Source organism: Capricornis sumatraensis, chromosome X, assembly GCF_032405125.1.
Source record: "Capricornis sumatraensis isolate serow.1 chromosome X, serow.2, whole genome shotgun sequence".
Classification (NCBI taxonomy): Eukaryota; Metazoa; Chordata; class Mammalia; order Artiodactyla; family Bovidae; genus Capricornis; species Capricornis sumatraensis.
The window spans coordinates 104872336-105160693 of NC_091092.1; the positions used below are offsets into that span (position 1 = coordinate 104872336).

Genomic DNA, 288358 nt, shown 5'->3' on the forward strand with positions numbered 1-288358 from the left:
TTCCCCTTCCCCTTCCTCCGTGTCCAGGGCTTCCCTGCTGCCCCCCGCCCTCTCTCTCAGCCTGTCTGTCCTTCTGACTACCGCACCAGTGTGGCTTGAAACCCAGGCTCCCCACCGCCCACCCACAATGAAATGGGCAGTATGGCCTCAGGCCCTGTGACTGTGCTGGCAGAGGATAAGGTAGTGGTGGAGTCATCACCGTTAGAAACAAGATATCTGTGGCAAAGCCTGCTAGCTACCTTTGCCAAAATACAGTCTCCCCTTTCTCCTTAGGAACACGACTCTAATTTTTAGCTGGGCACGTTGCCACCTGAAATAAACAAGTGCATTTTTCAGCATTCTTAGCAACTAAATATGTCTCTCAATGTAAAGCCATAGTCCTTCCAAAGGCTTTAAAAGTAAGTTGTGAATAAGATGTAACCAATAAACTCTACACAGAATTATTTGTGGAAGGGCGAGGATTGCTGTTCATAAGGAACTGACTCAACTGAGAGTTTCTTTCTGCCCACCCTCCTGCCGGGAGTGTGAAATATGAACATGCTATCCAGGGCTCCAGCCATCTACCTTGTGCCATGAAGTATCCTTAAGGAGTAAATTTCTGAGCTAGGAGCCTGATGGCACACCATGGGGTCACACAGTAGCATCCCTGGACACTTTGGCTTCATATTTCCTCTGTGCAGAGAGATTCTAAGTCCTTGTAATTTTAGTTATATTGATATCTGAGAAAAGACTGTTCTAGAAAAGAGGACAGTGAAAACAAGGGTCTCAATGCTGGCGTGTGTCTTGCAAGTTTAAGGAGAATTAAAGTGGCTGATGTGGCTGGAACAGAGTGAACAGGGGGTAAGTAAGAGATGAGATCGAGTGGTACTGGAAGGCACTCCAGGCAGTCTTAAAGGCCTTCAGAAGGACATCAGCTATTACACAGAGAGATGTTGGGGGCTGTTGCAGAGTTTGGATCAGAGGAGTAACATGATATGATTAATGTTTCAATAATATCTATCTGGTAATTGTATTAATACATAAAAATGTATAGATGCAGAGAAACCCGTTAAGAAGCTATGACATAATCCAGATAGGATATCATGGTGGCTTGAACCAGCATAATATTAGTAACGGTGGTGAGAAGAGGTTAGACATCTGGCATTTGATGAATACAGAGCCATCAAGATTTCCAGATAGATGTGACAGAAAGAGAAGAATCAAGGGTACCTCCAAAGATTTGGGCCTCAGCAACTGGAAGGTTGGAGTTGCCATCAACTTAGATGAGGAAAGCTGTAGCTAGAGCTGCCTTGTTGACAAGGTAATTAAAATCATCCCCTCCTCCCCTAAAATCTGCTCCTTTGCTTCTGGTGCTTAGCTCACAAAGTCAGTGCAGATCTACTCAATGACTCCAGGAAGAATCCAAAAAAATCCCACCCTCACTCGAACCTCTCCATAATCTCCATAACATCCCATCATGTCCTCTGATTTCTACTTTAGAAATCCCCTTTAGCCATCTACTTCTCTCATCCATTGCCATCACTTTATTCGAGGCCACCAGCATTGCTCACCTGCATTATCACAAGAACCTCTGAGCTGGCGATACAACCACTGCAGACTGCACTATTCACTTCTCCGCATTTGAAAGCACAAACCCCTCCGATGGCCACCATTTCCTATTGTCCTTGGATTCAGCCCAAAGTGCTAAGTGTAGTTTTTTAACTCTTTGTTTGGAAATAATTTCTGACTCACAGAAAATTTGGAAGAATAGTACAAAAACTTTCCATATACCCCTCACCCAGACATCCATTTTACTACTATCTCTATATGGAGAGAGCTATGAAAGTGAAAGTGTCAGTCACTCAGGCGTGTCCAACTCTTTGCGACCCCATGGACTGTAGCCCACCAGGCTCCTCAGTCCATGGAATTCTCCAGGCAAGAATACTGAAGTGGGTAGCCATTCCCTTCTCCAGGAGATCTTCCCAACCCAGGGATTGAACCTGGGTCTCCTGCACTGACTACATGACTAACACACACACATACTAATATATAAATATGTGTGGGTTATACAATATATATAATTATACTGAACATTCCCTTCTGGGCACAATTCAAATTTTCAAAAGTGTTAATACAATACAGCATATACAGTGGTGTGTGTGTGTGTTTGTGTGTGTGTGTTTGTGTGTGTGTGTGTTAGTCACTCAGTCATGTCTGACTCTTTGTGACCCCCATGGACTATACCCAGCCAGGCTCCTCTGTCGATGGAATTTATATATATATATATGTAGAGAGAGAGAGAGAGACAATACATTGTAAAAATAATACTCTTTTACCCATAAATACTTCAGTGTATATTTTCCTAGGAATGAGAACAATCACTTATATAACTGTAACACAGTTATTACAATCAGAAAATTAACACTGTTACAAAACAACTATGTAATATACAAACTTTACATTTTTTTCAGTTGAACAAATTGTCCTTTTTCTCCTTCATAGCAAAAGAGATAGAGATGTAGATAGAGATGTTGTTGGCATTACTGGCCCGGGAGCTAATCCAGGATCACATGTGGCATTCAGTTTTCCTGTCTCTTTTATTCTGGAACAGTTCTTCATTCTTTGCCTTTTATGATATGGACACTTTCAAAGAGTATAAAGCAGTTATTTTGTATAATGCCCCTCAGTTTGGATTTCTCTGGTGTTTCCTCATGGGTAGATTTTGGTTGTGCCTGTTGGGCAGGACAGTCATGAAAATGACACATCCTTCTCAGTGCATCATATCAAGAGGCAGAGCCTTAGCACATTTTTAAAGTCTCTTCATAATGTTGCTTATGTGTCATCCTCATCTCTCACCCTTTACCCATCTTTGCTGCAAAGTTCTCAGGCATAGCCCCAGATAATCCATGCCAGCCCCATTGTCACCTGGCTAATCCATGCTGTTCCATCAGATCCCAGCATAAACTAGACTGTTTCTGGGTCCCCAGGCCTGGTTTGGGGCCTCTCTTCTGAGCTCTCATAGCACCCTGCACCCACCTCTAATAGCACCTATTAGGCTGCGTAGTAATTGCCCGTTTCCTTGTCTGTATCCTCTGGATGGCAAACATTTAAGGCAGGGACTGCGTAACGCTCACTATGGTCACCAGCACATAGCCCAAGATCTGGTTCATAGCAGTTGCCCAACAAATATTTACTGAATGAAGCATTGCTGCACATGTTCCCCGTGCCCTGCATAGCTCCGTTATCTCTTTCATGGTGTTGCTAGATTGTTTGTCTACAAATGGTTTTCCCTGCTAGACTGGAAATGCCTGGAACCACATCTGAGCTCTTGCATTTGTTTCCAGTACACCTTAACACAGAAGGAAAGAAAGGAGGGAAAGAGGGAGGGAGAGAGACAAGGTCTTTTGTCGTAGAAATGTGTTCCTTCTGAGTTTGTGTTGAGCAGGTACAGAGCGTTTTGGAACTTCTCTCCCAGCCACCCCTGCGCTCGCACCCTACTTCATGTTTGTTCTGCTTTCCAGCATCACACTGGGGGAGGGGTGGGGCTGGGAGCCATTCCAGTTGCTTTAGCTGCCTTCTCAACTTGCTGTCAGCCCCAATTCAGGAATGGTTGCTTTGAGATTGAATTTTTGCTCTTTATGAGAGTTTTTAACAAGATTCTGAAGCAGCTAGTGTGAATTCTCCTCACCGTATATACTAATGAGCAGTGAAGTAAAGGAAGGAAGAAAAAAGAGAAGAAAGAAAAAGAGGCCTGAAATATTCACAGATTAAATAGAATAATCCAAAATTTGACTGCATTGTCTTATGACACCTAAATGAACTAATCAGGTGAAAGATAAGGAACTCCTTCCTCAAGAGTTTCCTTTTTCTCCTTTCTCTGGTCCTCATATTTAATTAGTAACTAGCAAACACTTACTTTAAGATTTTACAAGTTATAATTTAATCTTTGTAATATCTTAAAGGTTTGGTTTTCCTTGTAACAACTTCTTTAAACCCTTCTTTCAGTATTAGGATTAGATTTGGCCATGAGCAACAGACATGGAAGTGGCTTAAACAAGATAGCAGTTTCCTTTTGGCTTTTGAAAATGAAGTTCAGAGGTAGGTCATCCATGACAATCAGAAACCCAGGTTCCTTCTCTCCTGTTGTTTTGTTCTGAACATGTTGCTGCTACCTTATTAGCTAAAATGGCTGCTGGAGCTCCAGCCATCTCATGCCATTCCATTCAACAAGAAGGAGAAAGGAACAAAGGTACTCTCCTATCCTTTAAAGATACCTTTTGAAAGTCAGATGTGAAACTCCTGCTTTCAGCTCATTGGCTACAGCCTTGTCACGTGGTCACTCCTAGCTGTAAGGGAAACTGAGAATTAGAGCTTTTATTTGTGGTCACCCAGTTCCCAGCTGAAGTTGGAAGGATAAGGAGAGAACAGATGTTGGGAAACAACAAGCAGTCTTTGACACAATTTGCTCTCTGTAAAATGAGGAAAACACCAATACGTACTTCACGGAGGTTTTGTGGGTAGAAAGTGAGATAACACAGGTGTGCATCACTCATGGTAAGGACTTCATAAAAAGAAGAAAGTATATATAATAAGTGTGCACTGAATGGTAATTCATCACTATTACTATGAAACCTGTGGGGAGTATCCTCATTTGGAAAAACGAACATCCAAAAAGTCAACTTACCTAGTGACACCAACCAGGGTTCTTGGCCACCCCCATCAATAGAAATTGACTACAGGCCAGACAAGAAATTCAGGGTAAGGCTTTATTATGGCTCCTGCTGTAGCAAGGGGAAAGTGAGAACAAGTAACAGGTTCCCTTGCTCATTCTCCAAGGTAAGGGCAAGCTTGTTCTTTATATGGGATGGGGGTAAGAGTGTGTCAAGGGGTCAGGCTGGATGGGAGGCTTAGGTGGTTTGCTCAGCCCTTAGGTGGTGCTGTGTGCAAGGGGCATGCTCAGTAACCAGCTTTTGCACCTGACACCCTGTTGTTGTTGTTGTTGTTGTTTTTTTTTTTTTTTTGCTCCCAGCTCTTCAGAAGTGTCACTTGGTTGTTCTATCTTTGTATCTTTTGGTCCAGAATTTGCCTCAAATGTGCATGCATACAGTTGTTTTTAGTCCCATGTAGTTTCTTTGTATTTTGTTGTTTGAGGAGAGGTATGTCCAGGTGCAGAGGAACCAGAGATCAAATTGCCAACATCTGCTGGATCATTGAAAAGGCAAGAGAGTTCCAGAAAAATGTCTATTTCTGCTTGATTGACTATGCCAAGCCTTGGACTGTATGGATCACAATAAACTGTGGAAAATTCTGAAAGAAATGGGAATACCAGAGCACCTGACCTGCCTCTTGAGAAACCTATATGTACGTCAGGAAGCAACAGTTAGAACTGCACATGGAACAACAGACTGGTTCCAAATAGTAAAAGGAGTATGTCAAGGCTGTATATTGTCACCCTGTTTATTTAACTTCTATGCTGGGCTGGAAGAAGCACAAGCTGGAATCAAGATTGCTGGGAGAAATATCAAGAACCTCAGTTATGCAGATGACACTACCCTTATGGCAGAAAGTGAAGAACTAAAGAGCCTCTTGATGAAGGTGAAAGAGGAGAGTGAAAAAGTTGGCTTAAAGCTCAACATTCAGAAAATGAAGATCATGGCATCTGGTCCCATCACTCCATGGGAAATAGATGGGGAAACAGTGGAAACAGTGTCAGACTTTATTTTGGGGGGCTCCAAAATCACTGCAGATGGTGATTGCAGCCATGACATTAAAAGACACTTACTCCTTGGAAGGAAAGTTATGACCAACCTAGATAGCATATTCAAAAGCAGAGACATTACTTTACCAATAAAGATCCGTCTAGTCAAGGCTATGGTTTTTCCAGTAGTCATGTATGGATGTGAGAGTTGGACTATGAAGAAAGCTGAGTGCCAAAGAATTGATGCTTTTTAACTGTGGTGTTGGAGAAGACTCTTGAGAGTCCCTTGGACTGCAAGGAGATCCAACCAGTCCATTCTAAAGGAGATCAGTCCTGGGTGTTCTTTGGAAGGACTAATGCTAAAGCTGAAACTCCAATACTTTGGCCACCTCATGCAAAGAGTTGACTCACTGGAAAAGACCCTGATGCTGGGAGGGATTGGGGGCAGGAGGAGACGGGGATGACAGAGGATGAGATGGTTGGATGGCATCACTGACTCGATGGACGTGAGTGTGAGTGAACTCCGGGAGTTGGTGATGGACAGGGAGGCCTGGTGTGCTGCAATTCATGGGGTCACGGAGTCGGACACGACTGAGCGACTGAGCTGAACTGAACTGATGTCCAGGTGCAAGCACTGCAGCAAAAGATCCCAGGTCCCAGCCTGTCTCACCAGGATACACAGAATGAACTGACAGAACTGAGACTAAATAGATTCTTTGACTCTAAATCCTGGTTTTCTCTCACTACTGGGCACCACCTTTCCTTCTACCTCCCCTCACCACAACCACCTCCGTTATTATGGCTGTCGTGTTCACCAAGACAACATTTGATATGTTTCTCCATTGAAAAGCCTTTACGTTCCATCCCAGTACTAACTGCTCACCATTCACTGAGAACTAGGAGTACTGCTGCTGCTGCTGCTGCTAAGTTGCTTCAGTCGTGTCCGACTCTGTGAGACCCCATAAAACGGCAGCCCACCAGGCTCCCCTGTCCCTGGGATTCTCCAGGCAATAACACCGGAGTGTGTTGCCATTTCCTTCTCCAATGCATGAAAGTTAAAAGTGAAAGTGAAGTCACTCAGTCGTGCCCGACTCTTCGCGACCCCATGGACCGCACCCCTCCAGGCTCCTCCGCCCATGGGATTCTCCAGGCAAGAGTACTGGAGTGGGGTGCCATAGTGGTGAGGACATTACTAATCAGATGTGGCTGTATAACTCTCTCATATATTACAGGTAAGAGGGTAAATGGTATAACCACTGTGGAAAACTCTTTCACAGTTTCTTATAAAGTTAAATATATATATACCCTTCTTATGAACTAGCAATTCCATGCCTAACTATTTATCACCCCTCCCAAAAGACTTGAACCAGAATGTTATTTATATATTTATTCCTGAAAGCTATAAGAAATGGAAACAACCTAAAGGTCCATCAACAGGAAAATAGATAAATTGTGAAAATTTATGAAATGGAATACTGCTCAGGAGTGAAAAGGAATGAACTACTTACTTATGCAAAAGCATGAGTGACTCTCAGAAATGTGTTGAATGAAAAAAGCCAGACCCTAGAGTACATACTGTATGACTCAATTTCTATGAAGGTCAATAACAAGCCAAACTAATATATAAGGATAGAAATCAGAATAGTGGTTGCCTGGGGAGGGGGAGGGGATGATCAGAAAAGAACACAAGGAAACTTCTTGGGGTGATGAGAATATTGTGCACCTTTACCGAGGTGTCAGTTACATGGGTGCAAGCATTTGTCAGATCTTAACAAACTATACACTTCAGATCTATATAGTTGGTTGCATGTAAAATGTCAATAAAAAAATAATAGTGAGATGGGAAAGCAGCAGAAATAAATGTTCCACATAAAGATCCAAGGGTATCTTCTAAAGGGGAAGAAGTAAGAATTTAAAAAATTGAGAGTGGATCTAAGATCTTCATCACAAAATAGGTAATAATGCTGCTATGTTTGAAGCGAACCCTTTTGGTAACCTTTAGTAAAAGGTTGACATTTAAAGGTTTACCTTTACTAAAAGTAACCTTTTAGTAAGACAGTGGTAGCCCCATAAGTCTGTTTAGTGTCTGTTTAGGCGGGGCCACTGACACCAGGACAAGAGCCTAAAAGAAAAATAAAGTCTCTTTCACAAAAGAAGACTAAAAGTACCTTTCAGACTTGTTTTCACCAATTTGCTGTGTTTGAAATTCTATATTTTAGCTAGCCCCAAAAGCAATGAATGGATTAAGTGCCAAGAGTATATAACCTTTCATTTTCTGGCCACAGGCTAGAGGCCAAGTGATTTAGTAACCTATTGCTTCTGTAACAAATTCCCACAAACTTGGTGACTTAAAACAATGTAAAATTACTCTCTTACAGTTCTGACTGTCAGAAGTTGATGATGGGTCTCATGGGGCTAAAATCAAGGTGCTGGAATGGCTATGTTTCTTCTGGAGGCATTAGGGAGACTCTGTTTCCTCACCTTTCCCAGCTTCTAGAGTTGGCCTACAGTTCTTGGCTCACGGCTCCTTTCTCCATCTTCAAAGCCATTGAGGGTAAATTGAGCCCTTATTATGCTGCATCACTCTGACTCTGGCTCTTATGCCTTCTACTTCCATTTCGAAAGACTTGTGATTAGATTCAACCCATCCCAATAATCCAGGATAATTTCAGCATCTAAGGGTCAGGTGATGAGCAATCTTAATTCCAGCTGCAGCCACTCTTAACCACCCCTTGCCATGTAGGTGACATATTCAAAGGTTACAAGGATTAGGACACAGACCTCTTTGGGGGACCATTATTTTGCCTACCATGTCAAGCTTTAACAGAACTGTAAAATGCTACTTACCTCTGTCATCATCCATCACTTCTAAGCCTTCTATTCTCTACATCAGCCATCAGATGAATGTTTCCAAAGGTTCTGGGTTTATCTCAAGCTGTTACTCAGGTAAATGTGATAAACACAGACCTTGTTTCATAGATTACATTCTACTTTCAATTGTTTTCACTTAGTTCTACCATCTCCTGATATTTGGAAATAAAAAGTCTCTGTTCCCATTATCTATTGCTGAGTAACAGACCACATAGTAGCTTAAAAGAATGAAAATATTTTGCACACAAGTCTAAAATTTGGGCAGTGATGGATGGGAACAGTTTGCCTCTGCTCCACATGCCATTGGCTAGAGTAGCTCCAAGGCTGGGGGCTAGAATCAGTTGAAGGCTTGCTCACATGTATGGCAGTTGGCTGGGACCTCAGTGAGGCTGTCAGCAGAACACCTACATGTGGCCTCTCCATGTGGCTTGGGCTTTCTCACAGTGCTGCATCTGGGTTCCAAGGATGAGGCTCTCTTTAAGAGACAGCCATGTATCTCATATAAGAGGAAAATGCCTGACCCTTTATGATCTGGCCTTGGAAATGATGGCCACGTGGATTTTTCAAGGCGGCACCAAAGCCCCACCTAAATTCAAGGTGAGGAGACAGAGATTCTACTCTGGATGGAAGGTAGCAAGGTTGAGGAAGAGCATTTAGGGCCACAAATAACTGGCATCTCTTTGAGAAAATACAGTTTGCCACAACTTCTCTGCCACTTTCCATTTCTCTTCATTTTAAGTCCCCTCTTCCTTCCATTCTATTTATCTCCCTTTATATAATTGCCCACCTTGCCCTTTTTCTGTCCGTCACTCCTTCTGTCTCAAAATCAGGTCAACCTCGAGTTCATAAGGTGATGTAAGATGCAAGATGTCCACAGAGGGACATCTAGTTGCTGGAATCAGAGATTATTCAACCATTTGAGACTGACAGAAATGGTGATTTTATATGCTTCAACCTAACATTGACTGCCTGTCTAGGCAGAGAAAAAGGTACCACAACCTACTATGAGAAGACAACGATTACCTCCCCGCTCCTCAGGTGTCCAGTGGGTGGGAAGATCCTGAGAGATACCTTGCCCTTCTTCATCACTTCCCTTATCACATCAACCCAGGCAGAGATGGTGGAGTGACATGTCATAAATTTGGAAAGACAGGCTCAGTTTGGCTTTCTCGCTTGGGGCCAAACTGGCTGCAGGGATTAGGTCTTTTCCTCTGTGCCCCAACCCACTAAATGGAAAGGGCTACTGGTTTCTGAGATAAACATCTAAGTTTCTGGCATTTACGCCTCAAACACTTAAACTATTAAAGCACTGTCAACAAGTATTTACCACAACAGAAACTAAATTATACCCCAAAGCATCCATACAAGCAGCTATGTTAATTAGATGCCATGAGATACTACACCTTGTTTTGAATGACCAAATGTACACTAACTACACTCCTTGCATTCTACACATAGTTTGACTGCTAGGGAACATAGCCATGTTTTTTCACGATATATATCTTTCATTACAAAAAAAAAAAAAAAAAAAAGGACTTCAAATTAACACCACATTGTGAACAATTTAAATAACTTGATCAGAACTAATAGTGTGGTACTTTCATTTTCATCCTTCCTTGACTACCAAACAGGAAATCTCCTCAATTAGATGTATGCTAAGTAGAAAAAAAATGCCATTATCCAAGGACACAACAAGTCTTGTCAGGTATTTCAACATGGCGGAAGAGTAGTCAGGTTTTAATTGGTCCTACTGAGCTCACCCACAAGCTACAACATTCTTTGCCTCAGCAGTGTGGTATTCAAAAGGGAAAAAAAAAAAAACTACAAAGTTAGTTTCTACCTTTGAAAACATCAAATGAATCATGTTCAGTTTCATTCTGTTAACTGAATGTGCTTGTTGATAAAAGTGCACATATCAACAATAGTAAGATTGGAATTGAAAAGTAAAATAGATTTGAGAAAACACCCCACCCCCAACATTGTTTATTTCCTCACGAAAATAAAAGAGCTGGGCTCTAGTTTTGCTAGTATTTTCCCAGTCTTCCTGTCTACTGGATTTGAAAGCACTTTCTCTAGACACTTCATAGTCAGACAGTGGCCTTCTATAACTCTGTTCTTAACTAAATGATAAGAACTTTCTCCAATCAAAATTCTTACCAATTTGGGATTATTAAAGTTGGGCACACCAGCAGATATATTTTTAAGACTGCTAGTCAAAGCATTCTGAAACAATAGACAAAGAAGTAATAAAAGAAAAAGAATGGGAAGATATAAAAATTTTTCCTCTTAAAAATAGAGAATGCCAAAACAGGAAGGGCTGATGAGATAGTTCTGGTTTTGGCAGGCTTTGTTTAGACAGATGCACAACCATTAGTTTTCTGCTTTAACTTGGCCAAGACTTTTGACACTAAAAAGAAAACAGCTAACTCAATAATAAAAATAATAAAAACAAAAAACAAAAAAAAGAATATTTGAGGAGGTGAAGTCTTCATGGTTTTATGGAAGATGTATCCATCTAGATCTTTACCATAATCACTACAGTTCAAGCACTGAATAGCAAGCAGCTGGAAAAGGCCTGTATATCAATGTAGTTTTCCTTTTCCTTAACCAGCATTTCATTAATTAAATAACATTCTTTCAATGCAGCAAGGAGACTCCTGAGGGATGTGGAAAATAGAAGAACCATGGAATCTCCATTTGTCAATACTGGAAGAGGCCTAAAAGCTTGAGCTGCTTTCACTTCTTATTTCCTTTCTGCAGGCTTTCAAAACACTTGTTCACCCTGAAACCCAGGGAGGCCAAGCCAAGAGAATAAACGGGAACTTCCAGCCTCCATTCCACCTTCTTATCTTTCCACCTAAGCACCATCCTTGGATAGCCCAGCTTGCATGGCCAAGCCCTGTCTGCTGACTAAGCATGTCCACTATCGGGAGGATAAACTTAGGGCAAACGCATACGAAATCCCTGCAATGGGCTCAGGGTCACCTGGACAGGGCCAAGTGTGTTATAGATGAAGGGCACAAGCTCTGGGCACTCTATTGGTTCTGAAGATTCCTTACTCATGGGGAATCGAAAGGCCTTACAAAGAATCAGCATGGGGCCCCCTCTAAAGTGGAGGGTCCCAAGGAAGGAGCCCTGGTTGCATGAGGCAAAGGCCAAACAGTACTGACTTCCAGATACAGAAGTAATTACATTGGTCATGGTGTTGTTTAGTCACTAAGTCATGTCCAACTCTTTTGTGACCCCATGGGCTGTAGCCTAAGAGGAAAATCCACAGGATTTTCCAGGCAAGAACACTGGAGTGGGTTGCCATTTCCTTCTCCAGGGAATCTTTCCAACCCAGGGATCAGACCCAGGGATCGAACCCACATCTCTTGCATTGGCAGGTGGATTCTTTACCACTGAGCCACCAGGGAAGCCCTTATTGGTCGTAGACTATCATTATTTCCACCACTTATCAGGAAGTTCTACTGGATGAACTTCCAGATGAACTAACTGGAGGCCTAATGTTTAGAGTAACTCGAGAACAACCTCTAAAATTCATTTAATTATTAAAAAAATTGACCATGGCCTTGAAACAAACAAAAAAACATTTTAAAAAGAAATAATTTTAAGTTGAAATTATCTTGCTAATTAAAGCAACTTAGCCTTGATCAGAAACTACAAAAAGTTTCAAATCTTAAAAAGATTAATATTCATTTTACGAGACCAGTAGTCAACATGTTTATAATTTTCATAAGTTTCTGATCCAGAATTTTTTTATTTGTTGGGGGTGAAAATTACCTTTAAAGAAAACATTTGTCATTATTTTGTTCAAAATTCTTCAAAACATATCTCACAAGGATTGGTATAAATGTACTAGATGTCCCATAGAACGATAATTACCTTTGGGGAAAAAAAGGTATATAAAATTTGAGCTTTCAGTCCATTAGGACTGTGTAAAATTTGCAAACATCTGAGACTCACAGAATAAGAGGAGGGGGGTGATGGGGGAAGAAGAGGAACTGCCATCTCCCAGAAGATTTTTGTTCAGCAGCTAAAAATGAGGAGGCATATGCAAATGACTTTCATTTTTTAAAACAATTGTTAACAGTAAACTAGTTTTCAAGTTGGTCCAAAGCATAATCCCTGTAGCTGTGACATGCTAACAGTGGGTTCAGGTTCAGAGAAAGATTAAATCAGACCAGACCACTAAGGAACACTGTGTAAATGTAAAACCCCAAAAGCCCCGTGTGAGCAAAGCAGAAAGCTGTTTTGAGAGGCAAAAACAGTCCTTCTCAAAGGCTTTGGTGTGAGGTTTTGATGTAGAAAGTGCTTATTAAATGTAAATATCTGGAGGGTAATCAATTCCCACCTAAGCTGTTCCTTTTTGCCCAGTTCATCTACCCCCTGCCTTCCCTTTAGTCTCAAATTGCCACCGAGATGGGCGCTAGTAGACAACCTTGATCTCTGAGAGCTCTTTGAAGGAGGGGCCATGCAGTGTTTGCAACTTTTGAAATCTATAAAGTACTTTGAGCTTCCTCAGGAAAGACCTAAAAATATATTCACTAATCACTTGACCTTCGAAGTTAAGCAAAAATTTAAATGGCTTGAGAAAATTTAACAGGTAAATCTGGTCAAAGGGATTTGATCTTGTATTGTTGCATAAACCAAACTTGAATAGTTATATCAATGGAATAACACTCACTGGGCCTGGGAAACCATACTGGTTCATGAAAAAAGTCCAATCCTCTTTTAACAGTGATCATCACTACTCCTAGGTCAGAATCACTATTTATATATAAAAATACTCTCCATGAATATTTTCAAAAATAAAGTTAACAGCTTTATAGTTTAGTTTTGCTATGAACATCTGCCTTTCTGTATTCTAAATACAAGAATGTTCTGAAAACATTTTAACATCTCATAACGTTCTTGCTATCACTTGCCTAAACCATGACTATTTGATTTTAATTCAGTCTCTTCCCTGAGACTTAAGAGTTTACCTGTGGTTTCATGTATGTAATAGAAATTATGCTTTTCCTTAAAGTGAACATATTGTTTTAAGGTTCATATATTCCTCGAGAAAGGCAAGGAGGGAGATGAAGATACAAAGCAACATTCAGAGAGCTGGAAAGAACCTGCAGTGCCCTTCTGTAGTGCTCAAAGAAACTTCCAAGCAGCACACATTCTAGATACAATCTCCTTTCATTCTCGCTACAACTCCACGAAATAAATCTTGTATTATTATTATGTCTAATTTCAAATGTGGAAACAAGCTTGGAGAGTTAAAGACGATAACAAGAGGACTTGAACACACAAATTCCTGGCTCCAAGTCTTGGTATTTCTACCACTTGGCTTCCGTAGTTTCCTTTTTTTGTATTTTTTGCTTGCACTTTGATATTTTCAAGGGGATACAAGGTTAAGAGGCCATATACCTTCCTTCTGGTGCTGCCTAGCTTATCTTTATGTATTAACCATTAACTTTCTCTGGCAACGCAGGAACCAGCCTTGACACTTCCCCATTTTTTCACGGCTGGTGAAAACTGATAATAGTCTTGAGCTACCCACAGCACAAAAAAACTTGCTTTTTTTAAAAAAAAAAAAAAACTTCAAAGTTACATGTATTTTAAACTCAAGCTCTGTGAGCTTAGAGAATGTCTCATGACTCCCAAGATCCCAAACTGAAGTTGATCTAAATACTTATGTCCACCTAAACAAATCGTGAAATATAAAACACAGAGCATTGTGTTTCGCCTATTCCACCATCTCAGAAGAGCAGCACAATGGCATCTAAGGAAGTGTTCGGAAGGGCCCTGCTGCAGTCTTGCTCAGATCTGCTGTCCACAGCTGCAGACTGTCTCCCTGGAAAACTGGAAGCATTGCTGGACACTGCTTCACAAAGCTTAGCACTTCACTGGGAATAGTCCAAGAGGCCACAGCAGAGTGTTATAACACATTTAAGTCTCTCCTACGATTAACATAGAAGACTTGTAAATACAAGACCTGCAAGGTAAGTGCTCTAGTATTAGCTAGTGTTTTTCTTCCAATTTTTACCTCTCAGTAGCCAAGTGAAATTTCTGCCTTTAAGATAGGTTTCTAGGCCTCAAAATCCATGTGTGCTTGAGCCTCTTGAAAAATTCAAAATGTTAACTAAGCACTCTGATAAGCTAGTCAAGTTGGTTGAAAACTCTAATATATGTAACTTCCCATAAATACTCAGTATTTATGAACTTTTTGTTGAGACTTACCTTGGTATTGAATTAGAAAGAAAAAGCTTGGAAGTAAATCTTGTTGGTAGCTTCTTCCCAAACAAATCTGAATACTTACAAAGGTGATTATCTACCACTTCGAAATACCAGAGAAAAAGAAAATTAGCTTTTGCTAAAAAAAAAAAAGTTTATTTTTATTTAATGACTAAGCCATTCATTGGCAGATCAGAAAGCAACAAACTTTTGTCAAGTTTTGTTAACACATTTGCTTTTTTTATTTTTTAGAATATAGTCTACATCTGGATTAAAAAAGTTTTAAATAAATTTAAGACATATAACAACAGTGGAACCCTTCATCATTCTACGTACAACATGGATAGAATGTCAGTTGGTTCCGTCTCGGGTAAGTCCACTTTCTCATAATAATGTTATTATTTTCACCAAGTGGCAAGCTTCGTACAAGCTGGCACCGTGCCAGCTTACACATACTGGGGTGGGGGTGACGTGAAAGGGATGGGATAGAGGTGCCACAGGACAACTAACTATACTGTGTAACAGAAAATCATTAATAAACTAGTACCAGTTACCGACACAGTGCTGTTTGTGCGCTTATCACAATGGAATCGCCGAAGTTTCAGAGCAAAGAGGACATTCGAAATACTTAGGACGGGGCCACTGTTACAAAAAGAAATAGTGCAAACAGGAAAACTGATGCAACCTTAGCAACACTGCGGCCTCCGCCAGCCCAAAGGCAGGGCGGCGGAAGGCTGTGCACCCGCCCAGCCTTCCCCAGCGCCCAGCTCCGGGCAGCGCTCCCAAGGGTGGCAACCCAGCGCCGCGCCCCGGAATGGCCTATTCTCGGCCCTTCTCCTCCGGAAAGAAAAGAAACTCCAGGAAAGGCACAGACTGAATGCAGGGCGTCAACTCAGGCCCATTCCCACCAAAGTAGAACACAGCCCCCTCATTCCCCCACCTCCACCCGACCCCGCCGGGGAAGAGAAGGAAGTCCTTGAGCACTATCCCACCTCTTTGGCCACCACTTTCCTCTCTGCTTTCGCCAAAGAAGCCCCTTCCTCCATGCTACCCTGCTGCGCCCCCAGCATGTACGCAGCCCCCCAACTTTGCAGTCCGCCCATCGCGCCCTACAGCCAGAAAGAAAATAGCTTTAAGGAAAGAGAGAGGGTGAGAGATGGGGCCAGGAAGGGTGCGGGACAGCCGCGGGCGACCCGCCTCAGTGCCCCCAATTGCTGAAGCCGATCTCCTGCTTGTATCTGTTAGTGAGGATGTTGGCTTTGCGCGTGAGTTTGGAGAGCACAGTGTGCAGCCCTCGCAGGTGGTAGTGGAACTGCTGTTCCAGGTCCTCCTCGCCGGCGTCCGCGCCCTCCAGGTTGCTCAGGTCCACCAGGATGTCCTTGGACTTCCAGGCGCTCCCCTCCTCGCTCCCTGCCGCCGGCGGCTGGTGCAGGACCCCCCACTCGATGTCGTTGCGGATGGACTTCAGCAGCACGTAGTGGCTGTACATGTCCCGGGAGGGCGCGAAAAAGCTGCCATTGGCGCTGCCCGGGCTGGGGGCCGGGGGCGTGCGCTCCTCCATGCAGCCACCACTGCCGCCTACCTCCACGCCGACATCGTTGTCCAGCTCGGGCTCGGCCAGTGGCACGTCACGCAGCAGACTGGGCACCATCACCGTCTGGTCCATGTTGTTCACGGCGCCGATGAAGCGATTCATGGCGTTAAAGAGCGAGTGCTTCTGGTTGTAGGTGTCGCAAATTTGCATCATGGTGGCCGCGTGGGCGCCGAAGCACAGGGACGCAGGGGCACGGGATGGCCGGCTAGGGCGAGGGGCTGCCCGCCTTCACGCGCTCTGTGAGGCCCGCGCCGGGAGCCTGGCTACTGCCGGTGCGGCGGGATTCCCGGCTCCTCCTCCGCCCTCTCCAACTCTCGTGTTGATCGCAGCCCGGCCCTGCGGGATGCGCGACTTCTGGCTTTGGCGTCCGGAAGCTCGCGATATCAGCTCGTGGTCCCTGGGTCGAGCCCTTTGCCTGCTTGGAAGACGGGGACGAAAGAGATTATTCATCCAGCTAGGGTGCCCGGTACCCTAGCTTGCGCGCACCGCCCCTCCCCTCCCCCCCATCCCCCGGGTTACTGCTTCTCTGGGACTGCGCCCGGGTGGCTCCCAGCAATCAGGCGGTCCCACCTCCTAGCGCACCCAGTGCCTCTGAGAGAAAGAAGGTGGACTCCCCACTCCCGTCTCCCTCCGCAAAGCCGGAGTCCAAGCACCCCCGAAGACCCGGCAGAAATGGGAAGGGGGCACGCACTTCCTCCGGCGCCTCGAGATCCCCTGCTGCTGGGTAGCTCAGTGTTCCCGCTCCCGGCTGCTGCTGCCTGCGGCTGCTGCGGCGGTCAGTGGCCGAACTGTGTCTGCGGGCGGTGGTGGTGGCGTGGGCCCCCTACCCATCCCAGGTGCTCAATTTATAGAGCCCCGGAAAGGTGTCGCCGACGCTCAGGGCCACCCCCTGTGTCTCCTCCTCCCGCCTCCTCGGCAGCGCCGAGATAAAAGGCCCAAGCTGAGGATGACCGGGAGTAACACTCTCTGGGCCCTTTCTACAGCGGGGGCGGGGCGTGCTGGGCCAGCCCCGCCTCTCGCCTGATACCCGGGCGGAGGGAGGGCGCCGTGGCAGGGCAGGGCAGAGGAGAGATGGAGCAGCCAGCCGCACCCGCCAGCGCCGAGTGCAGAGCAGGCCAGTTTAGGGGGAAGGTCAGGCGCTCTGTGGGTAAAGGAGGCGCCGGCGTCCCCTCCGGCCAGTGGGCGGGCTGGAATGCGGGGGATGGGTGGGCCTTGCTCATGTTCCGGGGGTGGGAAGACCGAATTGCTGGTGCCCTGGTCGTAAAGTGAGCAACTCCCCCCAACCCCGCATCTATGCTGGCAGTGGCCCGGAAACTACCAATCTGGTTTATTAATAGACGTCGGGGAAAAGGGACCCGCAGTAGCAGCAACTCCATCCCGAGACTCTTACGTAAGAAGGGTGAAAGAAGGGTGACGGGGCATGCCGGCTGCACGTGGACGTCTGGTGCTCCTGCCACTGCCCTGGCTTTGGCCTACTGCGGGGGCGGGGAGAAGAGCCTCAGAGGCTTTTGCCTCCCTCCTGGCTGGGTCTTTCGCAATATTTCCAGTAACATCCGTTGCCAAGGGATGAAGAGCGACCCATCTTTGTATCTGCACAGTCTTCCAGGAGATCAGATGTGGCGATGGGAAGTAGCCAAGTTCCTGACTTTCGCCCAAATCCCGCTACTCAGAGATCCGTGGCCTTTTCGGCTGCCAAAAGGCCAGGAGAGAGTGACAGTAGGTAGGGTCGTGCCGGGTGTCTCAACATTTAACATAAAAGTGGGGGAGGTGTCCAGTATTTTCTTTTAGGAAGGGAGTTTGAAATGTTCCTTTCCAAAAATAGTTCTTAAAACGCAAGGTCATTCAATAGGGCCGAAAACTATGTACCAAATTGCTGGATTTAACTTTTCAGTCTTGCACCTTAAATTTCAGTTTGAGACTCTAAACCACAGCCCGTTTTCAGTTTTGTTTTTCCCATCTCAATTCCCATGCCATGTCCTTCATCCAACAGTGTTCTCCAACAGTCCTACAGATAATCCAAGCAGACTCAAGTTTCTAATTTTTAATCTCTTTTCTCTAAAACCTTTTAAGGGTGCTTTTAGTACTGTTTTTTCACAGGACAAAAGTGCCAAAAGGGAGAAGCACAAAATAAGTTTATTTTTTCCCCTCTCTTTCTCTTGAATAATCTATATTTAATTTTTTCCCACGGCAAACCATCTTCCTAATTGTCTTTTGAATGAAAATCTGACTGAGTGCTACAAGGGTGGGACAGAGGAGACAGAGCCCAGCCAGGGGAGCCCCTCTCCCAGGGTTTATTAGTTCTGCCAGACCATAGCCCTTGTTTTTTCATCTGTAAAACTGGAATCATGTTACTGGCTCAAACTATCAGGGTCTTTGGGAGAATCATTGGAAAGAAAAATGTAGACGAAAAAAGCATTATATAAATTTCAAGCATTAAAATAATCTCATCCTCTGTTTACACATGTGGAAACTTACAAACTCTTTCAGCCCCAATTTGCTCCTCAATAAAATGGAGCTTCTCCCATGGGCTGTGCCAAATTTTGGTTAATGGTAAATAAGATAATAGATATAAAAATTATTATGTAAACTGAAAAGTATAAAGGTGAAATTGTACTTAGTATAGGATCTTTTCATAGTCTAAAGGTTTTTACCTGAAGGGTCAGAAACCTTAAACATGAAAATGGTTCATGATGATTCGCAGACCCTTCCCCACCGCCCCCAATGCTTAGGCAACTGGTGAGTACAAAACACTCCAGCTTGAATTTAAGCCCTTATGCACAATGACAGACAAAAAACATTGCAACAAGAAATCTCAAAAAAAAAAAAAAAAGACACATCCGGTTTTCAATAACTGATTATCTATAAATTAAAGCACATTTTGTCCCCTATGACAGACCGGCTTGATATTTTAAGTGCCTCTGGATGAAAATTTAGCATTCAGATTTGAGTTACTAAATGCTGGGATCCTGCCTCTTTTCTTCCCAGTTTCAGCAAAGTGTGACAATAACTCACAGAAAACGGAAATTCAAGTGATCTAGCAAAGGAATTCCAGCAAAACCCCTCCCAGCTTGAGAGAAAGCCCCTAATGCCTTCTTTTCGGTCTCCACTCTCCACTCTGAGCTGTTTCCTTCCTTCTTCTGGGGTTGAGGTTACACTCTATCCCCCAGTTTCTTGATTCCTTTTCTTTCACATTTCTTAAACACTGTAAGAGAAAGATGGCTCTTGCACCTGCCTGCAAAACTTCCCAAACCGGGCCTTCTCGGTTCCCCCAGGGCCAGAACAAGAACTCATGCCCACCGGGGTAACTCCGGAACAGAAAGGTCGGGATCCAGAGCTCCCGGCCCTTGGAATCACCCCACCACCGCCCCTCCGGCTTCAGCCAATCAGGTGCTGTCCGGGAGTATTATGCAAATAACCCTTCGTGCCCTAGCCAGTCAGGAGACACGGCCCCCTCCCTCCAGCATTCTCTTTCACCCCAGCCGCGCCGAACTGGCGGCGGCGTCCCTGGCAACCGGAGCGCCGCCAATTTTCCTCTGCACAGAGGCTGAAAAAAAAAAAAATTAAAATGGTTCCTTGTGGTCACCTGGGAGGGAAGCGGGTGGGCCTGGCCAGGCCGGAGGCGAACAGCCTCTCCGTTGCCTCAGGCACTTTACCAGTTGCAATCTGGAACAGGCTGGAGATACTGAATAACCTGCCCAGGCCTTATTTTGCCTCTGGAAAACAGAAGTCATCTAGTGAGCAAACAACTTTTGAGTACTTTTTGCAGGCTAGCAGGCTCAGGGCTTCCTCCCAAATATGCCCAATTCTCTGTAAAAGCTTCGTCTGGAATCTGGCACCCACCCGACTTCTTGATCCACCGTTCCAACTCGGGAGCTCAATTCAGATTCTTAATTCCCCCACGTTTACCTTCTTCAGCAACCAGAAAGTCACATCTTGCTGGTCTGTCTCCCAATAAGTGTTCACAGATGCCCCCTTCTGTGTCCTTTGAATAGTTTGGGGAAAGATGGCATTTCAAGTAACCAGAAATTTATAAACAAATGCAATAAACTGGTCAACAGTAAACTGGTCAAAAAAGACAGATTGGAGAAAGCTGAGATTTGGCCTAGAGCTGATGTGAAGGTGGTATCCTTGTAAAGCTAGAAACCAGCTCAGCTCAAGAAAGTGGAGACTCTAGGTTACTATGAGGCAAAATGTAGAAGGAACCACTTTATGCTAAGTGTCCTAGAAAGATGATAATCAGACTGTCTTAAGACCGTGTAGTCCAACCATTCACTTGTGCTGAAATTGCTCACAACATCCCCACCAAGTGGTCACCCTGGCCCACATTCTTGTAATTTCCATCTTCTAGGTTAGTTCTCCTGTCTTGGAGCAGGCCTCCAGGAAGCCATGGAGGACTGTCAGGTGTTTGCAGGTAGATAGGGTCTCCAGTCAACTTTCTTCAAGCCAGCTATTCCAAGTTCCTGCAGCAGTTCTTCATGGTCTCTCTGGAGTTACTCATCCATCCTGGCCACCGTCTTTGGAAGTAGCTCCACTTTGCTTGTAAGTGTGGCACCTGGAATTAATTCAAGCACCATCATTTTTTAGGACAAAATGGAGTGGCATGGCCACCCATTTAACTTTAAATGGTAGCTTTTCTAGATCATATTTATTGCCCACAAATGCTTGGAACTTAGATGTGTTAACACATTTAAACATCACAACAACTCTGAGAAGAAAGTAAGGATCACAGAATTTGAATGGCCCAAGTAGCAGAACTGGGATTTGACCTAGTTTGCTGGTGCCTGAACCAATGTTTCTTCCACTACCCAACAAACATCTATTTCTTTACAATGCCAGTCCTTTAAATGGACTTCTTTTAGCTGCTACATCCATATGTAGCTGATTAACAAAACTCTGTGTATCCTGTTGTTTTTTTTTTAATCGGAGTATAGTTGATTTAAAATGTGTTAGTTTCAGGTATACAGCAAAGTGATTCAGTTCTTTTTCAGATTCTTTTCCCTTCAAGGTTATTACAAAATACTGAGTATAGTTCCCTGTTCTCTACAGTAGGTCCTCATTGATTATCTGTTTTATATACAGTAGTGTGTATCTGTTAATCCCAAAGTCCCAATTTATCCCTCCTCCCTCATTTCCCTTTTGGTAACATTGTTTTCTATATCTGTGGGTCTATTTCTGTTTTGTTAATAAGTTCATTTGTATCATTTGTTTTTTAGATTCCACATATAAGTGATATCATATTCGTCTTTCTCTGGCTAACTCTACTTGCTATAATAATCTCTGGGTCCATCCATGTTGCTGCAAATGGCATTATTTCATTCTTTTTTTATGACTTTTACATATATATATATACACACACACACACACACACACCGCATCTTCTTTATCTATCTGTTGATGGATGTTTAGGTTTTTTCCATGCCTTGGCTATTGTAAGTAGTGCTGCAATGAATATTGAGGTGCATGTATCTTTTCAAATTATGGTTTTCTCCAGATATATGCCCAGGAAGGGTATTGCTAGATCATATGGTAGCTCTATTTCTAGTTTTTTTGAGAAACCTCCATACTATACTTAATAGTGGCTGTACCAGTTTACATTCCCACTAACAGTGTAGTTCTCCTTTCTCCCCACACTCTCCAGAATTTATTATTTGTAGACTTTTTGATGATGGCCATTCTCATCCGTGTGAGGTGATACTTCATTGTAGTTTTGATTTCTCTAATAATTAGTGATATCGAGCATCTTTCATGTGCCTGTTAGCCATCTATATGTCTCCTTTGGAGAAATGTCTATTTAGATCTTCTACCCATTTTTTGATGTTGAGCTATATGAGCTATTTATGTATTTTGGAAATTAATCCCCTGTCGGTTTCATCATTTACAAATGTTATCTGTCATTCTATAGGCTGTCTTTTCATTTTATGATTTCCTTTGCTGTGCAAAAGCTTTTAAGTTTAATTAGGTCCCATTGTTTTTATTTCCATTACTCTAGATACAGATCCAAAAAGATCTTGCTGCGATCTTTGTCACAGATTGTTCTGCCTATGTTTTCCTCTAGGAGTTTTGTAATATCTGGTCTTACATTAAGTCTTTAATCTGTTTTGAGTTTATTTTTGTATGTGGTGTTAGAGAATGTTCTAGTGTGTTTGGATATTACCCATATGTTTGATAACTATACTTTATATTGATCCAAGTTATTGATAATTTACAGGGAACACTGTCTGGGCAAAGGGCAAAATACTCTGGAACAGCTGGAAAGCTTCTTCAGCTTGATATCAACCCATTAATTAGCATCTTTAAATAATTAATTAATTAGCACGTTTTGGCATATGTTGTTTCAGCCAGCTATGAATCATGTTAATTGTATAATCATCTAGCCCTTATTTTTCTTCTTGACCACAGAATATTATGAGAGGCCCTGCTAAGTGCCTTGCTAGAGTTCCAAGTTAATAGCTAGTTTTTCTTTTATGGAATTGGGAAGTTGGGTATTTTTGTCATCTGCCATGGAGGGACCACTGTCACATGATACAAAAATGCAGAAATGGCATCATAATATTCTGAGTTAAATTTGCAAACAGGTGGTATTAATCTCAGTGCAATTGTCATCATAGGAAACACTCTCACAAAGATTTAGTTGGGAAAAGATAAGGAGATGCTAAAACATGAGAACATGGCAGTAGTGAGTCTGCTGGCCTCCAACCTTGAGCTTGCAGGTTCTGGCATGTCCGAATATGTTGTGGTTAGCACTTTGTCCCCATCTTATTTTTAAGAAGCCTTTTTAGACTTGAATCCACGAGGAGTAGAGCAAAGGAAAAACTGAGACTACTAAAGACTACCTTTTATTTATTTATTTTTTAAAATTTAATTGAATTTTTTTTCCTTTACAATACTGTATTGGTTTTGCCATACATCAACATGAATCCACCATGGGTGTACATTGCTCTTAGTATTTCTGCATCTTTGGGGATTTTAAACCACATGGAAAATGAGGCACTTAATTTGAATGTGGTAAATAAGAAAATTGATTGATTGATGAATTCTATAATTTTTTTATAATTCACTACATTTTTTTTTATCAATTTATAGGTTTGCTTACCTACCATATAGGCTTTTCTCCATCTGATTATTCCTAGATCTCTTAGAATTTTAAGACTTTCTTACACCATCAGCATAGCAGGGACGATGGAAGTGGTCTTCCTTTCCTCCCTTCTGTTTGTGTCAATTTGCTTAGTTTGAATTCTTAAATTAAATTCAACGTTTACAATTTCTAGTACTAAAGTAACATTGAGAGAGAAGACATAATTATCAATATTTCGTATGTTCAAGTCCTAACCTGAGTCATATATATGTGTATATATATGTCATACTTTACTGTTTTTATATAACATTTTTATATAGGCTTATATATATACAACCCATTTAATTGAAGCTACAATGTCATTAATGCAATGCTATCTGATGCAAAACTTCAATAGTTCTATGCCATAATTTCCTCTTTTAACCCTAACAATAAAGGGAATTAGACCAAGACAAGAAGCACTGGAGATGAGGGGAATCCTTCTACATCATATTAGGTCCAGGTAGAGAATTTAGGCTAGTCTCATAATTACGAGCCGGAAGAAAAGAATAGTATGGCAAACTAAAACAAGCAAACAAAAGATAGTATGCAGAAGATATAAGTCTGGAAGTAAGTACAACACATAGACCCTTCCAGCTCTAGACGACTTTAGTAAGAATACGAAAAACAGTGAACCATTAGGAAGATTTTAAAAAGGAAATAGCAGAGCAAAGGAACAAAATTTAAACACCTCCCCTCAAAGGCAAACAAACTAGTAGAAAGTTAATAAATAAATTATAAACAAAGTAGTCATGACAAAAAGTTAAATTACTGGCATAGGGAGAGGGTTTAGATAATCACAGAGAATTAAAGAAAATAGAGAGGAAATGTTGGATATAGAAACAAAAACAACGTGATATAAACCTAATTGACATGACTGAGGTAGAGATTTCAACAATCGAAATTAGAAAAAAAAATATGGGCATGATATAGAAAACTTTGCAAACATGTTCCTCTGTAGATTTAATAAGCACCCTGTATACCAGGTAAAATTATTCAGAAAAGCTGACATTGAAAAACAAGCTAGTTATATTTTTCAACTTCAAGAAAGAAGAAAAAAGTCTTCAAGTATCCAAGCAGGAATAGAAGTCGTCAAAAAGATGGTGGTTACAGGAAAGGATAGAATCAAACCAACTTTACAGAAACATTCAATGACAGGAGACAGTGGAACTATAAGTAAGAAATGTAACTCAAGAATATGATATTACTCAAGTGAAAACAATACTCAGACATTCTCAAATGTGAACTCAGAGCTTTTCTTGAAAAAGAATACTCAGTGATAAAATTCTGCCAACAAAAAAGAAATCAAAATAAATAACTCAGGAATGGAAAACTCCGATGAAGAGATTCATGGTGAACTTGAATCCTCTGAAATATAGAAATAAGATTAACGAGTGAGGGTAGTATGATTTCAGAACAGAATAAATACTTTAAACACTGACAGTGTAAAAATAATGCTAGCAACAAAATTGGTAGATGAGGGAATAAAGAGTGGCAGAGCTAATCAGCTTTCATCATAGCAGGTCTATCAGTGAATCTAAAACCAAATTGTGCCATTTAAAAAATGAAGACACCAACATCTTAGTAATTTTCAAGATATTTTTTTCTTGACTTATAGGAATCTTTTTGCTGTTGCTTAATTGCTAAGTTGTGTCTGACTCTTTTGTGACCCCATGGACTGTAGCCCTGCCAGGTTCCTCTGTCCATGAGATATTTCCCATGCAAAAATACTGGCATGGGTTGCCATTTCCTTCTCCAGGGGATCCTCCCCACCCAGGCATCAAACTTGCATCTCTTGCATTGGCAGACAGATTCTTTACCATTGAGCCACCTGGGAAGCCTATAGGAATCTTTTAGGAACCAATATATTCTGTAGCAAGAATCTCTTCTAAAGTTCAGTATTTCAGTGTCATCTCACTACTAAAAATTCAAGTAAAATTAATTTTCACGTTTCATTTAAAGTAGCATGCACAATAATGTTCTATTGCTTCATCTGAGTGCCAGCTGCTAGTAATAGAGGTGTGTTCAATTTGCAGAAATTTATTAAACTGACACATTTGAACATTTTTCTTCATATATGTTGTACTTGAATATATTTTTTGAAATTCTATTAATATAAAAATCTCTAAGAGTGAGAGTGTGTGTATGAGAGAGACAACAGCCTGATATAGTGATCTGGTTTGGAATTAAATGCTCTCAGTATTGTTTTGGTAAAAACATTTGTGAACCCAAATATTAAGTGGAAATAAAAAAGCAGTAAACGCTCTGAACTTTAGGTAAAAACTATTGTTCTTGCTGTCTGCTCCTGTCAACTTGCAATTTAAGAAAGCCAATGTTTGGAGCTTCCAAGCCTTGGTCTTAGAGAGATAATATTCTCTGAGGCAGTTCCATTAAAACACTGTTTTTCTATAAACCCCCTAAATACTGTTTCTAAAACTACATTTGTACAGCACATTTATGAACAGGTATCTGCCTCTGTTACACTATTCTATTGTTCATCTGTTAAGATGATTCGAAATATCTGGAAATCTGACATCTACTATTCTGTTTGTAAAGTCTGCACTTTTTTAACTCTAAAAATAGAAAAGTTCGTGTTAGTGGAGTTTTAAGAGTCTCCTACCCACTCATCTACATCCTGAACCTGGCCAGAATAATATATTACTTATCTACAGTATATACAGTCATCATACATTATCTGCGGGGGTCTGCTTCCAAGAGCCCCTGCCTATGCCAAAATCCTTGGATGCTTGAGTCCCATAGTGGACCCTCAGAATCTGAGGTTTTGTATCTTCAGATTCAACCAACAGCACATTGTATAGTGCTATAATATTTACTATTGAAAACAATCCACATATAAGTGGACCCTGGCAGTTCAAACATACATTGTTAAAGGGTCAACTGTATATACTGTTTTCCATGCTACTGTGTAAAGATTATCCTGGCCACACTGGCCTGCAGAGATTGGGCTCTAGATCAACATTGGTCCTGTGTAATCGAAAATTCAACTGGGACACATAATCAATTTCATTTTTTTCCTAAATAGTTTCACAATTAGTAGAAATTTGAAAATTAATTCATGTGTACACACTATTAATAAGTGACTTTGTCATATTTTTCATTGTTATAATTGTCATTTTGTTCCTGGAAGAATATTAGACAGGGAAACATTTTCCATCTTTAAGACACAGAATGTCTTGTGTAATTTCATTTTGTGCCAAGTGGGTGATTACCTTGGCTGGAAGTTGAAAGTGTTTGTGGCGTAGAGTTCAGTCAGCAATATTTACCAAAAATGTTTATTTTGAGCTACATGGTGCCTTTAGAAATGACTTATTTGGTTTCTATTGGAGGGGGTCAAATATTCCAATCCTGATTTAAACTATAAGTGGAAATGCTGAGGTAATTCATATAGTAATTAGATTTGGGTTTTAGAAAGAACAAGCTTCATTTACTTAACAAAATGTCTGTAAGAGAACAAATTGAATAGAGTTGCTATGTATGAAAACTTATCTCTCTCATTTAGTCTCCTTCACTAGCAGATTAACTAAATCATTGGAATAATTGTGCTTTGGATTCAGAATCCAGAATATTCCAAATTGAAGATTCTTCAGAATCTATGAAGTATTAAATTAAGAAATTCTAGTGTGGGGTGTGATCACTCACCTAGAGCCAGACATCCTGGAATGTGAAGTCAAGTGGGCCTTAGAAAGCATCACTACGAACAAAACTAGTGGAGGTGATGGATTCCAGTTGAGCTATTTCAAATCCTGGAAGATGATGCTGTGAAAGTGCTATGCTCAATATGCCAGCAAATTTGGAAAACTCAGCAGTGGCCACAGGACTGGAAAAGGTCACTTTTCATTCCAATCCCAAAGAAAGGCAATGCCAAAAATGCTCAAACTACCACACAATTGCACTCATCTCACACGCTAGTAAAGTAATGCTCAAAATTCTCCAAGCCAGGCTTCAGCAATAGGTGAACCGTGAACTTCCAGATGTTCAAGCTGGTTTTAGAAAGGCAGAGGAACCAGAGATCAAATTGCCAACATCTGCTGAATCATCAAAAAAGCAAGAGAGTTCCAGAAAAACATCTATTTCTGCTTTATTGACTATGCCAAAGCCTTGACTGTGTGGATCACAATAAACTGTGGAAAATTCTGAAAGAGATGGGAATACCAGACCACCTGACCTGCCTCTTGAGAAACCTATGTGCAGGTCAGGAAGCAACAGTTAGAACTGGACATGGAGCAACAGACTGGTTCCAAATAGGAAAAGGAGTACATCAAGGCTGTATATTGTCACCCTGCTTATTTAACTTCTATGCAGAGTACATCATGAGAAACACTGGACTGGAAGAAGCACAAGCTGGAATCAAGATTGCTGGGAGAAATATCAATAACCTCAGATATGCAGATGACACCACCCTTATGGCAGAAAGTGAAGAGGAACTAAAAAGCCTCTTGATGAGAGTGAAAGAGGAGAGTGAAAAAGTTGGCTTAAAGCTCAACATTCAGAAAATGAAGATCATGGCATCCGGTCCCATCACTCCATGGGAAATAGATGGGGAAACAGTGGAAACAGTGTCAGACCTTATTTTTTGGGTCTCCAAAATCACTGCAGATGGTGACTGCAGCCATGAAATTAAAAGACGCTTACTCCTTGGGAGAAAAGTTATGACCAACCTAGATAGCATATTCAAAAGCAGAGACATTACTTTGCCGACTAAGGTCCCTCTAGTCAAGGCTATGGTTTTTCCATTGGTCATGTATGGATGTGAGAGTTGGACTGTGAAGAAGACTGAGCGCCGAAGAACTGATGCTTTTGAACTGTGGTGTTGGAGAAGACTCTTGAGCGTCCCTTGGACTGCAAGGAGATCCAACCAATCCATTCTGAAGGAGATCAACCCTGGGATTTCTTTGGAAGGAATGATGCTAAAGCTGAAACTCCAGTACCTTGGCCACCTCATGCGAAGAGTTGACTCATTGGAAAGACAATGATTCTGGGAGGGATTGGGTGCAGGAGGAGAAAGGGACGACAGAGGATGAGATGGCTGGATGGCATCACTGACTCGATGGACGTGAGTCTGAGTGAACTCCAGGAGTTGGTGATGGACAGGGAGGCCTGGTGTGCTGCGATTCATGGGGTCACAAAGAGTCGGACACGACTGAGCGACTAAACTGAACTGAACAGTATATTGTATTAGTCTGTATCATGAGGCTGTATATGAAGACTGTGAATGACAGTAAATACCTTTACTTTCTTGTAGCTCATCTATCTTTTGTAATGTGAAGCATTTTGGGAAGTCTTGAACCTCTTACACTTGCAAATTTTGGGATTACATGATGCCTTTTTTTTCTTTTCTCCTCCCTCCTTCCTTCTGTTTCCTCTCTCTCTCTTTTCCGTTCTCTCACTATGCTCTCTCAGCATACATTCTTAAAACAATTCACAAATTCCTAATCATACATAATGTGAATATTTACAGTACTCATGATTTAAATCTCTTAAACTTATTTAGCCAAGAAAGGAAACATTTGAAGAAGCAGGAATTTAGAGAGAAGTCATAAATGAAAGAAGGAGAGGTAGTTAGCCATGTGAATAGCTGGAGGAAAAGCAAGTCAGACAGGGGAAACAGCCAGTGCAAAGGTCTTGGGGCAGAGATGTGCTTGAAATAGTCAAGGAATGACAAAGAGGCTGGTGTGCCAGTAGCAGATAGAGTAAAGGGGAGAGTATTAGGTGGTGAAATTCAAAAGGCGATGGGGTCAGATCACAGAGGGATTTGTAAGCTATTTTAAAGACTCACTCTTACTGGAGGAAGAAGTGTCATTGGAGTGTTTTGAGCAAAAGCATGACATGATTTGATTTACATATAAAAAGAACCCTCTGTTATTCTCCAGGTTGAGAATAATCTCCAGAGGAGCAAGAGTGGAAGCTAGATGAGCAGTCTGAAGACCATTGAAATCATCCAGGAGAGAGATGAAAGTGGCTTAGACAAAGATGGCAGTGGTGATAAGTGGTTATGTTCTAGGTACATTAAAAAAGTTGAGCCAGTAAAATCTGCTGATGGATTGCATTTAGGTGTCAGGAAAAAAAGAAGATAATCAAGGAAGACAAGTTTTTGATCTAGGCAACCAAAAAGAGCTAACACTGAAATGGGAAAGGCTGCTGGCAGAGCATGTTTGAGTGAGAAGATCAAGAATCCAATTTTAAATATGTTAATTTCAAGATACCTATTATACATCAAGCAGGCACTCTGCATAGGTGGTCACATATCAGTGTTGAATCATAGTAAGTGCTGTCCCAGATTTTTATTTTCGTAAGAGTGCAGTGGATCCAAAAGGTGATGATAAAAAAATCCACCACCAACAGTAAATATCCCTGACCCCCTCACCAGCCACACCATCTCTTTTGTACCCTGCACAAGCTGCCTTCCTCAGAGTTGTCTAAGCATCTGTCACCCCGTATTCACTCCTCAACCCACCCGCGCTGGCTTCTAGTGCCGTCTCTCTACAGATACTTTTCTCTGATGCTACTAGTCACTGTCCAGAGTGCAGATCAAGTTTTCAGCTCTCCTGCTACTTAATGTTGTCAATACTTGACACTGCCGACCAACGACATCCTCGTTGGGATGTGCTCTTTCCTCACCTTCCAAGTTTTTCTCCTTTCTCTCTTGCTTAGCCTCCATTGCTAGTTTATCCTTCTCATCCCAGTCTTTAAATGTTGGAGTTCATAAAGATTCCCTCTTAGAGCCTCTTTTCCCCTTGTTCTTTAGCCCTGGGCAGTGTCGTCCATTCATGGTGTCAAATATCATCCATATGTGTTTGACTCAAAAATATGTGTCTCTAGGAACTTCCAGGGTGGTCCAGTGGTTAAGGCTTTGCCTTCCAATGGAGGGGGTGCAAGTTTGATTTCTGGCCAGGGATCTAAGATACTGTATGCCTTGGGGCCAAAAAAATGAAGCATAAAACAGAAGCAATACTGTAACACATATGAGTGGCAGCTGTTTCTTACAGCTCTTTTCTCTGCCTTGCCTCAGTTTTGCCTTTTTGTCCTTTCAGCCCTCCACAACCTATATAATTAAATCCCAATATTAAAACCTCTCTATTAAAATACTTAGGGCAGTTTCTGTTTTCTCAAATGGGCCCTTACTGATACAACAACTTTGGTTATGAGTCCATTTGGGGTTTTTTCATCTTTTCTTAAGTCATTTTCAATACTTTTTATTTTCCTAGAGATTTATCCATGTTATCAGCAGAATTGTGCCAAGTATTTTCTTCTAGTTCTTTCAAAATCCTCTGTTTCTATGATAATAAACCTAATCTCATTCATAGATTTTTTGGTTCATTCTCGTATTCTTCCTTATTTAGGGTACTTTAGGCTTTTGTCCCCTTTCTGAAGAAACAACTGCATTTGATTAATTTGTGAATTCTGTCATTTTTTATAATTCACTATATTTTTATCTTATGAATGTATTTTTCTGCTTTTATCAGTTGTTTTCCTGTTTTTAAAAACATTAAGTTGGCTGTTTAATTCATTTGTTGTCATCTTTTCTATCTAGTAATGAAACTGCTTAAGTGTATGGATTTTTCCTTGATTCCTACTTCACTTCTTTTAATTGTTCTTCTTTAGATAGACTCTTTCTGTGGCTTTGATATCTTCTTTGGCCTAAAAGTTACTTGAGATTTTTTTAAAAGTGAAATTTGCTCAGTCATGTCCGACTCTTTGCAACCCCATGGACTATACAGTTCATGGAATTCTCCAGGCCAGAATACTGGAGTGGGTAGCCTTTCCCTTCTCCAGGGGATCTTCGAACCCAGGTCTCTAGCATTGCAAGCAGATTCTTTACCAGCTGACCCACAGGGGAAGCTCTAATTTCTATATAATTAAGTTATTTTAGATTCTATGCTTGTGATTAACTTAAGCTTCATTATTTGGGGTCAACAAATATAATCTCCATTAATGTACTTGGGAGGACTTACTGAAGTTTTCTTTGCTTATGCCTTACTCCTTCAATTCTAATATAAACTTTAATTTTACTGCTCTTTTTATTGATTCTAAGACATTTTAATATTTATGAAATGTGACATCTTACCAACAATGAATGGTATCTTGCAGTTACCTATTGGTAGTGTTTTTACTTTCTTAGTGGGACAGAAAATAGTTAGATTTTACAGTCTGATGACATCTTAAATATAATGAATATATTTTGTTTAAATCACTCTAAAATTGTAACATGCCTCAAAATCTCTATGAAAAGAAACTTGACAGCTATTAGGTTTTTTCCCTACAGCTATTACTGAATCATTGGTGTATCTTATTTTGATGAAATCTTACAATGAAAGACAAAGTCTTATAGTTCTACGGATACATTAAAAAAAAAAAAGGAAGTACTACCTCTTTTCAGGGTATAAAGTTTAACATATATCTATTTAATCAATTATCTTAATTATGCTATTTAAATCCTTAGTAAAACCTTACTTAGATTTTGATGATAGTGGTACATGAGGAGTTGGTATACTCAATCTGTTGTACTGCAGAATAAGTCAAAGTATCCAATTTTTGGACTTGTTTATTTCTCATTGTAGTTCCTTCAGTATTTAAATGTATGCATGTTGAATATACATTATTTGTTGCACAAATAAGTGTTAGTTCATTATTTGAATCGTACCTTTTATCATTAAAAATTGATTCTCTTTGTCATTTTAATGTGTTTTTAAAAATTTAACCTTACAGGATATTAATTTTGGTGACCAATTTTTCATTTAGGTTCCATTTGCCTGATGTTTTTGCCCATTGTTTTAATTTAAATCTCTGTATATTGAACTGTTTTTGTAGTAATTGGATTTTGCCAGCTTCCCCAGTCCTTGGTTTTTTAATTTCAATTCATCTCTTGGTTGACTTGATTTTGTCATCAGGTGATTTTTTTCCCAAGAAGAGCTTGTGGGTGCAATATTCTCTGAGTTTTTATATGTTTTAAAATACATTTCTTTTTTTATATCTGGACAACAGACTGACTATAACATGATGGGGTCCCACTCCCTGCCCCAGAACTCTGAGCATTGCTATGGCAAAGTTTGAAGTTTCCCTGATTTATTCTAGCTTTTTCATGGATGCCCATTAGATTTGAGGGCTTCCCTGGTAGCTCAAATGGTAAAGAATCCGCCAGCAATGCAGGAGACCCTGGTTTGATCCTGGCATCGGGAAGATCCCCTGGAGAAGGAAATGGCAACCCATTCCAGTCTTCTTGCCTGGGAAATCCCATGGACAGAGGAGCCTGGTGGGCTACAGTCCATGGGATCACAAGAGTCAGACATGAGAGTGACTAACACACACGTAAGAGTCTATGTATTCACTGAGGTTCAGTAACTACTTGTATATGTCTCACTCTATATCACCTTTTCCCTTGAATTTAGTATACACTCAATCCACAGATTCATGTCTTCCTTAATTTCAAGCGAATTTCCTTTAATTTTATCACTGAATATTTTTTCTCCTCTAGGTTTTCTATCCTTTTCTTCTGGTGCTTATCAGTATTCTTTTGTCTCCCATTCATAGCTGTTACTTTTTTTCCCTATTTAGTTTCACTTATTTCCCCTTTTTCGATTCAAATTGGACAGTTTGTTTTCAAGGCATCTCCATATTACTTTCTTCTGATATCAGTAACATCTATTCTACTTTGTGTCTTTCAAATGTGATTGCATTCTGAAATAATTCATTTAAAGAAAGATTTTTAAAAATCATGGTGAATATGTCAATATTTTATAAAATTGGGTTGGAGGTACATGAGAAATGCATATCAAAACCACAGTGAGGTACCATCTCATGCTGGTCAGAATGGCTGCCATCAAAATGTCCACAAATAATAAATGCTGGAGAGGGTATGGAGAAAAGGGAACCCTCTTACACTGTTGGTGGGAATGCAAACTCGTATGGCTATGGAGAACAGTGTGGAGATTCCTTAAACAATTGGAAATAGAACTGCCATGTGCTTAGTCGCTCAGTCGTGTCTGACTCTTTGTGACCCCATGGACTGTAGCCCACCAGACTCCTCTGTCCATGGGGTTCTCCAGGCGAGAATACTGGAGTGGGTTGCCATGTCCTCCTCCAGGGGATCTTCCCAATCCAGGGATCAAACCCAGGTCTCCCGCATTGCAAGCAGATCTGCCATACAACCTGCATTGCAGGCAGAACTGCCATACAACCCAGCAATCCCACTGCTGGGCATACACACCGATGAAACCAGAATTGAAAGAGACATGTGTACTCCAATGTTCACTGCAGCACTGTTTACAATAACTAGGACATGGAAGCAACCTAGATGTCCATCGACAGATGAATGGATAAGAAAGTTGTAGTACATATACACAATGGAATATTACTCAACTATTAAAAAGAACACATTTGAGTCAGTTCTTATGAGGTGGATGAAACTGGTGCCTATTATACAGGGTGAAGTCAGTCAAAAAAAAAAAAACACACCAATACAGTATACTAACACATATATATGGAATTTAGAAAGATGGTAATGATGACCCTGTATACAAGACAGCAAAAGAGACACAGATGTAAAGAACAGACTTTCGGACTCTGTGACAATGTGAGGGTGGGATGATTTGAGAGAATAGCAGTGAAACATGTATATTCAGTTCAGTTCAGCTCAGTTGCTCAGTCATGTTCGACTCTTTGTGACCCCGTGAACTGCAGCACGCCAGGCCTCCCTGTCCATCACCACCTCCCTGAGTTCACTCAAACTCATGTCCATTGAGTGGGTGATGCCATTCAGCCATCTCATCCTCCATTGTCCCCTTCTCCTCCTGCCCCAAACCCCTCCCAGCATCAGAGTCTTTTCCAATGAGTCAACTTTTTGCCAAAGTATTGGAGGTGGCCAAAGTATTGGAGTTTCAGCTTTAGCATCCATCCTTCCAATGAACACCCAGGACTGATCTCCTTTAGAATGGACTGGTTGGATCTTCTTGCAGTCCAAGGGGCTCTCAAGAGTCTTCTCCAACACCACAGTTCAAAAGCATCAATTCTTCGGCGCTCAGCTTTCTTCACAGTCCAACTCTCACATCCATACATGACCACTGGAAAAACCATAGCCTTGACTAGACGGACCTTTGTTGGCAAAGTAACGTCTCTGCTTTTGAATATACTAACTCACTCTATGTGTGTGTGTGTGTGTGTGTAGATAGGATAATATACATGTATTTTTTGTTCTAGAGCAGTCCTTTCATTTATGAATTTATTTCTTTATATTTTACTTTTGGCTTAATTCTCCCTTTCTCTCTTCCCATATTAAACTTCATCATACTGATAATCCATAAATCAAGTTAGTCTATTGTAAATACTTTTATTTTATTCACAGAGATCTAATCCTATGCAAACACAATGTATCTACACAGATAAATGCACACACACAGTACTGGTCAGCTAATCTGCATAATAAACTACCCCCAAACTCAGTAATTCAATATGGCAGCTACATAATATTGTAGTTCATAGCTCATGAGATTGGAATTTGGTTCTTCTTGGATAGGTTCGCTCATAAACCTCAGGATCAGCTAGGGACTCTACTCTAGGTTTGGTTTGTCTGTCTTTTATCTTTGCTAGAGTTGCTCTGATTCAAAGATCCCTCATCATCCTCCTGGAATCAGTGAGCTCACCCAGGAATAGCCTTCCCATAGGGATAGGAGAAATAGAGGCAGGCAGGCTCAGTCGCCCAGGCACTTTTTCAAGTGTCTGCTTGTGCCACATCAGCGGACACCCCTTCGGCTTACATCATAATCAGTGGGCAGGGGAATCAGTTTCATCTGTTTTTCTTCATTTTGAAGTTTTGGGGTTAAAAATTTTTTTAACTTATTTACTTATTTATTTTTAAATAGAAATTTATTTATTTTAATTGGAGGTTAATTACTTTACACTATTGTATTGGTTTGGCCATACATCAACATGAATCTGCCACAGGTATACACGTGTTCCCCATCCTGAACCCCCCTCCCTCCTCCCTCCCGGTACCATCCCTCTGGGTCGTCTCAGTGCACCAGCCCCAAGCATCCAGTATCATGGATCAAACCTGGACTGGCGATTCGTTTCATATATGATATTATACATGTTTCAATGTCATTCTCCCAAATCATCCCACCCTCGCCCTCTCCCACAGAGTCCAAAAGACTGTTCTATACATCTGTGTCTCTTTTGCTGTCTCACACACAGGGTTATCGTTACCATCTTCCTAAATTCCATATATATGCGTTAGTATACTGTATTGGTGTTAACTTATTTATTTTTTAATTGAAGGATAACTACCTTACAGAATTTTGTTGTTTTCTGCCAAATATAAGCATGAATCAGCCATAGGTATACATACGTATTTCATCTCTTGATGGAAGAAATTGTGAAATTACATGGCAAGGGCATGAGTACAGGAAAGAGCACAAAACTGGAACCATGATGCTATCTATCTTATACACAGATATGATAAACAAACATACCTGCCTGCATCTGGTGAGTGTTTGCTTTATAAATGTTGCTGTTATTTAGTCGCTAAATCTTGTCTGACTCTTTGCAACCCCATGGACTGTGGTCCGCCAGGCTCCTTTGTTCATGGAATTCTCCAGGCAAGAATACTGGAATGGGGTGTCATTCCTCCCCTCAAAGGTCAAACCCACGTCTCCTGCATTGGCAGGTGGATTCTTTACCGCTGAGCTACCAGGGAAGCCCTTACGAACAAAGGTTTACACTAATTTGTGTGCATCTTTCTTTTCTCAGTGATGCTCATGGAAATACCTCCAAGTCATTTTCGTTACCCTGATTCAATTTTGTTGGCTGCACCCCATGAGCAGTTTGTGGGATTTTTGTTCCCCAACCAGGGGTCAAACCCATGCCCCCTACAGTGGAAGTGTGCGGTCCTAACTACTGTACTGCCAGAGAAGTCTCTCTGATTCAATTTTTAAATGCTGCATATTATTCCATTTTGTAGATGTACTATAATTATTTAACCATTTCTCTCCTGATGGGTATTCAATTTGTTTCCTTTTTTCTGGTTATTCATTTTGAACGATACAGAAAAAAAGTCTCTTCTGGGTAAAAGGTTATTTGTATTGCTAAATTTAATAGAAATTTCCAGGTTACATTTTAAATAAAGCTTCAGCACTTCAGTTTAATCAACAATTTATGTCATTCTTCCCTACATTACCCCTAAGAAGTGGGAGCATTGCTCTTTATTAATCTTTACCACTTTGTTGTATATAAAATGACTACTGCTTCATTTTTCCTTTCTCTAACTGGTTATGAATTTGAGCATCTTTTCATATGATTTCACCATTTGAATTTGCACTTCTGTTACTAGTCTGTTTATATCATTTCCTCCTTTCTATTGAGTTGCTTTTCATTTTCTTATCAATTTATAAGAACACTTTGTATATTATAGAAACTGTACCTTTGATTGTCCTATGCCATATAGTATTTTTCTGGCTCTTTGTTTATTCACTTATTTGTGGTATCCTTTGTCATGCAAAAGTTTGGTTTGAGGCTGCTTTTAATGTTTAAATACTTATTGAACTAAACGGTTCTAGAAACACTGCTGTGCTCACTAAGCCAGTGTAATCATTAGAAAGTTGAGTGGGGGAGGCGGATCATCTCTTGACACTGTGCAGAGCTTCCCCCAAATTCTCAGTGCGTGCAAAAGAGAAGTGAAATAGGGCATTTCAATTATACCTCTACAAAATTGAAAAAGGAGAGAGATAAATGAGAAGTCACAGGCAAAGGACATGTGACTGAAGCCCCAACAAGTGTTATTTAATGGAAAAAAGCCCACTTGGGTTAACTAGACCTGAAGGAGGGGCTCAGCTAGAGCACTGTATTCATTTCCTGGGGCTGCTATAGCAAGGTACCACAAACGGGATGATTTCAAGCAACAGGAATTTATTGTCTCACAATTCTGAACATCTGAAATCAAGGTGTTAGCAAGGCTGTTTTTTTCTGGAGGTTCTAAGTGGGAGGTTCTCTTGTCTCTCTCCTAGCTTCTAGTGGTAGCAGGCAATTCTTGGCTTTCCTTAGCATGTAAACACATGACTTCAGTCTCTGCCTCCATTATCACCTGGCTTTTCTCCCTGTGTGTCTTGACATGGCGCTCTTATAAAAACACCAGTCATTGGATTTAGGGCCCACTATAATGCATTATGGTGACTTCCCTGGTGGCTCAGATGGTAAAGCATCTGCCTACAATGCGGGAAACCTGGGTTCGATCCCTGGGTCAGGAAGATCCCCTGGAGAAGGAAATAGCAACCCACTCCAGTACTCTTGCCTGGAAAATCCCATGGACAGAGGAGCCTGGTAGGCTACAGTCCATGGGGCTGCAAAGAGTCAGACACGACTGAATGACTTCGCTTTCTATAATGCATCATGATCACATGTTAACCTAACCAGTTACATCTGCAAAGACCATATTTCTCAATAAAGTCCCATTCTGAGGTGCTGGGTGGACATGAATTCTTCAGGGACACCATTCATCCCAGAACAGTCTATCCTTTGCCTGCACCTCCTTCTAAAAATATCACATCAGTCTTGCATGCAAATATATACCCAAAAGTCTTGTCACATTTCAGCATTGACTCTAAATCCAAAATCTCATACAAATACTGTCAATTCAAAAAGTTCAAAATCTTGGGACTTCCCCAGTAATTTAGTTTCACCAAACATTTGGGTAACCACTCAGTTCAGTTCAGTGGCTCAGTCGTGTCTGACTCTTTGCAACCCCATGAATCACAGCACGCCAGGCCTCCCTGTCCATCACCAATTCCCGGAGTTCACTCAAACTCATGTCCATTGAGTGGGTGATGCCATCCAACCATCTCATCCTCAGTCATCCCCTTCTCCTCCTGCACCCAATCCCTCCCAGCATCAGGCTCTTTTCCAATGAGTCAACTCTTCTCATGAGGTGGTAAAAGTATTGGAGTTTCAGCTTTAGCATCAGTCCTTCCAATGAGCACCCCGGACTGATCTCCTTTAGGATGGACTGGTTGGATCTCCTTGCAGTCCAAGGGACCCACAAGAGTCTTCTCCAACACCACAGTTCAAAAGCATCAATTCTTCGGCGCTCAGCTTTCTTCACAGTCCAACTCTCACATCCATACATGACTACTGGAAAAACCATAGCCTTGACTAGATGGACCTTTGTTGGCAAAGTAATATCTCTGCTTTTGAATATACTGTCTAGGTTAGTCATAACTTTCCTTCCAAGGAGTGAGCATCTTTTAATTTCATGGCTGCAATAATCATCTGCAGTGATTTTGGAGCCTAAAAAAATAAAGTCTGACACTGTTTCCACTGTTTCCCCATCTATTTCCCATGGAGTGATGGGACCGGATGCCATGATCTTCATTTTCTGAATGTTGAGCTTTAAGCCAACTTTTTCACTCTCCTCTTTCACTCTCATCAAGAGGCTTTTTAGTTCCTCTTCACTTTCTGCCATAAGGGTGGTGTCATCTGCATATCTGAGGTTATTGATATTTCTCCCAGCAACCTTGATTCCAGCTTGTGCTTCTTCCAGCCCCGCGTTTCTCATGATGTACTCTGCATAGAAGTTAAATAAGCAGGGTGACAATATACAGCCTTGACGTACTCCTTTTCCTATTTGGAACCAGTCTGTTGTTCCATGTCCAGTTCTAACTGTTGCTTCCTGACCTACACATAGGTTTCTCAAGAGGCAGGTCAGGTGGTCTGGTATTCCCATCTCTTTCAGAATTTTCCACAGTTTATTGTGATCCATACAGTCCAAGGCTTTGGCATAGTCAATAAAGCAGAAATAGATGTTTTTTCTGGAACTCTCTTGCTTTTTCCATGATCCAGCAGATGTTGGCAATTTGATCTCTGATGCCTCTGCCTTTTCTAAAACCAGCTTGAACATCTGGAAGTTCACAGTTCACGTATTGCTGAAGCCTGGCTTGCAGAATTTTGAGCATTACTTTACTAGTGTGTGAGATGAGTGCAATTGTGTGGTAGTTTGAACGTTCTTTGGCATTGTTTTTCTTTAGGATTGGAACGAAAACTGACCTTTTCCAGTCCTGTGGCCACTGCTGAGTTTTCCAAATTTGCTGGCATATTGAGCATAGCACTTTCACAGCATCATCTTCCAGGATTTGAAATAGCTCAACTGGAATTTCATCACCTCCACTAGCTTTGTTTGTAGTGATGCTTTCTAAGGCCCACTTGACTTCACATTCCAGGATGTCTGGCTCTAGGTGAGTGATCGTGCCATCATGATTATCTTGGTCATGAATGTCTTTTTTGTACAGTTCTGTGTATTCTTGCCACCTCTTCTTAATATCTTCTGCTTCTGTTAAGTCCATACCATTTCTGTCCTTTATCGAGCCCATCTTTGCATGAAATGTTCCCTTGGTATCTCTAATTTTCTTGAAGAGATCTCTAGTCTTCCTCATTCTGTTATTTTCCTCTATTTCTTTGCATTGATCACTGAGGAAGGCTTTCTTATCTCTTCTTGCTATTCTTTGGAACTCTGCATTCAGATGCTTATATCTTTCCTTTTCTCCTTTGCTTTTCGCTTCTCTTCTTTTCACAGCTATTTGTAAGGCCTCCCCAGACAGCCATTTTGCTTTTTTGCATTTCTTATCCATGGGGATGATCTTGATCCCTGTTTCCTATACAGTGTCATGAACCTTATTCCATAGTTCACCAGGCACTCTGTCTATCAGATCTAGTCCCTTAAATCTATTTCTCACTTCCACTGTATAATCCTAAGGGATTTGATTAGGTCATACCTGAATGGTCTAGTGGTCTTCCCCACTTTCTTCAATATAAGTCTGAATTTGGCAATAAGGAGTTCATGATCTGAGCCACAGTGAGCTCCCGGTCTTGTTTTTGCTGACTGTATAGAGTTTCTCCATCTTTGGCTGCAAAGAATATAATCAATGTGATTTTGGTGTTGACCATCTGGTGATGTCCATTTATGGAGTCTTCTCTTGTGTTGTTGGAAGAGGGTGTTTGCTATGACCAGTGCTTTCTCTTGGTAAAACTCTATTAGCCTTTGCCCTGCTTCATTCTGTATTCCAAGACCAAATTTGCCTGTTACCCCAGGTGTTTCTTGACTTCCTACTTTTGCATTCCAGTCCCCTATAATGAAAAGGACATCTTTGTTGGGTGTTAGTTCTAAAAGGTCTTGTAGGTCTTCATAGAACTGTTCAACTTCAGCTTCTTCAGTGTTACTGGTTGGGGCATAGGCTTGGATTACCATGGTATTGAATGGTTTGCCTTGGAAACAAACAGAGAACATTCTGTCGTTTTGGAGATTGCATCCAAGTACTACATTTCAGACTCTTTTGTTGACCATGATGGCTACTCCATTTCTTCTAAGGGATTCCTGCCCACAGTAGTAGATATAATGGTCATCTGAGTTAAATTCACCCATTCCAGTCCATTTTAATTTTCTGATTCCTAGAATGTCAACGTTCACTCTTGCCATCTCCTGTTTGACCACTTCCAATTTGCCTTGATTCATGGACCTAACATTCCAGGTTCCTATGCAATACTGCTCTTTACAGCACTGGACCTTGCTTCTATCACCAGCCACATCCACATCTGGGTATTGTTTTTGCTTTGGCTCCATCCCTTCAGTCTTTTTGGAGTTATTTCTCCAAACGTGATCTCCAGTACTATATTGGGCACCTACCAACCCGGGGAATTCCCCTTTCAGTATCCTGTCATTTTGCCTTTTCATACTGTTCATGGGGTTCTCAAGGCAAGAAAACTGAAGTGGTTTGCCATTCCCTTTCCAGTGGACCACATTCTGCCAGACCTCTCCACCATGACCCTCCTGTCTTGGGTTGCCCCACACAACATAGCTTAGTTTCATTGAGTTAGACAAGGCTGTAGTCCATATGATTAGATTGGTTAGTTTTCTGTGAGTATGGTTTCAGTGTGTCTGCCCTCTGATGCCCTGTCTCAACACCTACTATCTTACTTGGGTTTCTCTTACCCTGGACGTGGGGTATCTCTTCACGGCTGCTCCAGCAAAGCGCAGCCGCTGCTCCTTACCTTGGACGAGGGGTATCTCCTCACGGGTGTCCCTCCTGACCTTGAACGTGGAGTAGCTCCTCTCGACCCTCCTTTGCCGGCACAGCCGCTGCTCCTTGGATGTGGGGTTGCTCCTCTCAGCCGCCTCCCCTGACCTTGGGTAACCACTAGCCAAAATTAAATTACTCAATATAAAACTAATTAAAATTAACTGAAACTTAAATTCTGGAGAAGGAAATGGCAACCCAGTCCAGTATTCTTGCCTGGAGAATCCCAAGGACGGAGGAGCTTGGTGGGCTGCCATCTATGGGGTCACACAGAGTCAGACGTGACTGAAGCGACTTAGCAGAAGCAGAAACTTAAATTAATTACATATCATTAAAAATTTAGTTCCTCAGTTGCACTGTCACATTTCAAGTCCTCCACAGCCACATATGGCTGGTGGTTACCATACTGAGCAGCTCAGAAATAGGTCATTTCCATCATTGCAGAAAGTCTTATTGGACAGTGCTGCTCTAGAGTATCTGACTTTTTTTGTTTTTGAGGCTGTTTCTTCTGATGTGAATTCTTCCTCCAACTTGTGTTTTATGTTTACTTTCTTCTTTTTTCCCCTAGTTTTGCAGGTGGAGGAGTAGAAGTGGTGCTAATATTGATATAGGCCATGCAGGGTCCTTCCTTCCTTTTGCTTATCTTTATATGGTGGCAGTTCTGAAAAAGACCACTACTTAATAAAAATGTGATGGAGCTTTAGGCTTTCATCCATGCCGACTAACTGGAAATGAACTTAACATCCATCATAAAACACTAAAAAAAACTGGACAATATATAGGAGACAAGACTTTGCTGACTTTAGACCACAAGTGGTAGAGATGGATTATCCTTGAGAGGATGGAAACACAGGAGGGGAACCTCAAATTCACGTCTCCTTTCTGACTTAGAGTACTTTTTGGATCATGGTGCAGACCAAGCAGAAGATGCTCATGTTACTGAGTTGAGGAGGTCAGAGTTTGGGGCAGCCGGAGCATATGGGATTTTCTGACAGAGTACTAAAGAGAGATCAGAGCAGAACAGGACCTAGAATAGCCAATATAGTCTTGGGATTAAAAAAAAAGAGTTGTAGTACTCAAACTATTCAAGTTCAAGCATTAATATAAAGCTACCAAATCAAGACAGAAATCAAGGCATAAAGACAAATAGATTAATAAAACAAAGTATAATACATAAATAGATATAGATACCCAGTCAAGTCATTTATGATAAAGTGTGCTGTGTGCTAAGTTGCTTCAGTCATGTCTGACTCTTTGAGACTCTATAGACTGTAGCCCACCAAGCTCCTCTGTCCATGGGATTTTTCCAGGCAAGAATACTGGAGTGGGTTGCTATTTCCCCCTCCAGAGGATCTTCCCAACCCAGAGATTGAACAGGTGTCTCCTGGGGATCCTGCATTGCAGGCAGATTTTTTACTGCTGAACTACAGGGAAACCCTATGATAAACCCTATGATAAAGAGGCCAAGACAATTCAATGGAAAGAAGGAAAGTCTTTTCAAAAAGTTTTCCAAAACAACTATTCATCCAACTAATTTTGTTTTTTGGCCTCTTGATGAAACATAGACCTAAACAAACAAGCTAAAACTATAAACTTTTGGAATTAAATGTAGGAAACTATCTTTATGAATTTAAAGAAGCAAGGATTTCCAAATCAGGACACAAAAGAAACTAATCATTAAAAATTGTAAATTCGGTTTCATTGAAAGTAAAAACTCCTCATTCAAAGTAAGCTAAGAAAATGAAAAGGTACGCTATGGTCTAGAAGAAAGTGTTCATAATGTATATGTCTCACAAGGGATTTATATCCAGAATTCATAAAGAATGCCTTCAATAATAAAATAAGAAGCAGCCCAATTTTAAAATGCATTGAATACTTGAAAAGACACTTTGCAAAAGAAAATATATGAAGACCAATAAGCATATGAAAAGATATTCAACATCATCAGTCATCAGAGAAATGGAAATTAAATCACAATATGATACTTCTTCATACCCACTAAAATGGCTCAAATCTAAAAGTCTGCAAACACTAAATTTTGGTGAAGATGTGGAGTAATTGAAATCCAGCATTACAGCTGGAGCACAAAATAGTACAACCACTTCGAAAAACTGTGTTTCTTGTAATGTGAAATGCACACCTGTACTATGACCATTGATTCTACTCTAATTCATTCAAAGAAATAACTTATGTCCACAAAAAGATTTGTTTAAGACCATTTACAGCTTTTTTGATTCATAATAACCAAAAATTGGAAACCATACAAATGTCTGTTGACAGAAGACTGGATATATGCAGTATATTCACATGATGGAATACCAGTCAGCAATAAAAATGAATGAAGTGCTTATACATGGAACAACATGAATGAATCTTAAAGACATTATGTTGAGCAAGAGAAGCCAAACACGAACAAGTACATACTCAATGATTATGTTGGTATGAAGTAGAAGAATAGGCAAAACTAATTGATAGTGATAGAAATCAGAACAGTGATTGATTGTATTGGAGGGAGGGGGAAAGAGGAGTAGAAGTTGACTGCAAGGGGGCACAAGAGTGCTTTCTTGCATGATGGAAATATACTATTGTATTCTTGATCAGGATGGGAATTACAGAGGTGTATACATTTGCCAGAACTCATTGAATTGTAAATTTAAGATTTGTGCCTTTTATTGTAGGTAAATTTTACTTCAAACAAACAAAAGGAATATTGTGAGGACAATAAAAGGAAGTATGCTGTGGTAGCCTGCAGCTTTAAATCGGGTATGATGGCTTAGAAAACTATCCAAATCTCTCTCTCTTCTATAGGATAAGGAGTAGATACTGTTTAAACTGGTTGGTTTAACTTTTCAGCTCATTGGAATTTTTTCTTTCATCAGTTTATGTTTTTCGTCTTGTTTGATTTGGTTTGGTTTGGTTTGACTTTTCTTTGCTATACAACTCTGGCTACTAGCTGCCTTATGGCAAGCTGTTATTACTCTTGCCTCATCTAGTGAAAATTTATCTGGTCTGGGGAAAACAAAAATGGCATATCCATGGTGTTTTTTGTTTTTGGCCATGTTGCACGGCATGCTGGATCTTTCCTGACCAGGGATCTAGGGATACAACCTGTGCCCCCTGCAGTGAGAGCGCAGAATCTTAATCATTGACCACCAGGGAAGTCCACACTGTCTTTTCTTTACCGCTGCCTTCCTTGTAATTCTTCAGGATGGAAATAAGTCTATTCAGTGATGGTCTCTAGTCCATCATGGCCCACTCACCCTCTCAGCCCATTCTCAACCAACCCATTGCCTGTAGATGCCTCAAAACCCTCCCACTTATGTGCAGAACCCTGCTTGAGATCTGGAGAGTTATTTTTTAGCTCCCCCCATTCCCCTGGCATTGGCCCATAACTTTGCCCAAGGTTCCCTTTACTTGGCAAATATCCTTCACTGTGCTATATGGGGGCATAGTAATCATGTCTTACTTTCAGCACGGGTAGAATTTTCTTTTGTTTTCCTTCATTCAAATCTGCGGGCTTGGAGCAAAAGGGTGTAACAAATATACGTTTAATTCACCATCTTTTGTTGGAAGCTCTGAATCTGGTGTGAGCTTTTAGAAATCCAGATTTGGCACTGCCCTTCCCATGGCAAAAGCCTTTGACTGGCCTCCCAATGCCAAAGGTAGAGTCTCAAAGCCCTGAGATAGCTTACAAGGCTTGACGTGGCCTGCCTTTTACTTAGCTTTCCAGTGTCATCTCACTGCTGGTCCACCACATCTAGGATACCCCAGTCATTCTTTTTTCCTTTTAAGATAACTTTTACTGTTCTTTTTCAAATGATTAGAGTAACTTCATCCTATGGTAGTGAATTGGAAATATAGAGAAGTATAAAAAAGAAAAGAAAATCACCTTTAATCATACTTCCTAAAAGATATCACTGATAACATTTTGTCTTATTTTATTCCAGTGTTATTCCTATGCATAACATCCAGATATTATTTTTATGTTATATTATGTATACATATATAATATAAAAGTTTAAGGCAATTAGAGTCTTTTAGACTTCTTATTCCACTCTACACTTTATTATAAGCATGTTCCTGTGCTATCATTTGCCATCATCATTGTATTTTAAGTTCTAGTGAATATTAATAAGCATTTACTCTGTACCCAGTACTACTTGGCTAAGCGCTTGACATGGATTTTCTCATTTAATACTTGGAACCATCTGTGAGGTACTAGGATGTTCCCATTTCACAGAGAAGGAAATAAAGGCTGAGAGAGGTTACATAACTTGCTCAGACTCACATAACTGGTAAATGTTGGAGCTGGGATCTGAATCCAGGTAAAGAAAATCTCAAAATTCTCCTGAGGTGTCAGTAGAACAGTCTTTTGATCATTGGTTAAATATTGAATAGATTGTTGTTGTGGAGAAGGCAATGCACCCCACTCCAGTACTCTTGCCTGGAAAATCCCATGGATGGAGGAGCCTGGTAGGCTGCAGTCCATGGGGTCGCTGAGAGTTGGACACGACTCGGTGACTTCGCTTTCATGCATTGGAGAAGGAAATGGCAACCACTCCAGTGTTCTTGTCTGGAGAATCCCAGGGATGGCAGAGCCTGGTGGGCTGCCGTCTATGGGGTCGCACAGAGTCGGACACGACCGAGATGACTTAGCAGCAGCAGCAGCAGCAGCAGATTGTTGTTGTGTAGTCACTAAGTTGTATCTGACTCTTTTGCAATCCCAGGGACTGTAGCCTGCCAGGCTCCTCTGTCCATTAGATTTCCCAGACGAGAATACTGGAGTGGGGTGTCATTTCCTTCTCCAAGGATCTTCCCCACCCAGGGATCGAACCTGAGTCTCCTGCATTGGCAGGTGGGTTCTTTACCACTGAGCCACCTGGAAAGCCCATTTATATCTGGGCTGAATTCTTTCAATAACCTGTTAAGCAACATCCTTGTTTCCAGTCTCTTGGCTATGTTTGCCACCAATTTGGTTGTTCATTACATTGATTTTAATGACCTAAAGTGTATTTCTATTTTCAAAGTCAAAGTAATTTAACAAGTTGTGTTCAGAAAGTTTCACTTCAGTTACTATTTTCTCCACTCTGCTTCCTTCCTCTACTTTATAGGTAAATATTTTTCTTAGTTTCTCATTTGTCTTTCCAGTGATTTCTTTTTTTGGCAAATACAGCAAAAATGTGTATCTGGACATATGTTTAGTTGTATTTTCTCCCTTTTTAAAATATAAGATAACATGGTAAATACACTGCTTTGTACCTTTATTCCATAATAACAAATCCTGGAGATGTATTATGTATAGAAATTGTCTTCATTTGTTTTTATGGTGGCTTAATATTCCACTGTGGGGATGAACTGTTCCTTTTCCAACAAGTCTCCGTATTGAACATTTGGGTTATTTCAAATCCTTTTACTGACAACAAATTTAATAAAAATACAATTGGTAGTCATGTCACTCCCTGCTCAGAAACCTCTATGGCTTTCCGTTGCTTGCAAAAGTGAAATGCCCTAAGAGGCTTTCTAAAGTCTATCGCAATCTACCTTCCCTACCTGGTTTCTCCCCCATCCACCTCGTAATCCTGTGTGGCAGCCACAGTGGAACCTGCCCACTCCATTCTCCAAATGTACTGCACTGAGCACTGTTCATGCAGTGCCCTCAACTGAAACTACCCTGCCCTGCTGCCCCTCCACCTCCACCTCTCCCCTGCACAATGATTGGAATTTTTTCTGAATCCCTAGAAGGAAAACATCTCGCTAGGATGCCTTCACTGATTCCTGTCTCCACCCACACCTTCCCCCAAGTGAAATTAATCACTTCACATGGTCTTTCCAAAGCATTGTGCATGTATTTTTATATTTCACTTTTTATAATTTATATCATACAGTGTTTTCTGGTTATTTATGTACAGTTCTCCCCCCATGCTCACCCCCTTACCAGTAGATTATGGAAAAAGCCATTCCTACCCAGAGCTTTTACATGGTTAAATACACAATACATACTCATTGAATTGTTTGTTTTTACTAGATGTCTGTAAAAATAAAGCACACATAATAACTAGAGCCAACATAGCTTATGGCTTTGAAAAAAATGAATCTCACTCATCCTTTTACTTGCTTTGTTTTACACCACTGGGTGGTCAGGTGAGGGCCCAAAGCAGTTCCTGGAGAAATAAGGATTCTCGGAACAACTGAAGGTTGTTTTTTTGTTTGTACAGCATATTTATGTAGTTTTAAAATTACCATGCTTTGACACATCAACCTTCCTCTTGATAGCTTTTTGCCAGCTACACTAAATTTCAAATTAAGTTAGGTTCTATCCAGAATGACTGCCAAGCACTTGTAGAGTTCAAGTGGTTTACTGATAACTGAAAATCAACACTTAAATTTAAGGACATGAATTACCATTTCCTTGTGAAATTGATATGGCAGATTCAAACCATTTATTGTTCTTGTTCAGTTGCATTGCTAAGTTGTGTTCAACTCTTTGTGACCACATGAACTGCAGCACGCCAGGCTTCCCTGCTCTTCACCATCTCCCAGAATTTACTCAAACTCATGTCCATTGAGTTGGTGATGTCATCCAACCTTCTCATCTTCTGTCGCAGTCTTCTCCTCCTGCCCTCAATCTTTCCCAACATCAGGGTCTTTTCCAATGAGTCAGATCATTTATGAGGTCTCTTTAAAAGGTATACAGATCTAATCTCTCAGAATCCACTAGAAAATCCTTGGAAATATTTTATTTACTTCTTTCTGCTGTAAGAAAAGAATCCTCAAATTTTATTAAGCATCATATAAAGCATTATAATGAGCTCTTTCAAGGGAATTATATAAAAATTAAGACAATGCTGTACAGAGTTTCTGATTCTAGTTTTTGCAGACTTTTTGGAAGACCTCAAAGATTACATCAACACTGATGGGATTCTGTCAGCTTCTAATTGACATGGATATTTCTGGTTTGTTAAATGTCAGTTGTGTGTCACCAGTTTAGTCCATGTATAGAACATGAAGTCTATACCTTAAAAGGCTTATATTGTCATTAGATATATAAAACCTCTCAGTGTGAGAACTGTCAAAGAATGTGTGGCCATCTTTAATCCGCCAGGATAGTGACTATGAAAATAAGCAGATCCCAGGCCTAGCTCAAGCACAAAACCCCCATTTATAGAATTGTTCCTGTCACTTAATATATATTTAGTGACTTAACAAATAGATATTAGAGATATTGTAGAGGAAAAAATTAAACAGCTGGGCTTTGTAGTAAATTATATGTGGGAAGCAAAGGGTACGATGGAAACAAAAGGGATGAAGTTCTGAATTTGGGAAGATGATGGGCCCTTTGATAGCAATCTCAAGAAAAGAATATTATCTCATTAATCATTGTGATGGATTAACTTTCAAAAAACCACTGAGAGACCATCCCCAGAAATAGCAAGCCTCAAATAATAAAAATAATAATTTTAGATCATGTCTTCAAGATAAGGAGCATAGGGGAAGATTTGGAAATCCTAGAATTACCAGCAATGGTTAAAAATGAAACAAATGATTTCATCCCTGGGAAAGATCGTAGCAGGAACGATTTTAAACAGTCACTGAGCAGCGCTGTTAATGAACACTATTACAAGAACATTTTTGTTGACCTTATAGGGGCTGTTCTCCCATTAGTGGTAGTAGGGGCTCCATAGAGATGGGTAGTAAAGATACCTCAATTCTGAGAAAGAGCCATTTTCCTTCCAGAACTTCAGAAGCTTCCCCAGTTGTCTGTTAAATTTGCTATCAGATGAAATATGGGTGACTCGTATTCCATTCCACGTTTCAAGTTTACATTTTTCCATAAACGTTGATCTGGCTGGCTAGAAGGCAGAGGAAGCAGAAACGTCTTATGAATCAGAGCTGATCTGGCTGAGGTTTATGGAGGGGCCCTTGTAGCCTCACGTTTAAATCCCTCCCTGCCTTCCTGGAGAGCAAGTTGTGAAGTGCTCCGTCACCCCGTGACCGGGAGAAATGAGAGGCTCTGCGGAGACTGTAATCTCGCTCTAAACAGGTCTCTGGTGAGGGATGGTGAGTGGTGATACATCACGCCAATCACTCCTCTGAAGGCACCCGCTGTCACCTCCGTGGGGGTCCTCCTCCCAGGGGGGAGATAGGAGAGCATCCAGGGAGCATCAGATTGAGGTCTCCCATGTGCAGCACACACAGTACGTTAGCCACTGAGCCATTGGCCTGGCCTGCAGCCTAATTATTAACATGAAAGTCAGCTGCTGGGCAACTACACGAATCACTCGTATGACATTTAAAAATATGGATTTTTCTCCTCCTTCCTACTGGACAGACTTATCGCATATTAGTTTCTGGATATACCATCAATGCAGCTGAAGAAGCCATGGCCACTGTGACTTCTGTCATTATTGATTGCAGCTGGGATGAGAAACGTTCTTCTAGAGACAATAAACACATATTGGAAAAAAATGAAAGAAATATTCATATTACTATTTGAATATTAGTACTATTATTAGTACTAATAATAGTACTAAATAATATTAGTAATATTAGTACTAATAATTAGTACTAATAATATCAGTAATATTATTTAGTATTATTACTAATATTTCTTTAACCACTTAGGTTCTAAATTCTATAGAAAGCAAAATTCTAGCAAAACCCTATCACTTTACACAGTATCCCTGCCCACAGGACATTTTCTGTTCTGTTTAGATAAAGCAGACAGATGTGTTAGAACTACAGCCCACACATTCAATCAATAGGCCATGATGATTCATAAATAGAAAGTTCACTGAGAAATAGGACCTCCCAGCCTCTGAAAAAGCCTTCTGAGTTCCAAGAATATGCAATACAAGTATACATTTAAGAGAGTATTTGGAGCTGGACATATGATTGAATGCTAGACAATGTGGGTTACCTTTCAGAAAAGGAATTTCCTCCGTGCCCTGTCCGACAAATGAATCTAGACTGAACATGGCTCTGGCGAGAGACAAGGGGTGACTTACGCTCCATGTGACATTTCCCCACAGTCACTGACAGATTCTAAGATAAGTCACATCCAGAGTGTGGCTAGTGCTGGCGTGTTGCTCCTTTCTTCAGGGAAGCCGAGGACCAGCATCCACTGAGCATTCAGCGGATCGTGGGAAGGAAGCATCTATTACCGAGATGCGCCCGGTGAGATGGTTTGGAACCTCTCTCCTTAACCCTGGATCACTCTCTCATTAAGGGCTGGTGCTTGCCTGATCTCCGGCTCATTGATTTGAAAGTCATTTTGTACTGTGGCCACAAGGAGAAAAGAGACATGTTCCAAGTTATTCACTTCATTATCCTATGACTCAGCCATTTCATCTGAAAAGCTAAAAAAAAAGAAAAAGAAAAAGAAAGAAAGAAAAATCAGAGGAAGAATACCCAGCCCAAAGTGGCTATTAAAAAGTAATGAGGGCTCCCCTGGTGCCTCAATGGTAATGAGTCTGCCTACCAATGCAGGAGACATGGGTTCGATCCCTGGTCCAGGAAGATCCCACATGCCGCAGAGCAGCTTAGCCCACGCGCCACAACTACTGAGCCTGTGCTCTAGAGCCTGGGAGCTGCAGCTGCTGAAGCCCATGTGCCCCAGAGCCTGTGTTCTGCGACAAGAGAAGCCACCATAATGAGAAGCTTGCTCACCGCTGCTAGAGAGTAGCCTCCACTCACCACAGCTAGAGAAAGTCTATGCGCAGCAATGAAGACCCAGCACAGCCAAAAATAAATAAATAAAATTCTAAAAAAGTAATGAACAAATTTTTTTTTAAAAAAACCTTTCAAGTAAATAGTAATAAAAATAATAATTTACGTCTATAGAAGAATTTATATTAGGTCACGCTTTGTAAGTCACTTTGTATGCATTATATGGGACGTTTAAATCTCCAAGTCAACCTACATAGTGTATCAATACCTTATAAGTGATAAATAACTAATACCAGAACAAAGTAGCTTAAAAATTAACTTTATAGCTGACATTATTTTAAATGAATAAAAGATCATTCTTTTAGTAGTTTAACATTGGCACCAATACCCCAGAAAGACAGACGATCTGACCTTAACTTTAAAGTTGTCTTCATTGTTAATTTCCATGAAAACCTTAACATTTGTCTAATTATAGGGTTCTGCATTCATTGATCTCACTAATTCAACTGTTTTATCTGAGTGCCTCTCTTGAATTGATATAATCTAAATTGCACATTTTCTAAACTGCTAAGCTCAGGAGAAATCTTGAAGGTGGCACAAATGGCTGTTGCGTCTTTTGCACCCGTCTAGCACCATCTACTGTAACTTTGTGATACTGGATTTGTCGTTGTTTTCTCAAAACCATGACATTCAGATTCCTTTACTCTGTCCTGGCAATACTCCGTCCACCAAAGGTGTATGTTCATGGTTAAACTGAAAAGCAAGCAATTGGCTGGCATAACATATAAAAAGGAATTTTTGCCATTAAAATGAGTTTTAATAATCCAGTTGAATTTTACTATCAAGGAATGTCAATGGTGTGTAACCATATTTTTATAAAAAGGGATTTAGACTGCATGGCACTGTGCAGTTTTATCATCAAGGAATACATTTCTCACATCTGGCTTGTCTTTCAGTCTGTTGTGTCATAAGCTATATTTCTGCTACCTTTCTAAAAGGAGTGAGTAGTTACCTATGAAAAAAAATTGTGGAGCCCTTGCAATTGCTTTGTCTGGGGAGAATGTGTTCACATGATTCACACAACTTATTGTTTTATCATTTATCTACCTCCCTGGAAATAGCAGGACATAAAGAGAATGAAATCAATATTCTTTTCTACTTGCCTAGCACAAATGGATACTTACTTGGGGTCAATAGTCCTTTTTGAGAGTTTTACGTAATGTTCAAAAATACCTCTACTCCAGGTAGGGAGAGGCCGGAGGATGGAATGATGGAGACAACATAGAGTGAGCTGTAGTTATTACCAGGGTCCTGGCTTTTGTTTGGAACTGTAGATTCGCAGGTGATTATTTTTCAAACTAACCAGGTAAACAATTAAAAAAAAAAACTAATTGAAGTAGACCAGGAATGGACAAATAATAGAGTCCATTGTGGACCAAGGATTATGATAAATCTGATTTCTTGCTCCCATAATCCACTGTGAAAATAAAAGAAAATATTCCTACTTTGGTTCTAATATTAGAAACTGAAGACTTTCTGCCTAGTAAGATTTTGACAAGTGAGGCAACATCCCGAGTCAGATACTCGAAACTAGTTAGGAGTGGCCTAACTAGTTTCTTGATCTTTTAAGGAGTTTCTTTGTCACTAGTGTCTATATAGGCTACTCTTCAGTTCAGGTGCTGCTGTGATGCTGCCAACATTAGGTGATGGTATGTGCATCAAGAGACAGGCACAAGAAGGTTCCTAGAGGCACCAAGCGTGATGGCCCCAAACTAGAAATAATCCAGATAGCCATCAACAGTAGGGTGGATAAATGTGATATATTTACACACAGGCATACTCCAGAGCAATGAAAATCAATGAATCACAGCTACCACAGTAACGCAGATGAAGCTCAAAAATACAACACCACGTAAGAAGCCAGACACAGGAAAGAATATATATGAACTTATAGCATTTATATACAGTTCACAAAACAAGCAAAATTAAACCATGTTTAAGGAGTGCGTACCTAGATAGTAAAATTATTTTAAAAACTAAAGGTGTCATTTTCAGATGACACCACCCTTATGGCAGAAAGTGAAGAGGAGCTAAAAACCCTCTTGATGAAAGTGAAAGAGGAGAGCGAAAAAGTTGGCTTAAAGCTCAACATTCAAAAAACGAAGATCATGGCATCCGGTCCCATCACTTCATGGGAAATAGATGGGGAAACAGTAGAAACAGTGTCAGACTTTATTTTTGGGGGCTCCAAATCACTGCAGATGGTGACTGCAGCCATGAAATTAAAAGACGCTTACTCCTTGGAAGGAAAGTTATGACCAACCTAGATAGTATATTCAAAAACAGAGACATTACTTTGCCGACTAAGGTCCATCTAGTCAAGCCTATGATTTTTCCTGTGGTCATGTATGGATGTGAGAGTTGGACTGTGAAGAAGGCTGAGTGCTGAAGAATTGATGCTTTTGAACTGTGGTGTTGGAGAAGACTCTTGAGAGTCCCTTGGACTGCAAAGCAATCCAACCAGTCCATTCTGAAGGAGATCAGCCCTGGGATTTCTTTGGAAGGAATGATGCTAAAGCTGAAACTCCAGTGCTTTGGCCACATCATGCGAAGAGTTGACTCATTGGAGAAGACTCTGATGCTGGGAGGGATTGGGGGCAGAAGGAGAAGGGGACGACTGAGGATGAGATGGCTGGATGGCATCACTGACTCGATGGACGTGAGTCTGAGTGAACTCCGGGAGTTGGTGATGGACAGGGAGGCCTGGTGTGCTGCGATTCATGGGGTCGCAAAGAGTCGGACACGACTGAGCGACTGAACTGAACTGAACTAAAGGGGGTGAGAGAATGACTAGAAGGACTCATGAAGAGATGACTCTGAGGCACTGGGAACATTCTGTTTCCTGGGTGGTGATTGGAGAGGTGTTTGTTATTGTTGTTGTTGTTGTTGTTGTTTAATTGCTAAGTCATGTCCAACTCTTTGCAATCCCATGGACTGTAGCCAGCCAGGCTCCTCTGTCCATGGGATTCTCCAGGCAAGAATACTAGAGTGCATTGCCATCTCCTCCAGGGGATCTTCCTGACCCAGGGATCAAACCTAAGTCTCTTGCTTTGGCAAGTGGAGTCTTTGCCACTGAGCTACCTGGGAAGCTCTTGAGAGATGTTTGCCTTATAATAATTCCCTTAGCTAAACTTATGATTTATACACTTCTCTGAATTTTTATATTTCACTATTACAAAAAGGGTTTAAAGACAAATAAAGGGAAACCCTGCTATGTGTCTCTGCCCACACATTGCCTCATCTTATTCATCAGAGCTCCTCATATCTGCTCCCTGGCCTTGTCGGGTCCCCTCTTCTCCTCATCATGTAATTCATGTTCTGATCATATGATGCTCTTCAGTGACTTTGTACTTTTTCCACTTCTGTGCCTAAGTGGACCCCTTTTCCCAACCCCATTCCCACCAATTTAATTCACACCCATCTTTCAAGGCATAGTCAAACCAAGACTTCCTTAAGGAAAGCATCCCTGAATTCCTTGGCCAAAGTAGTATCTTCTTTTGAGTTCTCATTTCCATTTGAGCCTCTGTTACAACAACTACTATATTCTTGTTCTGGTAGTGTGTGTGTCCCCCCTTTCTTCATTAGCGAAATGGTTTTGAGTTTGAGCTCAGTAGGGGCTCAATAAATGTAGAATAAATTCATTCTTCAGTAGATGAATGATTATCCATTTGGCTATTTGGGACTTAAAACAGAAGCTTGTCAACGGAAAAAAAAAAAGTCATTTTTTGTTATGGGCACACTGAAGAATAACTCAACCCCTGCAGGAGACTTTACTGGCTATTACGTGAGCTGGGTTGCACCATTTGGGAACTGGCCTGTAGCCCTCAACTAGGTTACACAGGTCATTCTGTGCTGCTCATTCTGGGGGGTGTGTGTGTGTGTGTGTGTGTTAAGTCACTTGAGTCTTGTTCGACTCTTTGCGACCCCATGGACTGTAGCTCTCCAGGCTCCTCTGTCCATGGGATTCTCCAGGCAAGAATACTGAGTGGGTTTCCATGCCCTCCTCCAGGGGATCTTCCTGACCCAGGGATCAGACCCATGTCTCTTACATCTCCTGCATTGGCAGGTGCGTTCTTTACCACTAGCGCCAGCTGGGAAACCCTGTCCTGGGCTAAGTGACCCAAATCAGTTCTGTGGAACATATCTGAAAGGCTGTGGAAGCCAATGGGTAATTCCTAATGCATATAGTAAGACACCTTATCTGCATGTGAGTGAACATTTAGAGATCACACAAAGAGCCACCACTTTGTGTGTTGGGGGTGGGGATGTACGTGTGCAATCACTTGGTAAATCCACATCTTCCAAATGTCTATGACCTCCACCTTGGTCCTCTCCCTAAAGTCTGTGGATCAGTGTAAAGAGAGGCTGAAACTGGGCAACAGAAAAGACTTAAGGCTGCTAACAAAAGCAGCTGATACCATCCCTGGTTAAGCTGTTTCTATGTATACGAGATTCATAAGTTAGGCATTTCTGAGTCAAGAAATACCTACATTATGAGTATGTATGTTTATGTTTACGTGTACATGTTATGGCCTGTATCTGGGAACCTGTTCACTAGCAAACCAGCGTCTCTTATTTTCATTGCTTCAGAGAATCATGCAAAAATAACTCATGTCACCAGATTTTGAAGACAGGCTTGTAGTGATACAAATGTTGACTTGGGTAGAACTTAAAGCTAAACAGAGAAAAAAAACACACACACACACAAAGCAATGAATCATTTAGAGAAGATTCTGGAGGACTTGGCTTGGGTAACTTTGAAAGGCACATAAAGTATCTTTGGATGATAAATCCTGTTAATCTGTTTAGCTCCAGTCAGAATCAGTTGTTCAGATTTGGGAGGAAGGGAGGGTTGACCTGAGTGGTTACTGGTCAGGGCCATTGCTAGAGTTATAGGATCACAAATAAGTTAGTTTTACGTGTGGACTCCCAATTGCATTATACACATATGAAGTATTAGATGCAAAGTGTAGTTAATGGCTAACAAATGTTTGAAATTCAAAGCTATTCCAGGAAAGGAGGAATGAAATGAGTCCATGTTATATTCATTAAGCAAAAGGCCTCCAAAGAGAGTATGTTTTCCAAACATTCTGTGAATTGCTGACTTTAACATGTTGCAATTTTGTTGGTTAAAAAATTATCAAGAAAATTCCATAAAAGTCATCAAAATGATACATGACACAATAATCCATGGAGTACTTTTAATTTAGAAGTCGTAGAATACTCCCTGCACTTTTTCTCAGGTCCTAGATGAAATATAATTCAGGAAATGAAGTCATGCGATTAAAAAAATATCATTCACTTTCTTTGTATTATGTCATGATAACTTTTTGCCGCTTGTATAGTTTCTTTATAAGTCCCTTCTGCAAACTTTAAACCAAATAATTATTTCTGTTTTGGAAACATTTGGAACTGCCAGTGAATTTTATCTAGTTGTTCATAAGGAATCACAGAAGAAAAAAAAAGTAGGTGACTGTTTAATTTTACCTTGAATTTGTTAGTTTAAAAGTATTCCAGCTGCATTTTTCATTGGGGTTCTCTGAAGAAATGTGGAGTTTTGATTTTTAATTTCAAGTTTGTCTTCTCTTTCTTTTCCTTCTTTCTTTCTTGCCATTGTCATTGACTATTTACAAGTGTTTTCGTGGATGCTGGAGAAAATGAAATAAACTGTAATAAAAATAATTTTGTCCAGGTGGTACATAAATCAGTTGAGGAAATACAGTTCTTTGTGGCAAATAAAAAACATATGTATTACCTAGTGCACCAAAATGTTATTATTCATTACATGAATGTTAGAGATGTGTTAGGATTTAGAGACGTAAAGAAGAAGAATATTAGGGCAGAACATAGTCATGTTGCATACTTTTGCCCAATGTGGAATAATTGGAAACAAATACATGGGGAATTTTACATGAATTTGGCAGAGCTGAAGTTCATTTCAGGGGTATACAGGGATTTCCCCATTAGGAAGATTATCTGTTATTTCCCCTTAATTTACGATTTGTTGAATACTGCCGAATTACTATCAAACACCAACTAGAGAATTCAAAAATAGAAACTGCAGTGGATACAGTTTTAGCTAGAAAAATACCTATCAGTGTAATCTGGAAGCAACAGGAATGTCTAATTATATGTATGTGCTTGTGTATGTGTGTATGTTTAGAGTGTATATGTATACAATACATCTTTTTTTAATTTGGTTAATTACTAGGGTTTGTGAATTCTTTCTCTAACCTGAGATCAGACATTTCCATCTATGTTCTTTCTACATTTGTATAGACAGATTATGCTATATTATTTTATATTTCCATACTAATGTATTATTTTATAATTTCCTGGTTGTTTTATGTATATTACTTCCCAATTTAGTTTCAACTTAGAAATGATTTGAAACTTCTTTTGTAACCCCCCCATCTGCTACTCCCATAAAATACTAAATACACAAGACATGTAGGTACTTAAATCTGCTTTTAAATAAAGGAATGACTTTTTTTTTTGCTGTTATTTACCATTGAGTTATCTTAGTAGATTATACTCAGAGTTCAAGGAATTGGTGCAGGAATATTAAAAAGAAAACTTTAGAACACTATAATTTCCTGGCTTTAGTTATAGCAATCATTTTCATATTTTCTTCAATTGTTTGTGTTTTTCTTATATCTTTATGCCAATTTTGCATGAAAGCTAGATGTTTCAGACTTTACTGAAAGTAAATGAAAATATAATTTTGCTCCTTTTTTATGACATTTACTAAGCAGGAAGAGTCATTTCCATTTTAATTTTTAAAATGCTTTTCATGCATTATTTTCATACTCAAAACTCAAAACAAGGGGTATTTTCATACTCCTTGATTTAACGAGAATCATTGTCATGTATCAGAAAGTCCAGCATCTGATAATAACTTTTTTTAAATGGAAATTTTTTAGTGGTTTTTCTCTTAAACCCAAATCTATAAATTATTTTGATGAATTTAATGTTGATTAAATGAATACTACCATCATTTACTTTTTTAATGAACTTAATGTATTTATCACTTAAAACAGAGGTTTGACCTATGTCATGTGCTGATTGAATGCACATTTGTTATTCACAAATCATTTCTTCTTTGGTAATAAATTCCATCTCTTTAAATTTCACCCTCTTTCTCCTTCTCCCTCTCCTCTTCCTCCTTCTCCTCCTGCTTCTTGACCTGCAAATCATAAAGGGGGCAGAGGTAATAGAAATGAATTCTCAGAGGGTTATGAACATTTTGAAAAATAATATGAGTTAGAAAAGACCTGTATGAACAATGACCTAAAACAAAACCAGAATGTTCTTTCTCATGTAAGAATGTTTTACATTAAGACACATGTTTATTCATCTCAGCACACAGGTCAGACTGTGGTTAAAAAAATATTCCATGATTTAATACAATCAATTAATACAAGTTAAAATGATCACATGCACAAAATTATATCTTCTACCATGAGAGTTTTTGATGTAAACCTATCATGATGTGACAGTTCAGATCTGAGGAACATGTGTAGCCCCTGTGGTTGTCCCTAAGTGTGTGAACATGTCACATGGTCACATATCAAATGGGGACTTGACTGAAATAGTCTCACTTGATTTGTCACATAGTCAAACTTAATGTAATACTGGTTTTAAACGTGAAGTCAGCCAAGGGGGAGGGGATTGGGAAAGGGATAGATGGGGAGTTTGGGATTAGCAGATGCAACCTAGTATATATAGGATGGATAAACATCAAGGTCCTATGTATAGCACTGAGAACTATATTCAATATCCTGTGATAAACTATAATGGAAAAGAATATGAGAAAGAATATATATAACTGAGTCACTGCTGTACAGCAGAAATTAACATGACATTGTAAATCAACTGTACTTCAATAAAATTTTTTTAAAAAACTGAAACGGCGGTGGAGGGGGGGCGGCGCTTCCCTGGCAGTCTAGTGGTTAAGATTCCACACTGCTAATGCAGGGGGCATAGGTTTGATCCCTGTTTAGGGAACTAAGATCCCGCATGCTTCACAATATGGCCAAAAGATTAAAAAAAAAAAAAAAGTGAAGCCAACTGGTGATGAAGCTATCTTGGCTGGAGTATTGATCCTGATTCTATTTTAGTACTTAGAATGTGGTCAAATGTGCTAAATAAATGAACTAATGTTTGTCTGAGGTATGGATCAGTTTTTTAAAAAAAAATAAGATTGGCCTATTACCCTTCACAATTCTGCATCCTTATTTATAAATAGAGGAGATCATCAATTTTGAGAGTGCTTTATGAAGTTGACAGTTGGTGTGTATTGTATCAGGTGTGTGAGAAGAGTAATCATGACCATTCCATTCACTTTGGGGACCAGAAAAAGAACAGCAAGTGCTTCAAGGAACCTGAGAGATCAAAGAGCTGACAGCTTCTTGGTGGTTCAGGGCTCTCAGATTTTATGACATTTTCAACATCCTCTAGTTCACATAAGAAATGTCACAACATGTCAGATCAGTGGTCCACCAATCTTGTGTTCTCTATCTGAAGGTGATACCACTCCTTTGTAAGAAACCGGCAATTTGCATCCATGACATCAACCTCAGGGGCTAAGGATGTAACTCGAACTTCCCTAATTTCCCCTCAGTGAACTGTTAAAGGTCTGTTATCCATGAATTGGTCCAAATTCTCCTTGACCACATTTACCTTCTCATCCTGCCCTGCTTTGCAGATGTAATGAATTCCATGTGTTTACTTGTCACTGCCTAAACAAATTCTCCATGTTTGTTCTGAAACCATATCCCATAAGTTTTAGGGTACATTGTACAGTCTATACTTCCATCAGTAAGCTCATCTTCATGCTGGCCGTATTTTCTTTATGTTTTACATGTTGATCCTATTCTCTCTGTTTTAGTGGAGAATTGTACAAGGGAATTAAGATGTTCTAAGACAGTGTTTCACAGCTAAGCCCAAATAAAATACATCCACGGTTTCAGAGTTCTGAAAAATTCTTTCAGAATGGAAGTTTTTCAGTGTTAGAGTTTCAAAACTCCCAGTGTGCTTACAATAGATTGGTTCTGTGACAAAGAAGAAGATTTGGTATGCAAACACGCCTAGCCAGAGCACATACTTTCATAATTCACTCAGATATAGCAGTCTAACCCTCAATATGTGATAAAAATTGATTATCCATTTAAAGTTGTTTCATGGTCCATGCATGTGTTTCCACTGGTGTTTTAAGTGGCTTTACACAGAGTGAAATAGCATTACTTAAACAGTAAAGTATAAACATAATATGGCTCGTTTATTAAGGTCCCAATGCTGCAGCTGGAAGGCATCCCAGGCAGTCTTGATGCATAGAAAATGTCAACGTCCTTGGCTTCGTAGCTGCTGAGACAATTGAGACACCTCGATGTGGACTGGGACCCTTCTTTCCCTCCTCGTCAGGAATAGATGAGACACTGTGCTTTCATCTTTCCCTTTGTCTAATCCATTTCTTGTCAGCTGTGTGTTGTTCACCTGAGTTGTTTGGTAATAAAGTATTCTTGTTAAAATTTCAGGTGGATTGAAGTCCATTTCAGTGTAAAAGGTTGGAGTCATCTTTGTGGGAAATCACGGATCACATCTTAGAAATATTCCACCCAAGGAAGGTATAAGCTGGAGTATTAGTCAATTTCCATTGTTGACTTCCTGGCACTGCCAGCCTGACTGACAGGTGAACCAAGGAGGCTCTGGCTCCCTTGCCCAAAGGCAAAGAGTTTCAGATGTGATCAGTTGAAAGCCATGATTGGCTTGCACAGGAATGTTGAATGCCCAAGGGATACAGGCAGGCACTAAAAGTGTCAGCTGCAACAAGTGTCCTGGTGTTTTGGATACAGCCAAGGCTCACAAGAGACCAGATGTGGGAAACCTCACTAGGATTTTATGTGACTACTCAATAGTTTTTATTAACCACTTGTTTTCCATGATCTTGCTGACCACACTCCATCCTTTGACAACAACCATCAACAAAGATGACTGCTCAATCACACATGTCTTATTGGATGTCTCTCCTCCCTCACTTCCCTATTATTACTCCCCTGGAATTCTTGCTCAGAAAAACTCCTTGCTCTCCCATTTATCTCAAGGTCTGATTCTAAGTGAATCCAACCTTAGACAATTAAAATATATATATATTCTCTGGTTTAACCTCAAATCAACTGCATCCATATCTCAGGGAAGTCAGTTGCAATAAATCCATATTTTTAACACATATAAGTGATCCTCATGTGTAACCCAGTTTGGGAAACACTACATCCATTCACCACAATCCCTGCCTCCCAGCAGATCTCAACAGTGAGAAGGGAAGCTAGGAATGGCTTCCAGAACATGGCAGCCATCAATGGAGTTGTAAAATATGGCTTCCACCACCTTCTTCCTGCTAGGAATCCCACAAACTCTAGGGAACTGTAAGTGAAGTTTGGATTGGGGCAACCTGCCCTTGTATTTTTTTAGACTTTTAGGAGGCCATTCTCTTTTATTTTCATTTGGATGCCATAGGTTAAGTAGAAGGTTCTGAGTTGCCTACAGACTGAAATCACCAGGATGTCTTAAAACTGAACCACATGTTTAGAATCGACTCTGGCTCATCTCAAGAAGCAGGGTGGTTTTCTACTCTGTCTTTCAAGGCAAAAGCCCTTACTATTTAACAATGAAGAGTAATGCTAACTGAATTTAGGGTCAAGAACCTCATTGTGCCTCTTAATATCTTTTAGTAACCAGTAGGAAAAGTTACCCAAAGCTGATCCCAAGCCTGTGCCAAACTTCATTCAGGAGTAATGAAGCATTGATGGCTCAAAACTTGCTGAGGTCTTTCCTGACTCCTTAACATTAAAGGTTTTAGAATAATTTCAAGAAGTCTGAATAAAATCACTGTGAAACCTAAAGAATGAAAACATAGTTTCTGAGAAAAAAATAGAAGGAATTATGTTTATTTAGGGCTTCCCAGGTGGCTCAGCAGCAAAGAATCTGCCTATAATGCAGGAGACACAGGTTTGATCCCTGGGTTGGAAAGATCCCCTCAAGGAGGGCATGGCAACCCACTTCAATCAATATTCCTGCCTGGGAAATCCCATGGACAGAGGGGCCTGGCGGACTATAAGCCACGGGGTCAGAAAGAGTCAGACACGACTTAGCAACTGAGCATGCATACATGCATGTTTATTTACTCTGAAGATACTACTAATGGGATATAAGAATAAATTGTCATCGAACTAGGTCTTGAAGGATCCATAGGATTGTTGTAAGCATATATTTTGAGTAGAGATTCATTCGTTTTGGAGAAGGCAATGGCACCCCACTCCAGTACTCTTGTCTGGGAAATCCCATGGACAGAAGAGCCTCATAGGCTACAGTCCATGGGATCGCTAAAAGTCGGACATGACTGAGCGACTTCACTTTCACTTTTCACTTTCATGCATTGGAGAAGGAAATGGCAACCCACTCCAGTGTTCTTGCCTGGAGAATCCCAGGGACAGAGGAGCCTGGTGGGCTGCCGCCTATGGGGTCGCGCAGAGTCGGACACGACTGAAGTGACTTAGCAGCAGCAGCAGCAGCAGAGATTCATTCGTTTAGTTGAACCCATGCCTTTGTGTTGCTAATCAGGACCACGTGCTATGTTAGACACAGGGTTACAAAGGTAAGTCAGGTGCAGCACTGCCTTTTAATAAACTCGCAATCTAGTAGACAAAATGAGCATCTAGTTTTGGGGGGCATATGAAACTGATAAAGTGTTAACATTCCTGTAAGGAACAGAGTGCTATGTAACTACAGAGAGAGCAGTTAATTAAGATAATGTATGTAAGAAAAGATATGCGTAATTGCTTTTAAGCTGTAAAGCACTACATAAACGTTATTATTATCGAGAACAGCTGTGCCTGGGGATGGGCTCCCAAAGAAGACTTCAGAACCACAGTGACTTTGGTGCCGGGGCTTGAAGAGGAGAAGGCTTCCAACAGGCAGGGGAGAAACGAAGGCAGTTCAGGGTGTGGGCCCAGTGTAGATGATGCTGGGAAGCTTGTATCTGGGACCTCTTACTGACTGCCAATCAAATTCTGCAAGTTCTAAACATTTTCCATTCTCTCAAAGACCACCCACCTCTTCCTGCCTCCATTTTTCTCTCCCCAGCATCACAAGACAGCTCTGTGAACTTGCTGACTTGTCTTTCTCACCACTTCAACATCTCTGGATCTTTTTCCACCTCTCCTCACCAACCTCAGAGATGACATGTTCAGAAAGCATCGACTCAGCCTGCCTGCTCTCCACCATGGAGAGGTATCCTCTGCTCCAAGACCAGCCCCTCCCTCTGTGTCCATGATGTCATCTATCCTGGTCTTTGTGAGTTTTGAGCACTCCCTCAATCCTGTCTGTCATCTTAAGTCTTTCCTACTCCACTGATTTTTTGTTTTTGCTTTTTGTTGAATTGCATATTCAAAGTTTCCCCTACCTTTTGAAACAAGACCCTGCCCAAACACCGTTCCCTTTCTCTTCCTTCTCCTATGAAATGCTAGCCCATCTCCCTTTCTTTCCTCCCCAGTCTTCTAGAAGGTTTCATCTATACCTGCTGCCTCTGCTTCCATACCCACTCCCTCTGTCATTTCTTGTAACTTCCTCCCACTTCCTCATAACCAATTTTTCCTCATGCCCCTGAGCTGTGCATTCTTTCAGGGCTTACCAGGGACCCTTATGGGTTTGCAGTCACCATACAAATTGGCGTCACATGCATCTCCCTACTGTTCTCTGGTCTGTCTCTACCCTCAGCTTTAAGGGGTGGAATTCACTCCTTTGTTCACTAAAAATCCTAGTTCTACCCTGTCCAGCCTCTCTGCTGCATGCCACCTTGATGCATATGCAAACGAGCCTTGTTTAACTTTAAGGTGCTCACCCTCAGACTCCAACGCTCATGTCAATGTGTTGGAATAAAAGTATGTGCCGGGGATGCCTAGAATGCTGAACAGGCTGTGATTGTCAGCCTGGGTTTGAAGAAGTTTGGGGGATGACCCCCCAGGGCAGCTGTTGACTAAATGGCAGTATAGACAGCCATGCCACTAACAGAAGTGGAGAAGGCAGGAGAGGAAGCTGTAGTTTGTGGATGGTGAGTTCAGGTTCAGCTGTGCTGAGTGTGAGGTGGACATTCAGGAAGTCGAATCAGTCCGCCTGGTGCAAGATATAGACTAAAGAAGTAGGTTTGGTTGTCACCTGCTGAGGGGATGGCTGACACCAGGAGAGCTGGTGAGATCACTGGGAGACAAGGCTACAGAAGAAACAAAGAGAGCCAGGGGTGGGGCTTTGTGGTGGAGGCAGAAGAGAAACTAGTGATGCTCTGAAGGTGGTGGCGATGGGAAGGTATCTCCCCTCTCTCCACATCCTCCTCCACGCCATCCTGAGAATGATGGATTGGAAGCACAGATTTGTTCTGACCACTTCCTTCCTTAGAAACCCTCGGTGGCTCCCATGTGGCCTACAAGATAAAACAAACAGAAACAAAATATCTCCTTAGCACAAAGCGCTTCAAGGTCTAATCCCTGCTTAGCTTCTCTCGTCTATCACCCCTCCCTGGCAGGGGCCATCCTCTAACCCAGTGGATCTGGGCCTTTAACATGGCAGGAAGGACTTGCTAACACAGGGACAGCTCAGCCCTACCCCCAAAGTTTCTCAGTCGGTAGATCGAGGGTGGAGCCTGAGAATATACATTTCTAACAATTTCCTAGAGATGCTAAGGCTGGTGACTGGACCATACTTTTAAGGACCATTGCTTTAATCCCTGTAGGTTCCCCTGACCAAGACAGAGCTCTCTGCCTCTGTGTGGATAATATTCTGGGCCTGTAATTCCACCTTCAGGGGCTTCCTAGGTGGCTTAGTGGTAAAGAATCTGCCTGCAATGCAGGAAGCACGGATTCAATCCCTGGGTCGGGCAGATCCCCTGGAGGAGGAAATGGCAACCCACCCTAGTATTCTTGCCTGGAGAATCCCATGGACAGAGGAGACTGGCAGGCTACAGTCCATAGGGTCACAAAGAGTCAGACACACAGCTTAGCGACTAAACAACAGTTGCATCTTCTCTTCATTGCCTGCCCGTGGCAATGTTCTAGAAACTTCCTGGACCAATTCTCTTCAACAGCTGAACACCTTGATTCCTCCCTCCCTCCTGCTTATTTCTGCATTTCTGACAACAGGGACTCTGCTAGATTTGATCTGCCCAGGCAACTCACTGAGCAATATCAACTCAGCCCAGAGCCCCTGGATGGAGCCAGTCTTGATAGGCTGATGTGCTGCCTGCCTGGGTCAGGACCCTGGGTGGTCCCACAGCTTGCAGGGGATGAGGGAGGAAGGGACTAGCAGCTCTACCTGTAAGGCTCCAGAGAATGAATGATTCAGGGTCTGATGGTTGACAGTAGTGGCACATTTGTCTTTTGTCTCCCTCTAGAACACAGATTTCTTAAATGCCAGAAGAAAATTCTCTTCGTATTCTGTGCTGCCTACAACTGCCTTGTACGTAAGAAGTGCTTATTCTTGAATGAATGAAATGAGAAAGAGCAGTGTGTCCAATTTGTTATTGGCTTCTCTGTTTATTTCAACAAAAGAGGCCATGACAGATGACATCTGTGCCTTATACATTTGTCACATTTATGTCACATTTATGTTAACATGCAGCTTTTGAAAGTACATTTCGTACTATCTCCATTATCTTCTGTTATCCTCCCGTTTTTATCTGATCAATTAGGAGGTAGCTTTTGACCAGGGGGCCATTAGGCAAAGAGACATATATTTACCTACTTGATAGAGCCTAGGCGACTGAGACTGTCCAAAATAGGGCATTTCTAAACAATGATTTTTTAAAAATAAGATATTAACTCCACATAGAACTTTATTTTCCAAAAATAAACATTGTTTTTTCAAAGGACAGTTCAATGGATTTGGATTTGGGGGAACACTTTTATACCAAGCTTTCTCGGATAACAGCACAGTGACATGGCACCATTTTGCCATCTAGTGTTGCAGGTCAGTATTACCTGTGATGGAAGCACCATGCATTTTGCTTCAGCCTTTATGAAAGCTTGCCAAGACGTCTGAGTCTGTAGGAGTTAAATATATCTTAGAACCCCCAAGGATCGATGTCTAAAAAGTCAGTCTTCTTTCTCATCCTTCCCTCCTCAAAGTAAACCAAGTGAACAGCCAGGCTGAGCTAACTTCAGACCAGATGGCAGTTGTGTCCTTAGAAATCACCCACATGCGCCTGCTAGATTTCCTTCTTGACAGGAGTAGATGGTGGAGAGGACAGCGCAGCAGCCACGGGAACTGAGCATGGCTTTGCCAGGGAGCCTTGGTTGATGAGGAAGCTTAGAGTAAGGGTTTACACAGGTTGCTTCCGGGCACTGCTTTATTGCTGTTGTTCAGCCGCTAAGTTGTGTCCAACCCTTCGTGACCTCATAGACTGTAGCAAGCCAGGTTCCCCTGTCCTCCATTATCTCCTGGAGTTCACTCAGATTCATGTCCATTGAGTCCGCAGTGCTACCAGGGTTCAAATCCTTGTTCTGCCTTTTACTAGCTATGGGCCTTTGGGCAAGTCATTTGTCACTCATCTGTCAATTGGGAACAATGATACTGGTTGTGGTTAGTACCAAATGAGTTCATACATGTAAAGAATACATGTTTCCTGCTGACTATATAATCTTGTTTGAATCTTTGGTCTCTTATTTGCTACTTTTGTGGATTTCAGCAAATTTCTTCACCTCTTTGAGCCTGAGTTTCCTTATTTATGGGGAAGATACCTTTGGGTTCTATGCGTCGCATACCTATCAATACTTGACACTCAGAGCACATTATTTTTAAATCTCCCTTCCTCTACAGGTTTCCCAGCTGGTGCTAGTGGTAAAGAACCTGCTTGCCAATGCAGGAGACATAAGAGACGTGGGTTTGATCCCTGGGTCAGGAAGATCCCCTGGAGGAGGGCATGGCAACCCACTCCAGTGTTCTTGCCTGGGAAATCCCATAGACAGAGGAGCCTGGTGCCCTATGGCCCATAGGGTCGCAAAGAGTTGGATACGACTGAAGCAACTGAGCACACACTTCCTCTATATGATAAAATCGTTTTTCAGTAATAATTATGAAATAAAACAAATGATTATAATGGCCAAGAAAGAAACACAGAGAGTGAAAATCTATCTTTTGTTGAACTTTCCTTCTAGTAGAAATAGCAAATTGAATAAAAATAAAAGATAAATTATTAAATGAATAAAGATACAAGTAAAGTAAAAAGAAATAGTGCCGAAAGGAAAAAGAAACTGTATTAATTGGATTAATATTTTATTTAGGTTAATGTATTTTTAAAAATTTTATTGGCGTGTAGTTGACCTACAACACTGTGTTAGTTTCAGGTGTACAGCAAAGTGATTCAGTTAGACATACACATATATTCATTCTTTTTCAGATTCCTTTCTCATATAGGTTGTCATACGTTAATGTCTTTTTGAAGGAGGGGGAAACCACATGAAAAAACATGTCCAATAGAGTAAGTCCCTCATGGTTCAGAGTCACTGCCCCTAGAATGACAGATTGAAGCAACTCAACTTCTGTTTCTCCGTGTTCACAGTCACTGTGCGATCATTGTGTTTCTGAATCCCCCATTGGAATGAAGGAATCTGTAGTACCACCAGGACTGGAGACACAGACGTCAGCCCAGGTAAGCCCACACAATTTCAAACCAACACGATCTTACTCTAGAATCAAGTGTGTGTGTAGCTGAGATCACTGTGTCCATCACCTACTATATAACTGGGGCTCTCTGCATCACCTCCCATGCAGAAAACAATGTTTCTTACGGGATAAGTAATGAAAATGTGCTCATCTGAAGCTTATATATTATTATTTAAAGTTCAACAGTAACTTCAGCAATTTTAGAACTTTAATAAGGTATTTGGGATATGCGGGGAGGAATACTATGACTTACATTGTTTAGAAGTACTTCGACATGTTGATAATAAAAGACACCAACTTTTAGTAGGTTTTATTATTTTTTTTCAGTTCTCCACAAACAATGAATTCTCTTCTGGGGCTGACTGCTCCCACTGCCTGCTCTATTACCCGTTGCCTGAAACCACTAAATGAGAAAAGCAGCCAGGACAATACGTCCAACACTGAGTAAGCAAGTGAGTAAGTAAGTAAGTAAGTAAGTAAAGTCGCTCAGTCGTGTCCGACTCTTTGTGACCCCGTGGACTGCAGCCCACCAGGCTCCTCAGTCCATGGGATTCTCCAGGCAAGAATACTGGAGTGGGTTGCCATTTCCTTCTCCAGGGGATCTTCCTGACCCAGGGATCAAACCCGGGTCTCCCGCATTGGAGGCAGACGCTTTAACCTCTGAGCCACCAGGGAATAACACATCCAATATTCTTCTTCCATGAGTTATCTCCTTGTTCCCTTCCTCTTTCCCACCCAAAGCCTGCTCTCCATCCTTCCATACATATATATGCATGAAGAAATGATTTTGAACCTTTAGCTCAAGTGAACCAACCAACCCAGCTGTCTATACTGTTTGATGATAAATAATCAACAGCTTAGGTCTTCATTTGGAAACATGGGCCTTCTATGGGTTTCCTCTTGAGACATGGCTCAACGGCAAAAGATAGAGTTGGTCCAAGTTGCCTTGGCATTGGGGTGTGGAGGCAGCCTTGCAGGATGGGGCCCACGAAGCTGTCATTTGCCTCCTTGCTCTCAGATCTCCTCCCAGCCCCTAGTATCTCCACTCAGTACCATGAACTTCCCTGGCTTTTGGGCAGGTCTGGCCAATAGGAGGCCTAGGCAGCAGACTGCAGGGAGAAAGGAAGGAAGAAGCCGAGCGATCGCCTCCTCCCCTTACCGCCTCAGGCAGTGTCTCTGCAATAGCTCTATCCCCTCCACAGAGATACATTTTCTAAAAAGTCAGTGAAGCCTAAGCTCCGGGGCCTCTCCCTTGCACAGGCCTCTTCCAATGCCCTGTGTGTAGAATTTTTTAACAGCTTTATTGAAATATCATTTACAAACCATGAAAATCACCCATTGTCAGTGTACAGTTCAATGGTTTTTAGTAAATTTAGTGAGTTCTGCAACCATCACCACAGTCCACCCCCAATTTCCCTTGTGACTTTTCAGTGAATTCTGGCTCCCAGGCCCTGAAAACCACTAATCTACTTTCTGTCTCTCTGGATTTGCCTATTCTGGACATTTTCATATAAATGGAGTCAAATAGTATGTGGTCTTTTGTGACTGGTTTCCTTTACTGAATGTTTTCGGGGTTCATCCATGGTGTAGTATGAATCAATACTGCATTCCTTTTCATTGCCAAACAGTATTCTATTCTATGGCTCTTCCCCACTTTGTTTATTCTTTCACCAGTTACTAAACCTGACCGTGATTTTTTATTTGTAATTTTTACAAATTGCTTACAAATTGAAATACAAAATGCTTTGTATTTCAGGGGCTCTCCAGATTACATAAGCTGTGGACTCCCAAACCAAAAGCTGCCTGTACCTCTGGCTACAATCCTGTGATGGACAGCCTCTAAGATCTTGCCTCCTGCCATTCATGCCCTTGGTGATCCCTTCTTCTTGAGTGTGGGCTATACCTAATGACCCCCTTCTTACAAATAGAATATGGCTAAAGTGTTGCCAATGCAGGAGAGGCAGATTTGATCCCTGGGTTGGAAAGATGCCCTGGAGAAGGAAATGGCAACCCACTCCAGTATTCCTGCCTGGAGAATCCCATGGACTGTAGCCTGGCAGGCTACAGTCCATGGGGTTGCAAAGAGTTGGAAACAACTTAGCAACTAAACAACAACAACAATCTCCATGTTGCTTGATGGACCACTCTTTGCCTTCTTACTCTTTTGTGACCCACACAATCAGCTACTGGTGTTAACCCCTCTCTGTTTGAAATACCTAGAGTGGTTTCTAGCAATGCAGGGGGAAACATTCCATCTTCTGTGACACGCAGGCTTACTTGAGCCTTCACAAGGCTGTTTAGAGAGAGAAAGAAATTAGTGTGGGACTAAGAGCCTTGTAGGTCCTAGAATCAGTCTTCATGAATAAAATAGGTTAAGACAGAAAGCCACCTGCTGAACTACCAGATAGCACAGTAACAGCTCTGAAAGGTGATGACAGAGTGACGGAGCAGCCCTTCTCACATTCCAGTCTGCAGTGAGCATTCTCGGCCAGGGAGAGAGGATGTGTGAGCCGGAGCATGTGTTCCCCAGTGGCTGCAACTATCCTGGGGATTCCCCTTTGCTGAGGCTCCCCGAGGCTCCAGTAGGGCAAGAGGCGGTCTCATAGCTGTGGACACAATCATTCATGATCCTAGGAAGCAGAGCCCACCTCCTCTGGGACTTAGATGGCTTCACTGTGGGCTCCATACTGCTTACACGTGGCCCAGCTGCCCTGGGGATGGAGTTCAGCCTGCATCGTGTTGAAACAGTTTCTCCAGACTGCTGGAGGACTTGTGCCCTGGCAAAGGTGCTGTCTTCTTTATCCCTAGTGGACAAAGAAGCAGCTCTTTGCCAGACCAACCGGGAAAACAGCAGAGAAGCCTTTGGGCTAACTTCCTCATCTCTCAGTCCCTAGCTTGGTTGAGTGCAGGGGCTCTTGGCTGGGAAACTGTTTTCCTGGGAGATTATTTTTGCTTCCAGCCCCTAGTACTGTTATCACGTCTTCTGAATGGGGGCTTGGGAGTAAACTGAGCAACAGACACAGCCCTGGGCATCTTTTGGCCCTTCAGGGGCTCAGTGTCCTGCACAACCAGCTGTCATTCTCCATACACCCTGCAGCCCAGGATTCTCTCTCCCCTGCCTCCTCCCCCTGTGTCCCATGTAGTTTCATGGACCAGCACCTTCACACCTACCCCCAGCTCTGACTGAGGAATTTGCAGGTTCTTTTGACACAGCGGGCTCAGCCACTCTTCCCACTCTGCAAAGATGTGGAATTGCCCTGGAGTCATCGTGTCCCTCTCAACGGGGCAGACACCCAGGTAACACAGGGACAGAGTGTTGGCAGTTGGCAAGTCTAATGTCAGAAACCCTACATGGAGTTTGTTTCGGAGTGCACAGAGAGTGCAGAGAGAAAGAGTGGACAAAGAAGGAAATTAGGAATAAAATGGCTAGGAGAATTCTAAGATTGATTTCAACCTAGCTGCAACTATCAGCTGTTAGGGGAATCAACCAAGGCCTCAGCTAGAGCTGGGGAGAAGTTAGAGAACAATGGCTCATAAGAAAGACAGTTCCTGCCTCTTCAGACCACTGCTGCTCTCTCTGGCTGGAATAGATTTCACTGAGCAATTCAGTATTGACTCTAATAATTTACATCTTCATTAAATATTAATTTGGTATCCTGTAATTGTTCATTACTTTTCAATCTGGGCTGGATTCAGTGAGACACTGTGCTGATTTCTTTGGGATGTCATCACCAAAGGCTGTTGGGCAGGGGGCTTAGATCCAAAGCAGGATACAAGCTCACAAGCAAGGAAGTCCCTCAGTGCCCACCAGTGGGCTTGATGGTTATTACTTGTGTGATGATGGGGAGGGACGGACATTCTACAGCCTCTCAGGGCTCTGCCAGTGAATTACAGATCACTTTGTCCTTTCCCCTGTTAGCACATCCATAAATTACAACACAGCACGTGCAGAGCTCATATGGAAAACTACCATTTAAAAAAGTCTTTTCTAATGCCTTTAACTGGGGGGCGGCACAAATCAATTAGGTTACCAATCATCATAAACACTTAATGAGTTGAGAAACAGGAACCATCTCAATTTTGTGGATGAAGAAGACTTGAGGACACACAGTGGTGAATGTGGGAATGGGTGGGGGTTTGCAAAGAGTCTGTTCCCTTCAGTGGCAACTTCTGCACATTTTGTCCAGCACATTAAAGTAAAACTGGGTTTAGGTTCTATTGAGATACTTGGAAAGGAGAGAGCTCCTTTAATATGTATTAGCTAAGCTTTTGGCTGTAGATAATTATATACCCAACTAAAATTGCTTCACCACTAGGATACTTATTTAATCAGTTCAGTTCAGTTCAGTCACTCAGTCATGTCTGACTCTCTGCGACCCCATGGACTACAACATGCCAGGCCTCCCTGTCCATCACCAACTCCTGGAGTTTACTCAAACTCATGTCCATTGAGTTGGTGATGTCATCCAACCATCTCATCCTCTGTCGTCCCCTTCTCCTCCCACCTTCAATCTTTCCCAGTATCGGGGTCTTTTCAAACGAGTCAGTTCTTCACATCAGATGGCCAAAGTACTGGAGTTTCAGCTTCAGTATCAGTCCTTCCAGTGAATATTCAGGACTGATTTCCTTTAGGATGGACTGGTTGGATCTCCTTGCAGTCCAAGGGACTCTCAAGAGTCTTCTCCAACACCACAGTTCAAAAGCATCAATTCTTTGGCACTCAGCTTTCTTTATAGTCCAAGTCTCACATCCATACATGACTACTGGAAGAACTATAGCTTTGACTTATTTAATACACACAAAAAATCCAGAGGTCGGTGGGATCAGAGTCAGTTTAGTGGCTCTACAATGGTACCAAGAATTCAGACTCCGTCCATCTTTCTGCTCTGTCCCACTCAGGGTACCTGGGCATGTCCCCTCATGGTTGCAAAGTGGCTGTCATGGTCCCAAGCATTGAGTGCAAACATAATAATGCCCAACTAAATAAAAAAGATGTTTCTACTCATGAAGTATTTCTTATTAGGGAGGAAGTCTTCCCCAGAAGCCCCATTCCTCAGTTATCATTAGCCAGAATTGAGTCACATGTCCCTGCCGTAGCTGCAAGGGAGGCTGGAAAGTGAGACGCTGGCATTTTCAATCTCTTGGATGAGAGGTTCTCTGCCATCAAGAAAGGAGAAGGAGATGGCCTTTGTGCTGATAATCAGCAGTGTTATTCTACACTTAGACTCAACTTTTGCTGAGGTCTTAGCCCAGGCTTCACACATTGCTAGGCACCTTACATTACTTACCTAGTTAAGCTGTAATCAAGTTAGAATGGTCAATAAATTACCTGTTGGGGTCTTAGAGGCCACTTGTTCATCTGTTTATCTCTGAACTCCTGAGCTATTCATTGGCAAATGAGAATACTACCCAACCTATTCTAATAATCAAGTGAATTAAAAACCAGTATTAAAAAGAAAGAATAAAAAATTCCATTAACATGGGTTCAAACAACCTGGATTGTTAAGACTTGGATTTTCTTTGTTTCTAGCAGGGAGTTAAGCTAGAGACTGAACAAGCCACTCCTAACAACCAGAATAAAAGTCACAAGCTAAAAGGTCTTAATTCTAATTCTTTTAAATTGGGTCCAAACCAATGTTGGCCACAGATCTAGACCCACTACAAGAAATGGCTCAGAGATAAAGATCCCAAGTACTCCCATGTTCCAAAATGTATTAGCTTAGGACAGTCTCATTGGCTGGGCTTCTTTATTTGAGCCAGTGAAAATACACTGCCGTTTACCTACATTTTGCATTGGAGTTTCTGTCAACAAGTAATCAAGTCTCTCCAGATGTTTCACTTGCTATAACAAAGCTACTGTCACAAACAATAACACACAGATGTTCCCTTTGAAAAGCAGATTAAAAATGTTTTTGTTAATGTTTTCAAATTATCTAATGAATTACAAAGAATATGGATGCAGAACTGGTTGCTGGAATATCTCCTTGAAACTGGATTTTTTAAAAAATTAATTAACTATAACCTCTTTGGGTAAGATTAATCAAACTTCAACAAATAAAGGAGAAAAACAAACTTCATGTTTTTTGTCAACTAGGATTCAAGTGGTTAGAGGGTGTGAAATTTGCTTTTCACAGAAGGGTTTTATTTCTGTTTCTTTCATTTTCTTTTCTTATCCCCTATTTCTCTTATTATACTTCACATGGAGACTATTTACTCTTGTGTTACTTTGAGTCTTTGTTTCTGAAATTTATTTTTTCTTTATCTGCTCATTCGTCCCTAAGCCCTGAAAGCTCTTTTCAGACCCTCCTTTTGGTTAGCCATAGCATTTCAGAGCTTTGTCATTTCTGATTTACACTGCTTTTGTAACTGAGCAGGACTCTATAGGGGTCTTCCTGGGACAGACCTCTCCCCTATATTCTCTGCTTTAGCTCCTCTCTGAAGTACCCACATAATACATTAGTTATTGCTGTGTTATTTAGTCACTAAGTCATGTCCAACTCTTTTTCGACACCATGGACTATATCCTACCAGGCTCCTCTGTCCATGGGATTTTCCAGGCAGGAATACTGGAATGAGCTGCCATTTCCTCCCCCAGGGGATCTTCCCAACCCAGGGATTGGATCCAACCCATGGCTCTGCGTTGACAGGGGTATTCTTTACCACTGAGTCACCTTGGCAGCCTGATTCATTAGTATCTGACACTTATTCCCTGATTTTTCAGCTGCTAAAACTACCACCAAATGGAAGAAATTAACTACTTAATGATCGTGAGCACCTTGCCTTTAAAAATGTTTTGCTGAAAAAAAAAATGTTTTGCTGAAACCCTTCGGGGACTTGCAATCAAAAGGGAAAATGATGGAAAAATCCACACATTTTGAGGTGTGGGGAAGTAATTCTGGCTTATACCTGGTTTAACTTTACTGACCAAAGTAGCCTGTTTTATAACCTTTTGAACATGCACTGTACATCTGCTTTTGGGTCTTGAGATGGGGAATGCATTTGAAAATCAAAATGGAGTAGCTGTGGTTCAGACATCTAAGGTAAAACTAGGTTGCCATTACGGACATGATTTCTGGCACGTTACTGTATTGTTGGGAACTCGAATTTTCTGAGTTGTGTCATACTTAGGACTCCACCAGCCATTCTCACAGCAGTGTCTGATGGCAGATGGCAGCTGCAAGCTTATAACCTCAAGGTCTTCTCTTGTAACTCTTAAATTTTTAGACAATGAAACTGCTTCAGATCAGATGTTAGCAGAAAAAAGGAGACGTGTAGTGACCATCAGCTCCTGTTATGTATATGTTAATACCACATCAGAAGTTAAAATCAGCTTAGATAAAAGTAGACAGCTGGCTCCTCGGCTACAAGTCTCCCCCAAACTGCCAGGTCCAGACTGGTTTTCAGACTTATTCTCCTGAAGTCTTCAGGAAATGATATCTATCTTGGTGTAAGGTCAGGCTACTCAAAATGGCTGCTGTCTTGCTCTCTGTACAACCCCTGCCCAACCAGTGTCTGCTTCACCTATACTAGACCCACATGACTGATGTTCCTACATACCTGTCCCAGACCCCAACTACTGACTGTTCTTATACTGGTTTTCCTGGCAACCAATGAGCCCACCTGAAGTCAGTTACCCTATAACTGGTAATTTACCCTTCCCCCTGGGAGCAAAAACTGCCACCATGCCCTGCCCACCATCTGCTTCACATGGTGAGGTGTTGCTCCAGGATCTTGTCTCAGACATGTGAGCTCCCCCACCTATTAACCCACTGATGTCTCTGGTGCTGTCTCCAGGCCCTTTCTTTGGTCTTAAAACTAGGCAAGTACAGGATTTGTAGGCCTGTGGGATGCAGCCCAACACTTGTCTATTAAGTTTCAGTTGTCCCTCCTCCAGCTACTTCTAATTGAGTCGGCTGGCTCCAAAAGTGTGGAGTAAGGGACTGAGATTTTAATTATACAAGACTTGGATCTAGGACCTGAAACTTGGAAATGTTGCCAATTCTGTCTCCATGTTACTGCACCAAACTTGGGTCCGCTCACCCCCATACAGTGAAGCCAGTCTATTGATAACAGGTTGTGGTGAAGAAAAAGGAACATTTATTGTAAAGGTGCCAATACTAGGAGGACAAGCGGCTGTTCCTCTAAAGGCCCAAATTCCCCAAAGCGTTTCAGCAAAACATTTTTTTTTTAATTTTTATTTATTTATTTGGCTGCTCTGGGTCTTAGTTGTAGCATGTGGGATCTAGCTCCCTGACCAGGGATCGAACCTGGGCCCCCTGCACTGGGAGCTCAGAGTCTTAGCCACTGGACCACCAGGGAATTCCCATCAGCAAAACATTTTTAAAGGCCAAGTGAGGAGGGGTGTCCCATGGTATGTGATCAACTCATGCACAATTCTCTGATTGGTTGATGGTGATCTATCCTTAGGTTCCAGAAGGTCTGGGGCTACTGCTCAGATCATCAAACAGTTAATTTCTTCCATTTGGTGGTGGTTTTAGCAACTGAAAAACTCTGGAAATATGCATCAGATCCTATTATCTAGGTACCTCAGCGGAAAACAGAGGATGTAAGGGAGGGGTCTGTTTGGGAAGGCCCCATAAGGTTCTGCTTGGTTACATCCATTCCCCAAGTTAAGACAGGACTACGCTCCATTTGAGCAGGGAGTAGCCAGAGGAGTTCTTTCCCCATCCCCTGAAAGATTTGAGGAAGGATGAAACAGGATTGGAGATGGAAACCAAGTTTCTCTGCCGAGTTTACGATGAACCTCTATCCAAAATATTATTCCCTTTCTTTATATAATATACTTATTTATTTATGCACTTGGCCACATCAGGATTTAGTTGCAGCCCTTCACTGAATCTTCACTGAATCATGCAGGATCTTTCGTTGTGGCACACAGGCATAGTTACCCCTGCAGCATTGAACCTGTGTCCCCTACATCGCAAGGCAGACTCTTAATCACTGGACCGCCAGGGAATTCTCGCATTACTCCCTTTCTTGTCCAACACCTGTTCTCCTCAAGGTTGAGGGGTACAAAGTAAAGGGAGGAATTATAACTGAACAGAGCCCTACAGGCCCTCCCTAGGACAGACTCCCCCCGACACACACACATCTTCTGTAGCTCCTCTCTGAAGTACCTGGGTAATAGTATCTGATGCAAATTTCCTGAGTTTTTCAGACGCTAATACCACCACCAAGTGGAACTAATTGACCAGATGATAATCCTGAGCCACTGGCCCCCAGGCCTTCTGACACCTAAGTGATCACCATCAACAAATCAGAGAATTGTGCACCAACTAATCACTACCCTGGGACGCCCCACCATCACCTGCCTTTGAAAATGCTTAGCTGAAACCTTCTGGAAGTTGCAGGTTTTTTGAGCACAAACCACTCAGTCTCCTGCTCCAAACTGACATTTTGGTTTGTTTGGCCTCACTGGGTGAAGGGCACTAGAACTTCCATTCAGTAACACTTTTCCATAGCTTTATCACTTTCTTTTAACCTCATTTTGTATTATTACCTGAAAGGTTTTGTATCATAATTTTCTGCTGTGCCTTCATTATCTGTTGGCATGTTATTTGATTCTTTTTTCCTTTATTACTTTTTAAAAAATTATTATTATTATTATTATTTTTACTGCACTGGATCTTTGTTGGAAATGGCAATGGCAACCCACTCCAGTACTCTTGCCTGGAAAATCCCATGGACGGAGAAGCCTGGTAGGCTGCAGTCCATGGGGTTGTTAAGAGTCGGGCACAACTGAGCGACTTCACTTTCACTTTTCACTTTCATGCATTGGAGAAGGAAATGGCAACCCACTCCAGTGTTCTTGCCTGGAGAATCCCAGGGACAGAGGAGCCTAATGGTCTGCCGTCTATGGGGTCGCACAGAGTTGGACATGACTGAAGCGACTTAGCAGCAGTAGCAGGGTCTTTGTTGCTGCACACAGGCTTTCTCTAGTTGTGGGACGGGGCGGGGCCCCTCTCTAGTTGCCTGTGGAGGCTTCTTATTGTGATGGCTTCTTTTGTTGTGGAGCACAGGCTCAAGGGCATGCTGGCTCAGTAGTTGAGTTGCGGGATCAGTTCCTGCGGCATGTGCAAATTTCCTGGACCAGGGATCGAACCCCTGTCCCTTGCCTTGGCAGACGGACTCTCATCCACTGGACCACCAGGGAAATTCACCTCTTTTTCCTTATTATATCATTGGAAAAGGTTTGATCATAATCACTGGTCATGTTTAAAGTAGATGGGTTTTCCTGTGTGTTTAGGAGATGGGTGCTAAATAGGGAAGAGGCAAACCAGAGCTGCTTTTCTAGCTTCCCTGCTCGAGGGTCCCCTTTCTGCTTTGGCTCCAAAGCAGGGCTGGCTTCATGGGTATGTGGCCTGTATAGCCACACAGGGTCCTGCTCCAGGTTTCATGCTTTCCTGTTACCATCTTGAAATTTTTAATCACTTATGAACAAGGAGCTCTGGCTTTTCACTTTGCACTGTACTCTGCAAATGACATAACTGATCCTGCCACAGATTGTTAAAAACCATGGCCTTTTTGTAGCCACCTGCCCAGTTCAGAACCTCTCCTGGCCAGTGTGTGAAAACTTTCTGTCTCCCACCAATGTTTCTGGCTTGCTCAATTCAGATTCCACTCCCAACAAGCTTCTTTCGCAGAGAGAGTCTCAGTTCTTCTGGATGGGAGATGATATTGTGTATTTTTGAAGTTCTTGTCGATTTAATTTACCTTAGTACCCTATGACAGCCCTTAGTGGGTTCTTGTAGTTCTTTCTGGACTTACTTGCAAATGGAAACTATAAAGATGTTTCTCAGTTGTTCTCAGATTTGCCTACTGAACATTCCACTCAAAGTGGAGTACTTCTTTTGGAAGGATTTGTTGACAATTTCTGTGTCCTGGGACTGCTAAGATGATCAGAACGCCACTTTATCCTCCCTCTATTAAACTCGCACAGCTATTAAACCCATAGGGATCCTGCTGATGTCAGAGTTTGGACTCACTCACTCAAAAATTCTGGAATTCATGGGCGTACCAGTCACTTGCTTTGCTTGAAGATGTTGCCTGTGGACTGTTTGTTTTGCTATCCTAGTTGCTATGAGATGACTTGGAGAAATTAAAAAACTATATTGCCAACATGATCTTGGCCCCAACTAGAAGCTTTGACAAGAATGTTTCGGTTTGATGTATTTATTACAGGATCATTAACCATTAGGTAAGTACTACACCAAATTTCCAAGGACTGCTTTCTCGAACTGTCTTTATCCAGGCATGTATTATCTAAGAGGCTGAAGTAAACAATAGGAAAAGTGGTGTTGGAGAAGACTCTTGAGAGTCCCTTGGACTGCAAGGAGATCCAACCAGTCCATTCTAGAGGAGATCAGTCCTGGGTGTTCTTTGGAAGGAATGATGCTAAAACTGAAACTCCAGTACTTTGGCTACCTCATGCGAAGAGTTGACTCATTGGAGAAGACCCTGATGCTGGGAGGGATTGGGGGCAGGAGGAGAAGGGGATGACAGAGGATGAGATGGCTGGATGGCATCACTGACTCGATGGACATGAGTCTGAGTGAACTCCAGGAGTTGATGATGGACAGGGAGGCCTGGCGTGCTGCGATTCATGGGGTCGCAAAGAGTCGGACATGACTGAGTGACTGAACTGAACTGAACACCAAATTTCCAAGGACTGCTTTCTTGAACTGTCTTTATCCAGGCATATATTATCTAAGAGGCTGAAGTAAACAATAGGAAAAGTAGTGTTATTGTAACTGGCAGGGCACATGTGCTCTCATTTATATACTGAACATTACAATTTTAAAATTTGGTTTAAAAAATAAAAACCTTCATTAAAGCTTCCATTTATGAGTCTTGTTAGCTGAGAACATAAATATGTCCATTACATTCTCCAAATCTGGCAAAGTAGTAAACCCTGGGATAACTAAAGCAGATAAAAGTCACCCAATCAACCCCTAGAAAAGATACACCATTGTTTTAATTTTTTAATTGACATATAGTTGACTTATAATATCATGTAAGTTTCAGGTGAACAGCACAGCAATTCAATACACACACACACACACACACACACACACATATATATACATACATACATACATACACAGGCTTCCCTGGTGGCTCAGACAGAAAAGAATCTGCCTGCAACGCTGCAATGTGGGAGACCTGGGTTCAGTCCCTGGGTTGGGAAGATCCCCTGGAGGAGGGCATGGCAACCCACTCCAGTATTCTTGCCTGGAGAATCCCATGGACAGAGGAGACTGGTGGCCTGCAGTCCAGGGGTCAGAGCCTACTCAAAGTCATGTCCATTACATCAGTGATGCCATCCAACCATGTCATCCTTTGTTGTCCCCTTCTCCTCCCACCTTCAATTTTTCCCAGCATCAGGGTCTTTTCAAATGAATCAGTTCTTTGCATCAGGTGGCCAAAGTATTGGAATTTCAGCTTCAGCATCAGTCCTTTCAATGAATATGCAAGACTGATTTCCTTTAGGATGGACTGGTTGGATCTCCTTGCAGTCCAAGGGACTCTCAAGAGTTTTCTCCAACACCACAGTTCAAAAGCATCAATTCTTCAGTGCTCAGCCTTCTTTATACTCCAACTCTCACATCCATACATGACTACTAGAAAAACCATAGCTTTGACTAGATGGACCTTTGTTAGTAAAGTAATGTCTCTACTTTTTAATATGCTATCTAGGTTGGTCATAGCTTTTCTTCCAAGGGGCAAGCATCTTTTAATTTCTTGGCTGTGGTCACCATCTGCAGTGATTTTGGAGCCCTCAAAAATAAAGTCTCTCACTGTTTCCATTGTTTCCCCATCTATTTGCCATGAAGTGATGGGACTGGATGCCATGATCTTCGTTTTCTGAATGTTGAGTTTTAAGCCAACTTTTCACTCTCCTCTTTCACTTTCATCAAGAGGCTCTTTAATTCTTTGCTTTCTGCCATAAGGGTGGTGGCATCTGCGTATCTGAGGTTATTGATATTTCTCCCAGCAACCTTGATTCCAGCTTGTGCTTCATCCAGCCTGACATTTTGCATGATTTACTCTGCATGTAAGTTAAATAAGCAGGGTGACAATATACAGCCTTGATGTACTCCTTTCCCAATTTGGAACCAGTCTGTTGCTCAATCAGGGACCAAAAGAAGGAAAGCTGTATTAGTTTGGGAGATCAGAGAGGGCTTGGGTCCACACTCTGACTTTGGTTCCTTCTATTTTCTAAACTCAAGCTGCCCTCCAAGCTGAACTAAATCACACTCTTCATCAAGTCTTAGTGATTCTAACTAAATCACACTCTTCATCAAGTCTTAGTGATTCTACTTACTAGTTAAGCCTTACCTCCTCAATACCATTTTATAGTGACATTGCCCTTTCTTTGAATTCTGAAGTCCACAACACACAGTTTCATTTGTCTATATATGATTGTAGAACCAGTCTACAGTTGTTTTGAGTGTTTATTTGTATATTGCTTTTCTCCAGCTGAACTATAAGCATTTCCACAAGGAAAGACAATTGAAGATGTAACTTCTATCTTATCTAACATAGAATGTGATACTGGGCACACAATGGACATCTAATAAGTACTTTGTTAAAAAGGGAAGAAATAAGTGAGCAAATGAAGTTAGAGAGCTCAATTGCTGCAAACTAAAAAGAAAAGTTATGACCAACCTAGATAGCATATTCAAAAGCAGAGACATTACTTTGCCGACTAAGGTCCGTCTAGTCAAGGCTATGGTTTTTCCAGTGGTCATGTATGGATGTGAGAGTTGGACTGTGAAGAAGGCTGAGCACCGAAGAATTGATGCTTTTGAACTGTGGTGTTGGAGAAGACTCTTGAGAGTCCCTTGGACTGCAAGGAGATCCAACCAATCCACTCTGAAGGAGATCAGCCCTGGGATTTCTTTGGAAGGAATGATGCTAAAGCTGAAAATCCAGTACTTTGGCCACCTCATGCAAAGAGTTGACTCATTGGAAAAGACTCTGATGCTGGGAGGGATTGGGGGCAGGAGGAGAAGGGGATGACAGAGGATGAGATGGCTGGATGGCATCACTGACTCGATGGACGTGAGTCTGAGTGAACTCCGGGAGTTGGTGATGGACAGGGAGGCCTGGCGTTCTGCAATTCATGGAGTCACAAAGAGTCAGACATGACTGAGCGACTGAACTGAACTGAAGTTTGGTTTGCTACTTGAAATTTGATTAAATTGTTTGCACATATTTCCAAATGTGGGAGAGTGGAACTGCTTCTGAGATTTAAATGATATAATCATATTGGCCCATATTGGTTTTCTTTTGCAAGGTAAATAAGGATTCTGGTACTGATACAAAATGTTCCTTCAAGTGAGTTAAATTCCTACCTCAGAATATACAGCTTGTAAAGCATATAGCAAAATCGTGAAGTAGGAAGAATATAAGCCTTGGAAGAAGGGGCACCTAGAATCAAATGCTGAGATGTCATTCACCAACTAGGTGGTCTTGGAGAAGTTAATGAGCATCACTCAATCTGCCTCATGTCTTTATATCTATTTTGTGTACAATTACAGGTTTGCACTCATTTTATGTTCTCAATTCAGCTCAATACAACAGGTTTACAAGTCTCAACATTGTGTATTAATTGGTACTATTATACAAGCTTTGTGATGTTGTTCTAAAATTGTGTTAGGGCCCCCAAAGTTTCTGTAGTTATGGGACAGATCTAGAGAATGTCTTTAGCTTCCTGTCACATAGACGAGATCTTTCCTCCCAAGCCCCCATCACGTACCATTGGAATATTGTTTGAAAATTGTAACATCTGAAACTTTTTTAAAAATATGGTCCTAATTCTTAAACTTGCCCTACATGCAAAGCAGTAATTATAGGCTTCAGAACTGTAGAATTTTGTTCTGAGTTTGATGTAAAAAGGAACAGAAGCGTCTTTCTACCATATCAATACAGCAACTCATCCTATGATAAAGAAAGAGGTCAAATTCAATTCATTATTTTTTTGTCATCATCCTGCCAATACAGGTTCTCCTAGGCCATCAAGTTAACAGGTCTAATATCAAGAGAGTATTTAATAAAGGAATCAGTTTCTCTTTTCCAGCTATTTTCTTCTTAGACTACAAAGCTAATGAGGCTGTTTAAATATGTTGACAAGAAAGAAAAAATATTTTTAAGAATTCTTATTTTTGTCTTCTATCCTCCATTTCATCCCGCTACCAAAACTTGCAGTTGAGGTCAAACTGAGAGCTCACAAATTTCATTCATAGATATGTAGAACAAATGTTTCCAACACTACCCTTCTGATGAACAGCTGAAAAACACAATGAAAATAGCAACACATGGATGGCGAATCATACGAGACAGTATCTCGAGAAAACAGGACAAAAATAACCTTTCTTTTTAGAAAGCTTTCCATCTGTTCTCCAAAGATACGTGCCTTTGGTGTATGTACACATGCATGTGTGAACAAACACTAAATAAGTCAAACGGTAGATGATGTAAGATAGTGTAAAGACTGAGATGCTATTTGACATTTTATTTATTATATTGATTTTTTGGTTACACTGGGTCTTCCTTGCTGCTTGCAGTCTTTCTCTAGTTGTGGCGAATGGGGGCTACCCGTCATTGTGGTGTATAGGCTTCTCATTGTGGTGGCTTATCTTGTCGTGAAGCACGGGCTCTAGGGTGCTCAGGCTTCAGGAGTTCCGGCACGTGGGCTCAGTAGTTGTGGTGCGTGGACTTATTTGCTCTGCAGCATGTGAAATCTTCCTAGACCAGGGATCAAACCTCCTGTCTCCTGCACTGGCAGGCAGGTTCTCAACCACTGGACCCCCATGGAAAGTCCTATTTGACATTTCTGAGACTTTTAAAAAATACTTTAGAGAGATTTTCTATAATTAAGTATGTAGTCAATTTTTGTAAGCAGTCTCCAGTGTTTGAGAAAAATATCTGTTCACAAGCTGTTGGGTTTGGTTCTACATAATCCAAGCTCAAGCTTGTTAATTGTGTTGCTTGACTCTTCTATACACTTAAGTTTTCCTCTTCTTAACCTATATCTCTCTGAATGAGGTGTGTTAAAATTCTGCACTTTTAGAATTTTTTAAATTTAAAAAATAGTTTTAAAATTCTCTATGCAGTACTGGCTTTTTTTAATATATTTGGAAGATCTGTTAGATGCATTCCAATTCACGACTGTTATAGATTTATTTTTTTTTCCTTTTTAATACTATGTAACAAGTTACTTTATCCCAAATAATACCTTTTTGACTTGAGGATTATTTCATTTGACATGCATATTGTGGATATCTCATTTCTTTCTGTTCTGGGGTTGGCCCATTTTCTTCATCTCTTTTGTCATCATATTTAAAGAACTTTTATTGATTAAAAAAAAATCTAAGGTGATGCACACCCTGGACACCATGGGCTTGGCTGAGAACCGGGGCCCCAGGTGGAGGAGATGCAGAATGTTGACAAGTGTAGTATGTCCACGACCAGCATCTATTTCTGCATGATCAGACAATTACTCAGCAAAGGTCCTATTTCAATGACCAAGAACCCCTTGACTCTGCTTTGTCAGGAGGAGCTGGTGGGGGCTCTGATAAATCTCAGTAAGGTCTTCTGCTTGGTCCCTGGAAGATTGTCCATCTGCAGCTCTGCATGGAAATACATAATGGCAGTTGCTGAAGTCCTGAGTGACTGTCCCCATCTGAGTACTCAGATGCATCATTACTAGTAGGTATTCTTGCATGTGAGTGTAAAGTCACTTCTGTCGTGTCCAACTCTTTGTGACCCTATGGACTGTAGCTCTCCAAGCTCCTCTGTCCATGGGATTCTCCAAGCAAGAATACTGGAGTGGGTTGTCATTTCCTTCTCCAGGAGATCTTCGCCACCCAAGAATCTAACCTGCATCTCTTAAGTCTTATGCTTTAGCAGGCAGGTTCTTTACCACTAGCTCCACCTGGGAAGCCCCAGTCGGTATTCTTAGAAAAGCCAAGTGTAAAAATGTTGGCCAGTCCTTGCAGGAGAAGTTGGACAAAAATGAGTTGAATCTTTCAGCCAAGGGACAGAAAACTACTCATATCACCCCTCATGTCACCCTCCTGGCATCTTTAGTAGAAGGTGAGGCTGTTCGTTTGGCCTAGGACTTTGCCCATGTCTGCAAAGCAGAATTTCCTAGTAAATCCATGGCTGAGTATTTAACCAGACCTCATCTCGGAGGACCAGAGAAGGCAATGGCACCCCACTCCAGTACTGTTGCCTGGAAGATCCCATGGACGGAGGAGCCTGGTAGGCTGCAGTCTATGGGGTCACTAAGAGTCAGACACGACTGAGCAACTTCACTTTCACTTTTCACTTTCATGCATTGGAGAAGGAAATGGCAACCCACTCCAGTGTTCTTGCCTGGAGAATCTCAGGGACAGGGGAGCCTGGTGGGCTGCTGTCTATGGGGTCGCACAGAGTTGGACATGACTGAAGTGACTTAGCAGCAGCAGCAGCATCTCGGAGGACAGCATGTGATGGCAGCTAGGAAGAATATGCTGCTGGCTGCACATCAAGTGTGTAAAGGATTCACACACCTTCTCAATCAAGGCTGAACTCCCAATGGGAACAACCAGCCCACCCCATTCCTAGAGACCAACATCCAGAACTGCTTGTCTCATTTCAGCCTGATTATCCATGGACTTGGCAACCAGGCCATCTGTGCTGCTGTGTCTTCCCTGCAGAACTACATAAAAGAAGCCCTGAGAGATGGACCATCCTGGAGACCACAGTCCAGCCCATCCTAGCAAAACCCTAGAGAAGATGGAGAAGCACAAGAAGTAAAGTGGTGGTGAACCAAGGGCCAAAGAGTCTAGAAGGAAAAGGACTCCCAAACCATCTCCACCAGGGCAGACTGGCACCTCACTTGCCTGGGGGACAGAGTTGTTACCCACCTTCCTATGAAAAAGGCCTCAGTTGATTTCCAGGTCTTCACATGCCCACCTGGATTCCTTAGTAATTAAGGAGTGCTGAAGTGTCTCCATAACTCTGTGGACGAGATGTCAGAAGGTGGTAAGTGCTGGTTCTTTACCCATTAAGCTTTTATTTTTGTGGAACTCCATTCTTCCTTCCTCTGTAAGTGGTGGTACAAGTTTTAGAACCTCTTAAATAAATTCCCCGGGCTAGCAAAAACCCACACACACTTGGCTGTTGAAATATCAAATGATATGATTCAGATCAACAATAACTTTCAGTGTTAAGCTAAAAGTATATAGCTTCTTCAGTCTCATCTTACATACCATAGAAGGCAAGGATCCTATCCCCACATAACCAGTGGTTAATAGGTGGTATTTGACACACTTTAAAACCCCTTGTTCAAAAGGGCCCTTTGGGTTTTACGAAACTTGTAGAAACAAAGCCTACTGATGATTTTATGTTTTCCTTAAAACAAAAAACTTTGAAAGTTAACTCTTCAAATAGGAGACTCTTTGAAATGACATGTTTGTTTTTTTTTTTTAAAGTACAGAGCTTTATTCTGCATATTTATTTCACGTCTTGGTGTTTCGAAGAAACTTGAAAAGGGAGGCATGAAGCATTGTTTTTTTGCTGTCTGTCATGCCCAAGTCCCAGAGGAGGCTCTGTGTTTTAAGAAACTGCATTGAATCTACAGATTTTATTTATGCATAATTAAATGGGGTCTGTAAATATGGGTGCACTTCTCATGATGTTTTGAGAAATGGGATTTGATTTTAATATTAATTTTTAAAGGTGACAGGGTAATCTAAGGTACATTTTTAGGTTTTATTTGTGTGTACACTCCTATTAAGAGTTAAGAGGATCCTGAGCTTTGTTCTTGACTCTGGAAGACATATTTAATTGAAGCTTTCAGTTCACAAAGCAATAACTTTATCTCATTTCTGTTGGGCTGAACCCAAAGATGTCTGTGTGGGTGAACAAGGAGTTTTAGAATTGAACTCTTTGCCTCTCAGTGTCCCCTAAATAATTGTTGAATATATGAAACCTGTGTAATAAAAAGTATTCTTGATAGAAAAAATCTGAGGTGAGAAACTATAGCTGAGTTGAATAACTACATATATTTGTGATTACTAATATCTTTATTTCTAACATCTTTTTCATTTTCTGTGTATCATGCCTTCTCATGGTTTCTATTTTTTACTGATTTTTAAAAATATCTTTTTTTTCTCATTTGTAAGTTATCGTTCCATTTCTTTCTTTTAATGCAAACCTTTAAATGCTTAACATGCATACTTGGCCTAAAAAGTTAGTATCTTTACCCTCCACCTGAACAAGAGAAGATCTGGGAACACAAACTCTAAGCATAATCCTCCTATCTTCCATGTTTTCGTTGCCTAGTATTTAGTTGCCCCTTGTTTCTTAACCTCCATTGTTATTGTTTTTATAGTTAATATTTATTTAGATTTGAACTCCATGTTGAGCAATGACAACTCATATTACTCTTACATCCCAGTTCTTTATCTTGGGTTCAGTTTCCTTCTTATTGAAATATATCCTTTAGAGTTTTTTCAGCAAAGTTCTATGCATGTCAACTCTCTCATTCTTTGTTTTTCTAAAATTATCTTTGTTTTGACTCAGTCTTGAATGAACTCAATCTTGCTGACAATAGAATTGAAGTTAACAGTTGAAGATAGTATTCAGTTATCTTTTGACATTATTGTTAAGCCTCAGTCTAATTTTTGTTCTTTGGTCTTTTTTCCTGTTTTACCATATTTTTGGTATTTTGCAGTTTCACTGTGTGGACCTTACCCCATTCTCTCTACTCTCTCCTATTGGAATCTAATTAGATGTGTATTGTACCTTCTTATTCTTGCTTCCATGTTTCTTAGGTTTTTTGGCTATATTTTCCAACTCTTCATTTCTCTTTGCTGGATTATAAGTAATTTTCACAGGTTTGTTTTCAGCTCTTTAACATAGACATTAAATTTCAATTTTGATTACTCTTTTTCAAATAACTCATCAGATACTATTTTTTTCATGTTTTTCATTATTAACTTTTATTTTAAAACGTCTCACTTTAAAGTCTCCTTTTATATATAGCTTAAAAGTCAGTGCATTACTCCCTCAATAATAACTTCATTAAGTAGTTTGCTATGTATCCTTCTAGTGTTTCTTTATACAAATATAAAGATTTTTAAATGTGTATTGATTTTTCTCCCTTGTTTACCGTAAGGCAACTTTATATACTATAATAACATTGGTCTGTTTTGCTTTTTGTATGTAAAAACATGACCTCATTCCTTTATGCCTTTATGTAGCTTTCCATTGTGTGGATATATCATGGTTAATTTAACCAATACCCTACACTTGGATTGTTTCTAGTTGTTTTTTTTTTTTTTTTTAACACTTAAAGATAATATTGTAGTGAATGTCATTTTAAGAGCATTCAGCTATATGGGATAGAGTCACAGAGTGGGATTGCTGGGTCAAAGCATAACTATATTTGTAATTTTAATAGATATAACTCAATTGTTCTTCATAGTGGTTAGAACATCTTGTGCCCCACCAACAATCATGTATGTGCCTTCCTGATTCTCCACAGTATCACTAGTAATGAAAGTGTTAATCTCTCAGTCGTGTCCGACTCTTTGCGACACCAGGGACTGTAGCCCACCAGGCTCCTCTGTGCACGGGATTCCCTAGGCTAGAATACTGGAGTGGGTTCCTATTCCCTTCTTAAGGGGATATTCCTGATACAAGGATTAAACCCAGGTCTCCCACGTTACAGGCAGATTCTTTACTGTCTGAGCCACCTGGGAAGCCCATATCACTAGCAGAGTATGTGTCAAATTTCTTTAACAATTAAAATTTTTTTTCATTTTATATTATAGTTGATTTAATAATGTTGTGTTAGTTTCAGGTATATAGCAAAGTGATTCAGTTATACATATATATTCTTTACCACCCTGAATGTCTGATCTCATCTTTAATCATTTTAACATACATCACATTATCTCTTTTAGATTATTACAATGTCTCTAGTTCTTAGTATCTTCCTGAATATTGTTTGTGGACTTCTCCTTCATTGAGGATCCTTTCTGCTCATGTTCATAATTTGTGTTAGTGAGCATCTCTTCCTCAGATTTTCTCCCCCTATCTTTTCTGATTATCTATTGCTACAAAGTACTCCAGAGCATAGTGGTTTAAAATGACTATGTTGCTCACCTGCACAGTCAAAGGTTTTTGTGGGTCTGAAGTTCAGGAAGGACTTGACTGAGTAGCTCTTACTTGAGTTCTTTCATGGTTTGGCAGTTAGATGCCAACTGAGCCTAGAGTCATCTGAAGGCTTTACTGGGTTACACATCCAAGATGGCTCACATTCAGAGCTGGCAGTTGGTTCTGGATTCTGGCTCTCAGTTAACAGCTCAGCTGACATGTAGTGGGGGGCACCTACATGTGAACTCTCCGACATGGCAGTCTCAGAATGTACTTCTTTACATGGAGGTTTAGGGCTCTAGCATAACTGGTTCAGCAAACAAGGTGGTAGGTTCAAGACCTCTTCTAGTTAATTTATTTATTTTTAATTGGAGGATAATTACTTTACAATATTGTGTTGTTTTCTGCCATACATCCATATGAATCGGCCATAGATTTACATATGTCCCCTCCCTCTTGAACCTTCCTGCCAGCTCCCACCCCATCCCACCTAGCCACAGCAATCAGGGAAGGAAAAGAAATAAAAGGAATCCAGATTGGAAAAGAAGTAAAACTCTCACTGTTTGTAGATGACATGATGCTATACATAGAAAACCCTAAGGACCAGAAAATTACTAGAACTAATCAATATAGTAAAGTCACAGGATATAAAATTAATACACATATATCCATAGCATTCCTATACACTACCAATGAAAAATTATAGAAATTAAGGAAACAATCCCATTCACCATTGCAATGAAAAGAAAAAAATACCTAGGAATAAATGTACCTAAAGAGACAAAAGACCTGTATGCAGAAAACTATAAAATACTAATGAAAGAAATCAAAGATGACACAAACAGATGGAGGCAGATTCTTTACTGCTGAGCCACCAGGGAAGCCTTGCATACACACACACACACACATACACACACACAATAAAATATTACTCAGCCATAAGAAAGAATGAAATAATGCCATATGCAGCAACATGAATGGGCCTAGAGATTGTCATACTGAGTGAAGTAAGTCAGAGAAAGAAAATACCTCATCAGTTCAGTTCAGTTCAGTTGCTCAGTCGTGTCTGACTCTTTGCGACCCCATGAATCGCAGCACGCCAGGCCTCCCTGTCCATCACCATCTCCCGGAGTTCACTCAAACTCATGTCCATTGAGTCGGTGATGCCATCCAGCCATCTCATCCCCTGTTGTCCCCTTTTCCTCCTGCCTCCAATCCCTCCCAGCATCAGAGTCTTCTCCAATGAGTCAACTCTTCACATGAGGTGGCCAAAGTATTGGAGTTTCAGCTTTAGCATCAGTCCTTCCAATGAACACCCAGGACTGATCTCCTTTAGAATGGACTGGTTGGATCTCCTTGCAGTCCAAGGGACTCTCAAGAGTCTTCTCCAACACCACAGTTCAAAAGCATCAATTCTTTGGCGCTCAGCCTTCTTCACAGTCCAACTCTCACATCCATACATGACCACTGGAAAGACCATAGCCTCGACTAGACGGACCTTTGTTGGCAAAGTAATGTCTCTGCTTTTGAATATGCTATTTAGGTTGGTCATAACTTTCCTTCCAAGGAGTAAATGTCTTTTAATTTCATGGCTGCAGTCACCATCTGCAGTGATTTTGGAGCCCAAAAAAATAAAGTCTGACACTGTTTCTACTGTTTCCCCATCTATTTGCCATGAAGTGATGGGACCAGATGCCATGATCTTAGTTTTCTGAATGTTGAGCTTTAAGCCAACTTTTTCACTTTCATCAAGAGGCTTTTTAGTTCCTCTTCTTTCTGCCATAAGGGTGGTGTCATCTGCATATCTGAGGTTATTGATATTTCTCCCGGCAATCTTGACTCCAGCTTGTGCTTCTTCCAGCCTGGCATTTCATGTGATGTACTCTGCATATAAGTTAAATAAACAGGGTGTCAATATACAGCCTTGACGTAGTCCTTTTCCTATTTGGAACCAGTCTGTTGTTCCATGTCCAGTTCTCACTGTTGCTTCTTGACCTGCATAGATTCTCAAGAGGCAGGTCAGGTGGTGTGGTATTCCCCTTTCTCTTAGAATTTTCCACAGTTTATTGTGATCCACACAGTCAAAGGCTTCGGCATAGTCAATAAAGCAGCAATAGATGTTTTTCTGGAACTCTCTTGCTTTTTCAATGATCCAGCGGATGTTGGCAATTTGATCTCTGGTTCCTCTGCCTTTTCTAAAACCAGCTTAGAATATAAAAAATTATATAAATGAACTTATTTATAAAAACAAAAACACAGACTTAGGAAATGAATTTATAGTTACTGGGGGAAAGGATGGTGGGGAGGGAAGGATAGACTGGGAGTTTGGGATTGACATGTATACACTGCTTATATTTAAAATAGATAAGCCATGATGACCTGCTGTATAGCACAGGAAACTGCTCAATATTCTGTAATAACCTAAATGGGGGAAGAATTTTAAAAAGAATAGACACTTGTATATGTATAACTGAATCACTTAGCTGTATACCTGAAAATAGCACAACATTGTCAATCAACTATACTCCAGTATAAAATAAATTCTCTTTTAAAGAATGAAAAAAAATAATGTAGCATCATTTCAGCTGTACTCTGGTCAATGCAGTCATGAGCCGGCCCAGAATTAAGTGGAATATCAAGAATATTTTGACCAATATTTTTCAAACCATCACATTTCTGAAGTCCCGTGTGTCCTGGATTGTAGAAGGATCCCTACAGGATGTGTTTCCATTTCTTTCAGCCAGATGGCTCGGATTTTATTGATCTGAAACCAATATTGATTTTTCAGCTTAGGGATTCTCATACCATATAAGTAGTGAAAATTCATATTACACTTCTAGAAGAAACCTGTGGCTTCATTTTTTTAGAAACTTTAAATCCATTTAAAGTTGTGGGTGGAGACCACCTCCTTGTAAATCCTTGACCCAATCAGCGTTCTTCTACCCTCAATGAAGGGACCACTCTTTTGGAAATCTGGTTTTATAAAACAAAAGACATTCCATCTCATCTTTAATTGACCCAAGGCCATATCTTCTGTCCCTATATGGCCATTAAATCCCAATACTTGGCCACAAGGAACTTTAGCTGGATCAGATGCTGCACCCTATCCCCAGCCCAAACCTGTGGAGCCTTGTTTTTTATTTCTTTAGTTTTGCATTGTAAGGATTTGCTTTCCTTTATTTTGAACTAAGCTACATATTTGCAAGTTCTTGTTCATTTATTCTATTCAGCATCTCTGTGTGTCTGTAGCGAGAGGGTAATCTATAGTAACTCAGTCCAAGATGGTCCCCAGAGGTCCTCAGTTCTCCAACAAATTTCTAGGTTAGAAAAAAGGAGCACTGTTGAATGATTGTCCTTGAAGGTAAGTTTAAGAGGTCATCATTAGTGGACAAGAATAAGCATTTTCCCTCCACTAGCCTGCTTTTCTGTAAGGGCATCTCTTTCTTACTTTCTGATCTAGATCAATGGGCAGATGCTATGTGAGCCAACCTCAAATGGCAGCTGAAGCATGTGTAGTCACTACCTTTTTGCCATCCAGTGCAGCTATTCTTCTTGTCATAGATTTGTCAGGATAATCAATAGGACCCAAATGGCAATCAACTTTATGTGATTGCACTTGGTTTCCCATCGATTTCAGTGCTGACTCTATGGCAGAATAATGAGGGAAATCTGATGCCAATCATTGCCTGTGAATGCCACTGCACATCTTTCTAGGCGACTGAACAACGTCAAAGAGAATGGGAGATAGAGATATGCTGGCAAAAACCAGAGTGAGGACCGAGCAGCCCCATTGCTGAAGATGAAGGAAAAGATGTTAATAGAGATGTGAAAAGGAAAGCTTGACTTATGATACCCCTCTGATCCAAAACACCATTGTAAAACCTGGGTTGGTACAGCGGAGGATAAAATCAGCCTCAGGGCCACACAGCCTGAAAAAGATTTCAAAGTGTGTTTCCCTAACAATCATGATGTTTAGTGGCTTAATCTTAGTGAGGAAATCCTGGTTTTAAGTTCACACTTGGAAATGATTAATTGCTTTTTGACCATCAAATGTCACTTTCTTGAAGCCAAGAATCACTTTTTTATTTACCCACAAAGTACTCAGCTGACCTATGCCAGATAAATTCTCAATGAATAATTGATGGAAATCTGTTATACATTTTATAGGTAGCTTTTTATAATCTTGGACCTAGTAATGTACTATAGTATTCCTCACACTTCTCCAGCCAATATTGACATCATCGTTTGACATATGTCAGAGCCATCACACCAAGCAAAGGATCACAACAGATCTTAATAAGGAAGCAAAGTTAATAAAAACAATGAAACACATTTTACTTGGAGCTTATACTTTAGAAGAAATCTACCCTGCCTTTGTGTTATTTAGCTCTGACTTTGGCAAAAATTTTCTGCAGAGTATGTTTTTAAATGTTATTTCTATTTTTGAGAAGGAAATGTATTCACAGTAGCCAAAAGTTAAAGTAATGTGGAAAGACATATATTAAAGCATATCCCTTCTGCTGTCTCCATCTACTTCTTTCTCACCAGTCCCTTTTAGGCAATCAGTCATCCTACTCCATTGTGTTGCAGTGCTTCATGCAATCACAAGCAAATATGAGTAATTCTTCCTATAGTCTCCATTTCTTGTACAAAAGGAAGCATACTCTAGATGTTGTTCCGCCTCTCTTTTTTCACAATATAACCTAGAAATTTTTTTCCATATTGGTACATAGAAAATAATACTTTCATTCACTTTGAGCAATGGCATAGTATTCCATTGTGTGGATGTGGTAAAGTTTATTTAACCAATACCCTATTATTGGACAATTGGGTTGTGTTCAATCTTTTGCAATTACGAACAGTGCTGCAATGAAAAATCATGAACATGTATAACTTCTTACATGGACGATTGCATCTGTGTAATAGGTGCAAAAGGTAAATATGTTGGTAATTGTGATATTGTCAATTTGCCCTTGATGCAGGTTACAACATATATACTTCCACATGTACTGTGTGGGCATATCTGCTGCCCCACAATTTTACCTGCAGAATGTGTTGTTAAATGTTTATAGAGTTTTGTCCACTTGACAGGTGAGAAATAATACCTCAGTGTAATTTTAACTTGCATTTCTAAAATGATGACTGAGGTTCAGTATATTTTTACATGTTTTAAGGGTCATTTATATCGGGCTTTTTTTTTTTTTGGTATGTGTTAACTATGTATATTCTTTGTCTATTTACCATGTTTCTTGACATGCTTTTATGCTTTTCTTGTTTTTTGCTTACATTTAAATGTTCAATTCATTTGAAACTTGTTCAGTTATACAGTTTGAAGTATAGATACAACTTTTTACTTTTTTTTCAGTTCACAAACCAGTAGTATAAAGTCCTTTATAAGTCTACCTACTAGAAATGACATCTTTAGCAAATGCTATCATGTAAGTCAAGGCTGTATACTGTTACCCTGCTTATTTAACTTCTATGCAGAGTACATCATGAGTAATGCTGGGCTGGAGGAAGCACAAGCTGGAATCAAGATTGCTGGGAGAAATATCAATAACCTCAGATATGCAGATGATACCACCCTTATGGCAGAAAGTGAAGAGGAGCTAAAGAGCCTCTTGATGAAAGTGAAAGAAGAGAGTGAAAAGTTTGGCTTAAAGCTCAACATTTAGAAAACTAAGATCATGGCATCTGGTCCCATCACTTCATGGGAAGTAGATGTGGAAACAGTGGAAGCAGTGTCAGACTCTATTTTGGGGGGCTCCAAAATCACTGCAGATGGTGATTGCAGCCATGAAATTAAAAGACACTTACTCCTTGAAAGGAAAGTTATGACCAACCTAGATAGCATATTCAAAAGCAGAGACATTACTTTGCCAACAAAGGTCTGTCTCGTCAAGGCTATGGTTTTTCCAGTGGTCATGTATGGATGTGGGAGTTGGACTGTGAAGAAGGCTGAGCGCCGAAGAATTGATGCTTTTGAACTGTGGTGTTGGAGAAGACTCTTGAGAGTCCCTTGGACTGCAAGGAGATCCAACCAGTCCATTCTAAAGGAGATCAGTCCTGGGTGTTCATTGGAAGGACTGATGCTAAAGCTGAAACTCCAATACTTTGGCCACCTCATGTGAAGAATTGACTCATTGGAAAAGACTCTGATGCTGGGAGGGATTGGGGGCAGGAGGAGAAGGGGATGACAGAGGATGAGATGGCTGGATGGCATCACCGACTCAATGGACATGAGTTTGAGTGAACTCCGGGAGATGGTGATGGACAGGGAGGCCTGGCATGCCATGATTCATGGGGTTGCAGAGTCAGACATGACTGAGCAACTGAACTGAACTGAGGGACTGAACTGAACTGAACATCATGTACATGGTTTAATTTTTGGACTTCCTAATTCTCTTCCATTGGTCTCATTCTTTATTCAAGCACTTTTTTTTCTTATTTGGCTGTGCTGCGTCTTATTTGTGGCATGCGAGATCTTCATTGCTGTGTCCGGGATCTTTAAGTTGAGGCATGAGGGATCTAGTTCTCTGACCAGGGATTGAACCCAGGCCCTCTGCATTGGGAGCATGGAGTCTTAGCCACTGGACCACTAGGGAAGTCTGAAAGCACTTTTTAAGTTGCTGAGACATCCCAGTATGTTTTAATTCTGATAGGGTCAGTGTCCTTGTATGGTCTTTCTCTTTCAGAATTTCACTTGCTACTCTTGCTTCTTTTTAAGTGAGTGTTTCTTATAGTTTTTTGTTTGTGATCATTTAACCTTGGGTGTGATGACATGAAGGATGAAGCAAACTTCTGCATATGTCATAGAAACTTTTTTATATAGATTCTTTTTCTCTCCTTGTTTTTTTTTTTTTTTAAACTGAGGCTGAATGTTTTGATGGGGAGTTTTCTTTTGAATCTAAGGTTAAGTTTGCATTGGCTAACATATCCCCAAGTAAGTTTGTTATGAAGAATTAACGTGTCTTACCAAGTGAAAATAGCATAGGTGAACAAATGGTAGTCAGAGTACCATCTTCCCTGGTCCTAGAATGGGTTAAGCCAATAAGGCCCTGGCTTCAGGTCTAACAGTGTTAAGGGACAGGGTTCAGGAAGCAGTTTTCTGGCTCTGAGTAAGAGCTGGGAGAGATGCCTTGACATTTGTGAGTGAATGCTCCACCCAGCCTGGGGTGGGTGTCGCATGCATCCCATACCCTACCTTCAGCCTTCCTTCAACTGGAAAATGGTGACCCAAGCAGCTGGGCAGGCTCAGGAGGAGCCCATTCATAGCATATCACCTGAATCACAAGCTTTCAACCTGAGGAAAACACATCTGGGCATACCTGTCTGGGGCGGGATCGGGGTTCGGGGTGGTCAGGAAAGACATAACAATAGGACAGTGCACTTGACCTTGATTTTGAAGAATGAGAGGGAGTTTTCTGACAGGTGAGATTGGAAAGGGCATTCTGGTGAGAGGGGAGACAACTAGCACAAAAACACAGAAGTTCAGGGCTGCCTAGTGCATTCCGGGAGTGGCAAGTAATTTGGTGGAGTAGTAAGGAGACACATGGGGGCATGGGTGAGGCCTGTGTGGCCAGATAGATCCTGCAGGGTGCTCTGTGTCAATGCCTGGACCCAAAATCTCTTTTCTTTAGTCTGTAGGAAATCACTGAAGGATTTGTTATTTTGCTGTTTTGCTATTAAAAATGGAGAAGGAAATGGCAACCCACTCCAGTATTCTTGCCTAGAGAATCCCACGGACAGAGGAGCCTGGTGGGCTGCCGTCTATGGGGTTGCACAGAGTCAGACACGACTGAAGTGACTTAGCAGCAGCAGCTATTAAAAAATCTTACTTTCATACTAAAAATAGTGCCTATAACTCTTTCTTGCCACACTCCTTTCTTCCAAAAAGACCACTGCTGCAATTTCTTGTATGTATTTTCTGAGTTTTCTTTCCAGAAACATGTAAGCATTATGGGTAGATGTCCTTTTTAAGAGGAGATTATATTATATGATACTGCAATTTGTTTTTTCTTCTTCACTTAACTACTAGTCTTTTCTATAACTGCCCTTGAGAAGCCACATCATTTGGGGGAACACTACCTTTTTACAATTGGTATAAAATAATGACTTTCCTCCACAAAACATACTAAATAAATGCAATATAATGAGAATTTTGACACTGTGGTTTCAAAGACATACTCGCCAATCGACTTGAATAACAGCAGTTTCTAGTTGGAAATGAACTACTTTAAACTGTGTACGGGGTTGGGATGAAGCCAAAAGCATCTTGCTCTGTGCACAGGGACCCAGAGAAAGGGGTGAAGCACTGGCACCGCCCACACATCTTCAGTCTGGAGTTCAGGTGGTCTGTTTCCACGTGACCCAAGCACTCTGTGTTTTAGCCTTTAGTTTGCTCTCACTATTTTTTTTTTTTTTGTGTGTGCTATGACTTTAAGAACAGTCTCAGGGCAAGGTAACTGAGCCACAGAAAAGTGAAGAAAGTGGCACAGAAAGCAGAATTTTTAACAGGAACAGCTTCCTTGTGCCCCCTCCACCACCCAGCATCCACTGTGGGTAAGAAAGATGAACTTAATTATGTGCACACTTGCAAAAGGATGTGTATTATTTCCAGAAACTTGTTTTCATAGTTCCATTGATTTCTTCTTTTAATTCACAAAACATTTGGGGGTATTTAAAGTTAGATTAGAGCACAACACAGTTGACCCTGGTACAATTAACCTAGATACTCTTTCATGAAACAGCTCTTCATTTAGTGGCCAGGCTTTCAGGAACAAATCATAGTCTACGAGGGAGGATGTGATGGGTCTCCAAGACTGTAGATCACAGCCAAGGCCACAACAGCATGCCCTGATCTGTACAGTTTGGTTTATGACTCTCCAGGGCATCCCTGGTAGCTCAGCTGGTGAAGAATCCGCCTGCAATGCAGGAGACCCTGGTTCGATTCCTGGGTTGGGAAGATCCACCGGAAAAAGGATCGGTTACCCACTCCAGTATTCTTGGACTTTCCTGGTGCCTCAGATGGTAAAGAATCCGTGTGCAATGCAGGAGACCTGGGTTCAATCCCTGTGTTGGGGACATCCCCTGGAGGAGGGGATGGCAACCCACTCTAGTATTCTTGCCTGGAGAATCCCTGTGGACAGAGGAGCCTGGTGGGCTACAGTCCATGGGGTCACAAAGAGTCAGACACAACTGAGTGACTAAGCACAGCACAGTGTCTGCAGATAGCATAGTGACTCGAACCAGCCCCCTCTTTTAAGATCTTTTTTAATATGGACCTTTTCAAGAAAAAAAAAAAAAAAGCCTACTGAGTTTGTTACAATATTGCTTCTGTTTTATGTTTTGGTTTTTTTTTGGCCACAAGGCAGATGGGATCTTAGCTTCCCTACCAGGAATCAAACCTGTAACCCCTGCATTGGAAGGTTAAGTCTTAACCACTGGACTGCCAGGGAAGTCCCTAATCAACCCCCCACCTTACTAGATGATCTAGATTTTCTTTTTAAAAAAAGTCTACAAAAAAATGCTGCAACAGAGAAACTTTTACACACATACTAAAACCCTTGAGCAAGAATATCTTTAGGACACATCTGGGAGTAGAATTGCTGGGTCAAAGAGTGTACGCATTTACAATGTGAAAGCCAATGCCAAGTTGTTCTTTCCAGAAGATGCAACAATCTTAAACTGCCATTAACATCGACAAGAGGATGATAGCAAATACTTTCAGATATGAAAGTGTCTGTTTTTATATGCATTTCTTTAAATGTTAGTGAAGTGTAAAAGTGAATGAGAAGCATCTTTCATGTGCTTATGGCTATTTGCAATTGTTTTCTTTGAATTGCCTTGTCATGCCCTTCCCCCACTTTTTCATTAACTTGTTAGCCTTTCTTGAATTGTGAGGCTTAAGGATTAAAATACAATCATATTTTAGAAAGTTCTTTGGCTGTAAAGCACCCCATTATCACAGTTTAGTCAGGTGAATGATAAAATACACATATTTAGTGATTTCTGAAGATTCTGAGCATATATTTGTCTAAGGCTCTCTGATGGAGAAAAACTACTATTAAAAGCATGACGTTTATAAAATCTCACAGGCTCAAGCTCACTGAAATACAATTCTTATTTTTCTTCAAGTCTGATGTTTAGGCAGAAAATAACAGTAACCAGGGAACTTGATAACCAAAAGAATTAGGAACTATATCTTCTGGCAAATAGACACGGAGAAACAATGGAAACAGTGAGAGACTTTATTTTTGGGGGGCTCCAAAATCAATGCAGATGGTGATTGCAGCCATGAAATTAAAAGATGCTTGTTCCTTGGAAGAAAAGCTGTGACCATCCTAGACAGCATATTAAAAAGCAGAGACATTACTTTGCCAACAAAAGTCTGTCTAGTCAAAGCTATGGTTTTTCCAGTGGTCATGTATGGATGTGAGAGTTGGACTATAAAGAAAGCTGAGCGCCACAGAATTAATGACTTTGAACTGTGGTGTTGGAGAAGACTCTTGAGAGTCCCTTGGACTGCGAGGAGATCCAACCAGTCCATCCTAAAGGAAATTAGTCCAGAATATTCACTGGATGCTGAAGCTGAAAGTCCAATACTTTGGCCAGCTGATGCAAAGAACTGACTCATTTGAAACGACCCTGATGCTGGCAACGATTGAAGGTGGGAGGAGAAGGGGACGACAGAGGATGAGATGGCTGGATGGCATCACCGACTCAATGGATATGAGTTTGAGCAATCTCCAGGAGTTGGTGATGGACAGGAAAGCCTGGCGTGCTGCAGTCCATGGGGTCTCAAAGAGTCAGACACTGAGCGACTGAACTGATACCTTCTGAAAATAAGAATTTGATTTGTCAGACTATTCAAAAGTAGAAAAGAAGAGATACATCAGTATTGTATTAATTTCATAAACACACTGCTTTCCTTTCTCTATGAGGGTTGGAAACATTTCTTCTTTCTTCTCTTTGGAGAATGCATACTTGGTAGCTGCTTCTTAGTGAAGGCAACATTTTCCTGCTCTGAACTTTCATTTCCCCTATACACAATCTGCATGGCCCAGGTGGGCATTCAGGCATCTTTCAGCCCTGGCTTTGAGCCACATTTCCAGCAGGATCTGTCTCTCTTCTTGAATGTGAAGTGGCTGCTCCATCCACAGTAGACATTACCTTGCTGTCTTCTTGGCCTTTGTGGTCAAGTTTCCATTCTTAGGAGAATCTCCACCCTGGCTCCCAAGGTCAGCCAGGTCTTGCTTCTTTTAGAAATCTTGGTTCCCTCACTCCCACAGGGTCCCTCTAGATCTTACCCTTCACAGCTGTTTGCCTCTTCCTTAGGCTTTCACTTTACCTCTTTTAGGAAGTGTGTTTCGTTTTCCCAACTAGATTATGAGGCTCCTGAAGTCAAGAGTCCTGTGGTCGATTTCTTAGTGGGCCCCTCCTGCATGGGGCCTGTCACACTGCCGAGCTTTCAAATAATTATTGACTGGATATGAGTAGGAACTTGGGTGCTTCTAGCCTGTAATCTGAGGTCCTTGTCAGAGCTTTCTACCATAGATGGTTTCTTCTGACCGTTTCTTCTCTGCCTCAGCCTGGTGACCCATGTCCTCCACCTATCCCTTCAACCTTGGGGTTCTCTGACCATTCAGTCCTCACTCTTCTGGTCTACTCATCCTCAGGAAAAATCTCATTGACTCCATATTTTCTGCCAGCAGTGACAAGAGGCCTAGTCAACCTCTGGAGTTCAACTCAGGCTCACCTGGCTTATAGTCACGTGTTCGTCAGACTTCTGCAGGTGGACAGCGTGGAGGCACCTCCAACTCAGCCCATCTGAAACCAGACTCCTTGCTGTCTCCCAGCCCTGTTTGTGCATTCCCTATCTCTGCCAGTGGCCCCACTGCCCTCCTAGTCATCCAAGCTAGAAATCTAAGTGTCATCCATGATTCTTCCTCACATATCAAACCCTGCCCATTTGAACCCCCTAGTGTCACCCCTTCCTACCCCAACTCTCAGTGCCTTAGCTCCGGACAACTGTAGCCTCTTAACTAGCCTGTCTGACCTTAATCTCCTGCTTCTCAATGTCTTCCAGAATGATCAAATTTCCCCCATTCAAAACAGTTCCCCAGCTCTCTGTTGCCTACAAGGTGAAGTCCTCAATTCTCAACCAGCTGTATAAGCCCCAGAGAGCTCTGTGCCTCGGGACTCCCGCTGCACACAAAGCTGATGCTCTCTGCTCACCCACACCACACCCACGCTATTCTTAGCTGTCTCTTGCTCCAAATGCCTGCCTCGGTGCCGACCTTCCACCTCCTCTTGGCCTGGCCAGCTCTGTTTGTCCTTTAGCACTGGTCTCCGGGCACTCTTCTTCAGGAAGTGCAGCATTTGTTTATATCTGATCCCTTGTGTTTCAGCCCCCTACTCCCAGCTAAGCAGTGCCCCATCCAAATCGCTGTGATTTCACATAGAATGCAACTTTCTGTTTATTCACGCGATCTTTCTTTTTCTGTATCTGGCTTCCCACTTGACTGCGAGCTCCTGAGGACAGGGTTTGTATTTTATGCATCTTTAATCTGACATACATTAAGCACCCACTCTGCTGAATGAAAACACAACAGTGTTTGTTCCTCCTCAGGATATAAACAATTGCCATGAGTGATATATTGATGGAGTCATTTATGGTGCTTTATAAATCCACCTTCTACTGCCTTACAGAACATATGTCTGTGAGTTTATGTAGGATAAAGATTTTAGAATTGGTGTCAATGCCATGTTTTATTACATATATTGGGTACTTGTTTGTTCCTGTGCAACTTTTTCTGGCTAAACACAGCATGAGAGAGTGGGAGGCGTGAACTCTGTGCCTGTTATGAAATGACCGTGGTATAGCTTAAATGTGTGTGGCAATAGGTTGCTTATATAATCAAATTTGTCTGGACGTTGCTTCTGGGATAAGAGCAAGTTGCCAAATGTTGAGGGGGTAACCACGAGCATAAGCCAGAATAAATCAAGTGGCTGTCAGGATAAAGAGGACTATAAAACTGGCAATGGAGAGGAAGAGAAAGCAAAACAGCAGTGCCTTGTATTCATGTGGCTGCTATCAGGGCTCCTGGGTCAGTATTTCTTATCAAATAGTAACTCTAGCATCAGAATAGAGAAGAAAGAATTAGGCAATTTTATCTTGGTTTCAGGTTCTTAGTAAGGAAATATGATAAATTTTCAGATTCAGCTTAACATATAGGATGCAATTATCAGCAGTCTTTCAAGTCACTCCAAATGTGAATGGGTTCACAGCTGTTGGTCAGCTTCTGTCTGCTTCTGCCCCCTAGTGGTTCATTTGGAGTTGTTGACATGCTTAACCTTGAGCAGTTTGGGGCACCTTGTGCAGGAAAGGGAAGACAGTTTTGCCTAGAAATGAAGAGAACAGTATCTCTGTATATAGACCCTTGCATTTTTAAAATTAGAATTTATAGTTTATTTCTTTTGTAACTATCCAGAAATCACCCACTCCTGAAAGCCTAGTTTAACCTAAAAAAAAAAACATTATTAACCCTTACATAAGCCTGACCATGCCCTCAAAAAATATTGTGGCTTCTTGATTCTTGTAGAATGATTGACACATTGATTTTATTACCTTCATCTTGTCTAGAATTATTAATAGTTCATTGTTCTGCTTGATCTTCCTTCCCTGTTAATCTTTGTGAGATTTGTGGTTTGTAATCGTTTTGTAGCCAGCATTCTCAAATAATGTAGTTTTCATTTTACATTAATCTGAAATGGAATGTTATTGGGTAAAATACCCCTTAGGAATATAATGAAAAGGACACATTAATTTTCAGGGCAAGAGGGCTAATAAGTCCCCTCTCCCTTAAATCTGTATTAATTGCTAATAACTTTTAATAGAATGGAGTACATGAAGCTAATTTCGATTACTTCTTTTCAATGTGCAGCATATCTGAGATGCTTGGCCAGAATAAGAAAAGAAGCTCTAGAAGGTCGAGTACTTAGTATGCTTTATGATACTGCCATTTGTAAATGAGCCCAAACTGAAAGAAATTCGGGGCTTCAAGAGGGAATGCTCATGTTTTTAATTAAAGGGGCATGTAATCCTGAGACTTGAACATTTTATGAGCACACACGAGCAAAACTTCATAGGATATACTTACCACAGGGGTCCCCAACCTCTGGGGTCTAATGCCTGATGATCTGAGGTAGAGCTGATGTAACGAAGACAGAAATAAAGTGCACAGCAAACATAATGTGCTTGAATCATCCTGAAGCCACCATCCCCTCCCCCAGTCCATGGAAAAATTGTCTTCCATGAAACTGGTCCCTGGTGCCGAAAAGATTGGAGACCGCTGCTTTGTAGCATCATTATAGAAAACAAGCAAGAGGTAGCATAGCACGGTGGAGAAGGCGATGGCACCCCACTCCAGTACTCCTGCCTGGGAAATCCCATGGACAGAGGAGCCTGGAAGGCTGCAGTCCATGGAGTCGCTGAGAGTCGGACACGACTGAGCGACTTCACTTTCACTTTTCACTTTTATGCATTGGAGAAGGAAATGGCAACCCACTCCAGTGTTCTTGCCTGGAGAATCCCAGGGATGGAGGAGCCTGGTGGTCTGCCATCTATGGGGTCACACAGAGCTGGACACGACTGAAGCGACTTAGCAGCAGCAGCAGCAGCATAGCATGGTGGCTAAGTGTGTGGTACTGGTTCCAGACTGATTGAGAGTCCCAACTCTACTGGGTGACCTTGAGAAAGTTGCTTAACCTTCTCATTGCTTAGTTTATTAATCTGTAAAATGGAGATAATGAGAGTGCTTTCTAATTCATATTGTTGCTGTGAAAATTAAATGGGATAAAGCCTTTAGAACAGTTCCTGAGATGAATATCATCAATCAACATTAGATATTTTTAGTACCAAAAGACATTCTCCTTTTGCATGCCCATGTTCACTGAAGCACCATTCACAATAGCCAAAAAGTGGATGTGATCCAGATGTCCATCACAAGACAAATGGATAAACGAAATGTGGTCTACCCATACAATGGAATATATTCAGCCTTATAAAGGAGGGAAATCCTGTTTCATGCAAAGAAATCATGCTAAGGGAAGGCAAAAAGGCAAAGCACTTGCTCAGTCGTGTCTGACTCTTTGTGACCCCATGGACTGTAGCCTACCAGGCTCCTCTGTCCATGGGATTCTCCAGGCAAGAGTACTGGAGTGGGTTACCATTTCCTTCTCCAAGAGATCTTCCCAACCCAGGGATCGAACCTGGGTCTCCCGCATTGCAGGCAGATGCTTTACCGTCTGAGCCACCAGGGAAGCTCATGCTAAGGGAAGCCAGTCACAAAAAGACAAATACTGCATGAATCCACTTACATGAAATATCTAAAATAATCAAATTTATAAAAACAGAAAGTAAAATGGTGGGGGAAGAGAAAAATGAAAAGATTTATTTAATGTGTATAGCATTTCAGATTTACAAGATGAAAATTTCTGTAGATTGATTGCACTACAGGGAAAATACACTTAATACTAATAAAATGTACACTTAATAGTTAAGATGATAACTTTTATGTGATTTTCTACCACAGTTAATAAAAAAAAAATCTCTTCTGAACAAGAGTGATTTTCCAAGAAGCTGGGAAAGTTCTATGTCTTGATCTCGGTGCCAGTGACACGAGTGTGTTTACTTAGTCAAAAATCATCAAAAACATGTTTATGATAGGAGTACTTCCTGTTTGTGTCTTACACATCTATGAAAAGTTTAAAACAAGGATACTCCCTTCAGAGACTTAAGCTTGCAACCTCATAGCCAGGCAAAGCAAACAACTGCTTATGGAAACAGAGTTTTAAAATACTAACATATACAGCAGAAATGACTATTCAGTCAAACAGAAATGACTGTTTGGCAAAGGAGGTAAGCTCAGAATTCAAAGAATTAAAAAAAAAATCTTTGCATAATGGTACAGCCAGAAGAAACTTAAGAAAATGTGACACAAGGAAATGGAGAAAGAATTCTTGCTAATCTGTACAAGGATTTTATTCACTTTTCCAGTCACCCATACTTAGGGGAAGACTCAGAAGAAGTCAGTGACACAAAATCTACCTTTTTAAAAATAACAAACAAGCACTTATGATAAAATTTGCCTATTTAAAGTGTAAAATTCAGTGATTTTAGTATATTCAGAGTTGTGCAACCATCGCCACAATCAAATGTAGAACATTTTCATCACCTCAAAAAGAAACCCTGTATCTTCTAACACTTTTAGTTTCTCCCCAACATCCACGCCCTCATCCATCCACCCATTGGCAACTACTAGTCTACTTTCTCTGTAAATATGCCTGTTAATTACATTTATATAAAGAGAATCATACAACATATGACCTTGTCTGACTGGTTTCTTAGTGTAATGATTTTGAGATTCAGCCATATTGCAGACACATTTCTTGTGTGATTGTTCTGGCTAGAACTTTCTAAACAAGGTAGAAGAGAAGTGCTGATTCCTGGGATAAAGTACTATGAGTTAAAACATTGTTTTTATATATTGTTGGATTCGCTTTGCTACTGTTTTGTTTAGAATATTTTTCCATGTTCTTTGGGATATTGGTCTGTAGTTTTCTTTAATATCTTGTTCAGAATAAGAATAAGAGGAATAAGGAATAGGAATAGGAATAAGGAATAAGAATAGGAATAAGAGTAATATTGTCCTTGCAGAATGATTTGGAAATTATGCCCCCCCCTTTTTTTTCAGTTTTATGGGATATTTTGTGTAGAACTAGTATTATCTCTTTCTTAAAAGTTTTGCAAAATTCACCAGTGAAGTCATCTGGACCTGGAGTTTTCTTTGTGGAAAGATACTTTTTTCCCTCCTGCACTCTATTATTAACTTACTAACTGACTTATTTACCTACTTAATTTTTGTGATAAGAACATTTAAAATAAGATCTACCCTTAGCAAAAATTTAAGTAAACTGCAGTACTGTTAACTGTAATCTCTATGCTGTTATTCTAGGAGTTATTCATCTCATCTAACTGAAACTTTTTATCTTTTGACTAATCCCTCTTTGTTTCCTCCTTCCCCTAGACCCTGGCAACCACCATTCTACTCTGCTTCTGTGATTTTGACTATTTTAAATTCACAATAGCGGTGATATCATGGAGTATTTGTCCTTCTGTATCTGGCTTATTTCACTTAGTATATTGTCCTCCAGGTTCATCCATGTTGTTGCAAATGGCAGAATTTCTTTGTTAAGGCTAAATAATATTACACTGTTTGTGTACATCACATTTCAAAATCCAAGCATCCAATGATAGACATTTGGGTTGTTTCCAGGAATTGGCTATTGCGAGTAATGCTGCAGTGAACATGGGAGTACTGATAGCTCATTGAGATCCTGATTTCAATTCCTTTCAATACAAACCTACAAGTAGGACTGCTGGGTCATGGCAGTTCTATTTTTAAGTTTTTTAGGAACATTCGTACTTTTTCCCATAGTGACTGTACCAGTTTACCTTGCTATCAATAGTAGGCGAGGGTTCATTTTTCTCCACATCCCTGGCAAAAATTACTTCTTTAAAAATAATAGCCATCCTAATAGCTGAGATGATATCTCATTGTGGTTTGGATTTGCATTTCTTGGGTGATTAGTGATATTGAACACCTTTTCATATACCTATTGGTCATGTGTACATCTTCACTGGAAAAATTTCTATTGAGCTCCTCTGTCAATTTTTAAATCAAGTATTTTGTTTTTTGCCATTGAGTTGTAGGTGTGCTTATATATCATATATTTGGATATTAACCCTTTATCAGATTTATGGGTTGCAGGCATTTTCTCCCATTTCATAGATTGCCTTTTCTTGTTGTTTTGATGTACTCCCACTTGTCGATTTTTGCGTTTGTTGCTTGTAATATTGGTATCATATTCAAGGAATTATTGCTGAAGCCATTGTCAAGAAGCTTTTTTCTGTTTTCTTCTAGGAATTTTACTGTTTTAGGTCTTACATGTAAGTCTTTAATCCACTTTTTATGTGACTTCTGAGTAAAGTATAATAGTCCAGTTTCATACCTTCGCATGTAGATACAGTTTGCTCAACACCATTTATTGAAGAGGCTATTCTATCCCCATTTTATACACTTGGCACCTTTGTCAAGTATTAGTTGACCATAAGTGTGTGAGTTTATATCTTGGCTCTCTATTCTGTTCCATTGGTCTGTCAGTTCCACACTGTTTTGATTACCTTTTTTTTTTGAGGTATAGTTGTAAATATTATACAAGGTTCAAGTACACAATATAGTGCTTCAGTTTTAAAGGTTGTACTTCCTTTATAGTTATTATAAAATATTGGCTATATTCCCTGTGTTGTGCAATATATCATTGCAGCCTATTTATTTTATACTTAGTGGTTTGTAGCTCTGAATCCCCTACCCATCTTTCCCCTCCCATCTTCCCTCTCTCTACTGGTAAGTCTGTGAGTCTGTTTCTGTTTTGTAAATAAGTTTATTTATATCATTGTTTTTAGATTCTGCATGTAAATGATAACATGTGATATTTGTCTTTCTCTCTCTGACTTAGTTTGATAATCTCCAGGTACATCTGTGTTGTTGCAAATGGCATTATTTCATTCTTTTTAATGGCTGAGTAATAGTCCATTGTAGATATGTACCACATCATCTTTATCCATTCATCTGTTTATGGACATTTAGGTTGCTTCCATGTCTTGGCTATTGTAAACAGAACTGCAATGTACACTGGGATGCATGTATCATTTTGAACCACGGTTTTCTCTGGATATACCCAGTAGTGTGATTGCTGGATCACATGGTATTTCTAGTTACTTAAAGAAGCTCTGCATTGTTCTCCATAGTGGCTGTGCCAGTTTCCATTCACACCAACAGTGTAGGAGGGTTCTTTTTTCCCCACACCCTCTCTAGCATTTGTTTGTACACTTTTTGATAATGGCCATTCTAACTAGTGTGAAGTGAGGTCCTACTGTAGTTTTGATTTGCATTTCTCTAATTAATGATGTGGAGCATCTTTTTATATGCCTCTTGGCAATCTGTATGTCATCTTTGGAGAAATGTATATTTAGGTCTTCTGCCACTTTTGATTATGTTGTTTATTTGGTATTGAGCCATATGAGCTATTTGTAAATTCTGGAGATTAACCCCTTGTCAGTCAAATTATTTGCAAATATTTTCCCCCATTCTGTGGGTTGTCCTTTTGCTTATGGTTTCCTTTGCTATGCAAAAGCTTTTGAGTTTAATTAGGTACCATTTATTTTTGTTTTTATTTCCATTAGTCTGCTGCTGCTGCTGCTGCTGCTGCTAAGTCACTTCAGTCGTGTCCGACTCTGTGCGACCCCATAGACGGCAGCCCACCAGGCTCCTCCGTCCCTGGGATTCTCCAGGCAAGAACACTGGAGTGGATTGCCATTTCCTTCTCCAATGCATGAAAGTGAAAAGTGAAAGTGAAGTCACTCAGTCGTGCCCAACTCTTAGCGACCCCATGGACTGCAGCCTACCAGGCTCCTCCGTCCATGGGATTTTCCAGGCAAGAGTACTGGAGTGGGGTGCCATTGCCTTCTCCGCACTTCAAGCCTATACAATATCAAATACATCTCAGTAGTGTATGCATGCTCAGTCATGTCTGACCATTTGTAGCCCGCCAGTCTCCTTTGTCCATGGGACTTCCCAGGCAAGAATACTGGAGGGGTTGCATTTCCTCCTTCAGGGCATCTTCCCAACCCAGGAATTAAACCCGTGTCTCTTGCACTGTAGGAAGACTCTTTACCACTTGAGCCATTGGGAAGCCCATAAAGCTGGAAAAAACTAATTGACCAGATGTGAAAAGTCAAATGATAGGCTGAGAGAAAATATTTGCAATAAATATTGATACATCCAGGTAACGATTTGCATCCAGAATACATAAAGAATTCCTACAAATCAATTAAGATAACTGAGTTTTTTAAAAAAAGCACAAGACTTGAATACCTCATAAAAGAAGATATCGGGAATTCCCTGGCAGTCCAGTGGTTAAGACTCCATGCTTCCACTGCAGGGGGCACAGATTTGATCCCTGGCCAGGGAACTAAGATTCCACATGCCACACAGTGTGGCCAAAAAATAAATAAAGATATCAAAGTAGTCAATGACAAAGTGAATGTTCAGTATTACTAATTACAATGTGAAGTCAAACTGAGATACCACCACACATTCAGAATGGCAAAAAAACTAAGTCTGAGAATAACAAGTGTTGATGAGGATATGAACAAACTGGAACTTTACTACTCTGTGGTGGGAGTATGAATTAGCATAATGACTTTGGAGTAATGTTAGGCAATACCTTTTAAAGCTAAATATACCTTATTTCTGAGCAAGGTTGAAACATAAATACTTTATAGTTTTAAAGTCAAGTAAATCTTTGTTAAATGTTTCACACTGAAATTATATAATGGTGAGATCCAAATTCAATCTAGAAAGTGTATAGATTTCTTGTTTACCAAAGTATAACAGTATGAGTATACTAGTGAACGCATAGTTTGCAAAAAGGTGAACCATGGATGGGGCTCTATTTAGAATTTTACAGAAAAGCCTCATTTTATTATATAACAAAAGAGAAATGTAAATGAAACTTTGAAAAGTTTGGGGCTATAGAGAAGAGATCTCTAACTCTCTAAAAATGCTGACCTTTTGAAGAGAGAATATCTGAGGGTGCGGGTCAGATACTGTAAGCCTTTTAGGGTTTACTTCCTGTAGAGTTCAGACTAATATGTGGATATAGTTAGAACACCATCTCCATCAGAGAAGATCCACTTATTTGGGAAAAGATGAATAAATGCTTTTACTAGTTTTTAAGGATGATCCGTTAAGAAGGAACGGAGAAGGGAATGGCAACACACTCCAGCATTCTTGCCTGGAGAATTCCATGGACAGAGAAGCCTGGAGAGCTATATAGTCCATGGCGTCACAAAGAGTCAGACATGACTGAGTGACTAACACACACACACAAAGAAGGAAAAAAATAGATTGCAGATAATATATACTGTACCTATTGCTAAAATGCTCTTTAAATCAAGTATAAGGATTTCATAGTTTAGTATTAATATAAGCCATGGCATTGAGACAACTGAATGGTATGATGTCATCTCTTCTCTAGATTGAGTTTATTCAATCCAGAGAAGAATGAAGGAAGGGAAGAATACATGATTGTTAGGAACAATAAAGGGGAAAGTAGATGTTCATTTCCTTTTTTAAAGTGACATTCAGACTTAAAAACTCTGAAATCTTTCTGCCTCTAGCCTGAAATATGAAGATTCTATTTTTGGAGCCAACAATACATCCTGTTTATGATAAATGATTCAAGTTCCTGGAATGTCCATTAAAAAAAATCTACCCCTTCAGTTTTTATACTGTTCAATGCTATTTAGTGGAGTTGGAGCTTGTAAGGGGGGATGTGTCAGTGTGTAAGATGGTCCATCTCCAATCCCCTATGGTAGTGGTCCCCAACCTTTCTGGCACCCGGGACCAATTTCATGGAAGACAGTTTTTCCACAGACCAGGGGGAAGGGGGGGGGGATGGTTTTGGGATGATTCAAACGTGTTACATTTATTGCATACTTTATTTCTATTATCATTACATCAGCTCCACATCAGATCATCAGGCATTAGATCCCGAGGGCTGGGGACCCCTGTCCTATGGAACAGAAGGGAATAGAAATGTGTTTAAAAACTTTAAGAACAAGGCCAGAACACAGTAATTTGTAATGACTATTTATTAATACATGTATCACAAATGTTCACAATATCAATGCATTCTTGTTGGCATGCGAGACAGAGGCATTTTTTAAGATATTTTAAAAATATCTTGACTTTTGTTCCCCCTTCACACTCATTTTTAAATTGATTTTGATGAGGTCCTCGATGTCTGTAATGTCAATGCAAAGAAAAATTATTGAAAGAAGTAAAATAACACAATAGCAATTAATTGGGGAAAAACAGAAGTAATTATTTCCTTCAAAGGAAGCAACAATACAGCTTTGTAACAGGGTTATACAGGTGCACTAAACCCTCTATATGTTCCCAGGCATGTAACAGCAAGGAGCAAGGAGGCCACCCAAAGCTCGATAATCTCCTCCGTGCATGACATATGCCCTTTTCTCCTCAAGGACAATTGCAAAGTATTACATGCCCTAGGCAGCCTGAAGAAGGTAGGAAAGAGCCTTAGTAAAAGGGAAAACCCAACCAAAGGAGATTAAGCCAAAAGAACAGATAGCTATCTGCTTATCTATATCTAGGGGGTGTGCAGCGTTTATCAATCATGATCAAGGGCTAACAGGAGCCTCCCACACTACATGCAGGGCCCAGCAGGGCCAGTGATGGTGTGGAGAACCAGTCACCTACAATGAGCTGCAGTTGGACCAAGTACAGATGGAGGAGCTGGCACGCACAGGGCCTTGGGTTGGGTCCCTTAGGACTAGATGCAGGGAACCTGGCTACACTCTGGCACAACAGGGCTTCACAAAATGGAACGCTAGGCACGATGCAAGCTGAAAGGTGGAGCAGAGGCTGTGTGGGAGTGTCAGCTGCAGTTGCACGCAGGGTGGGGTGGGGGTTAGGACAGGTGTATTATGTACTGTGCTCTAACATTCTTTGGAAGTCTTTCAAAGATTGCTGCAGTTCCTTTTGAAAACAGGTCTCTTATTCCGCCATTCTTGAAAGACTAAGAGAGAAATTAAAACATGTAAATGACACCATTAAGAAGGACTTAAGGTAACAAGCTGAAGAGAGCATGTTGATGTTTTCCACAATAGCAGTAATCACATCTCTTACCCAGCACCAGAGAAATGAGGCTTTGGCACATGGCCAAGTGCCACCAAGAACAAGGAGTGAAGTGACCGAGCAGTACCCTCATCCCTTTGAAAGGGGAGTCCAGGCCCCCAAGGGAGAGCCCTCCCCACCGCCACTCACCTCCTTACACCATCTCATACTGGTTGGCCGTGATGAACCGGGACAAACAGCAGGCCAGCAGCATGCCAATCAGCTGTTGGCAGAAGGAAGAAGACAACAGGCTCTCAAGTCACTGAGCTAACACATTTCTTTGACCTGCCCCCCTCCACCCAGATATAATTTTTAACGACTGAGGGCTTTTGAACATGAGTGGGGAAAGGGCACTAGGGAAAATAGTCAAGCCTCATTTCAGTAGTTGGAGCAAAGACTTAGGAAGTCTAAGTGCCGGTGAAGGACAGCTAGAAAGGCTCAAACTGGCCATAATGTTACAGTTCTAGCTCACGTTGGCCATTGAAGAATGACTTTTGACATCTAAGTAATATTAAAATGTGTTCCTATGTTCTGAGAGTAATGAAAAAAATTAAGTTACTACAGCAAGGTAGTAGTAACTACCTGGCATTAGTATGGTAGAACTGAATGCCAGGATTGAATTTAGAACCATAACCACATGCATTGGGAAGCTATCTCAGCATAGGCTGATAGCCCAGCCATACCTGGCTGACAAGATAATAGTTCTTTCCCTGAGACAATGGGATGCTATTCTTGACTTGGAGAGTTTGCCAAGTAAGTAAGTCATGAAGTAAGTAAGCCATGGTTTGTGAGGTTGGGGGGGCAGTGGGTTTGAACTTCTCTTTATCTCTAAACCATGTAGATATTTTAGGCCTAAATGGGCCCATCTACACCCAATGTCTACCCCCTGGTTTTTCAGCACAACGAATATCAGAGTACTTCCACCTTCCCAATCTTCTACCTACTTTGTGCTTTGATTTAACTTCTAACACAAGTGAGTCTGATAAAAAGCTGTTACTTCACTGTATCTGTTCTGCTCACTGGAGACCACAGTTCTCATTCCTGACTCAGGAAGATCAGCATTTTTGGACAGGACCCTGATTGTGTACTTGAGTCTGACCGTCTGCAGCTTCTCTTGGCCAGGTGAGGGTCGCTTCTTCTTAAGCAATTGGCCATGTGTTATTGGTTCAGAGGTGGCAATGACCTTGAGAGACAGTCTAGTATAATGTCAGCTTCCCTGGTGGCTCAGCTGGTAAAGAATCTGCTTGCAATTCAGGAGACCTGGGTTCAATCCCTGGGTTGGGAAGATCCCCTGGAGAAGGGAACGGCTACCCACTCCAGTATTATGGCCTGGAGAATTCCAGGGACTGTATAGTCCCTGGGGCCGCAAAGAGTCGGACACAACTTAGTGACTTTCATACACTTCTGTGGCCCCAGGACCACCCAAATCAGCATCATCTAGGAGTGGGGCCCAGAAACTGATGTTTTAACCAGACTTCTAGGTGACAGAACCACTCACCCAGTCTATCTGGTCACCCTTATCTTACAGATTACACACTGGGTCCTACTATTGATCAAGGCAACACCCAAACTCTGTTCTCCTTCCTCTCTGCTCAACCCTGCAGGCTGCAACCCACCTGATTCCCTCTCTTGGTCAAATCCCAGATTCTTCTCTTCCTTTATCAAATGGAAATTGTGCTATGAAACATGCAGATTATAACCTCTGTCAGGTAAGGAAAAGTCACCACCTTACTGGACTCATTTTCTACCAAGACTCTGGCCATCGTTTTGTGCCACAAAATATACAGTATTATGCCTATACCAAGTGGCCAAAGTAACCATAGCTGTAACCTCCAGAAAAGTGTTAGTTGTCAGTTGTGTCTGACTCTTTGCAACCACATGGACTGTAGCCAGCCAGGCTTCTCAGACCATGGGGATTCTCCAGGCAAGAATACTAGAGTGGGTTGCCATGCCCTCCTCCAGGGGATCTTCCCAACCCAGGGATCAAACCCTGGTCTCCTGCATTGCAGAAAGATTCCTTACCCTCTGAGCTACCAGAATATTGTGCCAAATCAGAAAATAAAATCCCCTCCATGAGTACAAGGATTTTGAACCTTATAGTTTGTCTCTTTTCATTACAACTGCTATTTTTCAGGACCAACATACACCAGATCATACTTTAGATACTCTCAAAAATCAGATGCCAGCCAAAAACCAGAGGCACACTGAACACTTGGGAATACTGAGTTATTTAATTCCTAGTACATACCTGGGCAGTACTACTATCCCAATTTTCCAGATAAGTAAATGGGTTCAGGAGAGGTTAAAGAACACCCCTCAACCCATACAGGAAGCTCACACAGAGTTTATGGCTCCAGCCTCTTCTTCTAACCAAGAAGAGACCCCTTTCCAGCCTAGACCCTTTCCTCTCCAGACTAACTCCTTTGCCTCTCACCACCAGGGCTTCCTTCCTGCCTTACATTGTGAACTTCAGGGAGTGGGCTTTCAGTGGGCATCACTTTATTTGATCTCAAGTTCCTAGACACTCCTTTCTTTGTAAAGCTTATTAGCACTTCAGGTTTCTTTTTTTCATTGACCTCCTGTATGTTTTAGCACTTACAGTAGTCAGCATGCCACCTCACAGTTTGCAATGCTCCTGCATTCAGTGGTTTGCAGTGCTCTCTGCCCCCATGGCAGTTCACAAGCCACACAGCCAAAACATTCTGTAGTATGCATCAGTATTTCTTGTACCTAAAATGCCTGTTTTCAAGGGAATATAATGTGTCCCTCCACCTTTTTACCCCCAAACAGAAACAGTATCATTTTTAAAGCACTGGACAGACTTTCTCACAGAAATAATAACTTTAAAAATATAAGTAAAAATAAAAGCTATTTGCTTTCAAACTGTATTTTGTATTTCTAGGGCAAGAACATACCTTTTTCTGTTAGTCCATGGGAGAAGACCGATTTTAAAAAATTATTTTTTTAACATCTACTAAGAAATTGTTCCTTAAAAAAGTCCTGAGCTGGGGTATATACAAGCTTTGTGAAAACAGTAGTTTACATATATTGGCTTTTATTCTAGTTAATTCTGGTGCAAGAAAAACTAGACTCTGGGATATGGTGGGTGTTCTGAATTATTTGCAGGGTGACTGATTTCACATTTGCTATAGTGTTTCATCATATTTGAGAGAGAATTTTGATCTCTCATTTCCCTTATCACCAAGTTAAAGGAAAGTGGGGAGGGGGAGGAACATGCTATACTTAATACCATTTATTAACAGATTATTTCTAGGTACGTAACTGAAAGCCTATTAAAGGTAAAGACACAGGCTCTTCCTCAGTCTAAATCAGGACCAAATGCTCACTTGCCACTAGACCCAATTATTCTGTAGATAGAAAAATCCATCCTTATTTAGATGAAACCTTTCTTTAGGTTCAGTTCAGTTCGGTTCAGACACTCAGTTGTGTCCGACTCTTTGCAACCCCATGAATCGCAGCACACCAGGCCTCCTTGTCCATCACCAACTCCCGGAATTCACTCAGACTCACGTCCATCGAGTCAGTGATGCCATCCAGCCATCTCATCCTCGGTCATCCCCTTCTCCTCCTGCCCCCAATCCCTCCCAGCATCAGAGTCCTTTCCAATGAGTCAACTCTTCATATGAGGTAGCCAAAGTACTGGAGTTTCAGCTTTAGCATCAGTCCTTCCAAAGAAATCCCAGGGCTGATCTCCTTCAGAATGGACTGGTTGGATCTCCTTGCCGTCCAAGGGACTCTCAAGAGTCTTCTCCAACACCACAGTTCAAAAGCATCAATTCCTCGACACTCAGCCCTCTTCACAGTCCAACTCTCACATCCATACATGACCACAGGAAAAACCATAGCCTTGACTAGATGGACCTTAGTCAGCAAAGTAATGTCTCTGCTTTTGAATATGCTATCTAGGTTGGTCATAACTTTTCTCCCAAGGAGTAAGCGTCTTTTAATTTCATGGGGGCAATCACCATCTGCACTGATTTTGGAGCCCCAAAAAATAAAGTCTGACACTGTTTCCACTGTTTCCCCATCTATTTCCCATGAAGTGATGGGACCGGATGCCATGATCTTCGTTTTCTGAATGTTGAGCTTTAAGCCAACTTTTTCACTCTCCACTTTCACTTTCATCAAGAGGCTTTTTAGTTCCTCTTTACTTTCTGCCATAAGGGTGGTGTCATCTGCATATCTGAGGTTATTGATATTTCTCCCGGCAATCTTGATTCCAGCTTGTGTTTCTTCCAGTCCAGCATGTCTCATGATGTACTCTGCATATAACTTAAATAAGCAGGGTGACAATATACAGCCTTGACGTACTCCTTTTCCTATTTGAGACCAGTTCTTTAGGTTAAATATATGTAAATTCCTCAAGAACAGAGGTATGCACTGGGGCTGATGTGTTAAGGCAGGAGTATGTGGGCACAGGGACAAACTTCTGCTTTAACCCCCAGAGAGAGAGACAGGAAGAGGAGAGCTTGCCTCTTATGCTAAAAAAGCTTCAGGATGGAGATTCCAGAGCCACCTCTCCCTCTCCTCATGGCCAGTGAAATGCCAAATCCCATACAGCCTAGGGAGTTTGAGATCAGATTCCTGGTATTTGGTCATCTAAGACTTTGTAATTAGCCTTCGTCTAATTGTTGGAAGTAACATTTTATTTCTACCACTCAGCCTTGTCTGTACTATATTCTGCTTTCTTTTGGGTCACGAAAGCCTCTGGGAGGACCTTCAAGAACTGAGAAGCCACAGAGGGAAGGAGAGAAAAAAGGCCTTCGACTTACAGAAGGCCAACTCTAGTTTTCTCAAAGCTTCCCCACAAAGAGAGCTCTGGTAACAGGGATCATGTCAACGGGGCTCTGCAGATCCCCAGGAACAGGGAGGAGGCCAAGGGGTGGGGGAGAGGGGCTGAGAGAGGGTGGAGTCTAGCTCAACCAAGACCAGGGCTGTCAGAGGAAATGGGGCAGGGGTATCTTCCCCTGCAATCACCGTGGCCACCAAACGGGCCAGTCCCTGATCCCTGAGGGGCAAAGAGAGGCCAGGTAACAAAGCTATAAAAGACAACTTGCTTAACAATAGGTCTAAAATTTCAGTCTTCTCAATGCCTCCCCTGGTGGCTCAAATAGTAAAGAATCTGCCTGCAATGCAGGAGACCTGGGTTCGATCCCTGTGTTGGAAAGATCTCCTGGAGAAGGGAATGGGAACTCACTCCAGTATGCTTGCCTGGGAAATTCCATGGACAGAGGAGCCTGGTGGGCTATAGTCCATGGGATCCCAAAGAGTTGGACACAACTGAGCAGCTAACACTTTCACTTTTCATAATGCCTGTAGAGATTTTATGCTGATGGCCTAACTGGGAAAGTAAACAAAACTTCTACATCTTTAGGAACATGCCAAGGAATCTGATTTAAAACAAAACCATATAAATACTTTTAGAGACTGTTTCAGAGCCTGAAAACAGTGAATAGGTAAAAATCCTGTTAGCCTTATTTAGCCATGTCTCATCTCATCGAGGCTACTGACAGCTTTGTCTTGTCCTCGATACAGAAAAGATAAATAAGTCCTGGAGAAGAACCCTTGGTCCATAACAAATCATGGCAGCAGCCTGTGGGCCCTGGAGGAGGCCCTGCAGAGGAAAGGGTTGGGCAGGACAGGGGATGGATGGGCAGGACAGGGATGGGTATTTTTTGATGAGTACCTTTCTCCTTGCAATTTCACAGACTCAAACACTTTCATTATAAAGGCACAGACTGACTTCCATTTAGGTGCTACGTGAGTCAAGAACAAGGGTTCTATTTCACCCAGCCTCAAGCAAGGCGCTTAACTCTCCCTTCTGGAAAACAGCTCTCCCATCCTTACTCGGGACTGTAACGTTCTGTGCTTTGAGGGGATTAATCCAGCCTAACAGTTTCCAAGTCTAGTGAAGCTGATTACATTGGAGACAGAAGTGTGTGTGTGTGTGTGTGTGTGTGTGTGTGTCTGTGTGTGTGTCTGTGTGTGTGTGTGTCTGTGTGTGTGTGTGTGTCTGTGTGTCCATCCCCAAGCTCCTTCAAATAAAAGAGTAGCTGCCAAAGATGCAAGGGAGGAGGTACCCTATCAAAACACACTCAACTACCTGCTATAAATTGACAGGGCAGCAGGACCTGCCTATCAGGTCTGGACAAACAGGCTTTTCCTTGAGGGGGTAAAGGCACCTGGGAATTTGTGGAGAGAAGTATTTAATGCCTGCCAAATCCCTACTGTCCAAAACCAGCACTCAAGGTCTTTAAGTTAGCTAAGTTAGTTAACAGGGGACCAGGCACTCACAAGTCTGTTAAAAGGTTAGACTTCAGCTTAGTTTTCCTTGTCCACTATACCACATTTAGGTACATTATACCACACTTATGTTTAATTTCTCAGACAACAGGTGTGCAAGACTGGTTTGTTCCAACCAAGGACAGCATGGATGTCATGAGAGCAGCTGAGGAGAAGGGTAAGGAGAAGGTGGGGGCAAATGGGGAGTCGGGGGGCGGGGGCTATTCTTTTCTACCTACTTTGATCTCCCTGTGGCCTCTCCTCAGCAAAGCTCGCTTTATTACTGGAAGCTCAAGACATAGGCCAACATTTATTTGCTTAGTGTCACTCTGACACTTGTCCTAAAATTTCTGAACACATGTGGCTGAAGCTTTGGTGCCAGGTCAGTGACCAGGATCAGCAGGGCTGGTTCTTCTTGAACACGCATCTGCTAAGTGGCCACCATGGTCCCAGAGAGGCCCTGGATCTACTGGCATCTGGAAGCCCGCTTCAACTTCCAGGTTCCCTGAGGCTCCTGGCACCATTCAAAGCTGCAGCTCCCAGTGCATCTGACTACCAAGAGCTGCCCAAGGCCATTCTTCTCCCTACCCCAAGGTGAACACGGCAGATCTCAAATCTCTGCACTTGACCAGCCACGTGGGTGAATGCTACTGCCTCTGTGATGCTCCTGGGTTTTGGGTTTTGTTTTCTTATCCCAACAACTCTGGAGTACCTTGATGAGACCTAAAGTCTCTGTGGAGAGAGAGTCTGTTTCAGGCTTCCTTGGGGCTTCCCTCTCTCACTGCCCACAGGGCCACAGAGCCAACTCAGTGAGCCCCGCATCAAGGGTTTCTCCTAGGCAGCACAGAAAAACTTTTTGACTTACCTCAGGCTAGGCCCTCCATATGCAAAAACTGCTAGGCTAATGTGCTATTCCTTGATGGTAAGTACACAGATAGGCTCATCTTATGATAACTTATTAAGCTGTATACTTATAATGTCTACACTTTTCTGTACATGCCATATTTCAATAGCGAAGTTTTAGGAACAAATTTAGGATTAAAGTGTATCTGTGTTGGTTCAGCAAGAAGGAAAGAGGTCTGGGGGCTGCAGGAGCAGGGGGATAGTAATTATAGTCTGGGAGGGCTGATGTAGAATTCAGGCAGGTAAAACCAGAGCCATGGCAACATGACTGAGGTGACATTAATTAGGCTTTGTTGGAAAAAATGATCTGTTCATCTGAAGAAATTCTGCATTATGTTTTTTGTTGTTGTTGTTAGGTATATATGCTCTCTCATTTGACTGGGAGATCAGAAGCCCAAGGGACAACACACTGCCTGGTGGAGGTGGGCAAAATTTTAGATTTCACTTAACCATGTTCCGTCCTTGAGTATATGTGGCCTGCTTAGTCTGAGTAATTGCTTCTCTCATTCTTTTCTGGAGGCCAAGTGGAGATAAAGGGATATAACATTTCCTATATACAAATTCAGTTTCCTCTTAAGAAACAACAATCAGACCTTCAGATCAAAATAATGATCACAAGATGAAGTTGGCTACTTTTTTTTTTGTTAAGGAAGAGATCTCATGTACAATTCCCAGGAACTAAGAAATCAAAAAGGGACAGGTCAACCAGGAAAAGAGCCTCTCCCCTCTCCCCCCAAATCCAAATCAGCCATTTGATGTTTGGAGTTGTTTATGCTCCAATTAAGGCAGTACTTTGTTCAGCTAACCTCCATTTGACCTACAGAAGAAACGAGTTGTTTTTCTGGAGCTAGTCATTAGTTGAACTGTAACCGATATTCCCTCGATGGCAAAACTTCATTTAAGCTGAAAAAGGAAAATCAATAAACAGATGACCTGAGGACTAATGAGCAAGGAGTTCTGACCCCATCCATCAGCTTTTCCCCAGGCACAGGGAGGCCGCCAGAGAATCTGTACACCAGGAAAAGTGAGCAGGAGACAGAGGAAAGGCTAGACCCGACCACGGATTACCTGGGAGAATGCAATCCCAAAAGCCACTCCAGCGATGATTCCCATGTTGGTCTCCATGAAACTGGTCACCAGATCATAACAACCCTGAAAACACAGAGACACAGTCTCAGAGACATGTTTTATCCAGGCCAAATGGGCCTGGGTTATCTTGCCACACTCACACATACACCCCAATCTTCATTTTGCAAATACAATGAAAAATTTCAAACAAACAAAAGGAACAGAGGGTGGTACAACAAACTCCCAAGTGACCCTGCCTCTAACATCACAATGAACATATGGTCAGACTTGTTTCACCTCAATTGCTTCAACACTCACCCCCCTGGCTGGAGTATCTAAAAGCAAATCCAAGATATACGCTTTCATTCACAAATGTTTCCATCATAGGATGAAACTGAACAAGAAAGCTGTAAGATCTATGAGACCAACACTGTAGGGATAGAGAGGCAGATTTGAACAGATGAAAAAGCATCCCGCATCCCTGACCAGGAAAGCTCAGCATGATAAACACAGTTACTAGCATTTTCACAAAAAATGACAAAATCGTAGATACAGTGAAATCTGATTAGAAGGAGGTGGTTGAATGCCTGACAACTTTATGGCACTTTAGGGTTCTTCATACAAAGGCTGCTACTTTATTTTTTTTTTTTAGTAGGGAAAAACCGATGTTCGAGAGTCACTTTTCCACAGATTTACTATGTGACCTTGAACAAGTCACTTTCCCTCTGTCAATAACCTCATTTGTAAAATGGAGTGTCCCTTTGCCATCCTGTGAAGTCTCTGCATGTTGTGATTAAGCTGCTGTATTCCCCAGCTGTGCTGTGCTCAGTCGCATCCAACTCTTTTGCAATTCTATGGACTGGAGCCCGCCAGGCTCCTCTGTCCACGGGATTCTCCAGGCAAGAGTACTGGAGTGGGTTGCCATTTCCTGCTCCAGGGGCTCTTCCTGACCCAGGGATTGAACTTGGGTCTCCTGCATTGCAGGCAGAGCCCATGTTGTGATTAAAACCAACACCAATTTTACCAATTTCAATTGTTTAGTTTAAAATGGATAAAATTCCATTTCTTTAAAACAAATGATCTGATTTTGATTTTTTGGGGAACTGGGCCAAATCAACCAAGACTTCTGAAGTGATATATTATATTCAGCTTTGGAAAACATGGTCTTTTTCCAGTTCTCTGGAAAAGGGCTTCAAACTTGAATGCATGAAGCCTGTGAAAAATCAAGACATTCATTTCAAAAGCAGGGTAAAGAGGATTGTAGTTTATCAAGAAAGGCCCACTGAATTATAATAACATCTGAAGAACAAGAAAAACAAAAAACATGTCTCCCATTTTTTAATTCAAAATGTAATGATTTAACATTTCTCATGGAGCCTAGGAAAATCCCATCAATGCTGTATCTTCTAGTAAGTGATATTTTACGATTAATATTCTGTTTGCAAAGAAAGATGCATTCATTTAGCAGCAGTGCTTTGACACATGTTTTCAATGCAATGAACAAAACTATGCTCCTCAGTTACCTGGTGCAAATTTGAGGGCCAGGGCAGGGCCGGGGGGCAAAGGAAGTGTATTGTTGCTCATGGGAAGTTTTGAACTGTGATTCTCTCTTTATAGGAGAAGCTTGCTCACTAATTTCATTTCTCCTAGTGAAATTATACATCGCACTCTTTTCCAACAGGTATCAGAAAGGAGGTCAGTTCAGGCTAAGAAGTCAAATAAGAAGAGAGGTAGATATTCTGTTCATAATAGCACTAATAGCACTTTCTCAAATGGCAACAGCTAAGATAGTGTTTTTCTGTGCTGGTCATTGTTCACTGCTGTATCTATTCCCCACAGTGATGTGAGGGAGGTGGGGAGATGAAGTTCAGACCACCAGTGCTACATCAGCTCAAAATACAGAAGCACAAGCCCAATAATAGAAACCAGACAGAAGTCATGTGGTCTATTTTGTTACTCTGCAAAATAGTATGGAATAGGTTTGTTTTTGGAATAGAGTTTTGTTTTGTTTTTTTGCTGTGAACTTCACTTCTACACATAAGGTGAATATGTTTCCCTAAAGTATGATTTCTTCTCCATTCAGTCAGTCACATTATTTTTGATAAGTCCATTCCAACCAGTAAGAGAAACCAGAAAAATGAAGTAAGGGCTTTGCATTAGCACAACTGTGGCAAAATCATTCCTTTTAAATCTGGCTCCTCTAAGTGGGGCTTTCTATGAGCAGCAGCAGTATTCCTGGGGATTTTGTGAGAAATGCAGAATCTGAGGCCTCAGTCCAGACCTACAGAATCAGAATCAGATCCTGGGGTCACTCATTTTTAATAACTTTTCACAAATGTTAACAATACCTCTAGATGTTTCACGTGCCCATTAAAGTTGGAGAAGCACTCTTCCCTAAGTTCCCCTACTACTTTTCACTCCAAAGAAAGAACCAAGTAAATTATAGCAGTAAGAGAGTTTGTTAGGATGAGAAGATGAAAGTGATTAGCTTCTTTGTTGTTTAAACAACACAAGACCCAGGTTGCAGTAAATGCTTTCTGTCTCCAGTTTTTTCTCGTCATTCACTCTGTGGACCCACAAGCCCATTTCCTGGGACTTGGCCTAGCTCTGCCCAAACTGCTTTGATCCTACAACCCCAGTGCATGTTTGCCTTCCACCTTAAATTCTCTGGGAAACCACGATCTTATCTGCCCATAACGATCTCATTTCATGTCCTAAAATGCAAGCCTGGTTGTCTAGTGTGAGATCCAGCCACAGAGACCTGCTAAGTGTCCTAAGAAACATCCGGAAACAGCACACGTAATTTGCTCAGCCTCTCAGCAAGTCTAAATCAACAGGGTCTCTGATGGGAAACACCTGGAAGTGGCAGGCTTTTCAGCACCAAGAGTAGACGGCTGCTCCTGGGCAGGCTCTGGGAGGAAGCATCTCAGAATAACTTTCTGTCTTCCTCTTGCCCTGGCAGCTTTAAAAACTGGCAAGAAATTCCTAGGTGGGAGGGGCTTGGTCAGTGCTATTAGCTAACTGAACCTGTAGACATTTCATCATCGTGTGTAGCAAAACCAAAACTGTCCTCAAGACAATAAACACCCTGCTTAAGTGTTCTCACCTCTTGCCTGCTCTCTTCCAGGGATTTGGACAAGACCATCCCACCCATATGCATCATCGCCTTTAAAAAATTATTATATGTTTATTTGGTGCCATTGGCTTCACTGGGGCACATGGTCTTTAGTTGTGGTGTGCAGGCTTAGATGCCCCATGGCATGTGGGGTCTTAGTTCCTCTCAGTTCCCCAACCAGGGATCAAACTCCTGTGTCCTGCATTGGAAGGCAGATTCTTAACCACTGGACCACCAGGGAGGTCCCTCACCCACCTTTTATAGATAAGGTGTCAAGAGACTCAGACCTGGGAAGTAATTAGTCTGAGAAGTTCAAAGTTCAAGTGGGTGTTCAATGAGAATGCCTAATGAAACTTAAACTAGGCCAATTTCAGTTGTCACTCACTTTTTCTCCAGAGAGGGAGTCAGATAGGAGAGTAAACAGGAAGTGAGGGAAAGTACCTCTTCGAGGTATCTGAGATGTTCAGGAAAATGTAAAGTAGGATTGGGGGGATGGCACTGAGAGCGAGGTGAGTTTGTAGGTTATCAGTAGAGTGAAAAAAATGCTCCCCAATCTTTCTTTCTGGAAATCACGGTCAGGATTAGAGAAATGCAATCTAGAAGCTGCCTCTAAACTTGCTTTTGAATACAAACAAAAGACCCTGGCTCCAAGGACCTGCTACTTCATTTCTAATGAAAGGTACAGTGTGGTAGAGTACAAGACAGATGTCACTGTCATTGTCATGACATTGACACCGCGGCCACCATTTAACATGATGGTTAAAATGGTCTTGTGCTTACTGTCTACCATACACTGTGCTTTAGACACTTTATCTCACTCAATCCTATCAATCCTAAGGGGCAAGAATTATTCTCTCCATTTTACAGATGAGAAAAGCGAGGCTGCAGTAACTTGATCAAGATCACACGACCAGCAAGTGGCTGAGCCAGAACTTAACTGCAGTCTGATGGTCCTGACTTCTAAAGTCCTCAACTTTCACAAAAATAGTTTGAGTGAAGAAAAAAAAATTTTTTTTTAAAGGCTTTTCTCAAGAGTGATGACTGCTGTATCTGCTCGGCTGCACCACTATCTCAGGGCCATAAAGCACATCTTGCCTTTTATACATTGGCGCATCCACTGAGGGCCAGGTCAGCTCAGCACTGCATACAATGGCAGCAAAATTACAGATAGGTGATTAGTGGAGGCGTCCAGGAAGAAACCGGGGGTCACCTCACTGTCAAGAGGTGAAGGCGGCCTCAAAAATTCCAGTCAGAACAAATGTCCTCTTAGCTCAGACAAGCAGCTGTCTGTACTGAACATCTTACCTCACCACATTGACAGGAAATAATAAGCCCAGAATGACAAACTGAGCTTCTAGAATGGCAACAATGCCTTGTAGCACTTCTGCTACAAGTATCAACATTACATGGGTAAAATATAGAAACCATCTTTCTACATTCAAATCTTGAAAGGATGGCTATTTTCTGTGAATCATTCAGTAGTTGGCCCAGATCCCACAGGATTTTGAAGATCTTCACCTGACCTTAGTAAGAAAAGAAAAAATTTACCTGATGGTGGCATAACCATAGGTAAACGCAACAGTAGGGTTTTGCTCCCTTTTGTTTCACCAAAACATATTTCCTATGTGGCATTTCTCTAAATCTTTAAAAATAGAGACGGCCCTCACACACAGCTGTGCCATGCCCTCGGAATGGAATACAGAATTGATTTTCCTTTTCCTCTGACTACCTAAATTTCATTTCCCTCATTTCTACTATGTACTAACTTTCAGATTTCTCTTGGACAGCTTTTTCCTCTCTCTAATTTCTTTAGGAGTCAGGATGTTGATAGTGAGCTGAATTGAAGTCGTTGATTCCTTTTCCTATAGCAGTGACGTCCCTAAAATCAAGCCCGCCCCCCCCCCCCACCGAACCACATGCTGTCTGTCAACTCGACTCCCTCTTTCTGCTGAGGACTGGCACCCAACTGGGAACAATTTCATGTTTTGAAGGTATATTAAGCAGAAGACAGACACCCAGAAAGAAGAAAGGCAGTGTTCCCTGACATCAGCATCAGGGTTAACAGGAACCACTTGCAAACCCTTCCTAACTATGCCTCAGAGAGTCTCACTGAGGGACAGGAATGCGAGGTGAGTGGAGGCACAGCTTTCTCCTTCAGAAATGGGGCACCCAGAGCCTCTCCCTACCCAGAAAGAACCACAGAGGAAGATTCTTGACTCTCTCCAAGATGACCATTTCTAACCCATCTGTCATCATTTCACAGAGACAAAAAAGCCCTCTGTAGATGTTCACCACTGAGTCCCATTGGGGCTGAGAGGGAGCGAGTACCTTCTGGTTCACTTTAGTGGCGGCGACAGTCAGGTTGTGCAGATCCTGGGGGTTGCAATCGGTGTCATTCATGCAGCAGCTCGGGGGGATGCCGTGCTCCAGGAAGTAGGGGCTGGTGCTCCAGTTGGTATAGTTCTGCACGCCACAGCAGCTCAGCTGTTAACAGGGAAAGGGAAAGAATTAAGGGTGGCACATCACAGGCACTGTGGTCTCCGCACTGAGCGCCTTGCAGCTTTTAAAAGAAAAACATGGGCCCAGGTCCTAAGGCGACAGGCACAGCTTTGGTGAGCCAAGATGTGCTGAGGCACCGCTAACAATTCTACTTACTGACCAGGCCATGTGAACTCAGCGAAGGAAGTGAGTTCTAGATGATGTCGTGTTGGTTTCCTTAGCACCTCCACAAAGCCAAAGAGCTGCTCTCTGGCCTGGCTAAGCACCAAAATGAGCTAGTGTGTGACTGGGTGCTGCTAAAGAGACTGATATAGAGATCAACTGAATCGAGATGGTCGATGGGGAGCTGAGACAAAAATCTTTTACAAAGCTCTCCCCAGGATCTGCACTAACAGGTACATAAGTGGTTTAGAGCAGAAAAAGACGCACATGGAGGAAGAGAGCTGGTGTGGGTAAACCACAGGCCCCCAGCCACCTGGTCTTGTAAATCAAGTTTTACTGGGACACAGACATGCCTATGCGTTACATGTTGTCTGGGGAGGCTTTTGTGCTCCAAAAGCAGAACTGAGTGGCTGTGATGGGCTTCAAAGCCTAAAATAAGCTTGACCCTTTACAGCAAAGATGTGCCAACGACAGACACAGAAGATAGGGAAGCACATGGGGCAAAACATATCATCAGTTGGTGAATCTGGGTAAAAGGTGTTCAGCTCCTTGCACTATACTTGCAATTTTTCTGGGTAGATTTGAAATCCTACCAAAATAAATAACCAGAAACATAAAAAATAAGATCGTCTCTAGGTGATCCTGATGGGCAGTCAGGCTTGAAACAAGCCAGGTTTGTTTCCAGACAAGAAACACCTACTTTCCTCATATCCTCTGTAAAGATCACCATGCAGCCTAAACCATTCACATGTGTGCAAGATCCCCAGTTTCTCTGAGATCTCCCCACCCCCATGCCCACTGTAGCCCCCAAGCCCACGAATGCAGCTCAAGTGAGTTCTCTGCCCAGCCTCAAGACACCACTTCCAGAAGGCTGGTCTTACGGAGGCAACTCAAAGTAAAGTTGTCCTACACTCACTGTCTACCTCCTTTCCAAGGCTTAAGATGTTTTTAAAAATTATTTTTTAATTGACGGATAATTGCTTTACTGAGGCTGAAGCTGAAGCTCCAATACTTTGGCCACCTGATATGAAGAGCTGACTGATTAAAAAAGACCCTGATGCTGGGAAAGATTGAAGGCAGGAGGAGAAGGGGACGAGACAGGATGAGATGTTTGGATGGCATCACCGACTCAATGGACATGCGATTGGGCAGGCTCTGGGAGTCGGTGATGGACAGGGAGGCTTGGCGTGCTGCAGTCCATGGGGTCGCAAAGAGCTGGACACAACTGAGCAACTGAACGACAACTGCTTTACAGAATTGTATTGGTTTCTGCCAAACAGCAACTTGAATCAGTCATAAGTATACACATGTCCCCTCCCTCTTGAATGTCCCTCCCATGTCCCATCTCTTCACACCCTCTAGGTTACTTCAGACCCCCTGTTTGAGTTCCCTGAGTCATACAGCAAATTCCCACTGGTTATCTATTTTACATATAGCAATTTTAAGGGCAAACTAGCTCTGCTGTCTTTGGGATGCTCACATCCTTACAGATGAAAAGCAAACCAGACAGGAGTGCTCCTTGACACTAATTACCTGGATCACTGGACCCTGAACAAGTACTGTATGTCCACTCTTGGAAACGGAAGTGAGCCGAGAGGTGGGGAGTGGGGATCAACCGCAAACACTGCCGGTCCAGTGTCACCAGCAGCCCACAAGTCCCCCAACCTCGCAGGCAGCTGCAAGCCCCACCTCCCAGCTGGAACTTACGCTGCGCTGCACATGGTCCACCGCCCGGCTCCTCTCTTCATTGCCATTGTAATTCTGCATGGCGTCCGTGTAAGTCCTCAGGAAGGTGTCCTTGATCTAGGGAAGAAAATGAGGGATGGGGTTCCAGTCTACTACGGTCCAGGTGGACACAGATTTATACCAACTTACACCCCCAAAATAGCCTCTTCTGAATAAATGTAGGCCAGGGAGGGGATGCCCTGTTTTCTGAGACAGAAGAGCTCAGAAAATTCACCAAGAGGTTTATTAGCTCAGGAGTTTAAACAAATTGTTTCCATTACCCCCAATTCAGAGGAACCCTGCCTAGTTAAATGAGCCACTGAAAGTGGTCAGATTCAGAAGGGCTCTGATGGTTTTTTAGTTATTTTCTTTGAATTGGTTAATGACTATCCTTCTTTCTAAGACTTTTTCTGCCCTTTCTCAGAAGAATGACAAAGAACAAGCCATTGGTGGGGCAGGGGTCAAGGGGAGGCGAAAAGACTGATGTTTTGACTCAAATCAGACCCCTGGTCTACCATACAGGAGTGAGGCAAAACCAGCTTTCACTTACCTGTCTTTACTGAAATAAAAAATAAAGGCTAAAGGACATGGACTTTACTTGTTAATAAATGGTTAACCAAACCCTTTCTCCTCTGTGAACACATTTGACCTTGGGTTAACTTTCATGTTCTGTTTCCCTGGAAACCTACTGAAGGCGGAGCATCAGAGTGTGTTACCAAGCAACCCTGCTTATGGTAAAAAAAAAAAAACGGCCCCCTGATTGGTGAAATGACTCAGGCCTGGAGGAGAGCAAATGACAATTATTACCTGGCAGGAAGCTTAGGGCTAAACATGGAGACTCTGCTAACAAGGCAGATGTTCCTTGCTGAAATACTGGACTCTATGCCTGTGGGACAGTTACAAGAGATAAAAAAAAACTCCACAGGGAGTTCCTAGGTCAAGGAGGGCAATTTTACTGCCTGTGCCTTAGGCAGGGGCATGTCTACACAGGCTTGAGCCTGGGCCATTTTGAGGGCTCCTGATGAAGAAATCACCCACTGCTGCCCTGCCTGCAGCAGTATTTCCTTTACTATACCCTTCGCAGTCAACACTGCCAGGTTGTGACCTAATCTCATCGTATGTGTTTGCCTATGTGTTTATCATGTGTATTTCACATTCATATGTGTTTGCCAAACTGAAGCCCACTACTTGTGGCCAAAGAGTGGTGCTGCAACCCCCAGCCACCCCTTTCCACTGTATTTTTTTTTTTTTTTTCAGTGAAGAGAGTTTAGGCAGCTGAGGAGGTTCAGGTCCTACATATCAGGAACCGTGAGGGGTAGAGCCCTACATGGAAGCCAGTCCCAACAGCACACGGGAAGGAGCTGGGCCTGGGGTTCACACAGGCATTGGGGACACCTATTGGGCTATCAAGGCTGTGACTTTATCAGGTTTTAGGTCAGCTGAGAATAAGAATGGGGGACTCTAACTTCAGATGCAGCACCCACATGAAACAGTTCTAGAAGTCCGCCTTGGCATCTGAGAGGCCATATTTGGTAGAGACAAAAGCAGGGCTGTAGGGGAAAGGCACAGACAGTGCCTAAGGAAGGCTCACCAGACTCGGCCAAGCGCAAAGGCAGGGCCTGCGAGCAGCTGATGCCAGACTTCAGAAGCCCCAGTAACACGCCACCTCGCTGTCTTTCTCACCTCCCTCTTGCTATTTCTTTCCCTCCTAACACAGGTATAGCAGCTTCTATCTTTACTGTTATCTACAGCAGGGGTCCTCAACTTCTGAGCTGCAGACTGGTACCTCCTGTCAGATCAGTGGCAGCATGAGATGAGAAATAAACTGCACAATAAATGTCATGTGCTTGAATCATCCTGAAAACACCCCCCTACCCTAGGTCCACGGAAGAATTGTCTTCCACAAAATTGGTCCTTGGTGCCAAAAATGATGAGGACTCCTGGTTTAGAAGGGACAATAATGAATTTGGGGGGGTGGTTAGAACCAGAATTTACTGTAGCATATACACTTTCTGACCTCTCATTAGTATATACATCTGAAAAGTGATACTGCAGTGGCTACAGATCGTATGAGAGCATCCCATCTCTGCATTAGCATCTCTACATTTGTCTCGAGCAGCCTCAGCAATGGTGGAAAGATGGCCACACGTGACACAGGACAGCTGGCAGTATCCTTGAAACGAGCAGTTATGATCACAAAACAGGATTCAGAATGATTTTCCACCAGCTGTAGAAGTCTCAAATTTTACATGTAAATAGAAAACAAAGTGCAGCTGTAGGGGTTTTCAACCATGACTGTCTTCTCTCCTTTGCCCCATACCACCAAGCAAAGCCACAGGGCTCTTCACCCCTGGGGTGTAGATTTTACCCTGGTGGGCAGGAGGCGCCCCACAGGGACTCTGGCAAACGACTCATCTGGTTTGCCTTTGCCCTCTGAGAAATCCTGATATACAGACACACACTCGTGCCTCGCTGCAGAGGCTTTTAAGGTATTTAACCTATATGGAAGGTCACTGTTTTAAAACAAGCCAGAGAATCCTTTTATGTTGCAGCTAAATAAAGAAACAGTGAGGGTCAACAAATAAGGTTTCAGATTTGGTAAAATTCCTGCATGTAGAATTTTCTGGGCATTTCAGCTCACAGTAGGTGGCATTTGGAAACTAGCAAATATCACTGGAGATGCCAGCTAGCCTCTCTGTACCCTTTACACATTCCAAGAGGTTTTGAAAGTCTCCCCCCAGAGACCCTTGAACTGAGTTCTCCACTTGGTGTATACTCACCTCATGACGAAACACGAACCCTGAAATGCCAGCCACGAGCTCAGCCAGAAACACCAGGGACAGAAACATGGCGTACTGCAAGGCAAGCGGACATGGATGCCGTCAGACATGGCGGGAGCGAGCAGACTGCCTCTCTGGACTAAGTCCCTCCTTGGCAGAGGGAATTAGACAAGTTGTTCTATTCCCTGGGTGGAAGAGTGGGAAAACTCCCTTCGCCAGATGTCCCCACATGACCCTCCATGTTAGCTTGCCTCTATTCAATACATATAAGCATCTGGGGGCACATGGGCCGAGGACAGTGCATCCAGGGACCAATATCAAGCCTCTCAGGTTGGCTCCACCGGGAGAAATCTGGAAGGGCGTTTTACAACTAAGTATCCATTACTGTGACTCAGATAGCAAAGAATCCGCCTGCAATGCAGGAGACTTGGGTTCAATCCCTGGGTCAGGAAGATCCCCCAGAGAAGGAAATGGCAACCCACTCCAGTTTTCTTGCCTGGAGAATCCGAATGGACAGAGGAGCCTGGCGGGCTACAGTCAATGGGGTCATAAAGAGTCAGACATGACTGAGTGACGAACACTTTTACTTTTCTCATCCGCTATTCTTCATGTTAGGCTCCTCGAGGTAGAGTGTGCTGGCGGAGGGGGGCGTGAGCCCTTTATACCACATTCTTCATCAAGGTCACTTGGAGTCTGCAAGTTGAGAACACTCCCACCACCTGCCCATTGCTGGCAGCTCATTCAGGTTTTAAACTGTTTTGATCGCTAGAAAGCCTTCTTCCCCTTGGCCACAGTGGGCCTCCTTGTAACTTCCACTGGTTGGAGTCGGCTCTGCCTTCAAGAGACACCAGAACCAGCCCAACTTCTCTTCTATGCTACAGCCCTTTGCATGAGAACCCAGTCACGGAGGGACCCAGCTGCTTCTCTCCCTTCGGGCATCCCCTCCCATTTCCTTAAGCACATCTCCTATAAGTGGCTTCAAACCCTCTTCCTTTGTCAGAACGGCCAGGATATGCACAGGCGACATGACATCCTTCCTTGCTCTGGCCTGAATGCAGCCCTTGCAGCGATGGGCCTCTTACCTCTCTGTTCTGCAGACTCGATAGCCTTTTGAAAAGCAAATCGGCTATGCTACTGACAAATAATGTTTGCAAGCATCAAAAACCCTCACTGCTTCTTATACATTTCATGCTTCTTGTACTTTCCAAGGCGATTGTGTGTGTGTGTGTGTGTGTGTGTGCGTGCGTGCATGCGTGTGTGTGTGCGTGTGCATGTACATGAGCATGTGTGCCCAAGTTCAGGGATATTACACGGTACTTATGAGACATTAAGGCTTTCCATTTTTGTGACTTTGAAAAGCAGATAAAAGGAAAGAGAATTGATTCCTTTCCTACGAGGCATATGTCTTACAATCTGCTTCTTCTCATCCTGAAATGAAATACACCAGTCCCGAATGTTGGGAATGGTCCTTGGTGATGCCCTGGAATTTGGGTACCCTGCACATGGCCATATTGCTTACTTGTAAAATACACATCTGTGCACGGGATCATAAATTATTTTTCTCTGCTAGGGGCATCTATATTCAAAGGAGGAAATACAGCCTTAAAATGCCAGTTAGTCTCTCTGCACATTGAAAGCACAGGCACTACCAAACACACAGTAATGAAATGAAGGCTCCATGTATACAACTTCCTCTCTCAACTTGGTACAATGCACAATTAGAAACACCTTTTACTCTAGGGAGAGTCTCACCCCAGGCCTAGACTCCACGAGACAGTACTGTGAGAGAGTATTTGTTAGGAGGCAGGTGGGAGGAAGAACTTTTGACTCTGTGGTCAGAAATCCTCCTGGATTTGAGTCCTGGCCATGTTGTAGAGTAACTATTAGGCAACAGGCCACTGCTCTGAGCCTCCATAAAGTAAAAACAGCTATTTTTAGTTGTTTTGCAATTAATGAGGTTAAATGAGGACTGTAAAATTCTAGAGAGACAGTTAATCAAGTGACTTCTGCTTTGCTCAGCTAGATCAGCAGTTTCGCGTCCCTGGGAGGTTCTCTGCTTCTGGAAGCTTCCAGAGAAGAGCTGTTGCTCCTTCAGAAGGCCTACTGGGAGAGCCTGCATTACATTCAGGTGGTAGGGTTCAAGTTTTCTCCAAATGAAAATACTGCAGTACAAACAGTCCTGGCTTTGGAAAGAAGCTTCTCTGGGTTCCAAACCCAGGTCTGTGCATAGTTGGTGAACCTGCACAAGGATCACACACACCTCCAAGTCTTTATCACATAATATGAAAATACAACCTGCACTTTACAGTGGTGGTGAGGAATAAATAAAATGTAGTACGCCCACAGGACAACACTGAGCAGGGAACAGGAACCAACCATCCCCCACCCCCAAACTTCTCTACTCCCCAAAAGGCTTGCTTGTCAGTAAGCTCACAAGTGTTAGGAGAAAATGGAAGCGTGGTGTGAAACCACCTTCAGAAGAGGCCAGAGATGACTGTTTCATTGTTGCATGCCCTCTTCTGCTTCAGTCATAGTCTTTAGGGTGGAAGAAACCTTGGTGATTTAGTCCCATAGCGTTCTTTCATAAATGGGGACAGAGGCCCAAAGAGGTTACGTCCTTGCCGTCAAGACTTAAGCCAGTTAGTGTCAGGGCCTGTCAAGGTCTCCAAGTCTCTTCCCTTCTTGTCTGGACAGGTGGATTTGCAGAGGTCTCTGCCTCTGGAATTAATTCTCCCCTTGCTAATCACTGTACCCAGGAAGAGGGTCTCAGCCCTGGCTGTGCAATAGCGCCCCCTGGAGAGCTTTCAGGAAAATATGCAGCCAGACCCTCACCACTATAGATTCTGGTTCCATTGGCTGGGGGTGGGTCCCTGGCAGACCTGCCCAGGTGACTTAGACATGGATCAAAGTTGAAGACTACCAACCCTAGACCAAAGGAAACACTAGTGCCTGTAAGAAGTGAAGGTTGACTCAGGGGCCTAGTGGAGGTGACAGCAACAGAAGTGCCTGAGTATGGTCTCACTACAGCTTTTCCACCAACCTGGAGGATCAGTGGTGTCCAGGGCATCAGCTTCCCACATGATCTGCAGGGCAGAAAGTGGCCAAATCAAGCACAACCTCCATGAGGCTGTCAACAAAGAGACTGGGAAGATGGGTCCTTTGGAGTGAATCATCTTCACACCCATATCTGTCACTAGACAGTATTAAGGGTTACTACAATCTAGGGCTAAACAAGAAAGGACAGGAGACACAGCACTCATGGAATCTCCACTCTCCCCTTTCAGAGAACAAGAAGTCTGAGAGACATCCTTTTAAATAAAGTTGTCTTTTGAGGAGAGCCCCTTGTGGCCTTTTATCTATGAAAAGTATTGAAAGTGTTAGTCACTCAGTTGTGTCCAACTCTGCAATCCCATGGACTGTAGCCCACCAGGCTCCTCTGTCTATGGGATTTTCCAGGCAAGCATACTGGAGTGCGTTGCCATGCCCTCCTCCAGAGGATCTTCCCAACCCAGGGACTGAACCTGGGTCTCCTACATTGCAGGCAGACTCTTCACCACTGGAGCCACCAGGGAAGTCACTTTTATCTATGAAAATCTTCCACATTAATGGGCAAGAGAGTAGAGAATTAGGCAACTGGTCTACCAAAAAGTTGAGACTGGCAGTAACCATCTTTCAACAGCTTGCCTTACTCTTTGGGAAACATCACTGCTGTGTTTGTCCTATTACCAGGTCCAGGTAGCCAATACTTGGTCCCATATCAACCCTCTATTGAGTGGGGAAGCTCTGGCCTAGTTCATCTCCCACCACATGGAGCCAAGGGATGCAGATGTAGAGGAGAGCACGCCCGTGCATCCAAGCACGGCCAAGCTCAAGGAGGCAGAGAAGTATTTTTCCACTGGGAACTTGGGCATGAAAGGATGCTTATGTTCAAGATACTGCCTCACCCACCAAGGCTGCATATCACATGCTTCAAGAGATTTCTAAGACTGAATTCAAAACTAGAACAGGGCATCTTGCTATAAATGGCTATAAATGGCTTATTGGAACTGCTGGCCACTGCTTTGTCATCATCTACCTCGAGGGACCAGGACTGGATTTTTTGTGCCAGGCTGTGTCTGGGATTGTCTGTCTCTCTAGGGGACTAAAGGGTAGGTTAGGTAAGAGTCTGGACTAAAATTAGAGTCAATGAATATCAAGGTCTCGTCTGTGGCTTCAAGAAGGGCCACTTCACTTTCACGTGATTTGCATTTTTACAAAACAGAATCCGAAAGCAGTATTCCATTGTGACCTACTCACCAGTTTTAGCATCCATGGGCTACCACGGCATGTGGCAAAGCATCCAAACAGGCCAAACACGACGATGGTGGTGCCAGTGCCGATGAGCACATAGGGGGCATTTGTGGAGTTCTCAGCGATAAGGGAGATGTAGGTGCCCAGAGTAAGTTTGCCCCAGACTCCAACGGCCAGCAGGATCACCCCAGTGATCTGAAAAGGGCAGGAGGGAGAAGGGACAGTAAGACTGCTGCTGAGAGACACAAGAATCAACACCAAGCAACGTGGCCAGAATCTGCAGACTCCAGTTTCCGGGGAACAAGCAGACACTTGCTGTAGGAGTCCCTGAAGCACTGGGAAAGGCCAGAGCCCATAAGCCAAAGCCATCATATAGGAAAGACACTGCGATTGTGGACAATTCGATCTGTCCCTTACCCAATCCCATAGGCAGGTACCATGTTAACTGGAAGTCAAGCCAACATTCAAGAACTTAAAAAAAAAAAAAAAAGCTGCTTAACACATTATTGGACTTCCCTGGTAACTCAGTGGTAAAGAATCCTCTTGCCAATGCAGGTGGTGTGGGTTCAAGCCCTGGGTTGGGAAGATCCCCTGGAGGAGGAAATGGCAACCCACTCCAGTATTCTTGCCTGGGAAATCCTATGAACAGAGGAGCCTGGCGGGCTACAGTACATGGGGTTGCAAAGAATTGGACACAACCGAGCAACTGAAAACCAACAACACATTATTGACGCCACAGGCGTTATCTTCTGAAAAATCTCTCAGTCAGGTCAATGATGTGTTTAAAAGTACATCCTGATACAGGTCTGAGCACCTTCCCAGGTCTGGTCTGAGAGCTGCTGCTCAACACAGAACTGGTCACGACCACAGTGAGAACATCAGCTGACCTCTTCAATGGCACATGTGTTTATGGAATACTTTATTTTTTTATTATTTTTTTTATTTTTATTTTTTATTTTTTTCATTTTAAAATTTTTAATTCTTACATGTGTTCCCAAACATGCACCCCCCTCCCACCTCCCTCCCCATAACATCTCTTATGGAATACTTTAAGGATATCCTGCATGATGTTTTCAAGAACAAGGTGACCTTCTTTGACTATCATGACAAAAATCTCTACAAAAGCAAAATACTGAAAGTATTTTTGAATCCCTATTGATGTGCTGCCTTATTTGTGATACTTCATTCATTATAAAACAACAGAAGAATCTGAATAGTTCCTGGAGTTAGCTATAATACGATTTGTCAAATTGCTCTGATTGGCCAGAAGGAAATCCCCACAGTGTACTAAACCACAGACCCGTCCATCAGTCGGGCCCTTACTTCAGGGCATAGACTTGGGGCTGTGCACCATGTCTGACTCTCCAACCCTTGCAGGTCACGCACCCTGGCAGCCTTAGCTACTGAAGCCAGCTGCTGACTTTGTGTCTCTAGCTTCCCAGTCCGCCTCTCCCTCAGTATACCAACAGCTGAGCAGCTCATTTGAACGGATATCCCTCCAACTGCCACCACTTCTGACATCTTATAAGGCTTGAAAAGAGGCCTGAGTATCCACGGTAGCCCTTCTGCACCTTCTCCCACCCTATACCCTGATGACCGACACCAAGGGCCCCCCAGCAGATGCGGCTTCAATCCCTGGGTTGGGACTGAAGGAGGGCATGGCAACATACAGATTCTTCACTTTACTAAATCTATTACCACTTGTCAAGTGAGGAGGCAAATAATAAAAAGAATGAACTAATGGATGGAAGTAGAGATGATTATACGGAGTGAAGTAAGTTGGATAGAGAAATCTGCCTGCAATGCAGGAGACCTGGGTTCGATCCATGGGTCAGGAAGATCCCCTGGAGAAGGGGATGGCAACCCACTCCAGTATTCTTGCCTGGAGAATCCCATGGACAGAGGAGCCTGGTGGGCTACAGTCCATGGGGTAGCAAAGAGTCGGACACGACTGAAATGACTTAGCAGGCAAGCAAGCACAGATAGGTAGACAGACAGATAAATATCGAGTGAGGAGGCAAGATAAGAAACTGAAGAAAATCTGTATGAAACAAATAAATACCAGCCTCTCCAAGGTTTCCCCTGTCAATTAACATACCGTTCCTTAATGTGTGTAAGTGAACACAGGCTACACGAGAATCAAATGCCTGGACCAGTGGATCTCCAGGACTTTCTCTGTTGACACTTCCTTCTGCAGTTTGGAGCCATCAAGCTCCACCATCAGATTGTTTCTCTGTGCAGGAAAAAGAACAGACACTCCACCTTTCCCCATATCATCTGACAGTGGGCTTTGGCAGTTTGGGGAATGGGATCAGTGGAAACAACAGGAGCTTGGTGAATCTCCCCTACCCCTACTTTGGAGAACCATCACCATGAAAGACAGAAATAAAATCTTTAAAGTAGAAAAAGGTCAAGGAATTTGTGTTACTTTTATAAGGTGAAGGAATGTGATACAATTTTGAGGAGAAAGTGTTTGACACTAATATTTGGGAGAAAGCGGGCCAATGGACGTCTACCGCCTTTGAAAAGTCAAGAGGGATGGCCTTAGTGAGTCAGGAAAACCAAGAACACATTTGTTGTCGAGTTCCAAGTCCTCTGCTGACACCTGGTGGTTGCTAAAGAAAGTACCTCCCTTGAACACCTTTTCTGCCACTCTAATCCAAAGGGAAACAGAATGCTTTTCGTCCACTAGAATCAAAATAGAAGATTCAACTCTACGCCTTAGAGGTAAGACTGCAGTGAACAGTAGGTAGTATGGATGGTGCCATCTTTTATTACTCAACGCTTAGCACAGTGCCAGGCTTAGAATAAATGCTTAATATTCATTAACAAACACATTTTCTTTTTCTGGGTCTTAGACCTCTATTTTATAAAAGAGTCTTTCACATGCCAAACAGTTACAAAACTTTTCCATCAAGTAAATACTGAGAGGTAACTTAAAATGAAACTAAAGAGAATCTTTCTCCCCTAATTCCCTCTTTGGCATTAACTGCCTAAAGATGTAAATATTAACAATGTAAGTGTAATGAACAAAACAAAAAATCCCATTAAATTAGCATTGTTTAGACTGAATATGTCTCATCCAGACACCTGTGATTTCATGATTGCCCCCAAAGATTTAGTTACCCTTCATACATACACTGAGTAGCTGTATTCTATATACTATTATTGCCAGTTATCATTGGAACATGATGGCTTTAAGGCAAGTGTATACTACTCACCAAGTATAAGAGTTTGATATTATCTTTTACTTCTGTGGGCAGTGATTTCATGAAGTTCATTTAATAACCTAACAAAGATTATATGCAGTATGTCAAGGTTAACACAAATCCTGATTTTAAGACAAGCAGTGTTGACATTTTTATTCCTTTTCTTTCAAAAAATAATTTCTGCAAATGTAGCCATTGCTTTGAGTATAAAATGTCTCCTCATATAATATCAACTTGTTAGAATGTTCATATAATGTCAATTATACAAATAATCCTCTTTTAAATTTTTTGGCAAAAGGACTATTTTTGCAGACCTCCAAGTGTACCTCTTAAAGACTGCCACTGGGCGCAAACAAACACAACACTGTTAAGGAGAAAGAGGAAAAGCATAAGCAGACAAGGGAGGAAAGGGGTTAGGTCGAAATGGACCCTGAAGTGAGTTAAAACTGTATTTGCTAGAAATAGTGGTGGTGGACTTGGAATGAGCCTTGGAAGAAGTTGCCAGGTAGTTGTAGGGGAAAAAAAACACAAGCAAAGGGCTAAAGAGGCAATGCATGTGAGCGTGTGTTGAGTCATGTCCGACTCTTTGCGGCCCCTTGGACTGCAGCCTATTAGGTGCTTCTGTCTGTGGGATTTCCCAGGCAAGAATACTGGGGTGGGCTGCCATTTCCTTCTTCACGGGATCTTCCTGATCCAGGGATTGAACCTGTGTCTCCTGCACTGGCAGGTGGATTCTTTACCAATGCACCACCTGGGAAGCCCCATAAAACACAGCAAACGAGCACTTACTTACATCTTTCCTACTATAATAATGCTTCTTAGCAAGACAAAGAAACATACTATAGGATTTTCTTTCCTTTCTTTTTTTTTTTTTGACCACACCACAGGGCATGCGGGATCTTAATTCCCTGACCAAGGATCGAACCTGTGCCCTCTGCATTGGAAGTGTGGCATCTTAACCACTGCACCACCAGGGAAGTCCCAAGATGTTCTTTCCTTGAACCCTGCTAACACACACAGCAACACTCACGCCTACATGTGCCTTGGTGAGCACCCACAGAGTACAAAGTAAAGAACAGGTTCTCTTGATCTCTCTCTTATGCACTGGGCTGCAGTGAATAAGTGGGTTCAAAGCTCACCAAGGCAATTTTGAGTCTCAGCTCTTAAGAGACCTTAAATTCTGAAATCAAGCAGCATGTCACTGACTTGGCTTTCTCATGGAACTTTTGCTTCCTTCTCAGAAGAATCAATTTGCAAGAAGCCAACAGCGCAGCCAAGGAGGGAACAGATTAGAGCCGAACCCACGCTGGGTGGCCTGGTGAAGGCCCTGCCACCTCCATGCTCCTGCATCGACCACAAACAACGAGGGCAGGCCTGGTGCCCACCAGCAGCAGCCAGGCTGAATCTGGTCTTTTTTAACTCCCAGCATCTCATGGTGGCTCAGTATTTTCTGCGTGCCTGCAACACAGCTCAAAATATACAGGGAGCGGAGCACCTCCTGCTACTACTAATTTAGGCTTGGTGAGGAGACTGAGAAAACTGTAATGGCAGCATCAGAGAAGGTAGATCAGAGCTAGACAAGGTTTGGTGTGATCACATTACTTGAAAATTATACTGAAAGAAAACCATAGATGGGTTTGCCACTGTACCAAGGGGTGTCTGAAATGCTCTGGAAGAGACTTCCTGAGGTTTATGTTCATCTTGAAGTGGATACAGAGGGGGAACAGATACCAGAGAGGAATGAGCCCCCTTGCTTCTGACAGGTCAGCACTGCGGACACTGGGAAGTCTCCTCACAGCACCCTCATCCTCAGAGAGTGGCCACGGACATAGCAGTGCCATCCACTTCACACACCCAGAAGGCTTTTTTAAAATTGTTTTATTTTTAAAATTTTTATTGGGGCATAGTTGATTTACAATATTGTGTTAATTTCAAGTGTACAATGAAGTGAGTCTCTTATACATATATCTACTCTTTTTTTAGCTTCTTTTCCCATATAGGTCATTATAGAGTATTGAGTTCTCTGTGCTATACAGTAGGTCCTTATTATCTATTTTATATATAGGATTGTGTATATGTCAATCCCAGTTTATACGCCCACATGTATATGATCTCCCAATTTATCTCTCCTCTACCCTTACCCCCCAGTAACCATAAGTTTATTTTCTGCATCTATAACTCTACTTCTGTTTTTTTGATAAGTTCACTTGTACTCTTTTATTAGATTCCACATGTAAGTGATATCATATATTTGTCTTCCTCTGACTTACTTCACTCAGTATGACCATCTCTAGGTCCATCCATGTTGCTGAAAATGGCATTATTTTGTTCTTTTTACGGCTGAGTCGTGTTCCATTGTATATATATACCACATCTTCTTTATCAAGAGGCATTTTCTTGAGCCTACTCCCTTTCTGCATGCAGACCACAGACCTCCTGATTCAACTGTAGCCACTCCTCTCGTGCCCATGAAAGGCTGTGCTAGGTTTGGGTTTGACAGAGTAAAACCCACATATTTTCTTTTTCTTTAACTACACAATATACTAAATAGGAGTTTGTGGCATCATTAGGATAATGTGAAGACGCTCATGTAGAAGGCAGGGCTTATGAGCCATGTATTATGAAATTAAGGGGAAAAAGATAACAGAAAATTGAACTCTAGAAGCACAAGCTATCTAGAAGCTGCACCCTTCCCTAAGAAGCTCTATGGGATAGAAAACACAATCCAAAGCTAACAGAAATGAACAGGCAGAAGAGACTGCGGGCAGAAATCTCAGCTAGGTAGCCATTTTAAGTGAAAGCCACAATTCAATTATCCCAGAGGTTTATAGGTTAATTCACTCTACACGACACCCAGATATGGGGAAATGTTCTTCCCCCATTCCAGATGATTCTGTAACTCAGGAAAAAATGCCTGACACAGAAACTCCATATACATCATCAATAATGAAAACCCAGGTCCTTGGAAGTTAGGGTTTAAAAGGAAAAGTATCCAACCAACTCTGCTTTCAGTTCACTTACGCGTGTGTGTGTGTACTGAGAGGACAGTGGGGGAGAGCAAGTCTTTGCAGTTTGCTGACCTGGTTTCAGAGAGATGGATAAAGCAATCAGAAAGACAGAGAAGCCAGCAGCTTCCACCCATGAGCTGATGGAAGTTTACTTCTTAAGTGTGAAGAAGTAACAGTGTAAAGCTGTCATATTTACAACTTAAGCTATTATTATGAGTTATTTGTATAAATGTTTAATACGTTCAAATAGACTAAGGACCAGGATTTACTGGGGTTTTTCAGTGGGCCTGAGGACTCACATCAGATGAGCAGCAGAAAGAGATTCAACATATTTAAAAGGCAGGTGAGTGCAAGAGCTCTAGAGTTGGGGTTACAATACTAGCACTTCAGAAGCAGTTTTGTCACTAATAAGCTGTGTGACTTTGGGCAGATTGCCTAACCTTTCTGGGCCTCAGTTCCCCCTTCAGTAAGATCAGGAGGTGGGAAAACCTGATTGCCGGGGCTTCCTCCAGCAACTACACTCGGATACAAGTCCGAATTTCAAACTTGACATGCCTATTCTCTCTGAAATGCATTTTTACATGTGCCACTGGGCAAATAAGCACCAGGAAGTTTATTAGTTCCTCCCTGTGACTGACAAACCATCAGCTGTGGGGACAGGAAGGTCAACTCATGTCTGGATTCAAGGCTAGTCGACTGTTCTGCCAGCTTTCCAAGGTGACAAGTGCTTGCTGGGAAAGAGAAAAAGGGTCATGCACTGTAGTTATACCCAGACATCCAAGAATGTGTAAGATCACCAGCATATCAACAAGCTTTACTTTTTATATGAAGATGACACTGTCATCTTAAGAGCAATAAGATGTATGCATTGTGCTATTTAGGAGCCTGGTGGGTTCCAGTCCACGGGGTCACACGGACTTAGTGAGCAAACAACAATTTCTTTCTAGGCAAGTATATTAGCCAGTTCAACCCTTTGATCTGTCACTTTTACGTTTACATGTGCATGGGTGAATGTGTACATGTACAGAAGAGGACACACATTCCGTGGCAGGGAGGTTAGTGGTATCATTAAAAAGATTTAGGGAAGTTGTGAAGAGGAAGATAGAGAACTGAGATGCTCTTAAATGCTGACTTGTTAAGACTGAGTTTGAAGGCAGCTGTGGATGTGGGACTGGAGTTCGGGAGGGAGTCCGAGATGCAGGTGAGAGCTGAGGCTGGAAGTGACAGTGAGGGAGGGGTGTATCTCAGGAGGTGGAAGCAGACCACATTGGTCAATAGCTTTTACCAGGGGCCGGTGTGACTGGGCTTTGTGCTCAGCCCGGGGGAGTCCAGCTGGGGACTGGCTCATGCAGGTGGCTGGCTGGAGACCAAGCCATCTCTCTAATGTCCTAGAGACCCAGAAAGTAGTGGAAATGGATCAATAGGGTCACAGTGATTTCTGAATTAAAAACTGGGTCTGAACACATTAGAGACACCTGAAATAGGCCTAGTACAGAAAATCAGGGCTCTGCTGCTGCTCAAATCATAATAAAGACCACTTTATCAAAATACAGCCTTTTACTAGCTGAAAAACTCACCCCCTTCGAATGCAGCCCAAGCAGTTCCACCTGATACTTACTTCCATTATTCAACAAAGGGTCATGGGAAATTTGCAAACATGTTATTAGGGACTCTGTATATCCCATTAGGAAATGATAAAGAATGGGCAGTCCTGAATTGGTTTCACATTTCCTGGATATTATTCTAAAAGATTCTGGACTTTAGGTCTCCACTCTCTTAAACAAATCTCTTAAGAAAGGCCCCAGAATAAAAAAGAAAATCCTCCATGTTTATTAGCACATTGAGAAACATTCCATTATATCAGGCAGCTTTTTCTGAGCCTCTTGGTGTGGCTTTTTATTGGTAAGTATTACTGTTTCTGCAAATGTTTAAAACAAACTGAGGGCTTTTATTTACACTAATAGGAAGCATCTTACTCTGACTTCCAGGCGCCAGGAGCATGTAAAAAGAAGTGAGCAAACCAGAGGTTAAGACTGTCTGGATGTAGTTCAGACCTCTGGTTTTGTCAATGACTCAGATATTTAAATAGATGGCATATAGGTGAATGCCTGTTAAGAATGAGGGCCAGCACTTACAAGGAGATTTAAGTGCTTAGAAATCAGGACCAGCTGCAGTGGCTAAAATGACAGAAGCTCAATGTTGGGGGGACCCGCTTTATGCCACGCCTCCTCCATGGAACCCCCAAGTTGATCTCACTCATATTTAAAGTCTGCTGGGCCAGTTCACACACAGAAAGGCGGGAGAGTGGCAGGAGTCCCAAACCGTAGCCTCCTTAGCAAGGGCCGACCAACCAAAGGAAGAGCTGTGGACAGACACCATGTCCCCTCATCAGTGCTCTGAAAATAGGGATCAAATTCCATGCTAATAAGAAAAGATATTTTAAAAGAAGTTCACATCGGGATAAGTGTATAAGCAAGAGCTACAAGTCTATTCCTGATGTGTGTTGACAGACAGTTGGTGCTGACCATGCATTTATCTCGTATTGTTGTATTGCCCTGTATTGCCTTGCATCTTGTTGTATTGCCCTGTATTGTTAACTGTGTGTCCATCAAGATTCGAAGGGTCTTATGGGAGGAAATAAGGTCCTTTACGTCCTTTGTCTCCATCAAAGCCTCACCCACATCCTGCGCCTGATTTTCCCAGACAACAGGTCAATCAGACATTCATTCTGTCCCAAGGCCTTGGGAGTCACTGCATGGGAATGAAGCCAGTTAAACTAGTCCTAACAATGATTCCTTAAACACGACCCAGAATGCCAATCTGTAACCGAAGAGCACACGTCTCTCTCGGGATTATGTTGTTGAGCAGATTTAGCTTCCTGGGAGTTCCGTTTTTTTTTTTTTCCAAAAGTGAAAACATTCTTTGCATAATTTCTATATGAGATCATCATCTTTCAAACATCTACACCTATCCATGTGCCTTATACATACAGGTAAAAAGGAAACAGAAGCAGCTGGAAGTCAGTCGGTGAAGAAATCCCTGAAAGCCTGTGCTCTGTCTAAGTGTTGATGGGGGTGGAGGCGGTGGGGTGTTAGAGGGAACTCATGCCTCTTTGCAGGTGAAACTGGATAAGACATCATGCCAGATGACATAGTATTAAATGAGTAAAAACATCATCTGTGGGAGAAATGTGCATGTGGTATTCAATAACAAGATTCTTACACCAATGATGAGATAGTGTTGTCCTTTTAGTGGTCCCAACTTCCTCCTGAGATGATTTATGGGGGAAGAAAAAACCCATTTCTATTAGTGATTTAAGTAACTTCCAACATCAAATATCTACACTGCACACACCAAGTAAGACACACAGAGAGGGGCCTTCCACTGGTGGTCCAGTGACTAAGACTCCACACTCCCAACACAGGGGCCTGGGGTTCGATCCCTGGCCAGGTAACTAAGTGCTGTATGCTGCGACCAAGAGTTCACATGCCACAACGAAGACACAGGCAACCAAATAAAGAAATACTTTTTAAAAAGACACACAGGAAAACTTCAGAAGTGGAGCAGAATACTGTGGGGGAGGGGAATTAACCTCAGTCATCTCAGAAAAGTACAAAGAAGACACTTTGCCATCTCCAGCAGTATTACTTAGGCTACGCCACCATCTCCTCTGTCTCTCCTTGCCTCCAGCTTTGCACCCATGCTCTCTTTCCAACCCAGTCGGGGTGATCTGTTCAAACCGAAGTCCTTTACTCAAAACTCCTCCCCTTCCAATTAAAAATAAATTTTTAAAAAATTCAACAGCAAAAAAATTCTTCCACACATTCCAGGTTTCAGAACCAAAGCCAATGTTCTCAGCCTGGCCTGCAGGACCCTACTTGACCTGCACCCCTTGATACTCCTCTGACAGGACCTCCACCGGCTCCTCCGTGCTTACCACACTTCAGCTCCACAGGCCTCTTTGCGGCCCCCACCACTCCTGACCTAGTTCCTGCCTCTGAGACTTTGAACTTGCTCCTTCCTCTGCCTGGACTTCCAGGATCTCTCATTCAAGTCTCTGCTCCTCGTGGGCCCTTCCCTGATGACTCTTCAAGCGAGAACCCTGGCCTTCCAGCGTTCCTCATTTCCTCCTTTCCCTGCTTTATTTTTCTCCACTGTACTTATCTCCTGTGAACACTGCTGAATTTACTCTTTTTTTTTTTTTGGTCACACCACATGGTATGCGGGATCTTAGTTCCCCAATCAGGAATCAAACCCGCACCCCTGCAGTGGAAGCGTGGAGTCTTAACCACTGGACCTCCAGGGAAGTTCCTTAATTTACTTTCTTAGTCTGTCTCCCAAAAATGAATGCAAGCTCCGTGAGGGTTGGGAATTGGGCCCTGTTTTATTCATGTAGCCCCAGAGCCAATAGAAATGCCCCACTCATAGTAGGTGCTCAGTAAATAGTTAAGTGATTGAATATAAGATGACAGGCAGGTGAGCAAGGGAAAGCTTTGGAGGCCATGAGATGGGTTGGCACTAAGGAAGCCATGTGGTGGACTTGACTCTTACAAGGCCCGGGCAGTTGCCCTGAGATACAATTCAAGTCTTTGGCCCATTGGCTTCTTATCCAGCACATTGCTTCATCCGTGTCTGCTTTTGACCACAAGGGGGACTAAGTGAGAAAGCATGGAACAGTCCCACCTAAATCCATCACCACTAATGGAAACATAAATCAAAGCCTAGCATGCTGTAACTCCACGACTATAATTGATGATTGAGAGTTGAGAGAATAAGCAGTGCTTATACCAGCAAGATTTCTCTCTCTTTTAAAGAGAAAAATGTACTATGGCAGGGGGTGGGGGAGACAAGCACTTACTATGTGCTGGGCATGAGCATGAGGCTAAGGGCTTTAATGCTTTATCTAGCGCAATCCTCCTAATAACTCTATGAAACTAGCCTGAGGTGGTCACCACCAAGTGGCAGAATAGGTACTCACAGTACTGGCCCTCAACCATTGCCTTCCCTGCACGTCCTCTTAAGTGGCCTGCTTAAGTTTCTTTCTCCCAAACTCTCGACACTTAACAAAGAAAAGCTCACAAGCCAGTATCCTGCATCCTGGCACAGAGGCCAGGTTGGATTCCCAACCCTGAGAATTTGGCTGCCAGAATTAAAAACTCAAATCCGCAGGCTGGTTTCCAATTTATTTATCTAAAAAATGCTGTCCATTATTTCTCCCATTTCAAGCAGGAAAAGCTAGAGAAATGGAAACATGTTCTGTTCCAGCTACAGCTTGATACTTTAAAAAACAGGAGACAAAAAAAAAAAAACAAACAGATGTGTATATGGGAATGAGCTAGAAAGGTTAACAATCACAAACATCAGATACAAATCTGAAGAATCAGTAAAGCTTGACATGCAAACAGAACTGTAGCACGTTCTGGGGAAAGTTAAGGTACTTTTGAGTTTGGGTTTTCCCCCAGAGAAGAGGAATGAGAGGCCATGGCTGAAACACACATGAGGAGAACCACTATGGAGCTGTGGAGTCATCTGATTTTCAAAGTAGGCGTGACCCAAAGCGATGGGCTGAGTCACCAGCTGAGGTAGCGGTATCGTATCTGACTGCCCTACAGCCCGGAAGGGAGATGCGATCAGTCCTTCATGAACTAAGGGCACAGTTCAGAAATACACTTAACTGGGTGTATGGGCCTGTGATGAATGGCATTTGCTGAGTAGGTGGTGCAGTGGTAGAAAATCTGCCTGCTAATGCAGGAAACACAGGAGGCATGGGTTTGACCCCTGGGTGGGGAAGATCCCCTGGAGGAGGAGATGGCAACCCATTCAAATCTTCTGGCCTGGGAAATCCCATGGACAGAGGAGCCTGGCGGGCTACAGTCCATGGGGTCGCAAAGAGTCTCAGGACTGAGCACGCACACACTGTGCCCTCTATATAGGGTTGTCACATTTACTAGTCATCTGTTTTGCAGATAAAAAGCAGGCTGTGAAAACTGAGGCTCTGAAAGGTTCAGCAATGTGCTCAATCAAAGCCACAAAGCTAAGTGGTACAGGCCTGAGTTAAATTCATCTCTGTCCTACCTCAAGGCAGTTTCCCAACCATCACCATCTCTGCCTTCTGTGTGGGCCACCTTCTAGAGCAGGGGTCCTCTTGGCCCAATATTACCCAGTCCTTGGTCCTCCCCTCTAGGTGGGTGAGCGATGGAAAGACAAGCCTGGTTTTCTTTACACTGCCCCAGTGCACCTTAAGAGGGCATGATGAGAAAACCAGCTTTCTGAATCAATTTCCACGAGCTCTTTAGGCAATTTCTAATGTTCAACATGCAGGAAATATGGGGAAAGGCAGGGATGGGAAGAGATGGAACTTACAGACTGCCCCTGGGAGCAATGGTCTTCCCGTTCTCCTTTCTTAGGGCCTGGGCCTCCCTCCCCTAAGCCCCCTACTGGGCATGTTCCAATGGATGAATGGGGCTGCATTCCAGATTACTGATACACTAGTGTGTAACTCAGAATGCATTTTCTGTTGGAAACTGTATTAGACCTGGTACCTGTGTTAGTAGGCCAGTCCTCAAAGATCTCTATTTAAGCCAGTAATGGGGAAAGTTAGAGGGAAAAAGACTGTTGTCTCCAAACAAGGAAGTCCTATGGATGGGAAGCTAGCAGCAAATGCAGAATTGCCTGAAAAGTCATTCTGAGCCTGCCTAGTGCCCTGGAAGCCTTCTGCTTTTCCTGGCTGATTACCTCCCTAGATTTTCATACATGAATGAACAGTACCTGCAGCAACACAGGAACCAGGGCAACCACTTTCTCAGACTCCAAGCAACCTTTCCTTCCCTTTTTTTTTTTTTAAAGAAGTCATTTTAGTGTGTGCGGACCTTTTTTTTTTTTTTTTTTTCTGGTGTTAGTTCTAGAAAATCCTGTAGGTCTTCACAGAATTGTTCAACTTCAGCTTCTTCAGCATTAGTGGTTAAGGCGGAGACTTGGATTTATTGTGATGTTGAATGGTTTGCCTTGGAAATGAACTGAGGATCATCCCAACCATTTTTAAAGTCTTTATTGAATTGGTTACATTATTGCTTCTGTTTAATGTTTTGGTTTCTTGGCTGCGAGGTATGTGGGAATCTCAGTTCCCCAATCAGGGATCGAACCCTCACCCCCAGCATTGGAAGGTGAAGTCTTAACCACTGGACCACCAGGGAAGTCCCACAACATTTCCTTTGATCTGCAAGCATAAATGCTAGGCCACATACTTCTGTCACATGAAGAGTAAGAGCAATACGTGCTCAGTGAAATGACATCACAACTAACATGAACTGTGTTCTTTAAAAAGGGGAAATGGCACTTGAAGGAAGGTTTGATTATTCTAATCCCACCATCTTCCCCAGGCAAATAGGCACACTCTCCACAATTTCTCAGCCAGGCATTCCTGGCTGGCTTTCAGCATCAGTGAAGCTGGTTAAAGATAAATGTACAAAGCTACAGAGGCAATCCTCATACTTTTCACATAGAGGAAAAGACTCTTTCAAAAACCTGACATTGAAAGTTAAAAAAAGAAGGTGTCCAATAAAATGCTACTAGTAATGGTGTATTGCATCAGAAATCTTTTCTCTCTAAAATAAGCACATAGCTTCTCAGAAGAGCTGTGTGATTAGGACTTGGTTATGTGTGGACAAATACAGCGCCACTATTTACCCGAAGCTCACCCCTGCCTGTCACAGGCTGCTTCTGTGTGCTAGACCTTCCTGCCCCATCATTGCCCAGCCAGGTCCTCCGGACCCTTAAAACACAACTAAATTGCCCTTTCCACCCAGAGGCTTTCCCTGATGCTCCAAGGTAATAATCATTTCCTTAACACGATTAGGATTCATCACCTATGTCATATGACTGTCATTTCACTGGGTTGGTCAAAAAGTTCGTTTGGGTTTTCTATACCATGGTAAGAAAAAACCAAACAATTTTTTTGGCCAACCCAGTACCTTGCACCCTAAGCTTCTGTGAATACCTTCCCACTGAAGGTGGGAATCCCTTCCCACTGGAGAGGAGGTGTTGTGAGCAGGCTCCCTGGTCAGCCTCACTTTAAACACTCTGTGGACCAGAACATTCTGCTGGCAACCAAGTCACTGCCCCATTTCCAGCCCAACCCCAGATGTGCCCCTCGAGTGTTAACTATGACATTGAGCACTTGCTTTCGATGACTAAATGTGATCAGAGAGAGTGCTTTCATAGCACAAGCCTCATGGAGGACAAATCAAAAGGCACCTGACCTTAGCCCTGAGGTTACTGAGAGGGCCTGGGATGCGAGAGGTGGGTGGGGGTCTGGACAAATAAAAAGGACTGAAGACACACCGACAGTCGGGTGTGGTACCCACATCAAATGTTAATGCTTGCCTCCATGTTGTGCTTAGAAACAAACATGACTGCCAGGGGCTCTAGCAAATGAGCTGTTCCGAAAAGTCACCAGGCACCCCAAACTCAGGGGCCACTAATCTAAGTCCCCTCTTTCCCTGACAGTCACCATTTACCTTCTTTTGAAAAACAGGCTTCCCATATATGGGAAAAGACTCTTTTTTGAGTAGATATATGTATAACTGATTCACTTTGCTGTACACCTGAAATGAACATAACACTGTACACACGCCAATAAAAATTTAAAAATAATAAAAAAAACTTTTTAAAGGCTTCCCAGCAAAAAGCAGAGATTCTTCCCCACTGACAGAGAGTACTGGCTGAAAGTGACTGCAAGGAACGTGTAAGGGATGAGATCAGCTGAGGCCCCCATACTCCACACGAGCTAAGGACCAACAACATTCCTTCCTGGGCGCAAGGGAAGCTGTCAGATCTTCTATGTTGGCACTCAACGTCAAGAGCCATTGAAGGCTTGGCACACACTGTGAGTGATTGCCTTTCTGCCCAGGTGGGCCAGCAGGCACCATGGGTATATTGTGACCTCTGAGACCAACAGCTATTGTTATTTTTGCTAAACTCTTCTTACAACTCATCTGACCTCGCATTGTTCAACAAGAAAGTATCACAAGCCTGGACTGCCAGGTTGCAGGGAAAAGTGTTATCAGCCATCTGGAGCAAAAGGGCGGGGTTTCCTTGAGGGCCCTGGGCACCCTAGGGGGCAGCTCTGGGGGCAGGTACCAGGGACGTACCCTTTCCCTCCTCTAGAAGCAAGCGCTCTGGCTTGTGCCTCCGTTGTACATTTGCCACATTCTTCTCCATGTGCGTAGACTGGGTCTCTCCACACAGTGACAAAAGCCTCCCTTGAGAACACCACCTAAGGCAAACATCCAACAGAGATCGAAGGACACTGATTTCAGATCTGTGGCGGAGAGAATGTGAGGAGTCCAGAGTCAGGTCAGGCGACCTCTGACACGACCGGCTGCGATGGGGGCAAGACCATGTCCCCATGCCTCATCTTATCTGAGGCTTTCAACTTGCTTTTCCCTCTGCTTGGACTTCTAAGATCACTCATTCAAGTCTCTGCTCCTCCATGGGCCCTTCCCTAGTGACTCTTTAAAGTGGGAACCCTGGTCCTCCAGCATTTCTCACTTCCTTCTTTCCCTGCTTTATTTTTCTCCACTGTACTTATCTCCTTTGAACGCTGCTTAATTTATTCTTTTTTTTTTTTCCACCACACCACACAGCATGCAGGATCTTAGTTCCCCAACCAGGAATCAAAGCTGCACCTCCTGTGAGCTGGGCAACGCACTGATCAGCCTGGCCTTCCTCAGGGAACAAAGGAGAGGGGCTGCAACGCAGTCTACCTTCTTGGCCTCGCTTTAGATGCTCTATAATGTGTGCAGCACTAGGACATTCTGGGGGAAGGAAAACCAAGCCACTGCCTCTTAAGAGAGTGCCATCACCAGCACAAGCCTTTGCCCAGAAGAGGGCCTGGGGTCACCTCAGTCGGGCAGCCAGAACCCGCTTACATGAGCGTTAAGTCCTGACCCCTAACTGAGGTGCCTGGTGGGAAAAGTACACCGTCAGCAACTCCCAGGAGGTCAGATCCTGTCCTAAGCTCCTCCCTCAAAATGTGGCTTGGGCCCTTGACCACACCTGAAGCTCACTGCCAAGGGACCTCAAATCAATGAAGACACAACCCTAACATAACATGTAGGTTCCAGAACAGAGTCCACTCTATGGACCGAAGCCATTCTCTGTTAAATCTTCCAATGGGGTTGGCGGGCTCCTGCGGACACCCTCACGCCTACACTGCCCCTATCGCCACAGTGGGTTAAAACCCAGCCCTCTTCTGAGGTTGTTGCCAATTCAGCCGACAGCGGCTCCCAGGACTGCAGCCGGGTCTCTGCCGACAGGAGGATGAGAGCTTGGCTGCCGGGAGAGAAATGGGCAACTGTGGAGAATACTGTGTAGGAAAAGGCATCCCGCTGTGTCGCAATCTGTTAACACAACCATTTGGGAAGATGCAAGAGCCTGAGGACCAAGCACATATGAAACAAGCACCTTCCAAAATGCTGCTAAGTCACTTCAGTCGTGTCCGATTCTGTGCGACCCCACAGACGGCAGCCCACCAGGCTCCCCCGTCCCTGGGATTCTCCAGGCAAGAACACTGGAGTGGGGTGCCATTTCCTTCTCCAATGCAGGAAAGTAAAGTCGCTCAGTTGTATCTGACTCTTAGCGACTCCATGACTGCAGCCTACCAGGCTCCTCCATCCCTGGAATTCTCCAGGCAAGAGTACTGGAATGCAGTGCCATTTCCTTCTCCAATGCACAAAAGTGAAAAGTGAAAGTGAAGTCGCTCAGTTGTGCCCAACTCTTAGCGACCCCATGGGCTGCAGCCTACCAGGCTCCTCCATCCATGGATTTTCCAGGCAAGAGTACTAGAGTGGGGAGCCATTGCCTTCTTCCAAAATGCTAGAGGGTATTAATTTTTTTTAAGTAAATGATACAGTTAAAAAAAAAAAGGCAAACAAGTCTGAGGTTGCACCAGGGGCCCCCCATTACACCACAGGGATAACATAATATTGGCATCTGTTGATTCTTCAGTCATTTAAATTGCAAGAGCCTAAACTAACCTACATTGATAGTGATCATAAGAGTGATTATCCACAGAGGGGATGAGACTAACAGGAGGGGGTGATAGAGATGATCTTTATCTTGATTGAGATGTGTTTTGAGGAAGGATTGCAAAACACAAGGAGAAAAAGAGTAGGGAAAGAAATGGTGTTATATCATCATTAGAGACAGCAGGAGGAAGAAAATGGCTCTTGGATCTTATGTAAGTAGTAACATTAAAATATCACCTCATGTCTGAAATGTGCTTTGCCATCTCGAAAGTTTTTTCATTCAGAAAATTCCACTGAATATTCGTAACAACCCCATGAGGCACACACAATTCACACTGCCATTTGCAAGATGAAGGAGCAGGTGCAGAGAAAATTAAGTGTTCACCAAAGTCCCGCATTCCGTAAGGGACCAGTTCAGTCCCTCAGTCGTGTCCAATTCTTTGTGACCCCAAGACAGAACTAAAACCCAAAGCTCAGGTTCAGAGGCCAAGTCTTTTTGATTATACCATATTAGTAACTTTTATAAACTAACTTGCCTGACACTTAGTTTAATTCATTTTATTTTGTGTATCTGACTTGGGCCTGAGTTGGTTCTCCAAACATGAAGTTCCTCTGAAGGGAGTTTATTAACAACATCACCCTAATGTATAGGAATCAGGGTTGACAACCTGCTGTCAACTACAGAACTCCATCTGTGCTGAAATCCGGTGTCTAGGGCTCTCGAGTAGTCAAACCCTGAGAATAAAGACTCCAAAGCAAAGAGTTAAAATAAAACCTATTCAATAAACACTGCTACAACCACGTCAGTTCATAAACTGTAGTTTCGATCTGTCTTGAAAGTTTCCAAGTGTCCATCTTGTCATTTTTTTTGTCATGTCATATAATTTTATTCTTTTTTCTTTTTTTATATTGAAGTATAATTGATTTACAATATCATGTTAATTTCAGGTGTAAAGTGATTCAGTTTTACATATGGTGGTGGTTTAGTTGCTAAGTCATGTCCAACGCTTGCAACCCATGGACTGTAGCCCACAGGCTCCTCTCTCCATGGGATTTTCCAGGCAAGAATACTGGAGTGGGTTGCCATTTCCTTCTCCAATGCATGAAAGTGAAAAGTGAAAGGGAAGTCACTCAGTCGTGTCCGACTCTTCGTGACCCCATGGACCGCAGCCTACCAGGCTCCTCTGTCCATGGGACCCTCCAGGCAAGAGCACAGGAGTGGGGTGCCATCACCTTCTCCTCTTTTCCTTTATAGGTTATTACAAAATATTGAGTACACTTTCCTGTGCTGCAAGGTAGGTTCTTGTTGGTTATCCATTTGATATATAGCAGTGTGTGTGTGTCAATCCCAACACTTTGTCATCTTAACAGCATGCAAGCAGTAGTGGTCAGGAACCGATCCACTGTGTTTTACATTTCCAGTAGCCCCCAGTATGGCACCCTGCTTACAGTACCCACTGAACAAATGCTTGTTTTATCAATAGATTTGGTATCTTTTCAAAATTAACAGGGTTAAAAACAGAATCCTGTGACACAAAATTCTGTATCACAGAAATGTACTTCAGTAAAACTCAGGACAAATTTACTATGATGGTTTGTATGTTAATTGTGTGTGTCCTCTCCCTTTAATCCAGTGGGAGAATAATTGACAGAGTGTAACCAAAGGACTCTAGCTAGTGAAACCAACCTGTCAGAATTTCTGTGTTAGAACAGCAGTGAGGATAATTTTTCAAATGTTTGCATTTCTAGCTGAGCATCATCAGAAGAAAAGCTCTAGTCAGGACAGCCCTTTTCAAACTTCAATGCCTATCTTTTCCTCAGAGCATCTTAATTCTCTCTGAAGGTCAGATGGCTTTGGGGTTGAGTTATCTTTAAGACACACATCAGTTTTGTTCTTTCTAAGTGGAGCACACAGGGATGTGAGTGACCCTAGTAAAGAACTCTTGAGTTGCAACAACCTGCTCTCCCATGGGTACCAATTTCTGGCAACAAATATTCTGGAAGTCAAGAGAGCAAGGATGTTGCAATGGCGCCAGCTCACTTGCTCTCTCTGAAAGGTGAAATTTTTAAAATCGAATAACACCCCATTCAAATTGCACTTGAATGCAATGATTTAAAATTTACAGACATTTCAGTTCAGAGGAATGCAAATAATTACAGCACATAAATCACATCATTATGTGCTTAAACTGTGAAGCCACTGGAGCATCTGATCTTTTAAAATTATACTCCTTTTGGCAAGCACAAAAAAGCTCACGCCCTCCTTTAAGACAATCTGGAATTTCAAAAACTCTTCCAAGCAATGGTAAGTGTGAACTCCTTTTCTCCAGCTACACCCATCACTCTCATCTGGTTTCTGACATCTCTGGTTGAGGACCTCCATTTTGCACACACCCATCCCTTCCCAATCCTTCCACTCAAAGCTACTGCCACCTTAGGGAAAGAGTAAAAACAAATGCGTGCTCAGTCACTCTGTCGTGTCTGACTGTGACCCCATGGACTGTAGCCCACGAGGCTCCTCTGTCCATGGAATTTCTCAGGCAAGAATACTGGAATGGGTTGCTATTTCCTCCTCCAGGGGATCTTCCCAGCTCAGGCACTGAACCCACGTCTCTTGCATCTCCTGCATTGGCAGGAGGATTCTTACCAACTGTGCCACCTGGGAAGCCCAAAAACAAATGCCATCTTCACAAAACCACACAGCTCTACATGTTTATTTCTATGAGCCAACTGGCCACACCAAATTTACTAATAAGACCCACAGCCACATTCCATTCTCCACAAAACTGTGGGGCTTTTCCTTTCATTAGTGAACATGCAATACAAATGCTATTAGAGCAAAAGCTCTATGGTCCTGTATCTATATTTTTTGCCAGAAGACTTTCCCCAAAGCTTTAAGGCTTCATTCGAAAACATGCCACCAAGGGCCAGATGAATGACCAATAGTTATAAGCTGCATGAGCTGTTCGTGAATTTTGGAAACTAATCAACCCCTTATTGGTCATATCGTTTGCAAATATTTTCTCCCATTCTGTGAGCTGTCTTCTCATTTTGTTTATGGTATCCTTTGCTGTGCAAAAGGTTTTGGGTTTAATTAGGCCTCATTTGTTTGTTTTTACTTCCATTACTCTGGAGACAGATCAAAAATATAATTGTTATGATTTCTGTCAGAGTTTTCTGCCAAGATGTGGTACACATAACACAACCGAATATTATTCAGTCATTAAATGAATGAAATGCCGCCATTGGAAGCAACATGGATGGACTTAGGAGTGTTATACTGAATGAAGTAAGTCAAAGAGAAATATATGATATCGCCTGTATGCAGAATTTTTAAAAAATGATACAAATGAATTTATTTACAAAACACACAGACACTCACAGGCTTAGAGAACTAGCATGGTTATGGGAGGGGGGCAGGCAGGGGGAAAAGGATAGTTAGGGAGTTTGGGATGGACATGTACACACTGCTATATTTAAAATGGATAACAATAATGACCTACTGTATAGCACAGGGAACTCTGCTCAGTGTTATGTAACAACCCAAATGGGAAAAGAATTTGAAAAAGAATAGATACATGTATATGTATAACTGAATCACTTTACTGTACACCTGAAACTAACACAACGTTGTTAATCAACTATACTTCATTACAAAAAAGATTTAAATTAAAAAAAAAATTTAAGTCCATAGTTTTAAGTCCATTTGACCAATAAAAAGTCTGAAACTTGTCAGTTCAGTAACTTGTTGCCAGGTGACAGACACGCAGGACTCTAAGTTGAACAAAAATTGGGCAGACACCAAAAAACACAACCCTACACTTCCGAGCTCTTCACGTGTACAATGGCTCTATTATTTCATTAGGTTGATGAGTGGTTGAAACAGACAATATGGCTAATGTACTCAGTAGCCATTCATGCCTGATAAGCAGGAAATGTTAAACAAAAATCACATCTATTCCATTGTTATTCTATTAATATTGACCTTATTAACTCTTTCAAGTATTTCCGCAGTCATGAATGCTACCAAGAACCCAGACTGCCTAGAATCCTTTTACGTTTCGAATTGCCCCTTGGAAGCGTCTTTCATTCTGTTAAGCATCTAGATAGTTATGGGTCCAGAAGTCTGCTCTGGCTTTTAGGATTAAAAAAACAAACCACATATGGTTTTTGCAGCTAGAGAATACCCATCTCCTCATTTTCTGCATGGCCAAATTTCTGCCTTCTTGAGAAAAGGCTTGTTTTCATTCATTTTCAAATCTGTGCTAACAAGTTGTTTTAACCTGAGCTCTTGGAACAGGCACAGGGTCTGGCAGCTCCTTCCACTGCAGGTCTGCTTGGGATTCTTCTGCAGGGATCCTGGTCAAGGGCTGGCGGGGGGGGGGGGGGGGTTGGACTCGGCCAGGCAGCAAAGGGCTTCTAGGGCAGCAGGACTAAAAGTTCCTAAAAGAACCAGCATCTCAGGAGATGCCACACATCAAGGGAGCAATGAACCGCCAGAGCAGGTTCAACCTGGGATTGTCAGAGGATGAGTGCAGATGACTGGGGTGGCTTCACTACAACACTTGAGGTCAGGACGTTTCCTAGCCCTCTGCCCTCTCCCCCTCAGATAGCACATTAGAAGTCACCTATGTCATCAGGGAAGGAGTGAAAGGCTGGGGGCAGCGGTGGCCATGAGAACAGGCTCAGGGGCAGCTTTCCTGGGTTAGAATAATCATGTCTATACCACTTAGCATCTGAGAGATTTGTTTCAAGTTACCCAAACGTGTGGCAAGTTACCTGTGTGGTGAGGGGTGATAGTACCTCCTTGACTGCGCTGATAGGAGGATTGAGTTAAGATGTATAAAGCACTCGATGTACTTACCTACTGCATCAGAAGCTTTCAATCAATGTGAGCCATTATCTTCATCAACATCATCACTTACTCCAACTCCCACAATTTGATAAATGAGAAGACTGAGGCCCAGAGAACCAAAATGTTTGCCCAAGATCACACAGCTAGTTAGAGGCAGACACCAAAAAACAAAACACAGAGCCAAGACTAGAATCCAAGTCATTCATCAATCCATCCAGACACCTTCAAAGTGTCCCCTTTAAAGGCCTCTAAACAATTTCGTTTACAGAGGAGGGTGTAAGAGAGTTTCTGGAGAACATGAGTCAATTTATCAGGACTATGTATAGTGATAATATTTCATTTACTCTGAAATTAAAAATCATCAAGAAATTGCAAATGTCACAAATTAAAATATCAGGGCTGTGTACAGTGATACTATTCCATTTACTCTGAAATTAAAACATCATTAAAAAATTGAAAACATCACAAATTTAAAAAGGATTACCGTATGTAAATAGATGGTCAGTGGGAGTTTGATATATGACGCAAGGAACCCAAAACCGGTGCCCTATGACAACCAGGAGGGATCGGGTGGGGAGGGAGGTGGGAGGGGTCACATGTATACCTATGGCTGATTCATGTAGATGTACGGCAGAGACCATCACAATATTGTAAAGTAATTATCTTCCAATTAAATTAATAAATTTTTTAAAAAAACACATTGAATTAGTGAAAACCAAGCTATGGGCATACTGTACGAAGATTTCTTTTGATGTCAGTGTGATTTCTCCCCATTCCCAATCACTGTCCTGCAGTCACAGAAGGCTGTAAAAATAGATTATATATCACAGAATCCAAGTCATCATATATCGTGTCCCACTCTTTGCAACCCCATGGACTGTATCCTGCCAGGCTCCTCTGTCCATGGAATTTGCCAGGCAAGAATACTGGAGATCCCTTCTCCAGGGGATCTTCCCAACCCAGGGATTGAACCCAGGTTTCCCGCATTGCAGGTGGATTCTTTACCGTCTGACCACCAGGAAAGCCCATGTATCACAGAGCACCACCAGAATAACAGTGCTGCTGCTTAAACTCAAGGTCAGAAGCATCAGAGTTTCTCAGCAAAATGATCCCCTAAACAGGTGACTCGGAATAATTTTAACCTATGCATCACCCTATTGAATCCAAGTCTCTCTCCTGTGCATAGTTTACTGAGGTCAGCGCAGTCTGAGAAGAAGCGGGGTGTAGTCTGGGCTCCACTCATTTTATCGCAACCACTGGAAGCATCCATCCTACACTGAGAGCAAAATTCATACCACAGGAGTGACAGAAGCGTGGAGCATTCCTGGGATGCTGTGAACTCTGGCGAGTTACCTCATTAGTCTTTTACAGCAAGATACCAACCATCCTCTCTGCCCTCACTTCTAAGGCATTCACGACATTTCATTCATTACCAGGAAAGCAAAACTGGCTTAAATTCCCAATTTTTCCTTCTTAACCTGTGCTTTGTCCTCTTGTCACCAAGTTTTTTCCTCTCATGCCCAGCATCCTTCCCAACAATTTTCCTTTCTTTAGTAAAATCAGGGAAACTCAAGTTTATTTTAGGCTACATCTCAATCCCAAAGATGTCACAGTCAGACATGACTGAGCGACTGACCTGACCATCTCAATTCCACGTTTTAGCATGGAGTCCTTTCTCCTGAGACTCAGCAACCAACCACGTGGCTGGAAATGACCCCCGTTTGCGATCTTTTTTTGTATATTCTTTTGTATTTGAGCCAACAGCCTCAACTCTATACCTTGGCTCATACACTCTCTGCAACCTGAAAAGCACTCCTTCCTGCCTATCAATATTCTGGCCATCCTTTAAAGCCCAACTTGGGTCATAATTTCTCCTAGGGTTTAAATCCCCTACATTTAAATCTGACATTTAAGCTCTAGGGAGCTGCCCTGTCTTTGCCCTCACAGAGTTAGTAGCCAGGGCTGCACACCATGTCCAACCAAGTCCGGGCACACAGTGGGGAATCCTTAATACTTTTCTTCAACAGGCCCTGGAGAGTAGGGGCAGTAGTTTCCTGGGGGCCCCAGGACTGACATAACAGTCAGCTGGCCCACTTGGGGCTGGGGCAGTCCATTACCTCTTGAGGGGCCTGCAGCATACCCAATCCTGACATGTCCTCTGCCTCATAAGACTCAAACCACGGCAACAGGAAAAGTGGTTTTGTTTTTTTTTCCCCATCACTCAACTGTCACAATGTAACTTCCCAGGTGGTGCTAGTGGTAAAGAATCTGCCTGCCAATTCAAGAGAGGCAAGAGAGGTGGGCTCCACCCCTCTGTGGGGAAGATCCCCTGGAGGAGGGCACGGCAACCCACTCCAGTAGTCTTGTCTAGAGAATCCCATGGACAGAGGAGCCTGGTGAGCTATGGTCCAAGGGGTTGCAAAGAGCTGGACTGGAGCAACTTAACATGCACGCATGTGACGCCCTCATGTGTGACCTTGGGCAAAGCCCCCCATCTCTCATGTGTCAGTTGGGGATCACAGACTTAGCTCATGATAGTCAGGATTACGTGAAATAGGGGCTCACAGGCTTGAGATTCTACCTAAAAGCTAGAAAGTGTTAAAGAAATGTATTGCTCACTGTTGTGACTTAACCTCCAGAGCTGAGTCCTCCACAACTCTCAGGCAGATCTTCTACTTAATGTAATTTGAGAAGCATGAGGTGGGATCCTGCTCTAATCTTTCCTTCCCAGATAAATGTCAGAGTCCCTGAAATGTCACTTTAAAAGGCATATTTCATAGTTAAATTTTGGCATTAAGGGAGAAAAAAATACCCTTAACAGGCAATAAAACAGCAATTCATCTCAAAGTGCAAGTGATCTGATCAAGTCAGTCTTGGCAAGAGGGTGGAGAGAGCTTATTCAGGAGAGACTCACTGGAAGAGTCTCTTATTCCACACAGAAAATTCCAGGGCTTCTCCCTGAACAACAAATGCTGCGGACAAAGAGCTCTGGGGATAGGTGGTATGCACGTGTGCTCACTGCTCAGTGATGCCTGACTCTTTGCGACCCGATGGACTGTAGCCTGCCAGGCTCCTCTGTCCATGGGATTCCCCAGGCAAGAGTACTGGAATGGGTAGCCATTCCCTTCTCCAGGGGATCTTCCCGACCCAGGGATCAAACCCGGGTCTTCTGCATTGCAGGCGGACTCTTTTCCGCTGAGCCACCTGGGAAGCCCAGGGGAAGGTGGGCCTGCAGTCAAGCCAGCTTTATCAGATTGGGGCTGATGTACCCTGGAGCCAGCTTCCATCACTCTAAAAACAGTGATAAGATGTGATCTTGGGAATGGCCCATTTGTTCCCATATTTTGTTCTTAATGTTTATGAGTTTTCAAAGGGGGATGGGGGGAAGCCAGAAGGAACAGAAGCACATTGAATGTGGAGCCAGCAGAGAGCAGGGGCTCAAGAAATTAGAGCTTTCCTTACCTTACAAAGAGAGCTCTCTAGACGTCCAATCCTGGTAAAACAAGTTTCAATTACCTTTCAATTACCTTTCAGACTTTCAAAATGCAAAGAAAATCCAGTTTTGATACTGGCATATTTAAACCTACTTCTATTTTTCCTGCCTTCCTCCCCATTCCTCTTCAAAACTCTTGAAGGTATGTTAACAGCAAAAAGTGAACCAGATCTGTTCATTTTTGTTTGGGTATATATTTAAAAAAAAAAAATCCCAGTACAGCTGAAGTTCCTAAAAGAACTTTTCTGACAATCAGAAAATCAATGATTGTCATATAAAATCACTTCACAGTGATTCCTGTGAGGTGAAATATTCTCATCCCTCAAGAACAAGAATCATGTGAGAAGAACTGAGAGGTTGGGATTAGTACAGACATACTATAGAAACAATGAGAACGTGAGGGGCTTCTCTGGTGGCTCAGATGGTAAAGAATCTGCCTGCAATGCCGGAGACCTGGGTTCAATCCCTAGGCCAGGAAGATCTCCTGGAGAAGAGAATGACTACCCACTCCAGTATTCTTGCCTGGACAGAGGAGCCTAGTGGGCTAGAGTCCATGGAGTCACAGAGGGTCAGACATGAGTGAGCACAAGCACAATGAGGACCTACTGTGTAGCACAGGAACCCCCACTCAGCACTCTGTGGTCACCTCAATGGGAGGGGAATTCAAAAAATAGGCGATATATGCATACATGTGGCTGATTCATTTTTCTGTATAGCAGAAACTAACATTGTAAAGCAACTATGCTCCAATACAAATTAAAAAAAAAAAAAAAAGAACAAGGATCACTGCTCAGAGATGAAGGAAAGGTGGAACCTGAACTTGAAATTGCCAAAGCAGGCCCCACTGACGATGCGAGTGGGTACTTCCTCACTGAAACCAAAGCAGCAGCAATAGAGCCATCCACTGAGAACTGCACTGTAAGAGCAGGTACTATGTGCAACAACAACAAGTCAACATGCAGCAGAATGTGCCATGCCGCAAGAAGGACAAACACGTGCCCTGTGGGTACAGAGAACAGGAAATCGCTTCACGACAGTTAACATTTAGGCTGGTGCCTGCCAGATGGAATAGACTCTGACGGCAAGGGATAAGCAGGAGAGAACATTCCAGACAGGAGGGACTATACAATCAGTAGAAAGGGGCCCCCCTGCTCCCCATGGCATGTGAGTGCTGGCTTAATGTGCTGGGCTTCCTGCTCTGGCACTCAGGTGTGCAACCCTGGATGTTACTCAATTTCTCTAACACCCAGTTTTCTTTTTCCTCAAAGGGGGATGATGACAGCCACCTGGGAGGGTTGTTAAGCAGATTAGATGAAATAATGGGCCTAACAATCAACACCCAAGCAACTGCAACTGCCACTGTTCTCATTTCATTCTCCTAAAGACTAAATAAATATGTCTTTGAGGATACTTTCTAGATGTGGCTCAGAGGAGCTTGCTAGAACAATTCCTTACCTATGCTCTGGGTAGGAGGCCCAGGGTATTGTACCACTCCCACTAGGAAGGCCCTGCCTATCACAGCATGAACACCAAAGGGACCAAGGCCTGCCCTTTCCCCAGAGAAGGTCCCGGCCTGCTGCTCACTTTACCCTCCTACTGGGTTCTAGGGAGAAGCGGCAACGAACCAAAGTGCTTACAGTGTTGTGTTGCGGCCCAGCTTTCTTATTAACTGAGAATTAATAGAAAAACCAATGTGTTGTAACTGATAAAAACATCTTAAGTCCATGAGTATATCCTTCACCTCAGAGAGTACAGTGTGGCCATGATTTAATCTTTGATGATTTAAGACCTAGCAGTGCCCCAGGTTATATAACTAAGACTGGTTCTGCACACTGGAGGTTTTGCAGGATAGAAGAGGGGCCACTTGGAAAAGCAAGTTGTTGGGAGAGTGAAAAGTGTTAGTTGCTCAGTCGTGTCCAATTCTTTGCAACAGTATGGACTATAGCCCACCAAGACTCGTCTGTCCATGTAATTCTCCAGACAAGAATACTGGAGTGGGTTGTCAATTCCTTCTCCAGGGGATCTTCCCAACCCAGAGATCGAATCCAGGTCTCCTGCATTTCAGGCAGATTCTTTACCATCTGAGCCACCAGGGACTCTATTTATGGGAATGGGAGACAATTTGAGATTCATCTCACAGTCAAGGGTTTCAGACTTGACCACGATCAATCTATGTAAGAAATAAGATTTATACCGAAACCCTGTATATACAACGTAAATGAGGGTTTCTCAAAGCAATACTTACCCTCACTCTGAGCATGTATCCTAGTGTTTTCTACTCTACTGAAAAACTTTTTTATAAGTAGCACTCCTTGTACCTCAGAGGGCCTCCTGCCCTCTGTGTTTTTAGAGAGTGCACCACATAGAGTTAAGGACAAAAATCCATACAATTTCAATTAAAAAATAGAAGATCAGAGGCTGCAGCATTTTTCCAGAATTGGGGAGTGAGAGGGGAGAGAGGTTCAGCTCCCAAAGGTGCCCCCAGTTCTAGGGAGCTGCCCTGTTTTCGCCCTCACAGAGTTATTAGCCAGGGCCCCAAGTCAGGGCACACAGTGCGGAATCCTTAATACTTTTCTTCAACAGGCTCTAGAGAGTGGGGGGAGTGGTTTCACGGGGCGGCTCCAGCACCAATGTAACAGCCACCTGGCCCACTTGGGGCTGGGACAATCCATTACGTCTTGAGGGGCCTGCAGCATACCCTAAACTTGACATATCCTCTGCCTCACAATAAGCCCCAAACCACAGCAACATGAAAAGCTTTTTTTTTTTTTTTTGCATCACTCAACTGTCACAAATGTGTGTGGGAACCCTAAGCACACCAGAGGAACTTCTCCACAAAGAATCATGTCTCAATAAAGAGCCTACTGTGCCACGGGCCAGCTGTGTGGCCCAGTCCACCATCCAGGGAAAATCAACTGCTTGGAACTAGACAAAACCATTGGCAGCCATCGATGCTGGCAAGCAGCCACGTGCACATGGAGAGATTTCCTATCAGCAGGGGCTTGCTCTCCTGTGGGGAAAGATGGCAGCGTTTCAAGAGGCAACCGGGAAGGAAAATCTGAGTTCAGCGTCCCCAACCATAACAATCATAAAGCGGTGCGGGAAGGAAAACAAGCTCTACTGAACTGGGCCACCCTAGGGACTCAGAATGGAATTGAGGCAATGCCCGTCATGACGTTTCTAAGCTTAGGACCGAAGGTGCAAGATTATGTATCTCTTAGATACAGACACCACCTTGAACATGTAAAATGGAAGCCAACTGGGGAAGTCTTAGCGGAAGCAAATATGTGCCATAGTGTCTGAGGTTTAAAGCCGTATCAGAATAAGTGGATTCACGGGAACTCATGGGTCACAGGAATTAAAAACTGCACTTTGAGTTTTGTTTGTTTTAGTTGAAGTATAAGAGACTTACAAGCACTTCTGGAATTTGACAGGAATGAAATCTGCCCATTAGGATACCCAAAGGCCAGTTTGCAGAATAAAGCAGCAGTAAGCTGAGATCACAGGCAGGACACAGGAACTCCCAGTCTGGCCAGCTAAGGAAAAACCTCTCAGAAAATCAGGATGCAACAATGATGTTGAGTTATGAAGGGGTAATTTCTTACAGGCACACACTTTGTGACAGCTTGGCAATGTGCCCTGGGATGTTTCTACAACAGGACAATAGTCTGATGAGAGAAGGAATGGGGAAAAAAATCCCTGCCTGGCCCTCATCCTGACTATTGGTCACAAGGGGATACAGGACCTGGGAGACCCCCGGCCTGGCACATTCCAGCAGGTGCCTCAGCACTGACCTCAATATTGGTATCATCAGTGGCCTTAGGAATAGAGTTCCAACTTTTTGCACATTTCCATACTGTCTTTGTGTTAATTCTCATCCAAACATAACCTTGGAGATTTGCCTGGTGGTCTCACTGATCCTGAGTGTTAAGACATTTGACTGGGAACAGCAACAACTCTTTGGAACAGAGCTTAATCTGCAATTTTAAATGTTTCTCTACCAGGAAAGGGTGAATAATAGCTATTCTGACTCAAAGTCAGAGTACTGGTTATGAAACAATTTGAGCAAGAGGAAAAGAAAACAAAAAAGAAACAGCTTCTGTCTTATGGCTAAGTGGCTTGACTCATTCAAGTGTGGAGAGGGCAGATATTCTTATTCTAATCAACAGCAAGAGGGTTTTGCACTATTTGCCTCAAATGTGGCCTGTCTGAGGCTAGAGTACAATCCAGAAGTTTGGAAAATAACCTCCCAATCAGCAAGCGTGTGCATGATAGTAGGTAGGGCTTCCCTGGTGGCTCAGTGGTAAAGAATCTGCCTGCCAATGCAGGAGACATGGGTTTGATCCCTGGGTCAGGAAGATCCCCTGAAGGAAACAGCAACCCACTCCAGTATTCTTGCTGGGAAATCCCATGGACAGAGGAGCCTGGCGGGCTATAGTCTGTGGAATTGCAAAGAGTTGGTCACAACTGAGTGACTAAGCGCGTGCACGTGCACACGCACGCACGCACGCACGCACGCACGCACACACACACACACACACACACACACACACACACACGTGGAGCTTCCAGTAAGGAATTTTCCAAGTTTTATCTGGAAATGACTAATTGAATCCTTGACCAGAAATTGGAAGCTTGCAGTGAAATTTGTGGGTGTACTAGTCACCATCTAAGGCCTGTATACCCCTCTCTGGAGTTTGCAATGGGGGAGCCACACACTCTCTACCTCAGTTTCCTTATCTGTTAAATTACTATCTAAAAAGGTAGCATAATACAAGGTTCTGCAAAGGATTAAATGGGGTGACACAGCGTGGAGCATACAGTAAGTTTTCAACAAACATTAAGTATCACTTAATTATCAACAAACATTAAGTATCACTTTTCTCAAGGTTTCCAAAGCCTGCTTTATTTTTCTTCTCTTTCTGGCAAGGACATTTCTAAAGTGAAATATCATTAATTTTCATCAATAAAGGATGGGAAGTGGTGTCAGTTTCACAAGTGATTTAACCAGAGACCTACACCATCTTTCTCAGGGAAATGGAAATAGTTCAGAAGCAACATCCTTTTCGGACATTGCCTCTGCCCCTAAAAGTCGTGCCAAAATTCAACAAAATTTAACAGAAGAGATAGTCCACGACAGTTTACTTTCTTTAAAGGCGCATCTCCTGGAAAATCCTTCCTCCACTCAAGTTTGAGTGCAAAATTCAAACTAGGTCTTGGGGCATGTTTCCTTTAAAATTAATCTAAAATTGGGACTGCCCTAGTGGTCCAGTGGTGAAGATGCTGCACATCCAATAAAGAGGGCACAGGTTCAATCCCTGGTCAGGGAACTAAGATCCCGCATGCTGCATGGCATGGCCAAGTAAAAATAAAATAAACACAATTAACCTCAAATCGATTTCATTGACTAGATTAATTAGCTCTTTTCCAGACTTTGGGGTTCAGGGTAAAGATGTCCTTTATTTTTGTAGTGGGAAATCATAAATCATAGTAGGTTGCCATTTCCTCCTTCAGGAGATCTTCCTGACCCAGGGATCGACTCTGAGTCTCCTGCATCTCCTGATTCTTTAATGCTTGAGCCATCGAGGAAGCCCCAGAAATCACAGAAGGACCCTCTGTGGAAGGTTGCTATCAAACCAGGAAGATCTGAGAGGGCAATAATAGAAGCTGCATGGAATCCAGTCAGCAGATATCAAAGTTCCAGGACTAGACAGTGACCCCTGCCTGGATGTTCATGGTGCAGTCAGAACCAGGGCTATGGCCCTGCCTGCTGGACCACACCCTGCTTCTCTTGTGGCCTTTGTCTGAGGTAAGTGTCCTCACATTTGTTCAAGTGAGCAGAAGGGCTCACTTCCCAGACACCTCCTGACCACGGCTTCATATCAGCTTATATAACAGGCAGTTGAGGGTTAGCAGCATCAGACAGCTGAGGTTCAAGTGCTAGTTTTTACACCTCTGAGTCTCAGTTTTGTGATGTCCCTGGCCTATCTCACAAAGCACCAAGAGGCTGGAAAGAAGTTTTATGAGGACCCTCTGGATACTGTAAAGAGCTGTGTCAATAAATGTGAGGCCCCTCATGAAGGAAAGGGGGCAAGAAGGCAAAAACTCTGGATGCTGAGAATAAAGTCCCTAAGCAGACAGAGGAATCAGGAATGCTGCTATCATGGAGACTCTCTCCTGCCCATTCCTAAAAGCCACCCAAGGGACTTCCCTGGTGGTCCAGTGGTTAAGACTCTGCACTTCTAATGTAGGGTACACAGGTTCGATACCTGGTCAGGGAACTATGATCCCACATGCCACAGGCGTGGCCAAAAGATAATTTTAAATAAAAGTTAAAAAGTGAGAATGACTCATTCTAAATATTTTGATTAGCATACTTTCCAAGTATTAACCACCATGAACTAGGATAATAGTGCTATCTGACATCAATCTTTTCCTAATATGAATGAACTAGTTCTGACGTAGGCATCTGTAAGTCATCTCTAATATAATAAAATTTGAAGGCAGGAGTTAGGTCACAAAATTTAAAAATATATATATTAGCAAAGAGGTAGATATCTAAAAACCCAGAATAAAAGATCTTTAAAAATGATAAGCATTTTAAAAACAAAACAGCAATACAAACTATAGGTATTAAATATATGTTTTCTATGGTCTGCATGAAAGTGAAAGTGTCAGTGTCTCAGTCATGTCCAACTCTTGGCAACCCCATGGACTGTAGCCCACCAGGCTCCTTTGTCCTGAGGATTATTATCCCAGGCAAGAACACTGCAGTGGGTTGCCATTCACTTCTGCAGGGGGTCTTCCTAACCCAGGGATCAAACCCAGGTCTCCTGCACTGTAGGCAGATTCTTTACCATCTGAGCTCCCAGGGAAGACTACTTGATCCAAATTGAGAAAGTCCTGGGAAATATAAAAGGAAAACAAAACCTAAGAGACCGGATGGCACTAACTCATAAATAAGAAATGCTCCATTAGCTATATGATCCAATAATTAGCTCACAATGACATGAACAAAATATCCAAATTTCAAATTCCATAACAAATGGATAAAGAGAAAAAAGTTTTTTTAAAAAATTCAGAGAATATACTTTCTTTGTGAATGTGTATGTTGAAGAAATTTCTCATGATGAAATTCACCATCTAGATTTACTCGGAGAAGTAGCTGAATCTCTACCTCAGCCAACACTGTAAATTCTATACTAACCAGTTAACAAAAGTTTTCCGATGCAAAAATTACTTCACTAAAAAACATTAGAAGCACTTTTAAAATTTAAATTTATTACCATCTATAGGCGTACTGGTCCACTTTGTAACCACCATTTGTGTACATAGCTTCTATTATTGGACTATGGCTCTTAAAGCCAAATTCAGGTATTATCTAACTTTGTAGTAAGGTCTTATTCAAAGGATGTACTCAATAACTAGCTGATGGTTGAATGAATGAGGATGACCTGCTTCTTAGAAAACTAAAATACATCTTCTCCTTAACAGTTTAAACTGAGCTGGCTTTAGCATCAGCAAATCGTTAAAGATCTCTTTAAAAAATTTGTTTATCACATGCAAATACAAGTGAACTTATTCTACTTTGCTCCCCAAAACAAAACCAAGACCAAAAAGATAAATGTTTTAAGAAGGCACGTTCAAGAAAATGTCTTTGCAAAATTCTAATTCAAAAAGATACATGCACCCCTATGTTCATAGTAGCACCAATTACAAAAGCTAAGACATGGAAACAATCTAAATGTCCATTGACAGGTGAATGGATAAAGATGTACACCACACACATACATATATACATACAATGGAATATTGCTCAGCCATAAAAAAGAATGAAATAAGTCTTTGCAGCAACATGGACGCAACTAGAGGTTATCACACTAAGTGAAGCAAGTCAGGAAGACAAATATCATATGATATCACTTATATGTGCAATCTAAAAATACAACGCAAATGAACCTATCTATGAAACAGAAACAGACTCTCAGATATAGAGGAGAGACTTGTGGTTGCCAAGGGGGAGGGGCGGGGAGGGAAGGATTGGGAGTTTGGGATTAGCAGCTGCAAACTATTATATACAAGATGGATAAACAACAAGGTCCTGCTATATAGCACAGGGAACTATAATCAATATTCTGTGACAAACCATAATAGGAAAGAATATGAAAAAGAATAAATTTTTGCTATACAGCAGAAATTAACAAAACATTGTATAAGAAATCAACTATATGTCAATAAATTTTTTAAAAAGAACAAAACAATAAAATGTCTTTGTATATAAACCTATAGTCGACTGCCTTAGACTACTTCGTGGTGTTATATGTGCCCCATCTCTGGAGGTTGGATTTTCCTTGATCCAGGAAACAGTGGGAAAGACTTCTTCAGTTAAAAGAAAATCTAAACCAAATGACTCTAGCCTTCTCTCCCTATGTAGCTGAATATCTCCCTGAGGTTTGCCCTCCTACAGATGATTTTTCTTCCTCTTTATCAGTTAACAATCTGGTTTATATTCTTGAATAGCAGAGCAAAATTTTTTCTCATTAATAGTGATGACAATAATGAAATCATTCAATATTCAGATCTTCAAAGTGTCCCTTCCCTGATAAGAGCCATTTTGTAGATATTCACACGTGTCACACTTGGTAGAGATAGCTTCCTGACCATGTAACACTGACAAATGATAGTCAACGGCTATTACAGCATTCAGTCATGAAATGAAACCGGACTTCAACCTTTTCCAAGATTAATTAAATGCCAGAAGGGCAACCATTTCAAACCTTCCTTTCTAGCTGCCAGCGGGCAAATGGAAGTGAACTCTGGAAAGTACAGTAGCTCAACAGAATTAATAGCTAAAATGAACTCTGGCTCTGCTTGTTAACACAATTTTCTTTGCCCCTAGCTCAAACTTAATATTCTGATGATTCTACTTTGTAGATTATCTTCTAGCAGCATTGCTCTGAAATAAAATATGGTCTAAAAAGGGTTAATAGCCACTGATTTGGATGTAAAAGGAGAGTCTTATACAAACCAACCAAAGAAACACTATCCTGGAATCCTACAACTCTGTGCTGTGGAATTTTACCAATTAGCATCATCACTGCTATAGGTACAAAATGAAGATCAGTTGTCTGGGGTGACTTCAGAATGCCGGACTGATGAAACCTTAATGGTATTAGCTCAATTAGATGGCAAGCAGTTTACACCAATTAAGACAGGTGTAATTTTAGGACCAATTCACTAGAGAATGTTCTCTAACTGATGTGTCTTCTACACAGTCCTAAGACTATAGATTTCATTGCTTAAGATACAGCACAGATTTATTAGATCTGCAAAAGCCTTTGGAAGTTTAACACCTATTGGAACCACTGTCCTGGACAAGTAACGTCATAACACCAATGAAAGCTGAGAGTTTAAGCAAATACATTCAACTTTATCCTAAGGTATAACAGATCACATGGGCTTCGCCGGTGGCTCGGTGGTAAAGAATTCACCTGCCAATGCAGGAGAAGCTGGTTCAACCCCCGAGTCGGGAAGATCCTCTGGAGAAGGAAATGGCAACCCACTCCAGTATTCTTGCCTGGAAAATCCCATGGACAGAGGACCCTGGCGAGCTACAGTCCATAGGGTCGCAAAGAGTCAGACACTGAGCGACTAAACAATGACAAATAGATCATACAGCTAAGAAGTAACTGCTCTTTCTTCAACCTGCATCTCCCAAGTTAGGAGAGCAATAGAGGCAATATCTTAAAACCATAGCAACTTTTCCATTTTGGAGAAACTTCCAAACAAAGAGTGAGACAATGCTCACTGAATGATCTCTATGCAAATAGGTGGGGAAGTGAAATTTGCAAAAGGACTGAGGAAATTCAAAGGCTGATCCTCACCAGTTCACCTTTAATTTGTCCCCAAGCTTCCTGCCACAAAATGCCCTGAGACCACCACCATTAGGAGGCTAGAATAAAAAATAAACTCTTAACTGATGTTTAAAGACTCAGATGGAAGATACTTCTAAGGTCAGTGGACTAAAAAAAATAAGAAAATTTAAAGCAGTTTGTGTTTTAAAAGTTCTTACACCTATGATTAACGAAGAATCTAGCAAACTGATCCCTTATTTGATTTAAAGGGGAAAAAACGTCATAAAATTCAGAAGCAAAAATGCCAGAGTGGGGGGAGTCTAGCTGTCTCACTTTGCCCCAAGGAAAGGTATAAATGAAGATGAATTCAGCTCTTGGTTCTCCTGCTCTTGCACTGTGTACATATGGACAGGAGCACTGGTCACTTGACCCGGATGGGACATTTCTGCACGACAGTGATGCAGTATTATAGTGGTCGTCTCCAGGTGACTCAGGAATAACAGATCATCTGACTCTGTTCTGTGTGTGTGTGTGTTAGTTACTCAGTCATACCTGACTCTTTGCGACCCCATGGACTGTGGCCCACCAGGCTCCTCTGTCCGTGGGATTCTCCAGGCACAAATACTGGAGTGGGTTGCCATTTCCTTCTCCAAGGGATCTTCCTGACCTAGAGATGGAACTCAGGTCTCCCACATTGCAGGCAGATTCTTTACCATCTGAGCCACCACGGAAGCCCAAATCTATCCTAGACTACACCAAAAAGAAAACTATAAAAAGTAGAAGGAAAAAAATCAGGGGGATTTAGAAGGACAGAAATGCTGACCCCCTAAATGGTCTAAAGGTATATTATAAACATAAGATAATCATTTTATCAGAACTGTTGCTGCTGCTGCTGCTGCTGCTAAGTCACTTCAGTCGTGTCCGACTCTTCGTGACCCCACGGACTGCAGCCTACCAGGCTCCTCTGTCCATGGGATTCTCCAGGCAAGAATACTGGAGTGGGGTGCCATCACCTTCTCCATCAGAACTGTTGAGCTATGTGCAAAAACTGCCCTATATATATTAAGTTCCCATTTGAAGACATGTTTTGGTTTTAAATCACATTATGTTAAGGATATTGCTACAGCCAGAAACAGTCTTTACCCAGGCATACCACTGTGGCATAATCCTCACTATTGGGCCCAACTTTGAGTCTAAATGAGGGTAAATGTGGTCCTACCACGGGAAACACAAACTAAAAATAAAACAAAAACACCAAACCCATTTATAACAATATTTCTTAGGAAAGCCTGTGCATTTACCACCCTTTAAACCCATGTCTGTTGATTTTTAAAAATCATTAATATAAAATAGCTATAGACCAGAGAGGTATATCTGATACCTATTTTCTCCTAGAAACAAGTACCCTTTCGACCATAAATCAAAATCACAAACGTAACAGAGCATGGCAACACATTTTAGACTAGACGAAGGACACAACAATTTTCTAAACTGACTTGGACATTGTGGATTGTGTGTGGGGGCGTGCTAAGTCACTTCAGTCATGTCCGACACTTTGTGACCCCATGGACTGTAGCCCGCCAGGCTCCTCTGTCCATGGGATTCTCCAGGCAAGAATACTGGACTGGGCTGCCATGCCCTCCTCCAGGGGATCTTTCCAACCCGGGGATTGAACCTGGGCCTCTAATGTCTCCTGCATTGGCAGGCAGGTTCTTTACCACTAGTGCCACCTGGGAAGCCTTGTGGATTGTAACTGACATAAACTAGCTGAACTAAAATGATCGCTTTTTGCTCTTTTCTCCTTTGTAACAAACAATCCAAAGCTTGGAAATGCCTCATTCTTTTTCTCAAGCACCACCGCAAGAATCCTAAACCTACCATAGTACGATACTGTAGAAGCTAGAAGCCAGACTCATTTGGCCATAACTATATAGTCAGACCAATTCCTGAGTTCCTCTGGCCTCTCCCTTTACCAAAAAAAAAAAAAAAAAAAAGGCCAGTGACATTTATTTTTTCCTCTAGTTCCCTGTGCTACACGGTAGGTCTTCATTGTTTATTTATTTTATATGCAATAGTGTTCAGTTCAGTTGCTCAGTCATGTCTGACTCTCTGCAACCCCATGAATCACAGCACGCCAGGCCTCTCTGTCCATCACCATCTCCCGGAGTTCACTCAGACTCACGTCCATCGAGTCAGTGATGCCATCCAGCCATCTCATCCTCTGTTGTCCCCTTTTCCTCCTGCCCCCAATCCCTCCCAGCATCAGGATCTTTTCCAATGAGTCAGCTCTTTGCACAAGGTGGCCAAAGTATTGGAGTTTCAGCTTTAGCATCATTCCTTCCAAAGAACACCCAGGGCTGATCTCCTTTAGAATGGAGTGGTTGGATCTCCTTGCAGTCTGAGGGACTCTCAAGAGTCTTCTCCAACACCACAGTTCAAAAGCATCAATTCTTCGGTGCTCAGAGTGTCGTCTATGTTGATTCCAAACTCCTAATTTATTCCTCCCCCCACCAATGCCATTTAGAGGAGAATGGCCTGGTTTCCAGCTCTAGAGGAAACTCTACCACCACTGTACAACAACAAATACTAAATTGAGCAGAGATCTAAAGATGAAACAAGTCTGGGTGGAAAAATGGCCATGAGAAGGGCCAGATTTCTGAAAGTTCTACCTACACGTGTACTACTAGCTTAAGGGTACTGCAGGCGCTTAGGTCAGAGCAGCATTAAGCTGCAACAAGTTCTAATGCTCTTAGATACTTTTGTGCTGTGCATATCTCCCGCCCAGTTTCCTACGAGGAGTGACTATAGCCTTGAATCTGTAATCATGCCTATGTGGCCACATGAATGCAGTCCTGCATCACAGTCAGGCTGAATTATTTCTGATTAGCTTTGCCATTCTGAGCTCTTTCAGAAACAGCAGTGGTTCTCCACAAGGTTTCCTCCAAACCTACTCAAAAAGCAACAAGGTGCTGAAGGATAATCAAAGGAACAGTGTGATGACTATGGACGTAATTGAGACACTTGAAATTTATCAGCCCAAATTTAATCAAAATGATTCAGCTAACATAACAAAATATGAGAACTGTGGTGAAAGGTTCTCCACGACATGCCACCCTCTTAATACTGTCAGGTCTGCCCTACCCATTATAGGAAGAAACACCAGCCACTGTGGCCACCACGTGCTTGAAACATGGCTAATGCAAACAGAGATGGGCCATTAGTGCAACCTACACACTGGGTTTCAAAGACAGCCTGCAAAATAAGAATGAAAAACATTTCATGCATTTTACTTCTTTTTACCTTTCAATGTGGGCACCAGAAAAATGAGGCTCGTATTTTATATACATATATATACACACACACACATATATATTTTACTTTTTAAAATGTTTTTGAACAAATGTTGCTTATTTTTGGCCATGCTGTGTGGCATGCAGGATCTTAGTTCCCTGATCAAGAATCGAACCCATGTCCCTTGCAAATGGAAGCGTGGAATCTTAACCATTAGACCACCAGGGAAGTCCCACTTTTTAACATTTTTAAAAATCAAAGTACAGCTGATTTACAATGTTGTGTTAGTTTTGGGTGTACAGCACAGTGATACAGCACAGACATATATATACACACATATATATCTGAATCACTGAATATATTATTCAGTTATACATATTATTTTTCACTTTGTTTTCCCTTATAGGTTATTAGAAAATATTGAATATAGTTCCCTGTGTTATACAGTAGGTCCTTGTTGGTTATCTATTAGTATTTTCACATTCTATTTCTATTGAACAAAACTGTTGCAAACTTTAATAAGAATATAAAAGAGAAAATTTTGAAATACACAGCATAGTTCTTGTCCATATTTAGGCTACTTAGCCCAAGCCAAAGATTATCTAAGACCTAAAAGTGAATGGCCATGATAAACAGCTATAAAAATGCAAAATATCCCTCATTCCACTAATTTCTTTAGGTCAGAGGTTCTCATTTGTATTCGGCCACAGGCAGAGGTGCTCTGGGTGTCTCTCAGTAAAGCTCTCATAACCCCCCTCCCCTGCTGTTAGTCCTGTCTCCCAAGAAAGCCAGGCTTCCCAGGTGGTGCTAGTGGTAAAGAACCTACCAGTGCAGGAGATGTAAGAGATGTGAGTTTCATCTCTGGTCCAGGAAGATCCCTTGGAGAAGGGCACAGCGACCCAATCCAGTATTCTTGCCTGGAGAACTCCCATGGACAGAAAAGCCTGGTGCGCTACAGTCCATGGGGTTGCAAAGAGTTGGACACAACTGAAGCGACTTAGCATGCATGCACCCAAGAAAGCCACTTTGGCAGGTGGTCTAGAAAAGCAAATGGGAACAGAATTTAGCAATGGGGTACAGAATTTAGGAAGAAGAAAGCACACTAGGTCAGAGTTCTCAGTCTATGTATCTTGGAGATGTTAACATTTTTCAGATTGTCAAAATCACAATGAGGTAATACAGTTGAAAACATCTCATGAATGATGAACTTATGGTGTGGGGATAGGTGTGCATAGATCACCGGCTAACCACCTGCATGTGAGTAAGCCCAGCCAAGATTCTCAGAGCCATGTCGAGGAATGTCGGGGCCAGATTATCATGTAAAGTCTGGATGTCTCAAACGTATACCAATGCTTTAGTGACTCCAACTGCAGGTCTCCTGGAGGGGAAAAAAAGTCTTAATGAACCTCAGCTCCTTTGTTGAGGAATAAGCTCCTCTCCCTGGAATGTCCCTTTCAACTCCTGCCCTCTGCAGAACCCAGCTCTCCTCTGAGGATACCATGTCTTCTGCGGCCTCTGCTCCTTTACCCAACACACTCATGGCCATGAAGCTTCTTAGAATCTATCTTATGGCCCAACACCACTTCTAGGCCATTGTCCTTCCACTTGTAAACAGCTGATGCTCAGACCACACTCTACCTCTTCCTATAAAGTACCAATCTCTGTATGTTTTTGAAGATTGACAGGTGGTTGGCAGTTTTACTCTCCACTCCATGCCCTAATGGGGCTTCCCTGGTGGCTCAGATGGTAAAGAATCCGCCTGCAATGTAGGAGACCCAGGTTCCACCCCTGGGTTGAGAAGATCCCCTAGAGAAGAACACTCCAGTATTCTTGTCTGGGAAATCCCATGGACACAGGCTATAGTTCATGGGTTGCAAAAGAGTCAGATGCGACTGAGCGACTAACACCCACCCACCCATTCCCTACCATCCAGGGTGACTTCTTACTTTGAGCATCTCAGGCCTGAGGTATCCCCCAGTGGCAATGGTCTTTACCTCCATGCCACTGCTGCCATCTACTCCTGTGGCCACAACCCAAAATTTGTCAGCACCTGGAACACTCACCATCCAGAAGACCAAATTAAAATCCCACTCTGCGTCCATACCCTCCCATTCTCCCATCTCTCATTTCCTTAGTGTTACTACATTTATTCTTTGGTAAGTTAGCCATTTATTCAAAATCTGCCAGGCACAATGCTGAGCACTGAAAGAGAAAGTAGCAGTGAGCAAGAAACACTGTCTGTGCAGTGAAACTTTCACAGAATTTCCATCCTTCATGAATTCTTGACACTACCTCTATTATCTCCCTAGTATCTCTTTCCCACTTTCCACAAGACTCTTTTTCAAACAGCCCCTCAAACCACCCACCCCGCCTCATGAAGTTCCCACAGATAACTATTATTTCTTAATATGTCAAGTCCCCTATATACGAACCTTCAAGTTGCAAAGTTTCAAAGATGTGAACGTGTGTTCACATGTCCAATCACATAAGTTCACGTATCTGGTGAACACTGTCACGTGCATGCATCCTCTACAAGTGACTGTGCTTTTCTGGACTTTACTGTACATCACTCTATCACTGGAGAAGGTCAGTTTTCATTTCAATCCCAAAGAAGGGCAATGCAAAAGAATGCTCAAACTACCACACAATTACACTCATCTCACACGCCAGTACAGTAATGCTCAAAATTCTCCAAGCCAGGCTTCAGCAATATGTGAACCATAAACTTCCAGTTGTTCAAGCTGGATTTAGAAAAGGCAGAGGAACCAGAGATCAAATTGCCAACATCCGCTGGATCATGAAAAAAGCCAGAGACTTCCAGAAAAACATCTATTTCTGCTTTATTGACTATGCCAAAGCCTTTGACTGTGTGGATCACAATAAACTGTGGAAAATTCTGAAAGAGATGGGCATACCAGACCACCTGACCTGCCTCTTGAGAAACCTATATGCCGGTCAGGAAGCAACAGTTAGAACTGGACATGGAACAACAGACTGGCTCCAAATAGGAAAAGGAGTACGTCAAGGCTATATATTGTCACCCTGCTTATTTAACTTCTATGCAGAGTACATCATGAGAAACGTTGGGCTGAAGAAGCACAAGCTGGAATCAAGATTGCTTGGAGAAATATCAATAACCTCAGATATGCAGATGACACCACTCTTATAGCAGAAAGTGAAGAGAAACTAAAAAGCCTCTTAAGGAAAGTGAAAGTGGAGAGTGAAAAAGTTGGCTTAAAGCTCAACATTCAGAAAACTAAGATCATGGCATCTGGTCCCACCGCTTCATGGCAAATAGATGGGGAAACAGTGGAAACAGTGTCAGACTTTATTTTGGGGGGCTCCAGAATCACTGCAGATGGTGACTGCAGCCAGGAAATTAAAAGACACTTACTCCTTGGAAGGAAAGTTATGACCAACCTAGATAGCATATTCAAAAGCAGAGACATTACTTTGCCAACAAAGGTCCGTCTAGTCAAGGCTATGGTTTTTCCAGCGGTCATGTATGGATGTGAGAGTTGGGCTGTGAAGAAAGCTGAGTGCCGAAGAATTGATGCTTTTGAACTGTGGTGTTGGAGAAGACTCTTGAGAGTCCCTTGGACTGCAAGGAGATCCAACCAGTCCATTCTAAAGGAGATCAGTCCTGGGTGTTCATTGGAAGGACTGATGTTGAAGCTGAAATTCCAGTACTTTGGCCACCTCATGCGAAGAGTTGACTCATTGGAAAAGACTCTGATCCTGGGAGGGATTGGGGGCAGGAGGAGAAGGGGATGACAGAGGATGAGATGGCTGGATGGTATTACCGACTCTATGGACATGAGTTTGGATGAACTCCGGAAATTGGTGATGGACAGGGAGGCCTGGCATGCTACAATTCATGGGGTCACAAAGAGTCGGACATGACTGAGCAACTGAACTGAACTGACTCCATAGAGTACAATAGCACAGTTCTTTATTTCAAGGCCAGGATGTCTGGAAGCAAGTGTAAAAGCTGTGGTGTAGCTGGTACTTCTGTAGTTTTCAAGATATCATACTATAAGATTAAAAATATATATTTTTTGTTTGCTTTTTATGACAAGTATTATAAACCTACTACAGTAGAGTACTATATAGCTGACTGTGTTACTTGGGTACCTCCGTTAACTCTTGGACTTATAAATTGGACTTTCGAACATGCTCTCAGAATAGAACTCGTACCTATGTAGGGGATTTCACAAAGAACAATGGAAGTCATCAGAAAAAAAGCTCACCTTAACTTCCTGCCAGACCTCTAAAAGTTCTTGTAACCACACTGCTCCTTCCTCCCTCCCTAAGATGTGTCCTTCCACCCGGTCAAGACTAACACTTCCACCTATGCTCTGAGTCCCCTGTCCCAGGCGGTCTACTCCATTCTTTCTCCCACCCACTTAATCTTCAGTCTTTCGCTGAGTCATCAATGCACAGTAGCTACCTTCATGTAGACCTAGCTGCTCAGACAGTTAAGCCCCCCAAATGTCTCCTTTACCATTATTTTTCTTGTTCATGTGGAATTATATGGTGGCTATTTAGCAAAGACATCCTCTCTTGCAGCCAGCAGATGGGGAACAATGGAGGATGATATGGGATCAGGGTTCAAATGTCAAGTCTGCCACTTACCAACTAGGTAATGGTGAGCTGGTCTCAGGACTTACAAACATTATGGGAGATGCTAATAAGAACCTGTTACACTGAACAGGGCATGAAATGTATCTGCTCCATGGCATGGGAACTGGGGATGGACATGTGGCTAATGCTCCAAAGTCTACAAAAGTATCATGTTTACAGGCGAAGGGGAACTGTTTTTCATTTTCATATCTCCCACAAGTAAGTAAAAGATCTGGAAAATCCCAGGAGGCTCTGGTCTCCTCCAGAAAACAAAGAAATAGGACAGGTGATGTCTACAAAGTATTTTTAGGTCCCTGATAGAATTCTCAACCCTTGGTTGCACATCAGCATCACACAGGGCTCCCCAGGTGGCGCTAGTGGTAAAGAATACACCTGCCAATGCAGGTGATCTAAGAGACACAGGTTCAATCCCAGGGTCTGGAAGATCCCCTGGAGGAGGAAATGGTAACCCACTCCAGTATTCTTGCCTGGAGAATCCCATGGATAGACGAACCTGGAAGGCTACAATCCACGTGGTCACAAAGACTGGGACATGACTGAGCATCTGAGCACATGGGGAGTTTTCAGAAATCCTGATGCCTGGTTCCCACCCAAAACCAATTCAATTAGACTCTCTGGGGGGTGGAACCCAGGCAGCAGGGTTCCTCAAGCGCCCTGGGGACACCAATGTGCAGCCAAAGTTGAGAACCATCACCTGCAATGACGGGCCACTTATTATATTTTTGCTTTTTAATTTGAGTAAGCAAGCTACAGAAAGATTAAATATACTACTTATAATCAAGCCAGATTCTGTCTTGATTTGTTTCTTCTCGCCTTAATCTTTTAGGGTCTAGGAAATATTTCTAGGCAACGATTCTTAGTTCAGAGGCCATTAACACTGAAACCTACTTCTAAGGTTACTCAGAACTCACAGGTTACTGTGAGCTTACTCAGTCCTATTGAGACCCTAGTAGGGAGGGTCAACATTTATTAGTTGGAAAGCATCTCCACCGCTAGCATGCATAAATAATTTACTAACCTGAAAATAAATACAATAATTTGCCCTTCCAAAGCACCTTGCATCATGAAGCTGGTTTTCAGGGTCTCAAGAGATGTACCTGGTCAGAAACCATCTGGCAACATTTCCTCTGGCTGGTAGGCTTGATACATATGATTCACAGTTTTAAATAACAGCACTCTTGAGGGCTGAGGATTGTGGTTGACTAGAGAGAAAATGGAAATGCTGAATGGAAAATTATGGCTGATATATTATTTGGGTACACCTCTTTCCTGGAGCCAGCCTGGGCTATTATGACTTTATACATAATTCCACTGAGATGGCTGGGAAAGGTACCACCCCAAAGTTCACACAGCTGTTCGCTGAGAAAACAAGAATCCATGATACCTGGCTGGGAGACCCTGGACTCGTGGCCTCAGCCTTCAAATAAGTGGATGACAATGTGTTTCAACTCTAAAATTGGGATACTTATTTCTCCTTCATGTCACCCTTGGTGAGGAGGGGGAAGAACATGAAGAAATATCTAGAAAATAATTGGGGAGAGAAAGAAGTGGGAGCTTAAGAAAGGGCACAACTGCAAGTAGAACTGGTTCCTGGCGGGTCTTCGTTGTTGTTGTTGAAAGAAAGAGGATCAGTTTTAACTAGGGACACACTGAGTCGGAGACATCGAAACAGAGAAGACAGCGGGACAGGAGTTTGGATTTCAGGAGACAGTCTGGGAGTCTGGGGGATTTACTTAGTATTTAAAAAGTCGTGACCTGGAATACAGTCACTGAGGGAACTACTTTCAAGAAAAGAAGCACACACTTAGATCTGGGACCCCGCTACATACAGATTGAGAAGAAGATGAGCTGCAAAAGGAGGCTGAGCAGACCAGCGAGTAGGGGAAAGCCAGAGAACGGGGTCCTTTGGAAGCCACGTTAAGAAAAATTCCTAAAATGTATGGCAAGCTTTAAAACCGTCACCCACTGAAGTTCAGTCCTATTCTTGCTTAATTGGCGGAAAGGAAGTTGAGCTCCAGGAAGGCCTTTGATCTTACTTACCACATGCCCTTCGCTCCAGTAGCTTATCTCATCATTCCAGTGAAAGCCAAGCTTCTCAGAAATCATCGGGTCTGCCAGTCACACTTACGAAGGGGAACAAATAAAATGGAGCATGATCTTGTACAACACAGGGAATTCAGCCAATATTCTATAATGAATATATGTGGAATATAACCTTTAAAAACTATGAATCACTGTCTTGTACATCTGAAACTTATACAGTATTGTACATCAACTATCAGTTCAGTTGCTCAGTCGTGTCCAACTCTTTGAAACCCCAAGGACTGCAGCACTCCAGGCTTCCCTGTCCATCACCAACTCCCGGAGCTTACTCAAACTCATGTCCATCCGAGTCGGTGATGCCATCCAACCATCAAATCCTCTGTCATCCCCTTCTCCTCCTGCCTTCAGTCTTTCCCAGCATCAGGGGCTTTCCCAATAAGTCGGCTCTTCGCATCAGGTGCCAAAGTATTGCAGCTTCAGCACCAGTCCTTCCAATGAATATTCAGGACTGACTTCCTTTAGGATTGACTGATTTCATCTCATTGCTGTGCAAGGGGCTCTCAAGAGTCTTCTCCAACACCACAGTTCAAAAGCATTAATTCTTCAGTGCTCATCTTTCTTTATGGTCCAACTCTCACATCCATACATGACCACTGGAAAAACAATAGCTTTGAATAGATGGACCTTTGTCAGTTATGTCTCTGCTTTTTAATATGCTGTCTAGGTTAGTCATTGTTTTTCTTCCAATGAGTAAGCGTCCTTTAATTTCACGGCTACAGTCATCATCTGCAGTGATTTTGGAGCCCAAGGAAATAAAATCTGCCACTGTGTCCACTCTTTCCCCATCTATTTGCCATGAAGTGATGGGACCAGATGCTATGATTTTAGTTTTTGAATGTTGAGTTTTAAGCCAACTTTTTCATTCTCCTTTCACTTTCATCAAGTATACTTCAATTGAAAAATGAATTAATTAAATAAAATTAAAAAAAATTTTTTTGAATGACCAGGATCACACTTCGATATTTACAAAGTGCTCTCTCACACAGGCTCCCCGTAGAACCCTACAACCTCCCTGTGACATAAGAAGGGGTTGTCCGCAAATGTGCAGATTGAAATTTTTTTAAAAAACCTAATTCCATTGCAATTTATTCAAAGTCAGCCATTTCAGACTGTAGAAAAGCTTGATGAGAATTTGACTCCTCTGACCTCAGATCCCTGGATTCCATCTCCCAAATCATATTGCTTGCTGTGTAAATGAGGAAAAAAACAGCTTCGTCTAAACCTCAGTAGGCCAGTTTCTCCCAGAAACAGAGAAGTACACAACTAATATTTGCACACTGCTTAGTGGATCATGCTATCATGTGCTCATTACCAAAGAAAGAAAGAAAAGAACCAAGCCTCAACTGAATGAGTTATTGAAAGCAAAATTAAACAGATGCAAGAAATATGGCTGTTTTTCTTTGCCTCACCATCATCTTACATTACACTCTACTGAAGCTGAATTGCCAACAGGATCATCATTTCCTCTGCTTTTCCAGAGCTTCCCTGGTGCCTCACATGGTAAAGACTCTGCCTGCAGTGCAGGAGACGTGGGGTCGATCCCTGGGTCAGGAAGATCTCCTGGAGGAGGACATGGCTACCCACTCCAGCATTCTGGCCTGGAGAATTTCATGGACAGAAAAGCCTGGTGAGCCCCAGTCCATGGGGTCGCAAAGAATCAGATATGACTGAGCAACTAACACCTCACTTCTACCTTTCCAAGTAGGACTCAATCCTGATCTAAAGCAAGATATCATGTACTAGCAGAGTCTTAACCAAAGTTACAGCTTTTTATTTAGTGTCAAGGAAATTCAGGTACTTGTAGCCTTTCAGTCCCAGGCAAATTAAAGAAAGTTTAGATCCTAGAAGTAAGCAGGAAAAACTTCAAATTTTTTTTAAAAAAACTAATTTCAAGACTGATAATCAATATACTGGCCGAGGCCTGGCAGCCTGAAAATTTTGGGACTCGCTTCAGAGCTCTAGAAGCAGAGGACTACATCTGTTTGTTGTTTAGTCATTAAATTGAGCATGTCCGAATCTTTGCAACCCCATGGACTGTAGCCCACCGGGCTACTCTGTCCATGGGACTCTCCAGGGAAGAATACTGGAGTGGGTTGCCATTCCCTTCTGCAGAGGATCTTCCTGACCCAGGGATTGAACCCAGGTCTCCTGCACTGCAGGCAGATTCTTTACCATCTGAGCCACCAGGGAAGCCCATTGGTATCTACAACCTCCCAATAAAAAGATGATGTATACAATGCAGGACAGCCCCAAACACTCCTAAAATTCCATTCTTCAACTGTATACAAGTTTGCAGTTGAGTCTCAGTACGCTGAGCCAGCAGTCCATGAATACAGAACAGAGAATAACAACACAGAACGTGGAAGTCACGGAGCTCCTTGGATTTCCAGTCCAAACTAGGAAGTAAGGGTTCCAAATCTCAGAGGACGATCTGTCCTGCCTGGAAACAGGCTCCTGCCTCTCACGCAGCTATCAGCTCCTTCTCAGCTTCTGTGGTTAACTCTAAAACTAAGTGGCCAAGGATCATTTAAGAAACAACCCAAAGACCTTTTGAGTCACTTCCTGAGAGCGACCCAAGGTGGAGGGCATGCCTTACTTAGCTGAACACCACTGATCACCCTCCCCATCCCAGGTGCCCTGGAGTAGAAACAAGGTGAAGGCGGGCAGAATAAGTCCTGCAAAAAGGGAACAGCACACTCGCCGGGTTCTTTCAGGAGGCACCAAGCACTGTGAGCAGAGCGAACGCAGCAGATGCTGGGTGGGAGCCTGCGGGGCACACATGGGCATCCCTGACCCAGGCAGGGCAGGCCCTGGTGAGACATTCCTGGCGGAAGTAGGGCCCAGACAGCTGCCATGGCTGCTGCCACCTCTGCCTTCTGCTCAAGCAGGAGACCTGGGATAGACCAGGGGCAGCAGTGCCTACTGCCAGGGCATCCTTATCACTTAAGTTCTTGACACTCATATCTTTGACTTAGACTTCAGAGTAAATATAACTCGACATTGCCAGCAACACAGGCAAGTTCTGAGATTTACTCTCAAGCAGAAGACAAGATAGGGATGAAACCCTCAGTAAGATGCAGGTGTTGAAGGAGCATACTGTGTTCAAAGCCAGCATTTAGACACCAGGAAGTAAAGCCATTCAGCTTGCAGTATCACCAGCCCCTTGTCCACACCTACCTCACCTACCACCACCAACTCCCAGCTCCACACAGCCGTTTTCCCTTGTGTTCCCTTGTGTCCCTGTGCCCCCTTTTCCCTGAAAGCCCCTGCACAGCATCTTTCAGAGAATGAGGGGATGGAAAAATGTCTGCCCTTTAAATGCTGAACTCACCAAGCTAAGGAATTCACATGAGGGCTCTCCCACTAGCATGAAATGATACCGTTTCCAAGGTCGCTCTGGGACTAGGGCTCCAATCTGAGAAGCTTGAACTGTTTGAATGAAAGGCTCTGAAGGGGCAGGGGACACTGAACTCTTCTCTCTCCCACCTTCACTCTGATACAAAGGACTGCTCTCACTGGAAAGCAAGTCAGAGGGAACTTCCATCTCAACCATCCTGACTTGCCGATAATTTCCAGATACTCTGTATCATGGACACCCACCCATCCGCCCCTATGCTTTTTCAGACAGAGAGAAAACTTAGCCAAAAGGAAGTCAGCTTGCTGACAGTCAGATTTTTCTGGACTTCCCCATGCTCCGGAAACTCACAAGACAGGTTCGCTGGTCTGGCCAAAGAGGAACAGCATCTGATGGACCAAGACAGGGCTGGTGGTTAAAGATGTGAGAGAAAGCAAACATATAAACGAGGGCCAACTTAATGAGTTCTGAGTTCCCTAATGTGTTTATTGAAGTCTCTGTACTCCTGATTGTTTAAAACTCATGCTTCCTGCTTTCCCAGTCTGTGTCCACCCTACAGCCCTTTCCAGCACTGGCCTAATTCTCCCAGTCTCTCTCTACCTTCCTCCAACTGTACCAAGAGCATTCAAGGTTCACTCATCCTCTGTGGCAAGCATCCTTTCCTTAGTTCCTCTAAACTATCTTTATTATCAATTCAGGTTAAGTCTCCCCCTCCATCCTTTCAGTCCCTCTCCCTGACGTGAGCAAACAGTAAAGACAGAAGATGAGAATGAACGTTGCTCAATATCCAAACTTCCCCTGTCCCCACTGCATCCGACAACAACAACAAAATGTATTTGGCACCTGTCTGGTCAACTGTATGGGAGAACCTCACAAGATGAGGTAGGTTTCCCGAAATCAGAGGAGAGGAGCATGGAGCAGAAAGAAGGAAAAAGAGCAGGCAAACAATGAACCTTCATATGATGTTACTCAAAGTTGGTACGAAGCCTTCCTGCTGGACCATCACTTGGAGTATGCAGGTTTCTAAGCATAACATAGAACCTACAGGACCAGTGTCTTGGAGGTGTATGAAATACGTGTTTCAAAGGAGAGGTCTGCATTGTCTACACACGGCACACCCCTCCAGACCATCATGCTCCAAGCTCTCACTGCCCTTGAGCTTTCAGCTGTGTGTGGCTGCTCAGCCGCTCTGTCACTCAGCCATGTCTGACTCTTTTGCAACCCCACGGACTGTAGCCCACCAGGCTCCTCTGTCCATGGGATTCTCCTGGCAAAAATACTGGAGTGGGTTGCCATTTCCTCCTCCAGTGGATCTTCCTGACCCAGGAATCAAACTCAAATCTCCTGCGTCTCCTGCATTGCACACAGATTGTTTATCACTAAGCCACACACGCAACTCTTTAAATGATAGGTGACTGGTAGACATTACAATGGTCACTGTCCAGTTTTGAGTGACTTCCCTCCCCACCCTGCAGGAAAAAATCAGATTTGCCACCATATGCAATTCAATCCCTTCATTCAATATAAGCTTATGCTTTTTGACTTTTTCCCTTTGAATTGCTTACAGTGTCTGCCAAGTTCCTTAACCCAAGTAAAACAGAATCGGTAACCTGTGTTCATTTTCACAATTGCGTGAGAGAAATCATTTTACTTTTTTCTGAGTATCAGCCTTTTATTGGGGTAGCACCCAGGCATCTCTATCTAAGAAGGTATGCCTAAGCACTGCAAAGTAGGGAAAAGTGCTGCTGTGTAACAGGGTTGACAAAAAACAGCTCTCCTGTCAAATGTGACCAGCCAGCTTCTTTCTGTAAATAAAGTCTTCTTGGAACACGGCTGCACCCATCCATTTATTTATTATCTGTGGCTGTTTTCAACCTACAACAGGGAAGTTGTGACAGAGATGCTATGGTCTGCAAAATTGAAAATCTTTACTGTCTGGTCCTTTATAGAAACACGGTGGCAGCTCTTGCTCTAGGGGTGTTGCTTTCAAAGATCTGTATTTACCAAGTGAATCTTTCACAGTCCCTTCAAGGCAATAAGATTCAGGTCAGCTATGCGGATCAGCTGTGCTGCAGAAAACTCAGTAGAAATGCTGATGCAGGGTTTGGCACCAGCTCTCTACGGTGAAAGGAGGTACACAGGAAAATTGAGTACGGGGCTCTGAAGAAAACTCATTTTGTGGAGGAATCATGGACCTCCAGAAAAAGTTCCCATCTTAGGAAGTTATGGAAATTCCTTCACATACTCATTCAACAAGCACGTATGGGGCACCTACTGTTGTTGCATACAGCGTGCATTTACTAGCTGTATAACCCAGAGCACACAAAACTCTCCAGGCCTCAGTTTTCTCATCTGTAAAATGCGGATGTTACTGTGTATGCCTCAGTTTTCTCATAAAATGGGGATATTAACATAGTATCTATCTTAGAAGGTTTTCATGAGGCTTTAATGAGTTACACATAAAACCCTTAGAACAAAGGCTAGTAGGCAGTAAACACTGTCAATTACTGCTATACTATGACTAGAGCTCCCAGTTATACACCAGTTGTTTCAGTAGACTCCCCATGTGCATTCTCTCTAAACTGTACAGTTACCATGCAAGTTGAGATTTATTTCCATTTTACTGCTGCAGAAACAAGCCCAGAGAGGTCAAATGACATTTCCCAGAATGCAAGGTACGGGCAGAATTGAAACCTACAATCCCGAACTCTAGGCTTTTTTCAGTAGAAGCTCCCTCCTGCAAGGTCTAAAGAGATGGTGACCTCGGGATTGCAGGTCTATGCTGACAAGATGTTCTAAATTTCTGATTCAAAGTTTGGCTATGGTATAGCATATGTTTCTGATATGAGGCATCTAAATATTTTCCTTTGGGTAATAAGAACAGAGGAGATGATATTTCCATGATGAAAAATGTTTAAAAAAAGAAATTAAAATATAAAGGTATAACTCTATTACTCCCAAAGAAAATATTCAAGGCGTATGTTATCCATCATTTTCTCTCCTAGATAAAGCTGTACTTGCATTTGAAAGCCAATACTGTAAAGCAGTTTACAGAGTGCCCTTAGAATGTTATTTTCTTTAGAACTTGAGAGAACATAAAAAAGGCCCCAAATGTGCATTTTAAAGCAGCTGAAATTGGTCCAGCACTCTTTTAATCCCTTTAAATGAAAAGGGTTCTCTCCACAGAGACCAAAAATAATTTGGCTCAAAATGCTGTATTAAAATGTAACCCCAGCTAATTTCAAGGGTTCATAGGCAGAGGCAGGTTAATAGTGCTTTGTATTTTTTTAAAAAAACCTATTTCTGACCATTTGTGTTTTATATTACATTCTTCTAGGCAAAGGACTACCTTTAGTTATGGGAAAGAATACAAACAGAACCGTATTCTTAACAGCCAAGCAGCCATGTTTAGAAAGCTCAGTGAAGCTGAAACCTGCTACAAGAATGACAACACTCTCCACATTTGGGAAAAAAGTCTCATTGTTTACCAATATTTCTAATACTTGAATATGCAAACCTATCAAGTCCCATCTTAAAGCTTTAGGCAACACTTAAGCTCTGAAGTACACTTCTTTGGGACACATAATTTGGTCTGAAAATTCTGGCTGGAATAGGCATTGCAAAAAAACACAATAAATAATTAAATCTGTACAGACTTTAAAGCTTCTATTTCTGGTTGCATGTCTTTTCCAAATCAATGCCTTCATAATGCTGCAGAGCAGAAGCAAAACTGTCAATAGGAAAATGAGATGCTGGTGCTCAGGACGCTGAGTGGACAACAGAGTTACCCAGACTTGTGGCTAGACAGAGAAGAAGCCCTTGGTCACCACACAGTCTCACCAGAGGACACACCTTCTCCTGGGTGGTCCAGAAAATCATGTACACTTTGTTCTCAGACAGACGGTACAACAGTGCCCATGAAAGACCTTCAGCTGCACACCCAGCTAGCCAGGAGGCACAAGGTGCTACGGCTGGGGAAAGCAGATGCTTCTCAGGCTTTGTGGGTGCCCCCTCATTCACTTTTCAAAAGCCCAGGCTAGGTTACTCAGCCCCATACATGTCAAAATCTTTTGCTCCTTCAAAGGCCAATGAACTCAGAGCTCCTCATAGAATTCACAGGCATTCGTTCATATCAGCTCCTAGGATAAGGAAATTCCTGGGCTTGTTAAAAACCTTCACAGGGTTTCAAAAAGCAAATCTTGGACTGGATTCAGATCCCAGCATTGCCACTCTTTTAGCAGTGACCTTGGGTGCACGGGCTGAAGTGGATGTCAGTTTCGTCTTTTGTAAACTAAGGATGACAGCCATTCCTACTTGGATGTCTACACACCGCAAGGGCTGGATGGCACCTGGCACAAAGGTGTTGGCTGAATGGTCAGAAACCTTGTTAATGGACTTCACCTTTGGCTTCTGACAGTAAGATGTGTACTGGATCCAATGATGTAAAAAAAAAAAACAACAAGAAGTTCCAACTTAAGTTGATAAATTGGTAAACACATGCATCTAATTTCACTCTCCTATAACCCCATCAAGACCACATAAAGGAACTGCTGTTTTAAAAATACAAGTTTAGGAGAAAAGAGGAGTAAAGAGCAACAAATTTTCAGAATCTGCAAAGCAGAGAGAGGAGGGCTAAGCGATTCAGGAGGTGAAGGGAAAAAAATGATCTCAAGCCATTAGGGAGGAAAGCGGAAAATGGGCATGCTGCTCCTCCAGAGCTGGGGAAACAGAGGACAGGAAAAGTGCAAAAGACTGGAAAGAAAGCTGTTTTAGAAGCTGTTAACTTCTAGCTTCTCATTCCATTCCATGGAGTGACTGCCCCTTCTCCACCAAGGCAAACATCCAGAGAGATGTATTTCCTGAAGAGGGTAAAATACAGGGCCATCTGGCCTGGGAGGCATCACGAGGCCATGGGTAGTCTGGTGAAAATGGGGTGTCACATGAGCAGACATGCACACTGAACCCTGAACACAGACAGTACCCACCCCAGATCTCTTCCCCCCAGGAGCTGCCAGGCCGAACTCCAGAGCCACCCTTCCCGGGAGGAGACTGAAAGCTTCTCGAGGACATTTAAGCAGACCAAGAGGGAAGGCCTAAAGAGACCAACATTGGGGTTTTCCACCAAATACCCAACCTGGATCACTCTATGGGGAAATAAATTTGACAAGGTCCACCCACCTGCTCAGAACAGCTTTCCAGATAGCTTTCTAGACCCCAAGCAACCAAGGATTATCAAACACCTGTGAAAACCCTCTGAAAGTGAAAGTCACTCAGTCATGTCAGACTCTTTGCAACCCCCTGGACTACACAGTCCATGGAATTCTCCAAGTCAGAATACTAGAGTGGGTAGCCTTTCCCTTCTCCAGGGTATCTTGCCATCCCAGGGATCAAACCCAGGTCTCCCGTATTGCAGGCAAAAGCCTCTACAAAGACGATAAAGATCAAAACAAGCAAAAAGAAGGGAGCAAGCTGGAGAAAGCCCAAGCTTCAAGCAAATGTGTATTAATGATATTGTTAAAGAAGATTGAGTATCCATGAAAATAAAAAAGTGATAAATCACAAAATCCAGAAAATTAAAAACCAAAGAATTTGCAGAATTTAAAGAATATTATGAGAAATTAAAAACTAGAAGTGTTAGATGGTATCTTCTAAAAATTCAAGTATAAAGAGATTGAAAAGAGGAGAAAATGAAAAATCAAATAATTGCTATGGAGAGTCCAGCTCCTGAATGCTACCGGCAGGATGAGAAGAGAACATGCAGAACAAAAAGAACATTCAAGAAAGATTCCCAAAACTGAAGGAAGTGAGGTGCCAGAGGGAAATGGCACATAGTATGTCAGAGACCATGTAGCACAGTGAATGAAAAGGAACCCATGTCTTGGCCCATGAGTGTGACATTTCAGATCCTCGGGGACAAAAAAGACATTACAAGTTTCCAGAGAGAAAAAAAAATCAGGTCACAAGTAGCCTATCAGAAATCAGAAGAACTTCGTACTTTGCAACAGAAACAGTGGAGAGAACAAACAGCAATGTGTTAATTTCCCTTCAGGACTTGGATTTCAGCAATTCTATTTCCAAACTGCCAATCAAGTGTGATGGTAGAACAGACATTTTTAGGCCAGTTGAGCTTCAAAAAATTTACTTCCCACGAACCTTTCCTCACAAAGTTACTGGAGGATGTGCATTACCAGAATAAGGGGAAGACAAGATCGAAGGAAAAGCACCTCTAGGGGACTTCCTAATGGCCTCGTGGTTAGGATTTGGCGCTTTTAGTATGGAGGCCCGGGTTCAGTCCCTCGTAGGACTGAATCATCCTGCATGCCGCGCAGCATGGCCAAAATACAAAAATAAACAGGTTTTTTTAAGAAAGCACCTCTAACCCAGGAAAGGTCAAGGGAACCCAGGATGACAGAGAAGGAGGCGCCCAGGATGCCAGCCAGACATCGAAAGAAGTCCAGACGGGAGCAAGGAGACTGTAGAGATGGGCACAGTGAGGGCTGTCCTCACTAGACCCTTGCTGCCGATAAAGCTGAGGACAGAGTGACCCAGCAGGGCTCAGATCCTCAGATCCTGTGTTGCTCTTCCTGACCACTGGCTGATGTCAGCCCCACTCTCCCCATCGGGCACTCCCCAGCAGCATTCTGCTTTGACCTATTACTATGCACTGGGAGCAGGCCCCAGTGAGCTAAAAAGAAGAAAAATGCTGAGGTGCCCATCTCCCCCCCGTTTCCTACTGGGCACCTAGTACCTGGCCCTACACCACAGCACCGTCAGAGGTCCTGACACAGAGAAGCCCCCATTATTCCTCAGATTCATTCGTGGCCTTGCCCATCAACTTCCCCAGAATAACTTCAGGGAACCTAAAACCCAACTTCTCCCAGAGGCCTGGCTCAACTGACCCCCATCCCCACCCCCGCCTTGGGACCTTCAGCGACAAGAAGTACGGTCTCCCTTTCCTTCCACAGCTAGGTGTGTGCACACTACTTGGTTTTCAAAGCAATACAGTGTGTAGGGAGACACACACACCCAGAGATACTAAAAAATAAGAAAATGAGCAACACAACGGAGGACAATGGTTATCTCTGGAGGGAAGGGGGTACCATGCAGCTGTGGCAGGACAGAGGGGAGAGGTCTCTAGGGAGCTACTAGGGTCCCATTTCTTAAACTGGGGGGTGGGCACGTGGCAGATTATTATTCTCTATACTCCAGTTCCAGCTACGAAATTGTCTTCTGTATTTAGCATATATGTTGCCATTTAGGGAATTCCCCAGTGGCTCAGTGGTAAAGAATCTGCCTTTAATGCAGGAGATGCGGATTTGATTCCCAGGTTGGGAAGATCCTCTGCAGGAGGAAATGGCAACCCACTCCAGTACTCTTGCCTGGGAAATCCCATGGACAGAGGAGCCTGGTGGGCTACAGTCCATGGGGTTGCAAAGAGTCAGACACAACTGAGCTCACATGCACCAATCTTTGACATGTGGGAAATGATTAAGGTCACAGATTATATTACAAATCCCACAGAATCTGTACTGTTTGTCTCTGCTAAACAGTGGTAGACAGCATCTATTCCCATCACCAGCATCCCTTTTATATGCCCTAAGACAGCCGTCACACAAATGCAATTCTCGAAGACACTTTGACAACAGGAACAAAGAGAAAAAGGACCCTGTGTAATTAGCTTTTGTGTACAGCCATAACGAGAAATGCCCTAGCGCGCCTCTGCCAGTGGGATTCCCTGCGTGCCTGATGGACTTCTGAGACAAACTCGAGTGTCCAGGAGAAATGACTGTGCTCACCATTTCCTCGACAGATTTTAGTCATGTTTGAACAGGCTGCCAATTCTAAAATAAATGCCCCGACCCACAGGTTCACTTTCCCAGCATGATTCAGATGGAACAGCAGCCATGTTGACCATTAACTACTGACCCAGCATTGGTAGATTTCCTTAACTGCTATGGCTGCTCTGCTCACCCCGCCATGGCTGGAAGGCATTATTCTTGAAAGGCTATTCAATTTCACAATGTCACTCCAACAGAAAACCTCTTTCCGAATTCTCACCTTCCCTTTTCTGGCCGGTTAAAGAAAGAGTACTCCAGCTTTTCACAGAGAGCAGAAGAGGCCACAGCCTGAGCCTCTTGCTGTTCTGCCATCTGCCTGAGACCTGGCCTTCCTTCCCGACTGCCATTGATTTTGTTCCTTCTTGTGAGATTCAGCTGGAGGAGATCAAAACCAGCTGGGCTCAGATTCAAGTAAGGGCATCGATCCCACTCACCCAGGTAACAAAGTGAAACAGCTGGCTGAATTATATGACCACAGATGGATTCACAGACCCCTCCCCAGACTTGTCTCAAATAGTGTCAGAACCAGAATCTTCAGAAGGAATCATTCTTTCCCACGCTCAAACTGCCTCTACTTGAAACAAGACTGCTCTTTTGTGAATAAGCTCACCTCTGGAGCAAATCAAGATGTGGCCGCCATGCTTCTTTCATGAGATGTTTTGCAAAAGTCAGGGCCATCAGTAATGTATCTTCTCCTAGACCTGGACTTCTCAACTTTGGCTGCACACTGGAATCACCTGGCGAGCTTTAAAAACTACCAGGCCTGGGTCCCACTTATTTCCTGGGTCAGAGGTGTGGCTGGGGGCTCCTTGAATTTGAAAAGCTCCCCAGCTGATTGAAGTGTGCAGCCAAAAGTGAGAACTACTAGTCTATTAGAGAATAATGGTGACCAGTTTCTTTCCATTAAAAATATAGGCTAACATTTCCTAAAACCCATCACTGTTGTTTACCTGCCAAGCAGCACAGCTAAGGGATCAGGAGTCAGGCTGCCTGGATTTGCCTACTGGCTGTATCACTCAGTATTCTTGGGCCATTTATTAGGCTGCTCTGTGCCTCAGTTTCCTCGCTTGTGAAATGAACTAATGTTAGTACCCAGATCTCATAGGATGATGGGTAGTATTGGGTTGGCCAAAAAGTTCGTTCGGATTTTCCATACCATCTTACGGATGAATCCAACTGAACTTTTGGGCCAGCCCAATAAATTAGATGATATTTTTTACAGAATATTTACAATGCTAGTTATGACACAGAAAAGGCTGGGGTAGAGCACAGAGAGCTCAACTCAGTGCCCTATGGTGGCCTAGAAGGGTGGGATGAGGTGTGTGAGGGAGGCTCAAGAGGGAAGGTATATATGTATATATATCTGATTCACTTTGCTGTACAGCAGAAATTAACACAACATTGTAAACCAACTATACTCTAATAATAAAGTAAAATGATCCTTCTATAACAAAGAAATGTTTGTTTAATAAAACATCAAGCCAGGTTTCTGTCAAGGCCTCCTCAAGAGAAACTAAAAAAGAAATTGGCAATTGTGTTAACTGAAATAATTCAGAATCAGATAAAACTTTCTTTGGGATGCCAACTGCACATCCAGAGAACAAAAATTCCTAAAGTTGTCTCCACTACCTCTTACTTTTATAAAGAACTTTATTCAGCTCTGGTGAAAGAGGCATTTCTGAGGTCAAGAGGGAACTTTAACATAACATGGCAAGATTCTCTCTTGCCATGTCCACCCTTCTCTTCATCGTTTCAGACATCCATGTCTTTGTTAATAAGCTGATGTGAAATCTGAGGTATGTATTTGCAGGGCTTGGCAAGAGTGGCTTTAGAATTCCAAGTTTGTCTTTTCAAAAGGAATACATCCCTGCCTCACTCAAAAGATAAAGCAGTATTTTTTCCAAAGGGTTCTCTGCACTGCTGTAGGAAAACTGGTCCCTGAATTTTTTCTATCTTCAATTTTTTTAAGCTGTATGCCAAGCACCACGCACAGGAAACCATTCATTCTAAAAATATATTTAAAACAGGAGATCAAGACTGAATATAGCCTTCAAATGTATGTGTGAACAGATATTGGGCTGCACAAGCTTTTTAACTTCACAAATAAATATAAAATAGTATTTGAGGAAAGATATTTTTATACACGCAGCTCCTAAATACAGAGGAAGCCTGATGAGTAAACATCTCAGAGTCTTGCCCACTGGCTTCTACTAATTAATCAAGACTGCTTCATCAAGGCAGTGCAAAAATGCTGCAGAAAGATTGTGTGAACAGAAAGCTCCAAATGTTATACACCAGCAATCCTTCAAACGTGTTCAGCTCGCTAAAGCTTTATTCAAGAACCATCACTTAAATCCTCTAATGCCATGAAGTAGCATCTTAAAAATAATTTAAAAACTCATTTTGAAACACACAGATTACTAACCAGACACTGCTGAGAGTATGTGTAAAGGGAGGCAACATCTCTACAGTGCAGTTAGGCACTGGGAATCAAAAGCATGGAAAGACTGTATATCCTATGAACCAGCTTCTAAGGATTTATCCTTGAGAACTAACTGGACATACATGTAAAAATTCACGTTCCAGGAAGGTTATCACATTGCTTAATAGCAAAAAAGGGTGCAAAATATCAAAGAGCACTGGTTACCTAGAGGATGATATATTCACAATAGAGTCATGGGGCACAGACATGTATTGAGCTAGACAGAAAAATATCTGCAATAAACTTAGCAAAAAGAGGTAGTTAAATTATTTGAGTAGTCAAACTCCATTTCTGTAGAAAATATGGCAACTTCATTCTGTAGAAAATATGGCAACAAGTCACAGAAAAAAACATGGTGAACCTAGATATTATCATACTAAGTGAAGTGAGTCAGAAAGAGGAAGACAAATATCACATATCACTTAAATGTGGAATATAAAATAGAACATAAATGAACCTATACATGAAACAGAGAACCGACTTGTGGTTGCCAAGGAGGAGGGGAATAAGGGAGAGGATCGGGAGTTTGGGGTTAGCAGATACAAACTACTGTCTATAGAATGAATGAATAACAAGGTCCTACGGTATAGCACAGAGAACTATACTCAATATCCTGTGATAAACCATAATGGAAAAGAATGTGAAAAGTCACTTTGCTGTACAGCAGAAATTAACACAACACTGTAAATCAACCATATTTGAATAAAACCTTAAAAAAAAGAAACTTCAAAAAAGTATGAAAGGCTTTACACCAAAATGTTACAGTAAATTCTCTCTGACAAATAGGACTGTGGGAATTTCTCTTCTGAGGAGTAATTTCTGACTTTTATTATATATGGTTTTTCAATGAAATAAATGAATAGAATATGAAACATTTTAAACAATAGACAGTGAATAAAATAATAAAGAAGAGAGTAGACTACTTTTTAACTTTTCTCCCATTTCACAAGTGCTCCATATGATAAGCCTCAGGAATAACACCTAGGAAAGGGAAGTATCACATGACTCTTATTCACAAGAAATGGCCAAAAAGACAGACAGATGGAATGAACATTTCAAACCAAACAGTATCTTCTAAAGTGAGCACTTTCCACACTGGATTTTGCTGCTGGGGTGGTTAGGAGCCAAGTTTTTCTGGAATGTCAAGTTCTCAAGACCCTGGCTGTGACAAATGCTAACAGTTCAGTTACCCTTGCTTTCTTTTCTTTCAATGGCATCTCAAGAACTCTCCCGGGGGTGTGAACTGTCTATAAGAAACAAACATGTAAAGGAACTAAAAGCTTAGTGTCCTCCACTTACTTTGACTTATTAAACTCTCTGCCCTCTTCATCTTCCCTTTTATTTCTCCAATTCTCCCATATTTTCCCATAGGCGGGATCCTTTCTTACCAAGGACCAGGAGCTTAAGTCAGGGAGGATTGGGTAATGCCAGAATTTGGGGATGCCTGGGAGGCAAAAAGATAGAACATTGAAGCCATTCAAGACTCACATGGTAATCTTAATTCCAAGTCAGAGTTGGCTTGTCCTCTCTTTTTCTCTCAAGGCTAAAATAAGACCGGAAACCAGTCTGTCTGTAGACCCTAAGCATGGCATGATTTGGTTTCCGCAGGGTCAGCAAGTGAGTCCTAAAGATGGTTGAGCAATGATCAGGCAGTGCTCACGCCTCCTGTGTTGAAACATCAACTTACAGAACTGTAGAGCTGAACTGGGCCTTCTCAATTTTACAGGTGAATGTGACCGAAAGCATGGGAGTTCAGCGGCATTGCTTGGGTATGAATTTGAAGGCTTCACCACGGGTCTTTTGAACCAGAAACTTTGAGGTGGGGGGTCCAGGTGTCTGCAAGCTCTCCATGTGCTTAAGGATCATCTAGGGGAAAACAAAGGGCAAGGGGCTTCCCAGGTGGCTCAGTAGGTAAAGAATCTGCAGTACAGGAGATGCAGGTTCAATCCCTGGGTCAGGAAGATCCCCTGGAGGAGGCCATGGCAACCCACTCCAGTATTCTTGCCTGGGAAATCCCATGGACAGAGGAGCCTGGTGGGCTACAGTCCAGGGGGTCACAAAGAGTCAGACATGACTGAGCATGCACAGGGGAAAGAAACAGAAGCACAGTGAGGGTATAATTGTCTTCACAAAACTAAGAGAGAGAAAAAGCAGTTGTTCTAAGTGAGACATCCAAATAAAGCTATTATCCCATTTCAAGATCCACAAATCTTGTACCTACAGGTCTCTAGATTATCTTTCCATCCTAGCGATCTTTTCCCTTTTCCATCACTACACTTAGAGAAACTGAGGTAACCAAGACAGAGCAGGCCAATGCAGTCTTTGGAGTGTGAAGAAGCATTTAATTCAAACTCTTTTTACAAATTGCTGGTGGATGGTGACTGCAAGGAAATCACATTCAACAAGCTCAAGAGCCGACTTCTACATTAGCTCCCAGAACGTCAGACCAGCAAACACTAGATCAGGAATTTGATGATGCACGAATCTACCAGAAGAACAGCAGCTCCTTATCTTATTTTCTCAGGCTGTCCTCCTCTGGATCCACACCAAGCCTCAGAGAGGAGCTGGTGCGGTAGGAGGTTCTATCTCACAAAAAAGCCAGGTTCCCAAAAGATAGTTTCTAAATCAGTTATTTGAAACTTGGACATGTTTCCTCATACAATGATATGCATGGACTTAGCTATCTAATCACAACAGATTTACAATAAAGTTGCTATTATTTAAATAAATAAAGTTCTTGGTGAAAATGTCTTTTTATTTAAAACTGAATGAACTTTTTGGCCAAGCCAGTATCAAAATATCTTCTATTGCTTTCCAGCTCAAGTCGTACAGCCAGCTTTCCCATTGCTTGGTGTTAGCTCAGGACCTTTTCGGGCTCTGACCTCAGCTTGAAATGCTTCTAGAGCACACGGGCTGTGCCCTCATTCAGGCCTCTGCTCCAATGGCACCAGCTCAGAGAGGCCTGCCCTAGAATTGCAACTCCCTACCCCAACCTCAAAAGCAGAGACATTACTTTGCCAACAAAGGTCCATCTAGTCAAGGCTATGGTTTTTCCAGTGGTCATGTATGGATGCGAGAGTTGGACTGTGAAGAAAGCTGAGTGCTGAAGAATTGATGCTTTTGAAGTGTGGTGTTGGAGAAGACTCTTGAGAGTCCCTTGGACTTCAAGGAGATCCAACCAGTCCATTCTAAATGAGATCGGTCCTGGGATTTCTTTGGAAGGAATGATGCTGAAGCTGAAACTCCAGTACTTTGGCCACCTCATGCAAAGGAGTTGACTCATTGGAAAAGACTCTGATGCTGGGAGGGATTGGGGGCAGGAGGAGAAGGGGACAACAGAGGATGAGATGGCTGGATGGCATTACTGACTCAATGGACGCGAGTTTGAGTGAACTCCGGGAGTTGGTGATGGACAGGGAAGCCTGGCGTGCTGCGATTCATGGGGTCGCAAAGAGTCGGACACGACTGAGCGACTGAACTGAACTGAACCCCAACCTCTGCATTCCCCTGCCCCTCCTTTATATGTTGCTGTTTAGTTGCTCAGTCATGTCTGACTCTTTGCAACCCTATAGACTGTAGTCTGCCAGATTCCTCTGTCCGTGGGATTTCCCAGGCAAGAATACTGGAGTGGGTTGCCAATTCCTTCTCCAAGGGATCTTTCCAACCCAGGGATCGAACCCCTCCTTTATATAAGTGCTCTGAAAAGACTTCAGGAATTGATTTTTTTTTTTTGTCAGAACCTTAAATTTGTTTTTTCTTTGATTACTGGTTGACATGAATGTTTTCTTATGTGTATACTGCCAGCCATGTGTATATTTATATTTCTTCTTTTGTAAACATCCTCTTCATGACCTTTGCTGATTTTTTCTGTGGACAGATTTGTCTTTCTTGTTAATTTTTAGGATTATTATCCCTTTGTCTATTGTCTATAATTTTCCCAGCTGTATTTTCCTTATTCATTCACAGCGCTTGCCATATAAGAGTTCTTCATCTTTATGCAGAGAATCTATGAGTCGTTACATTTATTCACTGCTTTGGGGGCCTTATTTTCAAGAACAAGCCAAAAGATTCGGTTTTCTATTTCAGAGACTTTCCAAATAAATCCATTTGCCAGAGCGTCACATCACCCAAGAAACTTCATCTTCCTCTCTCCTCAGCTCTCATCCTTCATCACAGCAATGAGAAGATCTGCTTCCACTTCACCGAAAGCATTTGGCTCAAAATCCTTCCCGAAGTCCACTGTGGGAGATAATGACATTCACACCCCCCAACAAGTTACACCTCCCCTATCCAAGCCCCTGTGTAAGGTTCCCTCCCACCAGGCCTCTGGGTGTGGTGATGGGACTTGCTGTGGTGAGTGGGACTCTGGTAAATATAAGGGAGATCCAGGCGTGAAGAGTGCTAGTGTGTTACTGCCAGGAACTCTCCTGCTAAGATGTGAAAAAGCTCAAGCTGGTCCCCTGGAGGACAGGAGAGAATGAGGAGATAATGCCTATTGTTATTAGAAAGAACATAGAGCAGCTTTCCTGCTAATTAGGGGGGAAAAATCCCTTTAAATTAGAAATTACCCAAATTCAATCAGGCAATAAGTCTATGACACTTGCTGGCTGCCCAGACAAGAGCAATGAGGCCTGGAAAACACAAAACCATTGCTAAATTATACTCTCTCGGGCCTCCTATTTATACAGAGGCAAACAGTTAAGATTCCCCTTTTAGCTGGGCTGGACAGGCACGACAGAAACAGCATAATATCTCTGGAGGTGACAAACAGCTGGCAGAGCTTAAGAGCTTCCCTTACAAGAGAGAAGAAACAGAACAAAGGGCGAAAGAAGAGATCGGCAGCCAGTAAGCTGAGGTGCTTTTCACAAGAGGGCCTTCCATTTCTGTGCTTTACAAAAAAAAAAAAAAAAAGAAGAAGAAGAAGGTAGGGGGTTGGGGAGAAAAACAAGATCAAGGGAAACTTAAGACCCTTTGTCTGCTTAGGCTTCCCAGCTGGGTACACAGCTCACCCAAATATCTATCCTCTCCTGCTGTTACTAAAAATACATGGACGAGCTATTCCAGGAGGAAAATGGTCACAAGTCACCAAGGAGACAGGAAGACCCTCATGATATAGTTTTAAAAATGACTTTGGAATCCAAGCAACGCTCAGTTCCTCTCTCTGGATTCCACCAAGAGGACTAACGAAAGCTCCTGCTGAAAGAGAGAGAGAGAATTCAGATAGAATTTTGTCTGTTCGCATCAGCTCCTGGGAACCAGCTGAAATCGAAAGGGCCTTAAAATGAGCTCATTGTGAAGGCAGACATTCTGGCATGAAAACTCGAAAAGGCTGCCACCAAAATAAATGTGCATTGTCTTGTACCAACTGCTACTAGAAAGAGATTTCAAGGATTGTAGCAGAAAAGGGAATGTAAGAGTGACGAGAAACTGAGCATGAGAGCAAGTACTGGTGGGAGAAATGTAAAACCAAATCATTTTCAAAGGAAGGACATTTCTCAGAAAATTGGAAGACAAGGCTCTTTTTCTGTGGTCTGCAATGGGCAAAAGATAGGATGCGTGTTTTTGTTACAAGCCGCACACCGTTGCTCTTCTTTGAACAGTGCCCTTTGCTTGCTTCCTCCTGCCAAGAAAATGTAGGACAAGCTAATACGAGCACCACAAAACGAGGGACAGCATTAAAGCTGATTGCAATTCATCGCCACGTTTCCAGGACTTGATTGACTCAAATAAGACAGGGTCTTTGTGCCCTGTTCCCTTTATTGACTCATTTTCATAATGCTTATTGTCTTGGAATTCACTGTTAATATTCCGTTTTATATCACCATTTTATTCACCTTCTTCCCTATATGCAATAGTTAAAATTCTTACATATGTGCTTGATTCACCTTCTAGATAGGGTAAAATGGTGGAAGCGTCCCTAACATTTCCAAACAGGGATTTTTTTCACTGTGGAACTCAGGTAAAGAGAATTGGATAAGTCATATTAATCAAAGTCTTTAGTTCCTGACCACTCATCATGGCCTTGTTTATTAGTGTTTATTATATTAACATAAACACACACACACGAATCCACTACTTAACACAGAAACGAGAACATGGACATTAACTTATCTCTTTCTACATAGTCATCCCCCTTCCCTCCCCACACCTCCCTCCTCCCAAGGTAACCACTATCTGCAATCTTATATTGAACATTCACACACACACACACACACACATCATGTAATCCTGAGGGACTTATTTTCATTTACTACATTAATAAGATTCATTCATAGTGTTCTATACAGCAATAGTTCATTCATTTTTGACTGCCATATATTACTCACTATGTGAAGCAGAGAAAGGAGGAATTAAAATCTAGAGTATATCAATGCTCTGTTACATTAATTCACTCTATGTTCTTCTTGAACAGTTGCTACACTAAACATCACATGTTTTAAAACAACTGACCACATAAAACAAGTTGCTACTGTTTTAATTGTACTTCATAGCTAATCTCTTCACCCTCTTTTTTTATTTTCTAGGATTGAATGCTCATTGTGGATTTATTCTGTGCTGGGTTTCCTTGAAGATAAGTGATATGAGAAATGGGCTGCTGATACAAAACTAGTTTGTTATGATACTAATCAGATCAGACTCACTCCTAAATTCTCATTTATTCAATACTGAGAGTGACCTCATGGCTGGATACTCTTATGAAAGGGAAAGTGACACCTAGCTGAACGTTCCTTTCCATCAAGGCTCTAACAGTGAAATTTTTTTTTTTTTTCTACAGTCCCAACACAAGAGGTACTCTTCAGCATCTTAGACTCAGAGGCGACTTCCTGGTAGATGAAGAAGAAAGGGAAGCAGAGAGACAGAGGTCATCTCTCAGAGAATCTTGAGCGTTATCCCAAGGTAACCGAGAGTCACTGAGAGATTTCACAGGGAGAAGGGAAAGGATCCAACTGACTATAGTAGCATGTGGGCTGCACTGGAAACTGGACTGTAAGTAAGCGCATTTGGAAATGAGTCTAGGGTCCAGGCAATAAAAGATGTGGATCTGGACTGAGGCAGCCACATCGATCATGGATGCAGGAAGAAAGATGTGGATTTTGAAAAAGACAACACAGACCCAAAAGAAAATGAGCTTAACACACAAATTGTGGTGGTCTGAAAGTAGCTGTAGGACAATTGCCTTCACATGCCACACCTCAAAGAAGGCAACCACACAGGAAGACTGAAGCCTCCTTATCACATTGCCTCTGTCCCAAGAAACCCTCCAAATACTGATGAGGTGGGTTACTGTAAACTACCATGTGTCTTTACTTGAAATTGCACTCCCAGAATACAATTAAAAATTTCTTATTATAACAAGTTAGTCTTGTCACCATCCATAAAAGAGAAAATGATGCTCAGCTGGAAGCCTAGCCTAATTGATTTTTCAACATACACTAGATGCCCATTATTTGCAGCAGTTATGTTCTATTAAGTCGTCATAAACACTGAATTTAACAAATACTGACCTGTTGCTTCTAATGGAAATACAGTTTGCTTCCTAAGAACTTTGGGTCACAATTTGAATAACCAATCAACATATAACCTGGGTTTACGTGTGTTCCTGGGTTTTAACATCTTATGTTGTATTGGAGTGTATAGCCAATTAACAATGTTATGATAGTTTTAGGTGAACAGCAAAGGGACTCGGCCATACACATATATGTAATCATTCTCCCCCAAACTCCCCTCCCATCCAGACTGCCACATAACATTGAGCAGAGTTCCCTGTGCTATACAGTAGAACCTTGTTGGTTATCCCTTTTACCTGTCCATCTCAAACTCTGTGTTTCTGTTTAAAGACACTTACTTTAAAATAGACTGTTGGTTCACTAACATTAACTCATGGCCAAAATCACTAGGGCCCATGCCTGAAGGAAGCTTATCTAACACACACATTTTCTCTGTAAGGCACATCACAGCCTTCTCATGCTGAGGGAACACTAGTCAGCACTTTAGCACTATACTTGGGGGGCCATTTTTAAGAAGTAAAATCACCAACAAAAAGCACAAAAATGGGAACAAAGTGGTACTTAGCAGACTGCGAAGAGGACATTTACTTAAAATATGAGAGCTGAAAGAAGGCCAAGCGCTGCTTCCTTCAGCCTCCAATGGGAGTATGTATGTCAGGTGACTCAAACTTTTTAAGCACGGTGAGTATTGATTTGGGGATTACAAGTGGATTTTAGCAAAAATTCAAAAATACAGAATCCATGAAAAATGAGGGCTGACTACATCTCCAAGGGATCATTCTCAACCTTAAGGTATCAACAGGGATTCAGTAACAATGTGAAATCTTTTTCACCATTTCCCAAGTAATTTTATTTCACTTCTTTTAATTTTTATTGGGCTATATGTAGTTGCTTTACAATGTCGTGTTTGTTTCTACTGTACAGCAAAATGAATCAACCATATATATATAATCCCTTGTTTTTCGGATTGTTTTTGGTGAGGGGGATTTCCTTCACAATGCCAAATTTTAGCTATGTACTTCCCCCCGATGAGTTCAAATGTGTCTCTTTAGACATTATATCAAAAGGACCCTTTTGTTCATCTTCTGTGAGCCAGGAAAAACCCAGTTATAAATCCGTTTTTTTTTTTTTGTCACATTGCTTGGCATGTGGGATCTTATTTCCCCAACCAGGGATAGAATCCATGCCCTCCGCATTGGGAGTGAAGAGTTATAACCACTGAACAGCCAGGGAAGTCCCTATAAATCACTTTTTAAACATTAGAAAAAGCAAAACTTTGGAGAATTAAGAAAGATGTTCTTGTTTCAGAAAAAGAAAAATGAAAAGAACCAAAAAGAAATTCTTGATGCCCTGATTCCTCAACAAATTGTTCATTTTCTAAGTTAGTGCTTCTTGAACTTTACTGCGCTTATGAATTCCCTGGGAATCTTGTAAATAATGTAAATTTTGATTCAGGAAGTCTGTATTCTTTATTTCTAAGAACTCCCAGATGATGCCAAGGTTGCACATATTTTGAGCAGCAAAATTTCTTTCTCCTCAAGAAATTCATCAGCCCCACCATGGACCTATATTCAACAATCATGCCTTAGATTTTAAAAAAATGAAAACAAGCACTTCAGTTTAAGATTATGATTACATAGTAAAATGTAACTAAGCTGTCAGAATATCAACAGTGCTATATGTAAAATAGTCTAAACAATGGCATTCAATTTCCTACCAAAGTCTGTCAGTGTTGTAGGGAAATTAAAACAGAGTATTAGAATCTCTGAAGGGCTTCTGAGGTGGTGCTAATGGTAAAGAACCCACCTGCTCATTTGGGAAACCTAAGAGACACGGGTTTGATCCCTAGCTCAGGAAACTCTCCTGGAGAATCTCCCACTCGAGTATTCTTTCCTGGAGAATCCCATGAACAGAGGAGCCTGGCGGGCTATGGTCCATAGGGTTGCAGAGTCGGACTCAACTGAGCAAACATATTAGAATCTCAATATTGCTTTCCAAATAAGACCTCAGATTTGGGGGTATTTTTCTCTTCTTCTAACGGACCATTAGCAGCATTAAGGAAGTAAAGGAATAGTCATCTGAAAGGTACAGAATGCTTCATCTCCTAGCAGCTGACATAAGTGGGCAAAGTACCACTTGACCATTTTAACATGCAGATAAGGGCTAGGATTATTAGGAAGCTGTTATCTGCAGATACAGGCATTTGCTTCTCCTTGCCTTTGAGCTCTTACCCCCAGATACACACTATCAATCAAAGATGACTTTGTGAAATAAAGGACAGCAGAAGTGCATATCTGGTGACCTGTCATTGTAGAAGGAAATCTGGCACCAAGAAGCCTGTGATGCAAGAACAGTGTGATGCAAAAGCCCCAGTGGAAATGTGGCTCCCAAGATAGAGTTCAGAGGAACATTAGTCTCCCACAAAGATTTGCAAAGCTGCAAAAATAACAGCACAGCAGATAAAAAGAAGAGTGGGTTCACTGGTGCTTCAGTGAGTGAAAATTGCTCAGTCATGTCCAATTCTTTGCAATCCCATGGACTATACAGTCCATGAATTCTCCAGGCTAGAATACTGGAATGGGTAACCTTTCCCTTCTCCAGGGGATCTTCCCAACCCAGGAATCAAACCAGGGTCTCTTTCATTGCAGGCAGATTCTTTGACAGCTGAGCTATCAGGGAAGCCTGCTTCAGATGGGCAGACATTAATGGAAGGCAGAGAGGAAGAACTGCCTTTGGGGCTATTCAAGACTGATCCTTCCAGGCTACTGATTGTAAATACAAAGTATCAAGTTGCAATTTTAAAAATACCAAGTTCCATTTGAGACCAAGCTTAGGGTTCTCCATCAGGCAAGCAAGTCTGATTTTCCATGCCACTTGAAAACTATCCAAAGTGGTCTTTTCCCTTTAAACTAAGTTTCTATCAGCACACATGGCACCAGATGCAACTAAGAAGAAAAAATTACTATCTTCAATTGACTATCATGACGGTAACCCCAGTTTTGTTGTATTTTTAAACTTGACAAAATGCAGATAATTATACTTCTAGGAGCCAATCCCAGCTTTGGCTACAAATTAAGGACATTTCAGAACATACATAAGAGAGGTCTAGGAAAACAGATATTTAAAGAAAGAGGGAGGAATGACTACAGGAATCTAATGCTCAAGGGATGAAGATTAGATATTACAAGGGGTGTATTTGAAATACCGACTCTTTGTGACCCCATGGACTGCATGTAACCACCAGGCTCCTCTGTCCCTGGGATTTCCCAGGCAAGAATACTGGAGTGGGTTGCCATTTCCTTCTCCAGGGGATCTTCCTGATCCAGGGATGTAACCTGGCTCTCCCACATTGCAGGCAGACTATTTACTGACTGAACCACCAGGGAAGCCCTATTTGAAATACCAGACACATTAGAGAAGTCCTCAACTACATTCCTATACGAATTTATTTTTGCTTCCCTCAAAACCACGAGAGGAAGGAAACGCAAAGACAGGCTACTATTTTCTGATATTAATGAGAAATTCTTCAAGCAGACAGAAGGACGAAAAGGGATATTGTGTTCTATGAATCCCACTTCTAGGAATCTATACTAAGGAGACATCTCCAATACAAAAATATTTAGGCAAAGATTACTCATTGTAAAATCATTGTAATTATAAAATATCAGAAACAACCTAAACATCAATACACAGTTGAGTGCTTAGACTGTGAAACACACAGCCACACAGCAGTATTTTGCTACCATAAAAAAGAACAAGGAAGATCTCCATAAATTGATATGGAATAGTTTGCAGGATAGACTATTAAGTGAAAAGGCAAAATGCAAAAAAAAAAAATGTATCTATGGTTATACTACACTTCATGTAAGAAAAAAGAGGCTATAAGAAAACATTCGTGTAGCTGCTCATTTGTGCAAAAAAAATACAGTAAGCCTAAACCAGAAACTAATGAAATTGGTTATCTAGTGAGATGGACAGGAAGGGATGAAAGGGGAGCAATGGGAAGAAACAGTAGGGATGAGGAGGGACTGACACTTGTGAGTTCACCCTGTTGTGTAACTCTGGTGATGTTGACGTACCAAAAATATAGATAATGAAAATCAACCAGCATGTGTGTGCTTTAGGGGAAGAGAGCAAAATGGAATGCAAACACTAAGAATTCAACTGTATCACAAGTGAATAATGTAACCACACTGAAGAGGATGAGGAAAAAAAGAAGAATTAGTCTTAGCAACTGGAAATAGTATCTTAACTTGAATCTGTTAACACCAAAAAGAAACTGTGCCTAGAATTGTCCTCTAACTAGTAAATGTGTTTCCCACAAGAGTTTGGGTTAGAAATTCTCAAACCACTTTTGTATACTAGGATTAAGGAAGTTAGCAAATATATTTACATATATTATAGATAATGAGAGTCTTATTTCTCACATCAGAGAAAGAAGGCTAGAATTAGCCATGGATTAGAATCACAGGTATCAATATGAGCTCATGACTGGATAATAGATAGATAGAACAGACACACAAAAGAATGAAAGAAGACAGATATAGACACATGTGTTTGCATGGTTGGTTATGTCTTAACCCTTAGGAGGGCCTAGAAGCAATAACATTCCAGTACCACAAATGGACACTAGAACCCTGGCCCTAACTTCTAAATACCATTCTGCAATAAAAGGCAGCAAGAAAGGGTAGGGACAGAAAACAGATTTCTAGAAATATTGGCTAATAAGCCAACAGATGAGATAAAACAGAATCATTAAGAAATAATCAAAAGTAAGGCAGAATCAAGGAATAAAGGTGGGACAAATAAGAAACACTGCAATATAACATTTAGATTTAAACCTAATCATGTGAATAATCATTAAATGCAAGTAGTTTAAACACCCCAATAAAAAGGGAGAGATTGTCAATTTGGATAAAAAAGCAAAGTGTGTATCTTGTATCCAACTATATGCTGAGTACAAGATACATACTTTACATATACAGTCACAAATAGGTTAAAAGAATAGAAAATATGTATTATACAAACACAGTCAAAAGAGAACTGGAATAGCTATATTAATATCAAAGTACATTTCAAAGTAAAGAATATTACTAGGGATAAAAAAAAGTCCATTTCATAATGGAAAAAGTGCTCAATTTATCACAAGGACACTTAAGAACAGAGCTTCAAAATACATGAAGCAAAACTGATAGAACTTGAAGGAGAATTAGACAAATCCAGAATTATAGTTGGAGATTTCAAAAGAGTATTTCAATTGAGAAAACAAGTATTGAGAAAACTAGTTAAGGATAAATTTGACCATTATCAATGTTGACATACATAGAACATTCCACACAAGAGAAAAATACATATTATTCTCTAGCACACATGAAACATTTGCCAAGACCTTATTCTGGGCGTTTTAACGACTTTCAATAAATTTAAAATGGTTTCAAGTCATATCAAGTATGTCTTTCCCACAAAGAAATTAATTTAGAAATCAATAAAACACATTCCATCTATTTGGAAACAAAGTAACACAATTCTAAATAATCCATGAGTTAAAAAAATCAGAGACGTTAGAAAAAATTTTGAACTGAATGAAAATACAAGATATTACAAATTTGGGAATGCGGCTAAAACAGTATTTAGGGGGAAAGTTACAGCATTCAATGCCTATATCAGGAAGGAGAAAAGATCTTAGATCTCAAATCCATGATTTCATCTTCTACCTTAAGAAACTTGGGGAAAAAACATTGAACCCAAAGTCAGTAGAAGACAAGAAATAAGATCAGAGCCAAACCAATAAAATTTGAAAAAGTTAAAAAACAATAGAAAAAATCAATAAAATAAAAACTTGCTCTTTCAGAAGAGCAATAAAGTTGATAAACCTCTAGCATATTGATCTAGAAAAAGAGAAAGAAGATACAAATTACAACATGAAGATGAGAAAAGGAAACATCACTATAGATTCTACAAATATTGAAAGCATAATCAGAGACTATTATTAAAAAGCTTTATGCTGATAAATTTGATAACCTACATAAAATCGACTAATTCCTTGAAAGATACAAACCACCACAGCTCACTCAAAAAAAATTAGATAAACTGAAAAAATTTATGCCTTTTAAAGAGACTGAATTTATAGTTCAATACCTTCCCATAAAGAAAAATACAGGCCCAGATGGCTTCACTGGTGAATTCTATCAAATATTTAAGGAGGAATTAGTACCAATTTTGTATGATCACTTTCAGAAAACGGAATAAAAAGGAAGAGCAATCAGGAGGTTGACTATGACACCACTTGATTTTAGGCATTATTATAAGGCTTCAGTAATCAAGGCAGTATGGGGGTAGACTAAGTATAGAAAAATGGATGGAGCACCATAGAGAGTGTAGACATGGACCTCTATACAAATAGAGAACCGATTATCAACAAGGGTGCAAAGTCCATTTGGCAGGGGGGGAAAAAAAACCCCAGTCTTTTCAACAAACGATGTTCAAACAGCTGGATACCCATACACAAAAAATATATAAATGAACTTAGATCCACACTTTATACTATACAAAAAGAATCAAACCAAAATTGATTATAGACCTGACTGAATACAGAACATAAAGTATAGAAGAGCTAGAAGAGAACACAGGAGAAAGCTTTAGTGACCTTGGGTTAGGCAAAGATTCCTTATATATGAAACCAAACACATGATCCTTAGAGGGATAAACTGATAAAGATCAAAAACACAAGCTCTTTCAAAGACACTGTTAAGAGAATGAAAAATAAGCCACAGACTGGGGAAAAATATTTGTAATTCACATATCGAATAAAGGACTTGTATGGAAAAAATATAAAAAAAACTCTCAACACTCCACTTTAAGAAACTAACCCTTCAAAAACTAATGGGAAAAATATTTGAATAGACATCTCACCAAAGAATACACGTAGATGCAAATAAGCACATGGAAAAATGCTCAATATCATTAACCATTAGGGAAATACAAAGGAAAACTACAATGAGATATCACTACACATCTTTAAAATATATAAAAATTTTGAAACTTACCATGCCGAGCGTTGCTGAGGATATGGAGACACTGGAACTTTAGGTGTGAATATAAAACATTATAATCATTTTGGAGACCAGTTTGGCAATTTCTAGAAAAGTTAAACAGATACCTACCATATGATCCAGCGATTCCACTCCTGGTATTTACCCAAGAGAAATGAAAGCTTATGTCCAGAGAAACACTTGTACATAAATATACATAGCAGCTTTATTGCTGACTGCCAAAAATTGAAAAAACAGCTTTACTCTATAAACACTCTTATAAAACAAATGTCTGTCCATCAACAAATGAATGAGTAAGCAAACTGAGATACAACCTTTTAATGAAAAACTACTCGGGAATAAAAATGAATAAACTTGAAATTAAATTTAAAAAGAAATAAATATACATTGCCTCAAGATGAATCTCAAAATAATTTTGCGAGTGAAAAAAGCCAGATTAAAAAATACATACTGCATGTTCCAAGTATATAAAATTCTGGAAAATGTAAATTATAGTAATGGAAAACAGGTCAGTAGTTGCCTGGGAATGGGGAGTGGCATGATAAATATGCTCACTTTCTTAACTGTGGTGATTCCCAGGTATGTATGTATGTATGTGTGTGTACACACACACACACACACACACACCCCAGAATTTAAATTGTACTCTTTAAATATGTTTAGTTAACTGTATGTCAATGATATCTTAATAATATCATTAAAAACAATCAAACAAACAAAATCCTATGTTTCATTTCCATGTTTATTTCATGCCACCCACCATTGGAATATAAACTCCTTTAAGAGCAATGAGTATGTTAGACTTTCATGTCCAGGCTAAAAGACATGAACCATTTCCAAAGCCCATGACACTGTAAAGCTAAAGGGAAATTTTCTTTGAAATTAAAAGACAGCATTTATTAGTTAACTTCAATCAATGACTCAAGTAGCAAAGATTAATAACTTAATGCAATTAAAATGAGTATACTACCCAAAGCAATTTACAAATTCAATGCAATCCCTATCAAGCTACCAGCGATATTTTTCACAGAACTAGAACAAATAATTTCAAGATTTGTATGGAAATACAAAAAACCTCGAATAGCCAAAGCAATCTTGAGAAAGAAGAATGGAACTGGAGGAATCAACTTGCCTGACTTCAGGCTCTACTACAAAGCCACAGTCATCAAGACAGTATGGTACTGGCACAAAGACAGAAATATAGATCAATGGAACAAAACAGAAAGCCCAGAGATAAATCCACACACATATGGACACCTTATCTTTGACAAAGGAGGCAAGAATATACAATGGAGTAAAGACAATCTCTTTAACAAGTGGTGCTGGGGAAACTGGTCAACCACTTGTAAAAGAATGAAACTAGATCACTTTCTAACACCGCACACGAAAATAAACTCAAAATGGATTAAAGATCTAAATGTAAGACCAGAAACTATAAAACTCCTAGAGGAGAACATAGGCAAAACACTCTCCGACATACATCACAGCAGGATCCTCTATGATCCACCTCCCAGAATTCTGGAAATAAAAGCAAAAATAAACAAATGGGATCTAATTAAAATTAAAAGCTTCTGCACAACAAAGGAAAATATAAGGAAGGTGAAAAGACAGCCTTCTGAATGGGAGAAAATAATAGCAAATGAAGCAACTGACAAACAACTAACCTCAAAAATATACAAGCAACTTATGCAGCTCAATTCCAGAAAAATAAATGACCCAATCAAAAAATGGGCCAAAGAACTAAATAGACATTTCTCCAAAGAAGACATACGGATGGCTAACAAACACATGAAAAGATGCTCAACATCACTCATTATCAGAGAAATGCAAATCAAAACCACAATGAGGTACCACTTCACACCAGTCAGAATGGCTGCGATCCAAAAATCTGCAAGCAATAAATGCTGGAGAGGGTGTGGAGAAAAGGGAACCCTCTTACACTGTTGGTGGGAATGCAAACTAGTACAACCACTATGGAAAACAGTGTGGAGATTCCCTAAAAAATTGCAAATAGAACTGCCTTATGACCCAGCAATCCCACTGCTGGGCATGCACACCGAGGAAACCAGAATTGAAAGAGACACATGTATCCCAATGTTCATCGCACACTGTTTATAATAGCCAGGACATGGAAACAACCTAGATGTCCATCAGCAGATGAATGGATAAGAAAGCTGTGGTACATATACACAATGGAGTATTACTCAGCTGTTAAAAAGAATACATTTGAATCAGTTCTAATGAGATGGATGAAACTGGAGCCGATTATACAGAGTGAAGTAAGCCAGAAAGAAAAACACCAATACAGTATACTAACACATATATATGGCATTTAGAAAGATGGCAATGATGACCCTGTATGCAAGACAGCAAAAAAGACACAGATGTGTATAGCAGACTTTTGGACTCAGAGGGAGAGGGAGAGGGTGGGATGATTTGGCAGAATGGCATTGAAACATGTATACTATCATGTAAGAATGGAATCACCAGTCTATGTCCGAAGCAGGATACAGCATGCTTGGGGCTGGTGCATGGGGATGACCCAGAGGGATGTTGTGGGGAGGGAGGTGGGAGGGGCGTTCATGTTTGGGGTTGCATGTACACCCATGGTGGATTCATGTCAATGTGTGGCAAAACCAATACAGTATTGTAAAGTAAAATAAAGTAAAAAAAAAAAAAGTAATGACTTTAATACAATAGAGTACAATTTTAATCCAGCTCATGAGGTATGAGACAATTAGGAAACAATGGGTGTGAGGGGCATAAAATTGCTTGAGAAAAGGAGAATCCAGACCAGACCAGAAGTGCTCAGTTATAACGACTTAGGACTATGACCAGTTGGATCACAGAGAAGCAAATGGACATTTATGCCAATATACAATACAGCATTATAGCTATATATGAGTTTACTTTTTATTTTATCAAATTCATAATTTATATGGCTCCTACCTCATAAATTAGAAAGGAATGACAAATTAGGTAATTTGCAACAACAATAACAAAATGGATTGACAGCTTTACTCTATAAACACTCTTATAAAACAATAATATACTAACAGAAACACAGTCAGATAAAAGAACAATTAATGAAAAACAAAGTATAAAGTACCACTTTATAATTAAATATATTTATATATAATTTACCATTTTTAATCTATGAAGTCTAAATTTTTAGAGATATTTATCAGTGGCAAGAGAGTACTGTAATTGACATTTTCTTACACATTTAGCAGAGGGATATTGACAAACATCTTTCCTGAAAGCTCTTCAAGCCAAAATTTTTAACATTTAAAAACATTTATATTTAATTCTACCATAAATAAATTAGCTTAAGCAAGTAATGAAATGTAAACCAAAAGATTTAAATGCAAAGTTACTAATCACAATTTTCTATTAGCAAAAAACTAGAAACAACCTATAAATGCAACAGCAGGGAAACTTCTAAATAAATGAACCTCAGGATGGAAAAATACATGGCCATTTAAAGCTATTTTTAAAGAATTTTTTTTAAAAAACATGGGAAAATTCTGATTGAATGAGAAATATCTGGACACAAATCTGTTTAGAACAGCATGATTCCAAATCTCTCACTCCTCCAGATTTTGAAAGTTTTGCCCTGCTCTTTAAGTACTTTCATCAAATTTGATCTTTTAGTGGCTTAGTGCCAACCATATGGCTAACCAACTAAAGGCCTGAGCATCATCAAACAATTCTGAACTCAGAAAATCCAATCCATCCTTCTAATGCTAACCTGGCATCAGTCTGGGGGTTAAATAACCACAGGTCCATTAACAAAACACCCTCCATGTCAAGAGGGACAGGAAATAAGCAGTGAAGAAAAATAGGTGCAAATGGGAAATTCAAATGCCTGAGATTTTTGCCCAGACTCCAGTCCACTATCAAGAATCATCTGGGATCATTCTGTAATATTAATACCCTCTTTCAAACAAAGATAAGGTCATTCCAAAATATCATATCACGTCTTCCAAGCGAATATCACACATTTCCAAGAGTGATAAAACATTCACTCTTGGAACTCAATTGCCAAGATGGCACCACCTTGGGCTGAGAGGTCAAGCAATAAAGGACTAAGGACAAACATTCCCACAGAAAAATCTTTTCTTAGCATTTGAAATGTTGTTCCAAAGAGTCCTGATTTTCTCAAGTCAGAAGCCTTTTCATCCTGAGTATTCTCAAATACTAAGATTACCATAAGGGATGACAGAAATGATCCCAAGATTACATGGTGGAATTGGCAGAATTATTCAATATGACTTTATCCAACCATTCTTGATGGGCACATAAGACCAACAAAGGAAAATCAGCAAACACAGCATTTTCAATTTGGGTGTACATTTTTTTTCCTTTTCACAGAGTATGATTTCAATGCTGTTGATAGTTTGCCTAAAACAAACCACAAATAAAACCAGCAAGATTCCTATGGTTGTTCCAAGCCATAACCTATAGTGTTAAAACAAAGTTTAAATACCTCCTAAATGCTGCGATGCTCCAATCCTTACCTCATTTTTTTTTCTTACCTCATTTTTTATTACACAACAATTGTTATATTCTCATTAGAGCACAATATGACCATAAATCAAGAGTAACTGCTTACACCACCTTTCTAGCTAACTTTTCCGTTTTTCTCTTTGAGACATGTGGACAAAATCCCCATGAAACCTGAAATATGAATACCACCTTTACTAGAAAGAGAACTAAAGGGGAGAAGTGAAAACACTAGCCAAGCACTCAGACTCACTTATCACTCCAAGTCTCATCTCAAACCATCTCCCAAACTCCAATTACAGCAATTAGTGGTCAAGGCAAAGCTCCCCCTCTAAGAATGTGGTTCAGCAAAATAAGCAAGGGTTTCCATTCGCTTTACCGCAGACAACTGCTACTAGTTACCGAGGTTAAAGCCAACCACCAAAACAGCCAACATCCTGGAAATTAGCCTCTAGGAGAAAAATGCATATTCTGTATTTGCTTTCAAATGCCAATTTTAGTTTAACCTGAATGAACCAAAAAAACACTACAAAGTGCAAAGGGAATCCAGAAAGTTGAAGACCATAAAACTCAGTACTAAAGATAGAAGCTAATATAGGTTTTCCGTTTTACAGTGAAAGAACTATTATCTAAGCCAGTCTTTCAGAGGTCTGAAAGTGACTCCTCCCCCAGTAAAAATAAAGCACCTACTAGATTCATATTAAAATAGAGTGAAATTCAGAACTCAGCTCAAGGGCATTATCCTTCACAAACTACCATATACATTCCACCCATTAGCCATGAGCTACTCATTAATACTTGAATTACTTTAAGTTTCCTTCTGCCCTGGAAGATAGTATCATTTAATAAACGTATATTTGAAGCTACAGAATTAAAATTTAAACACATTAACCATGATTGCAGCGGTGGTTGCACAAGGTATACATTTGTCAAAATTCACCAAACCTGACACTTAAAATTGGCAAATTTTATTGTGTAAGTGTGTGTGTGTGTGTATAAAATCTCTCCAACAATATGAATCATATTAGAGCTCCATGGAACATGAATGTGAACTGATAATTCACTCATAAAATATGGATATAACAGTGACTGAGAGGCAAAGAGGAAAACTAACTTATACTACAGCAGGCCTTCTCAGCCCCAGTATTACTGACATTTGGGGCCAGATGCTCTTTTGTTGTGGAGGAGTAATCTTGCAGGATGTTTAACAGCATCAGGGGCCTCCACCCACTAGATACCAGTTGCATCTTTCCCCCTTTGATTGTGACAACTGAAAATGTTTCCAGACATTGCCAAATGTCCCCTGGGAGGAAAACCACCGCCTAGTTGAGAACTCTGCATAGTTCCTTTTTACAAGATCTATTATGTAAATTCAGCTAAAGTTAGAGGTGAAAGGTAACAATCACAGAAAAAGAAAAAAAAATGGTGAATGATGATGACTTAGGAATTATACAGGACACTTTCAAATATAGGAAATGAATACAATCAATGCCCTCCTCCATAGCTAAAGAAGACAGGTAAATCTGAAAACACTTCAAGTCCATTTTTTCACCTTTTGTTGTTAAGGTTCATAGCTATACATCATCACCATGGATCAACTCTCTCAATAACTTTGTAAAGTGGTCATTTGTTCTAGTGGAACATAAAGGAATTAAAGAACTGATTACACACTCTGGGGACAGAATGAAATAAGCCCCAGACTTCCAATGAAAATGACATTTTAAAACTCAAGTCCTTAACTTCAACATTTGGTGACATTCAAAGCCCTAGATGTCCGTTGACAGATGAATGGACAAAGAAGTTATGGTGCATAACTCAGCCATAAAAATTGAACACATTTGACTCAGTTCTAATGAAGTGGATGAACCCAGAGCTTGCTATACAGAGTGAAGTAAGTCAGAAAAAGAAAGACAAGGTATATTAACGCATATATATTGAATCTAGAAAGATGGTACTGATGAACCTATCTATAGGGCAGCAAAGGAGACGCAGACATAGAGAAGAGACTTGTGGACACAGTGGGGGAAAGAGAAGGTGGAACAAATTAAGAGAGCAGCATTAAAACATATACATTACCATATGCAAAATTAGATAGCCAGTAGAAATTTGTTGTATGATGCAGGGAGCTCAAACCAGTGATATATGACAGCCTAGAGGGGTGGGAGGGAGGTTCAAGAGGGAGGGGACATATGTATACCTATGGCTGATTCATGTTGCTGGATGGCAGAAACCAGCACAGTACTGTAAAGCAACTATCCTCCAATTAAACATAAATGCATTCTAAAAAAGAAACAAAATGGACACCACCTCTGCCCACAAATTAAACTAACAAAATCCCTATTAAGTAAGGCCATATATGAGACACACAGTAAATAACTAGTTTGAACTGTTCGTCTCCTAACACAAGAGAAAACAAGGTTAAAAGAAATAAACTATTTAATAATTCCATGTTTGGAAATATATTCCAAGGAAATAACTCCCAAAAGAAGTTAGATTACAAACGTTCAAAGCATTACTGATAGCAATTATTGCACAACTCCCAGTGCTACAAACTAGGGCAAAGCAACAGACATAATACTTTATCAGACACATAGATGCAGGCTGAAAGAAACCTGAGTTTCTAGTCCAGTGCCTGGTCTCTAAACCACTGAGGGGACCTGAAGGTACGAAAGAGGGCTTACTGGCCATTTGCAGAACTTTTTTTTCTTTTTTCAAATGGTACCATCCAGGTAGTGGTGCTAAGCTGCAAGATTCAGAAAAACAAACAAGCACAGTCAAATGGATAAATGACCTGGTTAGCCATTACATATTTTTGTACTGCATACGAATTATTATTTGTACACAAATACTACATAATATATTGTACATAAACATGAACAATCAGATCTATAAAAACAAAGTATAATTTGTTAAAAAAAATCACATTACAGAGTTAGGGAAAAAATGAGATGCCTTTTTATAGGGAAATGAAATATGGCCCCAGAATTGATATAAGAATCAACAAGAAACATATGAGAATATAGACTTGCTCATTATTAACCAGGGGAACACAAATTAAAAGCACAGTGATGCTCCAGCAGATTGGAAAAATGTTGAAGAGTTTAACAAGATCAAGTGCTGGAGAAGATGTGAAATAATTAGAATTCCCACCAACTTACAATCACTTTTTAAGAGTTTATTTTGTTTGGTTTGGTTTGGTTTGGTTTGGTGTGTTTTTTTCACCCTACACATTGAATGAAAACCAAAACAGAAGTTTCAGGAAATGGCAGGCAGGCTCACCCTAATTTTATTTGCTCATTCCAATCACAATTATATTTAACACCAGAGTGCTTTATACCATGTTGCTTGTTGTTGTTTAGTTGCTAAGTGGTGTCTGACCCTTTTGTGACCCCATGGACCGTAGCCTCCAGGCTCCTCTGTCCATGGGATTACCATCTCTTCATTCCCCAGGTGTAAATTAATGAAGACAGTCCTTTTCCATTTCTACTCCATGGTTTATATACCTCTCTTTAAAATAAATTTAAAAATCAGGTTTGTGTTTTCTCATGCTAAAAGAATAATTAGGAATACAAATCTGGTGCTGCTGTCAATTGGGGGTGGGGGGCAGTGTCAGCCACCCAAAAGAATTTGCTAAATGACCTACTTCAGCACAGATAACTGGACTGATCAGATTAACAATGGTCAGCAAACTGCAAATCACACACTGAATTCTGCATCATCCAAATGCAAGATTCTGGGTCCTCCTTTTTCTTTGGGACTCAGTTCAAATGTCACCTGCTTAGGGAGGCTTCCTGTGATCACAGTATCAAGTAAGCCCCCATGCCACTGTCCCATGAACTCTGCATTTCAGAGAACATATCACTGAAAATGTCATCTCTGCTTTCCTTTTATTGTCCATTTTCCTCCCTTCCTAACAGAGTATCTTGTTCATTCTGTTAAATCCCAGAAACTGACATAGAACAGGCACCCAATATTCCCAGAAGATTCCTTGAGCAAATGCAATGAATAAATAGGGAAAGCTGGCAGGTAAGCAGGTAAATAATTATCATACAAGTACTATCAGCAAACACACACAGAGAGACAGATAAATCTAACTTAGGCAGGTAACCTGAAAGAACTACCAGTTTTCAGCAGATTGTTTTATTTCAAAACAATTGCCTCAGAGTAAGAGATGGGATGTAATGAGGAGACAGGGAAAACAGGAAAATGCTGTAAAGGTGAGAGACAAGTGGTAGTAAGATGGAGAAAAGGAAAGTGATATGCAAGCTATTAGAGAATCAGGGCGTAGTGATTCACAGGATAAGAGTGAAAGTGAGGCCAAGCAAAAATCCAGCATTTATAACTTAGCCAACTGGAAATAACAAATACATATATAAGCAAAAAAGATTTGGGAGAGGTAGGAATGAAAGGGGGGGAAACAAGACTAACTCCATTCATTAATTGCTGGAGGGGGTTGTTAGGAGGCTCACAAACAAAAGACAACATAACTTGGCATAAGCTGCTCAACCTGGACTTAACCTGAATGCAGCTTTTTCTGTCTCTCTGATCAATGGCCCCATCTACAAACAGATTTTTTTTTAATGTCCTCCAGAATCTTTATTAAACTTTACAATTGTAGGGACCTGATGCAGAGGGAACGTGAGAGGGCCCCAGAGCAGGGTCAGAAAATGTTGCCATGGTTACACAGGAACACTAGACTGAAGACAGGTCCCTTGAAGCTGGGCCCCAAGTCAACAGGCCCCAAGGTTCAGATCACTTCTTCTGCCACCTGATTGATCTGGGACGGTAATCTGGGACAGGAGAACAGTATCCCAGTTTGGATGATGGTAGAAGTAGAACACATGCACGTTAACTAATAGAGTTCAAGGGCTAATTTCTGTTAATTATCCTTGTAATGTATGACAGGTTATTATCACTGGTGCCTGTATATGGTTGATCTTATGGTTTTAGAAAAGGCAGAGCAGGACATGGAAACAACCTAGATGTCCATCAGCAGATGAATGGATAAGAAAGCTTTGGTACATGTACACAATGGAGTATTACTCAGCCGTTAAAAAGAATTCATTTGAATCAGTTCTGATGAGATGGATGAAACTGGAGCCGATTATACAGAGTGAAGTAAGCCAGAAAGAAAAACACCAATACAGTATACTAACACATATATATGGAATTTAGAAAGATGGCAAAGACGACCCTGTATGCAAGACAGGAACAAAGACACAGCGGTGTATAACGGACTTTTGGACTCAGAGAGAGAGGGAGAGGGTGGGATGATTTGGGAGAATGGCATTCTATCATGTATACTATCATGTAAGAATTGAATCGCCAGTCTATGTCTGACGCAGGATACAGCATGCTTGGGGCTGGTGCATGGGGATGACCCACAGAGATGTTATGGGGAGGGAGGTGGGAGGGGGTTTCATGTTTGGGAACACATGTAAGAATTAAAGATTTTAAAATTAAAAAAAAAATTAAATAAAAAAAAAAGAACAGGAAAAAAAAAATAAAAGTTACAGGATTGGAAAAAAAAAAAATAGAAAAGGCAGAGGAATCAGAGATCAAATTGCCAACATCCGCTGGATCATCGAAAAAGCAAGAGAGTTCCAGGAAAACATCTATTTCTGCTTTATTGACTATGCCAAAGCCTTTGACTGTGTGGATCACAATAAACTGTGGATAATTCTGAAAGAGATGGGAATACCAAACCACCTGACCTGCCTCTTGAGAAATCTGTATGCAAGTCAGGAAGCAACAATTAGAACTGGACATGGAACAACAGACTGGTTCCAAATAGGAAAAGGAGTACATCAAGGCTATATATTATCACCCTACTTATTTAACTTATATGCAGAGTACATCACAAGAAATGCTGGGCTGGAGGAAGCACAAGCTGGAACAAAGATTGCCAGGAGAAATATCAATAACCTCAGATATGCAGATGATACCACCCTTATGGCAGAAAGAGAAGAAGAAATAAAGAGCCTCTTGATGAAAGTGAAAGAGAAGAGAGTGAAAGAATTCGATTAAAGCTCAACATTCAGAAAACTAAGATCATGGCATCTGGTCCCATCACTTCATGGCAAATAGATGGGGAAGCAGTGGCTGACTTTATTTTGGGGGGCTCCAAAATCACTGCAGATGGCAATTGTAGCCATGAATTAAAAGACAATTACTCCTTGGAAGGAAAGTTATGACCAACCTAAATAGCATATTCAAAAGCAGAGACATTACTTTGCCAACAAAGGTCCATCCAGTCAAGGCTATGGTTTTTCCAGTGGTCATGTATGGATGTGAGAGTTGGGCTGTGAAGAAGCTGAGCGCCGAAGAATTGATGCTTTTGACTGCGGTGTTTGAGAAGACTCTTGAGAGTCCCTTGGACTACAAGGAGATCCAACCAGTCCATTCTAGAGGAGATCAGTCCTGAGTGTTCATTGGAAGGAATGATGCTAAAGCTGAAACTCCAATACTTTGGCCACCTGATGCAAAGAGCTGACTCATTGGAAAAGACCCTGATGCTGGGAATGATTGAGGGCAGGAGGAGAGGGGACGACAGAGGATGAGATGACTGGATGACATCACCAACTCAATGGACATGGGTTTGGGTGAACTCCAGGAGTTGGTGACGGACAGGGAGGCCTGGCGTGCTGCGATTCATGGTGTCACAAAGAGCCAGACACGACTGAGCGACTGAACTGACTGACCGATCTTACAAGCAGAAAAGGAGGCCCATCTACTGGATGTGATTTTAGCAGCCTGGAAAGGACTTCCTTTTTAAAACTATATCTTCTCCAGTGCACTCCAATGTCTTAAATTCTTTTCATTGGCGCAAAGATAGCTAATTACCCTCATATAGACAAGAATTCCTTTTGCCACCCATAGTGAGTAAAAATGACTGGTCAGATTGCTGCCTGAAAGCAAGTTCAAGGGAGGAAGCAAGATCACTCTAGCTAACAAACTTTTACTTGGTAATGGTGCCTGTGAGCTTTATCTGTGTGTCTATTTGTGGATTAGATAACTGTATTTATGCTGGTGTCAGCTCCACAGGAAAATGCCTGATGATGCCCACTGCTTTCAGCTTTGTTTTCTTAAAGCAAAGAGAAACTGCATCTCCATCAGTTTTTAATGCCTTGGCTTCCATCTTGTTCAAAGTGGTTGGGAGCATAAAAGACAAGTTCATACCCTTACCATTCTTACCAGCAGCAGGAGAAATTATACCCATGCAGTTTGGGCCAGTAATTTGGAGCCTTTCAGGCATATGATTTTTTTTTTTTAAATAAGAGTGGAAAGACTCTCAGGGTTTCTTATGTCTTGACAACACAAGCCACAAACTATACAGGGGAAAAGACACTTACAGGTTCAAACCTTTGGAAGTGAATCGGCAGTTGCCCAGCTGTTCAGGAGGAACCCTGAGCCTAACATTAGGATCCCTTAGGCAGTCTTGAGCATCCACTATCTGCAAAACAGTGTAAATCTCACTTGGGAAACAAGTTTTGAGGGGGCAGGATAGGAAAAAATGTGACAAGATGGCCCTGGCTTCCATTTTCTACAAAGGAATCATGTGGGAGAACTACTCCCACTGAAGTTGTAAACTTTTGACCTTTCTGGAAAACCTAGACTTCTCCCTTGTGTATGAAGCCTTGACCAGCCTGTGGGAGCCAAGGCTGAAACCAACGAGGAGTTTACTTCACAGCAGTGTGGGTTCTCAAAATATACCCTCTAACCCATCTACCAAGGTCGACCTCGGAGAACTGTGCCCCTGGACATTGAGCATCAGGCCAGGGCAGGTTGGAGAGGTCCAAACCAAAGCCTCATGTGAACACGACCTTGGGCGAAACTCTGAATCTCAGCTGCCTCTTCTCAAAATGAGGCATGGCAATTACTACCTCAACAGGCTGTTAAGAGGATTAAATAAGATAATGCATGTGAAGTGTTTATCCTTGTCCTTTAAGAAATGCTCAATAATCGTGTAGCAACTATTAATAGTACCAACAATAACAACAACATCACCAAAACCTGAATACACTTAACTGCATACAGTCGGTAGTCCCGTGTTGCTACCAGGACCATTTTGTAAATCTTGCTTTGCTCCATCTGGACCACTCAGCACCTTTCTCTCTTCCAGCAATAAAAATTCACTTGTAGAAAAACCATTTAAATCAAGAATTAAAATATCTTTTCCATCTCAAACCACTACATAACATACTTATCAGCTACAGGGCTGGTAATCCAATCTGCCTTGGATTATTGTTTGTTTGTTTTGCTAAGTATGAAAAACATACCAAAATATAGTAAAAGCTCAGTTGCTTCATGATCCATATGCCACACTAGAAACTCTCTCAAGTCACATGGTAAGAAGATAAATATATATACTACTGTTCACAAAACACCATTTCTTACAAGTAAACAGGAAATAGTGTCCACAGGCAGGAAAATGGATAAATAATGATATATCCATACAAAGAATGGACTAGATAAGAGGTCAGCAAACTTTTTCTGCAAAGGGCCAGATAGTAAATATTTTAGGCTTTCCAGGCAGCACAGCCTCTGTCACAAACTCTGCTGCTTGGTGTGAAATGGTTGTAGATAATACATGAAGTTTATTTACAAAAAGAGGTGGCTGGCTAGATTTGGCCCAGAGGCCACAGTTTGTTAACCCCTGAACTTGATCCACATCCATCAAAACGGACACTCGTCAAGCAATGTAGAGCCAAATATGCAAGTTTCAAAACAATATGCATGGTATGATTCATTAACACAATGTTTAAATATCTGAAGGCACTAACTACTTCCTAATATTTGTGTATATGTACATAATAGTAAATGTACATATTAGTACAACAGGCTCAACTGATAAACTCTTGAGTTCATGACAGAGAGATGTAGGAGAATCAACCGCAATTTTTTTTATATTTCTTTAAAATCCAAATATCCAACTCCAAAGCAAATAAGGCATAATGCCAAGACCTGATAAAGCTGGGTGGGAGAGACAGCTAATAATCACATTATTCCCTGTCTTAGGATTATATTTGAAATACATCTCAAAACTTTATTTTTAAATGTTTAGTAAGAACAGGCATTTACCTTTATTTTGAGGAGACAAGGCTTAAGAATCAAATTAAATGTGTTTTTGCTCTGCATTAATCTAATCCAATCGCTAAAACAGACGGAGGACTAAAGAACTGCTACATTATAAAGGAGTCCAGGTGTGAAAACAAACACTCTGAGAAAGAAAACTACGTACTATAAAACACCTAGAAAAAAGTTGTTTTTAAAACAGCATTCACTGTTTTCTTAATTATAAAAGAATTCATGCTATGCATAAGAGGAGAAGAAAAACTTTGGGGGAAAAAAAAAAAACAAAGAAAAATGTTACCCATGAATTACCCTATCACCCAACCATAACTATTAATATTCTGGTGGGAGTAGCTGTCTAGGATTTGTTATGTGCATTCTTTTACTTACAAAAATGGTATACCATATATACATTCTGTTTTGTAGACAGCTTATTTGAACAGCTTTTTTATTAGAATATTCATGGATACACCTCTCTTTTCCTGGATTTTTATCTCAAAGTATTACACAGGCCATATACACAGACTTCAGTCCTGACAGCTTAAAAGACTTTGATCAGACTTGTCAGCCAAGTGGAGAAGTGCATTTCACCTCCATTTGTCATCTAGACCAAATCGAAGCTTCCTCAAAGCCTCACTGAGTCACCACTCAGAGCTGCTTATTCTAAGCTGTTTATAAAAAGTGTCAGGTTAGCTACCACTGCTGTAGACCAGGACTATCTAATGAAAAATACAACCTACAAAACTATTGTTTGTTGATTATGAAAACATCTCTGAAGGATAAAAACTAAAACAACTGCCAACCTTACTTTGCAAACAGAGCAGCTGCTGTTAAACAGATTAATAAGTAACTTGCTCCAATAACTTGCACCTACCCTATAGCAGAACCTTCATCCCTTGAACAAGATTTACTGGAAACTCAGGGTTCCATTAAGCAAGAGTTAATGGCTGCTGGCTGAATGCTGAGCTACATCTACTACACTTCTTATCAGCAAGTAATTTAGCATCAACTGCACTGAGCCTCCTGGGAAGCTGGAAAGAATATTGTTTATAATCTCATGCCTCTTACATGAACAAATTGAGCTTTTCTCAACTTTGTATCTCCACAAAAACCTCCTCTTTTCATTCCAAACCTGCCTTTCTAACAACTCCAAACATCCGCCTAATCACCCTTCTTGCTTGGCCATGGAACATTACAGTTCAGTTCAGTTGCTCAGTCATATCCGACTCTTTGCGACATGAATCGCAGCACGCCAGGCCTCCCTGTCCATCACCAACTCCCGGAATTCACCCAAACTCGATGTGCATCGAGTCAGTGATGCCATCCAGCCATCTCATCCTCTGTCATCCCCTTCTCCTCCTGCCCCTCATTACTATTAGGAAAAAGAAAAAGGAGAGGGGGATAAGGAGGAAAGGAATCATGCCCACTTGGCCATGCCTCAGCAGAACCTAGAAAAGGCACTCTTCCAGGCTGGAAAGGAAAAGTATGGGATGCGGCAGATATGTCCAGGAATCTATGTAGCCTAGTGGGCCAGGAGTTCACTGATCCCACTCACCTCTCCATCATTCCCACTGACGCACTTTAAACTTTTTCCCCGTGACTTCTCCCTGTTTCTTTCTCTTGTCCCTACACCAGCTGTCCCTCTTGTATCTCAAGTTCAAATGCCTAAAAAAGAACTGCTCCATTTGGCTCTTTCAAGTCTAATCATCTCAAGTTCCACGGACCAGCCAACAAGCAAATAGCCAAGTTCAGATCCTTTTTCTTGATCAATTAACTGCAACCGTGGTGGATGGTGGGAAGGGTCAGAAGTACAGAGAGAGCCAAATCTAAAGAACTGCCCAGGCCACTTTTGCCAGCAGAAGACTAAAATGATCAAGCTTCTGAGAGCTGGCTGGTCTTTTAAAGCTACTGGTAACTCATGCTAAACATATATTAGTCTCAAACCAACTTCTAAGGTCTGCATTTTCATGAAGGCATTACTAATATCCAGTTCATCAAGCACAATAACACTGGGGTTCTCACTCATTCACAGACATCCTTGCCACAATAGAAAGTGGCTTTCCACTGTCCTCTATTCTCCATTCCATTTCACCCTGTATTAGACCTTTGGTTTTTCTTAGTTAACTTGGTTTCACTGTTTATTGCCTTTCTTATTCCAACCCAATCAGTTTATTTTTTCCTAGATTAGATCTATAAACAACTTTCAAAGTTACCACTCCCTGCTCAAAGCTACGGTCTAGTCCTCTCATCCCCCTTCCTTCCCCTGCTGGCAGCCAAAATAGGTCCAAACGCTAACCCATGCAGACGACCCACAATAAGGCTTATGCCTACTTCCCAGACTCATCACATGCTTTGTCCCTTATTACAGCTAAACTCGCTTCTGTCCCAACACACAAACCATTCTGTGATCTCCAGACCTCTCTTTATAACACTTCCTCCATCTGATAGCATTTATTATCCTTCTAGGGCACCACTTGCCAAAATCCTGTCATTCTCCAAGGTCAATTCTGTGCACATGGCCTTTCCAAACTCCCCAGCACAATGAGCTCTCTCCCTTGGTCCCATAGCACTTAATTGAAACTTCTATTACTTCTAGTCCAGTGCTGTCCAGTAGAGATGTGTCTAAATTTTCTAGTAGCTACATTCAAATTGAAAAGATGAAATTTAATAATATTGAACTCAATGTCAAAAACACTACCATGTCAACGTGTAATCAATATAAAAAGTGAGATACTTTATATGTTTCCATATTACATCTTCAAAATCTGATCAGTATTTTACACTTAGAGCATATCTCCATTGTGAACTAGCCATATTGGAAGTGCTCAAGTGGCTGCCTTTTTGGATAAGCCATGACCAGCTCTTTTGAGCTAAAGATGGCACTGCTTCCTTCATTCCCACTCCATAAGCCCATGTTAAGACTTTAAACTTTAGTTTTTTTTTTTTAGTCCCAAGCTTCTAATTTATCACTCCTCCTCTTTCCCCTTTGGTAACCATAAAATTTGTTTTCTATGTCTGTCAGTCTGTTTCTGTTTTGTAAATAAGTTCGTTTGTATCATTTTTTTTTTAGATTCCACATATGTGGTATCATATGATATTTGTCTTTAATTTACTTCATTTAGTATGATAATCTCTAGGTTCATCTGTGTCGCTGCAAATGGCATTATTCCATTCTTTTTATGGCTGAGTAATATCCCACTGTGTGTGTATATATGTGTGTGTGTGTATATATATATATATATGTATATAAATATACACAAACCACATCTTTACCTTTTCATCTGTTGATAGATATTTAGGTTGCTTCCATATCTTTGCTACTGTAAACAGTGTGGTTATGAATTCTGGGGCACATGGACCTTTCCAAATTAAAGTTTTCATCTTTTCTGGGTATATGCCCAGGAGTGGGATTGTTGGATCATATGATAGCTCTATTTGTAGTCTTTTAAGGAACCTCCATGCTGTTCTCCACAGTGGCTGCACCAATTTACATTCCCGTCAACAGTGCAGGAGGTTTCCCTTTTCTCTATACCCTCTCCAGTATTTGTCATTTGTAAAGTTTCTGATGGTGGCCATTCTGACTGGTGTGAGATGCTACTTCAATGTAGCTTTGATTTGCATTTCTCTAATAATTAGCAATGTTGAGCATCTTTTCATATGCCTGTTGGCCATGTGGATGCCTTCTAAACTTTAGTTTTTCAGGCTATTATACCTTCCTTATACTGGTATCATCTAGAGCAGAAGTCAGCAAATTAAGGCCTAAGAGTCAAATCGAGCTGGCCACCTCTTTTTGTAAATAAAAGTTTTATTTTAATATCTTTGCTTATTCATTTACATTTGTCTATGTTGCAAGCAAGTTACAGAAAAATATCTATTTCTGCTTTATTGACTATGCCAAAGCCTTTGACTGTGTGGATCACAATAAACTGTGGAAAATTCTGAAAGAGATGGGCATACCAGACCACCTGACTTGCCTCTTGAGAAACCTATATGCAGGCCAGGAAGCAACAGTTAGAACTGGACATGGAACAACAGACTGGTTCCAAATAGGAAAAGGAGAATGTCAAGGCTGTATACTGTCACCCTGCTTATTTAACTTCTATGCACAGTACATCATGAGAAACGCTGGGCTGGAAGAAGCACAAGCTGGAATCAAGATTTCCCGGAGAAATATCAATAACCTCAGATATGCAGATGACACCACCCTTATGGCAGAAAGTGAAGAGGAACTAAAAAGCCTCTTGATGAAAGTGAAAGAGGAGAGTGAAAAAGTTGGCTTAAAGCTCAATATTCAGAAAACTAAGATCATGGCATCTGGTCCCATCACTTCATGGGATATAGATGGGGTAACAGTGGAAACAGTGTCAGACTTTATTTTATTGGTCTCCAAAATCACTGCAGATGGTGATTGCAGCCATGAAATTAAAAGACGCTTACTCCTTGGAAGGAAAGTTATGACCAACCTAGACGGCATATTCAAAAGCAGAGACATTACTTTGCCAACAAAGGTCCATCTAGTCAAGGCTATGGTTTTTCCAGTGGTCATGTATGGATATGAGAGTTGGGCTGTGAAGAACGCTGAGCGCCAAAGAATTGATGCTTTTGAACTGTGGTGTTGGAGAAGACTCTTGAGAGTCCCTTGGACTACAAGGAGATCCAACCAGTCCATTCTAAACGAGATCAGCCCTGGGTGTTCTTTGGAAGGAATGATGCTAAAGCTGAAACTCCAGTACTCTGGCCACCTTATGCAAAGAGTTGACTCATTGGAAAAGACTCTGATGCTGGGAGGGATTGGGGGCAGGAGAAGGGGACGATAGAGGATGAGATGGCTGGATGGTATCACTGACTTGATGGACATGAATCTGAGTGAACTCTGGGAGTTGGTGATCGACAGGGAGGCTTGGCATGCTGCGATTCATGGGGTCACAGAGAGTTGGACACAACTGAACAACTGAATTGAACTGATGTTGCTTTCACAGGATAATGGCAGAGTTGAGTAGACACAACAGAGACCATATGGCCCACAAAGCCTAAAATATTCACTATCAGACCCTTTACAGAAACAGTTTGCCGATTCCTTCCACAGAGCAGTAATTCACAAAGTGTGGTCAGTAGGCCAAAGCTGGTCAGCAAGCCATTATCAGTCTCAAATGAGAAGGAGGTTCCATCAGAACATAGAATTTTTTTTTTTCCTGTAAGAAGATTTGCTTAATGAAGAAAGCAGTATATTAGCTAATAGTCTGGCACTGGGTCTGAGTCTCACCATAACTGTTTAACTGATTTTATTGTACTTATGTCACATAATTTAAAAAATTGTATAGGCAAATACAATGATTTTTTAAATAATACATTTATTTATTTAGGGCTGCACTGGGTCTTCATTGCTGTGCCTGGGCTTTTCTCTAGTTGCAATGAGCAGGGGATACCCTCTAGTTGTGGTGCACAGACATCAGTAGTAGCAGCTCACAGGTTCCAGAGCACTGGCGAGGTTGTGGCACACAAGCTTAGTTGCTCCATGGCATATGAGATCTTCCCAGACTAAGGATCAAACCTGTGTCGCCTGCACTGGTAGGCAGAATCTTAGTCACTGGACTACCAGGAAGTCCAATTTTTTAACTTCATTGCTTCTGAGGCTCCAACTTGGATAAAGAAATTTCTCTGATTCCTGTATTTATATATGATCTCTATACTTTCTTACAGAATTTTGTTTTGTGTTCCTATCTGAGCATTTAAGCTAACTAGACTTTTTAATAAAATTCAAGTAAGGGCTCCAATTTTATTTTTTCCAAATATACAGTAGTATTAGAATCATTTAAATCTAGCCTTCTCTAAAATGAATGTCCCTTTTCATATATTAAATTATATACACTAGAATTTATTACCAGATTCTCTATTATTCCACTGACCCATTTGTCTCTTTATAAGTCAATATCATACTGAATTAACTAGGGACTTTATAGTTTTATTAATTATGCATTGCTATGTAACAATATTATAATAAATGTAGAGACTTAAAACAGAACACAGTTACTACCTCAGAGTTTTGGTGGGGTCAGGAGTCTGAGCACAACTTTACTCTGTCTTCTGTTTCAAGATCTCATTATCCTTCAATCAAGTTGTTGGGTGGTTGCAGTCTCATTTGAAGCCAAAATGGGGAAGGATGTGCTTCCAAGATCACTTGACTGATAGAATCATTTTGTTACTTGTGCACTGCCAAAATGAGGGCCTCAGTTTCTTTCTGACTGTCAGCAGAAGACTGCCTTCAGTTCCAGCCATGCGGTCTTCTCCATAGGGTTAAGTTCAGTTCAGTCTCTCAGTCGTGTCCGACTCTTTGAGACCCCATGAATTGCAGCACGCCAGGCCTCCCTGTCCATCACCAACTCCCGGAGTTGACTCAGATTCACATCCATCGAGTCAGTGATGCCATCCAGCCATCTCATCCTCAGTCGTCCTCTTCTCCTCCTGCCCCCAATCCCTCCCAGCATCAGAGTCTTTTCCAATGAGTCAACTCTTCACATCTCGTGGCCAAAGTACTGAAGTTTCAGCTTTAGCATCATTCCTTCCAAAGAACACCCAGGGCTGATCTCCTTTAGAATGGACTCGTTGGATCTCCTTGCAGTCCAAGGGACTCTCAAGAGTCTTCTAAAGCCAGCCAGGGACAAAGTCTCTCAGGAAGACATTACAATCTTATCTAACATAATCATGTACATGTATTCACACACATTGAAATACCTTTGTTGTATTCTCCTAGGTAGAAACTAGTCACAGGTCCTGCCCAAACCCAAATGAAGGAGATTACACAAGAACATGAATACCAGAAACGAGGATGATGACGGTGGCCATCTTATATACAATAGTATATTTTGATAACAGTGGTAAGGCATATACTTCCTTCCCCCTGTCCCATATGTCTCTTGCCTTCTCAGGCATTTATTCTCCTACATAAACACTGTTTTTATCAAGTGCCACTCCATCCCCCAAAAAAATTCCATTGGGACTCTATTTGGAATTACAGTAAACACATTTTAAACTGATAATTTTATAGTACTAAATCTCCCCACTGAAGAACACAATCTGTTCAGATCTTATAATCTTCAATAAGCTTTTAGTTTTCTTCATATAAGAGCCTTACTTTTTTTTAACTATTCTGAATTCGTTATGATTTCTGTTGCTGAGACTGAAATTTTTCCTCCCTTTTCTTTTCTAAGGCTTATGTAAAATAATGAAAAGCAATTAATTTTTGTATTTTTATTTTGCATCTAACCACTTTACCAAATTCTCATATTAGTTTATCTTTAGACTCCATTAGGTTTCTTCTGATACAACAATTGCATCTGTGAAGAGATAAACTCATCTCACGGAGAAATAAGCATTGGTAATCTGAAGCAAGAATAAAAGTCTCTATACTCCTGGGGGGAAGAAGATTGATTATTCAGTAGGCATGGTAACTACCAACACCCACTCCTAAACCAATTCGATCAGTGGCAACTCAGCTTAGTCTAATCATCAATGACAACTCACCTTGTTTCAGGGAACATACTTCTAGAAGCTAATTACAGTGGCAGCCTCACACAACTCAAGGTCAACCAACCAGCAGCACAGCAGTGACTATGCTTCCCAGAGGCAATCAACAACAGTCTCACCCAAATAGCCATGATTCTAAGGCCAAGGGCAACCACTCCTTCCGTAACCAAAGCAACCATCAAACACCACCACGCTTCCCCAAAAGAACAGCAATCTGTTTCAAACTCTGCTTGACTAGTACTGCTCTCTTACTTTGTTAAGTAATAAATTCAGGGTTTTGTTTTACATATTGAATAACAATCTAATCTTTTGATAAAGGGAAAACTAAGACTTCCTAACTTCTCAGTGCAACTATAAACAAATACATTCCCCCTAAAGGAATGGAAACTACTCCAAACTCCAAGCATTCAATTGCAGACACGTGGCAGACACTAATTCAGTGGGTGAGAAAATACTAGATTGGTTGCATCTTGCTTATGGAACCTTTTCAAACTAGCCTCATGGTACTACAGATCGCAGGAAAGCATATGTTAAGATTTATAACAAACTATCACAGGCCAGAGTCATATCCCAGAAATCAGAATCACCTTAGGAATGGTTAAAAAAAAAAATACATACCCAGGTCCCTCTGCAGATCAATTAAAATGGAAACTTTATGAGACAGGAGCAAATAACTGTGTTTTCAAAGCCCCTTAGTTATTCTGATGAGCACTCTCTAGTTAGGAATGATTAGCAAGGTCTCCTAAGAGTGACAAGGCCATTTTGGTTTACTAAGAGTTGCTGGACACCTAGCCTCAGACTTTTGGGCAAAGCAGACCAAATCAATAGTCCCATGCTAGATACTCAATAGGGCTTCCCTGGTGGTTCAGTGGTAAAGAATCCACTTGCCTGAGTCAGGAAGATCCCATGGAGAAGGAAATGACAACTCACTCCAGTATTTTTGCCTGGGAAATCCCATGGGCAGAAGGAGCCTGGCAGGCTACAGTCCATGGGGTTGCAAAAGAGTTGGACACGACTTACCAACTAAACAATAACAAGCTACTCAATAGCTAGATATTCCCTAGCTATCTCCAGATCCAAGAGGAACCAGGCCTGCTATTACACAGTTCTCTTTTTGAATCAGTGGCTCTCAATCCTATTTGCACAGCTGAATCACCTGGAAGATTATTTTAAAACTATGAAAGCTGGCACCCTCCTCCAGAAGAAATGAATCAGAACCTTCTACCATGAAGTCTAAGCATATAGTATTTTAGGGCTCCTTAGGCAACCCTGATGGGCAAATAGGATTGATAACCATAAATGTAGATTGCTCACCTGACCCAACCCATCTTTTATTTCAGTACAAGGCAATTCCAATTTCTCCTGCAACAAATGATGATGAAAAAGCCTATCATACCTTATAAAAAGCACAAAGAAAATCTTCCACAGTAGAACTGGGATCCTTAATTCTATCACCAAACTCTTTCACAGGCTTACAAGTTCAAGTGATCAAATAACCAAAGGGAAATCAAGACAAAGAAAATCTCTTTCCTATCTTCCCCCCTTTATGTCATTTTCTTGATGAATATTGGGACTCTATAAAAAGGTATAAAAATGTTCAGCCAAGAATGAAAAGCATTCTGTCAAGGCAAGTAGGATAACAGCCAAAAAAGGAAATTTAACAGCAGTAATGCAACGATCTGCCTGTCATGTGGAGATAAGCCAAATTGGAAGCTGCTGTAATGGGTCCAAAGGAGAAAAAGACATAAGAATATTTTTTTTACAGTGCACTTCAAATTGCTTTAGCAGTGCATTAGTCACCTATGTCAAAGGTTTAACATGTTTAAACAGAGAAACAGTCACAGATGACTTTCCATTCAAAGCACCTTCTTAAGTGCTTCCTTAAAACAGTACATAATGCTGAACAGTCAATGAATCATCAGGAATGGAGCCCACGGTAGGGTCAAATCAAGAACTCTAGCTGTAATTAAAATTGAGCAGAGTATTTGAATCTATCTGGATAAAAACTCAGCTTGTTTCTAAGCAACTACGAAGTGGAAAAAACTTAATGTTCCACAAATGCTATAAAAGGTAGTGCAAGTGGCCTAACTGCATGCTGCATACAGGAAGTAAAGTGTATTAAATAAGAAAAAAAAGTCTTCAGATTATAATGCACAAGTTGTATAATAAACACAGAGGGTTATCATTATGGTCACAGAAAAACAGAGCCCTGACCCATGTAACATCAAGTTCCCCACCATACTTTGAAATTCTGCTGCTTCCACATTAAATTAATCCAGCAAGGTCTGAATTAGATTAGAAGACACATGGGCCTCCACTTGATGGGAAGAAATTCAATGAGCAGAAAAAAACAGCAGCAACCTTCAGAATTTCGTTCCCATTTATCCAACTCCATTCCCTAATGACCAGATAACCTTGAAGAGGATGTGGTTTAGTAAGCCTGTTCCAACCTAGAACACCCCCCTTAACATCCAAAAGCTCTTTAAAAGTTGAAAAGTAGGTACCAATATCTATTAGAACATCCCAACTGTTGCCATCTCAGATGCTCTATTCAATCACTCACAATCAACTCCGTATTTAATTAGTTACCTGCAAGGTAGAGATACAGATATAAAGGACTTCCAATTAAAGATGATGGATTGAACACATCCATTTACCTTGGCTAGCTCCCAAAAGTCCACTGAAATGACTGGATTTAAAAAAAAAAAAAAACCCACAATAACAAATAGAAGAGACAACCACAATGACATTTTGGAAGCTGAGAAAAAGCCAAATCTTATGGCAGCTGTGAGCAAATCCAAGAATAAAATATTTGCACACAAGCACCCCCAGAAGGCAACTCCATGCACTCTTGGGACCAGGAACAAAAAGGAGCTAAAATATGGAGAATCTGGGAAAAGCTTTTTGAAAAGCAATTAGATCCCCTCCAACTTCCAGTCTCTGTCTTCTCCCCCATTCTATCATGGGTTCAGATTTACTATCTAGGGAGAATGAACTAGAGAACAAAAGCACAGTGGACACTGGATTCTACACTTGAAACAGGAGCTTAAACAAAAGTGTATTTATACTGCACGTGGAGACATCTATATCCCTAACCTTGTTCATCCAGAGAGAAGACTGGAAGATTCTTCTACAGGAAATCTGATTAGACCAAAGGAAAAGACTCAGTTACAAAACTCAATGACCCAGCTAAATCACCCAACTTAAAAACTCTCACTTCATGCTAAGAGGTTCCAGTCAACGTTTCTAGAGCTCCACTCTTAAACATACACAGAACAGAGAGCAAATGGTTACCAGAAATTTGAGGTCAGTCTGTAGTATGCCAGATAACACGGTAACTGGGAGGAAACTGCAGAAAGAAGCAAACTTTAAAAAAAAAAAACATTAATATTGTCAGAAGATCTTAAAATATTACATTTATGAAACAAGAGTGGGATGCTAGAAGAAGAAATGCTCAGACCTCAACAGGGAGCTCCTAAAAATCAACATATAAAACACATGAAAAATCCAATAGCAGACAAGGTAAACTGGGAGAGATCTTCCAGAAGGCAGAACAAAAAGACAAAGAATTAGAAAACAGAAGGGAGGAAAATTAGAGGATCTAAGAGGTCCAACACTGAAACAGACACAACAGAGAAAATGAAAGGAAATTTAAAATAAAGCAAAACAAAACAATTCAAGAAAATTTTCCCAAATGGAAGGACCTGAGTTTGCACATTGAAAGGGTACAGAGGAAAGATAGAAATAAACATATGGCAAGAGGTAATATAGTGAAATTTCAGAGCACTAGGAACTAGAAAGATTCCAGATGCTTTCAAAGAAAAGCAGAATTTAAGAATAATAATTTAAAAAACTCATTTGGATTTCTCAACAGCAACAAGAGCGAGACCTGGGGGAGAAGAGGAAGTGACAGAAAAATTCTGAGGGTAACTGATGTATGAACTAGAATTCTATACTCAGCCAAACTATCAAATTATGTGCAAGAGCATAATAAGATGTTCATACCTGCAAAGCCTCAACAAATTAACCTCTCATGAACTCTTTTCCAAACAGTTACTAGAAGGTTTGCTCCACCAAAATGGATGAGCAAAAAAGAGGAAGACAGGACATCTAGGAAACTGAAGACTCAACACAAAAGGAGACAAGATTCCCCAGGATAATGGTAAAGCGAGATTATAATGATGTCAGCTCTTTCAAAGGCACAGCGAACACTAGCCTACTCTGGGAGAAACATCTCTAACAATATTAATGATTGGTTTTTAAGAATAAGAAACTGACAGGATACACAACGTGCTTCAATACACTAAGTGAAGATATGCAGTTCTTGGGGGAGAATATGAGGATAATTTAGTGGTGAATGAAGAAAATGAACAAGTGAAGGATAAAACAAGGCAACTTTTAACTGAAGGGGAAAAGCTGTGCAAGCAATCGTAATACAAACACTACAAGGTTCAGCTGTGACTCAGCTTACCTAATTAATATGATCACTGACTACTGCTCTAACCAAGTTGATATACTGATAGAAGATATATTGGGGGTCTACCCAATTTAGGAAAAATGTGAGGGAGGGAGAAAGGGGTAAGAGAACTAGATCATGATCTTCCATAGTAGGAAGACAATATATAACACCTAATACTAAAAAGTAATAGATTAACTGCTTTATTTAGAAACGAAGGTAACATGGTAAAAGCAGCAGCTAGTAAAAGTTGGTAAACATTCATTTGAAATACCTGGCATACAAGACATTCAAAGAATGAATTCCAAAGATACGCAAAAGGGTAAGTGTAGCCTTTAGTGTGCGCCCAAATTCAAACACTTTGTAAAATGTTAGGGGCTGTTCTTTAAGACTTTTCCCCTCTATTTAATCCAAGTACCTAAACTTTCTGGATGACAAAAGAAATATTCTGACCATTATTTCCTTTAATCTTCTCCCTAAAAAGATTAGAGATGCTTCCAAAATTTAAAAAAAAAAAAAAAAAAACCACTGACATTTCACCATAAGAGAATTTGGTATCATAATTTCCTCTTTGGATTATCAAAGAAGAAACCAAATCCAATATACACTGGAATGAAGCAAGGATATTTCTCTCTACCATATTATTTAGTGGATGTAACTAGAGTGGATTTCAATCTTAGCTTAGAACTCAGATGACTGTTTAAAATACATTAAAAAATTTTCTAAATCAAAACAAAATTTACATTGTAAGCATCACATTTATAGTTTTCCTGTTTGTTGTTGAAAAAACTGTATTTGTCATGGAGGGTTTTTTTGTATTAGAGTAAGATAGATATCTTTTTTTATTCAAGCTTAACAAATAAAATTCCAATTAAAATTTTAGATAATTAAAGTGGCTGGCAAACTAGCTGATCATAAAAATATAATAACTGAACTATCATTAGAAGATCAAGTCTCAAAGTTCTCTACTCCACCTTTCCACACATCACTGTCAGGAACACGTTTAAACCACCACAGGTAGACAGAAAATATCACTTTTAAAAACCCTCCCAATTGAGGTGAGTTGAAATAAATACATGAGCCTAAGAGTAGTTAATAAAATTTCATTTATTCATTCATTTGTTAAATACTTCCAGAGTAAACCTTCCACGCGTCAGGCACTGTTTGCTAGTCTTAAAACTCAGGATAACTTACTACTAGGTGTGTTTTTTCCTCCTCTGAAAATGAAACATACAAATCAAGGACCATAATGGAGCCACTTACCTAACATTCAGGTGATACTATTTAACCGGAGGATCATCCTATCTATTTCAATACTATTACATAAAGAACCACCTACCTTTATCTCCAAATAAAAAGGAGAATGTTTCTCTTCTGACTTGCAATTGTGCTGTGAGTGCTTGGGTATGGGGGTTCCAAACAATGGTAAATATAGGGAGTTTTGCAGAAGATTCTCTTTTTCTACATATTAACTTATTACTATGTAAAGTCCACTAGTGCAGAGGTTGTGGGCACTGTTGACATTTTGAGCCAGATAATTCTTTCTTGTGAAGGGCTGTCCTGTGCCTTGTAGTATGCTTAGCAGCACCTGTGGCCTCTACCAATGAAATGCCAGTAGCACCCCACTCCCAGCTGTGACCAAAATATGTCTGCAGACATGGCCAAATACTGGGGGAGGGGAGAGGCAAAACTGTTTGCTGCTGAGAACCACTGCTTTAGAGGAACATCTCAGAGAGGGAGAGTAATTATAAATAGAAGAGGCCAGATAAAAAAAGATCTCTTTTTCTTTTTTTAATTTATTTTAATTGGAGGCTAATTACTTTACAATATTGTGGTGGTTTTTGCCATACATTGACATGAATCAGCCATGGATGTACATGTGTTCCCCATCCTGAACCCCCCTTTCACCTCTCTCCCCATCCCATCCCTCTGGGTTATCCCAGCGCACTGGCCCTGAGCGCCCTGTCTCATGCATTGAACCTAGACTGGCGATCTATTTCACAAATGATAATATACATGTTTCAATGCTATTCTCTTAAATCATCCCACCCTTGTCTTCTCCCACAGAGTCCAAAAGTCTATTCTTTATATCTGTGTCTCTTGCTGTCTTGCATACAGAGTCATCGTTACCAACTTTCTAAAGTGTCAGAAAGAAAAACACCAATACAGTATGTTATCGCATATATAAGATCTCTCATAACTGTAGGTACATCAATCTCTTGATGCTGCTGGTTTACCACCATTTTAAGCTCAAATGTCTTCTAGTCCTAAATCCGAGGTATGGGAAGAGAAGTAATTGCATTAAAATGATTCAAAGAAAAAAGGAAGGAAAAAATTCTGCCTAATCTTTTGTCCATCTTCCACTTAAAAGAACACCAAGATCATCCTTGTAAATTACCTAACATAATCCCAGAAGTTTTGACAAATATTTGAGTACCTACTACATGCCAGAGAAAGATACATTTATCAACTGCATTTACTGAATAGACAAATCACTCTTATAGACAGTATTTTCTTCATAAACTCTCATTTGGTGAAAAAGTCTTAAATATGATACTAAAACCACAGCAACAAAAAATAGGTAGATTGGACTTTATCAAAATAAAAAAACCCTTTGTACGTCAAGGGACACCACCAAGAAAGTAAATAAACAACCCATAGAATCAGGGAGACCTGGCGTGCTGCAGTCCACGGGGTCACAAAGAATCAGTCATGACTGGGCAACTGAACAACAGGAGAAAATATGTGCAAATGATGTATCTGATAAGAGACTTGAATCAAGAATATATAAAGGACATATACAACATACAACACCTACAACAATGTTTAAAAAATAACTGAAATAAAAATTGGGCAAAAGACATGAACAGACATTTCTTAAAGGAAGATATACAAATGACCAATAAGCACATAAAAAGATGCTGAGTATCACTGCTCATCAAGGAAATTCAAATCAAAACCACAATGAGATATCTGCTAGCATGGCTAGAATTTCAAAAGTCAGATAATAACAAATGTTGGCAAGAAAGTGGAGAAATACTTTAAATCACAGTATTCATACACTGCTGGAAGTAATGTAAAACGGTGCAGTCACTTTGGTAAACGGTCTGGCAGGTCTTCAAATGATTAATCAGAGTTACCATATGACCCAGCAAATCCACTCCTAGGTATATACCCAAGAGAAACGAAGACATATGTTCACACAAAAACTTGCACATAAATGTTTATAGCACTGACACTCATAATAGCCACAAGACAGAAATAACCCAAATGTCTATCAGTGGACAGATGAATGAACAAAATGGGATACAGTATATAAGCATGCAGTGGAGTATTATTTGGCCATTAAAAGGAATACACATGAATGAGAACATTATGCTAAGCAAAAGAACCCATTCACAAAAGACCACATACTGTATGATTTCATTTAGATGAAATGTCCAGAAAAGGGAAATCTATACAAAAAGTAGATTAGTGACTGCTTAGGGTGGTGAGCGGAGAAGGCAATGGCACCCCACTCCAGTACTCTTGTCTGGAAAATCCCATGGACGGAGGAGCCTGGTAGGCTGCAGTCCATGGGGTCGTCAGGAGTTGGACATGACTGAGCGACTTCACTTTCACTTTTCACTTTCATGCACTGGAGAAGGAAATGACAATCCGCTCCAGTGTTCTTGCCTGGAGAATCCCAAGGACGGGGGAGCCTGGTGGGCTGCCATCTATGGGGTCGCACAGAGTCGGACACGACTGAAGCGACTTAGCAGCAGCAGCAGCAGCAGGGTGGTGAGGGTTATTGAGGGCAGAGAAGAGAATGATAGCTAAAAGGTATGGGGTTTCTTTTTCAGGTAATGAAAATGTTCTAAAATTGACTGGGGTAATGGTTACACATATCTGTGAATATACTAAAAACCACTAATTTGTACACTTTAAAAGGGGTGAAGTATGTGAATTAGATCTCAATAAAGCTGTTTTTTTTCTTGTCATTTAAGGTATAATAGAAAACACAGCATTTGTACCATGGTTTATTCATGAAAAAGTCTTATTTAAAAATACCCTTGCATCTAGAGAGATCTCATTTGTTGGTTGTGAAGTATGAAGTGATTACTGAATGCTATTTAAACTATTAAATTCGTCAGGTAAACATTTAAGAGACTACAGAAATCTTGAAAGTAGGGAAAAAAATGAAAATGCAGGCATCAAGGAACTTCAGAGGGCATAAACTGTTGTACTTACGATGTATTAGGGTGCATTAAGTAATTGGATTCAGGAGGTTGGGGAGGGGAGGGAGTAAACAAGAAGAGTTTAAAAGCTCCCATGAAAAGCCTTCCTCTAGAAGGCTCCCTTCTTTACCAGCAAGCAGAGATGCTGGAATATTTTTCAGGAAGCTAAAAATAATTACCCATATGATTTACTCCAGGAACAAATAGGAAGTCAAGTAAATAGGAAGGGGCAAACACAAAGAGATATAATGAAGCAAACAAACAAAAAAGCTAAACCAGTTCCCAGGAAAGCTTACTGGGAAGTTTCAGCAACCAGCATGCATTCTTGCTTTTACCCAGAAGAACATAATATAAGATCTGGGCAGAGCTCACAATTACACTACTGAAATTTCAGCCCAAATACATTCCATTTCTGTGCTTGCCTGTGTGATACACCAGTTAATCTATCTTACCTCATTGCAGAGTTCTTGGTATGCCTGATCCCCAGAGTCCACAGATTCCCGACCTGAAGAATTGCCAATGACAAGGAATGTCCGCGGGGGGCAGGGGGCGGGGAGCGCATTAGGAATTTTTTTTATCCTTAATAAATCTCAGTTCCTGCCTTGGTCATTACAAACAGCCTGTTTCACCATCAGGCCAAGTCTAAGTACCTCATAAAGCACTGTGCCCCACTTTCAAACCAAAATTAGGGCTAATTGGGGGGCGGGGGCAAAGGCAAAGAGGAAAAACCACCAAAAATTGGGATTGGCTTTTTCTGCAGAGCCTCGGGTTTCAAAATGACTGCCTTGAAAGCTGAAGTGACCCAGATTATTGGGGGGTGGGTAGTGACATTCATTCTCCTGTAGGGTGGCTGTGGCTTGGTTCAGGGAAGGAAAACTTGGGGAGAAGGGAGTCATCTATACGGGTAATGGTCTTTAGGTACCACCTACTTCAAATGAATCACTGCAGTGTCAGCCCTGCACTGATTCCACGAATTGCCAAACAGGATGAGGTAAGGCACAAGCCTGGAGTCCGCCCCCCCACTCCTCCTCCAGCTCGCAGAGGCTTCTGCTGAGGGGCTGACGTCACCCTTCTGCATTGAGGTTCAAGGACCGATAGCAGCACCAATTAAGATGGGGAGTAGAGTTGGGGCGCTATTGCTGTCATCAAGTGGTGGGGGTCCTTCCCTGGGGCTCTGCAGAATGGGTTCGCACAACGACAGAAAGATGAGTGTAAGGGTGCAGGCGAGTGGGCAAAAGGTCCTAAGACCTGAGTCTCCGAGAAAGCGCAAAGATGCCCCTGGTTTATGTAAGACCCTCTTCCCTTCGTGCGTTTCGGCGCGGCGGCGGCGCCCACCCCTTATCAGTGCGCTTGGGGGGGCCTTTGATCTCCCTTGCCCAGCCAAGCAGCTCACGGCTCCCGGCGCCTGCCTCTCGCAGCCCCGGGGCGTCGGGAATAACCGGGAATCTGGGATCAAACCCTGCGCTCTCGCTCCTGCTCCCAGCCGGCCACAGGTTAGCTCCAAGAGGCGCCGCGAACAGGCTGGTAAGGGAGGATGAGGAGGGGATCCAGCGAGGAAAACAGCCGAATAAAACCGCAACTTTCCCCAGAGGCTGACCCTAACCCGCGAGCTTAAAAGAATAAGTCAATGCATTAAAATATTTTGGAAAGCTCGACAACCTGCAGTCATCGCCACCACGCAGCCCCTTGCAACCTACACCGGGCGAGGTGCAGGGTCCGAGCAGCCCCACGGCTGCACCCTGCCATCCTGCAGCCCCAGCCCTGCACCTATCTCCGTAAGGAGACCGAGATTTGATTTTTGCTTTGGTTTTTTTTCCTCCCCCATCCCTTCCCGGAGCATCACTACACTGACCGATGGACGGCAGCGCAGCCGCCGGTCCGGCGTGGCCACTCACCCAGAAGACGAAGGAGTAGATGATGAGGAGGGTTTTGAGACAGGTTATCACAGGTTTGGTCTCCATTCTCCTCGATGCCATACTACAGAGCTCCGGCGGCGGCGGCGGCTGGAGGCGGGCGGGCGCGCGGGAGGGGGGAGGGGGCGGGGCGGGGCGGGGCGGGGCAGGGGCGCGTGCGGCTAGAGGCCCCTGCGCGCGTGCACGCGAGACTGCGCGCGTGCTTGAGCGCGCACCCGGCAGAGCGCCCACTTAAGGAACCGACCGGCGGAAACTGCGCATGCGGAGGAGGCCGTTCACCCGCGCGAGTCCGCACAGGCTAAGCCAGCCAGCCGAGGAGTGGGGCAGGGCCTCCGGGAGTGAGTAGAAGAGTTTTTGCTTTGTACGCAGTAGGGCTTTCCATTTGCAGGATTGTCTGCACCTGGTTTATTGCCATCCCCGGAAAGCAATCGGATTTCTACATTTGGACGGCCCACCAGGCCATCTGAGATGGAAGTGGCCCAGTAGTCGTGTCCTTGGAACAAGCTGGCCTTGTCTGTGCCAGTAACAGACTGTGACAGGTGGCCGGAGATACAGCTGGAGGGATGGTTAGGAACACGGGAGCTCAGACAGACACCCCCAATCGTTGCCACCACAGGCGCTTCATGCTTTCTTGACATTTTGGAAGCCAAATGATAAGGTTCTATGTGAAAGTACCATTCATTCTTCACATAAAATGTATAACAGAAAAAAAAAAAAAGGTGTTTAAAGTCCCTGAGACTCCTATTCCCCACCCTAACAAGTACAGACCAGTTCACACTCAGGAAAGAACTGTTTTAAGGTCAAAAAATAAGGTTGGAAAACAATTCAGAAGTTCCTCAAAATGTTAAATCCAGAGTTAACCATATGACCCAGTGGTTCCACTCCCAAGAGAAATGAAAACGTCCACACAAAAGCCTGCCCATGAATGTTCACAGCACCCCAATGTCCATCACTTGTGAATAGATAAACATCAGGTAGCACATCCATACAATGGAAAATTATTTGGTCACACACACAAACAACGAAGCACTATTTGCTGTAATATGTTTGAGGCTTGAAAATATGCTAAGAAGCCAGACACAAAAGACCACATACTGAATGTTCCATTTATAGGCAATGTCCAGAATAGACAGATCCATAGAGACAGAAATAGATTAGTTTGCAGGGGGCAACAGGAATGAGGAGCGACTGTTGATGAGTAGGGGGTTTCTTTGCGGAGTGACAAAAACGCTCTGGAATTAGATTGTGGTGATGGCTGCATAATTTCATGAATATACTAAAAACCACTGAATTGGACACTTTAAAAGGGTGAATTTTATAGCACATGAATTATATCCCAATAAAAAAGCAATGTACACTCCACCCAGATTTCCTGTGGCTGGTTTGCAGAGGAACACCCAGTACAGATTCTGTGGGAGATTTCGCTGGATTCCTAAGAGGCTCTGCAGTCAAAACAGCGACATTATCACAGGCTAATGTCGCAACTTTATTGTGGATGATGCTAAGGATGCCTTTTGTGAAAGAATGAAAAACAAAGTCAATAAAGCTCGAAGAAAGCCTGCCAAGGTCAGTTGCAGGAGTAATTATTACCGCCAGTGGGTTCTACATGGTCCCAGGTCAGTGAGGTCATTGTATAAATAGGACACAAATATGAGGAAGAGGAGAACTTGCTTAAGGTAATGACCAACCATGACAGAGAGGTAAGTGGGCATAGAGGGGAGTGGAGAGGAATGTGGATGCAGGTGGAAAAAAAGATTAGGGACAGATTGGCAATGTTTCTCTTATAAACGAAGATCTTGCAGAGGGATTTTCTACTCTGGTTGCTTATTTGCATCACCTGGAGAACTTAAACACTAACCACAAAGACTTGACTGCCTGTGCCCAATCCCAGGTAGCCTGAATCATTTGGTTTGGAGTGAGGGCGTGGCAGTTTTCAAAGTTTTTCAGGTGGTCTTAATGGAAATCAAGAGCTCAAACCACAACATGCTCAAACCCACCCTCAGAAAGGCACTTTCACAGTCCCTGGGTGGCACAAGAAAAGGATACTGAAGACGTCAAACCCAGTAAGTAGTCTTATACAAAAAGATCTTTCCCGTGCATAATTACTCTGCAAAGGGGTCAAAAACCTCAGTTTTCAACCCAACTGGGACAACGCTGAGCATCATAGATAATTTCATGAGTTAATATACAATATTCACATATGGCACCCATGAACTCAACTAGGTCACCATTTCACAGTTTGTCTGAAGCTTTTTGGGGGTCAAGATTCTTGAAATCTTGGGCTATTCTAGCAAAAAATAATTTAAATGTAAAGATAAATAAGAGTATTCAGTAATGTAATTAATGGGTAAATCACCATAGTTCATAATTAGAGCCTTGCTACTCAAAGTGTGGTCTGTGATATAATAGGGTGACAAACATTCCAGTTTTCCCAGGACTGAAGGCTTTCCTTTAACTCTGGATTTTTATTGGTAAAACCAAGACTAGTTGGCCACCATATCGATGAACCAGCAGCACGGCTACCAGCTGGGAGAGCTGATTGAAAATGCATAACCTCAGCCTCACACCAAGCCCGTGTTAACAGGATCCCCAGGGGATTCAGAAGCACAGTAATGTCTGTCAGTTTGTCATGGATTGAATTGTGTCCTCCAAAACGATATGTTAAAGTCCTCTCCCCTTTACCTCAGAATGTGACTTTATTTGGAAATAGTGTTATTGCAGATGTAATTATTTAAGAGGAGGTCATACTGGAGTAGGGTGGCCCTTAGTCAAATATGACTGGTGTCCTTAAAAGAAGAAAAGACCCAGGAAGAGGGCCACGTGAAGACACAGACACACACAGGGTAAAGGCCAGGAGACTGATTGAAATGATGTAGCTGCAAGCCAGAAGTGCCAAGGATTGATTGTCACCACTTGAAGCTAGGAAGAGGCAAACAAGGATTCTACCTGGTCTCAGAGGAAGCCTGGCCCTCCTGACACTTTGATTTCAGACTTCTGGCCTTCAGAACTGGGAGAAAATAAATTTTCTGCAATTATTTTAATTGTACTTTGTTGCCACAGGAAACTAATCCATGTCAAAGGTTCACTGATCTCGTTCCTCAAAATATGACCACAGCTGTCATATCACGCAGCAGTTCACTGTTAGGTATACACCCCCAAGAATTGAAAGCAGGGATTTGAACAAAAATGTGTACATGAGTGTTCACAGCAGCACTAGTCACATTAATTGAAGGGTGAAGATAACCTAAACAACTGTCCATCAATGAAGGAATCGATAAACAAAATGTGATAAATCCATCCAATGGAATATTATTCAGTCATAAAAAGGAATGCAGTACTGACACATGCTATCATATGAATGAATCTTGGAAACTTTTTACTGAGTGAAAGAAGCCACACAAATACCACATATTGTACTCATTTTTGTGAACTGTCCAGAATAGGCAAATCCTTAGAGACAGAAAGCAGATTAATGATCTCCCAGGGGCTGGGGCAGGAGGGAATGGGAAGTGATTACTTAACAGTCCAGTGTTTCCTCCTGAGATGATGAAAAAGTTCTGGAGCTAGAGAGTGATGATGACAACATTGTGAATATCCTTAATGCCACTGAGTTGTATACTTTTAAATGGTTAACATGGTAAATTTTATGGTATGTATATTTTGTCACACATGCAAATAACATAACCACAGCAAGTCCAAAGGTCCTGTGGCCTACTACATTTGAAGAACTGACAGAAGGTCCACAAGGCTCAATAGCAGGGGCAAAGATGGTGTACAGGAGGCTGGAGAGAGGTCAGCCCATTCAGGTCCTGTTAGATGATAATAAGAATTTTAATATTTTGCTTAAAAACAAGAGGAGCTTTTGATTTGTTATTTGTCTTAAATGGAGCAAGTACTTCTAGGAAAACCAGACTGCCACCAAAGCACCTACCTGCTCCCTGCTCCTACTGTCTCCCCCAATGTATTGTTCCCACAGCAACCAGAGTGATCTTGTTCAAACACAAAGCACATCATGTCACTTTCTCACTTAAAGCCCTCCAGTGGCTTCCCATCATTGCCCAAAGAATCAAATTACAACTCTTTACCCTGACTTAGAAAGCATATGTGAGCTGACTCCAACTTCATCTCCCACGGCTCACCCTTTACCCCTGTGCTTCAGCTGCTCTGCCTTCTTCTGGCCCTTCAATCAGACTTCATTTTGCCTGAAAACCCTCACAGTGGCTGGTCCTATGATTAGAATGCTTTGCCCCTTAAACTCTGAATAGCTGGCCCCTCCCTTCCTGTCATTTAAATCTCAGTATAGATGTCACCTCCTTGGAAAGGCCATTTCAGATGGAAACAGCCACCCAGTCAAAAATAGCCACCTAGTTGCTATATGTTCCAATTCTCTGCATCACACTTACCTAACATTTTCTTATTTGTGCACTTGTTTTGTTGTCTGCTTCTCCCACTAATCTCCACCAAGCAGGTAATTTTGTCTTCAGTTCAGTCACTCAGTCATGTCCGACTCTTTGCGACCCCATGAATCGCAGCACGCCAGGCCTCCCTGTCCATCACCAACTCCCAGAGTTCACCCAAACTCATGGGCATCGAGTCAGTGATGCCATCCAGCCATCTCATCCTCTGTCATCCCCTTCTCCTCCTGCCCACAATCCCTCCCAGCATCAGAGTCTTTTCCAATGAGTCAACTCTTCACATGAGGTGGCCAAAGTATTGGAGTTTCAGCTTCAGCATCAGTCCTTCCAATGAACACCCAGGACTGATCTCCTTTAGGATGGACTGGTTGGATCTCCTTGCAGTCCAAGGGACTCTCAAGAGTCTTCTCCAACACCACAGTTCAAAAGCATCAATTCTTCGGCACTCAGCTTTCTTCACAGTCCAACTCTCACATCCATACATGACTACTGGAAAAACCATAGCCTTGAATAGACGGACTTTTGTTGGCAAAGCAATATCTCTGCTTTTTAATATGCTATCTAGGTTGGTCATAACTTTCCTTCCAAGGAGTGTCTTTTAGTTTTGTGGCTGCAATCACCATCTGCAGTGATTTTGGAGCCCCAAAAAATAAAGTCTGACACTGTTTCCCCATCTATTTCCCATGAAGTGATGGGACCAGATGCCATGATCTTAGTTTTCTGAATGTTGAGCTTTAAGCCAACTTTTTCACTCTCCTCTTTCACTTTCATCAAGATGCTCTTTAGTTCTTCACTTTCTGCCATAAGGGTGGTGTTATCTGCATATCTTGAGGTTATTGATATTTCTCCCGGAAATCTTGATTCCAGCTTGTGCTTCTTCCAGCCCAGCTTTTCTCATGATGCACTCTGCATATAAGTTAAACAAGCTTATTCACTGCCATATCCCCAATACCTAGATACAGTAGCAATTCAAAAAATGTACTGAGTAGATGGGTGGTATATAGTAGCCACTCAATAGACAATTGTTGACTGATAGAAGGAGGATGTGGTTTCTGCAGGGGGCGCTCCGCAGAAAAAGAGAGGCAGTGAAATTTCCCTCAGCAGAGCTGAGGGGTCCCGAGGAAATGAGCCTGCTGTCCGCCAACCCAGCCCCTCTGCAAGCGAGAGGCAATCAGCCACGACAGGGGTTCCTTCTAAGCAGTTCCACTTTATTACCGCAAACTCTTGGTTTATATAGGCAAGCAGGGGGGTTTTGAGAGGGACTTTCTATAGTTGCACCAATCACATTAAAGGTCAAATCATCATGTGCCATAGTTGCACCAATCACGTTAAAGGTCAAATCGTCATGTGCCATAGTTGCACCAATCATGTTAAAGGTCAAATTGTAATATGCCATAGTTGCACCAATCACGTTAAAGGTCAAATCGTCATGTGCCTTCATTATAACAGGAGTCTATGGTGATCACGTGCTGTCCACGTGCACGGAAATCAAGAGAGCCAATCAAAAACTTTAACATAGACCACGCCCCTATCTCTTCCGCCAGGCGCACCATCCTAGTTTCCAACCGCAAAGCTAACCTATCTTTTTAAGGTTTCCCATTTAGGGCCCCACAGTAATTGAAATAGAAGTCAAAGTAAGAAGAGGATAGTGGTAGTCTTTGAGCAGTGGAAGACCCAGAGGAGGAAAGGATGCAGAAATGTTGGTTGGAGGAGGATCTTGCTCAGGCCAAGTTTGACTCTCTTGTTTAGGCAGTATGGGAGTGATGTGATTTGACCCATGTTTTAGCAGTTACTTCCCAAAGAAATTTGGGAAGCAGTATGCAGGAGTGGAGGTTGCAGAAGAGAAAGACTAGAAACAGGAAGAGAGGGGCGTCCCTGGTGGCTTGGTGGTAAAGAATCTGTCTGCCAATGCAGGAGATAAGGGTTTGATCCCTGGTCCAGGAAGAATCTCTTACATGCCATGGAACAACTGAGCCCATGCTACAAAGCCCAGGAACCTCAACTATCAACCCCATGTGCCGCAACTACTGAGTCCACACACCCTAGGGCCTGTGATCCTCAACAAGAGAAGGCACTGCAACAAGAGGCCCAGCTCTACAACTAGAGAAAAGCCTGCACAGCGATGAAGACCCAGCACAGCCTAGATAAATAAAGAAAATTATGTACAAAACGGAAACAAGAAAAGAGTTAGGAGGTAACTGCAATAACCTGATTGGGAGTTGATCAGGGCTGGGCCTTGGGAAGTGGCATGGGGCTAGAGGAGGGGCTGGAACAGTGCATCTCAACTCTGGCTGTATTAAAATTCACTGAGGAGAAAACCTCCATTTCCAGGCCACTGGAGAGGCTCACCCACCCGTTAGTCAGTGCCCCTGCCCTGTTCATGATACAGCCTGCTTCTCCAAAGTGGTACGATCAAAGGAACTATGTCTTCACTGAATTTTGTGTTGAAGACAGTCAAGATGTTAATGTAAATTTTGAGAACTCCAAACTTACATTCAGTTGTCTTGGAGGAATTGATCATTTTAGACATTTAAATGAAATTGATATTCTTCACTGTATTGATCCAAATGATTCCAAGCATAAAAGAACGGACAGATCAATTTTATATTGTGAAAAGGAGAATCTGGCCAGTCATGGCCGAGGTTAACAAAAGAGAGGGCAAAGCTTAATTGGCTTAGTGTGAACTTCAATAATTGGAAAGACTTTGCAGGTGATTCAGTTGCAGACATGTCTAATTTTGATCATTTCTCTGAGATGGTGAACAACATGGGTGGTGATGAGAATGTAGATTAACCAGAAGTAGATGGAGCAGGTGATGATTCACAAGAAAGTGATGAAAAAAATTGCCAGATCTGGAGTAAGGAATGTTGTCATCACTGGATTTTGAGAAAGAAAAATAACTTCTCTGCAAGATTCTGTAATTGAGAGAATTCCTGAGTTGATAGCTCTAAAGGCAGATACTATATTTGCCTCCTATAACCCATTTTTCAACCTGTTTGCTTTCTTAAAGGCTTCACTAAGGGTTGATATGTAACATTGTACTGGGCAATTTTGGGGCATCCCTGGTGACTCAGTTGGTGAAGCATATGCCTGCAATGCAGGACACCTGGGTTCAATCCCTGGATCAGGAAGATCCCCTGGAGGAGGGTGTGGGAACCCACTCCAGTAGTCTTGCCTGAGAATCCCATGGACAAAGGATCCTGGCCACAGTCCGTGAGGTCGCAAGAGTCAGGACACAACTGAGTGACTAAACCGCCACCATTTTTTCCATGATGCTGTTGAGGTCCTAGGCAATTGATAAAGCAGTTGTGATAAATAAAAACAGTTCACCAAAGTCTCCTTTACTTCACAGCCTAGATACTGACATGATAGGAAGCACTTAGCTCAGGGAAAGGAACTAAATTTTAGATTTTAGAACATGGACTCAAAAGTGGCTGAAACAATTGGGTGATACTTTAGTAACATGTTGTTTCTCTGGTATATCTTTCAGAATTATTTCACTAAAGTTTTATTTTTCAAAAAATTTGCTTCACATTATTGTGCACAAGTGATCATTTGTCAGTGTTCCAGATGTATCTTGGCTAAAACTAGCAAATGCTGTAACTTGATGGTTTTGAAGCCTGTACATTTGGTATTGCTTGATACTTAAACTTCTACATTTCTTAGCACAGAGGATGAAGAAAGGCTGTACATTGTTGCTTGAGAGTCTGTACATTTAGACCAAATTTGTATTTGCACTGTCATTATGACAAATGAGTGGGAAAAAATGTTAATGCACTATTGGATTTTTTTATTCCTTTCTTTCTTCCTTTTTTTTTTTGATTCAGCTTGTACCTGGGCTGAAAACCTCAATATATGTTCATGGCAATGGGGAATTTTTTTAAAATGTCTACATTCTTTCTAATAAACTGTTGGAAGACTTCCTGGCTATCCTTTCAAGTGCCTGGTTTACTGTAATTTCAGGTATTGCCATTTACTAGAGTGGAGTTTTTATTTTCACTTGAGGAAGAATTTGGGAATATTCCTCTGTCTGAAAAAGAAAAGCTTGCTGTAATGTCACAGAATACTTTTTAAAAGTGAATCTGTAATAGAAAATTGTAGATACACTTTGCAACAGTTGGAAAAGAAAGTGTGATTTGATTGAAATAAACCTAAATGTGTTGTCCTTCTCTAAAAATTCACTGGGAAGCTTTTAGACATGTGGATACCTGGTCTCCATCCCCCAGAGATTCTGATTAGCTCAGTCTTTGGTGAGGCCCCAGCAATCATTATTTTTTAAAGCTCCCTATATGTTCTAGCTGGGATTGAAACCACTGGGAGAGGTAAAAGAAATTGTTCAGAAATAGAATAGATAGCCGTCAAGACTAAGTGGCTTTGGGTAATGAAGGAAAAGGAGGAATTGAATATGACTGACTTCTAGTGTGAGTAAACTTGGAGGATGGCTTTTAAAATACCATATGATCTCAATAAATGGTACATCCAAACAAGGGACTTGTTTATGGTTGTTAGCAGGTATGTAGATGAAGAACTTTTTTAGTCGCAAAGGGACATTTTTGTTATAATATTAAGGAAAAATATAAAAGTAGAAAAATATATATGTACTATGATCTGAACCAGGTAAGAACATATAGAAAAGAAATTGGAAGAAAATATGTATAAAATTTTCACACTGGTAGCTCTGGGGGTGGGGGTTATAGGTGATTTTACTTCCTATGTTTTATATTTACTTCCCTTCCTCAAGTTTCTAAATGATCATATATAACAATTATCATAAAAAGGATATTTTTATAAAGGAAGCCCTCTACATAAAAGGTTAAAGTATTAAAAATTTTAGGGCTTAAAGGGGGAAACCTTAACTGTTTTGAGAATTTGCTGAAGTGAATTTTGAGCATTTGTCCATTCATCTAAATTTCTGTATTTATTAATATATCTATGTGTTTCCAGGAGTTCCCACCTGAACATCACAAATGATTTTTACCCTGGGATTCAGAAATGTCTACAGGACATAGATTGGACCTGCTAAATGTATATCTGTGAAAGTCACTTAGGAAAGCACTCAACCAAAGAGAGGAGAGAACTAAGGTTTGTAAATTTAGTTTAAGGAGCTTTAACGTGAGCATCAGAGGGTTGTTCTGAGGACAGCTCAATATATATTATACATGGAATGAATGAGGCTGCTGCTGCTGCTAAGTCACTTCAGTCGTGTCCGCCTCTGTGTGACCCCATAGACGGCAGCCCACCAGGCTCCCCCGTCCCTGGGATTCTCCAGGCAAGAACACTGGAGTGGGTTGCCATTTCCTTCTCCAGTGCATGAAAGTGAAAAGTGAAAGTGAAGTCGCTCAGTCATGTCTGACCCTCAGCGACTCCATGGACTGCAGCCTACCAGGCTCCTCCGTCCATGGGATTTTCCAGGCAAGAGTACTGGAGTGGGGTGCCATTGCCTTCTCCGATGAATGAGGCAGGCCCTTGTATTTCCTCATTGGGAATTTAACCCTGAGCCTTGGGGGAAAGCAGATGTTCCAAAAATAAAAAAATAAAAACTAGATAAGAAAAAATTTTCATAGAGATATTGAGAGCACAAAGTTTTACAGCCAGTATAGCCTGCTTAACAAAAAATTGCAAGAACAAAGGGTACTGTTCTCATTTCCACAGAATGACAGCCAGATGTCTCAAAACATGGGGTAGAAACATAAGAGACTCAGACGACTTAACCAAGCAACACAAGCTAAAAAAAAGGAAAAGGCCCATGCTACTTTGTAACAGGACTACATTTGTGAAACAGTACTGGCAGGTCTAAGTAATAGCTAGGAAGACCAGATTTGTAAATACAAGTGGCATCTCCCTTTTCACTGGGGACTTCCTGAAAATATTGGGATGAATTTGAGAGAGGTTGAAGTGCTTCAGTTTTTGTGTGTGTTTGTTTTTGTCTTGGCAATGCATTCAACATATATTTTTAAGATTGCTAATTGCCAAATTCATTATTGGAATAGTGAAAGATGGAGCATAATATGAATATTCATCTATAGTGTTTTGTCATTTAGTCACTCATTCTACGCAGTTTTGAAACATCTGCATTAGAGATTCAGTGACCAAACCAAACCAGGCTCCTGTCCTCAGGGAGCTTGTACTCTACTGAGGAAAATGAACAGTAACATGAATTTTAGCATATCCATCCTATAGAATGCTATGATATGGTTTTTATATATTATGTATATTTAACTGTATTAAAATAAAAGGTTCATCAAAATATAATACATAATATCTAATCTTTTACTTACAAAGGCAATTTATAGAAGAGAATTGTAACCTGTGACTATAATAATAAAATGTATTAGAGTGTTCATAGGAAAAAGTCAAGATGAAATATACATGATAAATCTTTGAATGCTATTTAGGATGGAATTTCACCCCTGAAAACGTTTGTTTAATTTTTTTTACAAGCAGCATTACATTTATAATAAAAAAAATAAGTTAGTAAAATGAAACACTGTGTACAGAGGCTAAACCTTCAGTTCAGTTCAGTTCAGTCGCTCAGTCGTGTCTGACTCTTTGCGACCCCATGAATCGCAGCACGCCAGCCCTCCTTGTCCATCACCAATTTCCGGAGTTCACTCAGAGTTGCATCCATCGAGTCAGTGATGCCATCCAGCCATCTCATCCTCGATCATCCCCTTCTCCTCCTGCCCCCAATCCCTCCCAGCATCAAGTCTTCTCCAATGAGAGGACCCTTCGCATGAGGTGGCCTAGGTACTGGAGTTTCAGCTTTAGCATCATTCCTTCCAAAGAAATCCCAGGGTTGATCTCCTTCAGAATGGACTGGTTGGATCTTCTTGCATTCCAAGGGACTCTCAAGAGTCTTCTCCAACACCACAGTTCAAAAGTCTCAATTCTTCGGCACTCAGCCTTCTTCACAGTCCAACTCTCACATCCATACATAACTACTGGAAAAACCATAGCCTTGACTAGATGGACCTTAGTCGGCAAAGTAATGTCTCTACTTTTGAATATGCTATCTAGGTTGGTCATAACTTTCCTTCCAAGGAGTAAGCGTCTTTTAATTTCATGGCTGAAATGCTATTTGTAACATTGCCATTGGGATTTTATGTTTACCCTGTGACTATTGGACATAGGGAAATGCAGCTAAAGCTTTTGCATACAATGGTGTTTTTTGGATACAAAAATTATAATAATAATTTCAGAATATTTCCTTTACACCTCAACCAAATGGGAATGCAATGTGAAGGAAATAATTTTGGAGGTAAACTATGTGATGATAGCTCCACATGGACAGAACTCTGGTGTTCATCCTGTCTCGAAGACATAAATCTACCCTTGGAGGGACAGAGCAGAGCTATGTTGAGCCATTCTGTTTTATGTATCATTTGTTTATTGCTGAGCTCAAGGAGGATACATCCCTTCTTAAATGCCTTTCTTAGAAATTAAATATCATTGTCCATGGGGTTCAGAAACTATCCCATTGATGGATTTGCTTTCCACATTTATGTTGTATTTCCAAAGAAATAATCTAAACATCCAGCAATGGGGGATCCATTAAATGAATGATATTATTGTACAGTCACTTTTCACTTGAGTCTCAGCTATACTTTTGATGCTCTTCTCTGTATCACAGGTGGTTAGAAAGCAGTAGACTCCCTTTTGCAGGGTCCCTTTCAGCTTGCATCCCGTTAGGCTTGCTACTGGGAGGCACTGGTGGGGAAACTATAAGGTGGAAAAGACAATAGCCTTTTAGTCTGTCTCAAGGGGTCCTCTAGAGGCAGCAACAATGATTACAGGCAACTATTTGTTCCCAAAACATCTGTGGCATTTTAACAGATTCATAAAGTTTAGACTCCTAGGTTTCTACTCAGTGATAGCAGTACCTCCAAATAAGGCAGCAGCAGTACCTCTCACAGATCAATATTAAGTGCCACAAGTGCCATCACCCACATATGGGCTCCAGCCCCAGGCTGCATTTCAGGTTTCAGGTGGCAGCCTTCAGGTTTCCTAGGTAAGACACACTGTCATCAGTCATTTGCAAAACTAGCCAGAACTCTTTCTCTCCCCGTTTCCATGCCCTTGTGCAATGCGACTTTACAACTTTCCACATAAAAAGTGGAATCTATTTCATTACTCTTCGAATCTGAGTTGGCCTTGTTCCTTAGAATAGTAGAAGGCAGAGAAAAAGGCACTGTGGTAGTCCCAAGCCTAGGCCCCAAAAGGACCCTCTGGCTTCTGCTCTTTCTCTTGGAGCCCCTTGACTACCATGGAATAAGCCCACGCTGGCCTGCCAGAGAATGACAAACCATGTGGGTCTGAGCCTAGCCAGTCACCTTGTGCCAGCTAAAATCCCCAAACATGTAAAGGAGCCCAGCCAAGATCAGCAAAGCCAGCCCACAGCCAACCATAGATGCAGGAGAGCCCTCAACTGAGACCACAGAAGTGCTGAGATGAACCCAGGCTAAATTGTTAGCCAAAGAATTTTTCTTAAATTCTGGTTTTACACAAGTAAGTTTGAAGTGGTTTGTCACACAGTGATAGCTCACTAAGACACACCTTTCTCCTTTTTTCTTCTTCAGCACTTTTTATAACTTTATAGCAAAATATTAGCATTAAGTCTGTTTCTGTATTAAATGTTTAGAGTGGTTTCTGTTTGCCTGCTGGATACTGACTGTTAAAATGCTATGTCCATAGAATGGAATTCTGTGCAGTCATCAGAGTAATGTTCAAGTAGAATATGTTGACACAGGAAAATTCCTGTAGTATGTTTTTGAGTGAAAATGCTGCTGCTGCTGCTAAGTCGCTTCAGTCATGTCCGACTGTGCGACCCCATAGATGGCAGCCCACCAGGCTTCCCCATCCCTGGGATTCTCCAGGCAAGAACATTGGAGTGGGTTGCCATTTCCTTCTCCAGTGCATGAAAGTGAAAAGTGAAAGTGAAGTCGCTCAGTTGTGTCCGACTCTAGCGACCCCATGGACTGCAGCCTACCAGGCTCCTCTGTCCATGGGATTTTCCAGGCAAGAGTACTGGAGTGGGGTGCCATTGCCTTCTCTGAAAAGTGAAAATATGAAATTATAATAAGTACATATAGTATGATGCTAATTTAAAGATAACATATCACATTTTAATAGTGATAATTATTACCTCATGTGATCTGATATCTGATCACTTTGTGATTTTTTTCCCTTTACTCTTACATTTTCTGCATTTATTAAATGTTTTATAAAAGTGTGTGCTTCCCTTATAATTAGAAAAAATTTCATTTTAATTTCCATTATTGAAATATAGTTGATTTACAATGTTGTGTTAATTTTTGCTGTATAGCAAAGTGATTCAGTTATATACATGTGTGTGTTCTTTTTCCTATTCTTTTCCATTATGGTTTATCACAGGATATTGAATATAGTTCCCTGTGCTATACAATAGGACCTTGCTGTTTATGCATCTAAATCTACTAGTCTGCATCCGCTAATCCCAAACCTCCACTGCATCCCCACCCCTTGACAACCGCAAGTCTGTTCTCCATGTATGTGAGACTGTTTCTGTTTCATAAATAGATTCCTTTGTGTCCTATTTTAGAGTCCACATATAAGTGACATCATATGGTATTTGCCTTTCTCTTTCTGACTTGCTTTGCTTAGTACAAAAAGCAACTCTAGTTTTAGTTTTTTGAGGAAACTCCATACTGTTTTTCACAGTGGCTGCACCAATTTACAGTCCTACCAAAAGTGTGAGAGGGTTCCCTTTTCTCCATAGCCTCTCCAGTGTTGGTGATTTGTAGATCTTTTAAAAAGATGTTAATTGAAGTATACTCGATATACAATGTTGTGTTAATTTGCTGTACAGCAAAGTAACTCAGTTATGCACATATATACATTCTTTTTTATCTTTTTTCCATTATGATTGATCACAGGATACTCCATATAGTTCCCTGTGCTATGGATTAGGACCTTGTTGTCTATCCATTCTAAATGTAATAGTTTGCATCTACCAATCCCAAACTCTCAGTCCCTCCCTCTCCCACTCCCCCTGTACCAGCAACCACAAGTCTCCGCTCTATGTCTGTGAGTCCCCTTCTGTTTTTGTAGACAGGTTCATTTGTGCCATATTTTAGATTCCACAAAGAAATGATATCATATGATATCTGCCTTTCTCTTTCTGACTTCACTTAATATGATAATCTCTAGTTGCATCCACGTTGCTGCAAATGGCATTATTTCATTCTTTTGATGGTTCAGTAATATTCCATTATATATCTGCACCACATCTTCTTTATCCATTCCTCTGTCAGTGGACATTTAGGTTGTTTCCTTGTCTTGGCTATTGTAAATACTGCTGCTATGAACATCGGGGTGCATTTACCTTTTCAAATTGTAGTTTTGTCTGGGTAGATTCCCATGATTGGGATTGCTGGGTCATATGGCAACTGTATTTTCAGTTTTTTGAGATACCTCCATACTGTTTTCCACAGTGACCCCACCAACAGTGTAGGAGGGTTCTTTTTTTCTCCACACCCTCTCCAGCATTTTTTATTTGTAGATTTTTTAATGATGACCATTCTGACTGGTGTGAGGTCGTACCTCATGGCACTTGATTTGCATTTCTCTAGTAATTAGCAATGTTGAGCATCCTTTCATGTGCCTGTTGGCTATCTGTATGTTTTCTTTGAAGAAACATCTATTTAGGTCTTCTGTCCAGAAATAATCTTAAATTGTTAATTTTAAAGGGCATCTGGATTGATGTTTGGGGGAACCATGGTGTTTTATGTAACTCTCTCTTTAGCAATATATACAAAATGACTTTTAAAAAAATAGGTGGCAGGAGAACAGTGTTTTATATCTGCTAACAGTATCCCAAGCTAGGTTGCAGTCACTGTTATTGCCCTATAATTTCTCATCACACAGTAGCATATGAATTGGAGCATAAACCAATTTTTCTTTCTTCTTTCTTTTTAAATCCTTCAAGTCACCTGACAACAAAGCAGCTGCTGAAATATCTTTCCTGACATGTATCCTCTACATGTGTCCAGCTCTAGATAATTCACTCAGCAGGTGTATAAATCTTTGATCACTGATAATCTTTTATTAAAAGGATGCTATGCTTCTATACTGACTTTACTACCTGTGATAAATGCTGTATTTATCCTGTGACATCAAAGATATGATTGATGGAGACATGGCTCAGAGGAATTCAGCCAAAAAGATAATAGTTCCAGGTATCCAGATTCTGTGCAGTGTTGTTGTTGTTGTTTACCATTTTAGTCATTTATATCATAACGTTTATTGACCCTATTTTTAACATCCAGAGAGTGATTACTGTTCACTGACTTCAGTAAGAGTATCCTCTACCTAATGGTGACTAATGTGTTTTAGTTGGATTCGTTTATTAGAGGAGTACTTTAATAAAACAATACATAAAAATGAGTATGTTGAAATTCCTTCTATCTAGTTACAGGGAAATAAACTCTAGACATTCAAGCATGCAGATGTTATATAACCCAGGCCAGAGCCCCACCTGGTATAAGTGGCTAAATTCAAGATGAAGACTGGGCCAACATGGCTAAAACAGAGCAGAATATTGAGCTGATTATCAATGACTAACTTCTAAATTCAGTCAATATACATGACCTTGATCCTAAATTCCTTTTGTTAGAACTTTCCCCATCACTGAGCTGATGGCTGCCAATGATTGCAGTATATTGTGATCATCATTACAAGTAATTATTGATCAAGCACTGGCATCAGGATTTGAACCCAGTCTCACTTAGGAGCCTGCACTCTTGACAACTTGTTTTGAAGTCAGACTTCCTGGGTTTCCTCCTGTCCTCTGCCACTTACCAGTCTTAACATCTGTAAAATGGGACCATCAATAGTTACTAACTTATTTGGAATAGTTATGGCATAGTGAGTGTTGTTAGCTGTCGTTGTAATAACACTGTGAAGTCTCCTAGTTACAGAAGTTTTGATCTAAAAGGGATCTCAAAGATGATTAAGTTCACTATTTTTCAACTGCAGGTCACAACTTGTTAATGAATTGTGAAATCAATTTAAGGGCTCACTTCCAGCACTTCATAAACCAAATAAGAGTATAATCAAATAGAAATTATCAAAGTGCATTGCCTGCAGTAAGAGTAAGTGTTGTTTCGTGAAACATTTGTTTTGGAGAGAGAGCAGAGCTCACATCACCTCCGGTCTCTCGCTGGTTCTGCCCATCCTCCAGTGTCTTTGTGCCTCTCTCCTAAAGAATCTTCCCTGTAGTTTTTCATAAAACTTCCCTTCAGCTACTGGAAACACCATAGCCTAATGTATTTGTATTGTCTATCTGTTGCCACATAGCAAATTTTTCAAAAATCTAGTGACTTAAAATGACAGCATTCATTATGTTACACGATTTCTGAGGGTCAGGAATCTGGAAGTAACTTATCTGGGTGATTCTGGCTCAGGGAGTTTCGTAAGATTTAAGTAAAGTTGATAACTAGGGCTGCAGGAAATGCCTTCAGATTCACTTCTGTGCCTGTTGGCAGGCCTCAGTTCCTTGCTGGCTGTCAGCTGAAGGCCTTGGGTCCTTGTTATTAAGAGTCCATCTCATGGGCCTCTTTATAGGATTGCTCATAAAATGAGACCTTGCTTCCCCCAGAGACAGGGAAGACAGAGTCCAAGATGGAGGCCACAGTCTTTCATATTTTAATCTGAGAAGTGACATACCATTACTTCTGCTGTATTTCATTGGTTGCAGTGACCAACCATGGGACAGCATAGGTGGAAACTACACAAAGATGTGAATTGTATAAGGCAGGGATTATTGGAGGCCATCTTTGAGGACTGGCTATCATAGGTAGCATGAGCTTCAGTTCCTGGGAGGTTACATCCTGCTGGGGTGGCCTGTAACCAGCTCTCTTGCCTCAGGGTGAGTCAGTCTTGGGTATATTTTATGCTTCAGAGCTCCCCATGAGATTAGGCTGGGGCTGAGACTTCACCTGAAATCTGACCGTTGGTTGATTTCTGCACCTTTCTTGCTCTGCCTTGTCTATTCCCATACCACTTCCTCCCGAAAGCATCTTTGATTAATCCGGAGAAGGCAATGGCACCCCACTCCAGTACTCTTGCCTAGAAAATCCCACTCACACTCAAATCCTTATCTCAAGGTGTGATTCTGGGAAACCATGGTGTATGTGCATGTGTATGTGTGTTTGCAGAATGGGTCAATATAAAACATTTCTTACTATAAGTCATGGTCAAAAATGTTGAAATTTTTTCAGTTTGATCTATATCTATTCCTTCATTTTACAACTGAGTAAACTATAGCCCAAGAAGGTAAAGTCATTAACCCAGTATTACCTAACCCTTAGCAGTTAGATGAGTCCTTAGTTTTATTTCTTCCTGTGCTTAGCCCTCTGGCTATAAAATCACTTCCATTGGCTTGAACTTCAACTCTGCCACTTGATAATTGTGTGACATAAGACAGTTCAGTCCTTCTGGGCTTTAGCCCCCTGATCTGCAACATGAGAGTAATAACAGCTCTGAGTTGTAAAAAGGGTTGGATCAAAATGAAATCAAATTCAGGCTTCACAAAAGTGAAGTGAAGTGAAGTCGCTCAGTTGTGTCTGACTCTTTGCGACCCCATGGACAGTAGCCTACCAGGTTCCTCCATCCATGGGATTCTCCAGGCAAGAGTACTGGAGTGGGTTGCCATTTCCTTCTCCAGGGGGTCTTCCCAACCCAGGGATTGAACCTGGGTCTCCCTCATTCCAGGCAGATGCTTTAACCTCTGAGCCACCAGGGAAGCCCAATTCACTGGCTTTTTCCCTGCAGTTTTTTTTGGTGTGTGTGTGTGATGAAATATACATAACAATGTATCACCTTAACCATTTTAAGTATAGTTCATGAGCATGTGGGCATGCTCAACTCTTTACAACCCCATGGACTGGAGGCCGCCAGGCTCCTCTGCCCATGGGATTTTCCAGGCGAGAATACTAGAGTGGGTTGCCATTTCCTTTCCCAGGGGATCTTCCAAACCCAGGGATCGAACTCATGTCCTCCTGCATTGGCAGGTGGATTCTTTACTGCTGAGCCACATGGGAAGCCCTCAGTAGTATGAGGCACATTCATATTGTTGTGCAACCATCGCCACCATCCATCTAAAGAACTCTACAGCTTTGCAAAAATAAAACTCTATGCCTATTAAACAATAGTTCCCCATCTCCCTCCCTACCTAGCCCGTCAGAATCATCATTCTACTTCCCTTCTCTAAGATTTACCACTCGTTGGCTTTTTGACCTTGAGAAAACAATGTGTTTTCATTCCCCTCATTTTGAATGAAAAGAAACTAATACTTTCTAGTGTATGTGTGTGATAAGTCGCTTCAGTCATGTCTGATTCTTTGCGATGCTATGGACTATAGCCAGCCAGGCTCCTCTGTCCATGGGATTCTTCAGGCAAGAATACTAGAGTAGCTTGCCATGCCCTTCTCCAGGGGATCTTCCCAACCCAGGGATCGAACTCATGTCTCTTACATATCCTGCATTGACAGGCAGGTTCTTTACCCCTAAAACCACCTGGGAAGCTAGGGAAGTCCCATTCTAGGGTACAGTTTATCAAAATACCTGGTTTATATAATCAACAGTGGGCTTTGCTGGTGGCTCAGATGGGAAAGAATCCACCTGCAATTCGGGAGACCTGGTTTCAGTCCCTGGGTTGGGAAGAACCCCTGAAGGAGGGTAAGGCAACCCACTCCAGTATTCTTGCTTGCAGAATCCCATGAACAGAGGAGCCTGGCGAGCTACAGTCCATGGGGTCACAAAGAGTCAGACATGACTGAGCAACTAAGCACACATATAATCAACAGCAGCTGGAATTAGTGTCATGTACACAGAAGTGCTTTGTAATCTATAAAGCACCATAAAAATGTGAGCCATTGTGGTTATTGTTTTAGCACTACACATTCAGTTCAGTTCAGTCACTCAGTCGTGTCCGACTCTTCGTGACCCCATGAATCGCAGCACGCCAGGCCTCCCTGTCCATCACCAACTCCCGGAGTTCACTCAGACTCACGTCCATCGAGTCAGTGATGCCATCCAGCCATCTCATCCTCTGTCGTCCCTTTCTCCTCCTGCCCCCAATCCCTCCCAGCATCAGAGTCTTTTCCAATGAGTCAACTCTTCGCATGAGGTGGCCAAAGTACTGGAGTTTCAGCTGTAGCAAAGAGTCGGACATGACTGAGAAACTGAACTGAACTGAACTTCCAAAGAAATCCCAGGGCTGATTTCCTTCAGAATGGACTGGTTGGATCTCCTTGCAGTCCAAGGGACTCTCAAGAGTCTTCTCCAACACCACAGTTTAAAAGCATCAATTCTTCAGTGCTCAGCTTTCTTCACAGTCCAACTCTCACATCCATACATGACCACAGGAAAAACCATAGCCTTGACTAACAGAAGCAGAAGATATTAAGAAAAGGTGGCACTATACATTAATAGGACCTTATTATTATTGGGACCTGCTTATTCATATAGGGTTATATATCAAAGCATTATGAATTTTTGATCATGTCATTATTTTATAATTAATAGTATCACCAAGCTTGTTTTTATTTTTTTTCCTCTGAAAAAAATTGATTTTTCCTTATGGGAAAATTATCAAAAGATCTTTTTCTAAATGAGTGATTTAATATTTTAAATAATTTTTAGGTATGTGGAAAAACATAAAAGATAAAATTATAAATAAGTGAGGGGTTTTAGTTCTTTGTATGTCACAATCTGGTAATATTCTGACTGTAAGGGAGAATTTGATGATATTTACCTCCAGGGACATTTCTTCTTTGAGGACAGAAGTGTAGTGACTTTATAGTCTGTATTAACACGAGTCTGTATCTCCATTTGGAGCTGCTACCACGCTGTCTTGATGGATCAAATATTTCAAAATTTTAAGGAGAAACAATTAAATGGATCATGTAAACAGAAATTTTAGCAGAAACCAAAAGAAAGGATGTTTTAAAATATAATAACTTGAAGCCTATATTTAGAAAAGAACCTATTTTCACTTGGGTTAGCCTCTCTATAGATTAAAAGAATGAATTTGCCTACATATGGAAAGAATAAAGCCTGATTCTGGCCGAGGAATTGTAAAACTAGTTTTTATTTTAATTTTTTTTAGTTAAAAAAAAAACGAGTTCATTGAAAACTATAGCCTTCTCTGTAAAGAAATAAGCACTCATGTACTTTCTTGTGGAAAATAGTATATCTTTTATGAAAGGCAATTTGGCAGTATTTCATCAAAATTCCATATGCAGTTTGGACCCAGGAATTCTTCTGGGCATGTACATGTGTGAACATAAGTGTCACTTATTCTGTCAAATGTTTCTTTTGTAGTTGAATATATTATATAGATAATACAGGATCCCTAAGCAGACTTAGGGAGACTTAGAAAATTTTTACAGGCATCAAAGTGAACATTTACTTACCATATGTGTGCACACACATATATAAGAAAATTTATATGCGAGGTTGTTCATTATAGTGTTTATTTTTTTTTTAATTTTGGTAATAGACGAAAGTTTGAAAGCCATCCAGTGTCTGTCAATTTAGGATTGGTTTAAGAAATTATGATACACCCACATGGTAAAATGCTATGCCATTATGAAACGACTGAGGTTGCTTTTTATGTGCTGATGTACTACAAACTCTAAAATATATCATTCAGTACAAATGTCAAGATGCAATGCAGTACATCTGTTAACTTTTATGCAAAAAGGGAAGAAATATTAATATTTCTGTTCAAACACTGGTAGGATAAACAAGCAAACAGAATACACACTTTCTCAAAAGTAGAGATAAAATACATATGTTCAGTCCTCCCCTTTGCATAAGGAAATGTACCAATAATTGAAAAAATGGTTTCTCAGCATTTGAACTTATCTCTGAGAGGGTCAGACATCAGTCTCCCAAAACCAGGGGCAAGTGTGAAGCCAAGTGGGCCCCTTAAAGCATTTATATGTCTTCAAAAAAGATGATATGCTAAGGATCAAAAAATATTGTTTTTGTTCCATCCTCTTTGCAAGTCCTTGGGCACAGGAATGTATTTGGAATATACTGGTTTTTCTCCTCCTTTGGGGACTCAGCCGAAACAAAGGGAGAAACAGTTTCATTTTTATATCTTCTTATACAATTTTACCATTCACTAGCAGAATACAGAATCGAGCTTATCAGTACTAACTCCTAAAATTTTCCTGCATGTCTCAACACTTGGGTTATCTGTTATCTTATTTAATAAGCCACAATTGAACAATTATTCTTGTCCTTATATTCCCTGCCTCACCTAGCACAGGGCCTCATTTAGCAGATGCCCAGTAAATGTTTGCTGAATTAAGCTACCTGTTTTATTTTACATTGATAAAATCACCCACATGCAGATAAAATGTTAAAATGACTTGCATTTTGGTTGTGAAATTAAAATCCAGAACTATGACCTTCCTTTGAAATACAAATTGCTTATCTCATAAAACCCTGTGTCTATCATTTTGGAAAATATGCTCTTGTATTTTGATTCCCAATCCCTAGATAATTGAGGCAAGACAGTATTCAATGCTACCAGAATTTGAACCAGTGGTAAAGACATGTATTAAATGTATTGATTTGTTTTTTTTTCCCAGCATATATTTAGTCCTCTTGTATGTTGTTTCTTCTGATCCAATTTGGTGGTCAGGATGTAATTTACAAGGTTTCTAAAGTAACTAAATTTTTGCCAGCTATTGGACAACTGCCTTTTCAATTTCAAACCTTAGAAAAAGAGCTCTGCTGCTAAGTCACTTCAGTTGTGTCCAACTCTGTGCAACCCCATAGATGGCAGCCCACCAGGCTCCCCCATCTCTGAGATTCTCCAGGCAAGAACACCAGAGTGGGTTGCCATTTCCTTCTCCAAGGCATGAAAGTGAAAAGTCAAAGTGAAGTCGCTCAGTCGTGTCCGACCCTTAGTGACCCCATGGACTGCAGCCCACCAGGCTCCTCCGTCCGTGGGATTTTCCAGGCAAGAGTACTGGAGTGGGATGCCATTGCCTTCTCGGAAAAAGAGCTCTACCAAAGTACAACTTCCAAATGATATTTGCCTTTCTCTGTCAACTTATTTCACTTAGTATGACTATCTCTAGATCCAACCATGTTGCTGCAAATGGCATTATTTCATTCTTTTTCATGGCTGAGTAGTATTCTATTGTATATATTGTATGTACCACAGCTTCTTTATCCATTCATCTGTCGATGGACATTTAGGTTGTTTCCATGTCTTGGCTATTGCGAATAGTGCTGCTGTGAACATAGGGATGCAGGCTGGATAGTCTTTCTATAGCTGGAGAATATGATGATTTTAAAACCTACCTGAAAGTTTTTGATTCCTCTCTCCCATTGCTTAAAACACTACCTCACGGAGTCTGAGAGAGTCTCAAAGAAAGAAGACAATACATCTGGTGCTATCTTGAGAGTTAGCAGGTTGGCTTTAAACTGGAGCTTTCCATATACGGGCTTGATTCTGTTTGGGTAAGGATCTTGGGATTGGTGGCCACAAGCTGAGTATTTTGAGGTTAGAGGCTCAAAAACTTTTGGCATGTAAACTCTTCCACCGAAGAAATGGTAAGTCTTTCAGGAAGTTCCTATAAAGAACAGTGATTTTGTCTGCAACTTTTATCTTCCTGGGTAACAGGAAGTTAGGCTAACAATTACAATGGAATAGCAAAGTCAGTTTATGGAGAAAGCAATGGCACCCCACTCCAGTACTCTTGCCTGGAAAATCCCATGGACAGAGGAGCCTGGAAGGCTGCAGTCCATGGGGTCGCTGAGGGTCAGACATGACTGAGCGACTTCACTTTCACTTTTCACTTTCATGCATTGGAGAAGGAAATGGCAACCCACTCCAGTGTTCTTGCCTGGAGAATCGCAGGGATGGTGGAGCCTGGTGGACTGCCATCTATGGAGTTGCACAGAGTCGGACACGACTGAAGTGACTTAGCAGCAGCAGCAGCAGCAAAGTCAGTTGAATGTAGAAAGTAAGTTCTTTATGGAGAGGAGATGTGTAGCTGTCTGGCCAGTGCCCCAGGTAAAGTCACAGCCTGAAAGCCATCATCAGTCAAGAGACTTGTAAGTGAGTGAGCCATCAGATGATTCTAGCCTGCAGTTACACTGAGTCAAACAGACCTTATCCACATTGCAGATTTGTGAGCAAAATAAATGTTGTTGCTTTAAACCACTGAATTTTTGGATGGTTTACACATACCCATGTATAACCAGAATGAAGAAATTACCATATCTCAGTCCAACTTTTCCAACATAGGAGTAAACACTCAAATTTACAGCCCTATTTGCATCTAGGATATAGAGATGGGACCTAGACTCCCTCAATCAGAGGCACCCGTGGGAGACATCTGTTTAGAAGTGAGCAATCTGATGCTTCCATTTCTTCTGGACTGTGTCTAGCCTCTAGCAGTGGCAATGACAGTAGTTTCTTGGTGGTTGCAAAACTGAATTCCTGCCACAGATCTGGCATCAGGATAGCAGCAATGAGGGCTTCCTCTCGGGATCACTGACAGTAGTTTACCAAGTCTGCTTTGAGGTATAGTTGCAAGTTATTTTCCTAGACAATTCTGCAGCCCTCCAAGCAACTGGGAGAACTGTGGATGAGTGACTTTTCTGCTTAATAATCAACTTGATCAAGAAAATGGTACAAGAAATGGTCACAGGCAAAGGAACCTCAGGAAAGTAGAGGGAAATCTCAGGTTGATTATCTCTTTTCGTTGTTGCTGATGTCTCTGTAAACCTGACTGGTACTGAGTCAGTCCAAGGCATGAATCAATCAAATAGCTAATTAAATTATTACCTGTTCTCACTAGGGATAACATGCTCATTTGGGGTAAGGTTCTAAGGTATGCAGAGGCAGTTGTCATAGAATAATATGCAAAGCTTAAGAAATGCAAAATTTGTGGTGGAAGGTATTTGCTTCTACCTGAACGTCACAGTTGAAAACAAGATGAGAGCTCATATCAAAGAAAAAGCAGAAATTTGTAGAATTTCTATGATTTTATTCAAAGAATCTCTTATCACTTGTAGCCACTGGGCTGAGATAGCTAAACCAACACTTAAATTTTGATTCTCAGGCTGTTGTATAAAAACATTGATTTACCAGATATTTTACATAAAAGGTAGATTTCATTGAGAGAGAATGGGATCCCAAGAATGGGAATGGAGGGACTTCCCTGGCAGTCCCGTGGTTAGGATTTTGCCTTCCAATGCAGAAGATGAAGTTTCGATACCTGGTCGGGGAGCTAAGATCCTATGTGCCTCGCAGCCAAAAAAACCAGAATATAAAACAGAAGCAATATTGTAACAAATTCAATAAAGACTTTAAAAATGGTCCACATTAAAAAAAAAAAAAACTCTAAAAAAGAATTAGAATGGAAACAGGTGGGACTCAGGTAACTCAGTACTTGAAACCCCATGGAGTTTTCTTTCCTCTCCTGGTTGATGAGGCTGTTCATTCCTTGAAAAGTCTGTAACAGCCTTGGGAGAGTGTTTGAAAAGGAGAGAAAATTCCTTCTGATTGACGTCTTAGCCCACTCCTTCTGACTGTTGCCACACCTAAACTAGAATCAAGTTGTGACAGGCTCCAGTTGGCAAATTGTGAATTAACTAATGTATATTGGCAAAAATCAGACTAGGTTCACTGAGTGCTATACTAAGGAAAGCAGAACAAAACACTAGATCAGGCTGAATTCATTATTTAAGAAGCACTTATGAGGAGATTCTGATTTCATTGTGCCAGCTTAAGATGCTGGAAGGGAATTCAATGGTTTGTTCAGCTGGACTCAATTAAGGTGCCTGGAGTACTTGCCTGGAGAATCCCACGAACAGAGGAGCCAGGCAGGCTGCAGTCCATAGGGTCGCAAAGAGTCAGACATGACTGAAGTCTTAGCACACACGCACAAGTAAAGGAAGCTGAGATGCTGAAAGTTTCTTAGTATGATATAGATGAAGGAATCCAAAGATAGAAAGGTAGAAATTTTGTAGTGGATTGGTTATACATTACCTATTCACTCATTCTTGGTACTTTACACTTAGAACTCCTGCCATATTTTCTTCCAGGAGTGTGCGAAGTGAACTGAACCATACAAACATAAGAAGTGTACCATATTCTCGGTTTAACATTCAATGTTAAATTTAAAAAATGATTAGCAATAACCCAGGACTCATTTTTCTGACCCTTTCAGACACAAAGTAACTAACACATCCTTTCCAAGAAGAGAATTCACACACTGAAGAAGTGTGCTTCATCAGTGAGTAGACAGCTAATGCCTTGGAAGGTGGTGGGAAAAGTATCTGACACTGCTTTGCCCCTGGTGGCCACTAGGAGTACCAGTCAGTTGTGGTATGTGTTAAGCCATACCTTGCAAGGTGCAGGAAACTGGCAAGTCCCAATCAGTGGGAAATTATAGGTTAGGTCAGTGATTTTTGCCCACTAGAGGATATTCCGGAGAAGGCAATGGCACCCCACTCCAGTACTCTTGCCTGGAAAATCCTATGAACGAAGGAGCCTGGTAGGCTGCAGTCCGTGGGGTCGCTAAGAGTTGGATACGACTGAGTGACTTCCCTTTCACTTTTCACTTTCATGCAATGGAGAAGGAAATGGCAACCCACTCCAGTGTTCTTGCCTGGAGAATCCCAGAGATGGCGGAGCCTGGTGGGCTGCCGTCTATGGGGTCACACAGAGTCGGACACGACTGAAGTGACTTAGCAGCAGAGGATATTCGGCAATGTCTATAGATATTTTGGGTTGATGCAAATGGGAGGGTACTACTGGCATCCAGGCAGACCAAGGATGCAGCTAAACATCCCATAGCATGCAAGACAACCCCCACTCCCCCAGCAAAGTATTATCCAGCCACAAACAGCAATAGTCTCAAGGCTGAGAAACTTGGGGTTAGGTATACTTAGAATATATATAAAGCAAAGACGTTACTTTGCCAACAAAAAGTCCATAAAGTCAAAGCTTTGGCTTTTCCAGTAGTCATGTATGTATGTGAGAGTTGAACCATAAAGAAGGCTGAAGGCCAAAGCGCCAGTGCTTTCGAACTGTGGTGTTGGAGAAGACTCTTGAGAGTCCCTTGGACCGCAAAGAGATCAAACCAGTCAGTCCTAAAGGAAATCAATCCTAAATATTCATTGGAAGGATTGGTGCTGAAGCATCAATCCTTCTAATACTCAATCCATCAATACATCAATACGTCAATACTCAATCCAATACATCAATCCGTCAATACTTTGGCCACCTGATGTGAAGAGCTGACTCATTGGAAAATACCCTGATGCTGGGAAAGATTGAAGGCAGGAGGAGAAGGGGACAGAGGACGAGATGGTTGGATGGCATCACTGACTCAATTGACATGAGTTTGAGCAATCTCCAGGGGATGGTGAAGGGCAAGGAAGCCTGGCGGGCTGCAGTCCATAGGAGTCGCAAAGAGTTGGACACCACTGAGTGACTGACAACATCAAATACTGAACAACATCAAATGCTTAAAATATGTACAGGAAATAGAAACTGACCGACTCTGCTGTGTTGTGTATAGAGATTGGCAAACATTTTCTTTAGCGGGCCAGGTAGTAAATGTTTTAGGCTTTGTGGATCACGTAGTCTCTGTTTCAACCATAGGCAATACTCATAAATGAAAGAGAAAGTCTATGTTCCAATACAGCTTTATTTCACAAACAGGTTGTAAGCTGGATTTGGTCCACAGATACAGAGGAATAGCCTAAACATTACTGCTACAGTTGTTTTGTCCTTTATTTTATGATGCTATCAACAGCTCTTTTGTTTAGAGATGTTTTTTATTTTGTAATAAATCCTTTCAGTTATCATAAGCTTTAAAAAATAAAGTAAGTGATTATTAATGGCAAATGAACTATTGAATTTCCACTTCTCAAGAAGGTTGATCATGGACATGTAAATTGCACAAAATATTGGCCACATTTACCATCCACCCTGGGAGCCAAAATAATATAATTGATTATATAAAATCCTGAGATATAAATCTGTGAGGAATACATAGATATCTGTTTTGAAACTTAGTAATTTATTTAGGAAGCCTGAGCCTGAGGTCAGCAGTTTAACATGTACATCATGTCAGAAGGTGTATTTATATACACACAGTGAAGCATGACTTTTAATTTAGATCAGTCATTTACTAAATTAATGCCATTCATTTCTACTCCAAGTTTTCATGTGCACATATTAAAAGTGAAATGATAGATGCTACTGTGTTAACACCATTAGCAGAAAGAAGAACTGCAAAAAAGAGTTAAATGAGGTCAGTTTTATATAAGTAATATTGGAAATTTCAAATGGAAAATCTGGTAATCTTGATGGTTTAATTTTATTTTTACTCAGTTCATGGAATCAAAGTGAAGTTTTTAGAAGTTCATTCTGTCAAAGGGGAAAATATGGCATTATTATAAATTCAATTGAAGATTCAGTTAGAAAGTTCAGCATTGATGATACAGTTCTCTTTTATGATACAGAATGAAAAAAACACTTTGTGAAGCTCAGTGTCATGGCAAAAAGATTTTTACAAAGTGAAGATGGAGCAGAAGCGTACTTGGAATTGGTTGACATGCACAAATGACACACAACTGAGTCTAAAAAGCTATGATATTATAATCTTCAAAATCTAAAAGGCAGTTGTCAAAATTCACAATGACTTTATACATGCACACATTAACTGAACTAAAAAACTATTGCAATTAAGTTCATACTGAATATAAAAATATTCTAGCATAGCTGTACATGGTTTTTCTCAAGCTGAGGAAATTTCATATAGGAAAGACTGGTAAAATTTTTTGAATTAAAATAAACTTTGGATATATTGCAATTTTCCAACTGATATTTTGGCCTTTTTCCTTAGAAGGCTGTAGTGGGCAACAGTTCAGTTCATTCACTCAGTCATGTCCAGCTCTTTGTGACCCCATGGACTACAGCATGCCAGGTCTCCTTGTCCATCACCAGCTCCTGGAGCTTGCTCAAACTCAGGTCCATTGAGTCAGTGATGCCATCCAACCATCTCATCCTCTGTCATCCCCTTCTCTTCCCACGTTCAATCTTTCTCAGCATCAGGGTCTTTTCAAATGAGTCAGTTCTTCACATCAGGTGGCCAAAATATTGGAGTTTCAGCTTCAGCATCAGTCCTTCCAATGAACACCCAGGACTGATCTCCTTTAGGGTGGACTGGTTGGATCTCCTTGCAGTCCAAGGGACTCTTATGAGTCTTCTCCAACACCACAGTTCAAAAGCATCAATTTTTCAGTGTTCAGGTTTCTTTATAGTCCAACTCTCACATCCATATATAACTACTGGAAAAACCATAGCCTTGACTAGACGGACCTTAGTTGGCAAAGTAATGTCTCTGCTTTTTAATATGCTGTCTAGGTTGGTCATAACGTTTCTTCCAAGGAGCAAGTGTCTTTTAATGTCATGGCTGCAGTCACCATCTGCAGTGATTTTGGAGCCCCCCCAAATAAAGTCTGTCACTGTTTCCATTGCTCCAGTGGAGGCATGGGTTGGCGGTAGCCTGCTGCAGGGTTAGGGGCACTGAGTGTGTAGCAGTGTGTGCATGGGACCTTTTGAAGGAGGTCGCCATTATCTTCATTACCTCCACCATAGTTTGACCCCAGGTAGATAACAGGGAGGGAACACAGCCCTGCCCATCAACAGAAAATTGGATTAAAGACTTACTGAGCATGGCCCTGCCCATCAGAACAAGACCCAGTTTCCCCCTCAGTCAGTCTCTCCCATCAGGAAGCTTCCATAAGCCCTTATCCTTCTCCATCAGAGGGTAAGTACGTGTAAGTGTAGTCGCTCAGTCGTGTCCGACTCTTTGCAACCCCATGGACTGTAGGCCACCAGGCTCCTCTGTCCATGGGATTCTCCAGGCAAGAATACTGGAGTGGGTTGCCATTTCCTTCTCCAGGGGATCTTCCGAACCCAGGGATCGAACCTGGGTCTTCTGCATCACAGGCAGATGCTTTACCCTTTGAGCCACCAGAGAAGCGGGTAGACAGACTGAAAACAACAATCACAGAAAACAACAATCTAAGCACATGGACCACAGCCTTGTCTAACTCAATGACACTATGAGCCATGCCCTGTGGGGCCACCCAAGATGGACAGATCATGGTGGAGAGTTGACAAAATGTGGTCCACTAGAGAAAGGAATGGCAAACCACTTCAGTATTCTTGCCTTGAGAATCCCATGAACAGTATAAAAATGCAAAAAGATGGAACACTGAAAGATGAACTCCCCAGGTCGGTAGGTGCCCAATATGCTACTGGAGATCAGCGGAGAAATAACTCGAGAAAGAATGAAGAGATGGAGCCAAAGCAACAACAACACCCAGTTGTGGATGTGACTAGTGATGGAGGTAAAGTCTGATGCTGTAAAGAGCAATATTGCATAGGAACCTGGAATGTTAGGTTCATGAATCAAGGCAAACTGGAAGTGGTCAAACAAGAGATGGCAAGAGTGAACATCGACATTCTAGGAATCAGCGAACTAAATGGACTGGAATGGGTGAATTTAACTCAGATGACCATTGTATCTACTACTGTGGGCAAGAATCCCTTAGAAGAAATGGAGTAGCCATCACAGTCAACAAGAGTCCAAAAAGCAGTACTTGGATGCAGTCTCAAAAATGACAGAATGATCTCTGTTCATTTCCAAGGCAAACCATTCAATATCACAGTAATCCAAGTCTATGCCCTGACCAGTAATGCTGAAGCAGAAGAATATATTAAATTGTATTAGAAACTAGGACGTACAATTTTACATTCTATCAGTAATGTCTGAGAGTTTCAGTTCCACATATTCACCCACACTTGGTATTTTTGATCTTCTCTATTCTAGTGGGTATATAGTTTTATCTTTCCCCAATGATTAATAATGTTGAGAACATTTTCAAATGCTTGCTGGCAATTTGGATACCTTTTGTGAAGTGACTATTCAAGTCTTTTGTTTACTTTATTGTTGTTGGCTGACTATGAAAATCTGTGACACCATACTTGACCGACTACACAGAAAATCTGTGATTCTATATCCACGTCAGAGAGCATAACCACCAACTCAGTGACATTCTCTGTTTACCCAAAAGTGACAAAGCTGAGCTTTGATATAAAGTCATATTTATAAAGATGGTCTCACATTACATGTTCCTGCCTATGTATCAAGGCCACAGGTTTTCAACTGACAGTGGTAGGCCAACTTTAACAAGCAAAACTGCTTGCTAAGCCAGTATTTTAACTGATATAGTTGCTAATTTTTTATGAGGCGATAACTCTGAAAAATCTGACTTTATTGCCTCACTTAAGAAATTGGAAAATCTGAATACATTGGGATTTTACTCTCTTGGCAAATATCAGCTAAAACTGAGCAGTAGCTGCCCTCTTAGATGAAGCACATGGTTTCCAGTTTAGCACAGCCTCAGCACCATCCTCCCTTTTCATCTTAGTCCCAAATTGTTTCACTCACTTACAGTACCTATGTAGCCTCTGTGAGCATGGGTGAATTTTGATCCTGGTCTCAGAACCAGGCTCACCTCTTCTGAGCTGCCAGTTTATTAATTCCTTAGGAGTGTCGTGAACTAGATCACTTCCTGCATCTCCCTCTAAACTCTATAAATGCACAGACAAACCTGTGACTCGGTTTCAAGAGAGCTTATGCACTTTGTATATTTAACCTTATTCCAGATTTAATCTTTGCCCAAGCTTATCTTTCTTTATCTTTAACTTCCCTGGTGGCTCAGATGGTAAAGCGTCTGCCCACAATGCCAGAGACCTGGGTTCAATCCCTGGGTTGGGAAGATCTCCTGGAGAAGGAAATGGCAACCCACTCCAATATTCTTGCCTGGAAAATCCCTGGATGGAGGAGCACGGTAGGCTACAGTCCATGGGGTGGCAAAGAGTCAGACTCGACTTAGTGACTTCACTTTCACTTTCCTCAGCAACTTAAAATATCTTGTTGTAGAAAGTTTATTTAAATCTTTTTTTTTTTAAGTGATGAATTCTGCCTCTGCATTGGTATTAGGGATGACTTCTAAGAAAATAAAACCAGCCATTAGCTACAGACCCCAAGTAACTCATTGTTCTGTCCATTTCAGAGAGGATGATCAAGAGGGAAGAAGTGGTAGTGAAAAAAAGAGTTTTCTCCCACCATATAACATGGATATAAACAGGAGGGGACAAGAGTTCATGTACATCTGGCCAAATCATATCATAAAATATGTTATTATATCACTATAGCACATCTATCGAATAGCTAAAATTCAAAATAGTGATAACACCAAATTCTAGTGAGGATGCAGAGGAACTTGATCACTCAAAGACTGCTGATGGAAATGTATGATAGAGCCACTCTAGAAAAGAATCTGACAGTCTCTTACAAAACTAAACATTTGCTTACCATCCAACCCACCAGTTTCATTCTTGTACGTTCATCCCAGAGCAATGAAAATGTATGTTCACATTAAAAAAAAAAAGTATGTGGATGTTCAAGAACTATAATCTCCCCAAACATAATCTCCCCAATTGTTCTTTAATAAGTGAATGCTTAAAGAACTTAAAGTGACATCCATACCATGAAACACAACTTGGCTACAAAAAGGAACAAGCTAATGATATGCATAACAAGCTGGATGGATTTCTAGGGCTGAGTGAAAAAAAGATAATCTCAAAAGTTTACATACTATATGATTTCATTTATGTAATATTCTTGAAATGACAAAATTAATAGAAATGGAGACCAGATTAATGGTTGCCAGGGATTGAGTAGGGTGGTGGGGTAGAAAGGAGGTGGTTGTTGCTATGAAGGGTGGAGAAGAGATCCTCTGTGATGGAATTGTTCTGTATCTTGACTCTAATGAGTCTCACATACAACTACACATGTGATAAAATTGCATGGAACTAAATACACACACACACACACACACACACATTATGAATAAAACTGGTGAAACCTGAAGAAAATCACTCAGTTGCATCAATCTCAATTTCCCAGTTGTGATACTGTACTCTAGTTAGGGAAAATGTTTCCACCATTGGGGTAAACTAGATGAACAGTATCTGTGATCCCTCTGTATTATTTCTTAAAATTGCAGGCAAATCTATAATTACTTCAGGATAAAGTTTAAAACATACCATTATTTATACAAAAGTACTGATTAAAAGGGGCTTTTCTGGTGCCTCAGATAGTAAAGAGTCTGCCTGCAATGCGGGAGACCTGGGTTTGATCCCTGGGTCACGCAGATCCCCTGGAGAAAGGGAATGGCTACCCGCTCCAGTATTCTTGCCTAAAGAATTCCATGCATAGAGGAGTCTGGTGTGCTACAGTACATGGGGTTGCAAAGAGTCGGACACGACTGAGCTACTAACACTTCCACTTTTCACTGATTAAAAACTTAGCTTCAAGCTGATGGATCTGATATTCTAGCAAAAGGATTTAGGATATAATAATGTAATCATATCCCCTATTGGTCTGGCACAGAGCCTATTTCAGTTACTAAGGCTGTATAACAAATTACTCCCAATCATGGGTGGCTTGAAATAATGACATTTATTTTGCCTCAAATCTGTAATTTGAGTGAGATTCATCTCTCTGCTCCATTTTGGCATCAATTTGGGGGATCATATTTGAAGACTAAGGGCTTCCCAGGTGGCTCAGTGGTAAAGAATCCACCTGCAATGCAGGAGATGTGGGTTTGATCCCTGGGTCGGGAAGATCCCCTGGAGTAGGAAATAGCAACCTGCTCCAGCATTCTTGCCTGGGAAATGCCATGGACAGAGGAGCCTGGAGGGCTACACTCCATGGAGTTGCAAAGAGTTGGACATGAATTAGTGACTAAACAAAAACAACAGACTCAGGAACATTAGTCAAGTAAAAACAGAATTTGCCCAAGACAAACTATTTTATTAAAATGTATTCTGGCATCTCTAAAGTAATGCTAATAATAATAATTAGCTTTATAAACAAGTAAATACAAATTCTTTGGTTCTCAAAGATTTTCTAACCTGTTTTTGCTGTGAAGAGTACACTTAATTCCCTTTCCTGGGTTTGAGAGGCTCCTTTGGGGATTGAAGCAATTTGCTGACTTATTCAAAAAAACACTTTCATTAGCTGCTTGCCAAAAAAATAGGTAAGTAAAAGTAATGGCGATAAAACTTAAGTTAGTCTGTTTTTCTAATCACTAGGATAAAAAGGATGGAAGGAATGGAGATTGCAAGTGTTGATCATACTGAGGTCATTAGTTTCCTGTAGCCTCTTAGCAAACTATCTCCAGCAGGGATTGTTGGCCTGGACACTTACAGGTGACCCCTCCATGTAGCAACCCACTGCAGTATTCTTGACTGGAGAACTTCATGGACAGTGGAACCTGGCAGACTACAGCCCACAGAGTCACAAAGAGTTGGACATGACTGAGCAACTAAACAACAACGATGGCCTTGCAATGTGTCAACTTGCCTAGGCTGAGCTACAGATTCCTTTCCTTTATGTGTCTGATTATGGTGGACCACAAGAGAGATTCTGTTATGAGACTTGGAGGGAGAAGAAAACAGCAGCCATTTTGTAGCTCACACATATTGTCACTCATTTGCTCTCTTACCTCATGGTAGTGAGACAGCAGCTGGGTTTTCCACCGCTCTACTTTCCCCCAGCTCCTCCTCCAGCTGCTTCCACTCGTTGGCTAGGTGTGTGGGATTTAGCTCTGTGATGAAGGGTCCCAGGCTTCTACAAGACAACCACTCTACCAAGGTCAGAGGCAATGGGTTTCAACCCATACTTGTGATCAGCTGGTACTTGTGGGTTCCAGCTCATTCTTGCTTTTCCTCAGTTCATATCCATCTTCAATTTCCCTACCCCCACTGCCTGCTCTGTGGGCTTTAAGCTCCAGCATCAGAAGCAAAGACAACATCCTTACAGAGACTGCTAAACTAGCTTCCACAATTGTGTAAGGTCAGATCCCTGTAACAAATCCCTTTTGTGTGTGTAGTGGTTTTGCTTCTCTGATTGAACCCTGTATGATACAGAATTTGAAATCAGAAGTTTCTAGTTCAAACATGCAAGTTCCTATGAATTGATCTTTTAAACAGTATGTATGTGCTTAGTCACTCAGTCATGTCTGACTTTGTGACCGCATGGACTGTAGCCCACCAGGCTCCTCTGTCCATGGAATTCTCCAGACAAGAATACTGGAATGGCTTGCCATGCCCTCCTGCAGGGGATTTTCCCAACCCAGGGATCAAACCCAGGTCTCCTGCATTGCAGGTGGGTTCTTTACTGTCTGGGCCATGAGGGAAGCTTTAAATGGTATATTGAGATGTAATTAACAAACATATTAGTTTTTCACTCATCCAGCATTCAACAGATATTCTGTTGAGCCTCTTCTATACCTCTATTCATCTAATCTTTTTATTTTCAGCAAAGACTATTTTTTAAAAAGTATGACTAAGTATAATTAAATTTTTGACATTCTGGAAATACCTGTTAAATAAATAGATGAGAAAATAAATTCTTGTGAGAACCCAGATCTCCATTTGTTTTTGTTTTTTTTTGTAGGGGAAAAGGTTACCAGAGAAAGAAGTATTTATGGCTCATCAGCAATAATGTTGTTTATTTGGAGACTCTTAAAGACAAAAAGGAATGTTGGGATTTCAAGCTGTAGGAGAGATGTTTTGGTCTTAGGGATCAGGGGAGGAACACTTCTGTACGTAGTATTGTGTAGCTTTCACGTATGCTGTGTCTCAGGCACTACCTCCTGAGGAGCTCAAGGGAGGAAAACAGTAAGAGAACAAAGAGCCTCTTCATACACACAGCCCCCCTCACCCATTCCTGCGGCTGGATATTCTTCACTCTTCTGCTCTGAGGAAGGGGAATTGAGTTGATTAGGTAATTTGTACAAAGTGGTCTCCATCAAACAACCTCGTGAGAGTCTTCCTGACAAGGTATACTTAGCTGCTTTTCAACTGCATAAATCACAATTTAAAATCTGTTGCACAGAGGGAAACATTACAGTGACTCATTTTTCCTTGAAGACGGATAAGCATCAGCTCATGCATTTTTACAGAGCTCACATTTCTGTGTCGATACATGCATTTTTAGAAAGCTCACATTTCTGTGTTGATATATCTATTTTGCAATTTAAATATTTCATTTTTATGACTGATATTACAAGTACTGTAATGCCACTGGAGGTGTGTGACCCCTAGAATTTGGTTAATTATGAGTATACCTGGAAGTCATTTCATGATGCCTAAACTTTAAAAGATTTAAAGCATATCACTTTGCCAGAGACTCGTGAGTCTTCACACATCAGAGGATTCCAATAAAGAAAAGAACTATACCTTCGTTTTATCTAAATTAGACCGAAGAACTGTGTGAATGCAAGTGCTACACAAGTGGGACACGCTTGGATGACTGGCCCAGTTGTTAACATATTTAAAAACTTCCATATTCGTTAGTGAAGAGATGCTGTTCTGAGCTCCACAAGCTCCCCCTACCTGCCACCCCAGTCACCTCTGTCCGCCCCTTCCAGAACCCCAAACACCATTCGTTGATGTAGCAAATAAAAGGTTATCACTCACCACAGTAGGATATTTCAGGACTCAATGCCAACACTTGGGTGGGCTTTCAGTCTGGCGCCTGAAGTATGTACAGCTATGAAATCTTTTTAATATCTATCATGCACACAGATGGAATGGAGAGGGGGCTGACATCAACACTGGGAGATTTCAGGTAGGGTCCTTGCTTAACCTCTCCGACCCTCAGTTTCCCCCATTTATGAAATGGACAGTGTGGCCAAGACTATAGCTAATGACCCTTTGAGTTCTATTCTGGGATTCTATGATTTAGAAACATCTGAATGTTTTCTATTTTCATCTTAGAGGTCTGGGGTCTTGCAGGGGGAGAAGAATGGCTAAAAGGAGTTGGATAGCTTGTTCCAGAAGGCTGGCTTAGCAGTGGGAATGACACAGTGAACACTGGAAAAGATCCCTGAACAACCCTGCTGAGTAAACCATTTGTGATTCTGATTCTGAAACCTCTCAAAAAAATTCATACTGGAGCTAGAAAGTGCCCGGAAAACAACAGCTAAAATGACCAGAAAAACAGAAGGTCTATTTGAAGGCAAATGAAAAGATTTCTTACTCTTCTGCCTGGAAAGGCAAGCTGGAGTGGGAGATAGAGTCAAAAACTATACATTTCTGAGACATGGAGTGATGAACACCAACTTATACATCAAACCTATTCTAAGCAGCTCTTGAAGATTCAAAGGACTAAATTTAGGGGCCTCTCCCCTCTGTACCCATGATAGGAATGTAAAGTGGGAGTGATGAGTTTACGAAACGTGTCATTCCCAAGCAGTGCTTTGAGCAATTTATATTAATTCAAACAGGATAGGTATTCTTTCATGGTAACAAATCTATAACCTCTGTAGAAACACTGATACTCAGGCTACATATGGCAAGGAAATTCCGACCTCTTCTAACCCAGTATGGCCACTGTCACACAGAGAATGTAGGCTCAGATGACACCAAGACAGGCTTCCAGGGGACAATCCACTTCATCTTTTCCCCCCTTTTAAATTTTCACTATTTTGTTGTCATTGTTTTAGAGAAGTAATGAATGGGCACTTTAAAAAAAGAAATTCAAACAGTTCAGAAGACTATGAAAAGTAAAATAAAATTTTCTCCTGCCCACATCCTTCTCCTCACAAGTAATCACATGAATAGCTGTCTGTCCATTTCTCCTTGTTCTGGGATAAATATCAATAACCTTAGATATGCAGATGACACCACCCTTATGGCAGAAAGTGAAGAGGAACTAAAAAGCCTCTTGATGAAAGTGAAAGAGGAGAGTGAAAAAGTTGGCTTAAACCTCAACATTCAGAAAACGAAGATCATGGCATCCAGTCCCATCACTTCATAGGAAATAGATGGGGAAACAGTGGAAACAGTGTCAGACTTTATTTTGGGGGGCTCCAAAATCACTGCAGATGGTGACTGCAGCCGTGAAATTAAAAGACGCTTACTCCTTGGAAGGAAAGTTATGACCAACGTAAATGGCATATTCAAAAGCAGAGACATTACTTTGCCGACTAAGGTCCGTCTAGTCAAGGCTATGGTTTTTCCTGTGGTCATGTATGGATGTGAGAGTTGGACTGTGAAGAAGGCTGAGCACCGAAGAATTGATGCTTTTGAACTATGGTGTTGGAGAAGACTCTTGAGAGTCCCTTGGACTGCAAGGAGATCCAACCAGTCCATTCTGAAGGAGATCAACCCTGGGATTTCTTTGGAAGGAATGATGCTAAAGCTGAAGCTCCAGTACTTTGGCCACCTCATGTGAAGAGTTGACTCATTGGAAAAGACTCTGATGCTGGGAGGGATTGGGGGCAGGAGGAGAAGGGGACGATAGAGGATGAGATGGCTGGATGGCATCACTGACTCGATGGACGTGAGTCTGAGTGAACTCCGGGAGTTGGTGATGGACAGAGAGGCCTGGCGTGCTGTGATTCATGGGGTCACAAAGAGTCGGACACAACTGAGTGACCGAACTGAACTGAACATATATAATACATATATACATATACATATATATGTGTATACATATATACATATATATAATGATTGTGTGTGTGTGTAGATATATGTGTTGTTGTTCAATTGCTAAGTCGTGTCTTTTTGTGACCCCAAGGACTGCAGCACACCAAGCTACTCTTTGCTCCGCTATCTCCCAGAGTTTGCTCAAATTCATGTCCATTGAGTCAGTGATGCTATCTAACCATCTTATCCTTTGCCACTCCCTTCTTCTTTGCCTTCAAGCTTTCCCAGCATCATGGTCTTTTCCAATGAGTAGGCTCTTCACATCATGTAGCCAAAGAGTGTGTGTGTGTATGTACAGTTTACTTTTAAAATATTTTGGGTACCTTTCTATATCAGTACATATAAACTTAACTTTTTATTGGCTGCATAATATTCCACTGTGTGAATAAACCATAGTTTATTTAACCAACTAGCAAACAGGATGTTTCCAGCCTTTGCCCCATTTACAATGTTACAATGAATACTTCTTATTCTCACATATATTTTACACCTTGGTTCACTTGTTTGTTAGGGTGTTTCTATACAATAACTTTCTGGAAAATATACCACTACATTAAATTATATCACATGATGGTTTGATGAAATGGTCAAATTTCTCCTCCAACTTATGCTCTCACCAACTGTTTATGAGGTTTCCACATTTTTACTGCTGCTTCTCCCAGCTATACAGAAATGTATTTAGGGAAGTATATTCCTACTCTCCTAAGAGCACAGATGTTATGAGGATAGCTCAGTGATATAAATAAGCTTGGGGAGTTGGAGAAATGCCATATAACAATATCTCTATTGGCCAAACGGATAAAATCAAATCATGAACAGTTTTTCCAATGAATTTCATTTCTAGCTTCCAAGCAGGGGATTTGAGCAGAATTTTATTTTTTTAATGTATATTTATTATGTATTTCATCCACAGAAGAGAGTACACCTTAGAAAGTATAAAAAGTGAACACCTATGTAGAATCTTCTTTCTTATGTCAGTGAGAGGTTGGGTTGAATAGATCAATGGCAGTTTTCATTTCCATTTACCTGATCGTGATGGAGATCACACAATCTCCCCTTTTTGTCTCCTTCTTTGCCTAATCCTCCCCGTGTGTATATTCAGTAACATGTAAGCAATTAATAGACCTTAGTCATTTTAATTTTGTGGTTATTTCAAGGAACATCATGGGTTTGTTTAAATTCCAAAACTAAGAGGTTAAGGCGTGCTACATCCCAGGATTATATGCATATTGCTAAGAAACACGGCCTTACATCCATACCTAGTTGTGAAATTTTCAGCATTAAAAAGCGGATGGGAGTGTACATGATAGAGTGTGCCTGGAGGGAGACCTAGGTGAAGGTATGTGTGCAATGGGGAAGTAGGGCAGTGGTCCATATGCTTCTGAAATATACCTGCTGTTCCCAGTTATGCAAATTGATGAAAAAAGGCCAGAGGTGGGAAGCTGGTGGATGGTAAGAAATAGCTCCTCTCTCTCCTCCCGCTTAGCCTGCAGCATATGGATGGAGAGGCTGTGATGGACAGAAAGAAGCCATTTCTCCCTTTACTCTCCCCTAGCTGCATCTTACATCACAGAAACACAGGCCTTCCTGTGTCCCTTCAGGAACGTGTGATGCTCAGTGTATTTAGATACATTGATTCACTTTTGTTGAAATCTTTTAGGAAAGGTTTCTGATGGGAAATCTTTAATTATTAAAATCCAGCTACTACAACCATTTAAAATTATAATGCCTTGAATATCTGTGCTTCTTTAATTTGTTTCATTAATTTACTGTAAAGGCAGCCTCTAGGGACATATTTGGAGAAGGCAATGGCACCCCACTCCAGTACTCTTGCCTGGAAAATCCCATGGATGGAGGAGCCTGGTAGGCTGCGGTCCATGGGGTCTCAAAGAGTCAGACACGACTGAGCGACTTCACTTTCCCTTTTCACTTTCATGCATTGGAGAAGGAAATGGCAACCCACTCCAGTGTTCTTGCCTGGAGAATTCCAGGGACAGAGGAGCCTGGTGGGCTGCCGTCTATGGGGTCGCACAGAGTCGGACATGACTGAAGCGATTTAGCAGCAGCAGCAGGGACATGTTTACAAGGTAAGGAATATCAGAAAAATGTTGCTAATTCTCCTTGGATATTTCTAAGTCTGGATATAGTCAAATATCTGAATAATTACTTGAGTCCTTTTAATTTAATTTTAGTATATCTCAATATACAAATAAAATGTGAGATACAATTTTTTTTAAATGATGTTTTTTTTCAAGCAGGAATGTGGAGCCTAGGGTAGAAATTTCAGCTGCCTTATAGATCTGGGCATTGGTTTGCTACTCCCTGACACCTGGTTATTATTAGTATGGTAACACCTCCCACACCCTGTGACCATAGCCATTTACTGGCTTCATGTTGCTTTTTAATTTTAACACCATACAGCATGTTTTAAGCCTCAGTAGCCAGAGGTATTTGTTTGCAGAACTTAATTCCTGTACAAAATAAATAAATAAATAAAAATCACTTCCTCTTTTGCAAGTCTGCCAATTTGTGTTCTTCAAGGGGCAATTATGTTAGTGCAAAAACCACAGTGATAAATAATCTCCCTGCATTTGAATTTTAAAATGAAGCCCTCCAGAGGGTTAGGTCAGAAAAAAACAGTGATAGCTTTCTTTGCTGGACTCAAGTTCAATTTAAAATTCACATGTTAATAAAGAAAATGTCTTCCTTTCTATTTTGGACTGAAAGAGAGAAAATAATGATAAAAGCAAATTAAGACTTACCTTAGTAATTAAGGAGTCCTGGTGGATCAGTCTTGCTAATAGAAACCCAATTAAAACACATTTTTGAAGGATTTTGTTAGAACTTGTAAACATCCCAGAGCTAGTTCTAGAATGTCAGCTTTTTTTTTTTTCCCTTTTAAGTTTACAATTATGTTGTTATTGCATGTTGCATACCAAGTAGGGCTAGGAGAACCCTCTGTCTATTAATCAATTTTGAGACAGTACATAAGACTCTAGCACATCGGAGCCAGACAGGGAAACACAATTTCTTTGTAGCCCACATGTCAGGGCCTAGCCTTCTATTAGAAAAGCTGGTCATTAATAAAGAATCTACTTTGCATCATTTGTGTCTGAAGATCAGAAATTGCTGTACTTAATTCACAGCCTCACTGCCAGTATACAGGCACCTGCCAGGTTGAGAGGGTACAGCCACCTGGGACAGCTTGGAACAGAGTGAGGAAAGCTTTTTCAATTTGCCAAGAAAGAAATTACTACATAAAATGAGCAAGATGGGACCAAAAAACAAACACCCCATCTACCCACCTACTGTTCTTGATCTAGAAATCATGCAGTCCTTTGGTTATTGTCAAGGAGCATTGGGAAGAAAACCCATTTCACAAATCCCCATGGCTACAGAGATTGCTCAGTGGTTATCATCACCCCCCACCCTCCATGCCTCTGGGTTCCTGTGCACTGTTACAAGGCTCAGTTGACTCTGATTCACCAGCACATGCTGCTGTAAAGCATCTTGATGTCCTTGTTGTAGATACATGAGGGTTTGAGAGTGATGGATCTGAGACAGAATGGCTGCCTTGGGCTCACTGCAGGTGTTACCACTCTTGGTTTTACCTCGGGTGCAAGTCAGAAGACTGGAATGGTAAAGTTTACACATTTAACCCACTGCACTGTCAGTCTGAGAATATAATGAAATGAGCCTTTTGTTGACTCTACTCTTAGGATCCCAGGAGTCTTTCTGCAGGATCTTCATGATGTCAAAGCAATGAGTGTTCAAGTCGGTGATTAATTGGCCAAGCTGGTTGTCATAATTTTGCTTCCCCCAGAAGCAAACCTGAAGACAAGTATCCAAATGCAAGTAGCTCATTTGGAGATGATTCCTGGGAAGACTGTTAAGTGAATGGGGGAGTGAGACAGGGAAGATAAGGAAATCAATAAAGGGTGAATTTCCCAGAAAGATGTCACTATGGAATCCCCAACGGAAACTGCAACAACTACAGAACCAGGGATTAGCACTCTATAACCCATAAACCAAATCCAGCCTGGTTTTATACAGCCCATGAGCTCCGAATGGCTTTTTACATGTTTTAATTGTCACAAGCATCAAAAGAAGACACATAAAATAATGTGAAATTTAGATTTCTGTGTCCATAAATAAAGTTTTAGTGGAACATAGCCATGCTCATTCATTTACGAATTGTTTATGACTGTTTTCACTCTACAAGAGCAGAGTTGAATAGCTGCCATAGAGGGGTCCTCCCTGGTGGCTCAGTGGTAAAGAATCTGTCTGCCAAAGCAGGAGACACGGGTTCGATCCCTGATCCGGAAGGTCCCACATGCCATGGAACAACTAAGCCCATGCATCCCAACTATGGAGCCTGTGCTCTAGAGCCCAGGAGCCACACTGCTGAAGCCTGCACACTCTAGGGCCCGTGGTCCACAGCAAGAGAAGCTGCTGCAACAAGAAGCCTGCACGCCGCAACTAGAGAGTAGCCCCCACTCTCTGCAACTAGAGGAAAGCCCACGCAGTCACGAAGATGCAGCACAGCCAAAAATAATCAGAAATACATAAATTAAAGTGTTTAAAAATAGTTGTAGTAGAAATCATGTGGTGGCAAAGTCTAGAATGTTTACTCTCTGTCCCTTTACAAAAGTGGTTTGCTACCCATGATGTAGAAAACACCTCTGAGGTATCTCACCTCAGAGGCTTGAGAGCTGGCATCCTTATCCACCAAGTCCCACGGCCAGTGCATGGGGGCTGATCCTGGCGGACTTTCATTTCCCAGCACCTATAGCCTGCCCTGCAGAACATTCAAGTATTCTGAATCCTGTGCTAGTTCATTCTCAACTCCAAATGACATAAATACATAGTTTCCTAATTTTACCAACTCCTAGTTTTCTATATTCATGAGAAAACTCAGTTCCATTTTGAGCCCAAGAGTGCAAAATAAACTAAATGTTTCTACCTATGTTCCAATGGATTGAATTAAGCAGTCTATATAATCTAAGTTATATAGGAGAGCATTAGGCTCAAACTACGTTGCCTTTGTGGAACAGAGCTGGGGGCATGAAGTGGTTTTCTCAATTGACAACAATTCATGCTAATGGGTAAGTTGGAGATGAGAATGCATTTTGCTTCTATACACCCCCACCAAGTAGCTAGTTATTTCAGTTAGAATGGTATGAAAACCTAAATGGAGATTATATATTTAACTCCATAATTAATATTTTGCTTGTAAATAACTGACACTGATGAAACGTAAAAGGTAAAAGCATTGTCCAAGTTGTTGTAAAGCAAAACTCGCTCTTGCCAAGGTAAAACTTGGATTCTAGGCACCAATTTTACGAAGATTGTCCTGTATATCCTCTGCAAAGGTGCTATAGATATATATAATGTAATAAATATTATGGGCTTCCCTTGTGGCTCAGCTGGTAAAGAATCCACTTGCAATGTGGGAGACCTGGGTTCGATTCCTGGGTTGGGAAGATCCCCTGGAGAAGGGAAAGGCTACCCACTCCAGTATTCTGGCCTGGAGAATTCCATGGACTGTATAGTCCATGGGGTCACAAAGAGTTGGACACGACTGACTTTCACTTAATTACTTAATAAATATATTATATAAATATGTATATTTATATATAAAATGAAGCCTAAACATACCAATTTCATACAACTTTATGCACTAACTTATAGCCTTATGCACTAATTTTCTTAGATGGTCAAACATCACTAAACTCTCTCTCTTTAAAAGTGACAATAGCAGCATGGCTTGAAATCCAAAATAAACCATTCAGAAAAGATTGAAATTGAAAAAAAAATCAAGTTTTTATTGAGAAACTATTTCAAGTTCATCTCTGCTTACTAAAACTAAGCACACTTGTTTCGTCCAATAGAGTTGTTAAAGGGTGCAGAATTTTAGATGTTGTTTATCTCCCAGCATGCCAGTGTATTGTTAAAGAGGGAAAAGTCTATTTATCCATGCCCAGATTTGCAATTAGAACAAACTGTACACTTTAATGATCCTATGCATGACCCTTTTATTTCTAGAGAACTCAAAGATTAAGTGCTGCCAGATTTCATCATGCCCGCGTAAACCTCCCCCTGCTCTTTGGAAGGTTAACCTCCTGTCTTGGGATTCTCCCACTGACAGACAAGCCTTCAGTGCAAAGCTCTCCTAGTTTTCCTTTATTAGGAAGAGAATGTTTGGTGATAGCAGGATAAGAAAACACTGGTCTTAAATACAGTGGCCTGCTTCTATTTTTCTGGCTTGCTATATTTGTTTTTCCAAAGCCAGAAGATACTTTTCCCCAAAATTCCATTCATTCATTCAAGTGTTTATTAATTTGATAAATCTTTGAGTTCCAACAATATATCAGGCAATATCCCCTCAAGTCCCCCTGTCCCAACACCCCCAACTGCCACACATGTATCCCTTTGACTCACTTCAGGTAAAGCTGATAGAAGGCTGGAGGAATCTATGTACTATGCTGGGATCTTCCATGTTACCCCAGCTACCAGACCACATGACAGATTGCCATAACTTAAGATGGTACAGTGGGGACTGACTCCAGGGTTGTGAAATTCCGGGTTGAATCCCTTGAAAGAACTCTTCAGGAAACCAAAAGTGATTTTACCAGAAAGATTTACCTGCTGGACCCTAAAGGCTATTAGGCAGCTGAGTAGGGTTGGCTATCAAAAGAAATAATAGTTATTAAGCATGGCGAGGGGATCAGAGTTGCAGCAACAATTTAGGTAGTATAGTTCTGGTTAACAAGATGGTTCTGGAAGTGAATGATACTTGCAGTTCATCTCTTTGCTTATAAAATCGGTTTTGTAATCAATACTAGAAGAATATTACCTATGTGTTCATTATGGTCATAACAATATCAATTCTGTTTCCTCTCTCCTTTAAATCACACCTAAATATTTTCCTTAGGGTCCGAACCTTAGGCCAGAGGATTTGAAAAAAGCAAACTACCTACCTATTCTTAATGCACCAGTATTAGGTCTTTCCCTCTTCTGCCAGGTCTTTTTCTTTTGAACAATATCTAGCCCCTTATTTCCATATTCTTGGAAGGGGTCCATTATATTAATATCATGCACTAAATCTCACTGATACCTGTGAGATTGTATATGCCTTGAATATTAAAATATTGCCTTTTTATTGCTTTTAATTATAAATATTGCTTGGGTTGTTATAAAGCAGGAGTAGCAAACACTTGGAAAGCATGGTCTAATCCCTGCTTCCTGCATGGGGCAGGCATGGCTAATCAGATGTAGCCCTCTGAATGCAGCTTCAGAATATTTCCCAACACAAAGTTCAGGAAACCTCTATCAAGATGAAGTCTATTTGCCATTCTTGGTATATTAAGCTATGAATCCTGTTCTTTGGGGTTAATGTCAAGAAAATTACTTTTGAGATAGGTTTGAGCCAGTTTTTAATTTGGAGGGGATGAAAAGAAAGAAAGAGAAGAGCAAATAGAGCACTGCTCATATAAAGCAATGTTTTTCCGAGGAGGATGCTTATCGGATTTAATTTCCATTCCGGCAGATGGATTCTAACGTTTAAACAGAATCTCTTGGGTTTGAAGAAACCTCTCATGGGTCATTTAGCTCATATCTCAGCACAACCAGAAGATAGATCTCATTATTTTTCTTAAATCCTGTCTTAAAAATAAATGGGCATCTAATGAGTCTTTAAGTAGTGATTTTACTACCTTCTCTGGATGCATGTGCCATAACTTCTGTATTCTAATAGCTTCCTAGCTTCTGTATTTTAATAGCTACTAATTCTTCTCTAATATTTATTTAAAAATTATCCCATAGCATCACAAGTCCATTGCTGCATCCTCTATGCTCATTAGACTTTTAAGCTCATCCAGTGGCCAATCACAGCTAGCAGCTATTGAATAAGAAACATGAGCCATAGATGTCATGGATGGACTGGTCACCACAATCCCCTTGGACTTAACATTTGTTCCTGACCAGTCCCCATTTTTGCACCCCACCTCCCCTAACTCCCAAACTTGGAGGATAATTGGCAATCATGCATCCAGCCCTTTGGATTCAGTTGTTGTTCAGTCGCTAAATCGAGTTTGACTTATTGCAACCCCATGGACTGCAGCATGCCAGCCTCCTCTGTCCTCCACTATTTCCCAGAGCTTGCTCAAACTTACGTCCATTGAGTCAGTGATGCTATCTACCATCTCATCTTCTGCCATCCCCTTCTCCTCCTGCCCTCAATCTTTCCCAGCATCAGGGTCTTTTCCAATGAGTCAGTTGTTCACATCATGTGGCCAAAGTATTGGAGCTTCAGCTTCAGCATCAGTCCTTCCAATGAATATTCAGGGTTGATTTCCTTTAGGATTGACTGACTTAATCTCCCTGCAGTCCAAGGGACTCTCAAGAGTCTTCTCCAGCACCGCAGTTTGAAAGCATCAATTCTTTGGCACTCAGCTGTCTTGATGGTCTGACTCTCACACCCTTACAGAAGTGAAGTTGCTCAGTCATGTCCAACTCTTTGTGACCCCATGGACTGTAGACTATCAGGCTCCTCCATCCATGGGATTTTCCAGGCAAGAGTACTGGAGTGGGCTACCATTTCCTTCTCCAGGGGATCTTCCCAACCCAGGGATCGAACCCGGGTCTCCCGCACTGCAGACAGACGCTTTACCGTCTGAGCCATAGCTTGGATTTAATACTGTTACTCGGAGTCTTGGCCTTTTTCCCCTTACTTTTGCTCCATTTCTTTGTACCCAACAGCTACTTTGGCCCAGAATCCCTGCAGTGCTTCTCCCTGTTATTCAACCCTGATACTCACATAGGGGGTGATTCAGAGAAATTCTTCCAGAGCTTCATTTAGAATGTTGACATTAAAGCATGATTATGTCTAGACTGTGCATGCCCAGGTCTATTAATTAGGGTCCTTATCACCCATAGATGGAGTGGGATGTTATCTTTGTGGTATGATTTGAGTGAGTAGCCTCAGTAATCAAAGCTATCTTCCCTACTCAGGAGAAGTGCTGGAAATTCAATCACTGGAGAGCTTTTCTCTTGATTAATCCTAAGGCAATCCAAGACTCTGTTTTAATGATGACCTAGGAGGATTAACCCATTAGGTCAAAAACCCTTGAGTATGAATTGGGTCTTGTGTAACCCACTTTCTTCCCAAATAGGTGAGCATAAGTAGTATAATGGAGTCTTTGGAAGGTGTGATGCTGAAAGGGAAGGAGAGGCCGAAATGCCATGTTGGAAAATCACCAAAGGAAAATTCTGCCTGCTTTACCACATAGTTGTGAGCTAACCTGAAGTCAGCTCTCGCACCAACACAAATAAGATGTTTTCATTGTGTTTCCTTAAGGCTAGGTTTCAAATCAGTATCTCTCCTCCTTATCCAGTGTTCTTTATTCATTAATCCTACCTTTGGTTGCCTGAGACTTCAAAGATTATCTTTATCCCATCTTATTACCAGGCCCTGGGAGGCCCTTCTTCTTTTTCACTGTCTGTCAAATCTCGGCTTCCCCTCAAAGCCAAGATCATTACATACCCACCATAAAGCCTTCCCTGGAACTTCAAAGCTGACTTGGTATCTCCTTACTCTCAATTTCTTTAGCAAAAATAACTCTAGGGAATGAAAATGAAGATGAAGCAACCTATGTTCATTGAGTACTCACTATGGGCCAGGCACTATGCTAAGCACATCTCATAAGGTATCTTTGTTAAAAATTTAATTGAAGTATAGTTGATTTATAATGTTAATTTCTGCTGTATAGCAAAGTGACTCAGTTATATGCATATATATTCTTTTTCATATTCTTTTCCATTATAGTTTATCACTAGATATTGAATATAGTTCCCTCTGCTATACAGTAGGACCTTGTTGTTTATCCATCCTATATGTACTAGTTTGCATCTTCATAAGGCATCTTAATATTTACAACAACCATATCACATAGGTGATATTATCTCCATTATATAAGGGAAAACTGAAGTCATAAAGGGGCTGAACTTTCCAAAATTTTGGAAACTGGGTCCCAAAT

The 288358-nt window shown here is 41.5% G+C and overlaps 2 protein-coding genes, 1 non-coding gene and 1 pseudogene across 4 annotated transcripts; 2 read left to right on the plus strand and 2 right to left on the minus strand.

The window, feature by feature from the left end:
• Window positions 1-15759: 15759 nt before the first annotated feature.
• On the minus strand, window positions 15760-17269 carry MID1IP1 (MID1 interacting protein 1). Of its 2 annotated transcripts, none has more exons than XM_068962797.1 (2): window positions 17059-17269; window positions 15760-16782 (listed from the first exon to the last, which is right to left on the minus strand). In XM_068962797.1, the coding sequence occupies exon 2, from the start codon at window positions 16518-16520 to the stop codon at window positions 15972-15974; it is 549 nt and encodes a 182-aa protein (XP_068818898.1). In that variant the 5' UTR covers window positions 16521-16782; window positions 17059-17269; the 3' UTR covers window positions 15760-15971. The 2 variants fall into 2 exon arrangements, with proteins under 2 accessions (XP_068818898.1, XP_068818899.1); XM_068962798.1 differs by having other exon boundaries at window positions 15760-16785.
• A 93704-nt stretch (window positions 17270-110973) lies between these two features.
• On the minus strand, window positions 110974-240335 carry TSPAN7 (tetraspanin 7). The gene is made up of 8 exons (XM_068962342.1): window positions 240223-240335; window positions 134840-135028; window positions 130544-130618; window positions 127746-127841; window positions 125706-125861; window positions 120263-120346; window positions 112139-112211; window positions 110974-111890 (listed from the first exon to the last, which is right to left on the minus strand). Exons 1-7 carry the CDS (start codon window positions 240301-240303, stop codon window positions 112143-112145), a joined length of 750 nt encoding a protein of 249 aa, XP_068818443.1. The 5' UTR covers window positions 240304-240335; the 3' UTR covers window positions 110974-111890; window positions 112139-112142.
• Window positions 166634-166706, plus strand: TRNAR-UCU (transfer RNA arginine (anticodon UCU)). The gene has a single exon. It is a non-coding gene; the product is annotated as a tRNA-Arg (tRNA).
• Window positions 240336-246903: 6568 nt separating the features above from the next.
• LOC138071827 (prostaglandin E synthase 3-like) lies at window positions 246904-247516 on the plus strand (annotated as a pseudogene).
• Window positions 247517-288358: the final 40842 nt, after the last annotated feature.

Bases quoted from the DNA above. Each gene is read 5' to 3' on its own strand.
- MID1IP1 (XM_068962797.1), bottom strand. From the start codon at position 16,520: ATGATGCAAATTTGCGACACCTACAACCAGAAGCACTCGCTCTTTAAC.
- TSPAN7 (XM_068962342.1), bottom strand. From the start codon at position 240,303: ATGGCATCGAGGAGAATGGAGACCAAACCTGTGATAACCTGTCTCAAA. The intron at 135,029-240,222 runs GTGAGTGGCCAC...TGCCCTTTTCAG, and splicing joins TCTACTCCTTCGTCTTCTGG to ATCACTGGGGTGATCCTGCT. The intron at 127,842-130,543 runs GTGAGTATACAC...TTTCTTCCCTAG, and splicing joins GGTTCGTGTTTCGTCATGAG to ATCAAGGACACCTTCCTGAG.